At 49.3% G+C, this 279,724-nt stretch overlaps 14 protein-coding genes and 1 pseudogene across 27 annotated transcripts in view; 10 read left to right on the forward strand and 5 right to left on the reverse strand.

The window, feature by feature from the left end:
* Window positions 1-14,215, reverse strand: part of LOC311613283 (Fc receptor-like protein 1) — a 19,771-nt gene extending 5,556 nt beyond the window's left edge. For 2 of the 3 annotated variants that reach the window (XM_084866988.1, XM_084866986.1), the window contains exons 1-4: window positions 4,392-6,795; window positions 2,431-2,715; window positions 1,997-2,275; window positions 1,146-1,259 (exon numbers count right to left, since the gene is read on the reverse strand). In XM_084866988.1, coding sequence (XP_084723114.1) covers window positions 1,146-1,259; window positions 1,997-2,275; window positions 2,431-2,715; window positions 4,392-4,728 — 1,015 coding nt within the window. In that variant the 5' untranslated portion in view covers window positions 4,729-6,795. Of the gene's footprint in view, window positions 1-1,145; window positions 1,260-1,996; window positions 2,276-2,430; window positions 2,716-4,391; window positions 6,796-8,378; window positions 8,400-12,791 lie in introns of those variants that run through there. The other variant, XM_084866987.1, reaches the window with a different exon arrangement.
* Window positions 14,216-33,125: 18,910 nt separating this feature from the next.
* HJV (hemojuvelin BMP co-receptor) lies at window positions 33,126-45,107 on the forward strand. Of its 2 annotated transcripts, XM_084866990.1 has the most exons (5): window positions 33,126-33,272; window positions 33,856-34,026; window positions 34,485-34,665; window positions 35,048-35,595; window positions 39,218-45,107. In XM_084866990.1, the coding sequence occupies exons 3-5, from the start codon at window positions 34,569-34,571 to the stop codon at window positions 39,833-39,835; spliced, it is 1,263 nt and encodes a 420-aa protein (XP_084723116.1). In that variant the 5' UTR covers window positions 33,126-33,272; window positions 33,856-34,026; window positions 34,485-34,568; the 3' UTR covers window positions 39,836-45,107. The 2 variants fall into 2 exon arrangements, with proteins under 2 accessions (XP_084723116.1, XP_084723115.1); XM_084866989.1 differs by lacking the exon at window positions 33,856-34,026.
* Window positions 45,108-57,899: 12,792 nt separating this feature from the next.
* TXNIP (thioredoxin interacting protein) lies at window positions 57,900-62,162 on the forward strand. The gene is made up of 8 exons (XM_084865579.1): window positions 57,900-58,491; window positions 58,923-58,995; window positions 59,089-59,236; window positions 59,661-59,763; window positions 59,883-60,139; window positions 60,246-60,402; window positions 60,512-60,663; window positions 60,799-62,162. The coding sequence occupies exons 1-8, from the start codon at window positions 58,242-58,244 to the stop codon at window positions 60,832-60,834; spliced, it is 1,176 nt and encodes a 391-aa protein (XP_084721705.1). The 5' UTR covers window positions 57,900-58,241; the 3' UTR covers window positions 60,835-62,162.
* Window positions 62,163-84,336: 22,174 nt separating this feature from the next.
* Window positions 84,337-104,756, reverse strand: POLR3GL (RNA polymerase III subunit GL). Of its 3 annotated transcripts, XM_084866998.1 has the most exons (9): window positions 99,125-99,231; window positions 91,087-91,217; window positions 88,333-88,494; window positions 87,859-87,988; window positions 87,012-87,080; window positions 86,646-86,702; window positions 85,875-85,948; window positions 85,410-85,520; window positions 84,337-85,127 (listed from the first exon to the last, which is right to left on the reverse strand). In XM_084866998.1, exons 1-9 carry the CDS (start codon window positions 99,225-99,227, stop codon window positions 85,041-85,043), a joined length of 924 nt encoding a protein of 307 aa, XP_084723124.1. In that variant the 5' UTR covers window positions 99,228-99,231; the 3' UTR covers window positions 84,337-85,040. The 3 variants fall into 3 exon arrangements, with proteins under 3 accessions (XP_084723124.1, XP_084723125.1, XP_084723126.1); XM_084866999.1 differs by lacking the exons at window positions 91,087-91,217; window positions 99,125-99,231 and adding an exon at window positions 104,700-104,756; XM_084867000.1 differs by lacking the exon at window positions 91,087-91,217 and having other exon boundaries at window positions 84,338-85,127; window positions 99,125-99,227.
* On the forward strand, window positions 100,291-103,645 carry ANKRD34A (ankyrin repeat domain 34A). 2 transcript variants are annotated; one of them, XM_084866984.1, is made up of 3 exons: window positions 100,291-101,022; window positions 101,134-101,338; window positions 101,931-103,645. In XM_084866984.1, the coding sequence occupies exon 3, from the start codon at window positions 102,048-102,050 to the stop codon at window positions 103,518-103,520; it is 1,473 nt and encodes a 490-aa protein (XP_084723110.1). In that variant the 5' UTR covers window positions 100,291-101,022; window positions 101,134-101,338; window positions 101,931-102,047; the 3' UTR covers window positions 103,521-103,645. The 2 variants fall into 2 exon arrangements, with proteins under 2 accessions (XP_084723110.1, XP_084723111.1); XM_084866985.1 differs by having other exon boundaries at window positions 100,291-100,951.
* Window positions 104,757-105,641: 885 nt separating the features above from the next.
* On the forward strand, window positions 105,642-131,690 carry LIX1L (limb and CNS expressed 1 like). The gene is made up of 6 exons (XM_084866996.1): window positions 105,642-106,041; window positions 119,263-119,426; window positions 122,994-123,134; window positions 127,917-128,012; window positions 129,172-129,249; window positions 129,565-131,690. The coding sequence occupies exons 1-6, from the start codon at window positions 105,750-105,752 to the stop codon at window positions 129,805-129,807; spliced, it is 1,014 nt and encodes a 337-aa protein (XP_084723122.1). The 5' UTR covers window positions 105,642-105,749; the 3' UTR covers window positions 129,808-131,690.
* A 3,849-nt stretch (window positions 131,691-135,539) lies between these two features.
* Window positions 135,540-140,244, forward strand: RBM8A (RNA binding motif protein 8A). Of its 2 annotated transcripts, none has more exons than XM_084867189.1 (6): window positions 135,540-135,680; window positions 135,941-136,000; window positions 136,086-136,163; window positions 136,324-136,460; window positions 137,771-137,907; window positions 138,006-140,244. In XM_084867189.1, exons 1-6 carry the CDS (start codon window positions 135,614-135,616, stop codon window positions 138,049-138,051), a joined length of 525 nt encoding a protein of 174 aa, XP_084723315.1. In that variant the 5' UTR covers window positions 135,540-135,613; the 3' UTR covers window positions 138,052-140,244. The 2 variants fall into 2 exon arrangements, with proteins under 2 accessions (XP_084723315.1, XP_084723316.1); XM_084867190.1 differs by having other exon boundaries at window positions 136,089-136,163.
* Window positions 138,555-144,911, reverse strand: LOC311613076 (gonadotropin-releasing hormone II receptor-like; annotated as a pseudogene). Its single transcript has 5 exons — window positions 144,749-144,911; window positions 143,846-144,274; window positions 143,083-143,134; window positions 139,585-139,773; window positions 138,555-138,805 (listed from the first exon to the last, which is right to left on the reverse strand). The product of its transcript is annotated as a gonadotropin-releasing hormone II receptor-like (transcript).
* On the forward strand, window positions 144,688-152,485 carry PEX11B (peroxisomal biogenesis factor 11 beta). Of its 2 annotated transcripts, XM_084867159.1 has the most exons (5): window positions 144,688-144,965; window positions 145,684-145,799; window positions 146,201-146,402; window positions 151,084-151,524; window positions 152,110-152,485. In XM_084867159.1, exons 1-4 carry the CDS (start codon window positions 144,910-144,912, stop codon window positions 151,487-151,489), a joined length of 780 nt encoding a protein of 259 aa, XP_084723285.1. In that variant the 5' UTR covers window positions 144,688-144,909; the 3' UTR covers window positions 151,490-151,524; window positions 152,110-152,485. The 2 variants fall into 2 exon arrangements, with proteins under 2 accessions (XP_084723285.1, XP_084723286.1); XM_084867160.1 differs by having other exon boundaries at window positions 151,084-152,485.
* A 787-nt stretch (window positions 152,486-153,272) lies between these two features.
* ITGA10 (integrin subunit alpha 10) lies at window positions 153,273-173,320 on the forward strand. The gene is made up of 30 exons (XM_084865719.1): window positions 153,273-153,346; window positions 154,991-155,102; window positions 155,337-155,446; window positions 155,656-155,747; window positions 155,950-156,064; window positions 157,518-157,645; window positions 158,056-158,204; window positions 159,306-159,456; window positions 159,643-159,808; window positions 159,891-159,964; window positions 160,204-160,351; window positions 160,524-160,672; window positions 160,866-161,009; window positions 161,110-161,313; window positions 162,581-162,711; window positions 163,400-163,566; window positions 163,655-163,797; window positions 164,841-164,954; window positions 165,150-165,235; window positions 165,391-165,529; window positions 165,952-166,044; window positions 166,199-166,275; window positions 166,425-166,514; window positions 166,901-166,985; window positions 167,141-167,254; window positions 167,822-167,902; window positions 168,037-168,150; window positions 170,364-170,459; window positions 171,037-171,150; window positions 171,438-173,320. The coding sequence occupies exons 1-30, from the start codon at window positions 153,295-153,297 to the stop codon at window positions 171,501-171,503; spliced, it is 3,504 nt and encodes a 1,167-aa protein (XP_084721845.1). The 5' UTR covers window positions 153,273-153,294; the 3' UTR covers window positions 171,504-173,320.
* A 6,351-nt stretch (window positions 173,321-179,671) lies between these two features.
* ANKRD35 (ankyrin repeat domain 35) lies at window positions 179,672-198,240 on the forward strand. Its single transcript, XM_084865471.1, has 14 exons — window positions 179,672-179,938; window positions 187,410-187,540; window positions 188,233-188,321; window positions 188,662-188,726; window positions 189,522-189,579; window positions 189,756-189,826; window positions 190,131-190,237; window positions 191,096-191,277; window positions 191,818-191,855; window positions 192,017-193,966; window positions 196,245-196,334; window positions 196,551-196,616; window positions 197,165-197,265; window positions 197,771-198,240. The coding sequence occupies exons 1-14, from the start codon at window positions 179,900-179,902 to the stop codon at window positions 197,775-197,777; spliced, it is 2,994 nt and encodes a 997-aa protein (XP_084721597.1). The 5' UTR covers window positions 179,672-179,899; the 3' UTR covers window positions 197,778-198,240.
* Window positions 198,241-202,322: 4,082 nt separating this feature from the next.
* On the forward strand, window positions 202,323-211,041 carry PIAS3 (protein inhibitor of activated STAT 3). Of its 3 annotated transcripts, none has more exons than XM_084865721.1 (14): window positions 202,323-202,454; window positions 204,837-205,254; window positions 205,371-205,455; window positions 205,677-205,727; window positions 205,894-205,984; window positions 206,492-206,626; window positions 206,790-206,895; window positions 207,431-207,504; window positions 207,621-207,781; window positions 208,473-208,606; window positions 208,687-208,855; window positions 209,023-209,156; window positions 209,333-209,370; window positions 209,873-211,041. In XM_084865721.1, the coding sequence occupies exons 2-14, from the start codon at window positions 204,840-204,842 to the stop codon at window positions 210,137-210,139; spliced, it is 1,860 nt and encodes a 619-aa protein (XP_084721847.1). In that variant the 5' UTR covers window positions 202,323-202,454; window positions 204,837-204,839; the 3' UTR covers window positions 210,140-211,041. The 3 variants fall into 3 exon arrangements, with proteins under 3 accessions (XP_084721847.1, XP_084721846.1, XP_084721848.1); XM_084865720.1 differs by lacking the exon at window positions 202,323-202,454 and adding an exon at window positions 202,979-203,107; XM_084865722.1 differs by lacking the exon at window positions 202,323-202,454 and adding an exon at window positions 203,690-203,768.
* Window positions 211,042-211,056: 15 nt separating this feature from the next.
* On the reverse strand, window positions 211,057-213,548 carry NUDT17 (nudix hydrolase 17). The gene is made up of 8 exons (XM_084865723.1): window positions 213,209-213,548; window positions 212,923-213,106; window positions 212,637-212,662; window positions 212,419-212,511; window positions 212,121-212,219; window positions 211,804-211,940; window positions 211,308-211,460; window positions 211,057-211,192 (listed from the first exon to the last, which is right to left on the reverse strand). The coding sequence occupies exons 1-8, from the start codon at window positions 213,395-213,397 to the stop codon at window positions 211,078-211,080; spliced, it is 996 nt and encodes a 331-aa protein (XP_084721849.1). The 5' UTR covers window positions 213,398-213,548; the 3' UTR covers window positions 211,057-211,077.
* A 1,281-nt stretch (window positions 213,549-214,829) lies between these two features.
* Window positions 214,830-228,328, reverse strand: POLR3C (RNA polymerase III subunit C). The gene is made up of 15 exons (XM_084867078.1): window positions 228,178-228,328; window positions 226,934-227,100; window positions 225,967-226,222; window positions 225,673-225,858; window positions 223,858-223,946; window positions 221,488-221,592; window positions 221,267-221,359; window positions 219,963-220,043; window positions 219,669-219,720; window positions 218,947-219,007; window positions 218,157-218,307; window positions 217,299-217,400; window positions 217,144-217,193; window positions 216,608-216,757; window positions 214,830-215,341 (listed from the first exon to the last, which is right to left on the reverse strand). Exons 2-15 carry the CDS (start codon window positions 227,078-227,080, stop codon window positions 215,260-215,262), a joined length of 1,605 nt encoding a protein of 534 aa, XP_084723204.1. The 5' UTR covers window positions 227,081-227,100; window positions 228,178-228,328; the 3' UTR covers window positions 214,830-215,259.
* Window positions 228,329-228,473: 145 nt separating this feature from the next.
* The window catches only part of RNF115 (ring finger protein 115), a 72,064-nt gene continuing 20,813 nt past the window's right edge, over window positions 228,474-279,724 (forward strand). The window contains exons 1-4 of one of the 3 annotated variants that reach the window (XM_084867150.1): window positions 228,474-228,719; window positions 256,230-256,288; window positions 257,318-257,369; window positions 263,833-263,890. In XM_084867150.1, the coding sequence (XP_084723276.1) occupies window positions 256,279-256,288; window positions 257,318-257,369; window positions 263,833-263,890 (120 nt within the window). In that variant the 5' untranslated portion in view covers window positions 228,474-228,719; window positions 256,230-256,278. The remainder of the gene's footprint in view (window positions 228,720-256,229; window positions 256,289-257,317; window positions 257,370-263,832; window positions 263,891-279,724) is intronic. The other 2 variants (XM_084867149.1, XM_084867151.1) reach the window with 2 other exon arrangements.

A 279,724-nucleotide genomic window follows, 5' to 3' on the forward strand; every position in this document is an offset into this window, starting at 1 on the left:
GGCTCGCGAGCCACTTGCGGCTCTTTGGCCCCTTGAGTGTGGCTCTTCCACAAAATAGCAAGGCCTGGGCAAGTCTGTTTTGAAGAAGTGGCATTAGAAGAAGTTTAAGTTTAAAAAATTCGGCTCTCCAAAGAAATTTCAATCATTGTACTGTTGATAGTTGGCTCTGTTGACTCATGAGTTTGCCGACCACTGGCCCAGCCCTATCACAGATGGGGTGAGGAGCCCAAAAGTGCAAAAAAATGCTTGTAACCTAAATGAGAAGCTCCTAGTGTCTTCTCCTGCCTCGTCTCCAACTTGGTCAGTGGAGGCCAAGAAACCAAGTTAAAGGTACAAACAAATATTTAATTGCCATTGGGGATAAAGTGAAAAACTAAATAACTCGGTACTCTGCTGACGAACACTGGAAGAGAATTGTAGGCTGTGTGAAGCCTCTTGGGGGGAAATGACATGTAAGCCCAGCCAGTGTGGCTCAATGGTTGAGCGTTGACCTGTGAACTAGGAGGTCATGGTTCAATTCCCAATCAGGGCACATGCCTGGGTTGCAGACTCAATCCCCAATGTGGGGCGTGCCGGCGGCAGCCGAACAATGATTCTCTCTCATCGTTGATGTTTCAGTCTCTCTCTCCCTATCCCTTCCTCTCTGAAATCAATTTCAAAATATGTATTTTTTTTAAATGACATTTAAACTGAAAAGTGGAAGAGACCCAGCAATGGGTAGCATGTGAGGCTGTGTGGACAAGCATTGGGGGTGGGGGGAGCATGTGATTTCAGTCTAAGGTGCAAAGGAATGGATGCATTGGCTTTAGCTGGGAGACGGTCAGTATAGCTGGAACTGCTCCCTGTATTTCCAATGCAGAGGCATATTCATTATTTAAATGGTTACATTTCGTATCAAATTAAATCACAGACTCCTTAGGTATCAGCTGGATTTCAGCTGGTAATGCAAAGGGGATAGGAACTTTACTAACAACATCACACCGCTCTGCCAGGTGCCATTCCCTGCTGTGAGCTGTAAGCAGATCTGCAGGCAGGGTGACTCCCGCGGTGCGTTCATTCTTTATCGTATCCGTGTCACCAAGGCAGCCTGTTTCCGTGAAAGCCAAGGTCACTGTAACAACATACCAATCTCCACAAATACTCACCTGCTCTTCTCTTGAGCCAACAGCAAACTATCAGGGCCACAGCGGTGAGACCAAGGCTGCCGAGCAGCCCCTCAAGAATGGCTGGAGGGAGATTCTCTCCGTCCTCCGCGGGCACTGAGGAGAGAGACCTGTGGGTGAGCTGCCGAGGAGAAGGACTTCGATATGAAGAGCAGACTTCCTGAGGCCAAGGCCAGCTCTCCGCAGGGGGCGGGGGAGTGAGACTTAGTCATCTGGAGACTTGCAGCTCTTCACAATGATGGAAGAACCAGAGGGGCACTCAGGCATGAGGCCCTCCAGGCCCCCTCAGAGACATCCCCCCACTGAACAGCACCACCCACTGAACCCCATCTGGAGTAACAGCAGCAAAAATGACCCCTCTTGCTGAAACCGGTTTGGCTCAGTGAATAGACCGTCAGTCTGAGGACTGAAAGGTCCCAGGTTCGATTCCGATCTAGGGCATGTACCTTGGTTGCGGGCACATCCCCGATCGGGGGTGTGCAGGAGGCAGCTGGTCGATGTTTCTCTCTCATAGATCCCTGTCCCTTCCTCTCTGTAAAAAACCAATTATATATATATATATATATATATATATATATATATATATATATATATATATTTTATTATTTTTTTTTTAATGGCCCCTCTTAAGGCAGTGCAATGTTGTTAGTAGTGTTGTCTGTATTGTCAGTTCACAGGCCCATGAGCCCCTCCCAGGATGCTGAGAGAGAGGTGACACCCTCCCAGGACGCTGAGAGAGAGGTGACACCCTCCCAGGACGCTGAGAGAGAGGTGACACCCTCCCAGGACGCTGAGAGAGGCGCTGGCCAGGACCGCCCGGGGCTGAGCGGTACCTGTGACGCGGAGTGGCACCGCCTCGCTGCGCCGGGGCCCCCGGCCGTTGTCGGCCTCGCAGGAGTAGTTCCCGGAGTGGTCTGCGGTCAGGGAGAGGTTGAAGGATGCTCCCCCTCCGAAGGGGGCCGAGCGGCTCCCCAGGGGGACGTCCTCGTGGTAGAACAGGTACAGGATCGGGGGAGAGCCCCTCGCGGCCTCGCAGTGCAGCTCCACCGCCTCCCCCGCCGCCTTCTCGGCCCCCGGGGCCTTGACGGTGAGGACAGGCTGAGACACTGGAACTGAGGGAGACGGTGGGTGTCTAGGAGGGTGTCTGATGGGGGACAGGCTCACCATCTTCGCCCTCAGGGGCTCCGGCTTCCCCGGGACGCCCCCAGAGACCCTCGGAGCCCCCTGCGCCAGCTCCCGGCGGCTGGCGGGCAGGGAGGGCACTCACTTCCGACGGCGATGCTCACCAGCCCGCTGAGGCTGGGGCCGTGGCCGTTGTCCGCCGCGCAGTAGTAGGTCTCCTCGCCTTCTCTCACCGCGGGGACCTCAAACTCGGCGGCCAGGGCGGGCTGGGTCCGCTCTCCCAGTTTGGAGCCCAGGGCCCCTCTGTACCAGCGGAAGGTGACGTCTCCTGTGCCCCCGGCGGCCGCGCAGACCAGCACCAGCGTCTCTCCCTCCATCACACGGCCCCCCCGAGGCCGCATCTCCAGGCTCACGGTGTGGACGGGGACTCCTGCGGAGCACAGGTGACACGGGAGCGCTGAGGAGGGTCAGGGCCGGAGGGGGTGACCGTCCGGGGGGCCCTGGAGAGAGTCACCCGCTGTGCAGTCTAATTGGGGCGGGGGTGGGGTGGGGGGAGAGGCAGGGGGTTCTGCTGCTTTGAACTTGGCGTTGCTTGGGTTGAAGGCGGGAGGCTAAGAAAGGCTCCATAATGTCACCACGGAGGAGGCTGCCTCGCCTCCTCCCTCGGACATGGCCCTCCCGCCACCTGCTGCCCCGCCACCACACAGCCTCCGGCACAGAGTGCTGGGCTCGCTGCCCGCGGCAGGTCAGACCGCCTGGTTTGAGTGGTGCTCCCAGCTCTGTGCGGGGACAGGCCTGGCTCCAGGCTGGGGTGTGTCTGTGTGTGTGTTGGGGGGGGGACGGGGTGTGTGTGTGTAGGTATGTGTGTATGTGTGGTGTGGTGTGTTTGTGTGTGTGTGTGTCTGGTGTGTGTGTGGGTGAGGGGTGTGGGGTGTGGGGTGTGTATGAGTGGTGTGTATGTGTGATGTGGTGTGTGCATGGTGTGTGTGTAGGTGTGTGTGTGTATGTGTAATGTGTATTGTGTGGGGTGTGTGAGGGGATGGGAGGGGTGTGTGTATGTGTGTGTATGTGTGATGTATGTGGGGAGGGTTGGGGGTGTGTAAGTATGTGTGTATGTGTGGTGTGTATGTGTGGTGTGGTGTGGTGTGGTGTGTGTGGTGTGTGTGTGTAGGTGTGTGTGTGTGTATGTGTGATGTGTATGTGGGGGGGTGTGGGGGGATGGGAGGGTGGGATGTGTGTGTGTATGTGTGTGTGCGCTATGTGTGGAGAGGGTGGGGGTGGGGGTGTAGGTATGTGTGTATGTGTGGTGTGTATGTGTGTAGGGGGGTTTGGGGATGTGTGGGGGGATGGGAAGTGGGGTGTATGTGTGGTGTGGTGTGTTTGTGTGTGTGTGTGTGTGTGGTGTGGGGGGATGAGGGGTGTGGGGTGTGTGGTGTGTATGGGTGGTGTGTATGTGTGGTATGGTGTGTTTGTGTGTGTGTGTGGTGTGGTGTATTTATGGTGTGTGTGTGTGTGTGTGTGTGTGTGTCTCCATCACCAATGCTGGCTGTGAGCAGGTCTGGGAGGCCGGGCACCCGGAGAACACTGCTCAGGGCACAATGGGCACATGTTTGTCCGAGAAGGAGAGGGAGTCAGGAGCATCAGCCCTGACTTGCCACAACAGCTGTGATTTTGAATCAGAAAACGCCTTCTTTTCTATCCTTGAAAGCCAGGCCACACTTTCTGCCCTAAGCCCATCCGTAACAGCCTCTCCCGCCACCGCAGGCATCGTTCTCCGTGTGCTTTCATTCCCGCACTCCTGCGCCACACGCCCTGCGCGCCTCCATCGTGGTTCGGAGCGCTGACGGGGCAGCCGCTACGGTAATCAGGGACCGTGTTATGCAGATTTTCTCCACTCTCTCCCGCAGCTGGAGACGCACATAAAGTTTGTCCAAATGCTCTTCTGCTTGGAGGGATGGGAATAGCGATGGGAAGGGAGGAGCCCTGAGGACTCGGACAGAGGGCAGCCCGGGTACCGCTCCTATGTCCGCAGGAGCAGAACGAACGGACAAGCCAGCACGGCCAGCTCACGCCCCTCCGCCGCCCAGCAGGGGCCCCAGCACTCACTCCGCACATGGATCAGGACTCTCCTGCTCCGGAAGGTCTTCGGTGCTTCCGCAGTAGTCCGAGCTGCACACCAGTAGGAGCCTGAATGCGCCCTCGTCAGGGCAGGGACCCAGAGCTCCGGGGAGTCGGTCCAGCTCGGCCCCAGGACGGACACATCTTTGAAGAAGCAGAACTGGACGCCTACCTTCTGCAGAGGGAACTGGGTCCTGCAGGTCAGGGTCATTGAGTTCCCCTCTACGGGCTGAGAAGGCCTGACTGTCAAAAGCAGCTCTAGAGAGAAGGATGAAACACATATTCCAGGGCAGTGGCATTGAGAGTCACGTTGTATTCTTAGCATTTGAAACAAGACCGAGAGCCTGCCCTAGCCAGCGTGGCTCAGTGGATAGAGCGGCGGCCTGTGGACTGTAGGGTCCCAGATCTTATTCTGGTCAAGGGCACGTGCCTGGGCTGCAGGTTTGATCCCCAGTAGGGGGTGGGCAGAAGGCAGCCGATCGCTGATTCTCTCTCCTCATTGATGTTTCTATCTCTCCCTCTCCTTTCCTCTCTGACATCAATAAAAATAAGAAAAAGAGGGAGAACCAGCCAACGGGACAAACAGATCGCATCACCACCCGCAAATGGGGTCCTGGGCTTCCCTCTGCCACGTGCCCACCCCGCACACCTGCCTCGGCCTGGCATCGCCTCCGCCACAGGCAACCCTGACCTCTGACTCGGTTCTTACTCACTGAGGTGTCTCTCCGTGAACTGAGAGCACCGACACTGACAGCTGGCATTGGGGAAGACAGAGCTTGGAGCCTTTGGAAAAGTGAATACAGCTCACCCACCCTTGTCACAGGCCTCAGTGGTTATTTTCTTGTGTCTCCTTTCCCCTGGCATCTCAGACTTTCCCTTTCAAAGACAGAATGTAGAACCTGGAGGATCTGGGAAAGACTTGGGGAAACCCGATTCCTTCTTTACTGATTCTCTCCTGCCCTTTTTATTGTAAGAATTTATTATGAGAGAAGCAGGCATGTACTTGCTTAGAAATGTCCTCAGTCCACACGTCTGCACAGCCTGTGTTCTGAGACTCTTTGTTTGTTTACTTTTTTCATAGGCACCTATGTCTGTCTGTTTGTTTGTGGGTTTTTTTTTTTTTCTTTCCTTTCCTTTTCTCTTCTCTTCTTCTGAGACCCCTATATAAGCTGTGCTTACAAGGAGAAAATTAAATTCATATCTTGCGCCTCAGGGGTGTATGTTTTTGCCTTAGGAGTTTTCTCCTGGATGAATTGAGGATGGTTATATTTGTATTCTGCTTTCACCTCATCTCCTTATGGTGAGGAAAGAAAGAGGTATTTCTTAGGAAAATGCTTAAAATTTCCCAAATAGCAGCGGCTCTGGGGGTTGAATGAACAAACCCCTGAATGGCCAGTGCTCTCGGGATTCTGATGTTTCATGAGCTGCTCCCTCAGATAAAAACGTGAGGGTCCCAGGTCCCCAAGGAGGTGTTTCCGGTTTGGTATCTGTAATCTTCCCCCTGGAATGCTGTACCCTGGGGCTTGGAGAGCATCAGCCCCAGAATGTGCGACCGGAGTTGCCCCGGGCTGGGGGGCGGGATGCCCGGCACAGTGGAGTCCCTGTCTCTCCTTGGATGACTGCAGTCCCTAGAGGTGCGAGGAGCAGCACAGAAGTCGGGTCTGAGCGGAAAGGGGAAGAACGCAGGTACCTGGGCACCCGGAGGCTGCTTTTCTGAATGAGTCTGGGTTGAGGATGGAGTAGGTATCAGAAAGCACAGTTTTCAAGGGTTTGGAGCTCAATCTTACAGTGTGGGGCTTATTTCAAACTAGAGGCCCAGGGCATGAATTCTTGCACGGGTGGGGTCCCTTGGCCTGGCCCACAATCGGGGCGATCGGGGCCATCTTGCCCAGTCCCGATCAGGGCCTGTCAGGACCGGCCAGAGGGAGGGACCACAGAAGGTTGGCTGTGGGAGCCCTCTTCCACCAGGGGCAGTCCCTGTGTTGAGCATCTGCTACCTGGTGGTCAGTGTGCGTCATAGCTACTGGCCAGTCATCCAGTTGCTTGGGCTTTTATATATATATAGATAATTCTCAGGCGCAAAGGCTCATGGGAAATTCCTGGTGGCAGAAACTTTCATCACCCGGGGCGCGGCTTAGGCGAGGACCAGGCACTCGTGGGCCTTCACAGGAGTTAAAACGGGGCCAAGAAGAAGACACCGTGGCATCAACCAGGCGTGGGTTAGACTTGGACAAACACCAGCCGAGGGGCCCAGCCGGAGGAGTCGGCTCTGAGTATCTCTCCTCACAGGAACCCGAATCTGGGGTTCTCTCACTGCACGTGCAGCCTGTGTCCCTGATGGGACAGCGCAGCCTCATTTAACTTTGTGCTCAGGATTTTATATACAAAAAAAAAAAAAAAAAAAAAAAAAAAAAAATTCCGCCGAAACCGGTTTGGCTCAGTGGATAAACTCTAGGGGTGTCGAACTCAATCAGAGAAGGGGCCAAAATCTAAAATCCAGCCTAAATCTCGGGCCGAATGGTTTACTGAACAGTCATAAACTGACAATGTCATAAACTGACAGCGGAGTGCAGTGATGACAGCGCGGTGCGAGCCACATTGCAAGGCCTGGCGGGCTGGATTTGGCCCGAGGGCCTTGTGTTTGACACATGTGGATAGAGCATCGGCCTGCAGACTGAAGGGTCCCGGGTTCGATTCTGGTCAAGGGCATGTACCTTGGTTGCGGGCATATCCCCAGTAGGGAGTGTGCAAGAGGCAGCTGATCGATGACTCTCTCTCATTGATGTTTCTAACTCTCTCTCTCCCTTCCTCTCTGTAAAAAAAAAAAAAAATCAATAAAGTATATTAAAAAAAAAGTTCCGACACATGTTAGGTTTAAACACACTTCAGTGAAATACTTCTTCTGGGGGAGCTGTCCTCCTCTCTCCATCTGGTAAAGGTCAGACTTTCAGTGAGGATCAGAACAACGCACACGTTTGCAGAAATCAGAGTCTGAGAGAGGAACCACGCTGGGTGGCCGCTGAGGCAGCCTCAGAGCTAATGCTGGGAAGGAGTCGCAGTGCTGTTTTACATTGCAGGTGGCCCGGGGCGGGCTGTGAGGTGCTCTCCAGGGAATGCGACTCCTGTCCCTCCTGGTGTAACACCGGCTGAGGAGTACACTGGTGCCTCGGAGCCCCTGAGGCTGCGAGGGCAGAGATTCTTCTAAAATCAGTCTTTAGCCGAAGCCGGTTTGGCTCAGTGGATAGAGCGTGGGCCTGCGGACTGAAGGGTCCCAGGTTCGATTCCGGTCAAGGGTATGTACCTTGGTTGCGGGCACATCCTCGGTGGGAAGTTTGCAGGAGGCAGCTGGTGGATGATTCTCTCTCATTGATGTTTCTAACTCTCTATCCCTCTCCCTTCCTCTCTGTAAAAAATCAATAAAATATATATAAAATAAAATAAAATAAAATCAGTCTTTGAGGGAGGGTGGCTGGGTGGGAGGTAACCAACCAAAGACCTTCTATGCATACATGCAAAACCCATGGGCCCACACAGTGCGGTGGTGAGGGCCTAGGGTGGCGGTGGGCTGGAGGGAGTCAATGGGGGGAGAAGGAGTCATATGTGATACTTTCCACAATAAAGAATTCTGAAGACAATTGTTATAAAAATACATAAATAAAAATAAAATCAGTCTTGGGCACCCATGGCTTCTGTGTGCAAGCAGCACATCCCTCCCTAAGCTGGGACTTCCCAGGGGGAAAAAAGACTGTGGTTTTGAGGTCAGACCAACACCTGCTCCCCAAGCTGCACATGCAAATATCAGGTGTCACAGAAACAGAGGTGAGCACAGCAGCCTGGGCCCGAGGGGCCCCGGTTATTTATGCACCTCGGAGGCCATCACCAGATGTCAGACAGCCTCCCACTGGCCTCCGGGGTGGGCCCACGTGTCAAGGTGCCCACAGACCATGGAGAGGAAGAAAGGGAAGTGCAACTCACCTGCCGGTTCACAGCGCTGAGCTGGGAGGGAATTCGGCAGAGGTCAGAGGTCAGTGCAGAACACCAAATGCAAAACCAAATGCAAAACCCACGCCACGCTTAATCTCCCAAAGAGCTTCCCAACAACAGACTCTCCTCCCCCACCACCACCGCCACATCTCTCCCTGCCTCTTCCTTTACTCTTCCTCTTCCCTTTCTTCCCTCCTCCCTCCCTTCCTGCTGGTTTTTACCCTGCCTCCCTCCCTTCCTTTCTTCTTTCTCTCCACTCCTTTTCTCACATTCCACATCACCCGTAAGACACCTGCCCATTTATGATCATAAAAGCCATTTCCAAGGACTTCTCTCCCTTATGACTACAAGATGGAGCCTTTGCTTTAGAACTACTTCACAGCTCCCTTCTTCAAGCCCCCCACTTCCAGGTCCTCCTCTCAAAGGCCGGGAGGACCCAGCTCTCATGCTGCCTCGTGTAACGGTAGACAGGACAGGAGAGTGGGAGGCGCCTGCTCAGGCCCAATCATCACCGACACTGCGCCCCCGTGGGGAGCCGGGCTCTCCAGCCCGATGGCCGTCGTAAGAGGCTCTTCCTCTCACTCGCTGTGTCGCCCTGAGAAAAAGGTCCCATCTCTCTCTGCGCTCCTTTGCTGAAGAAATGGGGACAATAGCAGACTTGCCTCATAGAGTTTTGTGAGAATTAAATAAGTTGATAGCCGTAAAATGCTTAGAATGGTACCTAGAACTTGTTTAACATTCAATAAATACTATCTCATTATTATTGTCATCTATTTAAGCCCATGGGGGCTGAGATGCCTTCTTTCTTTAGGTTAAATGTTTATTATTTAAGAAATTATTTCCTTGGGTCAACATACAGGTGGTGGATAGAAGAAAAAGTTGGATAAAGGCTTACATAGAAATCACATTTTCTTTATTCAGCTATACACCAAATACTATATACGAAGCACTGCAGGTGGCACATTGTAGGAATAAAGATGAATGGTAGTCTTTGTTGTCAACATTTTACATTTCAGAGAAAGAGAGCCAATAAGGAAAATAAATCAGAGAAATAAGTTACTGATGATCTCCTGATGGTCTTGACTCTCTAGATTAGGGGTGTCGAACTCAATCAGAGAAGGGGCCAAAATCTAAAATCCAGCCTAAATCGCCGGCCAAATGGTTTACTGAACAGTCATAAACTGACAATGTCATAAACTGACAGCGGAGTGCAGTGATGACAGCGCGGTGCGGGCCACATTGCAAGGCCTGGCGGGCTGGATTTGGCCCGCGGGCCTTGTGTTTGACACATGTGCTCTAGATAGATGTCAATCGGGGAGAAACCTAAATGAAATTAGAGTGAAGGCCTACGGAGCATTTGGAAATGATCCTTTCTGGAGGAGACACAGAGCCCGGAAAGACATTAAGAAGGCATAATCTCTCCTCTCCCCCCTCACCCCCCACGGTGAGATTAGAAGGCCAGAGCATCTGGAATTGACCAGGGGGACTGACAGTGGTTGATATTGGTGTGAGAGCAGTAAGCAGGAGCCAGTCGGGGGATTTCTGGACTTGGTAATAGTTTGGGATTTTTATTTTAGACTAGAGGCTCGATGCATGAAATTCATGCAAGAGTAGGCCTCGATCCTCCAAATTAAGACAGTTCTGACTTAATTTGCATTTGTAAAATCACCCTTACATTGTGAGAAGAATAAAGTACAGACGAACAGAGGAGGCAGGGAGAATGCTAGTGGGAGTTGAATCTAAAAGAGTGGCGATAATCACGGCCCAGGTTAAGGAGTGCTGGTGCTGTGAGGTGGCCAGATTTCAGAGTACGTTTTGAAAATACAAGTGACTCGTGGATCAGATATAAAGTATAAGAGACAGAGAGGAGTTAAGTACAACTCCTAGATTCTTGGCAGTGGCGACTGGAAAAGTGGTGGGCACGTTTATGAAAACGGAGAAATCATGGGGAGAAACAGGTTATGCTTTCAGTGGTGATCACTGGAAGAGCAGAGGATCTGTTTGGATATGCTGAGTTTAAGATACCACCAGACAGCTGAGTGGACATTGTATTCATGAATATTGTTCAAAGGAAAGATCAAATTTGGAGAAATAAGGCTGATTTTAAGTATTTTAAGCTTGAAATGAGATATAAAGTGACCAAACTGTATAACTGGCAGAAGTGAGTAGGAATGGAAAAGAGAGGGGGGGAAAAAGGGTAACAGCCTTAAGAAGGTGAAACATTTTGAGATCAGTAAAGAAGCAGGTTATGAGTTAAAAGGAATGATAGAATAGAGTGTTCCAGAATATAAGCAAAAATGTATAACAAAAGACTGAGTGATCAACTATCAGATACTCCTGAGAGGGTGAATAAGATGAGAAATGCAAACTGAATCCTGAATGGGCACCCTACGGGTGGTTGATATTAGCAAGAATGATTTTAAAGGCGTGGTGGGAATTAAAGACTTTTTTAAGTGAGTTTAAGAAAGCAGAAGAAGGAATTTTAAGGAGCTGGAATAATACAGAAGTTTCCAGGAATTAGAAAGGAGGGAGTGTTTGACTATAAAGAGGGGGCTGAGGACGTTTTTGAAGTGGTGAAATTTATTGAAGTTGTAGAAATGTCCTGTACTTCGATTGTGCTGGAGGTCACATGACACTAAGTCTCTATCAAACATCATAGTGTATTGAAAAAAGTAAAGCTTACTCTAATGTAAATTTAAAATAAAGTTTTAAACCAGGATAGGATGATATGAAGTCAAGATAGCAACTTACGGAAAAATGTATCAAGGGGCCGAGGCATGGTGGAGACATTGAGAAGTCACATTTCTATTCTTTTCAGATGAGATATATGATGGGAATAACCCAGATGAAGAAACGTTTTGAGGGGATCTGGCACCCGAGGCACAAGAGGGGAGTCCTGTCTCTGATAGGATGAAGAACAATACCTTCATGACAGGGGAAGAAAAGACAGGTACGCAACTATAGAGGTGGGTGAATTGATATAGACACAGCAATACAATGAGGTCACGTTCTTCTGGTGGCTTTTATTTTCCTAACGAAGTATTAATTAAAATTATAAACTGGGACTAAGAAGGGAGAAAATTGAGAAGAAAAGAGTAGGTACCACACAGTGGTCAGCAGGAATGGAAGAGCACTGATTGGGAAGGTGCAGGGGGATTGCCTGGTGCGGCTGATCACGGGTGGCCCTGCCTCACAGGGAGGTCAGATGGCAGGATTGTGCCTTTGGCATAAAGTCACACTCAGCTGCTCGGGCACCGGTGTGAAGCGTGCAGAAAACTGTGTTAACCAGGAGACTGCTGTGGGGGAAGAGAGAGGAAGGCATATGCAAAGGAGCATTGTGATGGACTGCAGAGCCTAAGCTGACTGCTGTGAGAAGAGAGGGTGCAGAGCGCAGTGATCCACGATGGAAACGTCGTCCTGGGGAGCTGGAGACAGAGCGTGAGAGAACGTGAGCTGAGACACAGTCTATTGGTTGTGTGGGGGAGGGGGGGTTGATGCTGAAAACAACGATTTTGGAAATAGGGCGGTTGTTAGTAATGTTCTAGGGATTGATGGTAGGAATGGAAGGTCATATAAAAAGACAAAGATAAACAATGTTTATAGAAAGAAGGGCAAAGAACGGAGAGACCCATTTGTTGTACAAACTACCTTTGTGGCTATTGAAAATACCAAAGATAAAATCATCAATTAAAAGTAGAAAGAGCCGGGACCGGTTTGGCTCAATGGATAGAGCGTCGGCTTGGGGACTGAAGGGTCCCGGGTTCGATTCCAGTCAAGGGCATGTACCTTGGTTGCGGGCGCATCCCCAGTAGGGGGTGTGCAAGAGGCAGCTAATCGATGACTCTCTCTCATCGATGTTTCTAACTCTCTATCTCTCTCCCGTCCTTTCTGTATAAAATCAATAAAATATATTTAAAAAAAAAAAAAAAAAAAAAAAAAAGTAGAAAGACAGCCCGGCTGGTGTGGCTCACTGGCTGAGCATCAACCTATGAACCAGGAGGCGGCCAAGGTTTGATTCCCAGTCAGGGCACACGCCCAGGGTGTAGGCTCCGTCCCCAGTGTGGGGCATGCAAGAGGCAGCCGATGGATGACTAATGTTTCTAATTCTCTCTCTCCCTTCCTTTCTGAAATCAATAAAGAATATATAGAAATAAATAAAAGCAGAAAGACAGACAGTGAACACATCCTATGAAATAAAAGCTAAAATGATCATTTTCTTTTTAGAAATCTGGCTTTCCTGTATCTACCACTCTCTGCCCTGCTCCACCCTCCGCTGGAAGGAGAGATCTAAGCCTCCCGGAGCACGGCCAGGCAGAGCCTTATCCTGCGAGTCCCACAGCTCTTCCGAAGACAGAGCCCCCGGGCGATGGAACCCCATACTCCGATCTGCGTGGTCCTACTCACCACAGAGCAGCAGCAAGAGCGTCAGCAGCATGAGGGCGAGGTCGGGGACTGTGATTCGAGATGCTCTCTCGCCAAAAAAAGCATTTACCTCAGAGTGAAGAGGTGGGTTCCTCAGATGTTTGAGGAAGTCAGGACCGGAAATTACAAAAATAGAAGAAGAAACAAGAGTGCTCCAGTGGCCAGTTTCTATTCTCTGTCCTGTAGAGGCGGGAAGATGAGAGGTGCCCTGCCAAGCCTCAGTCAGGATGCTGAGGGCCAGCCGGGGGCAGCAGCTGATAAGGACTTGCACGCGAGAACCTCCCGGAAGGCCAGGGACCAGCACACCACGTGGCGAGATTTGGACAAAACCAGAGCAAAATCCAACAAGCTCCACAAATAACGGATTGAAAGGGTTGAAAACTAGGAATAGCAGCAGGCTCACAAATGTGTGGAGAACTCCACTCTGTTAATCTTTTCTTTATTTGTTCACTTATATTTTACTTTTTCATTTATTTTCTTTCTTTACTATTTCTGTTTTATTTATTATTTATCTCTCTCCTTTCCTTATCTATTTTTTCTCTTTCTCTTCTCTTTTTCTGTTGTTCTTTTATTTAATACTAGGGGCACAGTATTAAATAGGTGCATGAATTTGTGCACCTTGAAGGGTACCGTGGGGCCCCAAGGTTGTGGTGGGCACAGGGGTAGGTCTCGGCCCACCCTCGGTGCTTTTGCCTGGCCCCTCCCACCATGACCCCCAATCCCCTGTCTGCCGGCAGCCCCACTCCCACAGCCACCACTCCTACACATTGACAGTGCTGGCCCCGCTCGCACCCGCTGACCGCACAGAGCGATTGGGGCAATGCTGTCAGCGGGTGCGAGTGGTGGCTGCTGTCCCTATTGCCCCTCAGGAGTAGCAGGAGGTGATCAGGGCCAGCAGCTGCTACTCGTACCCACTGATGTTGCAGAGCAATCGGGAACAGTGTTGGGCACCAGCAGCGGGTTCAAGCAGTGGCTCTAGTGCTGGCAGCCGGTGTAAGGGCCAGGAGGGACCACAGTGTGTGGAAGCAAAGAATTTTCAGCAACCACCAGAGGCTTGCCCTGATGACAGCAACAGGTGCCCTACCTTGGTCTGGTGCCCTGCTCACCTGCTCCACCATCCCGCCATGGCCAACACCTGCCATGTTCCACGCAGCCCCTCGTGGTCAGCACATGTCATAGCAACTGGTTGTTCGGTTGTTCTGCCATTCTGTCTATTTTCATGTTAGCTTTTTATTTTATTCATTATTATTACTGTTTTTATAGTATTATTATTATTATCCCACTCATTACCTTTATTTTAATTTGTATTATTATTTTGTTTTCCCACTTTCTTCTTTCAAATTTTCTTTTTTCCTTTTTTCTTCTTCTTTAATTCTTTTGGCTTCTTATCTTTTAGTATCCATACTTTTTTTCTTAATCTTTTGTTGTTGTCTTTATTTCATTGTTGATGATAGTTTGGTATTTTTTGTGTGTGTGTGTGTGAGAGTTTTTTTAAACATTTTATTTTTTAATATCATTATTTCTTTTTATTGATTTTTTTTCTTTTTACAGAGAGGAAGGGAGAGGGATAGAGAGTTAGAAACATCTATAAGAGAGAAACATTGATCAGATGCCTCTTGCACACCCCCTATTGGGGATGTGCCCGCAACCAAGGTACCTTGACCAGAATCAAACCTGGGACCTTTCAGTCCGCAGACCGATGCTCTAACCACTGAGCCAAACCGGGCTGGGTTTTTTGTTGTTGTTGTTGTTGTTTTTGTTTTGTTTTGGTTTGGTGTTTTTTTTTGGGGGGGGGGTTGCTTTTGTTTTCTCTTGATTTTTTTTTTTTTTCAGTCAACGTCTGCGTAACAGTTGGCACAGGTGGTTGGGGTTGAGCCTCAGAGTCAGGCAGCACGAGGGCTACACCCACCTACTAATGGACACCAGCAATCAAGAGCCAATCACAGCAGGAGGACCCCGATAACCCATGCAAAGGACATTCCTACCACACCCAGCTCAGAAGGTCAAGGAGACTCCACCCCTGGCTCCCACAAGATAATCACTGCAGAAGGTCACCCACCAAAGCGGAGCCCAAGCAGGCCTGTCCATTACACAGAAACAAACAGACATAAACAGCAAAGAGGGGGACAAAGAAACAGACCCAAGAAGCTACAGACAAAACAGCTAAGTGAAATGGAGGCAAGCAATTTATTAGCAACAGAGTGTGAAGTAATGGCTTTAAGGATGATCAACAGCATGAAAAGGGGCATAGAAACCATGAAAAACAACCAGTCAGAAATGAAGAAGGACATATCTGAAATAAAGATACACCCGAAACAGTAATAGTGGTTTAGACAAAGCAGAGAATCAAATCAGCGAATTAGGAGACAAGAAAGAAGAAAAAAATCACTCAATCAGAGTGGCAAAAACAAAATGTAATTAAAAATCTTGAGGATGGCCCTAACTGGCTTGGCTCAGTGGATGGAGCGTCGAACTGCGGACTCAAGGGTCGGAGGCATGTGCCTTGGTGTGGGCACTTCCCCAGTAGGGAGTGTGCAAGAGGCGGCTGATCGGTGTTTCTCTCTCATTGATGTTTCTCTCTATTCCTCTCCCTTCCTCTCTGTAAAAAATCAATAAAAAGTATTTTTTAAAAACCATGAGAATAATTTAAGGGAACTTGGGGACAACATGAAACTTAACCACATCCACATCAGATGGGGAGCCCAGGGAGAAGGAAGTAAGCAAGGTAGAGAGAACCTGTTTGAAGAAATAATAACAGAAAACTTCCCTAACCTCGGGAAGGAAAAAGTCACACAAGAAAGAAGAAAGATCTCAAATTTTTTTAAAAAAAAATCTAACATTTTATCTTAATGACCTAGAAGAAAAAAAATTAAGCCCAAAGTCAGAAGAAGAAAGAACATAATAAAAATTAGAGCAAAATTAGATAAAATAGAGAACACAAAAACAATAGGAATAAATCCATTTAACGAAGACCTGGTTCTTTGAAATGATTAATAAAATTGACAAAATCTTGGCTAGACTCACTAAGGAGAGAAAACAGCCAATAAACAAAATCAGAAATTAAAGAGAAGATACAAGACCCCACAGAAATACAAAAACCATCCAAGAATATGATGAAATGCTACAGACCACCAAATTCCATGACCAGGCCAGGCAGCGTGCACACACCAGGCTCCCCGGCCCGGAGAAATGGACAAATTCTCAGACATCTCTAGCCTCCCCAGATTGATTCATAAATAATTGGAAGTCTAAACGGACCAGTAAACAGTAAAGAAACTGAAACAGTCATCCAAAACCTCCCCAAAAGTAAAAGTTCATACAAAATGAATGATGGTTTCACATTTAAAAAAAAAAAAAAAGCCAAAGTCAGTTCGGCTCACTGGATAGAGTTTCCGCCTGTGGACTCAAGGGTCCCAGGTTCGATTCCAGTCAAGGGCACATGCCTGGGTTGCAGGCACGTCCAGTCGGGGGTGTGCAAGAGGCAGCTGGTCGATGTTTCTCTCTCATCGATGTTTCTAACTTTCTATCCCTCTCCCTTCCTCTCTGTAAAAAATCAATAAAATAAATATATTTTAAAAAGAATACCCATCTTTCACAAAATCTTCCAATATAATAGAGAAAATACTTCCTGACTTAAAAGACTGTATAAGGTCAGCCTTCCCCTGCAGCGTAGCACTGCCCAGACCCAACCTGACTACAGACAATTAAAGCAGCGGACGAGCCATCCAGCTGAGCGGTGCTGAGAGGGGGCAGAAATAGCAAAGCTCAGCCTGGGAACGCAGGCGAGGGCGGCCCAACTGCAAAGCAGAGCTACCAGGGGCTATGATGCGGGCACCCAGCCAGATGCTGCTCCCACTGCGGTCCTCTCATTAGTAAGGCACACCCGGGCTGCCTGTGTGGCGTCGGGGCCATGGCGGAGCCCCCAGGAGCCTTCCTGACAGTGCTAAGGCCGGCACAGGCAGGCCTTTCTCCCGGGGAGAGAGGGGGAGCGGGCGGAGCACTGAGGTGTTAGCGCACAGAGAAACCCCACCCGGATGCAGCTCTGACACACAGCGAAGCAAAAAGGCACCCCAAGCGTGCCCCAGGGAGCCCCATCTGCATGCGGCCACCCAGCCCCATAAAGAAAGGCCAGGCAGAGTGCACACACCAGGCTCCCCCGCCCGGAACTCACCCCTCATTCCAGGTGACGTGCCAGGCACCACACAAACCTGACTTCAGCCCTGGCCGCTTTGGCTCAGTGGGTAGAGCGCCGGCCTGCAGACTGAAGTGCTCCAGGTTTGATTCTGGTCAAGGGCACATGCCCAGGTTGCAGGCTCCATCCACAGTAGGGAGCGAGCCAATCAATGATTCTCTCTCATCATTGATGTTTCTCTCTCTCTCCCTCTCCTCTCTGAAATCAATAAAAATATATTTTAAAAAAAAACAAAACACTTGACTTCAACTGGCCTCTACAGCTATTCAACACACAGTCTACTCAGAAACGATCTTTGAAGACTGGGAGAGATACACCATATAGGAACAAACACAGAAAGTAAAATGAAATTGAGAGTCAGAAGAATATATCCCAAATGAAGGAACAGGAAAAGCTTTAGAGAAGAGCCCTAATACAGTGGTCGGCAAACCGCGGCTTGCTCTGTTGACTAATGAGTTTGCCGACCCCTGCACTAGACTAAACGCTACCGTGTAGTTGGAAGCTGTGAGGATTAAACAATTGTGACGTATTGTGTGCAAAGAGGTAAAGGGTGGTATATGACAGCGGTCGGCAAACTCATTAGTCAACAGAGCCGCATGTGGCTCTCGAGCGCGGTTTGCCAACCACTGCCCTAATGTAATGAGACTAGAGGCCCGATGCATGAAATTCGTGCAAGAGGAGGCCCTGCTTTCCCCAGCTGCGGGCACCAGCTTCCCTCCGGCACCAGGACAGGGGCTTCTCCCCCAAAGGGAGGCCCTGCCCACCCACCCAGCCCATCAGTCAGGGGCCTGGGCCTCCCTCTGCAGGGCGGTCACGGGGCAACGGCCAGGCTCACAACCAAGCGCATTGCACCCGCCCGGCCTGTGCCAATGGGTGTCATAGCGTGGTCCCGGATGGTCTTCTGGATGGTCGTCGGCTGTTTGGCCCTTTGGTTGATTTGCATATTATGCTTTTATTATATAGGATAAGTAATTTACCTGATCAAGAATTCAAAGAGGAGCCCTAGCCAGTTTGGTTCAGTGGATAGAGCATTGGCCTGTGGACTGAAGGGTCCCAGGTTCAATTCTGATCAAGGGCACATGTTCAGGATGTGGGCTCAATCCCCAGTAGGGGCCATGCAGGAGGCAGCCAATCAATGATTCTCTCTCATCATTGATATTTCTATCTCTCTCCCTCTCTCCCTTCCTCTCTGAAATCAATAAAAATATATATACATATTTTTAAAAGAATTCAAAGAGCAATAATCCAACATGGATGCTCCCAACACCACACAGGATTTGTGGCCGAACTGCAGGGCAACTGCGGTGAGAAAATAGTGGAAGTGAAACTGGTGTGAGATATTGTGAACAGGAAACACAGAGAAAAGACAGAGCCACCTCTTACAGGTCCTCGGTACCCTCTCAGAGCAAAGGTCTGTGGGGGAAGGGAGAGCGGGTCAGAGCAGAAACATTCAAGGGGCAAGACCTGCGGCAGACCCAGCCTCTGAGCCTCAGAAGACCCGCCCCCGGGGCTGTCTGGGTGGCTGGAAGCCAGGCAGGGGCAGTGACTGACAGGAGTTGCACCATAGAACCTACTGGGAGCCTGTGAACGGCACACCAAGGGGCCGGCCTAGCTTCTGAGCAAAATACACTGAGTGTCGCGAATAGCAGATCCAAAGGGTGTACACAGAGGCTGGAATCCGTGGAGCCGAGCTCCATCTTTTTATTCCATTTTTATTTCTTTGTTATTATTTTGTATATAATCTTCTTGGTTTTCTTTTGTGGGTTTTTTTTTTGTTTTGTTTTTTTTTTTTTTAGATTTCACTTTGTTTCTGCTTCTCTTTTTCCTCTCATATTCCTTATTTATATTTCCTTTTCTCCATCCATTTTTCTTTCCCTATATCTTATTTTATTTTATTCTGTTTTTCTCTTGCTATTCCATATAGTTTTTACTCATTATTCCCTTTTAAAAGTATTATTATTTCACATATATATTTCTCTTCTTTCTTTCTATTCTTATTTTTCTTTCTTTCCCATGCCTTCTTTTTACATTCTCCTCTTTCATTTGCTTCTTTTTTCTTTAATTCTTTTGGCCTTTTGCATTATAATATTCCTTTTTATTTCCCTTTCTTCTCGTTTCTTATTTTTTTGTGTTGCTGGTGGGGTTGTTTTGGTTCATATTATTGGTTTGCTTGGGTTTTTTTTCTTTTTTCTTTTTTTTAACTGAGCTTACCCAACCGACCCAGACGGCCCTGGAGTGGAGGTGGTGAACAATCAGGGTCCCACCAGTCCCAGAGGAACGGAAACTCCTGGACAGCATTGCTCTTGGCTAAGCAAACGCAGGAAACGCCTTGTGTGCTGGGACCGAGTCCCCAAAGGAAGGGCAGCGCCTCCTCCCGGCCATGCCGTCCCGATCCGCAGAAAACCCAGCCGCACGCGTGGCCTCAGCACCACCCCCAGGACCTGGGCGTTAGACGTCGTGAGCGCTCACACTGGGTTTGGGGTGACGGGGTTTGGGGTGTCGGGGGAGGATGAGCCTCCCCCCTGACAGCCTGAGACCGGTGACCCACACGTGCACCCTCTAAGCCCAGACCGGAGGCAGCCTGGGTGCTGCCGGTGAGGACTCAGCGTTGCAGGGTTTGAAGGATCGGCGCCGGCCCCAGGCCGATGGGCACCGAATCCCGGTCCGGCCTGTGGTTGCCTTGCTGCTCGCCCAGGGCTTCCAGGACCGCCTTCCTGGGGCTCGGTTCCGCCTGGATGGGACCCGGACTTCTAGGCCAAGCACATCCCGGAGGAAGGGATCTTTTCAGCCCAACCCCAGAGTCCTAGCCCCGGACCCACGCCCACCCCCTGCGGAGCCCCCTCCTCAGCCCTGACACCGGGGTTGTCAGGCGGGGTGGGAGCCGCTGGGTGCGGGAGGAGCGGTGACAGGCCGGGTGGGAGCCGCTGGGTGCGGGGAGCGCAGTGTCAGGCGGGGTGGGAGCCGCTGGGTGCGGGGAGCGCAGTGTCAGGCGGGGTGGGAGCCGCTGGGTGCGGGGAGCGCGGTGTCAGGCGGGGTGGGAGCCGCTGGGTGCGGGGAGCGCAGTGTCAGGCGGGGTGGGAGCCGCCGGGTGCGGGAGGAGCGGTGTCAGGCGGGGTGGGAGCCGCTGGGTGCGGGGAGCGCAGTGTCAGGCGGGGTGGGAGCCGCCGGGTGCGGGGAGCGCGGTGTCAGGCGGGGTGGGAGCCGCCGGGTGCGGGAGGTTTGGCTGGGTTGCTGGGAGGATGCCCTCAGGCAGGGCCCCAAACTGGAGCTTTTGCCGCATCGCCTGGCGAGCCGGAGCCGGGCCACTGGGCCCCGCAGAGTTCGGGGACCTCAGACCTAAGGAGGCTGGGAAGGTGCGTTTCCCACAGGTGCCCAGGCCACCTGCTGTCTGTCCTGGCACCACCCTGAGAGTAACTGGCGGCCTCTCGATCCTCTCAGAGATGGTTAGCGGGATAAAAAAGAGATTAAAGCATACTTACAAAAACGAAAAAAAGTAGGACTAGTAAATGAGGAGTTAAAAGGAATGCAGAGGAGCCTGCGGGCCGGTGCCAAACTTGGCTTCCTTCACCAGCTTCACCTACACCGTCCACCCCACAAGAAAGAGATTTATCGGGAACAAACGCAAAGCCAACCTCAGGCTCCAGCGGAGAGCCAAGTTCTCCGGGGCATCAGTACCTCACTCCGTGCCCGTGGGCGCAGCGCCCCCCTCCGCCCCCCACCCCACCCCGCGGCCGCCGTGTCCAGCTGGTCAGGCAACCCCAGCCGCCTCCGCAAGCTTCCTCTCCCAGCCCTGGTCCTGGCTCTGCCTTCTCCTTTCTACCTCCACTTCCCCCTTTTCTTTCTTTCTTTCTTTTTTTTTTTTTTTTTTTTTTTTTTTTTTTTGTTAAATTTGGGGTGAATAGAGACAATTCAATTTTTAAAAAAAAAAAAAAATCCAACAGGGGAGAGAAAAAGGAGTGCGCCCAACGTGGGGCTCGAACCCACGACCCTGAGATTAAGAGTCTCATGCTCTACCGACTGAGCTAGCCGGGCACTTCCGAGGCTGGTTGGTAAAAGTTCAACTTAATGTCATTCCCGCCAACAAGCGTCTACATGAATGACGTAACCGCCTGAAAGCAATGTCAGGTCCTGAATTTTGTGGATCCAACAGAAACTCAGGGCCGAGGAACCCGAAGCTTCAAGAGAGCGATGGGGGGCTGCGCAGGACCAGGTGGGCTGGCCGGGGAAGGAATCCTAAATGTTTCTGCAAATGCCTCTTGGATCGAGTCCCTTTGAGAATCCGGCTTCTGGGACCGGCTTCCGAGGCTGAGAAGCGCCGACCAGCCGCAGGGGCCGGAGGGGCGCGGGGACTGGCGCTCCGGGACGTTGGGGTGCAGCCCCTGCTGCCTTCTCCCCTAATCCTGACACCCGGGAGGCCGAGTGGGGGGGGCTTCACGCATCCCTGGAACATGGGTCCAGTTCGCTCTTCATCTAGGACACGAGTTTGGCTTTAAATACTAAAATCTTCTGTGTCCTGAGTAAAAAACCACGCTCATGACGTGCACAGCTCCCCCCGAGATGGCGCGGACGGGGTTCCGGGCCTGGAGGAGGTGTCACTCCTCTCCGAACCCGGAAAGAGGATTGAGCTCCCGCTTCCCCGGCGAAGGGAGCCTCCCTCTGCGCCTGCGCCACAGCTCAGCGCGCTGCACCCCGAGGCTGCCCGCCGGGCTGGTGGGTTCCCTGGGGGGCGGAGCGGGGGGAGAAAGTGGGGAGCAGCGGAGTGAGTTGAGGGGGAGACAATCGTTCACCCCGTCGTAGGCTGCAGGTCTGCGACACCGCCTCGAGCGAATGATGAGCTTGTTTAACTTCTAAAGGGCGAAGCAAATTCAGATGCCAAAGCCAACCAGACGGCCGGCCTGACTCGGGTTCCCGCTGAGGTCCCTGCAGCCACCCTCCTCCCCCTCCGCACAAGCCTCACCGAGTACCACCCGCCCCCACCACCACCACCACCGCTACCCCCACCCCCACCACCCCCACCCCCCCCCCCCCCCCCCACCCCACCACCCCCCCCACCACCACCCCCACCACCACCCACCACCCCACACCACCACCACCACCACCACCACCCCCCACCACCCACCACCACCCCCACCACCCCACCACCACCCCCACCACCACCCCACCACCCCCCCCCCCCACCCCCCCCACCACCCCCACCACCCCACCACCCCCCCACCCACCACCCCCACCCCACCCCCACCCCCCCACCACACCCCCCACCCACCCCCACCCCCACCACCCCCACCACCACCACCCCCCCCACCACCCCACCCCACCCACCACCACCACCCCCCCCACCACCACCCCCACCACCACCAACCCCCACCACCACCCCCACCCACCCCCACCACCCCCACCCCACCACCCCCACCACCCACCACCACCACCCACCACCACCACCCCCACCACCACCCCCCACCCCCACCACCACCACCACCCCCACCCCCACCACCACCACCACCGCCACCACCACCCACCACCCACCCCCACCACCCCCACCACCACCCCACCCCCACCCCCAGCACCGCCACCACCACCCCCACCACACCCCCACCACACCCCACCACCCCCCCACCACCCCCACCACCACCCCCACCACCCCCACCACCACCCCCACCACCCCCACCCCCACCACCACCACCGCCACCACCCCCACCACACCCCCACCACCCCCCACCACCCCCACCACCACCCCCACCACCCCCACCACACCCCCACCACCCCCCACCACCCCCACCACCACCCCCACCACCCCCACCACACCCCCACCACACCCCCACCACCCCCCACCACCCCCACCACCACCCCCACCACCCCCACCACCCCCACCACCCCCACCACCACCCCCACCACCCCCACCACCACCCCCACCACCCCCACCACCCCCACCACCACCGCCACCGCCACCCCCACCACCACCGCCCCCACCCCCACCACCACCGCCACCCCCACCACCACCCCCACCACCACCACCACCCCCACCCCCACCACCCCCACCACCACCCCCACCCCCACCCCACCACCACCGCCACCCCCACCACCGCCACCGCCACCCCCACCACCCCCACCACCATCCCCCCCACCGCCACCCCCCCCACCACCACCGCCACCCCACCCACCCCACCACACCCGCCACCCCCACCACACCCACCACCCACACCCCACACCACACCCCACCACCACACCACCACCCCACCACCACCACCACACACCCCCCCACCCCCCCCCCACCCACCCCCACCACCCCCCCCCCCCACCCCCACCCCCCCCCCCCCACCACCACCCCCCACCACCCCCACCACCCCACCCCCCCCACCCCCCACCCCCCACCACCCCCCCACCACCCCACCACCACCACCCCCACCACCACCACCCCCACCCCACCCCCCCCCCCCCCCCCACCACCCACCACCACCACCCCCACCACCCCCCCACCACCACCACCACCCACCCCCACCCCCACCCCCCCACCACCGCCACCCCCACCACCACCCCCACCACCACCACCACCACCACCACCACCACCCCCACCACCACCCCACCCCACCACCCCCCCCACCACCACCCCCACCACACCCACCACCACCGCCACCACCACCACCACCACCACCCCGCCCCCACCCCCACCACCACCCCCCACCCCCACCACCGCCACCACCGCCACCCCCACCACCACCCCCCCCACCCACCACCACCGCCCCCCACCACCACCCCCACCACCACCACCACCACCACACCCACCACCCCCACCACCACCACCACCACACCCACCACCACCCCCACCACCACCACCACCACACCCACCACCACCGCCACCACCACCCCCACCACACCCCCACCCACCCCCACCCCGCCCCCACCCCCCACCACCACCACCACCACCACCACCCCCACCACCACCACACCCACCCCCACCCCCGCCCCCACCCCCCACCACCACCACCGCCACCACCACCCCCACCACCGCCACCACACCCACCACACCCCCACCACCCCCACCACCACCACACCCCCACCACCCCCACCCCCACCACCACCACCACCACCACCCCCACCACCACCACCACCCCCACCACCACCACCGCCACCACCACCACCACCCCCCCCACCACCCCCACCACCCCCACCACCCCCCACCGCCACCCCCACCACCACCCCCCCCACCACCCCCACCACCCCCACCACCCCCCACCGCCACCACCACCACCACCCCCACCGCCACCCCCAACACCACCCCCACCACCCCCACCACCGCCACCACCCCCACCACCACCACCACCACCACCCCCACCCCCACCACCACCACCACCACCACCCCCACCACCACACCCACCCCCCCACCCCGCCCCCACCCCCACCACCCCACCGCCACCACCACCCCCACCACCGCCACCACACCCACCACACCCCCACCATCACCACCACCACCACCCCCACCACCCCCACCACCACCACCACCCCCACCACCACCCCCACCACCACCCCCACCACCACCGCCACCCCACCCCCACCACCACCACCACCACCACCACCCCCACCACCACCCCCACCACCACCCCACCCCCACCACCACCCCACCACCCCCACCACCACCCCACCACCACCACCACCCCACCACCCCCACCACCACCCCCACCACCACCACCACACCCCCACCACCACCACCGCCACCACCACCCCCACCACCACCACCCCCACCCCCACCACCACCACCCCCACCCCACCCCCACCCCCCCCCCCCCCCCCGATCAGGCTGCCCCCTGCGAAGCCGCTGACGGCTTTGACATCGGAGACGACCTCTGCTGCTCGTTCCATTTGCCTCGTTCCGGCGATGCGCCTAAATCAGGACCCCAGACAAATCCTCCCACTCCGACACCTCCAAGCCGCGCACCTCCATGGGTTTTGAGCCCCCGAATCCCGCGGTGTGGGCACCAGCATCACCCCCTCTGCTGGGCGGCGCGCCCCAGTCCCGACTTGAGCTCTGAGTGGCGTTCCCAGTCGCCCCTCCTCCGGTCACTGCTCTCTTTCCTCTAAAAATAATAATAATTAATAATAATAATAATAATAATAATAAGCCATCCCACCCAAGGGTGCGAGAGCAGCCAGAAGGATTTTCCCATTTGCATCTCCAGCTTAGAAACTGGGATGGAGGGTGCTGTCCCGGGATGGGGGGGGGGGGGCCGGAGAGAAGCGAGCTGGTGACCGCGGGAGGCGGGAGGGCTGCGGACCGCTGCACGGAGCTGTGCCGGCTCCGGAGCTGACTTCCTCATTCTGACCCCTCAGTCAATCAGACTATCGCGGGGAATCAGGAAAAACAAATCTGAGCAGCCTCTATTTCAGGATTTTCCCTAACCCTGCACCACCCAGCACACCCCCTCCGCAAAAAATAAAAACAAAAAGTTGCATATGTAAGAAAAATGGAGCTTGATGCGTTGGCCGGGAATCGAACCCGGGTCAACTGCTTGGAAGGCAGCTATGCTCACCACTATACCACCAACGCAGCTTGGAGGGAGGGCGATTGTAAGTTTCCTTTCCTATGAAGATTCCCATGGTAAGATTCGGTTTCTGCAGTTTTATTGTTCTTTTGATATTTATGTTTAAGGAGAAATAGGAAGAAAAGCTCTCTAGAATTTCTCATATGACTATATTGAAAATTCTGGTCTTTTTTTATATTATTTCACATGTTTAAGGAAATAAGTTTATATTATTTCACATGTCTAGACAAGTTAAGGCGCTTTATGGGGAGTTATCTCTGTATACATATGGTTGGGCATTTGAGAGTGTTTCCTTAGGGCAAATGCATGAAGGTAAAATTGCAATTGAAAACATATGTACAAGTTAAAGTTTTGGGTACCTATTGCCAAACTGCCGGGTGGAGAGAGATCACCAATTTTCAGTATTCAGTGAATGCATCGGTCAGCTAGATGCCGTCATTCTTTCCATCTTTAGAAAGCGCAGGATAACCATATGGAGTCTCATTATAATTTGCATTTAACCTATTACTATTGAGGTTGATCATTTTTCATAAATAACAGTTCATTTTTAGACTTGCAAAGTTATATGCTTTGTTTCTTTTTTCTATTGTGTTTATATTATATATTATTTATGCCAGCTTATCATTTGTCTTCTACTTATTTATAGGACTTTTTGATGGACAGAAATATATCAGTTTTATCCTTCTTCGATTTGTCGAATTCAATATCAAGATAATTACCCACTAATATACTTTTCCTAGCTCTTAATTGTTCCAGTTCTTGCATTTAATTATCTTGCAAGGTGATACTTCTATGAATTTATCCTAAGTAAATATCTAAGTATACACACAAAGATATATTTATACAGATGTTACTTGTAATACCAAAAATAAAAAATAAAAAATGAAAGGGAGGACTAAAAGATTGACTGATGAAAACACGTGAATTGTTATTTTGTGTTTTGTTTTTTAATTATATTTACATTGTGTGTTACTGGTGAAAGCATAAATCGCAGTGTTTGAATTTATTCCACAGCCGTGCAAAACGACATGTCCAAGATTATTTATGGCAGTATTGTTTGCAGTAACAATCAAATGGGATTCCGTGCCATGGAATGAGAGGTTATTCATGTCTAACCTGAACTAGTATTTCTAAAATATATTGTTAAGTGAAAAGGAAACGTGCAGAAAGGCGTGAGTGAATAGACTGCCGTCATTTATGCAAGAAGGGGAACATATTTAAATATCTGTGTGCTCGTAAATATGCATATACTTGCATAAAATATTTACATTATAATTATGAAACTTTCAGCTGTGGGTGGATGGAAGAAATTGGAAGAAACAATGTTAATCATTGAAAGGGGCTCTATAAGAATAAAAAAAGCAAGTTCCCTGACCGGGAATCGAACCCGGGCCGCGGCGGTGAGAGCGCCGAATCCTAACCACTAGACCACCAGGGACTGTGGTGTATGATCTTAGTAAATACTATATGGTTCAAAATTGTACACATTGTCTCAACTACTACCGTAGTTAGTTTTTTTGGTTTTTTTGTGTGTGTGTGGTTTTGTTTTTTTTTTCAATATCGGCCTTTCTCTACAACAAAATTACTCATTATTATTTCTTTTTTGAAGTAGAAAACCCGTGAGATAACTGCCAGCCTGGCTCCCGGAACTGAAGGAGGCTGGTATACATGCCTTCACAGTCCTCAAGACCAGAGACAGCCCATGGACACAGACAATGGGGCGGGGAGGGTAGGAGGGGACCAATGAGGAGAAAAGAGGGACATATGTAATAAAAATTTATTAATAAAAAGTATTAATAAAAGAAAAAATTATTATCAATAAAAATATTATTAATGAAAGAAAAAGTTCAGCGAAGAGAGGCTGAGAAAGGAAGATCTCAGCTTCACACAGTTCCAGTGATTCCTGAACTGCAATCAGCAGGAAAGTAAAGGGGCTTTGCCCATTGACCAGGAACTTTTCCTTGAGGTGCAGCAAGGTCCCCGAGCAGGGGACGCGGGGAGACCCAGGTCCAGCAGCTTCTCCATCTGCTGTGAACTCAGACCTGTCCACGTAAGAAACATTCAAACCTGTAAAGAAAGTATTTGAGACAAACTGTCGACAATTGTCGGGAAGCAGAATCGCAACGGAGGTACCAGTAATGCTCCGAGAATGGCACTTGGGAACCTCATTTGATACATTACAATCAAAAGAGAAGGCGCGAGCGGGCTCCGGGAAATTCATTGGCGCCAGGTGAGGGAGGCGGAGGAAGCAGGTTGGGGAAACCTCTGGGATTGCATAAAAAGTAAAATGATAGCCATCCACACACCAAACTCTGCTGGCCAAAGCGGATATGACCTGCGAGTCACCCATCCATGGCTGCTTGAAAGTCACCAGGATTTGAGCCTAACTCGCTGGTGGGAGACTAAGAGAAGGGCGGGGCTTTGGAGCTTCACGTTTTTTAAAGAAGAATAAGGAAGAAAGGGAGTGACGAGAAAGAAAAGAAAATTGGGGTGCATGTAGGCATGTAGTCCAGGGACTGAAGGAGATTTAAAAACCAAATCCATTGCTGAAACCGATTTGGCTCAGTGGGTAGAGCGTCGGCCTCCGTACTGAAAGGTCCCAGGTTCCATTTCGGTCAAGGGCATGTGTCTTGGTTGCGGGGATGTTCTCTCTCATCGATGTTCCTAATTCTCTATTCCCTCTCTGTAAATATATATATATATATATATATATATATAATTTAAATCCATCAATGCATGCAAATTAACTTGAAAGAATTTGAAAGAGAGAGAAAAGAAAGCAAATGTGGACTGACAGGGGCCACATGCTCACCTGACTAGCTCAGGGGAGGCCTGGAGGACTCAGAGACCTAAAGGAGCCAGAGAGGATGGTCTGAAACGGCAACTTTCTGACTAAAGCGGTTTACGGCAGGTCGTCAAGTCCTAGGCTGGAATCTCCCCTGACAAAAGTCATTCTTTACCTTGTCCAGGCCTGTCTTTTGCATCTACCGTCACATTCCTGTGGCATGTCAGGGTACCTCCCTTTGCCCGGGCGGCTCAGGGCAAAGGCCATAAATCCTCTCTTTATTATTGTTATCCTGTTCACTGTTGACTATTAAACTATCCTGGGCCCACCTATGTAAAAGAAGTATATGTCATCTATTAAATGGTAGATTACTACAATTTTTATTAATACCTCCATCATTATACCAAAAAAAACTAGGCAGGAACCTATTCCTGGAGCTTTAACAGTTTTTACTGATGGGTCATCAAATGGGAAAGCTGACTATCAAACAATAAATTCAGACCGAGTCATACTCTAAGGCGATTTGCAGGAAAGGTAGAAGTTAGAATGTAAGTCAACATGCACATTTAGAATTCTAAGATAACCGCTGAAAGAGAGAAGCAGTGTATACTAAACTAAGAGGAAGACGTGGAATGAGGCGGGATGATGTCAACCTGGAAGGCAGGAGAGACAGTAAAGCCAAGAACTAAGTGAGGTGCATAGACAATATAGGGTTACGTGGTGGGATTAAACCCAGGCCTATAGGCAATCAATGAATGCAATGTGACAAAACTCAGATGGATTTTATGGTATGTGGATTATATTTCAATAAAGCTGTTAATAAAAAAAAATAAGGCTGAATTTAGCAGAGGGATAAACCTACAGTTTGAAAAACATGAGCAAACCCCAAAGAGGATAAAGGCAAACAAATTCAGGCCAAGGCGCATCATTGTCTAACTGCTAACAGCTAAAAAATCAAAGAAAAAATTATTGAAAACAGTGAAAAATGACACATATTGAATGACAGCAAATTGCTTGTTAGAAACCATGGAAACCAGAAGTGGCACAAACATTTTTTAAGTGCAGAAAGAAAAGACTGTCATTCCAGATTCCTATATCCAGTAAAAATATCCTTCGAGAGTAAAGAAAATACATTGTCTCCCTGTGCCAAGGCTATAGGTTCAATCCCGGGCCTGGTAGCCCTGGTCATGGTGCATACAAGAGACAACTAATCGATGTGTCTCTCTCACATTGGTGTTTCTCCCTTGAGAGAGAGAGAGAGAAGAGAATCAATGGAAAAAATATCCTTCGGTGAGGATTAAATAAAATACACAAAATTTCTGTTAAACATCAAAATCAAGACATTTCTCAAAATCAAACATGATTGTGATACCCAAAAAAATCAAATTAGTGAGGGGAAAATCCTAGAAAGATTTTTGTAGCTACAGACAAAATTATTCTAAAAGTTATATGGGGAGGCAAAGGAACTAGAACAGCTAAAACAAATTTTGAAGAAGAAGTGGGAGGAATCGCTTTCCCATTTTACTTAAGACTTTGCCCAAGATTTATTAAAAGGGAAAATCAATTGAATGAAGAATAGCATTTAAAAAAAATACTTATTAATTTTACAAAGAGGAAAGGAGAGGAATAAAGACTTAGAAACATCAGTGAGAAACATTGATCAGCTGCCTCCTGCATGCCCCCTACTGGGGATCAAGCCCACAACTAAGGTACAAGCCCTTGACCAAAATCAAACCTGGGACCCTTCAGTCTGCAGGCCAGCGGTCTATCCAAACCAGTTAGGGCAAGAACAATAGCTTTTTAAACATGCATTGCTGATGAAACTGTCATTCATAAGCAAACAAACAAAAAACCTTAACCTCGATCTCGGACTTGATACAAAAACCAACTCAAAGTAGATCATGAACTTAAATGTGAAGCATAAAACTTTTAGAAGGGCTAGGCAAATATTTGACACCAAAAGCATTCTCTGTAAAAGGGAAAGCTGATAAAATAAACTTCATCCAAATTAAAACACATCTGCTCTGCAGAACACCCTGTTCTGAGGATGAAAAGAAAAGCTAGGGATTGGGTGCCAACTGGATTCCCAATTAGGGCACATGCCTGCCGTGTGGGGCCCACTCCCTAGCAGGGAACATGCAGAAGACAGCTGATTGATGATTCTCTCACAAGGATGTTTTTCTCTCTCCACCCCCTCCCTCTCTCAAAAAAAAAAAAAATTAAAATAGATATCCCAAAGGTTGCATACTATAACCTGTTTATTGCTAGATGTTAAAGTGGAGATGTGGCAACATGAGGTATTCTTCTAATGGAAGAACCCTGTGGCTTGATGTAACAATGTCAATATTTTGGTTGAAATGTTGTACTATAATGTCACAACATGTCACCACTGTGAGGGTAGGGGAAGCTAAGAAAAGAACACTCAGATCTCTCTATTATTCATTACAAATGCATATAAGGCCATCATTACCCCACCTGAAACTGGTTACTTCTCCAAGGACTTCCTTCAGTGGGAAATGGCATTGGACAGCTCAGTGTGAACAACAGCATGAACATTGCTAACGGGTCTTTGTTTCCAGGCCTTTTAAAGATAAAGTTAGGAAATGGGATAAAAACACCATGAGCTCCGAATTATATTTCCAATTGAAATTCAGAATTATAACGCTTTTACTTTAACTGTATCAACTATAAATCTGTACCTCTTTGTTCTACACCAAAAATCCTGTTTCAAAAATACACTGATATTTTTATTATTTTTCATTGTTTAAAGTATTCCATATAGTAGTACATATATCTTCCCCCACCCCCATGGAGCTTCCCCCAGCCTCCACATGCCCTCATCCCCGCCTCTTGTGTCCATTGAATATACTGATACTTAACACTCATTTGTTTTACCTCACAATGCACATAGCTTCAGAACAACAATACCAACACTCCCACTACCATGGGCTGGCTTTAAAATATGTTTGCACTTCTTTTTGTCCTTAGAGTATATTCCACTTGGGACGCCACGGTCAAATTATGGTTTTAAAGTCACCTGGATAGTTTGGTTGCGGGCCTTTTACATTTTGGCAATAAAAGCCTTTACGATGTGGCCTTGTGTGGTCACGGGAAAAAGTGCATTCTTCAGAAATATCTGTATGAAGAGAAGGGTCCTTGTGGTCTCATCAATGTTTCTAGCTCTCTATCCCTCTCTGTAAAAAATCAATTATATATATATTTAAATTCTGAATTAAACGTAGAGGCAATCAATGCAATGCCTTAGTGGCCCAATGTGGAATCAGCCGTGTTAATTTCACTTGGCAAGTGCTAAGGGGTGAATGGTCCCAGAAGCCTGTGGCTGCAGAAATATGGCATGGCTAAAGTCCTGCAATATTTTATAAGGTCGCAGGATTAAGTTACTCCACAAAAGCTTTCTGAGACTCCTTTTCTCTGTTTCTCTCTCCAAGTGCCCCTCCCTTGGGAGTTAGTAATTGTCAAAAACTTCTATCCCCCCATCTTTGCCTTGGTTAGCCTCCCCACCCTCCCCCCACCTCCCCACCCCCAGCAACTCAGGAGTGTGTGTGTGAGAGAGAGAGACAGAGACAGAGAGAGAGAGAGAGAGAGAGAGAGAGAGAGAGAGAGAGAGAGAGAGAGAGAGAGGGAGAAGAGACGCTGCTGTATGAAAATGGAGGTGGTAGGGGGATAGACAGCTGCAAGGATCTGAGCTGGTGGACTGAACCCTCATCCTAAACAACTTCGAGCTCAGGTTTCTCCTCCGGACAGCTGGCTTTTCGGTCCTTCTGAAATAGTCCGCGAAGATGGGGGGGCTGTCAACTGCTTCCGCTCTGGACCTCGTTCAAAGTCAGCTCCCCCCAGCTCTGCTCTGTAGGAACAAAATGCAACATTCAATACAGCAGAGGTGAGGGTGGTGATGGGCATGGTGAACCAGAGGCACACAACTGCCCACCCTAACTTGATTTCTTTTTTACAAGTCTTTTCTTAAATATATGTTTTTAATTTTTAAAATATATTTTATTGATTTTTCACAGAGAAGATGAGAGAGGGATAGAGAGTTAGAAACATCGATGAGAGAGAAACATCCATCAGCTGCCTCCTTGCACACTCCCTACTGAGGATGTGCCCACAACCAAGGTACATGCCCTTGACTGGAATGGAACCCCGGACCTTCCAGTCCACAGACCGACGCTCTATCCACTGAGCCAAACCGGTTTCGGCGATATATTTTTTTATTGATTCCAGAGAGGAAGGGAGAGAGCTAGAGAGACAGAAACATCAATGATGAGAGAGAATCATTGATTGGCTGCCTCCTGCAAGTCCCCTACTGCTGGGGGGCGGGGGCGGGGGAGGAGATCAAGCCTGCAACCTGGGCAGGTGCCCTTGGCCAGAACTGAAGGCAGGAGAGACAATAAAACCAACAGGCTGACACTCTGTGCACTGAGCGATCCGGCTAGAGCACCACTCTAATGATAAAGGCCGGGGGCTCCTTTGTGACCCTGCTGGAAGGCTGCCTGGCGTAGGCAGTGACTGGAGTCCCAGAAGCTGGAACTGGATATTCCGAGTTGCCTGTCATCGTTCTGTCTGCCCTCCCTCCCCTACTTGGCACCCTACACCCCACATTCTTCCTAATCCTCCTACCCCTCCCAGCTCCCACACCCTACCCCCATCAAAGCTCCTGGAATTTTGGACTTAGCTATTTTTAAAACAGTCAACTCGGTAGCCACCTCCCTCCCCCCGCTCAGCTGTCCAGTGCTCCCGCCAGCCATATACTCCCCCTTCCCCCCACCCCGGCCCTTCTCTGGCTCCCTGGCCTCACTGCGGTTGCAGCAGGCCCGGGCCTGGGGGAGACATGGAGGAAGAGGCGGGGGATGCCCTGGCCGGAGCTGGCGGACAGAGTAGGCAGTCGTGGCTGGAGACCGGGATAGCAGAGTGATGTTTGATCTCTGGACACAGTAAGTCAAACGAAATTGCAATGCCTTTCATGGGCTTCTGGATTGAAGTTAGGCTTCCACAAAATGACCACAGAAACCCCTGGTCCAAAAGCTAAGACCTCTCCCCTCTCAGGGGCTCAGGTGCCCCACCTGCATTTCTCCTTCGGTCTGATTGCTCTCTGGCCTCGAGCCATTGGAGGTCTCTCGGGCTCCCCTCGGGCAGTGTAAGCTCTTTCTTCTCCGGGGTACCCCCAGGCTTCCCTCTGTAGCAGGAGTTCCCCGCGTCCCTGAGTCTGTGGTTTTCTCATCAAGGCCAAATTTAGCCTCACATGATTAGTCATGACACCCGTCCACCCTGTCCCTGCCTGGCGTGCCCTTTGCTTGGGCTTCCACGGAGGCTGGCCTGCTCATAAGTGATTTCTCCCCACGACTCTAGACCTGCCGTCCCACTCTCCCTCCTGGGATTGTGCCCCAGGCGTCCCCTTGCCCCAGGAGAGGCAGGCCCCTCCCAAGACTGAGAACTCCTGAATCTGCAGAGGGAAGGTTAACGGGAAAGGGACTCCTGGGTCGGGTTTGGAAATACTCAACGGTGGGCTCCTAACAGGTGGATGTCGCTGTGCATGCTCGGGGTGCACCCCAGGATCCGAGGAGAGAGGGGTTACCACGGCCGCTCTCTAGAACAGACGGGAAGAGATCAGTTCCCTTCTCATTTGAATATTGAGGGACGGGTGTTCTCCCGTTCCTCCTTCTTGCTGAAAATTCTGACACAAAGCGGGTAAAAGGGGAAGAATGGCCCCCGGGGGTCCCTCCTCATGGGGAGAGGCAAACCGGAGGTGTGTTCCCTAAGCACTTCCCAGCCCCTCATTCTGCCGGGGAACCTGTCATTCTGTCGGGGAACCTACTGGGATGGTTGGGTCTGCTCTGCCCCCACGACTCCTCCTCTTTGGACGCTGCTGCTGTTTCGCTCGCTCAGAATGGGGCAACACCGCGGACTCTGCCCCCCACCCCGGGCCGCTCACTGCTCCCGCCACCCACCCCCGCCCCGGGTGTTGCATAAGGGGCCTGAGTGTGGCCGCGGGGCAGGGCACAGGGGTCACAGCCACACGTACGGTGCCGGAGCCCCGTTCCCCCCACACTCCAGCCTCTCATCCTTCTCTTGACCTTCCCACACGCCCCTCACACCCTCCGGAACAGCCTTCCACTTTCCTCTCTCCCGGCGCCCCTCTCTTGCAGGACTGCCGGCCAGTCATCGTCCACTAGGTAGGACAGCCGAGGGCTGCGGAGAGCCGGAGCCTGCGGGGACCTGGCTGGATAGGTATGGGGGATCCAGGCCAGTGCCCCGGTCCCCGGTCCCCCCATGGCAGCCCCCAAACTCTAAGCACTCTCACTCTCCTGCTGCTCCTCTGTGGATATGGTAAGGAGGGGCCAGGGGAGGGTTTGGGGGGACCTAGAAGGCAGGCTGCTCTGGAGGGTGGGCGTATGAGCATGAGGGAGAGAAGAAGGGGTGCCCAGCCCCCCCCCCCACACACACACACACTCTCAGGCAGGTGCATACTGTCTCCCATCAGCTTGGGAGGAGCCCGGGAGGGACCTGGAGGGGCAGGGAAGCTGCAGCGGGCTTATCCATTCTAGCAAAACCGAGTGAGGACAGGACTAGGGGGCTGGGGCCGGGCCCTGGGAGCTTTCCGTGGTTTCAGGGAGGGCTGGCAGCCCCTGGGGAGATGTGGGGGCTGGAGGGACATCTCCGGTAGAGCGGGCTCTGGGGACCAGCTCACTCGCCCCCGCTCTGCCCCCAGCTCACTCCCAGTGCAAGATCCTCCGCTGCAACGCCGAGTACGTGTCGTCCACCCTGAGCCTCCGCGGCGGGGGCTCCCCGGGGGCGCTCCGGGGCGCGGGCGGCGGCCGGGGCGGCGGGGGCGCGGGCGGCCTGTGCCGGGCGCTGCGCTCCTACGCGCTCTGCACGCGGCGCACGGCGCGCACCTGCCGCGGGGACCTGGCCTTCCACTCGGCCGTGCACGGCATCGAGGACCTGATGATCCAGCACAACTGCTCCCGCCAGGGCCCCACGGCGCCGCCGCCCGCGCGCGGCCCGGCCCTGCCCGCCGCCGGCCCCGCCGCCCCGGACCCCTGCGACCACGCGGCGCGGTTCGCGCGGCTGCACGGCCGGCCGCCCGGCTTCCTGCACTGCGCCGCCTTCGGGGACCCGCACGTGCGCAGCTTCCAGCACCTCTTCCACACGTGCCGCGTGCGCGGCGCCTGGCCGCTGCTGGACAACGACTTCCTCTTCGTGCAGGCCACCAGCGCGCCCGTGGCGCCCGGCGCCAACGCCACGGCCACCCGCAAGGTCAGGACCGGCGCTCCCCCGCAGCCTCTGGGGGTCCCCCTACCCCCACCCCGGGCGCTGCCAGCCCAGCCCGCTGCCTCCCGGGGAGGGGGGGGCACTCCTGTGCCGTCTCCCCAACCGCCCCTCTGCCATCCCTGGTCCTGCCCCCTCTGCCAACAGCCCCTCTGCTAACCGCCCCCCTCTGCCAGCACCCGCTCCGGAACCGCCGTCCCTCGTGGGGTTCCACTCGAGCTCAGAAGCCACTGAGAACGTTGGGGAGAGGGAGCGGAGCGCCATGGGGTGCGGGGACTCTTCCTTTCCTGTGGGAGCTTCTGAGACGGAGGCCAAAAGGAGAGCGGGGACCTGAGGGAGGCCCCCCAGGCTGTTCATCAGAGCCTTGTCCCAGGCCTGGCTGGGGGAGGGGAAGGGGCAGGGGAAGGGGAGGGAGAGGGGAAGAAGGGGAAAGGGAAGAAGAAGGGGAAGAAGGGAAGGAGGGGAAGAAGGGGAAGAAGGGGAAGGAGGGGAAGAAGGGGAAGAAGAGGAAGAAGAGGAAGAAGAGGAAGGAGGGGAAGAAGGGGAAGAAGGGGAAAGGGGGAAGAAGGGGAAGAAGGGGAAGGAGGGGAAGAAGGGGAAGAATGGGAAGAAGGGGAAGGAGAGGAAGAAGGGGAAAAGGAAGAAGAAGGGGAAGAGGGGTAAGAAGGGGTAGGAGGGGAAGAAGGGGAAGAAGAGGAAGAAGGGGAAGAAGGGGAAGAAGGGGAAAGGGAAGAAGAAGGGGAAGAAGAGGAAGAAGGGGAAGAAGGGGAAAGGGAAGAAGAAGGGGAAGAAGGGGAAGGAGGGGAAGAAGGGGAAGAAGAGGAAGAAGGGAAGGAGGGGAAGAAGAGGAAGAAGAGGAAGAAGAGGAAGGAGGGGAAGAAGGGGAAGAAGGGGAAGGAGGGGAAGAAGGGGAAGAAGGGGAAGGAGGGGAAGAAGGGGAAGAATGGGAAGAAGGGGAAGGAGAGGAAGAAGGGGAAAAGGAAGAAGAAGGGGAAGAGGGGTAAGAAGGGGTAGGAGGGGAAGAAGGGGAAGAAGAGGAAGAAGGGGAAGAAGGGGAAGAAGGGGAAAGGGAAGAAGAAGGGGAAGAAGAGGAAGAAGGGGAAGAAGGGGAAAGGGAAGAAGAAGGGGAAGAAGGGGAAGGAAGGGGAAGAAGGGGAAAGGGAAGAAGAAGGGGAAGAGGGGGAAGAAGGGGTAGGAGGGGAGAAGGGGAAGAAGAGGAAGAAGGGGAAGAAGGGGAAGAAGGGGAAAAGGAAGAAGAAGGGGAAGAAGAGGAAGAAGGGGAAGAAGGGGAAAGGGAAGAAGAAGGGGAAGAAGGGGAAGGGGAAGAAGAAGGGGAAGAAGAGGAAGAAGGGGAAAGGGAAGAGAAGAAGGGGAAGAAGGGGAAGAAGAAGAGGAAGAAGGGGAAGAAGGGGAAAGGGAAGAAGAAGGGGAAGAAGGGGAAGAAGAAGGGGAAGAAGGGGAAGAAGGGGAAGAATAAGGGGAAGAAGGGGGAAAAGGGGAAAGGGAATAAGAAGGGAAGAAGGGGAAGAAGAAGGGGAAGAAGAGGAAGAAGGGAAGAAGAAGGGAGAAGAAGAGGAAAAAGGGGAAGAAGAAGGGGAAGAAGAGGAAGAAGAGGAAGAAGGGGAAGAAGGGGAAAGGGAAGAAGAAGGGGAAGAAGAGGGGGAAGAAGAGGGGGAAGAAAGGGAAGGGGAAGAAGAAGGGGAAGAAGAGGGGGAAGAAGAGGGGGAAGAAGGGGAAGGGGAAGAAGGGAAAGAATGGAAAGAAGGGGAAGAAGGGGAAGAAGGAGAAGAAGGGGGAGAAAGGGAAGAAGAGAAAGAAGGGGAAGAAGGGGAAGGGGAAGAAAAAGGGGAAGAAGGAGAAGAAAGGGAAGAAGAAAGGGAAGAAGAGGAAGAAGAAGGGGAAGAAGGGGAAGAAGGGGAAAGGGAAGAAAAAGGGGAAGAAGGGGAAGAAGAAGGGGAAGAAGGGGAAGGGGAAGAAGGGGAAGGGGAAGAAGGGGAAGAAGGGGAAGGAGAGGAAGAAGGGGAAGAGGAAGAAGGGGAGGAAGGGGAAGAAGGGGAGGAAGGGGAAGAAGGGGAAAAAGAAGGAGAAGAAGGCGAAGAAGGGGGAAAAGAAGGGGAAGAAGGGGAAGAAGAGGAAGAAGGGGAAGAAGGGGAAGAAGAAGGGGAAGAAGGGGAAGAAGGGGAAGAAGAAGGGGAGAAGGAAGAAGGGAAAGAAGAGGAAGAAGGGGAAGGGAAAGAAGGGGAAGGGAAAAGGGGGAAGAATGGGAAGAAGGGGAAGAAGAAGGGAAAGAAGGGGAAAGGCTAGAAGAAGAAGGGGAAGAAGGGAAAGAAGGGTGTGGGTCCCTTAACATGACCCGCGTGGTTCAGGGCCCACTCAGGGTCCAGTTTCTGGAGAAGGCTGCACACTAAAATGAAAAGACTGGAAAAGAGTTAATTTGGGGAAATGGGGGCCAGGTGGGAGTCCACCTTTAGGAGAGGACTACTCCATGCTCTGGCCTTTTACCATTTCTTTTATTGAGATCCTGAAACAAAGACATCTCTTAGGTGGGAAGATCCAACAACAGAAAATCAACAAGAATTTACATTTACATATGATTAACAAATTAAAGTTGTCTCAACCACCACTATCTCAACTAGATGATGAGTTAATAGCTTCGACCATTCAGAGCCATCAAGGTTGCCTAGCTCTTTCTACATTTTACTACCAGGGAACAAATGTTTGGTTTCGTTAGCCAGCTCTTTTTACATTTTACCACCAGTGACTTAACTTAGAGTCAATGAGTTAATAGCTCTGACCATTCAGAGCCATCAAGCCTGGCTAGCTCTTTTTACATTTTATTACTAGTGACAATGTTAGGTTTCGGTTCTGGCAGAAGGGGAAGAAGAAGGGGGGGGGAAGGAAAGAGTGGGAAGAAGGGGAAGGGGAAGAAGGGGAAGAAGGGAAAAGGGAAGAAGGGGGAAAAGGGAAAGAAGGGGAAGGGGAAGACAAGGAAGAAGGGGAAGGGGAAGAGGAAAGGGAAAGGGAAGAAGAGGAAGGGGAAGAAGGGGAAGAAGGGGAAGAGGAAAGGGAAAGGGAAGAAGAGGAAGGGAAAGAAGATGAAAGGGAAGGAGGGGAAGAAGGTGAAGAAAGGGAAAGAGGGGAAGAAGGTGAAGAAAGGGAAGGAGGGGAAGGGGAAGAAGAAGAGGGGAAGAAGGGAAAGAAGGGGAAGGAGGGAAAGGAGGGGAAGGGAATAAGGGGAAGGGGAAAGGGAAGAAGAGGAAAGAGAAGAAGAGAAAGGGGAAGAATGGGAAGAAGGGGAAGGGGAAGAGGAAAGGGGAAGGGAAGAAGAGGAAGGGGAAGAAGGTGAAGAAGGGGAAGGAGGGGAAGGGGAAGAAGGGGAAGGAGGGAAAAGAGGGGAAGGGGAAGAAGGGGAAGAAAGGGAAGAAGGGGAAGAAGGGAAAGGAGGGGAAGGGAATAAGGGGAAGGGGAAAGGGAAGAAGAGGAAGAAGAGGAAGGGGAAGAAGGGGAAGAGGAAAGGGGAAGGGAAGAAGAGGAAGGGGAAGAAAGGGGAGAGGAAGAAGGGAAGGGTGCCCCGCACCGGAACGAACCGCCTTCCCTCTCGCCCTGCCAGCTCACCATCATCTTTAAGAACATGCAGGAGTGCATCGACCAGAAGGTGTACCAGGCGGAGGTGGACAACCTGCCCGCCGCCTTCGAGGACGGGTCGGTCAACGGCGGGGACCGGCCGGGGGGCTCCAGCCTGTCCATCCGCTCGGCGAGCCCGGGCCGCCACGTGGAGATCCGCGCCGCCTACATCGGCACCACCGTGGTGGTGCGCCAGGCGGCCGGGCAGCTGTCCTTCGCCATCCGCGTGGCGGAGGACGTGGCGCACGCCTTCTCGGCGGAGCAGGACCTGCAGCTGTGCGTGGGCGGCTGCCCGCCGGGCCAGCGGCTCTCCCGCAGCCCCCCGGGCCCGCTGGGCGCGGCGGCGGCGCGGCGGCTGTGCAAGGAGCGGCTGCCGGTGGAGGACGCCTACTTCCACTCGTGCGTCTTCGACGTGTCCGTGTCCGGGGACCCGCGCTGGGCGGCGGCCGCGCGGGCCGCGCTGGAGGACGCGCGCGCCTTCCTGCCGGACCCGGGGCAGCTGCACCTGTTCCCCTCGGACGCCGCCGGGGCGCCCCTGTCCGCGGCCGCCCTCCCCGCCCCGCTGCTGCCCGGCCTCTGCGCCCTGTGGCTCTGCCTCCAGTAGCCAGGCCCCAGCCCTGGGCGGGGCTGGAGACGGTTTGGGGATGGAGAGGGGCAGGGGCGGCATGAAGACTCGCTGAAGGGCCCCAGCCGGCACTGGCCTGCGGACTGGAGGGTCCCGGGTTCGAGTCCGGCCAAGGGCACCTGCCCGGGTTGCAGGCTCGGTCCCCAGGAGGGGGCGTGCAGGAGGCAGCCCATGGAAGATTCTCTCTCATCATGGACGTTTCTATCTCTCCCTCCCTCTCTGAAAGAGAATCACGGCAGGAAGCAGTGGGGGCTGGGGGACACGTGAGACAATGACATTGGTCCAGAGTGAGACGAGGCTGCAGCCCAGCCGTGGAAAGGATCATAGAATAAGGGTTCTGGACCAGGTGTCTGCACTCCGGACCCCACCAGGGACTCCCTCAGCTTCCCTGGCCCCCTTTCCAGGAAGTGAACTGGCCCAGTCCATCCGGTCCTACCAGTTTAGAGGTTGGAGTGGCCCTGAGGACAGTAGAAAATGAGACTTTTAACGGGAAAGAACTGACAGGTCATTGCCCCTGAGAACACACCGGCTTCCTCTGAGGAGAGGATGGTGAGGGAAGGGGTCCATCTGGTGAACCCAGGAAGGCGATGTGCTTTGCTTTCTGGGTTCAGAAGTGAAGGTGGAGGTGGGGCAGTCTGGATCTTCGTTGAAAGGAACCTCTGCCCTTGGAGAATGGCAGGGCAGGAGAGCACCCATCACCCGCCCTGGCTGACCCGCTGTTAAAGCCGCGGGTGGCCATGGCCGCGGGGCCTGTGCGGAATGGCCTCAGGGATGCTCAGTGAGTGAGGGAAGGCGAGGTGCTCACTCCACAGAGGGCGCAGGAGCCTCAGACCCTGCTTCTGCCTCCAGTTCTCAGGCTGCGTGGGGACAGCACTGATGGGCAGGAGGGACTGAAGGTGGTGCTGTTCGCTCCATGCCACCATGCTGAGAATGCTGGTGGGGATGGGCCCGGAGAGACCCCCCCAAACAATAATGATAAGAGGGGGCAGAGGAGAGGGCATGGGAAGGGACCTTTGAAGATCCGGTGAATTGGTGAGGGCCTTCCGGGCAGTGGCAACCTGAGTTAAGCAGAGACTCACGATTCAATGAAGCCATCAGCAAAAGGCCAGTGAACTGGGCAAGACGTGAAGGCAACCAGGGCACGGAGGAAGGAGGACAGAGTGGGAAGTGCCTTGAAAGTGGAGCCAAGGAGTTAGGTTCCAATAAACTCATTACGGAGAGCTTACAGCCTGCCAGGCACTGTTCTGAATGGATGTTGCTTTGTGAATCCTCACCTGAGGAAATTTCCCCACTGCTTTTCAGAGAGTGAAAGGGAGGGAGGGAGGGAGAGAGAGAGAGAGAGAGAGAGAGAGAGAGAGAGAGAGAGAAGAAGACACATCAATTGGTCTCCTCCTGTACATACCCAACCGGGAATCGAACCCACCACCCTTCAGTGCCTGGGCTGACATGTAGCACCCGCCAGGGCTGTTCTATACACTTTTATTAGTTCATTTAATCCTCACAACTCCCTGAGGGAGGTAATATTTTCATCTCTCTTCTTACAAAAGCACCCGAGTACTGGGAGATTAGCAGGTCGCCCACAGTCATGCGGCCAGTGCATGGCAGAGCCAGACGCCGAAGCCAGGCCGTTCGGCTCTCCAGCCCTGACTGGTTAGCAACCACTACACTGTACGGGAGAGGAACCGGAGAGCCGTTTACTGTGGTCGGGGAGCCGGGCAGGAAAGGCGAGCTGTGGCGGGGCTGCCACCACAAAAGCATGGAACCCCAAAGGAGAGCGGGGTCGGGGAGCCCAAAGCGGAAGGAATCTGGTTTGTAGGAGACTGGAGAATAAAAGCTATTCCAGCTCAGTTCTCACGCTCCTCTGGACAAACTACTTAGGAGGTGGCTTCTCTTTTAGGAGGTGACTTTCATATTCAGTATGTCCCCCCTCTTCTCCTGGGCCTGTCCCTGACCTAATCAGGTGCTGACACATGTCCACCCCTCTTCTCTCAGCCTCGCCCACCTGCCTACTCTTCCCCCAGAGCACACACACACACACACACACACACTGGCTGGTGCCTGCCAGGCAGGGGCCTATCAGTCTGCCATCCACATTTCTCTGGCAATTCTCCATCCGCTATCGCCTCCTCTCCGCCTGCTCTAGGACCGCAGCCACTCGGCCAACCCATCAAAGCGCAGTCTCTCTCGTTTCTGAAATGACCTTCAGCTAATCTGAAAGCAATCTGCTCTGATGGAAGGGAATGGGAAGAAAAATATCTAGGGCTCTCCCTTCACATTCAGGGAACAGGCACTTCACTCACAACATCTTTTTAAGAAACTGCTCCTTATATTGGTTCTCTTAACTCACCAGGGTAATTTTATCCCTCAGATTTGGGAATTGCTAGTAAATTAAGAATTTTATAGCCCACTGGTGAAAGCTGGCGTTTAATGATACCTGTCAAGGAACACTGCTTCCTCGGCCCAAATTTAGGATTATCCCTGTTACCAATGCAGGACGTGAAAAGGGGTAGGTCGGCCTGCGGACTGAGAGTCCCGGGTTGGATTGTGGTCAGGAAGAGGGACCTGGGTTTCAGGCTCAATGCCCGGCCTGGCTGGTCAGCGCAGTGCAGGAGATGACCTATTGATGTGACTCCTGCACATGGAATTTTCTCTGTCTCTACCCTCCCTTCCACTCTCTCTAAAAATCAATGGAAAAAGATCCTTGGCTGGGGATTAACAACAAAAAGAGGGTGGGGGAAGGGAATCCTTCAAAAATAAACACTTGAAAAGATGCTCCACATCTTTGTCACTCGGAAATGCGAATCAAAATAAAACCACAAAGAAAAACTACTACACCCAGTTCGAAGGATTAAAATGTGAAAGACTGACCGGATCAACTGTTGGCTAGTGTGCGCTCCCAGACTCTGCGGTCGGGGAGGCAAACAGTGTCACCATTTGGCAGTTTTGTTAATAGCTAAGTGTACACCTACCATACCACTGAAGCATTCCACTCCTGAATATCGACCCAGGAGAAACGATGACGTGCTTCTGGGCAGAGCCTTGCATGGCGATGTCCACTGTGGTCTTGTTTGAAATGGCCAAGAGCGGGACACAAGCCACATGTCCCTCCGTGAGTCCATGGGGACACTGATTGTGCTAAATCCGCACAGCAGAATGCCACTGAGCAATAACATGGAATGCACTACAGATCCACGCAGCATGGCGAATTTCAAAATAATAATGCAAGCGAAAAAAGCCAACAACAACAAAAAGGAGTCCTTACATTATGCTTCCATTGACATAAAATTATAGAAAGTGCAAACTAATATATAACGACAGAACAGAGACCAATGCCTGGGGAAGGGTGGAGGGAGGGAAGGAGGGATGGCTGGTGGGAAGGAGGGATGGTTGAGCAGCAATCTATGAACCAGGAGGTCAGGGTTCAATGCCCGGTCAGGGTGCAGGCTTGATCCCCAAGGGGGGCGAGGTGTGCAACAGGCAGCCGATCAGTGATTCTCCCTCATCGTTGATGTTTCTCTCTCTTCCTCTCTCCCTCTCTCTTCCTCTCTGAAATCAATAAAAGTATTTTTTTAATGGGGTGGGGGAGAGGATGGGAGCCGGCTGGAAGAGGTTAATGCAGGGCCAAGGAGAACCTACGTAATACTTTCAACAAAGATTTTTAAAGACCAGGGTGGGGGTGGAGGTGCCAACAATAAAGACACTTTACATAAGAAAACAACAAAACGAGGGCAGGGGCATGAGGAAACATTTGGGAGTAGCATGCTTATTATCTTGAGCGTAGCAACAATTTCATATCAAAAAACATGAAATTATACACTTCCACTAGGTGTAGTTTATCATCCATCAATTATACCCAATAAAGCTGTAAGTTTTTGTTGGCAAGTGGGCAGCCCAGCTCTCCCTTTTCCTCTAGGGCAGTGTTTCCCAAACTTTTGACATATGTGTCCCCCTTCTATAATTTCCGTAACGCTGAGCACCCCTCGTACTCATGAGAACGTAGAATTAGGCACAGCTAAGCACGGTGCAGTGCATATCCCCACCAAACTCCGGTGCAACGCGGACCCCCACCAAACTCTTCCCATGCCCCTGGGGGTACGCGTACCACACTTTGGGAAACACTGCTCTGGGGGATCAGACAGAAGCTTAGGATGACCGTAGCATGGGAAGAAAGTATTATAATACAGACTAGGCTTCCCTCCTCCTGGGAAAACACAGAGAAGAAAAGGGTGATGGGGCCAGGGAAGAGAATAGCTAATCATTTTACAGTCTCTCTTCTAACTCTTGTCTCAAGGACCACATTCCTTCCTCCAGACGGTCACTCTCAGGGTCAGAGACCAGAGAAAGGACATCTATCCTGCGCCTCATAATTCTGCCTTTCCTATCTACCTACAGACAGCAGGTGGCGCTGGTGACTAAAAAGAAGTATTCGGGACGAGGAAGGTCTCCAGGAAAAAGAAAATTAAGTTCTCTGACACGTTGCCCATTTGAGAGAAAATGTTAATAATCATTTGGCAGAATTGTCATTTGAGAAATAAATTTAAGATAGGTGCATAGTACACTCGATAAGTTAAATTATTATAACTTCACAACAAACAGAGTTGTTCAAGACATAAGACAATCAAAATACACTACTTGGCTCCACATTATTTACACAGTGATGATAATGTAAACAGCCCTAGCCAGTTTTGCTCAGTGGATAGAGTGTTGGCCTGTGGACTGAAGGATCCTGGGTTCGATTCTGGTTAGGGGCATATTCCTGGGATTATAGGCTCGATCCCCAGAGGGAGGCATGCAGGAGGCAGACAATAATTCTCCCTTATCATTGATGTTTCTATCTTTCCTTCCCTCTTCCTTCCTCTCTGAAATCAATAAAAATATATAAAGATAATAATAATGTAACACTGTCTATTGATGTAGCCAAACTTGTGATATAACTCTACTGGAAGGATGAGGTACAAGAAAAGGGATGAGATGTAAAATGCTTAAAATTTCAATTACTGTAACAAAAATAGAGTAGATATGTCTAATGTTTCTAAGTTAAGAAATAAAAGAAGAAACAAATAGTTTAGAAATATAAAGTAAGTAACAGATTAAAAGCTGAAATAATTGAGATAATTCAACAGAGAGACCTGAGATGTGCTAAGTTCGGTATGTTAAATTCTATATGATTTCAACTACATTATGTTTCCTTATTTTGATTTTTCAGAGGGAGGGTATTTCCACCGTAGCCAGTCCTGAGCTTTCCCTTAACTTCTCAAACTTGTGGGCACCTCACCACTTCCCAGACCCAACCACCTCCTCCCCACCCTCCTCCTGTACTTCATGGCAAGCTCCTTCCCACGTTTTTTCTCAAGGAAAGAGAACTTCCATGCTCCAGTGAGTACAGTTCTCAAAACCAGGGCCAAGGATCTGCACCAACTAAGCTGGGAGGGAGGGGGGGAAGGACACTAGCCAATAAAAGTCCTTCCTTCATTTTCCTGCTGCTCCCAAACCAGATTATTCATCATCCTCCCAACAGTAATAGGAAGGAATAAGTTAAATATGTTTCCTGAGATAAAATGTGTGTTTGAATAGAGGGTGGGTTTTAAGAAAGAGAAAGAGAAATCAGAAAGGAAAACTAGATTCTGCCGCCCTTATGAGCTATTTTGGAATCATCCTTTGCTATTGGTTCAAAGAACAAATGATTTTAATATCAAAGGGGTTTTGTTTGTTTTCTAAATATATTTTTATTGATTTCAGAGAAAAAGAGAGAAGGAGAGGGAGACGGAGATACCATGTTTCCCCGAAAATAAGACATCCTCCGAAAATAAGACCTATTTACAGGTTTCCTTCTGAGTGAAATATAAGGCATCCCCCCAAAATAAGGCCCCCCTAGGCTAAACATGAGAGATTTGGTCCACTAATTCTGAAAGAAATGGAGTCACAAGAAATTCACCAGGAAATTCAGGAATTGGATTGTTATGATGATGTTCCAGAAGATGATGACATGATTGTCATTGAATAAATGAGTAAATTCTTGATACTGTAGGATTTACAGTTTGTCTGGTTTGTATTGACAACTACCGTACTACCGCACCGTATACAGGTAATAAATTTCCTTTATTTTCATTTAACAATAAATGTGTCCCGTATTCTTCTTCATGGAAAAATAAGACAACCCCTGAAAATAAGACCTAGCGCATCTTTGGGAGCAAAAATTAATATTAGACACTGTCTTATTTTTGGGGAAACAGGGTAGATAGATAGAATGATGCAGGCCCCCAACTGGGGATGCAGCCAACAACCAGGGCTTGTGCCCTGACCAGAATCGAACTGTGACCTCCTGGTTCATAGGTCAACACCCAATCACTGTACCATACCCAGCCTGGCTATCAAGGGTTTTGTATAGTCAGCCTTGAAACAGCCCTGTTCTTCTACTCATACCTCTAAGACACTAGTTAAATCAGATTTTTTAAAAACTAGTCAGCCTCTTCTTTTTGCCCTCCTACTCAGCCTCATCCCAGCCAAGAACTGAAAACCCGTTGCTAAAACTATAGCATCTGAAACGGAAAATGTTCTGCCGAGATTTTGTTTTCTCTTTGTGAGAAAACATCTACCACAAGCAAGCCTGCAGCCAGGGAGGAATACCATCGGCACAGTAGAAGCAACCAAAACCAGAACAATGCACTGGGCCATGCGAATAATCTGATGGGTTCCTGTTTGCCCTTCTTTAGAATCTTCGAAGCGCCTAAGCCATGCCAGGCCACAGACAATGTGGCACCTATCTTTGGGGAGCTCAGTTTAGTGGGAAGGAATAGTCAGATAAACATAATTACAATGTAAACTATCAATATGCATAACATATAGCCCTACCAGTTTGGCTCAGTGGATAGAGCATCAGCCTGCAAACTGAAGGGTCCCGGGTTCGATTCTGGTCAAGAGCAGTTACCTCAGTTGCAGGATCAATCCAGAAGGCAACCAATCGATGTTTCTCAGTCTCTCCCCAACCTTCCACTCTCTCTAAAAATCAATGGGAAAATGTCCTAAAATATTCTCAGGTGAGGATTAACTACACACACACACACACACACACACACACACACACACACATATATATATACATACATACAAAACATATAGAAGCATGTCCAACATGCTGTAGGAATACAAAGGTGACAATTGAGTCTAAACAGAGGATGACTTAAAAAATCAGAGCTGCTCTAATAGAAAAGAAAGATTTTGCTCTTAGTAGAAAGCTCTTTGAACCACAAATCAGATGAATTTTGTCCTAGTTGTGTGAACTCGGGCAAGTCATTTGAACTCTCCAAATTGCAATATACACGCTACAAAACATCTGCAGCCCTGACTGGTTTGGCTCAGTGGATAGAGCATCGGCCTGAGAACTGAAGGGTCCCAGGTTCGATTCCAGTGATTCCAGTCAAGGGTATGTACCTTGGTTTTGGGAACATCCCCAGTAGGGGGTGTGCAGGAGGCAGCTGATCCATGTTTTTCTCTCTCATCGGTGTTTCTAACTCTTTATCCCTCTCCCTTCCTCTCTGTAAAAAATCAATAAAATATATTTAAAAACACACACATCTGCGGCCTATCTAGTGAGAGCCAATTGTTTGTGCAATTCTTTTTTTTATTTTTAATTTATTTCAGAGAAGGAGGGAGTGGGGGAGAGAGAGAGAGAGAGAGAGAGAGAGAGAGACATCGATAGGTTGCCTCCTGTACGTGGGATCAAACCCATGACCTTCAGATGCAGCAGATGATGCTCCAGGCAACTGAGCCTCACTGGCCAGGGCTGGGCCGTTTCTTTACCACATACTGTCTAGCTGTCTCTGTGTTCGCTGTACATGTTATTAACAGAAAGCATTGTTAACTGTTAGTCTGAGTAAAAAAACAAAAACAAAAAACTTCTAGCATGTGGCTTCTTCTCTCCGTCATGAACACCGTATTCCTTTCTCTGCTTCTTTTTCTCACGATCAATGAATCATCTTCGCCTCTGAGGGAGCCGTTTGGGCCAAGTTTCAAGCCTCAGAAAAGCTTCTGTGTTTTTGAGACAATTCTTGGAGTAAGGATCTCCACAGTACATTCACTTACCTGCTGGGTGGCGGGGCTGAGCCCACGGGATCACTGAATTGTGTAAGAACGAAAAAATTACTCAGAAAAGGGGAAGTTGGGTTAAGCACGCTATGTCCTGTCTCCCTCGTGCTTATAAACATCAGCTCGGTCCAAGTTTCCCCGCACAGAAAAACACCCATCACCTCTCACCGCCTTGCCGGCCTCGCTCTGCTGCACACTTGGACGGGGGCCTCTGGGAGAGACCGGTTATGCATGTTACAGGATAACAGAAGGAACGGAGGCTGCGGTCTAAAACCTAACCCTGGTGAGCAACCACACCAGGCTCTGAATGAGTGGCATGCGGTGTGGGAGGCGGTTAGACAGACAGGAGCAGAGCAAGGACGACGGGCCGGGCACAGAAGGCCGCCAGGCCAGAGAACCCTGGGTGTCCGGCAAAGGACAACTGTAGGGCGGGGCCTCCCCTCCAGGGTGACCTTGTGGTTTGGACCCCCTGACCTCTCCTCCCTGGAGTAACGTTGAGGCCTCAGTTGTATTCCAGCTCCAGGCCCAGAAAAGCCACAAAACCAGAGAAGCCACCCCACGCCTGACCTCAGGACCAGCTGCATTGGATAATGATCCCGTGCCCTGGCGCTGACCAATCAAGCCCAACTCCGGAAGGACACGCCTGGGAAGACGCTGAATATTCTATAGGACCTCCCGCTGGGACCGCCCCTAAGATCTCCACCCTGAAAACCCTGAGGAGCCCAGCTGGTGCAGTGGTTGACAGGGCACATGCCCGGGTTGTGGGCTTGATCCACTGTGAGAAAGGCAGCCTTATCGATGGTTCTCTCTCATTACTGATGTTTCTATCTCTTCCTTCCTCTCTGAAATCTATAATAATGAAAGCATAATATGCAAATCAGCCGAGTGGCCGAACAGTGGAACGACTGTGTGGATGGCCACGCTGTGACACCCACAGGCCAGCGGAGGCGTGTGTGATGCGATTGATGGGGGGCCCAGCCATCACCTCATGATTGCCCCACAGAGGGACTCCGTGCAACCAGGGAACCAGGGGTGTGTGGGGGCAGACTTGGGCAGGGGGCGGGGCCGAGGGGCTGCAAGGCAGCCAGCGCCATGAGGGCCCAGTAGCTGGGGCTGTGAAGGCCTACCCTTGCACGAATTTTATGCATTGGGCCTCTAGTATAATTATATATTTAAACCCTCAGGACAGAGGATCCAGGGCACTCTTCCTCTTGGGAGCCTTCCCTTCTCCTGCACTCTCCCCTCTCCCCCGCAGATCATTACCATCAGCCATTCGCTTCCACACTCCTTTACCTCCATAACTTGTATACTCAGCCCATTTCTTCTACAAACCACTTCTCCCACCTCTGTGATTTTATAAATAAATTTTCTCTTATAGTTTGAGTCTTGGCTCTGAATTCTTTCCTAGCCAGAACCCAAGTACCAAGGTTGCTGAGCCCAGGCCCAGTCTGACCCCCCCGGGTCTAACACCAGGTGCCCTTCCTGTCACCCACAGCAGTTCCAGTCCGGAGCCACACCCCTATAGATTCAACTGATATTTAATAATAAATGCACTCTGTGAAATGCACTCTGCTAGATGCTGTGAGGAAGACAAGGATTTTTTTAAAAAGGTCACAGCTCCTTCTCTCTAGGAACTCATTATCTGAGAGAAATGAAATTTACATGGAAGTTCCATGTGAGAAATATTATAGAAACCATATGCTATGGAATCCTCAGAAGAGAATGAAATCCTGTTGGTTGCAAAGCAAAAGGTCAGGGTGTGGGGAATCGAGAAAGCTTCACAAAGGAGAAGTCCTCTGGCTGTCCCCCAACTAGCAGAGACCGGAGGAGGGTCAAGCATTCCAGGTAGAGAGGAAAGCATAAACAAAGGCGGAGAAGATTATGCTGGAGGAACAGTGAGTCCTCGGGTTTGGCTGGGATGTCGGGTACATGCGAAGGAAGTGGAGAGAAACTGGACATTTGGTTGTGGCCGATCTGTGAAGGCTTTTCGTGCCAAGTCAAAGCATCTGAAGCTGATTCAGTTAAACGATGGGTTTGGGAGCCTCACGGGAACAGACGGAAACTCAATTTTGATAGATTCAATCACTGTCTAGCGTAGATATCAGTTAAAATCTATTAAAATAACCTAGGCAAAAGTAAGAAGGACAGAAATCAGAGTGGTGGAATAAGAGATAACAGATAATTCTCAAATCACTAGAAAGGCAGCTTTCATAGAATGGGCAGTGGACTGGCTGTGGGAATGTCAGAGGGAGGAATCAGAGGCCATTCCCGGATTGTAAGCCTTGGTAACAGAGGGAATGCAGAACGGTTGCAGTAAAAGAAACCAGGGAAGCCCAGCCGGTGTGGCTCAGTGGTTGAGCAGTGACCTATGAACCAAGAGGTCACGGTTCGGTTCCTGGTCAGGGCACATGCCTGGGTTGCGGGCTCCATCCCCAGTGGGGAGTGTGCAGGAGGCAGCTGATGAATGGTTCTCTCTCATCATTGATGTCTCTATCTCTCTCTCCCTGTCCCTTCAACTCTGAAATCAATAAAAACATATTGCCCTAACCGGTTTGGCTCAGTGGATAGAGCATCAGCCTGTGGACTGAAAGGTCCCAGGTTCAATTCCGGTCAAGGGCATGTACCTTGGTTGTGGGCACATCCCCGGTAGGAGGTGTGCAGGAGGCAGCTGAATCAGTATCTCTCTCATCGATGTTTCTAACTCTCTATCCCTCTCCCTTCCTCTCTGTAAAAAAAAAAAAAAAAAAATCAATAAATTATATATTTTTTAAAAAGTTCTACAAAACCACCTTTAAAAATAAAAAAAATTTAAAATTAAAACATATTAAAAAAATAAAACAGGTAAGAACTGAATTTGAACACAGGGGCAAGATTCCATTCTGGACAAGTTAAATCTGAGATGCCAACTGGAATTCTGGAGACAGACTGAAGGGATAGTATAGATTTTTGCATGAATGATGCACAGATGGGTGAACTGAAGAACAAAGCTTAAAGGGAAAATAATGGGGGGGGGGCCTAGATGAAGGGGGAAAAGGGGCCAAAGACAAGCCCTTAGAAAGCTTCCTGGGACACAGAAGAAAGAAATTACCAGCAAGGGATAAAGCCCAAAAGCAAGAGGAATGTTGAAATTTTGAAGAGATGGCAGTTTTCAAATTACATAGGAGTCAGGGGGAATAAGGCCTAAAAAAACATCCAGTTTCCCATGAAACCTTGAAAAAAAAAAAACAAAAAAAAAAAACTGTCCCCGTGGCAGCAGAAACCACACCAAAAGGGACAAGTTCAGTCAGCAGAGAAAGTGGTGTACGTTTGATCGTCAAGAAAAGACAACAAACGGGGTGATAGCATGAGAAGGGATTACCTTTTTCATATACTAAGGCAACTTTAAGAAATATCTGAAACGAGTCAGCAATAGATCTGAACAAATTAATTCCTCTCCTCTCCCCAGCTTTCCCTAAAGTCGGGGGACTCCTGGATCTCGAATCTTTCCTCATCTTAGTAGGACAATGGATTCCCCAACAGGAAATGTAGTCTTCTGGGTGAGTTTCTGGTGTTTTGTTTTGTTTTTGTTTTTGTTTTGTGTGTGTGTGTGTGTGTGTGTGTGTGTGTGTGTATGTGTCTTTGGTTTTTAAAATATATTTTATTGATTTTTTACAGAGAGGAAGAGAGAGAGAGTTAGAAGCATCGATCAGAGAGAAACATGGACCAGCTGCCTCCTGCACACCCCCCAGTGGAGATGTGCCCGCAACCAATGTACATGCCCTTGACCAGAATCAAATCCGGGACTCTTCAGTCCGCAGACTGACGCTCTATCCACTGAGCCTAACCAGTTTCGGCGAGTTTCTGTTTTTAACTTAGGTATAGTTGACACACATCACATTAGTTTCAGATGTACAACACAATGATCCAATATTTTTGTGTGTTGTGAAATGCTCACCACAGTAAGTCTGGTTAATGCCTGTCCCACCAGACATAATTATAGCATTTTTTCTTGTGATGAGAACTTTCGGAACCCATTCTCTCAGTAACTCTCACACATGCGATACAGTACTTTTAACCACAGTCACCATGCTGACCTTACAGGCCCATGACTCGTTTTACAACTAGAAGTTTACTCCTTCTGACTTCCTTTACCTGTTTGCCCAACCTCCAACCCCCACCTCCAGCAACCACCAATCTGTTCAGATGAGGTATTTTTAATAATTAAAGCTAAACTAGGTCCTGGCCGGGTAGCTGGCTGGTTAGAGCGTTTTCCTGATACACCAAGGTTGTGGGTTTGATCCAGATCAGGGCACATGCAGGAATCAACCAATAAATGCATGAATAAGTGGAATGACATTTCTCTCTCCAATCATTCAATAAATAACAATTCTTTAAAGCTAAACTTAAATATAAAACACCTGAACAAAGCCTCCTAGAGACAACTCTAGATTAAGTATTAAAAATCCTGACTTGACCTGGCCTGTGTGGTTCAGTGGTTGAGCGAACCAGGAAGTTATGGTTCGATTCCCGGTCAGGGCACATGCCCAGGGTGCAGGCTAGATCTTATTAAAATAATGCAACTGGCTTAGAGTCCCCTTTAATTCTTAAAGTTCTAAGCCTTGTCTGAACCCTTTACAGTACACATCAAACAAGATCCTGTGTGAGAAAGCCCCGAGGCAGGCCTGCAGGTGGGAAAGAGTACATACTGTACTCTTAAGTCAGACACACCTGGATCGGGCTGCTGGCTCTAAACAAAATCTGTGACCTCGGGCAAATTACTTAACCCTTTGAGCCCGATTTAATCAACTCTGAATCAAAAGGTTTTTATAAGAATTAAATGAAATAATCTAACCTAAATCCTTTCTGGAACAAGATGACAGCTGAATTTATTGCCAATGAAAGAAACATTCAGGCCTGTGGCCAAACTGATGACAGTTGCCGAGAAGCAAAATCTCAACGGATCGAGAAAATGCTCTGGAATAGTTTGCACCTTATTTTATAAATTACAGTCAAAGAGGAGGTTTTATAAATTACAGTCAAAAGAGGAGGTTTTATAAATTACAGTCAAAAATGGATTACATGAGCCGAAACCAGTTTGGCTCAGTGGATAGAGCGTCAGCCTGCGGACTGAAGGGTCCCAGGTTCGATTCCGGTCAAGGGCATGTACCTTGGTTGTGGGCACATCCCCAGTGGGGAGTGTGCAAGAGGCAGCTGATCAATGATTCTCTCTCATCGACGTTTCTAACTCTCTATCCCTCTCTCTTCCTCTATGTAAAAAATCAATAAAATATATATTTTTTAAATGGATTACATGAAATGTATTGGTAATAGTTTAAGGAGGTGGGAGAAAGCAAATCGGCAGCGGGGGAGACCTCTGGGATTGGATAAGAAGTAAAATGGTTGACACTTCTTTTACTAGGACAGAGGTGGATAGAGGACAGTTAACAGTAACAACACGCTAACACTGACAGTGTTATAAAGGAATGTTATTGCCGATGCAAATAGACATCAGACAGGCTCGGTTAAGGAAAAGACCGTTTTGTCGGGGAAGATTCTAGCCTAGGTCAGGGCCACCTGCCATGAACGGCTTAAAGAGTATTAATGTCAGACCATCATCTTCTGCGGTGACTTCAGGTCTGGAGTGGGTAAGGCCGCCATGCAGGCCTCCCCTGGGCTTGCCAGGTGTACGTAGTAGGTGGCCCCTTTTCATCCACATTCTAAATAAAATATAATTGAAATAATTATGTAAAGTACTTGGTCCTGACAGGTGCTCAATAAATGACATTTTGAACTCAAAATACTGCACCATTATTAATGTATTCTTATTTCTCTAGAAATTGGAGGCAGTCTCAATCCCACAGTCCCTTTCAAACCGCTGGTTGCCTCTATCTACCATGACATTCCCCAGGGGAAACGGGGAAAGAGGGATGGTTAGTTATGAGTAAAAGGGCCCGGGCTGGTGTGGCTCGGTTGGTTGAGCGGTGTCCTGACCTCTGAAAGGTCACTGGCTGGATTCCTGGTCAGAGCACATACCCAGGTTGGTCCAGGGCGCAAACAGGAAGCAACTAATTGATGTTTCTCCTCACATCGATGGTTCTCTCTCCTCTCCCTTCTTCTCTCTCTAAATCCAATTAAAAAAAAGGGGGGGGGGGGTAAAAGGGAAGCTTACTCATTGTGAAGGTGACAGGAGTGATAAAAAAGACAAAGAAAGGGTTCGTTTTCCCCTAGGAGCTAGGAGTCTTTAGGGTTCTTACATGTCTGTCCGGCCAGAGGTTACAGAGAAGGGAAATGCAACCAGGCCCTCCTCTGACTGGTGCCCAGTGCTGCGGCTGCTTCTCTCCCCACTCAGCTGCCCTGTCAAGCTGACAGCCACCCTTTGTTTCCCGCTGGCTCTGGGGGAGGCGAGGGTGGGGAGGGAACAGGTGAGGACGATCTAACCTGCAGAACTGCTGGGCTCAGCCCTAACTTTGCTGTTTGTTCCTCAGGGACTTGCCCCTTTCCCCGCCTGACCCCACATGTGTTCGCACCCTGATTTCAAAACAGGCGTTCACAAGATTTTTTCTTCCTCCCCGCCAGGAACCGAGAAAGAGGAATCTGGGGGCAGATTTTTATCTGAATTCCAGGCTATTGGGTGAAAGGTCGTAAACAACTCTGCCCAGGACAGTTCCACTCCAGAACATGCCTTGGCTGCAGGCCTGGGTGGCAGCTGCTGCCAAACCGAAACAGTTTTTGGCATTTAAGGAAACCCAGGCATTACAAAGAGCAGACAAGAGGTCTGTTCTGAAAGAAAGAAGAAACTGGAGCCCAAGAGAGGAACTTTCAGCAAGAGAGAATTGTATTAATTTTTTAAAAATTAAAACAGCCGGACCGGTTTGGCTCAGTGGATAGAGCGTCGGCCTGCGGACTGAAAGGTCCCGGGTTCGATTCTGGGCAAGGACATGTGCCTTGGTTGTGGGCACATCCCCAGTAGGGGGTGTACAAGAGGCAGCTGATGGATGATTCTGCCATTGATGTTTCTAACTCTCTATCCCTCTCTCTTCATCTCTGTGAAAAATCAATAAAATATATATTTTTAAAAATTTAGAAAGTCAATACTTCATCGGTGTGAAGCATCAGCATTCCCTTTTCTAAGATGTCCCAACTCAACACCACCCTGACCTGCACAGGGGTCTTCAAACTACGGCCCGCGGGCCACATGCGGCCCGCAGAGGAGTCTGATCCTGCCCGCCAGGTTTTTTGGGCAGTGAGCGCAGCCGAGGTGTTACAGTAGGAATTAGTAGTTCATATAGTCCGGCCCTCCAGCTCTCTGAGGGACCGTGATCTGGCCCCCACTTTAAAAAGTTTGAGGACCCCTGCCTTCCATCCCTTCAATATTTACCTGGTTACATATCACACCTTGTCTCACAACACTGGCTTGTGTATTTCTTTGTAGTCATTTTGATGTTTCATTTTATGTACACTTTCAAACCCAATCACACTAAAATTTCTCCCAGAAGCCACAATTTGGAATTTTAAAAAGTTATTTTTTAGTGGAAGCCCACCTTGGCTGCTCCAGATAATTCAATGAATATTGTGACCGACCCAAAACAAGCCAGGCCGCATTGGCCAACTTTTCTGGAACAGGGTGTTGCCTCTAACTCATACACCCTAAGGATTGGCATGTTCCCTTCTTTGTTCGTGGGAATTGATGCTGTGTGTGTGTGTGTGTGTGTGCATGTGTGTGTGTTTGTGTACCCAACAGTCTTGATGCCCGATTCCTGGGCTTGCTTAATACTGAGGTTGAGGTGTAACTTGTTAGCCTTAGGATGTCAACCGAGTTGGGGGGTATGAGGAAGAAAGATTAATAGCAATGAAATGCCTTTTTTTTTTTTTTGCTGATAGGGTAGAATTTCTGTATATCTAATGCTTTTTACATCCTTCCTCATTTCAATCTTGGGGACATTATCTTCCTCTTTCCAGAATAAGAAATGTGGTAATCATCGCCTGATGCACAGGACACAGGAACTGGACCGGCTCAAGAATCCAGGAAAAGGAGAAGAATCCCAGCAACTGTGCAAATTTTCCTCAGGAGTCAGCTCCTTTGGCATTTCACTGCCAGCTAGGACAGACAGAGAAGGACACCACAGAGGGAGGAGCCAGCGTCTCCTTTGGTTTAACACCTCTGGTGACCCTTCTGTCTTCTATTTCCTTTCTCACCCACTTAAATGGGTTAGGAAAACACTTTTAAAAGGGAGAAATTCTTCAATCAAATAGGAATATAACCATCTCACCACTAATGCTTTGGTTATAAACAAGAGAACTTTCCTGTGTTTAAAAACATATATTTATTAATTAGAGAGAGGAGTTCTTGTTCCACTTATTTATGTGCTCATTGGTTAATTCCTGTGCATGCCCTGACTAGGGATCAAACCCACAACCTTGGTGTCCTGGGACATTGCCCTAACCAAGGGACATACCTGGCCAGGGCGAGAACTGAGAACTTTCCTGCTTTTAACTAACTGCAAGGCCGGCAGCGTGGAGGCTGCAGGTTTAGGAACGCGCCTCTGATGAATGATTTGAAGAGGCGATGAATACCAAGAAGTGGTGAAAGCAACTCGGGAAGAAAGGGAAAAGAGTGAAGCGTCCGCTTTTTTTTTTGCGGCTTTCCTGGAAAAGCAGCGAGGGAGATGGTCAGAGCCTCAGGGTCACCCCTCAGTGAAAAGGTCACGAGGTGGCTGGGGAAACAGACACCGTGTTCCCCAACTTTGCAGGTAGAAACTGAAGCGATGAGGGGATAAGCAACAGGATGTGAACACGCCCTCACTGTTTCCGTTCCAGAGAACAGACTGCAGGGTACAGGGGTGAGGAACTGCACAGCCCTGCAGCCCGAGCCCAGAGCCAGGAGCCCGGGGTGGGGTGGGGGGGACCAGTCCCACACACCCACTTTCCAAGGAGGACGTGAAAAGAGGTTTAAAATCAGGGACCGGTTCTCCTTGCCTTCTTTGTTTGGCTTCTTAATAAAGATGTTTCTTTGTTTTGCTTGTTAATAAGGATGACAGGTCTCCCTGACCCCGAGCAGTGACACCCACACCCGGTCCCCAGCCCCACGCTGCTGTGTCCTCACAGCTCCCCATAAGTTTCCACGCGCCCCGCAGGTGGAACCAGCGCCTCTGAGGGACCGCCCGGGCCGAGGCGAGTGAGGAATCCCCCCTGAGCGCGGTTCCTGGGCACTAGACACACTCCCACCCACATGCACCCGCCCTCCGAACCCCCTCCCCGCAACCCCCTACCCCGTCCCCTCCCCGGGGCAGCTCCCCGCACCCCCTCCCCGCTGTCCCCTCCCAGCACCCCCCTCCCCAGACAGCTCCCCGCTGTCCCCTCCTAGCACCCCCCTCCCCAGACAGCTCCCCGCACACCCCTCCCAGCACCCCCCTCTCCAGACAGCTCCCCGCACACCCCTCCCAGCACCCCCCTCTCCAGACAGCTCCCCGCTGTCCCCTCCTAGCACCCCCCTCCCCAGACAGCTCCCCGCACACCCCTCCCAGCACCCCCCTCCCCAGACAGCTCCCCGCTGTCCCCTCCCAGCACCCCCCTCCCCAGACAGCTCCCCGCTGTCCCCTCCCAGCACCCCCCTCCCCAGACAGCTCCCCACACACCCTTTCCCCATCCCCTCCCCGGGGCAGCTCCCTACACACCCCTCTCCCAGCACCCCCCTCCCCAGACGGCTCCCCGCACACCCCTCCCCACAGCCCACTCCCTGAGGCCGCCCCCCGCCCCCCTCCTCCAGGCAGCTCCCGCCCCCGCCTCCCCGCAGCCCCCGCACCCCGTTCCCGAGCGGCGCCCCGCGCCCCCTCCCCGGGCCCGCCCTCCGCCCCCCTCCCCGCGGCCGCGGAGCACAACAACCATCCTCCGGGCCAGGAGCACACGGTGTCCACGCTCCGCGGCGGCGGCGCTGATTGGCCGGGCCCCCGGTAAACAAGCGGCGGGCAGCCAATGGCAGGGCTGTGCACGCGGGCAGCACGCGCCGCGGGGCCCGGGCGGCGTGGCCCGCCGGTATAAAGCGCGGCTTCCGGGCCGGGGCGGCAGCGCCCAGGTCCCCGAGCACTGATCGCAGACCAGACGCCCGGACCCAGCGCCCCTCCAGCCGATCCCTTATTGGAATCCCTTGGCTTCGCCAGCAGCTTGCCTGGTTTTGCCGTCTTTCCCCAGAGTTGTCCAGAGTTTGAAGAGGAAAAGACTCTCCTTTTAAAGTCTCCGTTACTTGAAAGTCCTCGCTGATTTAGGGTTCCGTTACCCCCTCCACGACCCGCCCGTGAAACTCCCTAGCCCACCCGGCCTGACCATGGTGATGTTCAAGAAGATCAAGTCCTTCGAGGTGGTCTTCACCGACCCCGACAAGGTGTACTGCAGCGGCGAGAAGGTGGCCGGCCGCGTGGTGGTGGAGGTGTGCGAGGTGACGCGGGTCAGGGCCGTGCGGGTGCTGGCCTGCGGGGTGGCCAAGGTGCTGTGGATGCAGGGCTCCCAGCAGTGCAAGCAGACCCTGGACTACCTGCGCTACGAGGACACGCTGCTGCTGGAGGACCAGCCCACAGGTGAGCGCCCGGGGTGCGGAGGAGGGTTCTCGACGAACACACGGAGCTTCTAAATACTCTTAGGTTACTCGGGTTGAGCGGTTTGGGTTGTGTCCCTATATTTTAAATTTGCAAATCCTCCCCCCCCCCCCCCCGCCCCAAAAAAGGTCAGTTTGTCCTGTTTCTTACAGTGATCCTGCGGGATTTGGCCTTAGCTATTTAAAGATTTTTTTTTTTTTTGCATGCATGCATAAGTTACTCTTTGCTGTTGGAGATGATAGCAGCTTAATTTTAAACGCTGCAAGGTTTTGCCCAACAAAACGCATCAGAATGTCTCAGTTAAGAACATACGGGATGGAACTGAGGGCGCGACAATACATGGTGCACGCTGCCCAGGAATTGCATTTTAAGTGTAACCAGAAACCTAATGGCTATCGGGTTTCTCCCTGCAGGTGAGAACGAGATGGTTATCATGAGACCTGGAAACAAATACGAGTACAAGTTTGGCTTTGAGCTTCCTCAGGGGTAGGTATCCGCTAACGGCATCTCTATCTCAAAATTTTCTCCTCCGTCCGCTCTTGGAGAGCGTTTTTAAATGTTTCCTTTTTCTTGACACAGGCCTCTGGGAACATCCTTCAAAGGAAAATACGGGCGTGTGGACTACTGGGTGAAGGCTTTCCTGGACCGCCCCAGCCAGCCCACGCAAGAGACAAAGAAAAACTTTGAAGTGATGGATCTGGTGGATATCAACACCCCCGATCTGATGGTGAGGTTCATTTTAAGGTTCTCTTCTCTTGGGTCTCGGGGATGGCAGGTCACACGTCTTGGGCATTAGATGGAAATACCTTAGGGGGGGGAATCAAGTTCTAAGTCATCGAGGTGGGAGGGAAAGCTGCCTGCTCTAGGTAAGGGCTGGGAAGTAAAGAGAAGCAGAGAGCCTGGCGCAGGTGTGGTTCAGTTGTTTGGAGGGTCAGCCTGTGCACGGAAGGGTCCCCGGTTCGATTCCCAGTCAGGGCACATGTCCAGGTTGCTGGTTTGATCCCGTCAGGGAGAGTTTGGGAGGCAACCAATATAGGCTTCTCTCTCCCTTCCTCTCTTTCTAAAAACATATTCTTAAAAAAAAAAAAAAAAAAAAAAAGCTGAGAAATTATTTCCAGAAAGTCTCAAATCACCCCCTCTCTTCTCCCCAGGCGCCGGTGTCCGCCAAGAAGGAGAAGAAGGTTTCCTGCATGTTCATTCCCGATGGGCAGGTGTCCGTCTCCGCCCGGATTGACAGGAAGGGATTTTGTGAAGGTAAAAGCCTTACGTCCTGGCACAGTAGAAACTGTGGACCTGAGGGGTGAGGGCAGGGCAGGGACAGCAGAAAAGCCATCCGCTATACTTAGCATCGGCCTGCTCTTCCTTGTTGCTAGGTGACGAGATTTCCATCCACGCCGACTTTGAAAACACGTGTTCCCGCATCGTGGTTCCCAAAGCTGCCATCGTAGCCCGCCACACGTACCTGGCCAACGGCCAGACCAAGGTGCTGACACAGAAGCTGTCCTCCGTGCGGGGCAACCACATCATCTCCGGGACCTGCGCGTCCTGGCGCGGCAAGAGCCTCCGCGTGCAGAAGATCAGGCCCTCCATCCTGGGCTGCAACATCCTCCGAGTCGAATATTTCCTGCTGGTGAGTGAGGGGAACGGGCCTGGAGAGGGAGACTGTTCCTCTGCCAGCTCAGCAGCGGCCTTCTCTCCGGCCCTCCGGTCTCACAGACGCCCACCTTCCTTTTCAGATCTACGTGAGCGTGCCGGGCTCCAAGAAGGTCATCCTGGACCTGCCCCTCGTGATCGGCAGCCGGTCCGGTCTGAGCAGCCGCACGTCCAGCATGGCCAGCCGGGCCAGCTCCGAGATGAGCTGGGTGGATCTGAGCATCCCGGACACCCGAGAAGGTGAGCCAGACCCCGCGTCTTGCCCTAGGGGCCTGCTTGGGTTTGGGAAATGGGGACGGTCCCGGCATTTCTGGGCCAGGATTCTCATCCCTACCCTCTCTCCGTCCAGCTCCTCCTTGCTACATGGATATCATTCCTGAAGATCACCGGCTGGAGAGCCCCACCACTCCCCTGCTGGACGACACAGACGGCTCTCAAGACAGCCCTATCTTCATGTACGCGCCCGAGTTCAAGTTCATCCCGCCACCGACCTACACTGAGGTGAGAACTGTCATGTGACCGCTTGCGTTCGTCCCAAACCTTCCAGAGGACGTTGACTCGGAGGGGATTCCTAAAGCGGGGTTTTCTTTTCGATCTCACCCGAACTAAAATGTTTGCTTCGTTCTTTCCTCCCAGGTGGACCCCTGCATCCTCAACAACAATGTGCAGTGAGCATGCGGGGGAGAGGCAGCAGCTGCATCTACTTGTTTCTTTCCGCCTCTTCCTGGACTCTGACTTTTCCAGAGACCCAGCGGTCTCTGCAGTGAGGCTTGGTCCACCCCAGCCTCTGACTCCTCCGCGGAGGAGGTGACCAGCGGGCAGTCTCCTGGGCCTTGAGGGATGCGCGCTCGTCCTCAGCCAGCCAAGATGATGTGATACCGGGGTGTTCGCTATAGATGGGTATAAAAACCTAGGCCCATCCCATTTTCTGAGATCGCCTTGAACACGGAGGCACATTCAGACGTTTTGAATGGCCGCCTGGCATGGTCTTCCCAAGGTTTTTTTTGCGGGGGAATATATATATATATAGATGGATCGTTATAATGATACCAGATCATGAACTTCTGTACCATGTGGCGCAGAATCCATTGTAGCAAACTGGGAAAACGGAAAGGGGGAAGAAGTCCTCTTCAAAACTTGGGGAAAAGGAGGTTCTTAAAGTCATCCTTGCCCTTTGTAAATGTATAGAGAGAGAAAATGAACACGCTCCAGGGCTGACTGGGCCTGGACTTTGGAGAGCTGTGCGACCTAAGGGGAGAAGCTCTGGGGCGCCTTGGCTTAGACTGTACTGCAGCCTGGCGTTCAGCATTCATAGTCCTCTAAGCCATGTGTAGAGCCTGTTGCACTGTGTTCTGTTGCTGACGTCTTTATGTGGGAGAACGTGTTTTCCTTTTCATGCGACTCCTCGGAATTGATTCCGAGGTGATGTTTTTAGCACTTTAGTTCCTGTCATTTTATTTTATTTTTTTTCTAGCTCAAAACGTAAGCTAAAACTGGTCTATGTGTCTAGAGATAAGCACAAGGACAGATAAGTTACTGTGGAGACTTTGTCCTGGTGGACAGAGTCCTGGGATTCTGACACTCCACCTGTATGTATGGGAGGAGCTGCCGCCACCAGCCTTGCCCACGGTGGCTTCTCTGCACCGAGGAGAAGCCAGGTCAGGGTGCCAGCCCTGGTCAGAGCCGCCACACGTTGCCCTGAGAAACCAGAGGGCAGGTCTCCCCCAGGCCCTGGGCTCCCCTTGCTCCGGTGTTGGGGGGCGGGGGTGTGGACAGCCCCTCTCGCTGCAGCCTTTAGCACTTTTTCCCCCCTCCTGTGTCAGAGCACTGAGCTCCGCCCTTTTCCGAGCGAGTATGTGGACTGAAGGTGGTTTAATGTTTTTTTAATTGTGTATCTTTTGTATGATTGAAAAAACTATATTTTGTACTTAACCAGATATATTTTCACCCCCCAGTAGGGGATATTCTTTATAAAAAATAAAGTTTTTTAATGGCAGAAACTGTTTTCTTGTCTGTGAGATGGTATTGGGGAAGTTACTGGAACGTGTGCCTAGCCCTGGCCAGGCAGCTCCGTTAAGAGGGTCATCCCGATATGCCATGGTTGTGGGTTCAAACCCCCCCTTCCCTGTCAGGGCAATGGACAAGATTCAACCAATTCATAAATGAGTGGAACAACAAATCAATGTCTCCATAACAGAACACTTTTCAAAAAAGTGTGCCTAAAGGAAAGTTTCTCCTACTTCACAATTCTTTTTTTTTTTTTTATAATATATTTTATTGATTTTTCACAGAGAGGAAGGGAGAGGGATAGAAAGTCAGAAACATCGATGAGAGAAACATTGATCAGCCGCCTCTTGCACACCCCCTACCCGGGATGTGCCCGCAACCAAGGTACATGCCCTTGACTGGAATCGAACCCGGGACCCTTGAGTTCGCAGGCCAACGCTCTATCCGCTGAGCCAAACGGGTTTCGGCCACAATTCATTCTTGAAAACCCTCAGAGTATTATCTATTGACCCTAATGAATATAGAGTGGGGGTTGGAGAGCTGAAGAGGAAAGACATTAAAGCTCTATGTGGTCTTTTAACAATTCAGTGAGGAACTAGCTGGGATCTTCTGGTGATCTAAGCTTCTCTACGTTTATAGTTAATCATTATTAAATGCCTTCAATTTTGGAGTGCATGAGCTTTTTAAATTTTTTTAAATGAGCTTTTAAAAAACAAGAAAATGAGGTTTCTGAGGGGATTTGATAGAAAAGGTTGACAGTTCCAGATTTTATCATTTGGCTTCATCATGGTTTCTTCCCAGTGTAAACCTGGTGTGTGTGTGTATATATATATATATATATATATATATATATATATATATATATATATAAAATAATAATAATTATTCAGGACTTAAGGATTTAGTTATGAGTATTCTTTTTAAAATTGATTTTTAGACGAAAGGAGAGAAACATCAGTTGGTTCCATTTATGCACTCATTGGTGTGTTTTTTTTCCAACTGAATGGGGTTTTTGTTAATGTATTTTTTAAAAATATATTTTTATTGATTTCAGAGAGAGAGGGGGAGATAGTAACATCAATGATGAGAGAGAATCACTGATCGGCTGCCTCCTGCATGTGGCTTGCAACCCAGGCATGTGCCCTTCACTGGAACCAAACCCGGAACCCTGTAGTCCACAGGCCGATGCTCTATCCACTGAGCCACACCAGCTAGGGCTCTTACTGTATTTTTAAAGTTTATTTCAGAGACAGAGCAGAAGGGAGAGGGAGAGAAAAACACCAATGTGACAGTGAAGCATGCATCAGCTGCCTCCTGCTTGTCTCCTACCAGGAATCAAGCCCCCAAAACCCAGGCATGTGCCTTGACTGGAATCATTGGTGCATGCCCCACGAACCTTTGGTGCATGGGACAACACTCAACCAATGGAGCCGCACTGGCCAGGGCTCATTGGTTGATTCATATATATATATGAATTATATATATAATTAGTGATTTTTTACAGAGAGGAAGGGAGAGGGATAGAGAGCTAGAAACATCAATGAGAGAGAAACATTGATCAGCTGCCTCCTGCACACGCCCCACTGGGAATGTGCCTGCAACCTAGGTTCATGCCCTTGACCAGAATCGAACCTGGGACCCTTCAGTCCGCAGGCTGACTCTTTATCCACTGAGCCACGCCAGGCAGGGCTCATTGGTTGATTCTTGTATGTGCCCTGACTTGGGATCGAACCCCCAACCTTGGGAGAGTGCTCTCACCAACTGAGCACCCAGCCAGGGCTTAAATTCTTTGAAGGCTGCTCCGTGGTTTATCTCTGCGGTTTATAGCGCTGTACCTTTCCAAGCATATAGACTTCACAGTAAATGTTCGCTGAACACTCCCCTCCACCCTCAGCCCTCAGGAGATGTTATGCTTCAATACTTTCTATTTCTTCCTCACAGGGTAATAACTATAGATTGACACCTCGTAATTCCACCTCTAATTGAAGTGGCTTTTATTATTCCTCAAGGGGTGTCTAGGATGAGAAACCCTGACATGGCAGGCCTTCAGGTACTTCTGATTTCCGGCTCATTTAAACCTTTGTAGGCAGATCTGGTCCTGGCGGGGCTGTTATTTGGGGTTTGGCTTTTCTGCGGGCTGGCACATACTCATTCCAAACCTCGGATTCCTGGAAATGCATCAAATCACGGTGAATTGAACAGAAAGTGAAATTGAAAAGATTCCTTTCCGCCTCCGTCTTTGTTTGCTTGTGTCTGCTTTTCATTATCGGTAGCTCTCTCCCGGCTCTCTTTGTTGTACCTTACCCAGGTGTCAGAGTCTCTAGCTCTTTTTATAGCCTTTACTTTTATCCCAGGCCTCCTCCTCTTCCTCCCTAGCCAGGAATGTAATGGCTCTGCCCTTTTTCAAATCCGAGACCAGGAAACTAGGTCAAAGTTGACGGAAAAGTTTTTTCTGCAGCTGGTTTTCCAGGGACTGGAGAGGTGGCGGAGAACCAGAGCAAGCCAGAGGGCGAAGGGTGGAGAGGCCCGAGCACAGAACTCTATTGTTTGTGTACCCAACCTGGAGACCGGGTACCTGGTCTGACAAGGGGGTGCCGGGGAGAGAGAGGGTCTGCTGAGATTTGAGCCTAGAAAAGCCAGAACATACGCACCCCGTCCTGTTCCCCTCAGACCTCAAATCCAGCTCCTGCCCCATGGGACGTTCTGTGACGAGGAGGAGGTTCTATATTTGTGCTAACATGACAGCCACGTGGCTACGGAGCTCTGAGATGTGGCCGCTGAGACTGAAGAACTGAGTTTTTGTTTTTGAACTTGCTTTAAATGTACAATAACAAGCTTGTGGACCAAAAGGGGCCACGTGCTAACCTCCGGGGAGACCCCCAAGGCAGGCTTGCAACCTCAGAGACCTGAAGTAACCACAAGGGATGGTCTGAAATGAAAGCTTTTTAACTAAAAGCAGTTTGTCATGTCCTAGGCCGAGATTTTCCCTGGCATAGATAAACCTTTACCTTAACTGAGCCTGTCTGCTGTCTTTTTGCATCTATGATAACATATTGGAATGTCCAGGTCATTTTCCTTTTTCCGGACCCCTCAAAGCACAGGCCCTGCTATTCAGCGACCACAAATACCCTCGCTATTATTGAGTTCATTGTTAACTGTCTTTTACATCCTGTACCCACCTATTAAGAGATGCACAGCTCAATCCCAGATGTTTCCCCACTTTGCTTTCTCTGCCTTTCTGATCTATCACCAATGGATTTCATGTGGCCCACTTACCTCCCCTCTTTTGATTGTAATCCTATATAATAAAAGGCTAATATGCAAATTGTCCCCCTGACCGGGAGTTCGACCAGGAGTGGGGCCGGCTGGCCAACCACCCACAGCTCCTCCCCTGGCCAGGCCTCCCCCCCATTGCCACCATATACACGCCCCCGACCGGGACAGGCCTGCCAGCCAACGCCCGTGGCCCCTCCCCCCAGCCAGCCCAGCCCGATTGGCCCCTATCAGGGCAGGCCTGCTGGACCCCACCTGTGCACGAATTTGTGCACCGGGCCTCTAATGTATAAAATAAAGTACAAAACTGCCATTCTCCGGAGCATTCTCTCAATCCGTTCAGATTTTGCTTCCCAGCAATTGTCTACTGTTTTGGCTCAGATAAACCAAAATAACTCTTCACAGGTCTGAAGTTTCCTTGTGTTGACAAGCTCCATGGGCTGAGTGATTACCATACTCAACAGCAAAATCTGAGGAGGGAGCCAAGCAGATAGAGCTGTTCACCCAAAGGAAACTCACCCTCTCTGAGAGCACAAGAGGGCCCACTGCAGGGGAGCTCCACACAACTCCTGCTCCCCCAGAACATTCTGTTTGTAGGTTCATGAAAAGAGACTTCCCTAGGTACTGGCCCCGCTGTTTCTCCACTTAAGTGGGCGCTTCCTTTCCCACACTCTTCTCATTTGCCTTTTCTTTTTTAATTTTATTGATTTTAACAGAGAGGAAGGGAAAGTTAGAAACATCGATGAGAGAGAAACATCCATCAGCTGCCTCCTGCACACCCCCCACTGGGGATGTGCCTGCAGCCAAGGCACATGCCCTTGACCAGAATCGAACCTGGAACCCCTCAGTCCGCAGACCGACGCTCTATTCACCGAGCCAAACCGGCCAGGGTTCATTTGCCTTTTCATTTTTAAAGCACTGTAGCTTACCTGAGCAGCCACTACAGGAAATTCAGTCCTTAGTATCATAGATCCGTTAGGTCCAATGTGGTACAGGAAGATTTGAGCGAAGTCAGCAAAAAAAAAAACTAAAGGAAGAAAAAAGCTAAAGAAAGTGAAATGAGCCAAAAAAAAAAAAAAAGGCTGGTACTTCCCCAACAAGGGTCCCGGGCTGTCTTGACACCTTTGAACAGATGCAAAACACACGGTTGCAGTAACTTGGATTGAGGCCTTGGGAGGTGAAAGTGTGGGCGGAGGATCTGACCAAGAAGCTGGTTAGCAAAAAGCAATCACATGGTCGCTGAAGGGTGTGAAGTGGGGTGAAGGAGTGACTTTTGTCCGGTTCCTTCGACAGCATACAGACCTTGTCCCAGCGCCCTTTCCATGGGCCATCTCTAGGTGACAGAACGCATAAGGTGGAAAAGAAAAATATTTTACTGCCCCGCTGACGGCCCAGTCCCTGTCCCAATTGGGTACTCTGACTCAATTGTTCTGAAGTGGGAGAGCAGAAACTTTTGTCCCGTTCTCTGTTCTGACCCCATGTCCACCTTCACTTACTAAGCTAAAACATTCCCTCTCGGGCCCTGGACAGGTAGCTCAGTGGGTTGGAGTGTTGTTCTGCACAATAACAGGTGGTGGTTTGATTCTGGGTCAGGACACATATCTATGTTGCATGATTGATTCCTGATTAGGATGAGTATAGGAGGCAACTGATTGATATTTCTCTCTCACATCGATCTTTCTCTGATGTTTCTCTCCCCCTCCCCCACTTCCTCATAAAAACATATCCTCCACTGAGGATTTAAATAAATAAAACTCCCTCTTGCCCTAACCTGTTGGCTCAGTGGATAGAGCATCGGCCCGTGGACTGAAGGGTCCCAGGTTCGATTCCAGCCAAGGGCATATACCTTGGTTATGGGCACATCCCCAGTAGGGGGTGTGCAGGAGGCAGCTGATCTTTGTTTCTCTCTCATCAGTGTTTCTAACTCTCTATCCTTCTCCCTTTCTCTCGGTAAAAAAATCAATAAAATATATTTCAAAACAAACAAACAAAAAAAAAACACCTCCCTCTCCAAGATGGCTGCAGATCCAGGGCCTCAGGGCCTGGCCCAGTAGATAGGTCTACAGCCTAAAAAAAGTTCAAGGATCAGCCTTCCTGTGCTATTAAGGAGAAATGGTGTTACCTGACTTTAAAAAACAAAAAATTATACATATATTATTAATTTCAGAGAAGAAAGGAGAGGGACAGAGAAATAGAAACATCAATAATGAGAATCATTGATTGGCTGCCTCCTGCACACCCCCTATGGTGATAGAGCCTGCAACCCAGGCATGTGCCCTATGAATTGAACCATGACTTCCTGGTTCATAGGTTGATGCTCAATCACTGAGCCATACCGTCCAGGCATAGGACTATTTTTAGAAATGGCCCACACCCAGGGACAGGTTAGAGAATGCTCTCTATGGTTTCCAGGGGATAGGTTATGTAGGGGGGAAATCATCAATCTTGGAGGCAAAGGGAGGGTTGTGGTCAGGGTTTGGTCTCTACTAACTGGTAGGTGTTGGGTAGGGTAGTCAATCAATCACCTGGTCCAATCAGCCATGGCATCGCTTTGTCTTTTCTGGGCGTGGAACTGAAATGTAACTGAGGCCCAGATGCTATCTCTAGTTTGTCCAAAACTCTGACTCTGGGTGAATCGACCCCAGGCTTTGTTCTTAAGATTAATTGATGCTGATCAGAACCTCATTGTCTCAAGGGCTTAGTGCTTAGGGGAGTGGTCCTTCCTGCAAGGGAGTAGGAGGCTAGTGAGTCAAGGTGCTGGACGAGGCCAGTTCGAATCAAAAAGAAAGGATATAGTGTGGTAGTGAAGCCAATATACCCTGAGCCAAACTATCTAAGTTCAAATCTCACTTCCAGCACTTAACAAGCTGTGTGACTTCGGGCAACTTGTTTCACCTCTATTTGTTTACCTGTAAAATGGGAGATAGAGATTCCAGAGAAACCAAGATGGGGGCCTATGTAAGCACCTAAGTTGTCACCTCACACAACAATTTCAAAACAACTAAACGACAGAATGGACATCATCCAAAACTACAGGAAAGCTGGTGGAGTGGGAAAACCTACAACTATCATAGAAAGAAGGAGAGAGGCTCACGGAGATGTGCACTCAAAGAGGAAGGGCGGCTGAGTGCCTGGCTGGCTGGAGAGGAAAGGAAGCCCACAACTGCACTGAACTCCAATTCCAACTACACTAAACCCTAATCCCGGCCGAAGCCCTGTGGACCCAGACTCATATGGGTGGATTCTGCACTGTAGAGAAAGGCACCTGGAGACTCAGAGACTGGGAGTCTATGGGCAGCTGGGAGCCGCAGCAGGCAGGGTTTAGAGTCATGGGCGAGTGAGTGTGCGCAGAGAGGTCTGACTGCAGAGGTTGCCGCGGCCTCTCCATAGCGGAAGGAGTCGAAAGCTCCAGACTATAGAAACCCAACCCAGTTCCGGGTGAACCCCTGGGGCAACCACGCTCTTGCAGGGGAATGTGGACTGTCAGGCAGAAACTCAGGGGATCCATGGAAGGCAGAGATCTGAGCCGAGGAAGGCACAAGAGCAGGACTGACTGGAAGCCAAGACTGTCAGCTGAGCCCTGAGACCCCACCCCATCCAAGCTGAGCACAGAGGTTTTTGCAATTTTGCAAGTCTGATCCTATAAGACTGTCTCCAATACAGAAGGTATCCCAGAGTAGACACAGCTGATACTCACATCCAATTAATCTAGTGGTCAATTCCTCCCAGTGATACCAACAATAATCAAGACTTAACTACAAAAAGGCTGTACACACAGTCCACAAAGGGGAGCACCAAAAGTGTCTACCTCAGGTAACTGGGGAGGCTGACCCACGGGGCATATAGGACACCAAACACACAAAGACATTCTACCAACTCAGGGAAGCAGGGAAAATGCCAAGACAAGGAAATAGGTCTCAAACAAAAGAAATGGAGGAGAACAAAAGACTGGATATAGAGTTCAAAACCACGGTTATAAGGTTTTTCAAGAATTTCCTAGAAAAGGCCGATAAATTTAATGAGACCCTCGAGGATATGAAAAAAGATCAACTAGAAATTAAACATACACTGACTGAAATAAAAAACATTATACAGAGACCCAACAGCAGACTAGAAGAATGCAAGAATCAAGTCAAAGATTTGGAATATAAAGAGGCAAAGGACACTCCTCTGGAGAAGCAAGAAGAGAAGAGAATCCAGAAAGTTGAAGATAGTGTAAGGAGCCTCTGGGACAACTTCAAGCATACCAACATCAGAATTATGGGGGTGCCAAAAGAAGAGAGAGAGCAAGATACTGAAAACCTATTTGAAGAAATAATGTCAGAAAACTTCCCGCACCTGGTGAAAGAAATAGACTTACAGGTCCAGGAAGCGCACGGAACCCCAAACAAAAGGAATCGAAAGAGGACCACACCAAGACACATCAAATTAAAATGCCAAGGGCAAAAGACAAGGAGAGAATGTTGAAAGCAGCAAGAGAAAAACAATTAGTTACCTATAAGAGCGCACCCATACGACTATCAGCTGATTTCTCAACAGAAAGTATGTAGGCCAGAAGGGAGTGGCAAGAAATATTCAAAATGATCAACAACAAGAACCTACAACCAAGATTACTCTACCCAGCAAAGTTATCATTCAGAATTGAAGGGCAGATAAAGAGCTTCACAGATAAGAAAAAGCTAAAGGAGTTCATCATTACCAAACCAGTATTATATGAAATGCTGAAAGGTATTCTTTAAGAAGAGGAAGAAGAAAAACGTAAAAATAAAAATTATGAACAACAAATACATATCTATCAACAAGTGAACCTAAAAATCAAGTAAATTAAAAATCTGAGGAACAGAATAAACTGGTTAATATAATATAATAGAATCAGGAGCAAAGAAAGGGAGTGGATTGATAATTATAAGGAGGAAAGGGATGTGGGTGAGTGCAGGAAGAGACTGGATTAAAATCGTACATTTATGGATGAGAACAATGGGCGGGGGAGGGGGTAAGGGCAGAGGATGGTGTGGGAACCGGGTGGAAGGGAGCTATGGGGGGGGGGGGGGGGAAGGAGAAACAATTGTAAGAATCTGAGCAATAAATATTTATTAAATTTGGAAAAAAATAAAATACAGATTAATAAAATGGGAGATAACATCTCAGAAGATTATTGTGAGGATTTAAAAAAAAATACATGTGAAGTGTTAGAACAACAGCAAGTAAAGTGCTTGTTTCCTAAAATAAAAGAGGAAACACGCACTTTACCTCCACCACCAGGCCTGACCCAAAAATTGTTCTTCCTCGCTAACTGATCGGAGATAAGGCCATTCTCTTTGTTCCTCTTGATTCCCTTCCTGTGTTTGGGAACAAGACAGTCTGAGGAGAGGTCAGTGTGTAGGGGCGGATTCAGCTTGGAGTTCATGTGGTAGGGGACAGGCAGACCACCATGGGGACTCCCAACCCAGGCCAGGCCAAGCCCTCTGCGCACCTTCGGCCTCTCATGGTATGTTCTGGGAGAACAAGTGTTTTCTCTCTCATACACCCCGTGTGCTTCTCAGGCCTCTAGAACCATCTGGAAGTTAACTGAACTTCCTTAACTGTTTAGTACACAACTCCAGCCGGACGCTTCCCACCATTTGGAGAAAGGAACTGAAGAGCAGAGGGTGCTGGGTATGCAAGGTGACACTGAAACGCTGGGTCCGGGCTGCCGGTCACTACGCAAGCCAATTCAGCAGAGGCAGGGTTGAACCACATGAGTGTTTATTCCAATACTGCCGGCCACATGGGAGTGCAGCAGGTCACCCACAAACATCTGCTGCTCCCCACCAAAAGCCAGCTGCTTAGACTGGGTAGGACAAAGATTACATGGGAAATTAGGCAAAAGGAATAGGTCATTGGGGCTGGAGTGCGACTACATTGTTTGGGCAACAAGCTTGTTTTGTTTTTTTTTAATATATTTTGTTGATTTTTTACAGACAGGAATGGAGAGGACTAGAGAGCTAGAAACATCCATCAGCTGCCTCCTGCACATGCCCTACTGGGGATGTGCCCGCAACCAAGGTACATGCTCTTGACCAGAATCGAACCTGGGACCTTTCAGTCCGGAGGCTGATGCTCTATCCACTGAGCCAAACCAGTTAGGGCAGGCAACAAGGTTGTTAATCTTTCGATGAACATAGGCAGTTCTAGGATAAGAATGGACTGCATTCCAAGATTGACTCCCAGGCCCAAGGCTGACTCCCAGATCCTGGGGGCATGCAACTCCCAGCCAGGTTAGAATGAGCTTTCTTTCATCAGAATGAAACAATCATAGTTACCAGAGCATGGTTAGTATTTCTTATACTGAATAGCTAGTCCCCAGTATTCTATTTCTGCCCCTAACAAAGCTACAGAGAATCCTCAGACTCCTTATTTAAAGGTACTGCATCTCTCCGAAACCGGTTTGGCTCAGTGGTAGAGCGTCAGTCTGCGGACTGAAAGGTCCCAGATTCGATTCCGGTCAAGGGCATATACATTGGTTGCGGGCACATCCCTGGTATGGGGTGTGCAAGAGGCAGCTGGTCGATGTTTCTCTCTCATCGACGTTTCTAGCTCTCTATCCCTCTCTCCTCCTCTCTGTAAAAAATCAATAAAATATATTTTTTTAAAATAATAAATAAAGGTACTGCATCTCCTTTGATTTTCCCCTTGAGGTGGACCAGACTAGCACAAAACCCAGCTGAGGTGAGCCCATTGATGAGGCCCAATGGAGCCTACTTATATTATTCCTGTTTAGTCCTGACCTTCCACTGGGCTGACCTGCCGTACTCTCCACTGGGCTTGTTATGTAAGGAGCGGAGAATGGACAGATCCCGAGGCTGGGATTTTTCTGACTACCAAGCGATCGGCCATCTCCAGGGACAGGAGGAGAAGGAAGGACACGGGGACACACTGTGAGTCCCATGTGCTTTGAGGGCTGGGATGTCCAGCCAGGTCTACTCTCACCCCTGATTGGGTGATGGAGCTGCCAACTACTTCTCCGAGTCAATCAGATCGTAAGTAAACAGGTTCTTGGAAAAGTCTGGCTGGGTGCCCAGTGTGAATATTTTTAACCTCCTGGACAGATGGACGGAGGAAGGATTTCAACTGCTGGCAGGAAAGGTGGGGTCATGAGAACTGTGCTGCCCTTACATGGTTCCGTGGTGAGAGACCCCTCCTTCTCCGCTTCACCCAAGTCCTGACTTCCTCTGTCATCGGTCCAACACACAACGAGTCCTTTCTTTGTCTCCCCTTTCTATTCCTGGTCTTTCATGCTTGACTCACCTGCCAACTCTGAGAAATCTTTGGTTTCTGTCCCAGACCACGAGAGGTTAGCTCCATCTCAGCGTAGATCAGGGAAAAGGTGGCTGGGCAGTGACCTTTGCTTCCCGGGAGAAAGGCACAGCCTGCCAGTGGTACCCGGAGGCCTCTCTTCAGATCTGCCTCCCCACGCTGTCCTGGAGGGGCGCTCCAAACTCTCCTGCAGCCGCATGCACCCCTCTGCCCCCAACTCTTGGGAACAGAATTGGAGGACTTGGGAGCCCAGATTTGTGCCTCATATTCCTTTGGAAAGTAAAGGAAATGTAAGAAACTGGCCCGTGTGGTTCAGTTGGTTGAGCCTCAACATATGAACCAGGAGGTCACAGTTTGATTTCTGGTCAGCGCACATGCCTGGGTTGCAGGCTCAGTCCCCAGTAGGGGGCATGCAGGAGGCTGTCAATCAATGATTTCTCTTATCATTGATGTTTCTCTCTACCCCCTCTCCTTTTCTCTCTGAAATCAATAGAAACATATATATTTTTTACAAAGGGAATGTTAGAGGTCAGAAAAGCAAGCCAGGGGCCTGTAGGTGGAGACAGCTTGCAGACATTTAGAAAGCTGTACAGTTTCTTCCTAAACATTTGAATTATGCCATAGCTGGTTTGGCTCAGTGGATAGAGCATTGGCCTGCAAACTGGGGAGTCCCAGGTTTGATTCCAGCCAAGGCCATATGCCTGGGTTGGGGTTCGATCCCCAGTTGGGGGGCATGCAAAAGGCAGCCAATCAATGATTCTTTCTCATCGTTGATGTTTCAATCTCTCTCTCCCTCTCCCTTCCTTTCTCTGAAATCAATAAAAATGTATTAAAACAATTTTTGGAACTGATTATAAACATTTAAAAACCAACTTTTCGCTGAAACCGGTTTGGCTCAGTGGATAGAGCGTCGGCCTGCGGACTGAAAGGTCCCAGATTCGATTCCGACCAAGGGCATGTACCTTGGTTGCGGGCACATCCCCAGTAGTTGGTGTGCAAGAGGCAGCTGATCGATGATTCTCTCTCATCGATGTTTCTATCTCTCTCTCTTTCTCTCTGTAAAAAAAAAAAAAATCAATAACAATATTTTTAAAATAAATATACGAATTGCTTAAAAAAATAAAAACCAACTTTTCACTAAAATTGACTCCTCTGGCGTCTCTTAAAAAGCAATCACATTTGAACACACACAGTGTCATGGCGTCAGCCCGCTGGAGCTGAATGGGGCAGCCCGCTCTTCCCCGCCAGCCCTCACCATCCCCGACTGCATTAACCACCTGCTCCAACTCCGGATGCTGCCGGAAGCCCGCCCGGCGGTCCCTCTGCTCCGCGTGGGGCTCTCCGTTACTCCCTCTGAAGGACCTTCCAGATGCGGGAGAGTGAGCCATTTCCCCAGGACTTCCAGAGCAGCCCGCACGGTCTGTTACAGCCAGAAATGTCTTCGAAGTATGTGTTTTAGGTTTAAAATGTGAACATTTTTATTTATGCTATATAGTTTTATTTAGTTAGTTTTATATTGTTGAAGTCCTGGGTGTTTTTTTTTTGTTGTTGTTCTTTTTTAAAAAATATACTTTATTAATTTTTTACAGAGAGGAAGGGAGAGGGACAGAGAGTCAGAAACATCGATGGGAGAGATCAGCTGCTTCCTACACACCCCCTACTGGGGATGTGCTCGCAACCAAGGTACATACCCTTTACCGGAATCGAACCTGGGACCTTTCAGTCTGCAGGCCAACGCTCTATCCACTGAGCCAAACTGGTTAGGACTATTTCTATAGTTTTAGTATAACAATAATTTACCTCCCCACCAAATCTGAAAAGTAAAATTGGCTCTCGGGCCGAAACTGGTTTGGCTCAGTGGTAGAGCGTCGGTCTTCGGACTGAAAGGTCCCAGGTTTGATTCCGGTCAAGGGCATGTACCTTGGTTGCAAGCACATCCCCAGTAGTGGGTGTGCAAGAGGCAGCTGGTTGATGTTTCTCTCTCATCGACGTTTCTAGCTCTCTATCCCTCTCCCTTCCTCTCTGTAAAAAATCAATAAAATATATATATATATATATATATATATATATTTTTTTTTTTTAAATTGGCTCTCAGGCCGATGTGCCATGTGTATTCCGTGGCTCCAAACACGCCTCCCCATGTCACCTATGAATAGCCCAATTCAAGCAGCACAATGCTAACGACAGAGTCAAAGCGAGGAATGGAAAGAAAGACATGGAGATGGGAGAAGAGTCAAGAAGAGGAAAAGAATCTCAAAGACATCGAAACTGGTTTGGCTCAGAGGATAGAGCGTTGGTCTGCGGACTGAAGGGTCCCAGGTTTGATTCCGGTCAAGGGCATGTACATTGGTTGCGGGCACATCTCCGGTAGGGGGTGTGCAGGAGGCAGCTGGTTGATGATTCTCTCTCATTGATGTTTCTAGCTTTCTATCCCTCTCTCTTCCTCTCTATAAAAAAAATCAATAAAATATATTAAATAAATTTAAAAAAAGAATCTCAAAGACACTGAGTCTGAGAGGCAAGCTCTCTCTGACCCTAAGTCAACTCTCCTGCCCTGGTGCAGGTCAGCCCCTGAGACGTTTGTAGGCTCCCTGATGACTCTGGGCAGGTGTTAGAGTGGTGACTCAGAGTGAAAAGCAAGTATCAAAACAAGAGCCACGCCAAGTAAGGGAGAGGTGAGGAGCTGAGAGCAGCCAAGTGTGGTCAGACAGGAAGAAAGGTCGCGGGACCAGGAGAGGCACGAGGGGATGGGGAGCTGAGGGCATTCGCCCTTTCCCCTACTGTGCCCATCCTGTTTCACTTCCTCTTACCACCCCTGGCGAGAAAAATGGGTAGAGTTACTCTAATCACCTTAGATGAGAGAATTCCTTTCCCAGATTGGCTGCGTCTCTGGCCATAGCAGAGCATAGGAGGATAAGCATCAGTGTTACAGACAGAAATAGAAAATCGGGAACTAGCTATGGTTATGGGAAATATTAACCATGCTCTGTTAACTATGATCGCCTTGTTCTAGTTAAAGAAAGCACATTCCAACCTGTCTGGGAGGTGTACACCCCCGGGACCTGGGAGTCAACCTTGGAATGTGGTCCATCTCCCATCAAGAATTGCCTAATGTGCTGAAACCAGTTTGGTTCAGTGGATAGAGCGTTGGTCTGCGGACTGAAAGGTCCCAGGTTCGATTCCAGTCAGGGGCATGTACCTTGGTTGCGGGCACATCCGGTAGGGGGGGGTGTGCAGGAGGCAGCTGATCGATGTTTCTCTCTTATGGATGTTTCTAGCTCTCTGTCCCTCTCCCTTCCTCTCTGTAAAAAAATCAATAATATATATATATATATTTAAAAATTGCCTAATGTGGAAAGATGAACAACCTTGTTGCCCAAACAATGGAGTCCCGCACCAGTGCCTCCCTCCCCCCAGCCCACTCCCCCAGATTCCTGTTCCCCCATGTAATCTTTGTCCTGCCCCAATAAACAGCTGGCTTATGGTGGGAGCAGGCAGATGTTTGTGGGTGACCTGTGCTCTCTGGTACTGCCAGCAGTTTTGGAATAAAGGATCACATAGGATTCAACCCTGTCTCTGCTTAATTGGCTCATAATTGGTTCACCCCTGCCTCTGCTTAATTGGCTCAACCTGTCTCTGCTTAACAGGCAGCCCAGACCCATTGGCTGTCCAGTTACCCCAGGCTTGCCTCTATGTACAAATGGGATCTTATCTATTTTCTCCAAGATAGAATCTACCCCAGATAGTGTCCCAGGCTCAGGTGAGTTCATTCCCTCCACCCCTTCCATAAGGCAAAGACAAGCCCAATGACTCTCCCTCCTGTTCTAACTCTGTCCCTGCTACCTGCGTGTAACCAAGGGTTAGATGTCCGGCCAGCGTGGCTCAGTGGTTGAGCGTTGATCTATGAACCAGGAGGTCACGGTTTGATTCCGGGTCAGGGCACATGCCTGGGTTGTGGGCTCGATCCCCAGTGTGGGGCGTGCAGAAGGCAGCCAATCAATGATTATCTCTCATCATTGATGTTTTTATCTCTCTCTCCCTCTCCCTTCCTCTCTGAAATCAATAAGAAATATATATATATATATATATATATATATATATATATATATATATATATATACATACATACATACATACATACACACAAAGAGCATTAGAGCCTAGCCAGTTTGGCTCAGTGGATAGAGTGCCAGCCTGCAGACCAAAGGCTCCCAGGTTTAATTCTGGTCAAGGGCACAAGCCCAGGTTGCGGGTGTGCAGGAGGCAGCCAATCAATGATTCTTTCTCATCATTGATGTTTCTATCTCTCTCTTCCTCTCTGAAATCAATAATACACACACACACACACACACACACACACATATATATATACACATATATACATATATACACATACATATATATACATATACACACATACGTATATATATTTATTTATTTTTTAAGAGACAAGACTCGGTCTCTTTTCTCCCTCTGATGTACATGAAGAGAAATGGAACCACAGGACGAGGAAGATTCAGGGAGGCCAGGGCCCTGGTTTGGGGAAGTCCAGCCCGCAGCTGAGGATGCTGGGGGAGAGGAGGTGTGAGAGTGAGAACTGTCCCAGAGTCAGAGGTCATGGGGACAGCACCTCCGCATTGGTCAAGACCAGGTCTGAGAAGTCCTTGGATTCCGTCCTCCCAAGCCTTGGGTTCCCAGCTGATTGCCCTTAGCCTCTCAGTTAGGGCTGGATCCCTGTCTTCGCAATGACTCCCAGTAGGGTTGCAGGAAAAAGCTCCATCCGCTCCCAGGCACAAAATAGTAAATTAAGCTGGTGATAAGGCAAAAGCATTTCTGAGGTAATAGAGGAAGCTAGAATTTCTTATTTCCAGCTTTCTGGTCCCAAATAACCTGGCCCAGGGCAGGGGAGAAGGGGGAGGAAGGGGGATGAGCCCTGCCCTGGCCAGGTGGCTCAGTTGGTTGGAGCATCATCCCGTACACCAAAACACTGCGGGCTCAGTTTGGGTCAGGCATATACCTAGGTTGCAGGTTCGATCCCTAGTCAGGGAGGGAATGGGAGGCAACCAATCAATGTTACTCTCTCATATTTATCTCTCTCTCAAATCAATAAAAGCATAACCTCAGGTGAGGATAAAATAAAAATAAGCCCTGCCAGTGTGGCTCAGTGTTTGAGCATTAACCTATGAACCAGGAGGTCATGGTTCAATTTCCAGTCAGGGCACATGCCCGGGTTGCAGGCTTGATCTGCAGCCAATTGACGATTCTCTCTCATCATTGATGTTTCTATCTCTCTCTCTCCCTCTCCCCTCCTCTCTGAAAAAGAAAAATTACATATAGAAAAAAGTGAGCCTCACCCTGGCCAGGCAGCTCATCGCTGTCTAGTTGGTTAGACTCTAACTGTTGGAGCACCAACCCAACACACCACGGGTGCAGGCTGAAGCCCCAGTCAGGGCAGATACAAGAACCAATCAATTATATATATATATATATATATATATATATATATATATATATACACACACTAGAGGCCCGAAGCATGAAATTTGTGCAAGAGGCTCGGCCCTCGCAGCCCTGGCTTTGTCCAAAAGGTCGTCTGGAAGGGTGTCTGGAGGTCGTTTGACTGTCCAGTCTAATTAGCATATCACACTTTTATGACAGATCATCAATAAAATTATATATGTATATTTTTAAATATATTTTTATTGATTTTGCAGAGGAAGGGAGAGGGAGAGAAACATCAGTGATGAGAGTGAATCATTGATCAGCTGCCTCCTGCACACCCCCTACTGTGAACCAAGCACACAAGCTGGGCATGTGCTATGACCAGGAATCGAACTGTGACCTCCTGGCTCATAGGCCGACACTCAACCACTGAGCCATGCTGGCTGAGCAATAAAATTATACTTTAAAAAAAAAAAAAGATCCAACCAGTGAGTGCATAAATAAGCGGAACAACAAATTGATGTTTCTCTCTCTAAAAAATATATATTTAGTGGGGTTTTTGTTTGTTTTTTGTTTGTTTGTTTTTAAGTGAGCCTCATTAGGGGAAAGGTTAATGGAGAAAGGGTTACCACTGGCCTGGCCAGATTATGTAACTGAGCTACAGCGTTCCTCTCCATCTCATTTCTCTTCTCTGTCCGCTGGCCACATAGATAGGAGGGGGGTAGAGAGGACCTGCCCCACTGGCTTCTTCCTCAGTCAGAAATGTCTAGGAAACCTGCTTGATTTGAGCCTTGCTGGTGACCTTGAACTCTGCTCTAGGAGTTATCTCCTTTTTTGCTAGTTGATGGAATTGCTGATTCTCCTACTACTAAGCTGCAGCAGGTTCTTGGAAAGGACTGGCCAGGTGCCGGAGTTATCTTTAGCTCGCCCACGCCGAAAATAAGATGGGAAAATCCAGCAGATGGAAGGGGTTCAGCAAAAGCTGGCTACGTCCTGCCTGACCTCTGTTCTCAGAACCATCGGGGCTCTTGCAGGTGGAGCCACGTCAGCGTGAAGGACTCCCGCTGGGCTGGACACTCCTGGTCCAGACTCTGTTTCATTCATGAGGAATTTGAGGCTTGAGACGGGACATAACTTTCCCAAGGACACTGCTCTGTGGAGTGGTGACGCGGGGCCCCACCCCAGGGCTTCGCCCGGCTGAGATGACAGCCCTCCCCCTGGGGGTAGTGCACCCTACCTGCCTCTCAAAGCTCAAGCAACAGTAACAACGAATCCAGGAAAATAATCGTCTCTTCCTCACCAAACCAAGGGCCCTGCCCACCTGACACCTGACCCTCCAATGGCCTTTGGTCTCCACTCCCCATCTTTTCAGAGTCAGGCTGCATCCGGGCCTCCCAGGTGGCTCTTCCTTGAACCATGTGAGACCCTTGTTTCTATCTCTCTCTTCCTCTCTGAAATCAATAATATATATATATATATATATATATATATATATATATATATATATACATACACACACACACACACACATATACACACACACATATACACACATATATATACACATATATATATACACTCTTGAGAGGGCAGGGCGGGGTGAGGGGGCAGGGCGGGGCAAGAGGGCAGGCGATTCCGCTCCCTGGTAGTCTTTGGGGTTTATGACACTTGGGCATAACACTCTCACACTTCCTGCTCAGGGTGGGAGGGGACCAGGAGGCTGGTCACAGATGCCGGGAAAGGATGGGACTTTTGCCAGAAAACCTACCCTGCCCGGGGCCAGTGCGGCCCAGGCTGTGGGCCTGGGGCCAGTCCAACAGAAGCAGGCCCTAGCGGGCACACCACGCCGGGCTGAGCAAGCACCACACGGGTCCTCTCTGAATGTTTAGAAGAAGGCCTTGCTGAAACTGGTTTGGCTCAGTGGATAGAGCATCGGCCTGCAGACTGAAGGGTCCCGGGTTCGATTCCAGTCAAGGGCATGTACCTTGGTTGTGGGCACATCCCCAGTGGGGGGTGTGCAAGAGGCAGCTGATCGATGACTCTCTCTCATCGATGTTTCTAACTCTATCTTCCTCTCTGTAAAAAATCAATAAAAATATATTTTAGCCGAAACCGGTTTGGCTCAATGGTAGAGCATCGGTCTGCGGACTGAAAGGTCCCGGGTTCGATTCCGGTCAAGGGCATGTATGTTGGCTGCAGACACATCACCAGTGGGGAATGTGCAGGAGGCGGCTGGTCGATTCTCTCTCATCGACGTTTCTGGCTATCTTTCTCCCTTCCTCTCTGTAAAAAATCAATAAAATATATTTTAAATATATATATATATATATATATATATATATATATATATATATATATATATTTAAAATATATTTTAAATATATATATATTTAAATATATATATATTTAAATATATATATATATATATATTTAAAAAAAAGAAGAAGAAGAAGAAGAAGAAGAAGAAGAAGAAGAAAAAGAAGAAGAAGAAGAAGAAGAAGAAGAAGAAGAAGAAGAAAGAAGAAGAAGAAGAAGAAGAAGAAGAAGAAGAAGAAGAAGAAAGAAGAAGAAGAAGAAGAAGAAGAAGAAGAAGAAGAAGAAGAAGAAGAAGAAGAAGAAGAAGAAGAAGAAGAAGAAGAAGAAGAAGAAGGCCTCGACCTCTACCCTTCCTCTTGGTCCCCCAGAGGAACAGCAGCCCTGACTGTTTACTGTGCCTTAGCAACCCTGGCCCGCCTGACGGGCCTGTGGAAAGTGGGGGAGAGGTCAGTGGAAACAGACGAGCTCAGGCCTGGAACCGCTCCGGAATCCGGGGAAGCTGCTGAGTCTCATGCCTCTGGCTTCGCTCTGCAAGGTCACCTGCCAGCAGAGCCAGGAAGCCAGACAGGAAAGAGCTCAAGAATGGTCTGATCTCGCCCAGGCTGGTTTGGCTCAGGGGATGGAGCATCGGCCTGTGGACTGAAGGGTCCCAGGGTCGATTCCGGTCAAGGGCATGTGCCTTGGTTGTGGGCACATCCCCATTGGGGAGTGTGCGGGAGGCAGCAGATTGATGTTTCTCTCTCATCGATGTTTCATCGATGTTTCTGACTCTCTGTCCCTCTCCCCTCCTCTCTGTAAAAAAAAATCAATAAAATATATTTTTAAAAAAAGAATAGTCTGATCTTTCTGGTAGTTTGTCTTTGAGGTAAGACAACTGATCCCAAGTGGTCACTCTAACCTCTGTCCTCCTGTCTCCTGTTTCAGGAGCAGAGGATATGTGTGTGTGTGTGTGTGTGTGTGTGTGTGTGTGTGTGTGTGAGGTGTGTGTACAGGGGATGGGTGGATAGGAAGGGCTGGGATGCATTCCTCCTCTACTTGACTTGTGTCTAGAATCTTCTTTGTTCCCATTCTTTAAGTTCCCAGGCTGGCATTGGCGAGATATAGGGTATTGGCTATGACACCAACAAAAACCCAGATCTGGCTGCCTGGTTTGGGAAGGTGAGGGGGGTAGGGGGAAGGGTGCAGAGAGGGGTAGGAGAAGGGTGCAGAGGGGGGTAGGGGGAAGGGTGCAGAGGGGGGTAGGGGGAAGGGTGCAGAGGGGGATAGGGGGAAGGGTGCAGAGGGGGGTAGGGGGAAGGGTGCAGAGGGGGGTAGGGGGAAGGGTGCAGAGGGGGGTAGGGGGAAGGGTGCAGAGGGGGGTAGGGGGAAGGGTGCAGAGGGGGGTAGGGGGAAGGGTGCAGAGGGGGGTGGGGGGAAGGGTGCAGAGGGGGGTAGGGGGAAGGGTGCAGAGGGGGTAGAGGAAGGGTGCAGAGGGGGGTAGGGGGAAGGGTGCAGAGGGGGTAGAGGAAGGGTGCAGAGGGGGGTAGGGGGAAGGGTGCAGAGGGGGTAGGGGGAAGGGTGCAGAGGGGGGTAGGGGAAGGGTGCAGAGGGGGGCGGGGGGAAGGGTGCAGAGGGGGGTAGGGGAAGGGTGCAGAGGGGGGCGGGGGGAAGGGTGCAGAGGGGGGTAGGGGAAGGGTGCAGAGGGGGGCGGGGGGAAGGGTGCAGAGGGGGGTAGGGGGAAGGGTGCAGAGGGGGTAGGGGGAAGGGTGCAGAGGGGGTAGGGGGAAGGGTGCAGAGGGGGGTAGGGGGAAGGGTGCAGAGGGGGATAGGGGGAAGGGTGCAGAGGGGGGTAGGGGGAAGGGTGCAGAGGGGGTAGGGGGAAGGGTGCAGAGGGGGATAGGGGGAAGGGTGCAGAGGGGGGTAGGGGAAGGGTGCAGAGGGGGGTGGGGGGAAGGGTGCAGAGGGGGATAGGGGGAAGGGTGCAGAGGGGGGTAGGGGAAGGGTGCAGAGGGGGGTGGGGGGAAGGGTGCAGAGGGGGGTAGGGGAAGGGTGCAGAGGGGGTAGGGGGAAGGGTGCAGAGGGGGGTAGGGGGAAGGGTGCAGAGGGGGTAGGGGGAAGGGTGCAGAGGGGGTAGGGGGAAGGGTGCAGAGGGGGGTAGGGGAAGGGTGCAGAGGGGGGTAGGGGGAAGGGTGCAGAGGGGTAGGGGGAAGGGTGCAGAGGGGGGTAGGGGGAAGGGTGCAGAAGGTTTTTCAGGGCCTTGGTTCTGTTTCTTGCAGGTTTCTCCCTAGTCATCCCCCAGGCTATAGTGTGACTGGGAAACCCCAGGGCGGGACCTCTCCCTGCCCCTCTCCACTTACAACACCTCACCGAGCTAGAAAAAGAAGCACACCAGTCATCGCAGATTGCTCAATCACTGGAATGTTCTGTTTCTCTTCCAGTTTCCTTCTCTGTTCTCTTGGCTGCTTCTACCGAACACCTACTCCTGCACCCAGACCAGGCTTTAAGGGGCTTCCCTCAACGGGTCAGAAAGATCTACTGTAAGGCTGCCACTCTCTGTCACTGGAAGCTGCAGGGAATTCAGTGTGCCAGCCCGAATATGTTTGGGAATTTCTTTTTTCTTTTTTCTTTTATTTTTTGATTGATTTGAGAGAGAGAGAGAGAGAGAGAGAGAGAGAGAGAGAGAGAGAAGAGAAGAGAAGAGAAGAGAAGAGAAGAGAAGAGAAGAGAAGAGAAGAGAAGAGAAGAGAAAAGAGAAGAGAAGCGAAGCATGGATTTGTTGTTCCACTTATTTGTGCATTCTAATATGTGCCCTGACTGGGGATTGAACCCACAACCTTGGCAGAGCAGGGGGAATTTTTTTTAGCACACAGCGGATCTTACCAACTGCACTATCTGGCCAGGGCGGGGAATTTCCCGAAGGTTCTCCTATCTTTATGGCTCTCAGATGTGCAGTCAGGTTGCTCTCTGTGCTTGCCTCCTGATTCATCCCTGTTCTGCACACGCAGCTAGCGTGTGACTGCTGCATGTCAAGGTGGCTGGAGCCAATCAGCTCACGGAGGGCTTTCTCGGAGCCAATCAGAGCCGAGGGAAGTGACCTCACCCAGGGGAGAGCTGCGTGGGCGAGGAGGCACCTCTCAGAGCTGTGTGTCCCCAAGTCACTCCGCTCCGCTCCGCTCCACCCCGCCCTCCTCGGTTCCTGTAAGCAACACCGCCTACCGTTCCTCCCAAAGAAGGAAGTGAGCAGGGCTAACCATTCCTCCTGGGAAGAACAGAACAAAACAAAGCAACTGCCGCTTGGCCTCACAGTGGCTTCTAGAGGGGAGGGGAGAGCAGAATGCTCAGGGGGCTTCACCCGCACAGACAAGCCATTCCACGCCGGGCCCGGGCCTGGCAGCCGAGCGGGGGAGGGCGCTGAGGAAGTCCCAGCACCTCCCCCGCTTCCCTCCCCACACCTGGCTTTCTGGACTCTCCCCACAAAAATAGCTGCAGTCGTTTTCTGTAAACAAGGACAAGCTCAAGGCCAAGTGTGGGAAAGAGCGGCCTGCATCCTGCGGACACACGAGGACAGGGGCGGTCCTGCCCCCGGCCAGAGGCCCGGCCGTCCGCTGACCTTCGGGGCCAGCGCTGCTCTCCTCCCCGGCTCTGCACGGCCCTCGGAGGAGCTTCCTGAATGCTCCTGGCACGGCTAGACGGGGAGCACGTGTCCCCCCGTGGGGTGGGCGGGAAGGGGAAAAACCAGGAAGGCTGTAGCCCCCAGGTGTCCCCTGGGCTCGGACAGGTCCCGGGAGAATGGCTCAGCGAGACATCCCCTCCATTCCTCCACCCTCTCCCACCAGGCCTCACCCTGAACAGAAAGACAGATTTTTTAAAAAAATGTTTTTATTTAAAAATATAAGACTGGCCGTAGGCCTCCTAACTGCTCCCACCCCCAATCATCTCCACAAAGAACTACACAATGTGGGAAGGACACGTGCGCAGCCGGCTCCGTCTCACAGTCCCAGCTCTTCTCTCCCCCTCCTTCCTCCCTGTCAGACACGGAGACATCGGTCCTCTGCCCTTTCGCCAAGATCTCAGAAGTGACACCAGAGCCGAAACCGGTTTGGCTCAGTGGATAGAGCATCGGCCTGCTCACTGAAGGGTCCCAGGTTTGATTCCGGTCAAGGGCACATACCTTGGTTGCGGGCACATTCCCAGTGGGAGGTGTGCAAGAGGCAGCTGATTGATGTTTCTCTCTCATCGATGTTTCTAACTCTCTATCCCTCTCCTTCCTCTCTGTAAAAAATCAATATTAAAAAAAAAAGAGGTTATAGAAAACTCTTTAAAGAAGAAGAGGAGGAGGAGGAAGAGGAGGAAGAGGAGGAGGAGACACCAGGGTAGAGGGAGGGGAGGGGTAGAAAAGAAAGATCTGTCGCCATTCTCCATTTCCATCTCCATACACCAAACAGGTTATCTGGACACTGAGCAGAAGACTTCCTTGTCCACAAAACCACGTAACAGGGACAGTGACCCTCTGTGCCCTAAATCAGAAAGATACGAAGGTCCCGGGTGCTGTTGAGGGTCCTTATTCAGTAGATAGCCTCATCCATATTGTCATCACTGTCAACCCCAAAGTCCTCTCCGTTGTCGAAATACGACATGATGTAATCAGTTTCCTGTAACACAAAGTAAAGAAGAGTCAGGCATGCTTCTGGCGTTCTCCTTCCTCCCTGTGTACCAGGCCCTTCCCTCCTAACCACACCATCCAGGCCTGGAAACCCCGTCCAGCGGTGGCTGGCTCTGTGGACAGAGACAGCGGAGGGCACCGTCTCCTTTGGCCCTCCCGCCCTCTGAAGAGAACATTCCTGGTGAACAGAGTTGAGATCCCCAGAGCTGATGAGAGCAAGAGAACAAGAGGGCATGAGAGAGGAACTGCGGGCGGAGAGAGGTCTCCTCACCTCTTCGTGTTCTTCTTCATCGTACTCCTCCTCCTCTTCCTCTTCCTTCTCTTCCTCTTCTTTCTCCTCGTCTTCCTCTGAAGTTACTTCTTCCTCCTTCTTCTCCAGAGTCTTGTTTTGTTTTGTTTTTTAAAGATTTTGTATTGATTTTTAGAGAGAGAGTAAGGGAGAGGGAGAGGGAAACATCATTTATGAGCTGCCTCCTACATGCCCCCCACCAGGGATTGAGTCCACTACCAGGGCATGTGTTCTGACCGGGAATAGAACTAGCAACTTTTCAGTGCACAGATCAATGCCCAACCAACTGAGCCACACCGGCTAAGGCCTTCTCCAGGGTCATATGTGAAGATGAATAGGAAGACAAACTCAGACGCAGCGCACAGAAGGGAAAAGTGAGGCACACATGGCCGAAGAGGAGGGCATGGACCTGGGGCTCAGGTGGTCTCTGTGCACATTTCCTCTCACCTCTAGTTTCTGTATTGTTTCCTCTTTATCTTCTGTGGTCTTGGGGGGTCTCTTGGGAAGCAGAATGGTGGTCCCTGGTGAGAAGATAAAAAAAATTGAACCATCAGCCCTGACTGATGTGGCTCAGTGGACGGAGCATCAGCCTGTGAACTGAAGGGTCCCAGGTTCAATTCTGGTCAAGGGCCTGTACCTTGGTTGTGGGCACATCCCCAGAGGAGGGGTGTGCAGGAGGCAGCTGATCGATGTTTCTCGCTCATAGATGTTTCTGACTCTCTAGCCCTCTCCCTTCCTCTCTGAAAAAAAAAAAAAAAATCAAATATATATATATATATATATATATATATATATATATATATATATATATATATTTTTTTTAAATTGAACCATCAGCCTGGTGGATGTGGCTCAGTGGTTGAATGGCAACCTATAAACCAGGAGTCACAGTTCAATTCTTGGTCAGGGCACATGCCCGGGGTGTGGGCTCAATCCCTGGTAGGAGGCATGCAGGAGGCAGATGAGTGATGAATCTCTCTCATCATTTATGTTTCTATTGCTCTCTTCCTCTATGAAATCAATAATATATATTGATTTTTTTTTTTAAGTGAACCATCAGAGAGCAAACTTCCTACATTTCTACCACCTTCCTGCAAAGACCATGTCACTCTGCTGCCCTCATGTGGCCATCAAGGTGTCCAGCAACAACACTGGGCGCTTCGAGGAGGATGAGGAGGGCAGGAGAAAGCTCTTTTCCCTCTTTCCAGACACACTCACGCTCCTTCTGTAGCTTCCGCACTCGGATCCTCAGCTCCCGGGGTAGACGTCGCCAGTCTGGGAACAGTGGGAAGGTAAGTCAGCACGACCCTGCCTGGGGTGGAGGGGGGCTTCTCTGAATGATGACTGGCTTCAGAGATAAGGGTGGGGATGAAGGTGGGGAAGGAAGGGGTTGGGTCAAAGTTGCTTGGAACAAAACTGTGGGAGTGAGGGCTAGTCAACCTGAGAGTCTTTCCTAGTATATGTAAGGGTCCGGTTTGTGAATACTGAGTGGGTGGCGGGAGGGGGGGCGGGGGGGAGACAGAAGAGGGTGAATTGTTGAGACATTTGAAAGAAGGACAGTCAGTGAAAGGACCCACCACCTACCAGGGTTCCAGTCGATGGCACTGTCGATCGGCCCTGACATCTGATATTTGTCTGAGTAACGCTCCACATCTGAGGGGTCAGAGGCCAAGGGTCAAAGTTTTATCCTTTCTGAGGCCTAGACCAGGGCTGTTCCAGAGGGCCCAGCCCTCTCAATACTTATTGTAGGAACTGTCTGTTCCCTCAGCCCACACCCAGACCCAGGGGTCAGCTTCACGGAGGACCCTCCACCGTCTTGTAACATGGCCCTTTGCCATCTGAAATTATGATTTTTTTTTTTTTATCTCCCTCACCCCAAAGGCATGGGCCTACCGAGAGGCGGTGATGGAGTAAGAAGTACACTAGAGAGCAAGGAACCAGGTTCCCTGTTCCCTTTGCTCCTGGTTCATGGGCTAACTTCCCGCGTCTTTCCTCTCCCTGAGCTTCCACTTCTAAGGAATACTGTCCTTCCACCACAGCTCATAAACATCCACTGTCCCAGGCCTCCCACGTGTACCCCCTCCTCCAGGCCTTCTTGGTCTCCCCGACTTCTCCGCGACCCACCAACCAGAAAGGTAACCCTCTCGTTAGCGGGGTATCTCAGAGGCCTAACACCAGCCCCCCTTCTAATTGGTCGGTGCCTGTAATATCCAGATTGTTAAACATTATAAATCATCCCCCCATTTATATGTTCCAAGACTATTGCAAAACACAAAACAAATCATGGACACTGTCATGTGTTTTGAATCCAGGGGTGATTATTATGATCCCCCCATCAGACGGTGAGCGTCCTGTGCCACTCTGGCATCTCTGAACCCCAGTGGCACTGCCCCCGGGAGGCACTCAGGAGGTGACCCTAGCATCCACTGACCTCTCTTGGGGACGGCCGGCCGGATGAAGTAGGGGAGCTGCCTCATGGCCCCTCGCAGCTCCTGCTTCAGCGCCAGGACGTACTCCCCTTCCTCCCCTGAGGGCAGCGGCACCGGGCGGAACTCCAGCGGCTGGGAGACAGGGCAGGCGTCAGTCCGGGGAGAAGACAAACGGAGCACAAATGCAGGGGGGGTGTCTCCCCCTCCCCCCCAGCTCAATCCCATGCTCCTGCCGAGCGAAGGGCCAGGAGAGCAAAGGGGAGCAGCACGCCTTTTGAAAGCTGGGGAGCCAGGCCTGAGGAGTCCGGGCAGACACCTCCCTGCCTGGAGAACATCCATGTGAGCTGGGTGCACCGAGGCAGGGAGGAGCAAGAGCAGGATGGTTTCAGGACGGCCCAGGAGGCATCCAGGGCCAGGCACAGCCAGCCAGGGCACGTGGGAGGCCTAGGGACGGAGGGAGGAGGGCAGACACTCACGGGGAAGAGTGGAGAAGGCTGCAGTGTGGGTGGGGGCAGAGCATCTCCCTTCCCGATGCCCACGGCCTCCATGTTGAAGGTCAGCTGGCCGCGGCCCCGGCCCCGGCCCCGGCCCGCCATGGTGGAAGGGGCCTGGGGATTCAGAGCTCCGACGAGAAACACCTGGTGAAGATAAACACAAAGGGGAGAAGGGCAGCAGAATGGGTGGGAAGCCGGGGAGCTATAAGACACGCAATCTTTTTTCTCCTGGGACCCGAAACGCCAGTGTGAGTCACTAGGTTTTGATTGAGAAGGCACAGGCCAGGCAGAGAACTTCGGGAAATATAAACGTGGATGAGACGTGGTCTCAACAGGAAGACCACTGCAACGCGGTGTAACGGTAGCACAGAGGGGAAAGTGGTTAGATCCTCGGATAAAACGGCCCTGCATCCCTAAGATAATTTGATGTTTATCACCGCCTGTACATCTACATATGACCTTTTCATTCTCTCTCTCCCTGGCTTCCCAAACCCAGCCAAGCCCCGATTCAATCCAATTCAATGCATTTCAACAAAACGCTTAGTCAGAATGTACCACGAAGAAGCAGTATGACAGGCACTGTGGGGGCAAGGGATCACTCATCAGTCTCCGTCAGCGGCGGGCGTGTGGGAGTGGGGGAATGGGCAGAGAGGAGAACTGTTACAATCAAACTGATCCCATAAAACACCACTTGGCAGTTGTAACCGGTTTGGCTCAGTGGATAGAGCGTCAGCCTGCAGACTCAAGGGTCCCAGGTGTGATTCCGGTCAAGGGCATGTATGTACCTTAGTTGTAGGCACATCGCCAGTAGGGGGTGTGCAGGAGGCAGCTGATCAATGTTTCTCATTGATGTTTCTGTCTATCCCTCTCCCTTCCTTTCTGTAAAAAATCAACAAAATATATTAAAAACAAAAAACAAAAAAACACCACTTGGGAAGCACAGAACTTAGAATTGGAAGGACCCACAGAGTTATCTAGTCCAAACCCCTTCTGAGGGCAGTACCCTACTCGGTAAGCTGTCAGTCGTTCTGTGTCCGGGGGTGTTTTCCTAGAGAGAGGGCGTCCATTCTCCCCCATCGAGGCCCGTTCCACTGGGATTGACTCTGACGAATTGAAAACTCCTCTTGCTCCTGAGTTGAGCTCCGCCTCTTGTCATCCTCAGACTTGCGGGGCCGATCCGATGCAGCTAGCATTGGGGGTAAAATCCCCCAAAGAAAATGCAACTTGCCCGGCCCGGCGTGGTGAGTGGCTGAGCACCGACATATGCCTGGGTCCTGGGCTGCATCCCCATTGTGGGTGCGCAGGAGGCGGCCGGTGAATGATTCTCTCTCATCATGGATGTTTCTATTGGGTCGGCAGCTAAGTAATTGCGGGTTTCACACATATATGGCTTCAGTTGAATTTTTAGTTTGCAGACGTAGTACAAATGTAAAACACATTTTGTTATTTGATAGTTGGCTATTCAGCTGTTAATCAGTAAAAAAAGTTTTTTGATCTGTTTTGTAGTTTTCGTTTGGCGTTCATTGAAAAATGGAAAATCAAAAGGAACATTTTCGTCATATTTTGCTTTTTTATTTCCGCAAAGGGAAAACGCATCGCAAGCTCATAAAAAGTTATGTGCTGTTTATGGTGACGAAGCCTTAAAAGAACAGCAGTGTCAAAATTGGTTTGCCAAATTTCGTTCTGGTGATTTTTCACTCAAAGATGAAAAACGCTCTGGTCGTCCAGTTGAAGTTGATGACGCCCTAATCAAAGCAATAATCAATTCAGACTGTCACAGTACAACACGTGAGATTGCAGAGAAGCTTCATGTATCACATACATGCATTGAAAATCACTTAAAACAACTTAGCTATGTTAAAAAACTCGATACATGGGTTCCTCACGAACTGAAAGAATCACAGTTAACGCAACGCATTAGCAGCTGCAATTTGCTAAAGAAACGTAATGAAAATGATCCATTTTTAAAACGACTGATAACTGGCGATGAAAAATGGGTTGTTTACAACAATATCAAGCGGAAAAGATCGTGGAGCAGGCCAGGTGAACCAACTCAAACAACATCAAAAGCTGATATTCATCAAAAGAAGGTTTTGTTATCAGTTTGGTGGGATTACAAAGGAATTGTCTACTTTGAACTCTTACCACCCAACCGAACGATCAATTCTGATGTCTACATTGAACAACTAACGAAATTAAACAATACAGTTGAAGAAAAGCGGCCCGAATTGACAAATCGAAAAGGTGTTGTATTCCATCATGACAATGCAAGGCCACACACATCTTTGGTCACTCGGCAAAAATTAATGGAGCTTGGTTGGGATGTTTTGCCACATCCACCATATAGTCCTGACCTTGCACCATCTGATTACTTTTTGTTTCGATCTTTACAAAACTCCTTGAATGGTAAAAATTTCAATAATGATGATGATGTCAAATCGTACCTGATTCAGTTTTTTGCTAATAAAAACCAGAAGTTTTTTGAACGTGGGATTATGATGCTGCCTGAAAGATGGCAAAAGGTCATTGATCAAAATGGGCAATACATTACAGAATAAAGTTATTTAGTTCCATGAAAAAATTGTCTTTGATTTTCTTTAAAAAATCCGCAATTACTTAGTTGCCGACCCAATATCTCGCTCTCCCTCTCCCTTCCTCTCTGGAATCAATAAAAATATATTTAAAAAGAAAATAAAACTTGGGGGGGAAAAGATACCCTAGTAGCAAGGAACATACCTTAGCATCTTGGTTTCTAATACTATTTTCTAATAAAAGGGGCCACGGCTTCTTGAAGAAATGGCTAAGTCTAGGGCCGGGACAGGAAATACACATGATGAGCCTGAAGTATCTTCTGGTGCCAGTAAGTGCTAAGACAAAAAAACAACAACCACCACACATGGATGAGGCTCCGCCAAAGGAGCATAGAGTCAAGTGAATGAGCTCCCAATGGCCAAAGCTGGAGCAATTGGAACAATAACAGAGTAGTATGGGATTACTACCCAAAAGCATAAACTAAATATCCGGGAGTTCACACGAGCATAAATAAATGACTGGATAAATCAATTCATGGGGGAGAAAAAAATCTCTCATGCAGAATTCCAAACCCATTATGTAGACTGCCCTACAGACAGAGGATAGAACTCCCCTCTCCTTAAGTGTTGGCCCTATATGGGGAATTTGGTCCAAAATGTACAGTTTTTAAAAATATATATTTTATTGAGTTTTTACAGAGAGGAAGAGAGAGGGATAGAGAGTTGGAAACATCAACGAGAGAGAAACATTGATCAGCTGCCTCCTACACACCCCCTACTGGGGATGTGCCTGCAACCAAGGTACATGCCCTTGACCGGAATCAAAACTGGGACCCTTGAGTCCACAGACCGATGCTCTATCCACTGAGCCAAACCGGTTTCGGCAAAAACGTACAGTTTTTGAAAGGGTAAGGTAGTGACTTTACAATGGAGAAATTGGACGAACACTAACTACTTCAGTCAGGTGACCAAGGTCAATATCAACAATCTTAAATCACAGCATGGGTATGGACCCTTAATATTGAGGTGATGAAATATTCACTGCTTTACCTCTGTGACGCCCCCTCACCCAAATCCACAACCCCAGTCTACTCGGGAGAAAACATCGCACAGATTCCAACAGAAGAGCACCCTCTAGGCCTGACCAGTCCTCTCCAACACCTCCAGTCACCAAAGCAGGGAGGCCACCCTTCCGTTGTGAAAGGGGACAGCAGTCCTAGGGGTAGCATTCTTAAGGTAAAGAACACCATCCCTTTGTTTTCTGGTTAGAGAAGTAATATAATTTATTCTAGAACACTTGGAAACACATAAAGGAATAAAGAAAAAAATACTTATTACTGCATGATGACCACCATCTAGTAATAACGATTACTAATATTTCAACATGTATCCTTTTAATTTCATTTCCATGTGTTTGTACACACACACACACACACACACACACACACACACGGACCATGACAACTAAATGTCATGTAATGTACTGGATGAAATCCCGGAACAAAAGGAGCAGCAGGTAAAACTGAGGAAGTGTGAAACAAGTATGACTTTAAAAAATTATAATGTATCAATGTGGTTTCATAAGTGTAATTTATGTACCATACTAATAGATGATGCTAATAATATGAGAAACTGTGTCTCAGGCATAGAGAAACTTTCTGTACTATCTCTTCAGTTTTTCTGTAAATCTAAAATTGTTTCAAAAACTAAAAGCTATTTAAAAAAAAAAAAAAAAAAAAGAACCTCGAGTCACACTTTAAATCCAGTTCCTAAGACCTTCCTTGTTTTTGATGACCTTGCCCTTGAAGAGAACTGTCAGGTATATGATAGGCTGCTCCTCTGCTAGAATTTGTCTCCTGTTTTTCTTCTGATTAGGCTGGGTTTGGGGAGGAGAATCACAGAGGTAAAGTACCATTTCATCACATCATATTAAGGGTAATTGTAACTTGTTAGAGAACAATAGGAAATAATACAGTATATAATTAAGATCTCTTAAACTAGTGATTCATAATGTAACTGTTCCCACAGTCCAGAGAAGAGAGAAAACCAGGAGGTCCGGGATGGTGAGGGGAGGACTTATAAATAACGAAGTCTCAAGTTTGGAAGAGCATTCACTCGTGTAACAAATGTTTATTGAGCATCTACTACATGCCAGATATAAAGCCAGATGATGGGGATCATAGTGAATCCTCTAGATTTGCATCCTTCTTCTGATATAAACCATATTTAGTAAATTGTTATTCATCTTCTATTTAAACATCTTTAATGAGAGAATGCCCTATCTCACTCTATAAGTCCTTTCATTTTTTTGAATATTTGTTCTTCAATTAATATTCAATAAACACTCTAGACAAAAAATATATAACTAAATAAAGGGCATTTTATAAAAGGTTACTTATTAAAAATATTTTAAAATAGTTATAAAGTACTGCAATCTATGTTGCAAACATACACACACATTTATGAATAAAAATGTTCTTAAAGGATATACACCAAAAATTATGCCGAAACCGGTTTGGCTCAGCGGTAGAGCGTCGGTCTGCGGACTGAAAGGTCCCGGGTTGGATTCCGGTCAAGGGCATGTACCTTGGTTGCGGGCACATCCCCAGTAGGGGGTGTGCAAGAGGCAGCTGGTCGATGTTTCTCTCTCATCGATGTTTCTAGCTCTCTCTCTCCCTTCCTCTCTGTAAGAAAATCAATTAAAAAAAATATTTAAAAAAAAAGGATATACACCAAAAATTAACATTAATTAATTTAAGGGTTTTTTGGGGGGTCGGGGGGGTGTTACTTGTAATTTAAGGTTTTCTTCTATACTGAATAGGTACTGTTTTTGTAATGAGAAAAAAATGTTGATTTAAGTTTTAAAATATATACTAACAATAATAGATGAGACTAGTAATGTGTAACAGGAAGGAGGGGATAAAAGAATATGTGTCTGAGAAACTTGGAAAGTTTCAAGTCCAACTACCATGAAAAAGTGTGAAGGAAAAGCTGGCTGTTAGCTAACAGGTGGATTTGATCTGATTGACAGAGCACAGAGGGAAGAGAGGACACTGGGGTAAGGGCCCATCACCACGTCTTCAGGCCCCACACTCCGAGCGCTGGCTCCGGTCTCTTTTCACTTGACAGACAGTGGAGAGGGGAGCTGCTTGTTTGTTAATATATTTTTATTGACTTCAGAGAGGAAGGGAGAGGAAGAGAGAGATTGAAACATCAATGATGAGAATCATTGATCAGCTGCCTCCTGCATCTCCCCTACTGGGGATTGAGCCCACAACCTGGGCATGTGCCCTTGACGGGAATCAAACCCAGAACCATTAAGTCCAATGGCTGGCGCTCTATCCACTGAGCCAAACTGGCTAGGACTGGGGTGGCAATGAGGCAGGAGGGCTTGTTTTGACTGCAAAGCAGCCAAGAGTCAGGAAAAGGCCATGCGTTTGAGGTTAGACAAATCTAACTCAATTTCCACATATGTATCAAGTGGCTCCCAACCAAATGAGGTAAAATAAGACAAAATTTTATCTAATTCAGGCAATAAACTGAACCATCCACCTCTACCCTACTCAGCTCAGTGATTACAATGAGTTTCTTAAGGTTGTGATTGTGTCTCCATTCTTGACAATAAAGTCCTTTACAATCTGGTTCCCAACTACTCATCTTTAATATCAACTGTCCCCCGTGTTCACCCCTGTATTCTCCCTCCTATAAGACAGCAACATCTCATACACATTAAGCTCATCCCCATGATGTATAACTGTGGGTTATGGTACACGTTCTTGAGAACAGGATACCTCAAAACAGAGAGAAAAACCGTTACATGGAATTTAAGGAAGGTAGTGCATGTGGTGGTTAAGAACATGGATTTGAATCCCAGTTCTGTCATTTCTTAGCTACATAACCTTCAGCAATTTTTAAACTACCTATAAACTGTTCCTTCATCCTTAAAAGGGGAATAATAAAGACAAAATCATCTCCATTCATTTAACAAATATTTACTGAGTGCTTACTCCGTGCCAGGCACTGTTCTAAGAGACCCAGGGACTGAGGCCTAGGGCACTCTGAGTTTAGACTTTCCTGTATTTGTAGTGAAAAAATCATCCCAAAGGAATAGATGTGCAAAATACCTGAACAGACAATTGACAAAAGTTGGACCAATTAAAGACTTTTGCCTGTCAATTTTTATACTTAGAGAGAGAGGAAGGGAGAGAGAGAAAAACAAAACAAAACAAAACAAAAAACACTTATGGCCGAAACCGGTTTGGCTCAATGGATAGAGCCTCAGCCTGCGCACTGAAGGGCAGTTCGATCCCGGTCCAGGGCATGTACCTTGGTTGCAGGCACATCCCCAGTAGGGGGCGTGCAAGAGGCAGCTGATCGATGACTCTCTCATTGATGTTTCTAACTCTCCCTCTCCCTTCTTTTCTGTAAAAATCAATAAAATATATATTTTTAAAAACAAACCAAAAACAAAAACATGAATTGCTTGCCCCACCCCCAAAATTAAAAAAGAAACAAACAAAAAAAACCCACTTATGATCGGATAGAACACATGTGTCAAACAAAGGCCTACGGGCCAAATCCGGCCGGCCAGGCCTTGCAATGTGGCCCGCACCGCGCTGTCATCACTGCACTCCGCTGTCAGTTTATGACATTGTCAGTTTATGACTGTTCAGTAAACCATTCGGCCCGCGATTTAGGCTGGATTTTAGATTTTGGCCCCTTCTCTGATTGAGTTCGACACCCCTAGGATAGAACCTGGAACCTGGGCATATGCCCTGACCAGGAATTGAACCAGCCACCTCTGGTGTACACAAAGATGCTCCAACTAACTGACCCAGACAGGACAGGGTTCAACAGCCTTTTCTAAAGTTCATATCCTTAATCCACTAATCATATTAAAAATGTTATCCTACAGAAATCATCAGATATATAGTCAGAGATATAAGTTCAATGATGTTCATCAAAGAGTTACTCATAGCAGCAAAAATCCTGAAATAACTTAAATGGCCCAACAACAACAACAAAAAAGAATGATAAAAAAAAAAAAATTCAAAAGATTCATTTTAGAATTACATAACCATAAAAAATGACTTTTAAAAATATTTTTTATTGATCTCAGAGAGGAAGAAAGAGGGAGAGAGAGATAGAAACATCAATGATGAGCTGAAACAGGTTTGGCTCAGTGGTAGAGCGCCAGTCTGCGGACTGAAAGGTCCCAGGTTCGATTCTGGTCAAGGGCATGTACATTGGTTGCAGGCACATCCCCGGTACGGGGTGTGCAAGAGGCAGCTGGTTGATGTTTCTCTTTCATCGACGTTTCTAGCTCTCTATCTCTCTCCCTTCCTCTCTGTAAAAAATCAATAAAATATATTTTAAAAAAGAAACATCAATAATGAGAGAGAAGCATTGATTAGCTGCCTCCTGCATGCCCCACACTGGGGATGGAGCCCACAACCTGGACATATGCCCTGAACAGGAATAGAATCATGCCCTCCTGGTTCATAGGTCTACACTCAACCACTGCACCGGCCAGCTGAGCCATAAAAATGACTTTAAATAATATTTAAAAACAAAAAAATTCACAATATAATGTAAACTAACGGGGAACATGATAAAATTGCATTTATTGTAAGACCCTATTTATGCAATATACACAAACATATATGTATACATGCAGAAAAGAAATAGAAGGGATACATATTAAAATGGTAATAATGGTTATCACTACATCATGGTTATGAAATAACAGGTAGTTTTCTTTATACTTTTTTTTAAAATATATTTTATTGATTTTTTACAGAGAGGAAGGGAGAGAGATAGAGAGCTAGAAACATCGATGAGATAGAAACATCGACCAACTGCCTCTTGCACACACCCTACCGGGGATGTGCCTGCAACCAATGTACATGTCCTTGACCGGAATGGAACCTGGGACCTTTCAGTCCGCAGACCAACGCTCTACCACTGAGCCAAACCAGTTTCGGCAGTTTTCTTTATACTTTTATTTGTTTCCAAATTTTCTAGAATAAATGTATATTAGTTCTGCAATCAGAAAACAAAAAGGAAGGTGTTCTTTATTTTTAAGAATGCTATCACTAGAGAGATGCAAATCAAAAAAACAATGTGGTACTATCTCACACCTGTCAAAATGGCCAACATCAACAAATCAACAAACGACAAGTGTTGGCGAGGTTGCAGAGAAAAAGGAACCCTCGTGCACTGCTGGTGGGAATGTAGACTGGTGCGACCACTGTGGAGAACAGTATGGAGCTTCCTCAAAAAACTGAAAATGGAACTCCCATTTGACCCAGGAATCCCACTCCTAGGAATATATCCCAAGAAACTAGAAACACCAATCAGAAAGGATATATGCACCCCTATGTTCATAGCAGCACAATTTACAATAGCCAGAATTTGGAAACAGCCTAGGTGCCCATCAGCAGATGATTGGATCCAAAAACTATGGTACATCTACTCAATGGAATACTATGCTGCCATAAAAAAGAAGAAATTCTCATCATTTGCAGCAACCTGGATGGAATTGGAGAACATCATGCTGAGTGAAATAAGCCAGTCAATGAAAAAGAAACACCAAATGACCTCACTTATTTATGGATGATAAAGAACATTATAAACTGATGAACCAAAAGGTAGATATAGAGACAGTAAAGCAACAAGCAGACTGTCAAATTACAGCGGGGAGGTTAGGGAGTTCTGGGGGAGATAAGAGATCAACCGAAGGACTTGTATACATGCATATAAGTACAACCAATGGACACAAAACTCTGGGAGGGAGGGCTTCTATGGGAGGGGGGGGGGCAATGGTATATGTACACAGATAATAATTTAATAAAATAAAAAAAAAAAAAAAAGAATGCTATCATTAGCCGAAACCGGTTTGGCTCACTGGACAGAGCGTCTGTCTGTGGACTGAAAGGTCCCAGGTTCGATTCCGGTCAGGGTCATGTACCTTGGTTGCGGGCACATCCCCGGTAGGGGGTGTGCAAGAGGCAGTTGGTCGATGTTTCTCTCTCATCAATGTTTCTAGCTCTCTATCTCTCTCCCTTCCTCTCTGTAAAAAATCAATAAAATATATTTTTTTAAAAAGAAAAAAAGAATGCTATCACTAGGACTGCTCTCCCCTTTCACAGTGTAAGTGTGCGGTGCAGTCTGTCAAGCTATGTATTTGTTTAGAATAATTGTTGGATATCAATTGAAGAACAAATATCCAAAAATGGAATGATCCGAAAAATGAGATAGGGTCATTTTACTAAAGACGATTAACTAGAAGCTGCATAACAATTTACTAAACATGGTTTGCCTGAGGAAGGCTGCATGTCTAGAGTAGAGGATTCATTATGATTCCCCTTGTCTAGAACAGTCTGGCATATTTATTTAAGCTCAAGGAATATTTGTTGAGTGTATGAATAATATCTAAACTTTCTTCCAAACTTGAGACCTTGTGATTCATAAAGTGCCCCCCCCCCCCCCCACACACACACACACTATCCCAGTGTTCCTAGCTTTCTCCCTTCTCTGAACTGTGGGAGCAACTATAAAATGAACCACTACTTTTAAGAGGCCTTAATTATATACTTTTTGTATTGTATTGTATTTTGTCTTTTATGAATTGTTCCCTAACTACACTAGGAATTTAAATTCTGAATCCCCAATCAATTCCACTCAATCAACCTTTATTGGGCACTGTTCGTTACGTATTAGAATCTGCCCTACAAGACATTATATTCTGAGAAGACCAGAAACATTAAAGAGAGAGGGTGCACTAAGGACTCTAATAGAGGTATACATAAGATGATCATCAGACTGGGAAACAATTAATTCGGGGGAGGGAGGGATGGCGGGGAGGTGGTGCAAGAAAGCTACAGGTAGGAAATGGGTCACCTTTCACCTGAGTCTTGGCGGATAACAGGTCTGCCAGGCCCCCAGGGGAATACTGTTCATAGGTCCGAGGAGAGCTGCTGCATTTGCAGAGTCCTTGGCACGGGAGGGAGTCTTTCCCACGTTCTGCTTTAATGCCTGTCTCTGCTTTAATGTATGCGCAAAGGGGAACTACGGTGTTGATCAGTAAGCAGCGGGAAGCCAGAAGGGAAAGGGGAGGGAGGCGGAGGGGCGGGCAGCCCGCTGCCGGGAAGCTCTGTCGGTCTGTCCTGCAGCCGGCCCGGGTGCAGCCGTTCTGGACGGCGGGACGGAAGAAGGTACGCGCCTCCAGGTGGGAGCCTTACCTGCCGCCCCTCCCCCGCTCGGAGCCAAGACCAAGGCCAACCTGGGTCTGCCCGTCTTCCTCGGGCCGGCGGCGCTCTGGGCCCGCCCCCGCGAGCTCCCCATTGGCCAGTTCTCCCCGCCAATCTAGGAGGAGCCGCCGGGGGGCCCGCCCACTGGACGCCGAGGCGGCGGGGGGCGGAGTCAGCCGGAGCCCGGGCGGGAGCCGCCGGCGGAGGGACCCGGGCTGCAGGATCGGCCCGGGCTCCATGATTTCCACCTCCTCTCAGACCCGGGAGCCCGGCCAGAGGGCCCGCGGGGTTCACAGCGGGGCTGCTGCCCAGGGCTCGCCGGGCTCCGAGCGGCTCCCGCCGAGGAACGAGCCCTCGTGGGCTCAGGCTGCGCCACGGCGTGGCCTCAGCGTGACCTCTGCTCCAGGACCCCAGCCTTCCTCTACCCTGCTCCCTGGAGCACCCCAATGGATGCTCTTCTGGGGGGAAAAGTCTCTTTCTGTGGGTGGCTGCCATGTCTGGAAGAAGATGGACAGAGGTTTGGGGGCGAAAGGGTTAGGAATCAGAGAACTAGGGGTAAGGAGTAGTAGCCCAGTGTTCCCTGCATGTTCCATGGCCCTCCAGCTCCTCTTCGCCCTACGTAAAGGGGACACGGCGGGAAGAGGTGTACACACACACACACACACACATATACATGCACACACACATATATACACTCACGGCCCAGAAACAGAGAGAGTTCAGAGTGGCGGTACAACATAGGCGTCAAGAATATGCCAGGTGTCGGAGACATGGCCTGGCAGCAGAGAAGGCTGAGGGTCGAGGCCAGGGCCCAGTCTCTGGACTAAGACAGACCGGAGCTGGGAGGCTTTGGAGAACTGGCTTAATTTTCTAAGTCCCTGTTTCTTACAACGGGAAGACATTCCTTCCTTGCGGCGCTGAGTGAGGACTGGAGATATGTAGGTAAAGTGCTTGGCACATAGCTGGTGTCCAATAAATGGTAGCTGGTAAAAACGGCTGGCTTCCCTGCAGCATTTATCTCCCTCCCCCCTTATTTTTAGTGCCTTGGGCCTAAATGACTCACTCTGAATGACCTCAGGTGAGTTTTCCAAATCCTTGGGAAATCATTTTTTTCCTCCCCCCCCCCCCCCCTTCCTCTGATGCCTTCCAGCTGGACACAAACCCATTCCTAAAATATGCAGATGGAAGCTATGGTAACCATGGAGACAGGGCAGGTGGCAAGCAGAGGCAGAGGCAGCGAGAGGAACCAATTGCGACCGCAGGGGAGAGAGAGAGACGCGAGGAGCGGTCTGGACGGAGACTTCCGCGCAGGATGAGAAAATAGCCTGAGCGAGGCCGAGGGGAGAGGCGCGACGAGAGAGGATGTGTCACAAGGCTCGCGCCTGCCTCCCCGCGCCCTCGCCCCCAAGTACGTGGGGGGGGGGGGGGAGGCGTCCGGGAATGCCCCTTGCCCTTCCTAAAAATTACCCCCAGACACCCACCCCCCTCACACGTATTTAGGAGGTCTGCACAGGGAGCCGGGGTCCAAGTCTCCGCGCTGAGTGCTCCGTGCGGGGAGAGGAGGAGCGAGGATGCCCCGCGGGGTCTGGCTCGGGCTCCCCTGACATTCAAACCCGGAGCCTCTCTCCGCCCAGGATGGGCTCGGGCTGCGGGTCCCGGCGCCCTCCCTCCCCCTCCGCCCCGGGCCGCGGGCCGTAGGTAGGTCAGGTCTGGCGCAGACACACGCCGAGCGCGGAGGAGGGGGACCGGCCGGAGCTCCGGAGCGAATGTAGTTGGTCCCAGTCCGGGTGGCAGAGGAATCTTCTAAGAACCCTCTAGGTTTGTGGGGACCGGAGGGAGGTCGGCGATTGAAGCTCGGAGAATCGGGATTGGAGCTCCGGGTGTAGAGGGTTTGTGGGTGCCTGGGTGGGGGACCGGTTTGGTGCCCGACGCCCCCACCCGCCGAGACGAGGCTATAAATAGCAAAGCAGAGCTCCGCCTTTCGCACCCCCCCCCCCCAGCCTCTCTCCTCCCCAGCCGGCGCGGTGCCCGGAGCGCACCGGGAGGAGGGACCGGCATCCGATGCCCGGGCGCAGACACTGACACCCAGGGAATCCGGAGGCCCCCCCACGCCATGGGGGCCCCCGGGAAGCCGGCCCCGCCACCCCGGCCGCCCGGCGGTCCCGGCCTCCGCTCCGGCCGGGCGGAGATGCTGCAGGCGTTCAGGTATCCATCCATTGGGGCGCAAAGCCTGGGAGGGGCAGGAGCCGGGAGTGATGGGGAACCTAGCAGGGGCAAAAAAAAAAATCCGTTCTCCCCCCCCCCACCACCACCACCACCCATTTCAGGTCCCCAATGCAAGCTGCTTCCCCCGGCCCCCCCCCCCCCCAATTTATGGGGCTGTGGCAGCCTAAAAGAGGTTCGGAACGGGAATGTGTGTGTGTGTGTGTGTGAATGTATGGGTGCCTGTGCGTGGGTGGGTGGCATTCGGCAGCTGAGAAAGGGGGATTCCAAGTGCAGATAAGAAGAGGGGGGTGCTGGAAAGGTCTGCTGAGCCGGGGGTGCGGTGGGGAGGGTATCTCTGAGCGTGCACGTACCCATTTGCACGCCCGCTGGTCTTCACTGCGGTGCACCCTTCCCACCCCCTCAGGCATGCTGGGGGGGGGGGGCGGCTCCGGGCGTGAGTTAGAGGAATGAGAGGAAGGGCTGTGTGCCGGGCCCTGGAGAGCCCTCCCACCCCGCGCCCGCCGGGTCCTTCCGCCGGTGCCTCAGTTTCCCTGCCCGAACCCGTCAGTTAAGATGTCTCTCTCTCTTGCAGGGATTGGCTTCGCCGCTGAGCCCTCGGGCCTCTTCCAGCCATCCCCCTCCTCCTCCCGCAAACCCCTAGCCTTCCGGGGCAGGCCCCACGCGCGCCCCCGCCCCGGCCGCCACGGCGATGCTGCACACGGAGGGCCACGCTCTGCTGCGGGCCGTGGGGCAGGGCAAGCTGCGCCTGGCCCGCCTGCTCCTGGAGGGCGGCGCCTACGTGAACGAGGGCGACGCCCAGGGGGAGACGGCGCTGATGGCGGCCTGCCGGGCCCGCTACGACGACCCCCAGAGCAGGGCGCGCATGGTGCGCTACCTGCTGGAGCACGGCGCCGACCCCAACATCGCCGACCGCCTGGGGCGCACGGCGCTCATGCACGCCTGCGCGGGGGGCGGCGGCGCCGCGGTGGCCGCGCTGCTGCTGGCCCACGGCGCCGACCCCTCCGTCCGCGACCACGCGGGCGCCTCGGCGCTGGTGCACGCGCTGGACCGCGGCGACCGCGAGACGCTGGCCACGCTGCTGGACGCCTGCAAGGCCAAGGGCACGGAGGTCATCATCATCACCACCGACACGTCGCCCTCGGGCACCAAGAAGACCCGGCAGTATCTCAACTCGCCGCCGTCCCCGGGCGTGGAAGACCCGGCCCCCGCCGCGCCCAGCCCGGGGGCCTGCACGTCGCCGTCGGACATCCAGCTGCAGGCCGCCGGGGGGGCGCGCGGGCTGCCGTCGCCCCGCACGCAGGAGGAGGAGGAGAAGCGGGACGTGTTCGAATTCCCGCTCCCCAAGCCCCCCGAGGACCCTTCCCCGTCCGAGCCGCTGCCGAAGCCGCCCCGCCACCCGCCCAAGCCGCTCAAGAGGCTCAACTCCGAGCCCTGGGGCCTGGTGGCCCCGCAGCCGGCCCCGCCCGCCGACGGGAGGCTGGGCATGGAGCGCCTGGCCGCCGACTTCAACGGCCTGGCGCTGGGCGGCCGGCCGCGGCTCTCCCGGCGGCACAGCACCGAGGGCGCCGAGGGCCCGCCCCCGTGGGCGGAGAGAGCGGCGGGCGGCGGCGCCCTCTCGCGGCGGAACACCGCGCCCGACGCGCCGGACGCCGGCCCCCCCTCCGGGCTGCGGCACAAACTGAGCCGCATGGAGCAGCCGCTGGAGCTCGACTTCCCCGACCCGCCCGAGGCCGGCCGCCCGGCGCTGGAGCGGCGCCGCTACAGCGCGTCCCCGCTGCCGCTGCCGCCGGCCGGCTCGGCGCCGTCCCCGCGCCAGTCCCAGGAGAGCCTGCCCGGGGCCGTGTCCCCGCTGAGCGGGCGCCGGCGGAGCCCGGGGCTGCTGGAGCGCAGGGGCTCGGGCACGCTGCTCTTGGACCACATCTCGCAGACGCGGCCCGGCTTCCTGCCGCCGCTCAACGTCAACCCGCACCCGCCCATCCCCGACATCCGCCCGCAGCCCGGAGGCCGCGCGCCGTCGCTGCCCGCCCCTCCCCAGGCGGGGGCGCCGGGCTCTCCCAGGACCAAGCGCAAGCTGGTGAGGCGCCACTCCATGCAGAACGAGCAGATCCGCCTGCTCGGGGGCTTCCAGAGTCTGGGCGGGCCCGGGGAGCCGGGGCGCTGAGCGCGGGGACAGGGCGGGATCAGGACAGAGGGAGAACCAGCTCTTTCTCTCACACACACACACACACACACACACACACACCAGACAGGGGGTCTTTCGCATGTGCTCCTGGGCACGGTGCATGCATAAATGGGCAGCCGTGTCCGCAAGCACAGTGACTCTTGTTGGCAGGGAGGGTAAGTCCTCTTCGCTGGACACACAGACACACGCATCCGTGCCCTGGTTGTCACTTCCCATGCTTATGAGAAGTACCCACAAGCCAGGTGCCCAGGCCCCTTGGGCTAGGGGCCCCAGATGGGTCCCCCCGTCACTGGCATTTGTCGAGAAGCAGAAGGGAGCCCCCACTGAGAGGTAGTCTCTGGCCTCGGCCCTCCCGCAGAAGCAGCCCCCTGCTTTCCGTGTGTGCCCTGAAACACAGCCCTCTCATGACTGTGCACACTCTGCCCTCTTCGCGACTATGCCACCCCGTCCGTCCGTCCGTCCGTCCTGCAGGTCTGGCTTCTCTCCCCAGGCCTGGTCCCTGACCACACCCCGCTCCCCGTCCTGGCCATCTGTCAGGGTGTCTTCTTTGCTGGGGGGTTTCCCGCAGCAACCCCAGCCTCCGTTCTGCTGCCGCCCCTCCTGCTCTCAGCTGTACTTCTCTACTTCCTGCTTTTTATTCCCACCCGGCTCCCCCAGCCAGTGCCATACCACTCGCCGCCTCATTCCCCCAGGGCGGGCCATGGGCTCTCACTGCTCTTCTGTCTGAGCTTATGAACACTCGGCAAGTAGAAGTGGGGAGCCCCCCCAAATCACTCCTCTCACTACTCGACATATCGACATATCGAATAAATGTGTTCAGAAGTCTCTGTTTTGTCTCTTCGGCCTAGGGGTGTGAGTTAAGGGGATGAGGAATGTGGAGGGAGGGGGATGCTAAATATTCTACAATGATCTAGGATACTTAGACCTTCCTCCTAGGAGTCCAGCTGACCAGCTGTGGTCGTAGGAGGAAAGGCAAGTGCCCCGTGTCCTCCAGGGCTGAAGGCATCGGGCATGCTTCCATTTCCCCGTCTCCTCTTGGTCCATCCTCAGCGTCTTTAATGGAAGAATCCTACAGAGAGCTCCTCCCTCCACCACCAGCAGACACATCCCAGGAGATTAACTTCCCCTTTTCAAGAATCTTTGTTGTTGACCACTCACAGCTTTTCCTCTGGGGGCTAACTTTCATCTCACCAGGTGCATTTCATTCATCTCCGTTCTATTTCCCCATCCTTGATTTCAGGAAAGGGAGGGAGGGAAAGAGAGAGAGAGAATGCTCAAAAGGATCCAGACTGATTGACAAGATTCTATGAACAAGGGTATGTGTCTTAATCTGCTCTCTGGGCCTCTCAGTTTGCTAGTTTTCTGTGTTATGTTCTAACGCGCCCTCGGTCCAATAGGAGGTGAGGGAGTGGCCCATTCTTACTCCCCCAACTTAAACTATGTGAAATCAGAAAATTACCCCACCATGTGGTATAATGAAAAGGTAAAAATATTGGGAGTCAGAAGACTTATGTCTGAGCCCCCCCTCCCGCCTTGCCACGTTCTAGCTTCTTAGTTTGGGCAATTTAGTCTCGCTGAGCGTGTTTCCTTATTCATAAGACAATACAATCTAGTTAGTGATTGTGATGATCAAATAAAACAACGCACTAAGTCCACTGCGTCGTGTCTGACAGATAGTAAATACTTCCTCGTTAAAGGTCAGCATTCTCCCTTGCTTTTTTTAGCTCCTCCCTCCATTGCTTGTGATGTTGGCAAAGTCACATCAATCACTTCTCTGGGCCAGTTTCCCCATCTACATCTATAAACTAGGCCAATGGCCTCGAAGCATCCTGTCACCCGGTCCATGGTTCTTCCCGGCCTGCCCCCGCCCCCGCCCCCCAAGCCTGGCCCGGGGTCCGGGCGGCTTCTCAGTTCTCCCGCAGACGCTCCGAGCTTGGGGGCGCTCCCGTAGAGGCATCCGCCTTCTCCCTTTGCCATTGGCTGCTCGTAACCTCCACCTCCTCAGCAATGGGCCAATGGCGGGGCCGGGGCCCGCCAGCTCCCGCCCCTCGCCGGTGATTGGCATAGGGCCTGGCTGGTCCCCGCCCCCGCTTGACGGACGGCCGGGCCTGGCACCGCCCTCAGTCCCGGGCGCTCGCTGGCCGGGCTGCTGGGACCGTTAGCTCGCCAGGCTGGCAGGCTCGGGCCGCGGCTCCCGGGGCGGCGGGGATGGAGACGATGCGAGCGCAGCGTCTGCAGCCGGGAGTGGGCACCACCGGGAGGGGCACCCTGCGAGCGCTGCGCCCCGGGGTGACCGGGGCTGCGGCTGCCCCCGCCACCCCCGCAGTGGGCTCCCCGCCGGCCCCACCGCCCCCCGCACCGCCCCCGCCGCCCCTGCTCCTGTCCGGGGCCCCCGGGCTGCCACTGCCCCCCGGCGCCTCGGGCAGCCCGGCGGTGCTGCGGGAGGCAGTGGAGGCCGTGGTGAGGAGCTTTGCCAAGCACACGCAGGGCTATGGCCGAGGTGAGTCTGCGGGTCTGGCCTCCTGCGGGACACCCTCTGCACGGGAGCCTCGCTCCCACAGTCCTCTGGATCGCTTTCCTGGCGGCCAGCCTCACATGCATTTCCTTTTGGGGAGTTTCCTTCTGCGCTGCACGCTCACACACACACACACACACACACACACATACACACACACACACACAGATACACACACACACACACACACACACACACTCACGCACACCCCTCCCCTTCACTGAGTTACCACTATATTCCCTTATACAGATAAAACCCTCTTTTCTTCCCAACCTTTCCTCCTTCCCAAAGGGAATTCCTTCTGTAGCTGAATGCCTTCCCAGCGCTCTGCCTTGGAGGACCGGTCCCCATTGTGTGGGATCCCACCCTTTATCTCAGATCCAAGGGGTCTCTCAGCCACAGGCTCCCGGCCTTTCCTCTGCGACCCCAGCCATTCCTGGGCTCCCTGGGAATTGACTCCATCGCCTCGACGTCTTCATTCTCTTCCTATTGTCACTCAGACATTTCCAGTGCAACTTCGGGTTTGCTGGGAGCTCCGCGGTGCCTTCACGAGTTGCCTCCAGCCGCTGTGCTTTTAGATCTGGGGCCAGCCCCTGGAGCTCCCGCCAGCTTTCTGGGGCTCAGTACCCCGCTTCCGTGTCTTTTTTAGTACGAGGCCTCTCCACTCCGGCCTATCTGTCTGGCTCTGTTTTCCTGGCTTTTGCCCAAGAACTCAGGATGAATCCTAGGCCTTGGCTCTTTCCGTGGTAAGTTCTGTGGAAGTGAGCCAGACAGAAACCCGATTTCCATTAGAAATCTTCGTCTTAAAGATGCCTGATTTCCAGGGCTCCGAGATGGAGATGTGAAGTTTTCTTTGTGTGGTGGTTAGCCAGTGTGGAACTTCCTGAGAGCGAGCTCCAGATTGCTCATGGAGCAAGGACTGTAGAGTGAGGGTGTGGGACACAGGACTTAGGTCTGGAATCTCTGAGACATCACTTCTCGCTGTCTGGTCAGTCCTGTCAGACACGGAGTGACTAAATCTGTAACTTTCTAGTTTAATAATAACGCAGAGAGAGAGAGAGCAGGGCTTGCTCTATGGATAGGAATGAGGTTGTGTTTCTCCCTAAGATGGCGTAATGAAAAGAGCACATACATGGTGTGGAGTCAGACTAACCTGGATTAGACCCCAGATTAAATCTCTGCCACTTGCCTCTACGTCTTTGGGGAAGTGACTTCACCTCACTGAGCTCCCGCTTCCTCCAGGGCTGATTGTGTGGGTTCAATGAGAGACTGCTCCTCACACACAACGGTACTTAAAAGTGATGTGTTATCTTAAACCTTACTGGCTCCTATTTCCCTGGGAAGGACACATCTCATTCTCTCCCACTCTTAAACCCTGACCGTGCAGCCCGACCAGCAGGCAGCCCGACCAGCGTGGCTCAGTGGTTGAGCACCAAGCTGTGAACCAGGAGGTCATGGTTCACTTCCGGTCAGCACATGCGCAAGAAGTACTCTCTCTCATCCCTGATGTTTCTGTCTCTCTCCCATCCCCTTCCTCTTTGAAATCCATAGAAGAGTAGTTTTAAGAAAACGAAATCCAAGCCAAAACCGGTTTGGCTCAATGGATAGAGCGTCGGCTTGGGGACTGAAGGGTCCTGGGTTAGATTCTGTCAAGGGCATGTACCTTGGTTGTGGGCATATCCCCAGTAGGGAGTGTGCAGGAGGCAGCTGATTGATGACTCTCTCTCATCAATGTTTCTAACTCTCTATCTCTCTCCCTTCCTCTCTGTACAAAATCAATAAAATATATTTTAAAAAGAAAAAAGAAAACGAAATCCTGACAGAGTATACCTAAAGATTCCTAGGAAAACAGATTCTTTTTTTTTTTTAATATATTTTTATTGATTTTTCACAGAGAGGAAGAGAGAGGGATAGAGAGCTAGAAACGTCGATGAGAGAGAATCATCGACCAGCTGCCTCCTGCACACCCCCCACTGGGGATGTGCCCGCAACCAAGGTACATGCCCTTGACCGGAATCGAACCTGGGACCTTTCAGTCCGCAGACCGACGCTCTACCACTGAGCCAAACCGGTGCCGGCGGAAAACAGATTCTTAAATCCACTTTTTTGTGTGTGTGTGGTTTTTTTAATATATTTTATTGATTTTTTACAGAGAGGAAGAGAGAGGGATAAAGAGTTAGAAACATTGATGAGAGAGAATCATCGATCAGTTGCCTCTTGCACACACCCCCCCCCCCCCCCCCCACTGGGGATGTGCCCGCAACCAAGGTACATGCCCTTGACCAGAAACGAACCTGGGACCTTTCAGTCCACAGGCCGACGCTCTATCCACTGAGCCAAACCGGTTTTGGCAAATCCACTTTGTTATGTGTGCTTAATGTTATGTTTCCATTTGTTCTCCAACATCATCAGTGTCCACCATGGAGCAGGCACTCTGCTGGGTGCTGGGAATACAGATGCATATAGCTCTGAAACTCATCAGGAGGGCATGCAGCTGCTTTTCTAGCTTAACTCCTACGTGTAGCAGGCCTACGTGACGGGACTGCCACCAGCTCCCGTCCTGCTGCTTCCGGTCCCTGCGATGAGACCCAGGGAGGGTCTACCCCGAGCTCAGGAGCAGCCAAGCTCCTCACTCTCACTCTCAGGCGTCCTCTTGGAAACTTACAGGCGATCACTAACATGGCAGAGGCGTGCATCCTTCTTGTCTGTGCCACCTGGGAGCCTCTGGTTTGGCTATACCAGGTGTCCTGTAAAAACCTTCCCTTTCCTTAGGAAGGCTGCGGGACCGAGGGGACGGGGCTGACAAAGAGCAGTCAGGCAGGCTTCGGTCCTGCAGCAATTCTCTCCCCCAGCCGTTCTTCCTCCCACCACACTCCTCATTATTCCTGAGTTTCTCATTTCCAGTCTGGGTGTCCAGCCAGTACTTTGGGAGCTTTTGGCAGATAGTTCAGCTCCAGGCAAGCAGAATCTCAGCCGGTTTGGCTCAGAAGTCCTTCACCACATGGAATCACTTACTCTGCTTCGATTAATGGGCAAAGCTGCCCTTGGCATGCGCCCCCATACCCTTGTGACTGATGGCATGGTATGTGGGGGCTGGCTCTGTTCCCCTGAATAGAATTTATCTTGGTCTTTGCCCACACCGTTCCCCGACGGAATCATCTTCAAGTCACATCCTTCATCTTCTGGCTGCTCCCAATTCACCTTTTCCAGCCATGGTCTTCAGCTTTATCCTCACTCAGGTAGGATCTCAGCACTTACACAAGACAAACAAGCCAAACTCTTCTGTTATTTCACCTGTTTGTCTATATCCCTCTCCCCGTCAAATCCCTGCCCAAGATGCACACATAGCTCCATATGCTGTAGGATCTTTTCTTTTTTAATATATATTTTTTATTAATTTCAGAGAGGAAGGGCGAGGGAGAGAGATAGAAACATCAGTGGTGAGAGAGAATCATTGATCGGCTGCCTCCTGCACACCCCTTACTGAGGATGGAGCCCACAACCCAGTCATGTGCCCTGGAGCAGAATCGAACCCGGAACCCTCCAGTCCATAGGCCAAAGCTCTATCCACGGAGCCAAACAGGCAAGGGCTGCTGTAGGATCTTAATTTGTAGTGTGTGGAACTGAGAATCAGAGAACCTGGCCCTCTTAAATAGTGACTGTGTGATCTTGAATAAATTATTTAATATCTCTTAGGCCTCATCTGTTCCATTCATGCATATAACAAATATTTATTGATTGCTAACTAGATGCAGTGGTGAACAAGACAGATACTCAGTCCCTATCTTCACGGAACTCAAAGTCCACTTTACGGAGCATGTGTGAGGATTAACGGTGAAATAAAGCAGATAGCACAATAGAGAATTGGCTTTGGAGGCAAACAAACCTTGGTTCAAAATCCTGGTTTGGCCCCTATGGCCTGTTTTTTAGCTTGTTCACTTTTTATAAAATGAATACTACAATACCTGTCTTGATTAAATGGATAATGGCCCTGGCCGGGTAGCTCAGTAGGTTAGAGCATTGTCCTGATACGCTAAGGTTTCAAGTTTGCTTCCTGGTGAATGTAAGGTGTGAACACATAGCACTGATGGGTGATTGCTATTGTGCTGCATTTGGAAGTGCTTTAACGGTGCATATGATAGGTATGTTAGCATTACCTTTTCCCGCATGGAATACATAGAGTTTCCTTCTAATGTTGGACAGCTGGAAATCTCTAAATTGGCATGACTTCCCTTGCTAGACAACTTCTGCATTGCTCTCTTCTCACCTATTTTTAAAAAAAATTATTGTTCTCCCTTTATATCACCGTATGGTTACATGATTGAAACTCTGCCCAGCTTTCTACTAGGTTGAACAAGTGAATCTTGTGTGGTATTTTCTATTTAGTAGTTGTTTCTTTTCCTCAGAGTCCAGACAGCTTCTTAGCCTTTAAGTGACCATGGAGTTAAATTGATTGGTTGAATATTTCCAAATTTTGGAGTGTTGGATTAGACCCTCAATCAGTTTTCTGTGCTTGCTCTAATAAATTATCCCAAAATTGGTAGTTTAAAACAACAGAAATTTACTCCCTCACGCTTCTGGAGACCAGAAGTCCAAAGCCAGTACCGGTGGCCCAAATCAAGGTGTCAGCGGGTCGTGCTCCCTCTAGAGACACTCTCACGGACCATCTGCTTCTTTGTCTCTGCTAGCTGCTGGTGACTGCCAGCATTCCTTGGCTTGTGGCTGCATCACTGCCATCTCTGCCTCCATGCTCTCATGGCCTTTTCCTCTTCTGTGCTTCATCAAATATCCTTCCCTAAGGGCATTTGTTGTTGTATTTAGTGCCCACCCAGATAATCTCCCCATCTTTTTTTTTTAAATAATAAATCTTTATTGTTCAGATTATTACAGGTGATCCTCTTTCCCCCCTCTTCCCCCATAGTTCCCCTCCACCTGATTCCCAACTTCACCCCATGCTCTTACCCCTGCCCCTGTCTTCATCCATAGGAATAGGGTTTTTTTTTCCAATCTCTTCCTGCACCCCTCAGACCCCCTTCCCCCTGAGAACAGTTAGTTCAATCCCTTTCTATGTCCCTGATTCTATTATATTCACCAGTCCATTTTGTTCTTCAGATTTTTTATTCACTTGTTGGTAGGTATGTATTTGATGTCTTTTTGTTGTTCATAATTTTCACCTTTACCTTTTTCTTCTTCCTCTTCTTAAAGCATACCCTTCAGTATTTCATATAATCCTGGTTTTGTGTTGATGAACTCCTTTAGCTTTTTCTTATCTGTGAAGCTCTTTATCTGACCTTCAATTCTGAATGATAGCTTTGCTGGGTAAAGTAATCTTGGTTGTAGATTCTTGTTGTTCGTCATTTTGAATATTTCTTGCCACTCCCTTCTGGGTTGCGTAGTTTCTGTTGAGAAATCAGCTGATAGTCACATGGGTACTCCCTTGTAGGTAACTAGCTGCTTTTCTCTTGCTGCTTGTAAGATTTTCTCTTTGTCTTTTGTTCTTGGCATTTTAATTATGATGTGTCTTGGTGTGTTCCTCTTTGGGTTCCTCTTGTTTGGGGTTCTGTGCGCTTTCTGAACTTATAAGTCTATTTCTTTTACCAGGTAGGGAAAGTTTTCTGTCATTATTTCTTTCAGTAGGCCTTCAATATCCTGCTCGCTCTCTTCTGGCACCCCAAAAATCCAGATGTTGGTATGTTTTAAGTCGTCCTGGAGGCTCCTTACACTATCCTCACACTTTTGGATTCTTCTTTATTTCTGCCTCTCTGGTTGGGTGATTTTTTCTTCCTTATATTCCAGATCTTTGGTTTGATTCTTGGGGTACGTTGATCTATAGTTGAGTTTCTGTATAATCTTTATTTCAGACTGTGTATGCTTAATTTCTGACTGGTCCTTTTCCATTTTTTTTGTATTCTCATTAAGGTCCTTGAAGGTCTCACAAAGCTTCTTGGAGGTCTCATCAAGTTTCTCAAAGGTTTTTAGAAGATTCTTGAGTAACCTTATAAATGTGATTCTGAACTCGGTGTCGTCCAGTAGTTTACTTTCCTCCATCTCTCCCATTCGTGTCATGTTTCTGTGTCTCCTCATTTTGGCTGCCTCTCTGTGTTGATGGAGTGGCTTTGTATGGTAGGTGACCTCTAGGGGCCAGTAGCTCAGCTCCCCCAATCACCTGAGGTGATCGCTTTTAGTATATCCCTTTGTGGGCTGAGTGCAAAGTCTTGGTGTCATTAAGCCTTGGTTGCTATTGGTACACTGGGAGGAATTGATCTCCAGGCCAATTGTCTGTGAGGATCCACTGTGTCTATAAAGGAAGAACTGCTGCGCTGGAGACACTCTGTTTCAGTGGGGCTTTGGTGCTCATGAGTCCATCTCCCAAATATGTCACTTATGGGTGTGAGTGGTTGAAATTGACCACTAGGAACACTGGCTTCTGGATCTCCAATGGGATTCAGCTACTGTCTGAGGCCACCCTGTAGGAGCTACCACAAGAACTACAGTTTTCTCCTGTTTGCTTGGGACTTGGCGGTTTTGTTGCAGGAGCTGCAGTTTATATTGTTAGGTGAACGTGATAACCACTACACTGCAGAAACTTTGCAGTTTATATTGTTAAGCTGCCACAATACAGGCCATTTATATGCAAAAGCAGCTGTGTGGTACCTGGTGGGTCTGTAGAATGTGCGGGCAGGGCCTCAAGGTGGGGCGGGGTCTTAGGACATCACTAGGTTGGGGCGTGGCTAACAACGATGGCTGCCTCAGCCTTCCCTGCCCTTCCGTGTTTCCGAGTCCCCTTGTCCCTGCCATCCAGCGCAGTAAACAATGATTGCTGCTCGCACCTCTGCAAGAGTCACCCTCACTTTCGGACCCAATGGCCCACAGACCAGCTTCTCCCCGTAGGCGTCTGGGTCCCCCACGTGACCCCAGAAACTGGATTTCAAAGTGATAGGGAGCTTGTTTCCCTTCGGGTTGAAAAAAGCCTCCTGCCCAGTGGCCTGCCTCCAGCCCAATTCACATGCCTCCGTACCTAGGCTCCTCAGCTTTTCAGCGCTTGCATTCCTTTCTCTTTCAGCCAGCCTTCCCGTGGTTTTTGGTGATAGATGTCCTTTATATTAGTTTTAATTTTTATTTTTAAAATATATTTTATTGATTTTTTTTACAGAGAGGAAGAGAAAGGGATAGAAAGTTAGAAACATCGATGAGAGAAAAACACCGATCAGCTGCCTCTTGCACACCCCTTACTGGGGATGTGCCCGCAACCAGGGTACATGCCCTTGACCGGAATCAAACCTGGAACCTTTCAGTCAGTAGGCCGATGCTCTATCCACTAAGCCAAACCGGTTTCGGCTAGTTTTAGTTTTTAAATTGTTGTGCAAGGCGGCAGACCAGTTGTTTACCTATGCTGTCATCTTTAATCTCCCCATCTTAAGATCACCTACGAAGTCTTTGTTATATGAGGTCACCTGCACAGCTGCAAGGATTAGGACGTGGACCTCGTGGCAGGGGCATCATTCATGGTACCGCAGCACCCTCCCAAGGTCATTGTCACATTGCTGTCCCTTCCTTCCAGAGAGCCTGTGCACTGTGGCCCATTCACGGGTAACCCTACAAAGGGAAGCAGAAAATGTCAGGCAAAATACTGCTCACCAGCTTCCCTGTCTTCATAACCATGTGAGCTCAGTCAGGCCACCCTTGGTGAGGGAGAGCTTCTCACTCACCTTTCCATTTCATTATCTATTTACTCATGCTCCCACACAGAACTGTGTTTATTTTATGATATAAAATGTTTACGGCCGTTTCCTGTGCTGTTTTCATGTTTTTACTCTGGTGGATATTTTATGATATATTGTGTTGATTTTATGATTTAAAATGTTCACGGCCGTTTCCTGTGTTGTTTTCATGTTTTTACTCTGGTGGATGTGCAATCTAAACCTCTCCTTCCACTCAGACATTCACGTAATATTTTATCTCCTAAAGCAAAACCAAAATTTCTCTTTTTTGCCTGCTTGTTGCTATTTGACATCACGGAACAAGTAATTAAATATTCCTGTATCTTGGTCTTTCTCCTCCCTTCCAGCCCAGCCTCCATCAGTGGCTTCCGAAAAGCAAGTGTCGCTGTCAGCTGTGCAGGCCTCAGTCCTTGCTACCCTCCCCCACCTCACCGCTCTTTAACCATTCTTATGTAACCCATTATTTATATCCATGGTTACTCACTGGAAACCTTATAAAACTCTGAGCAGCACCCGCCAGACACACACACACACACACACATAAATACTGGTATGCATGTGCACACACAGAATTCTCCTAGAGTTTTCGGAGGATTTTGAACCCCCATAGAGCTTACCCATGGACTGGGCCTTCGCCACTGGGTTAAGATTCCCAGATTGAAAAGCAATGGCATCGGGATGTCTACGCTCACACCCCCAGCCCTGCCACAGCTGTGAGAGGCGGAGCCAGTCCTTCCCGGCCTTAGCCTGCGCTGGACTGGATCATCCCTGCAGTCCCTCTCAGCTCTAAAAATAAGCGAGTCTACGAGCATTTTCAGATGCAGATCACAGTTGATTGCTTTTTTTTTTTTTTTTTTTTTTCCTGAGCACTTGCCCAATTTCCCATTTCATATTCTCATTTCCAAAACAAGGCTCCCCGTTTCCTCTGGCTTTGAGAAATCATTAAAAAATAGTCCTGTGCTCTGTCCCAAGAGGGGCTTAACTGCATGTCACATGGCCACATGCTTTCTGACAGACCTTCCCCGTTCTGTGCTCTCTTCTCCTTCCTTTATCTCCTCACCCGCCCTGCGGTTTGCATGGAAGCAGAGCTGTCATCCAGCGCATTGTGTTAAATCGTCTCAGAGCGGGAACCGGGCCTGAAAGGATCTCAAAGGAAAGAACAAAGATGGCTGAGCTTTCTGGGCGGCAGTGACCTTTGAAGAGGCCCTGCCAAAACGGAGGGTGGGAAAGAGTTTCCTTTTCATGCCGTCTTTTCATGGAAGAGTGCGCATTCTAAAAAGTCGGGTAAATGCGGGGAACTAGAAAAGAGCTTATGTGCCTTTCGGACTCTGGCTGGTGCGTGGAGTGCAGGCTTCAGCTGTGGAGCAGGGGAGATAACAGTTGTCATTGGCCGCCAGCTTTTTAACGCCTTGCTGGCAGGGAATGTATGTTGTTTATATTTGATTCCCTAACGCCTAAAATAGAGTGATGCGCCTATCACATGCTCACAAGTTTGCTTAACGTGTGTGTGGCAGCCATGAAAATGTGCTCTTCACACCCTGCCCGGTAGCTCAGTTGGTTATAGCATCATCCTGCTACACCAAGGTTGTGAGTTCAATTCCCGGACAGGGCACATATAAGAATCAAGCAATGAATGCATGAACAAATCAATCTCTCTCTCTCTCTCTCTCTCTCTCTCTCTCTCCTTCCCTCCTTACCCCTCTCACCAATAAGAATTTTAAAAGGAAGAAAATGTGCTGTCCATGTCACCTGCTGCAGGGAGCATAATTGACTGACAGCCTTACCTTGTGTCCCCTCCAGGTCCATCACCATATTTGCACTGAGCCTACATATCTTGTAGGCGATTCCCAGCCAGGGACTGAGCAGCAGGGGTACTAACTCAGGTGGTGCCTGGTGAGACGTGGGACTCCTTTGGCAGGAAGACTTCCCACTGGCCTGGCCAAACCTTTCTGAGAACTGTGCCGCGGTCTCTCGCCTCCAAACCTCCTTCCTTCCCTTTCTCCTTCCACAGGTGTCACACCTTCAGCATAGTCTAAATGCTCTCCCTTCTCTCACTTCCTCCCCAATAAATGTCCTGCATATCTACCCATCTTGCTGTCTTCTAAAAGACAGACCTAAACTAACACAGTCCTATATAACAAAAGCCTAATATGCAAGTGTCTGACCCTTTGACCAGTTGCTAGGATGTGCATTGACCACCAGGGGGCAGACACTTCAACCAGTCAGTAGGTTAGCTTGCTCTGGGGTCCAGCCTATCGGGACTGGATGAGACAGGCTGGACATGCCCTATCTTGCACCAGTGGGGTCCCTTGGCCTGCCCTGTGCCCTCTCACAATCCAGGACCTTTTAGGGAATGTTGGAGAGACAGCTTCAGCCTGATTCTTGCAGGCCAGGCTGAGGGACCCCACTGGTGCATGAATTCATACACCAGGTCTCTAGTATAAAAGAACTAGAGGCCTGATGCACAAAAATTGTGCAAGAGTAGGCCTTCCTTCCCCCAGCTGCTGGCACCAGCTTCCCTCTGGCACCCAGGACCCAGGCTTCCCTCGCAGCTCCGGCTTCATTGGGAATGTCATCCAGGAGGATGTCCAGTCTAATTAGCATATTATGCTTTTATTTTATAGGATGAATGACAGATGATGTACCATAGAATTTTACCCCTGAAACTTATATAATTTTATTCAACAATGTTACCGCAATCAGTTCAATTTTTAAAAAGGATGAACGAGTCCTTATAACTGGGAGTAGAAAGTGGTCATGTTGCAAGATATTGGAGGATATTTATGATGGCTTATTATTATGAGGCTTTAGTTAAAGCCATTTAAAATGTTTGAACCCTAGAGTCAAAGTGATCCTTTCCAAAGGCAAACTGATCCCATCCCTCCTTCCACATAAAACCCTCCGTGGCTTCCCACTGCTCTCAGGATAGAGCCAGCACTCCGTCATGGCCTGAAGACCCAACCTGGTCTGGTCCCTGCATCCTTTTGCAACCTCATCTTGTATTCTACTTCCCCTCGCTCTCGCTCTTCTAGACACGCTAGTCCCTTTATTCACCACATTCCGGGCTGCTACAGACCCTTTTGTACATGCCATTCCTTCTGTTCAGAGCACTAGTCTCTCACCTTTTTGCCTAGTAGATTCATATGCATATGTGAGCTTAAATATCTCCTCCTCAGGGTGACTTCTTAAGTAGGTCAGATGTTGCTGTAACATTTCTCGCCATCTACCCCCTCTTTATAGCACATCTCACACTGGCTATTTTAATATCTCTCTCCATCTTTAGACTATAAGCTCCATAAGGAAAAGGAGCAGTCTATGGGTTTGCTCACTCTTATAGCCTAGCATCCAGCACAGAGTCTAGCACAGAGTAGGTACTCAATATATATTTGTGAAGTAATTGGGCCCAAGTGCTAGGGGGCTGAGGGCCACTGTTCTGGAATGCAGTGTTGGGTCTGGAGTTTGATTTTACCCTACTTATAGCTAATAGTTAGTTGGTTACTGTTTCAAAGATGCTGGTAGACGTCAAGAAATTCTGGCTCAATATTAAAAAAAAAAAAATCATTCACTATGAATAAAAGATTCAAAAAGCCAAGTAAAAAAAAAAAAAAAAAAAAAAAAAAAAGAAATTCTGGCTCAAAAACAAAGGGCTTTATTACTCCTAGCACAGCAAGTAGCGTGAGCACCATGTTTGTTTGCACCCATTCCCTTTGCCTCCCAAGTCCAAGGTTGAAGGTTTGTTCTTTGTCCCATAGAAAGGGACAAAGAACATCTGTCAAGGTTTCTTGCTGCAAATACAGCCCTGAGAAATGGCCTAAGTACAGAGCAGACACAGCCTTGAAATCTTGCCATACCCAGCAAGATTGAGAGGAGATTGCAGCAGACCTGAGGAGGAATATCTCCCAATATACAGTTTCTCCAAAAAGTATCTATGTCTAAAGAAAGCCTCAGAAGAGAAATTCATTTCTCTCTTTCTTTCTCTCTCATATATATATATATATATATATATATATATATATATATATATACACACACACACACACACACACACACACACATAGATAATATACCAGAGGCCCAGTGCACTGATTCGTGCACCAGTGGGGTCCCTCAGCCTGGCCTGCGGGGATCAGTGGACCTCCGTGCCACTGCAGCCCTGCCTTGTCCGCCAGCTCATCAGTTGGGAGCAATCAGGAAGGCAGAGGCAGTTAGGGGCAATCAGGCAGGCAGAGGCAGTTAGGGGCAATCAGGCAGGCAGAGGCAGTTAGAGGTGATCAGGCTGGCAGGGGAAAGCAATTAGGGATGAGATCAGGCCAGCAGGGGAGGGAAGTTGGGGGCAGATAAGACCAGCAGGGGAAGGCCATTGGGGGCAAGAACAGGCCAGCAGGGGATGGCTGTTGTAGGCAAGATAAGGCTGCAGGGGAGAGCAGTTAGGGGCAATCAGGCAGGCAGACAGGCAGGTGAGCGGTTAGGAGCCAGCAGTCCCAGATTGTGAGAGGGATGTCTGACTGCCAGGTTAGGCCCAATCTCACAGTCAAATATCCCCCAAAGGGCCCCCAATTGGAGAGGGTGCAGGCTGGACTGAGGGAACCCCCCCTCCATGCACAAATTTTGTGCACCGGGCCACTAGTATATAAATAATATACACATAGTATTCCAGGAGGTAAAAGAAATCTGACCATGAGTTTGCTTGCCAGAAGCATACACTTGAAAATGGCTAATATGACCATATTTCCTTGAATGGCAATATTATATAATGGTTAACAACATTGACTGCAACCAAGACTTCCTGGGTTTGAATTCTTGCTCTGCTGCTTTCTAGCTATTACATCCTTGGGCAAGTTATTTAACTTCTCTATGCCTCATTTCCCTCATCTGTGAAATCCTCCAGGTTGAGCATTAGCCTATTAACCAGAAGGTCACAGTTCAATCCCGGTCAAGGCACATGCTCAGGTTTCAGGCTTGATCTCCAGTGGGCAGTGTACAGGAAGCAACAGATCAATGATTCTCTCTCATCATTGATGTTTCTGTCTCTCCCTCCCTTCCTCTCTGTCTCAATTTTAAAAATATATGTTTTAAAGTATCTGCTTCACAAGGTGGTGAAGTGGGTGACATACAGTAAGTGTTCAGTACCTGTTAACACTTATTATCGTGATGACTATTACTGTTCTAGGGCAGCTGGCTAATTGTGGAATAATCTACTTGCACTTCATCAGGCAGCGATAATGGTCTGCTGACCTTGGAAACACCACCTTTAATGTTTAAGTTTCCTTCCTTTGAATGAATGAAAATGTACACTAGAAAGGTGGGGAGGAGGGCAGGCATGCAAATAGACTTAATCAGTCTAAATTTATTAAATTTTAAATGCTTTTAAAGAGACTTAGGAGGGTAAACTCTTTAACGTAGGCACAGGTTGCAGATCCTCTTTTCAAGCAGAGCACCCTGTGGAATTGTTCTCGTTGCTGCACTAACTACTCCTCTTTTGCAGTGAACGTGGTGGAGGCGCTTCAGGAGTTCTGGCAGATGAAGCAGTCCCGGGGGGCTGACTTGAAGAACGGGGCTCTTGTGGTTTATGAGATGGTTCCCTCCAACACCCCTCCCTATGTCTGCTACGTCACCCTGCCTGGGGGGAGTTGCTTTGGGAGTTTCCAGGTAAGAGTTGTAAAGCTGCAGTAGCAAAGGTAACTGCTTTGACTTTGGGTGGTAGGCATACAGTGAAACATACAGATCACAAGTCATGGAAATGTGCACTTGAAATCTACATGACCCTGTTTACCCTAATCAGTGTGTTAGTTTACCCTCCTTAGCTCCCTATCTATCACCATTTAAAAGCATTTAAACATTTATTAACCCTAATAAATTTAATAAAAGAAAAAAGCTTAGGTGCTAGTAATGGCTTTCTCTATTACTTTGGCCATTAAATCACTATTTGAAATCACATATTTGAAGACCTGAACCAGTTCTGGGCAAATCATTCTGGTCAGCATCTCAGGCTCATTTGACCACAAAAGAGCCTCAATCACATGCTTTTCTTTTTAGCCTGCAAAGAGGCAAACCCAGTTTGAATTTAAACAGTGATTAATAATGCCCTTATTTAGTATATCAGACTATCAGCACCAAACCCATGTTCTGATCTGGCTTTTCAACAACCTGCCATCTCTTTTTGAGAATGTAGACTAATACTCCTTGCCCCGAGTATGTTTCAATAGGCATTTACGAAGGAAAGCACTGTTTGGCTTCTCTAAGAGATCAAAAGGGAGGGACTATGAATGGTGGAAACATTACCAGCTAAGAGTGAGGAGATTCACATTCTCATTCCCTTGACTGCCAGCAGGCAAGTCAGTAACTTCTCTGGGCCTCAGTTTTTCCATCTGTCATATGAAAGAGGGAGGTTCAATGTTCTAAAGTCTTTCTGGTATTAGCATTCTACAAGTATCTGAAAGACCTGTAATATATGATGGTGAAGAGTGGTTGCTATCACAGGGTAATGAGAAATTTGAGTAGCATAAATATTATCATCAAAGATGGATTCTTTACATTACAGATAGGAAGGAAGCCCTCTGAAATGTTAACTTAGAGTCTGAATAGGAATTTGGAAAAGAGAATAGACACTTTTGTTCTGTTTTCCATATGGTTTGTGTAGCCCTTAGACAAAGTTATAAGCCCTGCTGTGTGCTTCCATACACCTTGAACTTCTCCTAACATACCGTAATTGTTTCTCTCTCCTGGGGATGGCACTCCATGGAGGCAGAGATAGCATCTGTTTTCTTCCTTGTTCGGTTTTAAAAAATTAATTTATTTATTGAATTTTATTGATTTTTTTTTTTAAGAAAGAGAGGAATGGAAAGAGGGAAGGAGAAAACGACACAAAGACAGAATATTTTTCCACTGATTTTTAGAGAGAGTGGAAGGGAGGGGGAGAGACAGAAAGAAACATGGAGGTGAGAGAGAGACATAGATTGGTTACCCTCTGCACAGGCCAGATCTAGTCTGCAACTAAGGTATGTGCTCTTGACCGGAATCAAACCCAGGACCTTCTGTCTGTGGGCTGATGTTCTATCCACTGAGCCAAACCAGCTAGGGCCAACCTGCCACCTTTTGGTGTATGGGACGGTGCTCCAACCAACTGAGCCAGGGCCCTTGATCAATTTGAATCCCTACCATGAAACTCAGCACTTAACTAGGCACTTAATAAATCTGTCACATGAATGAGTGCCATTGCAATTCAGCTCCTGCCCCAAATAGAAACGGCCCTCAGGAAGCTTCATTTAAAATCTGATAGCTACATTTCCCTTCCAGCCTCAAGCCATTTCAGAGAAATGAGTATGTGCCCAGAATGACTAATGTTTATGCTTTCTCTTCTTTCCTTTCCTTCTCCTACGTCATCATATTGCTGAATAAGGGCTTGATTATTTTATGGTGATGCCCAAAGCTGAATCATTGTAGTAATTTGATTTCTCTTATTTCCTGAAAGAGTAGGATTATCTATTGTGGCTCCTTTGGATGGTCTGTTTTATATTCACTTTGGCAGCTGAAATTTCTTCCATTGGTTTTTTTCATCGATGGCCTCTCAAAAACAGCATTAGGCAGTACAGTGGACAGCAGGCTAATAAATAGAAAAGTAGAAACAGAGAAATTGAGAAAGCAAGATTTAGAGTTAATGTAGCAAGCTCTGTATGCTGTCTCAGAGAGACCTGTCAGCTAAAGGAAATTGGGAATTATTGATAATGAAGGATGGTTAAGTAGCAAACATATCCTGGGCTACTTTTAAAAATTGTAACATCAGCCGGGACCGGTTTGGCTCAATGGATAGAGCGTCGGCTTGGAGACTGAGGGGTCCCGGGTTCGATTCCGGTCAAGGGCATGTACCTTGGTTGCTGGCATATCCCCGGTAGGGGGTGTGCAAGAGGCAGCTGATAGATGACTCTCTCTCATCGATGTTTCTGGCTCTCTATCTCTCTCCCTTCCTCTCTGTATAAAATCAATAAAATATATATTTTTTTTAAATTGTAACATCACTTACCTCCTTTTCTCTAATCCTAGTCTTAAGTGACAAAGGGGCCCAGCTGGGTGTGGCTCAGCAGTTGAGCGTCTGCTGAGCCACATGCCTGATCAATGGTTCTCTTTCATCATTGATATTTCTATCTCCCTCTCCCTTCCTCTCTCAAATCCATGAAAGTGTATATAGATTTTTAAATGATGAAGGCTACGGAGGCCTCTGAAGCAGCCAGTGAAGATGAATTATAAAGGATTACTATGGCCGAAACCGGTTTGGCTCAGTGTCAGCCTGGGGACTGAAAGGTCCCGGGTTCGATTCCGGTCAAGGGTATGTACCTTGGTTGCGGGCACATCCCCAGTAGAGGGTGTGCAAGAGGCAGCTGATCAATGATTCTCTCTCATCGATGTCTTACTCTCTATCCCTCTCTCTTCCTATCTGTAAAAAATCAATAAAATATATTTTTTTTAAAAAAGGATTACTCTGGTGCCTAGGGGACTGAGGTTAAATGATGAAATCAGACTGTCCCAGGACACCATTGTTGGATACAATGTGAAAATATGAATTTTTAATTCTTCTTGCTTTCATTAGGTCAGCCTTCCTTTCCCTAGACACCCCTCTTCTCCTGTGTCCCTGGGGGATAAAGCCTACAGATTCCTCCTTTAGCCCCTGGGCTCTGCTCAGGGATAGCTCCTGGGTTCATTACATTACTGGGAGAACTGCTCAAGCTAAAAGGGAAGGCCGAGAGTCGCGGATGAGACTAGCGTCCCCACTGCAGAAGCAGCCTAGACACAGTCTGTTCTCACCTTGGGTTATCCAGAGGGAGGAAGAGTCTTGCCTACACACAGAACAAGAGAACAAGACACAGATTTCTAACCAGCCGGCCAGACTCTGGCTTTTGAGTAATTAATTCTGTTGACAGTTTAAACAGGGCTATTTTTCTTACCCAGTGATTATATGCTGACTTCAGCAGCCTTCCTCATTCTACTTTCAATTTTGTATGAGCTGTAGCCATCTCCAGTTCTTTAATAACTTCAGGATGTCGAATCAAAATTACGTTTCCCAATGCCCCCACCATGTACAATAAGAACGTTGGAGTGCGTGTTGAACCAGTGATTTATCCAGAGTGTCCAAGTGTCTTCTATCCAAAGTGTTTCCCTCCCGTCGCGCCTTCTCTCTCTCAGACGCGCACACACACACATGCGCTTTCTCTCCCTGCCTAGTTTTGCCCCACGAAAGCGGAGGCCCGGCGGAGCGCTGCGAAGATTGCACTAATGAACTCTGTGTTTAACGAACATCCTTCCCGAAGGATCACGGATGAGTTCATTGAGAAGAGTGTCTCTGAGGCCCTGGCGTCCTTCAATGTGAGTTACTGGGAGTTGGAAGGAAGGAGGTGGGAGGTGGGAGACCTGGCGGGTTGGGAAGTCCTGCCTGTTGGAAACAGGCATGGGTTCTTGTTTTATTTCCTGTCTACATCTCTGCTCTGCTTTTTCTCCGTCACTCTTCTGTATTACATGCGCCACAGGTCTCAGTCTCTCATTCTATATGTGTGCTTATGTCTGTGTTGCTATTTCGTTTAACATTTGGTACCTAGAAACCTTTAATTCAAGATTTTTGCAATTTTAGAGATATTACGAAACAAAAGTTGAGCTAGAATTTTGTTTTTTCCAGTTTTGGTTTTAGACCTTAGCTCCTTCTTCCTTCACTGTCCTTTCTTTTTAGCTGACTGTTTTTATTGTCACGTGTCTCCTGCCTCCATTATTTTATTATATTAATAAATAACATAAAGAATACTTCATAGTACAGTGTCTTGGCTTTTATCCTTTCTAGGAATGGGAAAAATAAGTTATTTATTCTCTTTAAAAAGAACACTTGTTTGTTCTTTCAAATGATGATGATGATGATGATGATGACGACGATGACTAACCATAGCTAATCCTAATTATTTACTTTGTGCCAGGGATAGTTCTAGGGATTTATATGTATTACATCTATGTAATACATATAAATGTAATATTTATATGTATTATAGTATTAACAATAATCCTGTGATGTGTAAGTACTATTATTGCCCCTGTTTTACAGATGAAGAAAACTAAAAACACAGGAGTGAAGTTTTGCCTATAGTGATAGTGCTAGTAAGTAGTAGATCCAAGACTGGAACCCAAGCCAACTTATAGACTTTTCTAGTTTACAGTGCATCTAACACACATGTGTCAAACACAAGGCCCGCGGGCCAAATCCAGCCCGCCAGGCCTTGCAATGTGGCCCGCACCGCGCTGTCATCACTGCACTCCGCTGTCAGTTTATGACATTGTCAGTTTATGACTGTTCAGTAAACCATTCAGCCCGTGATTTAGGCTGGATTTTAGATTTTGGCCCCTTCTCTGATTGAGTTCGACACCCCTAATCTAACACTACCTTCTCCCTCCCACAAGTTCACTGACAGGCTGATAAAGTCTGATGGATTTTCTGTTTTTATCCTCTTTGCATTTAAGGTATAATTACATATACTGAACTGCTTCAGTTATCTATTTTGTGGAGTAGAGTTGAGCACTTCATTTATTAAATTTTTAAAAATATTTTTTCATTAAGTAGGGCCAGGAAGAGAGAGATAGAAACATTAATAATGAGAAGAAATCATTGATCGGCTGCCTCCTGCACACCCCCTACTGGGGATCGAGCCCACAACCCAGGCATGTGCCCTTGACCAGAATCAAACCCAGGACCCTTCAGTCCACAGGCCGATGCTCTATACACTGAGCCAAACCATCTAGGGCAGTGTTGAGCACTTTAAATGATAAGTTGGCTTCTCTTTGTTACCTAGGCTCCAGCTGTTCTTCTCCCATTACTCTTTACCCAGTAGTATCTGCAGGAAGAAATACATTTTTATATTAATCAAAGCCAATTAAAATTAAGAAAGTATATTTTTCACTCATTACCTAATAAAACAAAATGTTAATTTGGATTATAGAAAGAGGGGTTGTGACCAGAGGCTCTGATTCTTGTTTTGATATTATGATTCTACTAGCTATGTGACTTTGAGCAAATTATTTAATCTAAGTCTCGGTTTCCTCATCTGTAAAATAGGATAACAACTTGCCTATCACATGGGATAATTGGATAAAAGAGAATGTATTCAAGCACTTAGAACACGTTATCTCTTTAGATACCTTTGGATGTAAGTAATAGAAAATATCACTTCAAATTGACTTACCTAAGGAAATAAGTAACAGAAGGAAATTTATTATCTAACATGACAGACAGGAGGTTCAGAGGTAGAGAAGATTTCAGGTCTGGCTGATTTTGTGGATCAAGAATGTCATCATCTGCCCAAATCCTTTCCATCTCCACTCAGCCGTCTAGTGATTGGCTTTGTCCTTGGGCAGTCTTTCCTCAGGGTTCAAGTTGGCCACGAAATTCCAGACATTCAGACATAATTACATTCAGAGACAGAAAGAGACCTTTTCTACCCCTTACCAAGTATTCTGTGATATTTATTGAATACGTGAGGTTCATTTCTAGCCATGTGAAGTGTGTAAGTGTCATTTGAGGTAGAACTTCCCAACTGGTGTGCCATGCTGCTCTGGTGTGCTCCAGATAGGTTACAGGCGTGCCATGCTATTGATCCTCTCAGCCGGGCCTGGGACATGTGGCTTCCTCTGTCCCACAGCCTCTGCTGGCAGGCTGCTCTGCCAACAGTCTCCTCTGTATGTCCCAGCTAGCTGCACAGATATCATTCCTGTCTAGGTGCCACATCATGGAAAATGTGGGAAGTACTGAGTAACATATCATATTGAACAATTATAGGCAAAAATAACATGGTTGGTTGCTTCAGAGTCCTAAACCTGACAGTGAAGATTACCTGTTTCCTTCCTCCTTCTAGCTTTTTATTTCTAAATCCAAATGTTGTGATCTTTGCTTCACCACAAAGATTAGCTACATGTGGCACGACTGTTTCTGATGATCCACAAAACAATATGGGATGATCTTGAGTAGTTCTGACACAATTGATTCTAACACAATGAAAATAAAGAATAATAGCCGAAACCGGTTTGGCTCAGTGGTAGAGCGTCGGTCTGCGGACTGAAGGGTCCCGGGTTCGATTCCGGTCAGGGGCATGTATGTTGGCTGTGGCACATCCCCGGTGAGGGGTGTGCAGGAGGCGACTGGTCGATGTTTCTCTTTCATCGACGTTTCTAGCTCTCTATCTCTCTCCCTTCCTCTCTGTAAAAAATCAATAAAATATATTTTTTTAAAAAAATAAATAAAAAATAAAGAATAATAGTTTGCAAGCCCTTATGGTGTTCTTACTAAGTATCTGCATTATTTTAGGTGTGATATAAATACAGTAAAATCTCATAATACAGTGCCCCTCAATAAACTGAATTTGGGTATAACTTGATTGGCTCCTGACCTCTACCTGTCCCCTTCCTCAAAGAGAGCAGAATAAAGTTCTATGCTGAGAGGTGGGCTGTATGGTGTGGAACTGGCTAGAAAGAGCAAGCGACTTCTCAGGAAGCAGGAGGAGAAAGTTGGGTCCCTGTGTTCCCAGTAGTCTCCTAGCCTTTCTTTCCTCGATCAGATTGACGGAAAGATCACCAATAAACCAATACTCTTAATTAGTCACCACCAAAACCTTTATTTTGTAAATTCCAGCCAGCACTGGGACCTGAAATTATCCTCAATTATATTTTTAATTGATTTTTTTTTTTAAGAGAGAGAGAGAGAAGGAGGAGGAAAGGGGGAGGGGGGGAGGAGAAAAATCATTTACTATCCTACTTATTTATATATTCATTGGTTTATCCTTATATGTGCCCTGACTGGGTATTGAACCCACAACCTTGGCATATTGGGATGACACTCTAACCAACTGAGCTGCCTGGCCAGAGCTCACTAAATAATATTAAATTATCACCAAATTGCACCAAATTAGAGCAAATACTAGTGTGGATTTAGATTGTGTAACTGAACACCAGATCCAGTACAATTATGCACCCACGTTGTATCTGATAGGAGTTTTAAATCAGATTTATTACTTTTTAAATTGAAATGTTTTAACTTAATTAATTCTCAAAACTATCCTATAAGGTAGAGCTATGATTATTCCCATTTTACAGATGGAGAAACTGAAAAACAGGAGGTTAAATTACTTCACCAAGGTCACAAGACTATTAGGAGCTTCAGTCCATGCTCTTAACTTCTATATTGTATTTTTGGGTTTTTTTGCACACACTAGGCTTACAGGTAGGATTATGTATTTGTTATAGACCTGAAGCTTCATTCACCACATGAGGTAAATGTGGTGAATGAGAAGACACCACATGAGGTAAATGTGGTGAATGAGAAGACACATGAGGTAAATGGGGTGAATGAGAAGACACATGGTAAATGTTCAGGAGGCCAAACTGCTACCCAGAATTTGCCATGCTTATGGTTCCTACTGTCTCCCTTTAAAATGCATTTACCCAGCCTGGCCAGTGTGGCTCAGTGGTTAAGTGTTGACCTGTGAACCAGGAGGTCACAGTTCAATTCCCAGTAAGGACACATGCCCCACTTGTGGGCTCTGCCATCCATAGGGGACGTGCAGGAGGTAGCCAATAAATGATTCTCTCTCATCATTCTTCCTTCCTCTCTGAAATCAGTTTTTTAAAAGTATATTTAAAAATAAAATGCATTTGCCCAATTGCTCTCTAGTCTAGTCCAATCCCACAAGCTGAACTCACTCTGTTATTTTGGCTAAAGCAGGGCATTTCTCTGTGTCAGTGTTCTCCCTTGTAGGATGGGGATGATCAGATTGACCTGTCACCTGAGTGAGAATGTGTAACAACGTTGGAGTCCTCTAAGGTGATGACCAGTAGAATAGCCACTAGCCACACATAGTTAATCAACACTTGAAATGTGGCTCCTATGAATTGAGATGTGCTGTAAGCATGAGACACCAGATTTTGAAAACTTAACACAAGAAAAAGAAAAATATTTCATAATTTTTATACACATTACAGTTGAAATAATATTTTGCATATATTAGGCTAAATAAAATATGCTATTGAAATTGATGTACTTTATGCTAATTATGTTTCTATCAGACAGTACTGTGTGAGGGGATAATTCTAATTGAAAATCTTCATCTATTCCTGTTACAGGGCAACAGGGAGGAAGCTGACAACCCCAATACTGGGATTGGTGCCTTCCGATTCATGTTGGAATCCAACAAGGGCAAGTCAATGTTGGAATTCCAGGTACTCTTCAGCCTCCTTCCCTGGCTCTAATAGCGTGTGTGTGTGTGTGTGTGTGTGTGCCTCCTACTAATCCCTAACACATTGATATTCAACTGGAAGGAAGGGAGAGGCACGGAAACATGGAACAGAGTGACAAATCTGAAAGGGAAGAAAGGGGGTGGTGGGAAGATATTAACTAGAGAACTTATTTGCATGTGTGCGTTACCCATGGACATAGACAATAGGGTGCAGAAGGCCTGGGGCAGGGCAGGAACTGGGTGGGGGAGGGCAATGGGGGAAAATGGGGACATCTGTAATACTCAATAATAATTTAAAAAATTTTAAAGGGAACACATAGTAGATGATAAACATTTTCTTTCTTTCATGCAGTATTTTGGAAGATCCTGTCATAAATTGACAATTAAAATTAAGGTGCTTTGTTGAAGCACTCTGTATATTGTACTTTTCCTTTAATATTCAAAGCACTTTCTGATCAGAAGTCAATATATATTTAGATCATTCAAACCAACAGTTTCAATATGAGTTCTAACCTACAAATAAACGATAAAGTGCTCAAAAAATGTTTTTTGAAACACTGCTTATTTATTTATTTATTTATTTATTTATTTATTTATTTATTTTAGGGAAAGTGGAAGGGAAGGGAAGAGACAGAGAGATGTGAGAGAGGCACATTGATTGGTTGCCTCCCACACTTGACCTAACCATGACCTAGAATCAACCCGGCAACCGAGGTATGTGGCCTTGGCTGGAATCCACCCTGGGACCTTTGAGTCCACTGAGCCAAACCAGCTAGGGCTTTATTGCTCTTTAGAGAGAGAGAAAGGGAGAGGGAGAAAGAGAAAAACATCCATGTGAGAGGGAAACATTGACCGTTGCCTCTCATAGATACCCTGACCAGGGATCAAACCTGCAACTTGAGTAAAGTGTCCTGACCTGGAATTGAACCAGCAACCTTTTGATGCAGAGGACAATGCCCAACCAACTGAGCCACAGTGGCCGGGGCTAAAATGTTTTTCAGAATAGAAATACCTTCCTTCCCCTGAGGGCAGATGAGAGTTGGTGTAAGAGATGCTTCCGCAAACACGAGTTGTGAACAGTTACCTATGTAATTCTGATGCCACCTCCCAGGATTAAATCACTTCATGCTTTCTTTCCCCAGGAGCTAATGACAGTTTTTCAGCTGCTGCACTGGAATGGCAGCCTTAAGGCCATGAGGGAAAGACAGTGCTCTCGGCAGGTAAGAGATCCGATGGGGGAGGGGAGCCTGGCGGAGGGACTGTTTTGAGATGGCTGTTGTGTTAGAAATAACCAGCCTATGGACACCCCACTTACAATGCCCTCTTTGCCCCTATTATCTTCCTGTTTAAATCTCAGCCGTGATTCTTTTCCTTCCCTGGATCCCCGACAAGGACATTTCTCTTAACCATCTTCTTAGCAGGCCTAAGTGCTGACTCCACTCGGGACCCCAAGGCTGCGTCCCTAGCCCCAGGTGGTCAGTGTGGTATGAACCTCCACCTCGCCCGTGACCTTCGAATTTCCTTCCCCTCTCTAGGAAGTGTTGGCTCACTATTCACACCGGGCCCTGGACGATGACATTCGTCACCAAATGGCGCTGGACTGGGTGAGCCGGGAGCAGAGCGTGCCCGGGGCACTGTCCAGAGAGCTGGCCTCCACGGAGCGGGAGCTGGACGAGGCCCGGCTGGCAGGCAAGGAGCTGCGCTTCCACAAGGAGAAGAAGGACATCCTCATGCTGGCTGCTGGGCAGCTGGGCAACATGCACTCCTCCAACTGCTAGGCACCCAGTGCCTGCCTCTCCGGGCCTTTCCAATGTCCTTCCCAAGGTTTCATATGACTTCTGTACATACGGGCCCAATTTTATACTTTAAAAATATACATATACATATATATACACACATACGTATGTATGTATACATCCTACACCTGGACTCCTTTTTGCTAAGAGATCCTTTTCTCTAGGTTTTTTTTTTATGTACTTTAATTTGAAACATCCCCACTCCACTTTACAAAAAGAGCAGCTGCCGTTGGAGCTTTGCTGCCAGGAATTCTGTGTAGTCATTTCAGCAGCACAAGATGAGCTGTTCATGTCTCCTTTTAAAACAACAGGGAGCTTGAATAAGGACTCTGTCCCCACTCACCCCCTATTCATTCTTTCTCGTAGACTCAAACAGGTTATGAATATGAAGCCCGCAGCTTTGGTTTATCTTGAGCTGGGCCTACTCGGTACCAAGCTGTTCCTCCAGTAATGATACCCCCTAACCTACACCTCACCATGCCTCTTCACCACTACCTTCCCCGCCTCTGATTCCAATTGGTACGAGGCAGGAACTGGAGATCTGGCTTTCCACTTTAAAAGTCATTCCTGAGGAAATGCCAAGGAACGAGAGAGAAATTATAAACTCATTTCATAAGGGTTTGTCACCTACATTGCTTCTGGGCCATAGAGACCACGCCATAGTCCGGGTTTCTGGATGTAGTCTACATGACAGAAGGAATCAGGGTTGAAGTTGCTTATCTTTCAATATTCCCTTTCACTCCTGCTCCCTGGCTCCCCTAGTGTGGTTAAGCCCTGAATTTAGACCTTCCTGCCTGCAGAGATTCGTAGAAGGCAAAACATATTTCCCTCCTCACTCTCCTGCCATCATTTTGCTCTTGGGAAGGATTATCTGTCCTATTTGATGAGAGCCAAGTTCCTCTCACTGCCACCAAGTTGCTGCTGTCTGCTACCTTAGCTGTTCATGCCTTAGATTCACAGTTATTTTGTTTTCTCGCCTCTTCCTCCACATTGATTATTAGAGCATGAAATGATCAGGTAAATTAAAATTAGACGACACTTTAGCATTATGGCACTTCCTATGTGGAATGTTTCGAGACTGCAGGAAGGGAAAGAGAATCAATGATCAGCTATTTGTGTTTTTAATACTGTTCTTCTCCCCACCACTCTCCTGGGTGGAATAGGAGAGGAATGAGCTGGAGTATAGGTAAACACTCACCTCTGGGAGAATGTTTTGTAGATCTCCCTACGATATATCCCCCCCTTGTTTCTGTAGTCTCCTTAATACAATATTATAGCTCGGTGCACTTTCTAAAGTGAGCTCGGGAAGTTTAATGTTTCTACAATTTGACTTTCCATTTAATGTACTATATACACTTTGCTTTCAGAAATAGGTTAGGAAATAGGCCACAAATATTCTCTTTTGGATCAGATGGGGACAAGATGAAAGTGAGCTTTCTCTCTTTTGAAATCATTTATGGGATCAAAATCATTATCTAGCAATAAAGGCTCCAGTGCTTGACAGGGACGTCCTTGAATTCTCCAAGCCCCTTCTCTGGATTCCATGAAATACATGCAGGGTTGGCACAGATGCTCCTGCATTCAGCAACAGGTGTGTCTATTCATAATCCAGAAACCAGAAACCTTCATTTCTACCCTTTCTCTGGGAGGTGTTAAGGGTGTGAGTTGTGGGAAGAACTCTCCTTTGCACCTCCTGGATTTACTATTTTCCTCAAATACCAGCCAGTACGATCCCGAAGAACTTGAGAAAAATTGTTCCCTGATCTGTACACTTTTGGTGTTAAAGATTTTACTTATCTTTTTAGTACTTTCTATGTATTTTATATGTATAATTTTATACAATTAAAATAGTTTTTTGTCTAGTGTACCAGATTGACTCTTCAAGTCTTTTGTATTGTAGTAGTTATAAAATGACCCTTTCTGAAATGTAATTTTCGTATATATGTAAAATAAATTCGTATTTTTGGGGTGGTAGAGATAAGATTGTACTGCTGGGGAGAAGCATCCTGCCTCCCCTTCTCCAGACATTTGAGGAGCCTAGGTTTTGCTCTTAGTTCTTTCCCCTTAAGTTCTACCCAGTTCCACATGCAATCTCACCCCCTAGGGTGGTCTAAACTCTATCATACACACATTCTCTAATCTGTGTCTTCTACTGCAACCTGTTTTGAGCTCTTATATCTATATTTCCTTATGTTGGACATCACCTCCTGAATATGACACAAGTTCTTTTAACTCATATATTCAAAATAAAACCCATTTTCCATACATCTGAGGCCCCAGATCAAGACGACACTCTAACCAACATTATTATATCAATAGATGCAGAAAAGCATTTGATAAAATCCAGCACCCATTTATGATAAAAACTCTCAGCAAAGTGGGAATAGAGGGAATATACCTCAACATAATAAAGACCATATATAACAAACGAATAGCCAACATCATACTCAAGGGGCAAAAACTATAAGCATTCCTCAAGATCAGGATTAAGACAGCGATGTCTGCTTTCACTGCTCTTAATATAATACTGAAAGTCCTAGCCACAGCAATCAGACAACAAGTAGAAATAAAAGGCATCCAAATTGGAATGGAAGAAGTAAAACTGTCATTATTTGCAGATGACATGATGCTGTATAGAGAGAACCCTAAAGATTCTACCAAAAAAACTACTAGAACTGATAGATAAGTTCAGTAGTGTTATGCATAATAAATATCCAGAAATCAGTTGCATTTTATACAACAAATAGAGGCCTGGTGCACGAGATTCATGCACTGGGGTGGGGGTGAGGAGTTCTTCAGCCCAGCCTGTGCCCTCTCGCAGCCTGGGACCCCTCGAAGGATGTCCGCCTGCCAGCTTGGGTCCGCCCCCCCCCCCCCCCCCCCCGCCCCGGGATCAGGCTAAGCTGGTAGGCAGACATCCCTCTTGCAGTCCCGGACCCCTTGCTCCTTACCGCCCACCTGCAGCAGAGGCAGGAGAGGCTCCCGTCACCACCGCTGGGCTTGCCAGCTGTGAGCCTTGGCTTCATAGGGACCAGTCTTCCACTGTTCAGTCTATTGCATGTTACACTTTTATAATATAGGAAGGACTAGAAGCCTGATTCACAAAATCGAAATCTGTGCAAGAGTAGGCCTTCCGCCGAAACCATTTTGGCTCAGTGGACAGAGCGTTGGCCTGCGGACTTAGAGGTCCCAGGTTCTATTCCTCCAGTGAAGGGCACATCCCCAGTGGGGGTTGTGCAAGAGGCAGCTGGTCTATGTTTCTCTCTCATCAACGTTTCTAACTCTATCCCTCTCAATTCCTCTCTGTGTAAAATCAATAAAATATATTAAAAAAAAAAAAAAAAAAAGAAGAAAAAAAAAAGAGGAGGCCTTCCTTCTCCTGGCTGCTGACAACAGCTTCCCTCTGGCACCTGGGACCCAGGCTTCCCTCACAGCCCCAGCTTTGTTCAGAAGGTTGCCCAGTCTAATTAGCATTTTACGCTTTTATTATTATGGATAATGAACTATTAGAAAGGGAAACTAAGAAAACAATCCCATTTACAATTGCTTCAAAAAGAAAAAAGTACCTAGGAATAAATTTAACCAAGGATATAAAAGTATGTACTTGGAAAATTATACACACTGAAGAAATATTGAAGAAGATACAAATAAGTGGAAACATATAGCATGTTCATAGATAGGAAGAATTAACATTATTAAAATGTCCATATTGCCCAAAGCAATCTATAGATTCAACCCAATTCCTACCAAGATACCAATGGTACATTTTACAGAACCAGAACAAATACTCAAGAAAATTTATATGGAACTCTAAAAAACCATGAATAGCCTCAGCAATCTTGAGAAGAAAAATGTTGAAAGAATTACACTACCTGATATCAAACTATACTACAAGGCCATAGTAATCAAACAGCATGGTACAGGCATAAATACAGACATATAGATCAATAGAACAGAATAGAGTCCAGAAATAAATCCACACCTTTATAGTCAATATTTGACAAAGGAGCCAAAAACGTACAATGAGCTAAAGAGAGTCTATTCAATAAATGGTGTTGGAAAAATTGGACAGATATGTGCAAAAAAGTGAAACTACACCACATAGAAGAATAAACTCAAAATGGACTAAAGACTTAAATGTTAGACTAGAAAACATGAAAACCCTAGAAGAAAATATAGGCAGTAAAATCTCAGACAATGCCTGTAGTAATATTTTTTCTGATATAGCTCCTCAGGCAAGGGAAACAAAAGCAAAAATAAACAAATGAGACTACATCAAACTGATTTTTTCTTTAAAAGACCAAACTACCTACTGTGGAGAATGGATTAGTGTCTCCTCGTTTCAGTTAATATCGCCTGCTTTGCCTGAAAAACTACCCAGCCTTACAGGCCAAGTTCAGACAGAAGTCCTCCCTTACATGGACTCCTATTCCACTCGGTGATAGCAATTACCACTTCTATATGTAATTATAAAGTCATTGTTGATTATATAATTATTTTTCCTTGTATTGACAACATCACCTCTACTATTAGACACAGATAAACATTCAAAATTGTTTGATTAAAAATTAATAAGTGAATCTTCAGTCCACTATTGTGTAAGGCCTATATCAAGATTCTAGGATTTGGGGACAAAATAGTTTTGTCTCACCTTGGGTTTTTTTGTTGTTTGTTTGTTTGTTTTAATTAAAGGCATTTTTTAAAAGATACTGATTTGAGACTTGTTGTTCCACTTATTTTTGCATTCATTGGTTAATTCTTGTATATGCCCAGACCCAGATGAACCCAAAACTTGGCATATAGGACGCCCCTTTAATCAGTTGAGCTACCCGTCCAGAATTCAAATCCTAGCTTTTTGTTGTTTGTTGTTGTTTTTAAATTGTTTGAGAGAGGAGAGAGGGAGAGAGAGAAACATTCACGATGAGAATCATTGATTAGCTAGCTGCCTCCTGCACAATCCCTCCTGGGGATTGAGCGGCAACCTAAGCTTGTGCCCTGACCCTGGATCCAACCGTGACCTTTTGGTTCATGGATTGACACTCAACCACTGATCCATACCAGCTGGGCTCAAGGCTTAGGTTTTTAAAAGTGAAAAACCGCCACATCCTCCAAGAAGCTAAAGCCCCTATTTTGTTTAAAGCCATTATCTTTTATTAATTCCCCAGAGGTGGTGGGGAAAGTTGGGGATTAACCTTAAGAAGAAAAAAAGTTGGTATCTGTCTCACCAAAATACCTGCACAGACAACCAGGGCTGTTAGCTTCTTTAAGAGAGAAATTCCGTGCGCAGTATAAGCCAGCATCGCAGACTGAATTTTTTATTTTGATTTTTTAAAGCTCACATCACAGATCCTGCAGCTCCTCGGAACAGGAAGTTTTTAAAGAAACTTTCTTCAACTTCCATTTCCTAGTATGAGTGAGAGACAGAAGGCAGCCGTCCACTGCAGAAATCACGCTGGGCTTTCCGGCCAGCAGTTTCTCCTCGGTTGCCCAAGGTAAGAGGAAGCCATCGATTCGCTGTCGGCGCGTCCCCGCCCAGTAGCGGCTTTCAGCTCCCCGCCTGTTCCAGAGGGCTACAGCAGCACTTCCGGCTTCCGACCTGCTCAAGATGGCTGCACAGGTACTTCCGGCTCTTCCCGGCCTAGGCCCGCCTCCACGTGCGTATTTCCACCGCGTCGGGGCGGGACTTAGAGTAAGCTTCTGATTGGTCAACGGGACTGGTGACCTTTCCCCTCCGCGACCAGGCTGCTTAGATCCGGAGCGGCACCGACGCGGGTTCCAGGGAGGCAAGATGGCGGACGTGCTGGATCTTCACGAGGCGGGCGGCGAGGACTTCGCCATGGATGAGGATGGGGACGGTGAGGGCAGTGGAGGCGGCTGCGGGAAGAGGGGAAGGTGCGAGAGAAGGACGTAAATAGGGCGACGGCTCCCCTTCCCCCGGCGCGGAGGTGGGGAGCGGGGAGCGGGCTTCCGCGGCCGCGGACTCCGCCCCGGCGGCGGCGCGGGGCGGGGCTAGCGGGACTGCAGGCGGTGGGTCCGCTCCCGGAATGTCTGGGGAAAGATGCTGTGTTTCTGCACGTTACCTTCGGCCCTTATCCTTTCACTTATGGGGTTACAGAGAGCATCCACAAGCTGAAAGAGAAGGCGAAGAAGCGGAAGGGCCGCGGCTTCGGCTCCGGTGAGTGTGGGGAAAACGGGGTCCGTTCGTTTTCCTGGGGAACAGTGGGAAGGGGGCTTCCCACTGATCTCTGCGTGTTCCCTAGAAGAGGGCTCTCGGGCGCGGATGCGGGAGGATTTTGACAGCGTGGAGCAGGATGGCGACGAGCCTGGGCCACAGCGCTGTGAGTAGACGGAGCCGGGGTGTGTGTGTGTCCTGTCCGCGGAGAGTGGGGGGCAGTAAAGCAAAACCCGTAGGAAAGGGGCGCGGGGTCTGGAGTGGCTAGCTGCTGGGGTCCTCTTAAACTTTTCTCTGTGTGCTCACCCCCCTCCCTTCCCCAACAGCTGTTGAAGGCTGGATTCTCTTTGTCACTGGGGTCCATGAGGAAGCCACGGAAGAAGACATCCATGACAAATTCGCGGAGTATGGGGAAATAAAAAACATCCACCTCAACCTGGACAGGCGCACAGGATACCTGAAGGTACTGAGTTCTCCTTTTATATGTGTGTGTGTGTGTGTGTGTGTGTGTATCCTACCTAATAAAAGTAATATGCAAATAATCCATCACTTCATGCCCACCAGCCAGTCAGTGTGAGTATGCAAATTAACCCCAACTCAGATGGCTGCACCACAGACAGCAGGAGGGAGGCTTGGGTTTCCCCAGGATGAAGGAAGCCAAGCTTTCCACACACCCTGGTGGACCCAGGCCTCCACTCCAGGCTACAAAGTTTCAATTATAGAAGATACATAAAACCAAACAGAAATGGCTGCCGTAGGGGAGCCAGCAGAAGGCTTGGCTCCGCTCCAGGCTACAAAGTTTCAATTGTAGAAGATCAATATATCCCAGATACTAGGGTCTCCGCTTGGGGGTGGGGGTGGGGAGGGCATGGCCGGCCTGCAAACCACCACAGGTTCCTCGCTCAGGCTGCCCCACGCCTCAAGGGAACCCCCACCCTGATCCAGATCCAGGACACCTTTCAGGGCAAACCAGCTGGCCCCCACCCATGCACCAGACCTCTATCCTATCTAATAAAAGAGTAATATGCAGATTGACCGTCACTCCAACACAAAAGATCAGGATAGCTGTCCTCATGTGGTCAAAGATCCTGCCCCCCATATGGACACAAGATAGCCAGCAGGGGAGGGCAGTTGAGAGGGACCAGGTCTGTAAGAGAGGGCAGTTGGGGGCAATTAAGCCTGCAGGGGAGGGCAAGGTTAGCAGAGGAGGGAAGTTGGGGGGAAACAGGCTGGCAGGGGAGCAGTTAGACATCAATCAGGCTGGCAGGGCAGTGGTTAGGGGGTGATCAGGCTGGCCTGAAGAAGTGGTTAGGGACAGTCAGGAAGGCAGGCAGGGGAACAGTTGGGAGCCAGCAGTCCTGGATTGTGAGAGGGGTCCCAGATTGGAGAGGGTGCAGGCTGGGCTGAAGGACACCCCCCCCCCCCCCCCCTTACTCCCGCCATGCATGAATTTTGTGCATCAAGCCTCTGGTATGTGTGACCCTTGAGTCAGCAGACCTACACTCTATCCACTGAGCCAAACCCCTCTGGGCTGAGTTCTGCTCCTTGCCTCTCTCCCATCAGCCTTAGACAGCAGGGGCAGTCTCCCGTGGTGGCGCTGGTTGAGCAAAGTTGAAATAAAATGACACTGGAAATTGATTTTGTTACGCACAGCAGAGACGGGAACTGACAAACCTGTGTGTACAGTAGGGATATGTGATGTACATTGTTTAAAGTTACTAGAACATGGCTTGGTGGAACAGGGTTCTGATAGCTGTCTTCTGCTTGCCCTAGGGGTATACTCTAGTTGAGTATGAAACGTACAAGGAGGCCCAGGCTGCGATGGAGGGACTCAATGGCCAGGATCTGATGGGACAGCCGATCAGCGTGGACTGGTGTTTCGTTCGGGGTCCACCCAAGGGCAAGAGGAGGTGAGGTAGAGGGGGCAGACACTACCTTGGTGAAGGAATGTGAGCAAAAGAGAGAAACGTCCCTCTGATGGACACCCTGCTTCCTTTCCTTTTCCTAGAGGCGGCCGCCGGCGCAGCAGGAGTCCAGACCGGAGGCGTCGCTGACCAGTCCTCTGCTGGCCGGGTGTTCGCTCCGGAGATTCCGGCCTTGGAGAAGTAGGCCTGGGTGGAACTCGCTGTTTATATTTAATCCTTTTCCCTGTTGCTTCGTGTTTTGGAGTTTGGGGGCGGGGGGTGGGGGTGAATTATAAATAAAGGTCCCATTTTTGTTTTCTACATTGAGAATTATTTTCTTGCTCTAAAGTGCTATTTACAGTAGGTAGTGTGGGACACTAAAGGTACTTCTCCCAGTTAAATGAATTCAGTGAGTTTCTACATTAGACATAGTCTCAAGCCTCAAAGAGTCAAAGTAGAAACACTGCTTAAGGTATTTATTTTTCTTGGAAGCTAAGAGAGCAGGGGTAGAAGTGAAATGTTTTCAGGATATTGATGAATTATTATTCTGTTCCTGTATACTCTGTCCTGAGCAAATGGATGTTATAGGAATGTTTTAAGGTTTTTTTGTTCCTCCTGCCCTTACTGCCACATTTGTTTGTACCGCCAGCTATTTAAGGGCTGAATCTCCTCTGGGGCATTCTCCCGGATTCTCTTTCCCTAAAGGAGTCCATACGAAGTTCTTGGTGCCCACTCTGGCAGGAAGGGAGAAGGCCCCTTGGAGATGATCCAGAGGAGCATTGACGAGGCCAAAGAGAAGAGGAGGAGGCGGGGAGACTGGGAGGAACTCCAGTTGGCGCTGTGGGAGGGAACCAGTACAGAGACCCAGTGAGCAGTAAGGTGTCCGGCAGAGGACAGAGGTCAACTAAACAAGCAGCGTTAGCCACAGGTCCTCAGACAAACACGGGGTGGTTGTCTAAGGAGGGTTTCACTGGTAGGTTTGGGATTTAGAAAATATACTGAAATTCAGAACCATTCGGCTCCGGACCTGAGTATAGGGTGAGTTGATGGGTGGGCGGTGAGATGGAGCTCTACTCCGGCAAGGAAGAGAATGCTACACACCCTCTTCTCCTTCCAAACTTGGGACTGTGTGCTCCTTTCCCCCATGGATTATGACAGACATGCTGCAGAATTGTTTGTTTGTTTGTTTGTTTTCCTAATTTTTATTGATTTCAGAGAGAAAGGTAGTGGGAGACAGAAACATCATTGATCAGCTGCCTCCTGCACATCCCCCTTGATGGGAATTGAGCCCTCAATCCAGGCATGTGCCCTGACCGGGAATCGGACTGTGACCTGGTTCATAGGTCAACGCTTAACCACTGAGCCATCGGTGGGCAAGGTTTGCTGGAGGTGCTGTGCTGTATGAGGCTACTAAGTCTGCTTTAAGACTTCATGGTGTCCCAAGAGTAAAGGAGAATACTGGTCGTGTTTCTCCTTGATCCACCTAACTCAAGTTCAGATGATGGCTAGAGGTTGGTTAGAATTGGAGGCATTCAAGAAAATTATGTGCAGCATCAGGTACTAGAAATACAGTTAGAATCTCACTTTTGGTTTGATCAGTAGCTACCAGATAAATGAGGGCAGAGGCAATTGTTTGAGGGTATGGATGAGAGCCTGGGGTTCGAAGTCTCGGGGGAACTAGACACTGAGGACAAAGCGGCGATAGCAGATGGTCATGGCAGTCAGTGGCATAGAATGGCAGCAGAAGAAGAGGTTATGGATACTCCCTTGCCATTGAGCCTTGAAGCTGCCTTTGGTAACACACTGAGTGAAGGGGCCTGGGCTGGCTTGGCGGATGGTATGGAAGAGCAACAGCTGGGGTGGGGTTGAGGACTATTCTTACTGATCCCTTCCACCTCCCTTAACCTACCCACCATTGTCACACTTGAATCTATGCAAAACACTACTGTGTGAGTTGATGTTTCATCCTTGGTGCCAATATTTAAAAGGTTAGAAATGTATCTTGAAAATCTCCATGTCCTCTTAGGCTATGGAGCTAACCATTAAGTTTGTTAAATCCGGGGACTTAAATAATCCCGTCTTTTTTCTTTTTTTAAAATTACTATTCTAAACATTGCACTTTATAAAAGGATATCTCTACCACTTCACCAATACTTTTAGCTGAAATGATTTTCCTGATGTGTCTGATTAATTCTGTGGAGGAAAAATCTTGTATAAAATGGGTGATGCTAAAATTTCAGGCCATTTGTGCAACCACTCTGAAGTGACCTTTAGTAACAGACTTTTGTACAGTAACTATAATAGTGAAACAATGTTAAATAATAAAATTTAACATTTACCACATGCTCTTGGCCGCTCCTCCCCCTTTTTGGTAAATTGCTGAGTTTTTTGTTTGAATCAGTAAAGAGTATTTTTCCGGTTTGAGCTTCAGGTAAGTTAGTAACTTGGTTCAGGTAAGGTAGATTTGAGTCACTATTAGTTTGGTAAAAGGTGTCAGATTCCTAACTATAAGACCTTTGGAAAAGTGCTTTCGCAGGTGGAGGGGCTTTTAGGAAAGGTAGACAGTATCAGCCATAGACATACAATGGCATGAACTGCGTGGAGTTACATGGAGCTAGCTGGACATTGGTCTTTCCTCTTCCCCTATCTTGAGTCCGTACAGTTCTGGGGTTTGGAGTTTGGGGTGTTTTTCTTGGCACTAGGCCTAGAAATACTTGGCACTGTGAGAAGGGTTTGGAAAAAAGGTCAGGCTCCTGGACTTACGTTTTACCCATGGCCTTACTTCTGCCTCCTCTCCCTACTTTATATGCAGTGTACCTAAACCTTCCTTTTAACTACTGGAACTTTAGGTTACAGACTAATTTCTAACTACCCCCACACTCCATCACACTAACACCGCTTTTTTTTTTTTTTTTTTTTTTTTCCCCCCCGGGCTGGGTATCTCAGTTGGTTAGAGTGTCATCCCAATATACGCATACACACACGCTCACACACACACACACACAACACACACTGAGAGGGCCAGATTATTACGCATTCAGAGATCACAATAGTCTGGCCACTCAGTGTATAGTCAGACTAACTTTTGATTATAATTTTTTTTTCTTTTTTGGTATATATATATATATATATATATATTTTTTTTTTTTAAATATATTTTACTGATTTTTTACAGAGAGGAAGGGAGGAGAGGGATAGAGAGCTAGAAACATTGACCAGCTGCCTCCTGCACACCCCCTACCAGGGATGTGCCCGCAACCAATATACATGCCCTTGACCGGAATCGAACCTGGGACCCCTCCATCCACAGACCGACGCTCTATCCACTGTGCCAAACAGGTTTCGGCTGGCAGTTATATATATATATATATATATATATAAAATCAATCTTTATTGTTCATATTATTACAAAGTTTCCTCATTTCTTCCCCCCTCCACCAGGTTCCCACCCCACCCTCCGCCCCCTTCCTCTCCCCCATTGTCCTCATCCATAGGTGCACAGTTTTTGTTCAGTTTCTTCCTCCCTCCCTTTCCCTGATAGTAAATCCCTTTTCAGATAGTAAATCAGTTACTTAGCATTTTCTCATATCAATAATAACTCCACATGCCCAAAGATACACTTCACACAAAAGACATTTCCAAATAGATAACCAACCTCATCCAGGCCCCACACCAGACACTCACAGATCAACACCCCAGCACTATACTAACTCAACATCCAGATCTAAGCCTTCATCACTTGATTCAGCAGACCCTCAAGTTCCTGCAAAAGTTTCCAGCCATGTCTGAGAGGCAGCCTTGGGGTGAGGGTAGGCGAGGAGCGAGGTGTTCCAGGCCTGGCTGCTCCGGGCCTGGCCTCTGTTGCTCTGGTCCGTTCCACAACCAGCTGCTCCGGGTCTGGCCACTGCCGCTCCCGACCTGGCTGCTCCGGGCTTGGCTGCTGCTGCTCCGGGCCTGGCCACACCCAACCCGGCTGCTCTGGGCCCGGCTGCTCCGGACCCAGCCACTCCCAGCCTGGCAGCCGCTGCTCCGGGCCTGGCCACACCCGACCTGGCCTCTCTGGGCCTGGCTGCTCCCAGCCTGGCAGCCGCTGCTCCGGGCCTGGCTGCTCCAAGCCTGGCAGCTGCTGCTCCGGGCCTGGCCACACCTGACCAGGCTGCTCTGGGCCCGGCCGCTCCGGGCCTGGCCGCTCCCAGCCTGGCAGCTGCTGCTCAGGGCCTAGCCGCACCCGACCTGGCTGCTCTGGGCCCAGCTGCTCTGGGCCCGGCCGCTCCGGGTCTGGCCGCTCCGAGCCTGGCTGCTCCTGGCCTGGATGCTCCGGGCTTGGCTACTGCTGTTCTGGGCCTGGCTGCTCCCGACCCAGCTGCTCTGGGCCCGGCTTCTCCGGGCCCGGCCATTCCGCATCTGGGTGTTCCTGGACTGGCCACCCTGGGCTTGGCTGCCTCCGCCTCAAACCTGGCTGCCACTGGCAGTTATATTTTTAATATTTGAGGCTTTAAGGATGAAATCTTTGATTCTAATGCATTGTCATCTAAGAGATTAAAATGTTAGCCCCCTTCTGGATGTAATCCTAATCCTAGTTTCAGAGATGCTCTACCTGTCTTCCCTCCATCCCCTGCGGTAGTGGGGGGCTTTGTTTTTGTTTTGAATGAAATTGCTTCATGTTTAACTTACCCCCCTAGATTGTAGTTCATTTTCCTATTGAGATTAGATTACCTGGTACTCAAGTTCAGATGCGCTCTTTTCCAGTTCCTTTTTTTTCCCTCAAGGCCACCAAAAATTTTGGTTGCTTCCTCCCCAAAAAAATGGGAAGAGAGAGAGATCTTTCCAGTTTTTTTTTGTGTTTAAACTATACTTTTATTGATTTCAGAGGAAAAAGAGGGAGAGATAGATATAGAAACATCAGTGATGAGAGAGAATCCTTGATGGGCTGCCTTCAGTCCTTGGGGGTGGAGCCCACAAACCCAGGCATGTGCCCTGGATGGGAATTGAATTTGGAACCCTTCAGTCTGCAGCCTTATGCTCTATCCACTGAGCAAACCAGCTAGGGCTTTATGCTTATCTTTAGCATAACATTTGACTGTACTATATTGTACTAATTTGACTCCTGCGCTAGCTAGTCTATAAATTTCTTAGTCAGGACTTCATTGCTCTATCCTTGCTAGAGCAGCGGTCGCCAACCTTTCGGACCTCGTGGACCACCAGCGGTCCTCGGACCTCCAGTTGGGGACGGCTGCTCCAAAGGTTTCCTTAATCCAGCAGTTACCAACCTTTCAGACCTCACGGAGCACCGGTTGGTGACCGCTGTGCTAGAGCGGTGTATCTGAAGGTGATGCACATTATATTTTTTTTAGTTGATGAGTGTACCACAAAGTGGTTTTAAAAAAAATCTTTATTGTTGAAAGTATTACATATGCCCCCCCCCCTTCACCCTTGCCCCAGGCCCTCACCCCACACACACTGTGTGTGTCCAGGGGTTGTGCATATTTGCATACAAGGTCTTTGGTTGATTACCTCCCACCCTCCCCTGCCTTCCCTCTGAGATTCTGTACTCTGGTCCATGCTTCCATGTCTCTGGATCCACTTCAACCATCAGTTTATTTTGTTGATTAGATTCCACATATGAGAAAACATGGTACCACAAAGGTTTAGCCAAAACCCCTGGCTTCTCTCTTAATAGAACCTCCCATATATGTGTCCTCCCTGCCCTAGAGTTGCTGCAGCCATCTCCAGAAGCAAGGGGGGACTGGGAGGATACAAATGGGGAACTCGGTAGTAAAACAGCTGAAGGAAGAGGCACAGATAAAAGGGGACAGCTTTTAAGAACAGAGATACCAATTAGCATGCATTGATCTTAACATGGGAAAGACTATCAGACCTGCCCCTGAGGATTGATGGCTGACCAGCATCAACCACATGACATGACGCTGAAGGTTCATGTTACATTCCTAAGCTCTTGTCCAGTCTGGCCCTGAGCCCAGACAAATGAGTCACCTGGATCAAGGCAAGCAGAAGACAAATCCCTAGGATGCCCCAGAAGCTGAGGGGGTGGCAGTGGAACCCAATGACCACAGGCAAGAAAGCTGTAGCCTACGTGGCCATTAGTTTCGGGAATGAGTGTCCGATAGGCGATGTCCCTGGCCAGAATTTGAGCAGTGATAGTCCAGGTGGCATCTAGAGACATAACCACAATAGCGGCCGGTAAATCTAGAGCTGCCAAGTGGGCAAACAGGCGCCGTACCTGACGGGCGGGCGGAGCTGACTGGGTGGCGGCTGTGTCACCGCAGCACCGCCAGGTTCCCTCCAGCGGAAGAAACAAAGGACACAGTGGTCACTCCCACTCGGACCTTGGCTGCCGCGGAGTTGGGCAGCTCTGTGCCTTTGTCTCACTCCTAATCCGGCCCAGGTCTCCCCTCCGCCGACCCCCAAGGGGTGCCTTGCCTGCAGACGTGACTGGGAAGGGAAAGGAGTGGGGCAGTGTGGGGTTGGAGGGGTTAACTTCGGCTACTGCTGAGCTCTGGAGGCACCTGTCCGGGTCCTGTAGGGCGCTGGGATCTGGCGCTGGTTCTGCTTCTGTGGACTTAGTCTCCGGAGCCCTGGATCGGTAGAGTGTGTGTGCCAGTCGGGGTGTTCAAGCCCGGTTCCAAGGCCACAGCGGGACCGCCGCCGCCTCTCGCCCCGCCCTCCGCAGGCCCCGCCCCCTCTGGCCCCGCCCAGATCATTAAAGCGGAATGTGCGCCTCTCGCCCCGCCCCCGCAGGCCCCGCCCTCCGCGGGCCCCGCCCCGCCCGGATCCTTAAAGCGGAAAGTGCGAGCGGGGACACCGACCCTCGGAAGTGGCGGCTCGCGAGTCGAGTCGCACTCGGAGACCGGAGGCGAGCACTTCTGGAAAGGCCGCCTCCCGGCCGGGCTCCGCCGCTTTCTTTCCTGGCGACGTTTGTCCCTCGCGAGGCCCCGTTGCGCGGCCGGGAGGCGGGGCGGGCAGCGCGGGCCCGGGAGCGGCGCCGCCATGGACGCCTGGGTCCGCTTCAGCGCCCAGAGCCAGGCCCGGGACCGGCTGTGCAGGTGCGGGCGGGGGCGGGGGCGGGGCGGGACCCCAGACCCTCGTGCGGCCAAGTCAGTTCCGCTACGGGGGTCAGGAAGGGTCAGCTCAGGCTCCGGGGGCCGCGCGGCGCTGCGGGGCCGGCCGTGCGCGATCCGTTTCTGCCCCGGGAAGATGGTGAAACTGAGGCACGAGAGGGCCCGCGGGGGACGCTCCGGGCCGCCGCGTCCGCGGGGACCCGCAGGCCCTCGCCGGGCGGCGGTGCACCGGGAGCGCTGGCCCCGCAGAGGGTGGCGAGCGGCCGGACTCTGCCCCGAGCGCGGACCGGTTCCAAGTCTCCCTGTCCCTTCCCCGCTGTCAGCGGGCGCTCCGCCCCGCCCCGCCCCGCCTTCCGGTCCTGGTTCACCTCCATGAGGAATAGTGTGCCCTCCGGGGTCCCCCAGCCCACCCGTCACGGACTGCCCTGGTGCTGGCCGGGGGTGTCCCCCCGCATCTGTCTCCCAGCGCTCAGCCCCGTCCAGACTCCAATGTCTCCGCTCCAAGCAGTGCTCCCACCCCGTCTGGGCTCCCCTGACCCCTGTGCTCTCCCCGCTGGCCCGGGGGAGAAGCAGTGAGTTATGGACGAGAGGAGCACGAAGGGGAGTGGCCGCACCGGGGAAAGGGGAGCCCTCCTCGCCTTCAGGAGCACACCTTTGCGGGGAGGTGAGGGAGGTCCCGCCTTTGCCTGCCTGTCTCCCCCAGGGCCGCCCAGTACGCCTGCTCCCTGCTGGGCCACGCGCTGCAGAAACGGGGGGCCAGTCCTGAGCTCCAGAAACAGATTCGACAGCTGGAGGGTCACCTGAGCCTAGGGAGAAAGCGTGAGTAACTTCAGGCTTTATTACCCCAGCACCCCGCCAGCCCCAGCCGTCCTCTCTCAGCCCCGGCTCCCTGCTTTTTACCTTCTCTGCCGGTTCTTCTCCCTCATTTGGCTTTGCATTCACCCCCTACCCGCCTCCCCATTGAGGTAAGACAACAGGAGCGTAAGTGTAAAGAAGGACTGGAGAAACGCGCAAGTTCGAGAACACCAAACCGCGACACAAATTAATTAAAAATTTAAGTGAAAAAGAACGAACTGTTTCTGCTCTTTAAAAAAAAAATTATTTGTTTTTGTTTCTATCACTTGCTGAACTTTCACCCTTTTGCTTTTTCTCTTTCTCTGCGTTCTGCTCTCCGCCTCTCTCCTTCCAAATCTCTGCTTTTTCCTGCGGATCCCCACAAGTCCTCCGCCTGGGCAACTCAGCAGATGCCCTCGAGTCAGCCAAACGCGCTGTGCACCTGTCAGATGTTGTCCTGAGGTTCTGCATCACTGTTAGTCACCTCAACCGAGCCTTGTACTTCGCCTGTGACAATGTCCTGTGGGCTGGGAAGTCCGGACTAGCCCCCCGTGTGGATCAGGAGAAGTGGGCCCAGCGTTCGTTCAGGTTTGACAGCCTCTTATTCTACAAGACCCTTTGTATTCGTCATTTCGCACAGCCTGCCTTTCGTGAGAGAAAGACCTCTCAGGTCTTCCCAGGCTGTACACATCTTCTAACCTTCACTTACATCTCAGTCTGTCAGAGGACAGGGAATGGAGGGGGTGGAAGACAAATGCTCTTCCATAATGAACGACTAAGATTGGGCAAGATGTTATTTTAATTCTGCTTCTATCTATACCATAGGTCAGCGATTTTCAACCTTGTTCATCTCATGGCAGACATAAACTAATTACTAAAATTCTACAGCACACCCAAAATACATTTTTTGCCAACCTGAAAAAAAAGTAGGTTTAATTTTGATTCATTCACACCAGATTGCTGTTGTGTTGGCCTGTTGTCATTTTTTTTTTTTTTTTTAACTTGACAAACTATGGGAAAAGAGGTTAGTGCCCTTGGCTAAATAGTCAGGTATTGCATGTTTTAAAAATTCTTGTGGCACACCAGTTGAAAATTGCTGCCAGCTGAAACCGGTTTGGCTCAGTGGACTGAAAGTTCCCAGGTTTGATTCTGGTCAAGAGCATGTACATTAGTTGCAGGCACATCCCTAGTAAGGGTTGTGCAGGAAGCAGCTGGTCGATGTTTCTCTCTCATCGACGTTTCTAGCTCTCTATCCCTCTGCCTTCCTCTCTGTAAAAAATCAATAAAATATATTAAAAAAAAAAAAAAAAAGAGCCGAGATCGGTTTGGCTCAGTGGATAGAGTGTCGGCCTGCGGACTGAAAGGTCCCGGGTTCGATTCCGGTCGGAGGCATGTGCCTTGGTTGCAGGCACATCCCCAGTTTGGGGGTGTGCAAGAGGCAGCTGGTCGATGTTTCTCTCTCATCGACGTTTCAAACTCTCTGTCCCTCTCAATTCCTCTCTGTGTAAAATCAATAAAATATATATTAAAAAAATGAAAACTTCCAAATATCTTCTATTAAAAAAAAAATGATGACATGATTGTCATTGAATAAATGAGTAAATTCTTATAAAAAAAAAAAAGAAAAAGAAAGAAAATCGCTGCCATAGGTTACTCTCCTCACTACCTGCTCATGCAGTCATTCTATTGTATAAATATTTAGTAAGTGCTTACTATGGTCCAGGCAATAAAGCAGAGAGCCAAACAGATATGATGATGTGATTCCTGTTCTCATGAAGCTTCTGGTCTAGAGGGATAATCATATGTTAAAACTAGAGGCCCGGTGCACAAATTCATGCACAGGTGGGGTCCGGAGGCCTGGGCCAGCTGAGGGGAGGGGCCAGGGGTGGTTGGCAGACTAGCCCCGCCCCCTGGTCTAATGCCAGTGGAACTCCTGGTCAAAGGGACAATTTTCATATTACCCTTGTATTATGTAGGATAAGTAAATACCAAATCAGGTATATGAGGAACAGTACAGAATATTGTGAAATAAATAACACTAAGATTGAAAGATTAGGAGCCCTAATTGGTTTGACTCAGGGAATAGAGCATCAGCCTAAGGACTGAAGGGTCCTGGGTTTGATTCTGGTCGAGGGCACATTGCCAGGGTTGTGGGCTTGATCCCCAGTGGGGTGTGCAGGAGGCAGCCAATCAATGATTCTTTCTCATCATTGCTGTTTCTCTCTCTCCCTCGTCCTCTGTCTCTGAAATAAAATAAATAAATAAACAAATAAGATCAGGAAAGAACTCTTTGAGAAAAATAATATTTTAGGTAAAACCTGAAGTTTGAGTAGAAGTTAGACAAAGCAAACAGTAGCAGAGAACACCTTTTCAAACAGAAAATAGCATTTTCTAAGGCGTTGAACCAAGAAAGACTTTGGGGAATTAAAAAAATAGAAAGAAAGCCAGGGGAATGCATAGCATTGAGTAAAAGGCATACTTTCAAACTGGAGGGGTAGATGGGTCAGATCACTCATGAAAGACAATGATGAGATTTTTTGTTTAGTTTTTAGAAAATTTTTATCCTAGCCCTGGCTGGTGTGGCACTGTTGGTTGAAGTGTACACCAGAAGATGGCGTGTTCGATTCCTGGTCAGGGCACATACCCAGGTTGTGTGTTTGATCCCTAGTCAGGGTGCATGGCAGAGTCAAATGATCAATGTCTCTGTCTCTCTTTCTCTGCCCTCCCTTCCTCTCTCTAAAATCAATTTTTAAAAGTTAAAAACTAAAAATCCTGAGTACAATAGGTTCTAACTAGGGATATGACATGATTTAAATTGTGTTTAAAGAAGATTTCTCTTGCTGCAGTGTGGAGAATGGATTGCAGTAGGGCGAAAGAGGAAGAGAGGCCATATTATGGCTAAGAGATATGGCTTGAATTGACAAGTAAAGAACACACAGAGAAATATGATTTGAGAATAAAATTATTTGTATACATATCTGTACTTGTTTCTTGTTATGCTATGATACTGTTCTTTTAGATTACATTCAGAAGCATCTTTCTATCTCCATTTCTGTGTTGTTTTTCTACATGGCATGAGATGTAAGAGGGCTGTGGACAGAGGCATGATTGAAGTATGGAAAAGCACCTATCTAGAAGAGCTTATATGCCATGTTTATTCATTTCATTCAACAAATATTTATCAAGCCCTTACTATAAGCAGGCACTGGTCTAGGTATAGGGACCCAGTGGTAAAGACAAACAAGGCCCCTGCTCCTATGGCGCTCACGTTGTAATGGGAGGAGACACACAAAGAATAAATGAAGCCCTAACCAGTTTGGCTCAGTGGATAGGGCGTCAGCCTGCAGACTGAAGGGTCCCAGGTTCGATTCTGGTCAAGAGCATGTACCTTGGTTGTGGGCATATTCCCAGTGTTTCTCTCTCATCGATGTTTCTAACTCTCTATCCCTCTCCCTTCCTCTCTGTAAAAAATCAATAAAATATATATATTTTTTAAAAGATAAATGAAAATACTGATAGAAAGTAAATGGCTTGCTACTTTATTTAGCAGAGGAGGTCGGGGCAGGCCTCTCTGGAAAGGTGACATTTAAGCTCATACCAAAGAGCCAGCCTGTGAAGATTTTGGAGGCAGGATATTTCAGGTAGAAGTACCCCGTCCTGTAAAGGTCCCAAAGCAGGAACAAGCGTGATGGGATCAAAAGAAACAAATGTGGTTGGAGCTCTGATTGACAGAAAGAGTGGTGTAATGTGGAGTTAGAGAGGCAGGGCCCATGTCTGTAAGGCGTCTAAGTTATCTAGATTTTATTCTAAATGTGACAGGAAGGAAACCATGGCGAGTGTTAAGGAGAGGAGTTGATGCTGGGGGTGAGGGGAAGGGTGACCAGGGAGAGACAGGTTAGAGACTAAAGTAGGAGTGCAAGCAAGAGATGAGGTGGCTTAGACTGGGGAGATGGAGTGTGATCGAGGTGCTTACATTCAGGTGTGTTCTGGAGACAGGATAGTCGTACTGAGTACAGACCACTGTTGTGAGAATGGATTCAAAATAAAAAATAGCCGAAACCGGTTTGGCTCAGTGGATAGAGCGTCAGCCTGCGGACTGAAGGGTCCCAGGTTTGATTCTGGTCAAGGGCATGTACCTTGGTTCTGGGCACGTCCCCAGCAGGGGGCGTGCAAGCTGATCGATTACTCTCTCATCAATGTTTCTAACTATCTCCCTTCCTCTCTGTAAAAAAAAATCAATAAAATGTATTTTTAAAAAATATATTGTTCTTAAGGAATTTATAATGTAACACATTTGGCAAGCTGGGTCTCTTTTTAATTTTGTTAAACTTCACTGAAATATATTTTTTCCTTTTATTTTAGAGGGCGTGGAAAGGAGGGGAGATGGGTAGAAAGGACAGAGAGAAACATCAATGTGAGAGAGCCACGTCAATTGGTTGCCTCCCACACACACCACAACTGGGACAGGGAACCTGCAAACCAGGTTTGTGCCCTTGACCAGAATCGAACCTGAGACCCTTCAGTTCACAGGCTGATGCTTTAACCACACTGGCCAGCACACTTCTTTTTTTTGTTTTGTTTTGTTAAATAAAAAGATTGGATTTAAATTATTTATAATTTAACTCTGAAACAACTGAAGCTTATTCTTTTAAAACAAATTTGAGCCCGGCCGGTGTGGCTCAGTGGTTGACCATTGATCTATGAACCAGGAGGTCACAGTTTGATTCCTAGTCAGGGCACATGACCGGGTTGTGGGCTTGATCCCCAGTAGGGGACATGCAGGAGGCAGCCAATCAGTGATTCTCATCATTGATGTTTCTATTCTTCTCTCCCTCTCCCTTCCTCTCTATGAAATAAAAAACATATTTATAAAATAAAAACAAAAAATTTGTATTACTGTAGTTCAAGTTGAATCTGTGTTAATGTGTTGCCAAGTGGAAAAGTGAAATTTGAGGTTGATCTTGGAAGATTTGATGATGCTCATGAACATTAACCCAGGATCTTTTTTTTTTATTATTAAATTATTATCTGTGTACATATACCATTGCCCCCACCCCCCACCCCCCTAGCCCAGGATCTTAAAGGAATTGTAAATATATCAGTTACAGGAAGGTGGGAGGACATTTCTCATAGTGGGCACTAGTACACATCCACTTCTGGGTTCTAATGTGTGATCCTTTGCATTTTGGCGGGAAAATGTTTGAGTGATCTGTGGGATATGCTAAGTGGGTACACGTGCCCTTCCTGACCCTTCCGTCCTGTGTCTCAGGTACTATCTGTTTTCTCTCATCATGAATTTGAGTCGTGATGCTTATGAGATTCGCCTACTGATGGAACAAGAGTCTTCAGTTTACAGCCGGCGACAGAAGGGCTCTGGAGGAGGAGCCCCAGAAGGAAGTGAAACGGGGGGACCTGGCGATCCAGGGCCTCCGGGAGGAGGCCTCCCCCAAATAGCTCTGAAGCTTCAGCTCCGAGTCCTGCTCCTGGCTCGGGTCCTTCGGGGCAATCCCCCGCTCCTGCTGGATGTAGTCAGGAACGCCTGTGACCTCTTCATTCCACTGGACAAGCTAGGCCTCTGGCGCTGTGGGCCCGGCATCGTGGGGCTCTGTGGCCTTGTGTCCTCCATCCTGTCTATCCTCACCCTCATCTGCCCCTGGCTACGGCTCAAGCCCTGACACACTGGCACAGGATGCGGAGGGGACCTGAATGGGTAAGAAGGAATCTTAGATTGTCCCCAGTGTCCCAGCCGCATCCTAATTCCACTCCTTGGTTAGAGTTAAAACCCAGAGATGTTGGGGTAAACCAGGGGTGGGGAATGTCCGGCCCACGGGCCGTAGAAGGCCCGCAAAACCATTCGGCCTGCCCTGCCAAGGCCTTAGGGCTGAGTTAATGAAGTGTTTGACCAAATCTATCAGGCTAACGTTTAAGTTGATAATTTTGTATGGCCCGTGAAAGATGTTATAAATGGCCAAATGGCCCTTGGCAGAAAAATGGTTCCCCATGCCCGGGGCAGAGGGGGAAGCTGGGGGAAATGAGAGGAAAGGTGACTTGTGTAGTCATTAGAATGATCCTAATGTTGGATCTGCTGAAGCTTTTGTTCTTTCCTCCTTCACTGCATTGTCTGTGTCTCTCTTGACTCTTTTGATTTTTGTCTCTTAAGTCTTAGATTCTGTCTCTCTTTTTTTTTTTCTCTTCTCAGTCCCCTGTCCTAGGAATTTAATCAGCAGCAAAATGCCTTTTTGGTAGGGGAGACGTGTGTTCTGTAAGATTCTAACTGCCTTCTTTTCCCTCACAGAGGTGGCTTGTGGCAGACTTTACCCCCTTCAGCCTCCAGACTATAATTTTAAAGACTTATGTCCCAGGGGACTCTTCCCTCATGCCCCGAAGTGGTTCGCTGCTTCCTCTTCCTCCCTCCTGGATACCTCACCAGCCTCGCTCATGACTCGGCCCTCACCCTTCCCTCTATTCACATCTGCAGATTCCGGCTCACACTTCGACTTCAGGGCTTCATCTGCAGCCCGTTCTTACCCCTCTGTGCCTGCCCAGAATGACGCCGTGTCTAACATCTTGCTGTAAATATTGTACAGTGATTCTGTGTAAATAGAGAGGCCCCTGCTCACAGCGGAGAGCAAGCCTCTAGGCCACCAATTAAAGATCAATTTGCTCATCGATGTTTGGTCTGGTCCTGTGTGTTCTTGTCATGTGAAGCCCCTGTTTCTGTCCCTGTGGTTCGGACTTTTCATGGCATCAGCACCCACAGACTTTTATTGACACCTAAACTCCACAGGGGCTCATGCTAGGAGGTAGAGATACAAAAAGCTTACCTCCTCGGTCCCGGCGTCAGATGTTTGTAGCCTGCGTGGGAAGATGGGAATCTAATGTTAAAGTAATTATACAAGTTCCACAAAGCACACGCCCTCCCAGTTCGGTGTAGAGTCCCTCCAAAAACTATAGTGCCACAGGCAGCAGAGGCTGCGTCCAAACAAAACCGAGTGGATTGGCTTGGTCTGTGGGCTTGTACCTTCACATAGTGGGACTCCCCTGGGTGGCTAGGTAAATAAAACCACTGTTATCGGCTCTTTATTGTTTAGATCTCAGGCTGAGATGAATACAGTTAGGAAGTAAAAAGTGTCTATCTCCCACTCTTTTTATTCCAAATCCAAAGAAAGCATTATTGTCTGGAAACAACAAAGGACAGGAAAGGGGAGAAGCAAACAGCAAGTCCAGAGCTGTGTGCCCTGTGGATTTTGAGATGACGCCTCCAGGGGGCAGCACCAAGGCAGAGAACTAGACTATGATCACTCAGTCCTGTCCTCTGTCTGGGGCTCCCCACAGGTCCCCACCATCACTCCTCCCATTCCTTCCAACTTTATTTTTAGCTGGCAGTGGGAGGGGGCAGGATGGGAGGGAAACTAACGAAAACAGAAAGGGAGAGGGACAGAGGCACAGAGGACTTCTCACGCGGCCAGAACAGCCGGGCATGGAGCTGCCGCCCATCCCTCACCTGTTCTTGTCCCTGACGGTCCTGACAGGTGAGGGAGGTCCACCTCTTGGTTTCTGATGGGGAATGAGGACAGTGGAGTGTTTGGCTGGGACTCCAGGGTTAAAATTATTTGGGAGTTAGGGTGAAAGGTTAACGCTGAGTCTCCATTGCTAGTGTGTCTGTATGTCTGTGTGTGTGTGCGCGCGTGTGCGTGTGTGTGTGTGTGTGTGTGTGTGTTTGCACGTTTGCATTCTTATGCCCACAGCATATGACCGCTTAAGTATTGAGGTTGTCAGAGCCTGTGTAAGATTTGTGATCCAGTTATCTAAAACCTGGGTCCTAAGCTCTGGAGAAGTTAGGGGACCACAAAGAAACAGGATGTGACCTTCTACGTGGCCACTCTCATTCCTATTCCCCCCTCCCTTCCCCTCCAGCCCCTTGGTGGTCTCTGGAGCCTGAGGCGTAGCTGACTAACCCTGTGATCAGAAGCCTGGGTTGATCGAACCAATGAGCTACAGTTCCTAGTCATACAGCCCCAGCATTTTCTGGGTGCAAAAAGGTTCACATACAAAACACCTTATTGAAAACGAGCATGGTTTGAGGCAGAGCTATCGCCATTGGCGGGAGTGGGGTACTCTGAGAGGGGGTGGCTTGAAAGGAAGGAGTGAGACACCGGGAAAGAACCATGGGAGAGACCAGAAGCTGGAACTTTTCCTCACCAGAGCCCTGTAATCTTCGTTTCCTAAAATACCAGCTCTGATTTTAAAGGGACGGGAGGGAAGAATCAGCCAGAACCTGATGGGGGTGGCGGGGGGTGGCATCTTAGGGGGGTCGACAGCTAAGGAAGAAATTCGGAGGGCAGTGAGGAGGGTGGGTACGTTTAGAAAGGAAGCTGGTGGTTTTGGGAAACTTTATGGCGAAGGGACCCTCGCTAGGATGAATGGCAAACCATGTGTGTGGGCAGGCGACGGGCCCCACCCAGTTAATTGCCACTGAGGTTTTCAGGGCTGGGATCACCCGGAGACCTACACGTTGGAGAGAGAGAGTGAGTCAAGAGGGAGAGAGGAGAGACCCGGACATTCGGTGTTCCTTCGTCTCCTGTTCCCCCCACGGCCCTGGTTTCGGGGAGAATTTGAAAGGCACGGTTGTTCTGGGGCTGCAGACCGTCTCTCCCCTCTTTTAACCCTCAGCGTGCGGAGGAGGATGTGTAGGAGGAATGATGCGGAAAAGAGGAGCCTGACCCAGGCTGGTCTGTGAATTAGATTTCAGGGGTTGGGTGGAAATACAGCTGTGCATGGCAGAGGGCCACAGGGGAGGCAGCTGGACACAGATACAGGAAGGAGACCATCCTTGCCTGGCGCTCTGAGTCCATGACATTGACAGAGCCCAGGCAGCTTATGAGTAACTAGAGGCCCGATGCATGAAATTTGTGCAACAGTAGGCATTCCTCCACCACCACCCCACCCTCACACACACACACACACACACACACACCGCCGGCAGGCACCGGCTTTCCTCACAGCCCCAGCTTCATCCTGAAGGTCCTCCTGTCTAATTAGCACATTACGATTTTCTAATTATAGAAAAGCAGAGAAATAGACGGATAGCAAAACATGCCCTTCACAGCCTCTGTCTGGGCATTCCCTAGCCTCTCTGCCTGTGGCCAGCTAACCTTCTGACCCCGGCCCCCCAGGTCTCTGCTCCCCCTTCAACCTGGATGTGCGTCACCCACGTCTGTTCCCAGGGCCACCCGAGGCGGAATTTGGATACAGTGTCCTACAACATGTTGGGGGCGGACAGCGATGGTGAGGAGGAAGCCGGTGGGCCATGAGGTGGGGGCTGTGATGGAGCTATAAAGGGGGGAGGCAGAGGGGAATCTAAGGGAATCAGGTCCGTGGAAGTGGCTGGCTCCAGATTTGCCAACCCATGCACTTACCCTCTGGACTATCTCCCCCTCTTTTTTTTTTTTTTTTTTTTTTTTGTATGGCTTGTCTCAGAGGTCATGGTCACACTGTGCTTATGTCCATGCCCTCCCCCAGGATGCTGGTGGGTGCCCCCTGGGATGGGCCTTCGGGGGACCGACGGGGAGACATTTACCGCTGCCCCGTAGGGAGCTCCCACAATGCCTCATGCGCCAAGAGCCACTTGGGTAAGATGCCTCGCTCTTCTACTCCTAACCCCCAACCTTCAGACGCTAGTCACTTTGACCCCTTATATCTCACCTTCACCCCCATATCCCACATACTCCCTGTTCCAAACTTGACCCTGATCTCTCCTCAAACTCTTCCAAAACCACCCTGAATTCAAGCGCCCATCTGTGACCCCACGATCTCATTCTCTTCCACCCGCTCCCACCAGGTGACTACCCACTGGGAAATTCCTCTCGTCCTGCTGTGAACATGCACTTGGGGATGTCTCTGCTGCAGACGGATGGCGATGGGGGGTTCATGGTGAGCGAAGGAGAGGGCGTGGCTGGGTCTCTGAAGGTTGGTGGCGGGGAGAGAGAGCAGTATGGTGAGGAAGCTGGTCTATGCAGAGGGTCAAGGAGTTAAAAACCCTAGAAAGTAAGGGGGGCGGTCTCAGTGCCTCCTCCCAGGCGCATGTTCTGAGGGTGCCCCCAACCTGGGAGTGACTGTCTCCCGCCCCCCCCAGGCCTGTGCCCCTCTCTGGTCTCGTGCTTGCGGCTCCTCGGTCTTCAGTTCTGGAATATGTGCCCAGGTAGATGCTTCATTCCGGCCCCGGGGGAGCCTGGCGCCCACTGCACAGCGTAAGCCAGAGGGAGGGCGGCGGTTCAGTCCTCAGCACGGGGCGCGGGCTGGGGAAAGGGTGGGCGTCAGGGTCTGATGGGCCTGCATGGCTGTCCTCACGGCCACCTAACGTGTCTGCACAAGCGCCATGCTTCCTGACAGGTTAGAATTCAGACGCAACCAGAGCACTAAGACTCCACGAACTGATCAAAACAACTTCAAAACCTCAACTCTCACTGTGTCCCTCCACACCCTTGGCGACAGCGTTTGCCTCACCGTTCTCCAACGTGTCGTCTGTTTTTATACCCCCATCTCCCTTCGTTTAAAAAGTTCTCCGCCCAAATGCCTCAAACATCTCCAGTCTTCAGTATCCGCTCAGCGGCTGCCTCCTTTGATTCCCCACCATCAGAGCTATGTTTCTACCTGGCGTTCAGTTATTTTTTTGGTAATATGTGTATACTAGGGGCACAGTGCATGAATTTGTGCACCTTGAAAGGACCCGTGGGCCCTGAGACCGTGGTGGGCTGAGGGGCGGGTCTCGGCCCATTCTCCATGCACCCACCTGGCCCCTCCCACTGCAGCCCAGCCCCTTGTCTGCCAGCAGCCTTGCTCCCGCTGCGGCTCTCCCACCCACTGACAGCACTGGCCCGGCTCCCACCTGCTGACAGCGTGGAGTGATTGAGACCTGCAGCGGATGCGAGTGGGGCCGGTGCCATCAGTGGGTGTGTGCGGCAGCTGCTGCCCTGATCACCCCTCAGGAGCAGGGGGAGGTGGAGAAGCCCTCAGGGGAGGTCAGGCTGGCGCCAGGCACCAGCAGCAGGTGCAAGCAGTGGGTGAGACCATGGTGTGGGGGAGCAAAGAATTTTCAGTAACCACCAGAGGCTTGCCCCAATGACAACTACCAGCACCCCACCTTGGTCTGGTGCCCTGCTATACCTGCTCCACCATCCTGCCACGGCCAACACCCACCATGTCCTGCACACGCCCCCTGGTGGTCAGCTCATGCCATAGCAACTGGTTTGTGTTGTTTTTTTCAATTTAGTTGTTTCACTGTTTAATCTATTTGCATATTAAGGTTTTATAGAGAGATATAGAAATATCAACGATGAGAGGAAATCATCATGGCCACCTCCTGCATGTATGTGGGGATTGAGCCCACAACCGGGGCATGTGCCCTGACTGGGAACCAAACTGAACCATGACCTCTTGGTTCATGGGTCAATGCCCAACCACTGAGCCACACTGACCAGGCTTTTTTTTTTTTTTTTTTTTTTGTATACTGCATGTATGCCCATCTCTCCTTTTATTCATTTCTACATTTACCCAGGGCCCAGCATACTATCTTCCTTGCATGACAGAAGAGCCTAATACATGTTTAAATTGAATGTGCCCTCCTATGACCTCTTCCCTCATCGCCCTCATGCCCAATATCCTGTATCCCTCTGTTCTCTGTCACCACACCCCTCTTCCTAGGCTGCCCCACATACATGGATGTTGTCATCGTCTTGGATGGCTCCAACAGCATCTACCCCTGGTCTGAAGTGCAGACCTTCCTACGCAGACTGGTGGGAAGACTGTTCATCGACCCAGAGCAGATACAGGTGAGAGAGGTCGATAGGGTGGGCTTGGAGGGGAGAGGCAGGGAGAGGAGATAAATGTAGGTAGTGTCTTCAGGCGCTCACCTTCCCTCCCTTACACACTTCCTTCTCCCTCCCCCCTTTCATACACACATTTCAAATAAAAAATATATTTTATTTATTTTAGAAAGGAAGGGAGAGGAAAGGAGAGATAGAAACATCAGTGATGAAAGAGAATGGTTCATCGATTGTCTCCTGCACAGATATTTGTCACGGATGGATGGAGCTCTCCCACTGGGGATGGAGCCCACAAGCAGGGCAAGAGCCCTGACCAGGAGTCAAACCATGGCCTCCTGATTCATAGGTGGACACTCAGCCCCTGAGCCGCACCAGTCAGGCTCACACACTCACTCGACTGTGCGCTTCGTTCTCAGGTGGGGCTGGTGCAGTACGGCGAGAGCCCCGTCCACGAGTGGTCCCTGGGAGACTTCCGAACCAAGGAGGAGGTGGTGAGAGCAGCGAGGAATCTGAGTCGGCGGGAGGGGCGAGAAACAAAGACGGCCCAGGCCATAATGGTGGCCTGGTGAGCGCTGGGCAGGGGATGTGGGAGCAGCGGGAGGAGGGCCTGGACGGGTGAGGGGAGTTTTGGAGGGCGGTGTGCACATCCCAGGATGCCCTGCATGCTTATCTTCATGTGAACGCTAATGGTGGGTGGGGGAAAGCGAAGTTGACTGTCGGCGCACTCCCTCTTGTCACATTTCTACAAAGTATCTGTCTGTATCGCATCCTGCTTCTGCTTTGCTGATCTCTGCACACAGCTTCTCTCTCCAGCCTGTCACTCCCACTTTGACCTTGACCCTCAGGTTCTATCACTCATACCCCCGCTCACTTTCCAAACACAATCCTTCTGGGAAGACTAGCCTGACCCAACCATTCTTCTTTAGTCCACATTCCCTTAATCCGTGTCCTCCCAAATGAACTCTTGGCCAAATTAACGTAGGAATGAATGAATTCCATACTTACTGCTCTGGCTGGGTAGCTCATTTGGTTAGAGCATCAACCAAGGTTGTGGGTTTGACCTCCACTCAGGGCTCATACAACAATCAATCAATATATGCAGAAATACATAGAACAGCAAAAATCTTTCTCTCTTCCCCCCACCTCAAATCCATTTACAAATAAATAAAGGAATTTTATATTGATGTGCATTGATGATATGCTAATCTATATGTTCTATGATATTCAAGCATTTGAGCTTTTTTTTTTTGTTTTAACAAGGATTGATTTTATTATTTTTAAAGTATATTTTATTGATTTTTTACAGAGAGGAAGGAAGAGGGATAGAGAGCTAGAAACATCGATGAGAGAGAAACATCGATCAGCTGCCTCCTGCACACCCCTCACTGGGGATGTGCCCGCAACCAAGGTACATGCCCTTGACCGGAATCGAACCTGGGACCCTTCAGTCCGCAGACAGACACTCTATTCACTGAGCCAAACCAGTTTCAGTAGCATTTGAGCTCTTACTGTGTGTCCGTCTGCATGCTAGACACGGGGGGATGGACTAAAAGGCAAGATGAACTGGTGGCGTTGTTGTGTGTGTGTGTGTGTGTGTGTGTGTGTGTGTGTGTGTGTGTGCGCGCGCACATGCACGTCTGATCACACCTCCTTCCTCTCTTCTCAGCACAGAAGGATTCAGCCAGTCCCGCGGGGGCCGCCCAGAGGCTGCCAGGCTGCTGGTGGTGGTCACTGATGGGGAGTCACACGACGGAGAGGAGCTTCCCGCGGCCCTGAAGGCCTGTGAGGCCGGGCGAGTGACCCGCTTCGGCATCGCCGTGAGACTCTGCTCTGGGCCCGAGGCTGGGGTGGGCTGGGATGGTGACCTCTGGACTGAGAACTTGAGAAAAATCACTTCCCAGGCCCCGGCCAGCTTCCCCGCCCTCCACTTTGGCCGGCTGTGCCCTGTCCCGGCTCTGCTATCCCACTCCGCACGGCCCGCAGACCCCCTGCTCTGACCCCAGGTCCTCGGCCACTACCTCCGGCGGCAGCGAGACCCCAGCTCCTTCGTGCGGGAAATCAGGGCCATCGCCAGCGACCCGGACGAGAGGTTCTTCTTCAACGTCACCGACGAAGCCGCGCTGACCGACATCGTGGACGCGCTGGGAGACCGGATTTTTGGCCTTGAGGGTAAGGATCCCCTTGAGGAAATGGAGGGGGTGGGGGAAGGGGCTCTGGAGTGCAGGGGCCTCAACGTTGTCTCCTGCCCAAGGGTCCCATGGAGAAAACGAAAGCTCCTTCGGTCTGGAAATGTCTCAGATCGGTCTCTCTGCTCATCGGCTCAAGGTGGGGCAGCCCGACCCCTCCACGCATGACCCCTCTCGACCTCTGACTCCTTCCAGCCTCTGGCCCCGGCCCTTCAGCCCCAGGGTCCTTCTCTGTTCCCCCTCTCACCAGGGCCCATGCTGACGGCTCCCTGCTTTCACCCTGCCCCTGGCCTGTGCTCGGGCCCCCTGCCCCCGGAGAGCTTTGCTCTGACACCCCGCTGCCGGCCTTCGCCGTGACCCTGTCTCTCCCGCCCACAGGACGGGATTCTCTTCGGGATGGTGGGGGCCTATGACTGGGGGGGCTCCGTGCTGTTATGGCTTAAAGGAGGCCACCACCTCTCCCCGCCACGGACGGCCCTGGAGGATGAGTTCCCCCCTGCACTGCAGAACCATGCGGCCTACCTGGGTGAGCGGCAGGGGGTGGCAGAGCCTGGAGATGGGGGCCTCTCCCCAGGGTGGGGAGGAGGCGCTGCCTCTGCACTTAGGCAGCTGGCACTGCCCTCTGCCGCTGTCCCTGGGACCCTCCCAGGCCTGGAGGGATCCGCCATCCTGACCCCATCTTCTCCTTCCACTTCCAGGTTACTCTGTCTCCTCCATGCTTTTGCGGGGTGGACAGCGCCTCTTTCTCTCGGGGGCTCCCCGGTTTAGACATCGAGGAAAGGTCATCGCCTTCCAGCTGAAGAAAGACGGGGCGGTGAGGGTCGCCCAGAGCCTCCAGGGGGAGCAGGTAGGGCCTCCGAGGGGAACAGCCCGTAGGGAGAGGGGCCTGGGAGGTCTGTGCGAATTCTGCGTGGCAGAGTCTGCCGGGGCGTGAGGACCGGAGGGGGGGGGGGGGTTCCCACTTGTTCACAATCACCTTCCTTTTTCTCTGGGCTCATCACTCCCCTCACTCACCGCCCCCCCCCCCCCCCACTCCCCAGATTGGCTCCTACTTTGGCAGCGAGCTCTGCCCAGTGGATACAGATGGCGATGGCACAACGGATGTCTTACTGGTGGCCGCCCCCATGTTTCTGGGGCCGCAGAACAAGGAGACGGGACGCGTGTATGTGTACCTGGTGGGCCAGGTGCGGCGCGCTTGCCGGGGAAGGAGGAGGGAGGAGGGAGGCACGTGGATGAGCGGCTGGGACAGTCAGACCAACACCTCTCTTCTCCTGCCTCCGCCAGCAGTCCCTGCTCACGCTCCAGGGAACACTGGGTCCGGACCCTCCCCAGGATGCCCGGCTGGGGTTTGCCATGGCCGCCCTCCCTGACCTGAACCATGACGGCTTTGCCGACGTGGCGGTGGGGGCACCGTTGGAGGACGGGCACCGCGGAGCGCTGTACCTCCACCACGGGACGCGGAGTGGAGTCAGGCCCCGCCCCGCCCAGGTCAGGGAGCCAAGTGAAGCAGGGGCATCGGGGAGCACGGGAAGGGGGACGTGGTCTCTGCTTATCAGTGCTCCCCTGGACGTGGGACCCAAACTGAACAAATGCTTTTTTATTAGCACAGCGGCCCCCCCACCCCACGGGGATGTGCTCCATGACCTCCAGAGGATGCCCGAAACGGCAGATAGTACCAGACTTTACATATACTGTGTCATAGGCCTGTTCCTATACATACATACCTATGATAACATGTAACTTGTAAATTACACACAGTAAGAGATTAACAATAATGAAACAGAACAATTACAACAATCCTATATAATAGAGATGTAATATGCAAATTGACTGTCACGTCCTCACAAGATGGCTGTCTACAACCAGGCCAGCAGGGGGGTTAGTGAGGGACGACCAAATGACTGAACAGCAGGCTGCATGAGGCGACCAGGCCAGCAGGAGGGGCAGTAAGGGATGACCAGGCTGGTGGGGGGGGGCAGTTAGGAATGACCAGGCCAGCAAGGGGGGCAGTAAGGGATGACTAGGCTGGCAGGGGGAGGGGCAGATAGGAGTGACCACGCCAGTAGGGAGGGGGTAGTTGGGGGCGACCTGGCCAGCAGAGGGGGCAGTTAGGGGCGATCAGGCAGGCAGGCAGGTGAGTGATTAGGAACCAACAGTCCAGAATTGTGAGAGGGATGTCTGACTGCCGGTTTAGGCCTGATTCCTGGGATCCCCCAAGGGGGTCCCAGATTGGAGAAGGTGCAGCCTGGGCTGAGGGGACCCCCCCGCCCCCATGCATGAATTTCATGCACCAGGCCTCTAGTATGCTATAATAAAACTCATATGAATGTGGCATTATTAGATAAAATAAGGGTTACTTGAACAAAGCTGCGTGATTCCTTCAAGTTGAGCTGATAGCTAAGACGGCTACTAAGTGACTCACAGTGGGCAGCTTAGTCAGCGTGGCTGCATTGGACAAAGGGATGACTCACACCCCAGGCAGGACAGAGTGGGGCGGCTGAAGAGTCTGTCCCATTGCTCAGAATGGCACACATTTAAAACTTGGGAATCGTTCGTTTCTGGGATGTTTTATTAAATATTAACAGCAGAGGGTGAAACCGTGGGTAAGGGGAGACTACTGTGGTAAGAGGTGAGGTGGAGGGGAAACCCTGAACACAGGCAGGTTCCTCTTGTTCTGGTGAGAGAATCGGGAGCCAGGCGGGAGGCCTGGAAAGCAGGGTGGGAGTCCCTGCTCAGACACCCCTCTCCTCCTCAGCGGATCGCTGCCGTCTCCATGCCCCGGGCTCTCAGCTACTTTGGCCGAAGTGTCGATGGCCGGTTCGATCTGGATGGGGATGACCTGGTGGATGTGGCTGTGGGTGCCCATGGGGCGGCCGTCCTGCTCAGGTGAGTGTCCCGTTCCAGGCACAGAGGACAGCTCAGCGTGGCTGCTCAGAGCAGGGATTTGGAGACACAGGCTCAGATTTGGATTTCTCAGTCAACTAACTCTGGGCCTCCACTTCCTGGTTTTTAAAATGGGAACAGTCCTACCTAATAGGCTTATTGTGAGGATTAAATGAGGTAATCCATGTAAAGATCTAACCCAGTGCCTTGCACATAGCAAGTACTTCTTAAATGTTAGCTGTTACCACCTGGCCACATGGCTCAGTGGTTGAATGCGACCTATGAACCAGGAGGGCACAATTCGATTCCTGATCAGGGCACATGCCTGAGTTGTGGGCTTGATCCCCAGTGGGGGGCATGCAGGAGGCAGCCAGTCAGTGATTCTCTCTCATCATTGATGTTTCTCTCTCTCTCTCCCTTCCTCTCTGAAATCAATAAAAAGATATATGCTTTAATATATAGAAATATATATATATATATATATATATATATATATATATATATATATATATATATATATATATATATTTCAATGTTAGCTATTATCTGACTTCTGTCGGAAGGATCAGGGGAGGGTGACCTGTACACCTAGCCCCTCGTTCTCTCCTTAGACCTCAGGAGGCAAACGCTGGGAGTGGATTTTCTCAAGGTCTCTCCTCCGACTAGAATTTCTCTCCCACCCTGTGCCCAGCTCCCGGCCCATCGTCCGCCTGGCCCCGTCCCTGGCTGTGAGCCCGCCGGCCGTCAGCGTGGTCCAGAGAGACTGCGTGCGGCGAGGCCAGGAGGCGGCCTGCCTCTCCGCGGCGCTGTGCTTCCGAGCGACCTCCCGCACGCCGGGCCGCTGGGACCGCCGGCTCTGTGAGTGACCGGGCGCCTCCCGCCCCGCCCGCCCCGTGCCGGCCTCGCCCCGGGCCCTCTGACCCTCACTCTGGCCTGCCCCACGCAGACCTGCAGTTCGCAGCATCGCTGGACGAGTGGACGGCGGGGGCGCGGGCAGCCTTTGACGGCGCCGGCCAGAGGCTGGCCCCGCGGCGGCTGCGGCTCACGGTGGGGAACGTCTCCTGCGAGCAGCTGCGCTTCCACGTGCTGGTGAGGGGGTGCGGGGGGGGGGGTGCGGGGGGGGGGGGTCGGGGAGCTGCTGTGCCTCGGGGCCTGGGAGGGAGCGGGGTGGCTGGGTCAGAGGAGGAAGCTCAGCAATTCAGACTTTGGAGTTGGGCTGGTCTGGGTTTGAATTCTAACTGCCGTTTACCACCTGTGCGATCTGGAAAGCGGGGTTCCTTGCCTGCAAAGCCGAGGGGTGGGGGGTTGGAGAAGATGATAATAACTGCATCCATCACAGGAGTTGTATTAGAAGCAAATGTGGCCGAAACAGGTGTGGCTCAGTGGATAGAGCGTCAGTCTGCAGACTGAAAGGTCCCAGGTCCGATTCCGGTCAAGGGCATGTCCCTTGGTTGCGGGCACATCCCCAGAGGGGGGTGTGCAGGAGGCAGCTGATGGATGTTTCTCTCTCATCGATGTTTCTAACTCTCTATCTAACCCTTCATCTCTGTAAAAAATCAATAAAATATATTAAAAACAAAAAAAAACAACAAAAAACAAATGTGGCCCTGGCCTGGCAGATCAGTTGGTTAGAGCTGTGGTCGGCAAACTGGTTCGCTCTTTGGTCCCTTGAGTGTGGCTCTTCCACAAAATGCCACGTGTGGGCGAGCACGTACGGTGCGATTGGAACTTTGTGGCCCATGCACAGAAGTCGGTTTTCGGCCTGGGCGAGTCTATTTTTGAAGAAGTGGCGTTAGGACACTCAAGGGGCCAAGGAGCAGCATGTGGCTCGCGAGCCGAGGTTTGCCGACCACTGGGTTAGAGCACCGTCCCATGTGCCAAGGTTGCGGGTTTGTTCCCTGGTCAGGGCACAAACAGGAACCAACCAATGAATGCATGACTGAGTGGAACAACAAATTGATGTTTTTCCTCTCTCTCCCTTCTTCTATCTCTCAAGTCAATCAGGAAATAATTTTTTTAAGAAAGAAGTAAATTGCTAAAACCTTCGGACAGTGCTCAGCAAACGGTCACTGGGATGACTACATTCTGCAGGGCCTGGGTTGCCCCCTGACCTTGCCTCCGGTTTCCCTCAGGATACATCAGACTACCTCCGGCCGGTGGCCTTGACCGTGACCTTTGCTTTGGACAACACCACAAAGCCAGGCCCTGTGCTGGAGGAGGGCTCACCCACCTCTATACGGAAGCTGGTCAGCAGTGCCACGCCCTGCCCGGTCCTGGGCCCCAACTCTGCCCTGCCCTGCTCAAGAGAAAGAGAGGGGAGGGAGGGGATGAGGTCACAGGGGATCTGAGCCGGGCACCCCCTCTTCTCTCCTGGCCTTCCTCCCCATGCCAGTCCTGTCTCCTCACCTTCTCCTCAGCCAGGACCCTCCTCTCTCCTCCAGGTGCCCTTCTCCAAGGACTGTGGCCCGGACAATGAGTGTGTCACAGACCTGGTGCTCCGAGCGACGATGGACATCAGAGGCTCCAGGTGGGGTGGACGGGATGTGGCCGCACCAGGGTGACCGGAGCCAGGCTGGAAGGGCCTGGAAGGGAACTGGACGGTGGCTCTTTGCCCAGAAAAACAGAAGTGAGGCTTCTGGCGTTCCTTCAGCTCCTGCGTTCTCCCTTCTGCACCTCTGCTAGGAAGGACCCGTTCGTGGTTCAAGGTCGGCGGAAGGTGCTGGTGACGGCCACCCTGGAGAACAGGAAGGAGAATGCCTACAACACCAGCCTGAGCCTCAGCTTCTCCAGAAACCTCCACCTGGCCAGCTTCACTCCTCAGGTGTCAGAGGTGGGAGATGTGGGGTGTGGGAGGGAGGGGTTTGGGGAGGAGGCTGGGAAGAAGGAGGGAGAAGAGAGGGTATTGTCCTCAGCTGCTGGGACTCTAGAGCACATGTGTCAAACACAAGGCCTGCGGGCCAAATCCAGCCCGCCAGGCCTTGCAATGTGGCCCGCACCGCGCTGTCATCACTGCACTCGCTGTCAGTTTATGGCATTGTCAGTTTATGACTGTTCAGTAAACCATTCGGCCCGCAATTTAGGCTGGATTTTAGATTTTGGCCCCTTCTCTGATTGAGTTCGACACCCCTACTCTAGAGAAAGGCTCAGTGTTTAGGGGCTGCGGGCAGGAGAGCGGTCGCAGCCCCAGCTCCGCTCCACCCCCTCCCACCCACCACCCACCCCACCCAGTGTCTCTGCTCTCAGAGGGACCGGTCGGTGAAGGTGGAGTGTGCCGCGCCGTCCCCGCACGCCCGGCTCTGCAGTGTGGGACACCCCGTCTTTCAGACTGGAGCCAAGGTAAGTGGGGCCCTGGAGGAGAAAGGGGCTCTGGGAGAGCAGGGGCGGGACAGGGTGGGGTGCTGGGGGCTGGAGAAGGAGGCACAGGGCTCCTGCTCCTCTGTAGTTGCCCCGTGACTAGGACCGTACCATGACCCGTGTCTCCTGCCTCCAGGTGACCTTTCTGCTGGAGTTTGAGTTTAGCTGCTCCTCCCTGCTGAGCCAGGTCCTTGTGAGGCTGACTGCCACCAGGTGAGGCACAGGGACCCTCCTCCGCCCTCTCCTGGTGGCCTCGGTGGTTGGGTGGGATGTGTGTTGGGGGAGGGGGATACACACCTTGACCCCTCTCCTCCTGAGCGGGCGTCTGAGCCGGGATGTCAGCCTCTTGCCTTGCCCTCCAGCAACAGCCTGGAGAGAAATGAGACCCTTCATGATAACACAGCCCAGACCTCAGCCTACGTCCAGTACGAACCCCACCTTCTCTTCTCCAGGTACGGCGTGGTCCCCTCTGGGACCCCCGACCCCGTTCTGACTTCAGACTCATCGTCTGCGTTTCCACCTCTCCCTTCAAACCCTGGGGGCTGCTCCATCGTTTGGCCCCCGATCCCACGCATGCCAAACCTTCTCTTTTAAGCATCTTACTTTCTCCCTAGGGATGGGGCTTTGCTGGGCTTGGGGGTTGGAGCGAGGGTGGGGGATATGGGATGTGGCCATAGACGTTGTTCGTCTGCCGTGTCTCATGTCTCTCTTCTCTATGTACCCACCTCTTTGTTCATGTGCTGGCTCGGCCTTTCCGGACTCCATTTATGCATTGGCCATGTGCCTGTGTCTGTGTCATGGCTACGGCCACGTCCTTCCTGACCCGGTGTCCACGCAGTGAGTCCACTATGCACCGCTATGAGGTTCATCCGTACGGGACCCTCCCAGTGGGCCCGGGCCCTGAATTTAAGACCACTCTGAGGGTGAGAAGCTGGAGGGCCTTGGGATGGGCAGGGGGAGGGGGAGGCGCCCGGGGGGAAAGCCTCTCTTAGATGGCAGTGGGACCTAGGCTACAGAGGAGTAGATGACGAAGGATCTTCTGTCTCCTGCCTCTTCCCGTGTTCAATCCTCCTCTCAGGTCCAGAACCTTGGCTGCTATGTGGTCAGTGGCCTCGTCATCTCCGCTCTCCTTCCCGCCGTGGCCCATGGGGGCAGTTACTTCCTGTCACTGTCTCAGGTCATCACTCACAATGTGAGTCTGGGCTCGGGGGATGTGGAGCCCTCCACCTCGGTCTGGTGGACTCACCAGCCCCTTCTCTGCGGGGTCCTCAGGGCTCCTACCCCCGGGGGGACCTTTCCTTTGGGGGTGTGGCTTCTTTGAGAAGAAAGGAAGGGATTCCCCCGCTATAAGAGTGGGCAGTTGCCGCTTAACATGAAGTGGCTGGCCTCTCACAGTCAAGAGAGATGGCCTCTCACAATCAAGAGCATCTATTTGTTGTTTCACTTATTTATGCATTCATGGGTTGATTCTTGTGTGTGCCCTGACTGGGAATTCAACCTACAACCTTGGCAGAGCGGAATGACACTCTAACCTAGGGGTGTCGAACTCAATCAGAGAAGGGGCCAAAATCTAAAATCCAGCCTAAATCGCGGGCCGAATGGTTTACTGAACAGTCATAAACTGACAATGTCATAAACTGACAGCGGAGTGCAGTGATGACAGCGCGGTGCGGGCCACATTGCAAGGCCTGGCGGGCTGGATTTGGCCCGCGGGCCTTGTGTTTGACACATGTGCTCTAACCAGTCCCATCTCTCCCAGGCGAGCTGCGCCGTGCAGAATCTGACTGAGCCCCCGGGGCCCCACGCACACCCAGAGGAGCTCCAGCACGCAGGCAGGCTGGTATGCGTCACAGGACGGAGCCATGTGTCCGGGGAGGGAACGGTGGCGTTTGAAGCCCTCGGGCTGGGCAGAGCCTGGAGCGGGGAGTGGGAGGTCTGTCCTCCCGGCCCTGACCTGTCTCTCTCCCGTGACAGAACGGGAGCAACACTGGGTGCCAGGTGGTGCGGTGCCACCTCGGGCGGCTGGCGAAGGGGACCGAGGCCTCTGTCGGACTGCTGAGGCTGGTGCACAATGAGTTCTTCCGGAGGGTAAGCCTTCATTTCCCACTGCTCTTCCCTTCCGTTCCCATCTGGAACCTGAGCACAGGCTTTGCAAGTAAACAGGCCCGTGTTCATATCCCACTTTGCCTCTTACTAGCTGCTGGATGTTGAGCAAGTTATTTCATCTCTAAGCCTCTTCCTCCTCATCTCTAACGTGGGGGTGATAACACCTACTTTCAAGGGTTGTTGTAAAGAATAATTGAATAATGAGATGGGCTCATTAAAACCTAGTTATTATCCTCCACTTATCATCCCTTAGTACTATACTGATCATCAATCAACACTGATAGGATACCTAAAATCCAATCAATTAATAATCCATCAAAAAAAATAATCCATCAAGTGCCTACTATATAAAAGGTTCTGTACTAGGAGACTCTGAGGAGACTATCCCCAATGGTTAGCACCATGTTTAAATCATTGTAGTGACCTAACACATTTCTGTTAAATAAATGAACAAATAGTAGACTTACATGCAGGATATGTATTATAAGGTAGTCAGAAGTAAGATTATATAGTTGAGAGAAATCTAAATTATAAAAGATCTCTAACGCTAGGGAGATAAAATGGAACGTAATATGATTGGCAGGAGTCAGTGTGAATTCCTGAGCGGAGAAATGACATCTTCATTGTGACAGCTGCTCAGTGCTGGGTTAATTACTGTGCATCCTCATATACCATCTGCTTTGAATAACACAGCATCCCGGGATGTAGGCTTATGTTTTAAGGGAAGTTAACTCTGACAGACCATTCCTCTCTAAGTCTGGTTCTCTCTTCATCTCTCTTTGGCATCCTCTATTTTAAAAATAACATTTTATTGATTTTAGAGAAAGAAAAAGGGAGAGGGAGAGAGAGAGAGAAACATCCGTGAGAAACATCAACATTGATCAGCTGTCTTCTGCACGCCCCCTACTGGGTCTGGAGCCCACAACTGGGTCATGTGCCCTGACTGGGAACAATCGGTGACCTCTTGGTACATGGGTCAATGCTCAACTACTGAGCCACACCATCTGGGCTTTGGTATCCTCTTTTTAATTTATTATTTTTTTAAAATATATTTTATTGATTTTTTTTTTTTTACAGAGAGGAAGGGAGAGGGATAGAGAACTAGAAACGTCGATGAGAGAGAAACATGGACCAGCTGCCTCTTGCACACCCCCTACTGGGGATGTGCCCGCAACCAATGTACATGCCCTTGACCGGAATCGAACCCTGGACCTTTCAGTCTGCAGACCCACGCTCTACCACTGAGCCAAACCAGCTTCGGCTCTTTTTAAATGTTTTAATTGATTTTAGAGAGAGATAAAGGGAGGGACAGAGAGAAGCATCTATTTGTTGTTTCACTTATTTATGCATTCATTGGTTGATTCTTGTGTGTGCCCTGACTGGGGATTAAACCTACAACCTTGGCAGAGCGGAATGACACTCTAACCAACGAAGCTGCCTGGCCAGGGCACTCAGCCATTCTTTTAACAAAGATTTATTATGAAACCACTAGGTATTTGGCACTGTGCTAGGTACTAGACACTAGGAACACATAATTAAAGATTTTTTAAAAATATGTTTTTATTGATTTTAGAAAGAGAAGAAGGGAGAGGGAGAGGAAGCGTGAGAGAGAGAGAAAAAAAACATTGACCGGAAGCCTCCCATACGCACCCCAACTGAGTATTGAACCCACAACAACCTGGGCATGTGCCCTGACCAGGAATGGAACCAGCAACCTGTCAGTGCACAGGACAACGCTCAACCAACTTAGCCACACTGGCAGGGCTAGGGACACTAAATTAATAAGACACAGCCCTTATTAATTAAAGACAGAAAAGGAAACAGAATATTATAGCCGTATCAGGGGTGGTGGGGTTCAGAAGGAAATACTTTCTGAAATCCCAGAGGAGGTGATGTCTAAACCTCAGCCTAAAAGAGGGGTACCCCTTAGCCAAAGAAAGGGAAGTCGAATGCGCTTCAGGTAGAGCAGACAGCATAGCGAAGGACCCTAGCTTGAGAGAACTTCCATAATTTAGATTCCTCTCATTTCTCCGTCTATGACCCCTTTTCTCTTTCCCCGTTGGTCTCCAACCTTTGCTTCTGGTCTTCAGAGTCCTGAGAGCTGTGTCTCTCAGCCTCGTCTTTGTTACTGGGCTCCAATTGCCTCCCTCCCTGAGAATGGCTCACCGAACGTCTCCCCGCCCCTCGTTCCGCAGGCCAAATTCAAGTCCCTGACGGTGGTCAGCACCTTCGAGCTGGGAGCTGAGGAGGGCAGTGTGCTGCGGCTGACCGACGCTTCCCGCTGGAGTGAGGTGGGCTGGGGGCCGAGAGTGAGCTGTGGACACATCGATGGGATGCCTCCCGGGTGGGGGTGGGGGTGGGGAAAGGACACGTGTGGGCTGTTTTCAGAAGTGTCTTCACCTGGCAGCAATGGAGGAGTCAGCAGTGACAAGTCAGGATGCTGGGGTCCCACTGCCCCCTCTCCTGCCTCCGTTCCATTCCTTCTAGTCTTCTATTTGGGGGCTGGCTTTGCTTGAATGTGGGGCGGCTAGCTGGATGAGAAGGTGCGGGTCAAAGACCATCTCCCTCATCCAGGGGAAATGGTGAACAACATAGACTAATGAACAAGAACAGACCCAGAGATAAGGAGCCATGGGTCAGACTGTTGGACCTCAGAGGGAGGGTGGGGATGAAAGGGAGAGATCAACCAAAGGACTTATGTGCACACCTATGAGCCTAACCAGTGGTCGAGGACATTGTTACGCCCTGCCCTCTCAGACATGAGTGGGGAGGGGTGGGGGATTGGAATGGGGGGTTGAGGACAAATATGTGATACCTTACTCAATAAAGAAATAAAACCAAAAAAAAGACCACTCTCCCCCCACACAGAGCCTCCTGGAGGTGATCCAGACTCGCCCTGTGCTCATCTCCCTGTGGGTCCTCATTGGCAGCGTCCTGGGCGGGCTGCTGCTGCTGGCTCTCCTTGTCTTCTGCCTTTGGAAGGTAAGCAGGGCTGTGGTGGGAAGGACGGGCCTGGTGCCCGCGCATGGAGGGCTCCTTGATCGTCGCAGGGAAGACTGAGTTTGTGCGGGGCAGGCGGTGGGTGTCGTGCCCACCCTCCTCCCCTGAGCTCCACAAACAGCGGTTGACTTAAACTACGCCAAATAAAATAAACGGGAGCCTCATGTTTGGAAGCAGAACCAAAGTGAAAACTTCAGATACGTCTGAGGGCTGCTGGCAAGGCCCCCGGGCAGGCCATTTGACAATAACGCTTATCTCTTCCTGTACAGCTTGGCTTCTTTGCCCGTAAGAAGATCCCGGAGGAAGAAAAAAGAGAAGAGAAACCGGAGCAATGAATGTAGAATAGAGGGTCCTGGCAAGTCCTCCCTGGGAGCTTCTCCAAAAGACAGTGCAACAGAACGGAGGCCGGGGGCTCCAAGGGGACAAGAACACGGCCCCGGATGGCCTCCCCTCCCCTGAACCCTGACCTGGCTTTGGAGTCATGAGGAAGCTGCTGGCCAGAGATGAGGTCTTACCTCAGACAAGAAGGGCTGGCACCCAGGCTGGGAGCACTCCCCTGCCTGCTCTCCTGCTCATGCTCATGGTTCCGCGGCCAGCATGGCAGCCTTTTCCTCTGGCCCCGGGAACCGGGGATGTTCTGCCTAGGCCCCTGCCTCCTCTCAGAGTCCCTCTCCGGCCTCCCGCACCATTTGGGAAGGGTGAGGCTGTCTCCCTCTGTCCCCTGCCTCTCATCTTCCTGCTGGCTCCCCGCTCCGCAGGAGGGAGCTGACGTTGGCTTGAAAGAAGTAAAGTCAACATCTGCTGCTTTCCTCTGGAGCCTGGTGATTCAGAAAGCCAACTGGGGAGAGTCAACAGGAAAAAAGAGGGAGGAGGAAAAGCCACAAGAGACATTTTGTACAATTCCAAGGAACAGAGGAGCCTTTAGACAGGCAACTGCCATCCCCCTGAAACCCGAGACGTGGCGGTGCGCTGGCCCGCCCTCAGGTGCTGGGGAAGCAGAGCTGGTCCAGGCCCGCTGGGTCTGGGTTTCCCAGCTCCCACCATGCCCTGGGAGCGAAGCCAGATCCCCGAATCACTGGAGCCAGACGCCCCCAGGTGGCTGGAGGTGGAATAGCAGAGCAGCCTGGATAACCCAGGCAGCCTTTTCTCCTCCCTCAAGCCTCACAAATTTTTTATTGAGCCCTCTGTAAACTGCAGAGAAGGGAAAGGGACCCTCCCACATCACCAGCTCCGGGAAGCAGCAGCCCAGGGAGTCTGAATGAGTGGGGTATCCATGCATTGAGGAGGAAGCCAAAGTGAGTGGCGGGAGGTCTCTGAGGAGCCAGCCCTCCCTTTCTCAGCACTGACTGTTTAGCACAAACAGCTCCCCGGAACATGTTTCTGGGGCAGCTCCTCCTTTGCAGGGCTTCTCTGGTGGCAGCACGTTGCCAGCCCCTGCCTGATGTTCACTAGACATTCTCAAGTTCATTTCCATCTCTGGACCACCCCCACCCCATCCCCTTTTTTGGTCCTGGCCGGTTAAGAGAAACTGATTCTCATTAACAACTGGGTAACTTCTACTTCTTTGTCATCAAGACTGTGGATGCCAAAGTCAGTTGTTGGTCTCCAGGGCGCAGCACCCAGAACCTGTCCTTCAGGGCTGTCCTTGAGGCCCACAGTATTGACTTTGGCATGTGTAGAGCTGTTTGCAGAGGGCATTGTCTCTGTTGTCCAGCATGGTGGACAGTGTATCAGATGGCCAGAGCAAATAAAGTTCCGTGTCAAGTGACTTCCGTTCTTTTTGAGTCCCCTAGGATAGAGAGGTTTTCTTGGTTCCCCTGAGGTGAGACCTTAAACGACTGAGTCCCTCCAAGGCAAAGTTATGAAGCGCTTGAAATGTTTTCTGTGCCTCCCCCCCTGCAATGAGCTCTAACCTCCTGTGTAAAATGTGGGGTTTGGGACGCACATAGGCCTAGATTGAAGCCCCAGGTCTGCCATTTCTTAGCTAGTGGCCTTGGGCAAGTCATAACCAGCCCACAGCTCAGATAACAAAAGGCTGTGAGAGGTTAAGAATGAAAACAGACTGGGGTTTAAATCTAAATTCTACGGCTTAAAACTTGTTTGACCTTGAACATATTTGACTTCTCTAAGTCTTGGCTTTCTTATCTTTAAACTTACTAGGGTTGTGAGGCCTCAGTGAGATAATTTAAGTGAGCATATGCTAAGTCTTCATAAATGGTCACTATTGTTTTGTTTTGTTTTTAAATATATTTTATTGATTTTGTACAGAGAGGAAGGGAGAGAGATAGAAAGCCAGAACATCGATGAGAGAGAGTCATCAGTCAGCTGCCTCTTGCACACCCCCTACTGGGGATATGCTCGCAACCAAGGTACATGCCCTTGACCGGAATCGAACCCGGGTCCCTTCAGTCCCCAAGCCGACGCTCTATCCATTGAGCCAAACCGGTCTCGGCCATAAATGGTCACTATTGTTATAAATATATTTTGTCATTAAATAACCTACCTGCTGTGTGTTGTGAAGATAGAACGAGGGGTATAGTAAGGCACCAGGCCATGTTCCTGACTCCCCTTCCTTCACAGACGCTGAAGATCTGTCTCTTCTGTACGCTATTGTCTCCTCCCACCAACTCTTACCCTGCGCCTCATCCCCTGTGAAATAAGCCCTCATGCCCACCGAGGTGATAAGTAGCTAATGAACTTAGGTTGTAATGGTAGAAATCAAATCTATTGTGTTTCTTTAGGCACCCAGAGTTCTTGTCTTACCCTCAAGGGACATTTACACCTCAGCAATGGCCTAGAGACTGTCCCTGCCTCTGTCACCTGACCTGAGAATGGTGGCATCTGGCCTACTAGGCAGGGACAACTATTCTGTGGCAAGCTGCTGAGTTACTTTGTGGCATTAGCAGTCCATGGTGGCCATCAGTGTACTTCATATAGGCAAAAGCTTAATCCGCCTGTATGGAACATCCTGTTTATAGAGCTGGGATGGAGGCCATGGTTATGACAGATTCCCCCTTTTTATCCACGCCAGAGGGAGATGGATTTCCTTGAGGACTGGTTCATCTACTTTTTTTAAAAAAAGATATGTTTTTATTGATTTCTTAGAGAGAGGGGAAGGAAGAGGAATAGAAAGATAGAATCATCCGTGAAAGTGAAGAAAACATTATCTCTTGGCTACCTCCTGCACAACCCCTACTGGGGATCAGGAATGTGCCCTGATGGGAAATTAAACCGTTGACCTCTTGGTACATGGGTTGGTGCTCAACCACAGAATCATATAGGCCGAGCTCATCTGATTCTTTTTCCATAAGATTAAAAGAGCACTTTTGGTATTTTTATTCAACTAGAGATCCCTCTCTATCTCTCCGTTCCAGAATGGGACTTACTTTTTTTTTTCCCCCTCAGAATGGAACTTTCTAACTCTAACCTATCTTCTATATATATATAAAAGCCTAACATGCAAAGTGTCCCCTCAGGAGTTCGACCAACTGGGAGTTTTAGATTACTTGCTATGATGTGCACTGACCACCAGGGGGTGGCAGGAAATAAAGGAAGGCCCTGGCAGCAGCCTGTAGCCAGGGAAGGGAGGCTACCGGACCCCACCTCTGCCCAACTTGGTGTACCGGGCCTCTAGTTCTTCAGTAAGCCTGTGACCTCTTTCTTTGGAGCAGAGCAAGTTGGAGAAACAACTGTAGAAACAACAGGCTCTCTTCAGACATGCGTGTTCCTTCTTTTCTCATTATTGTGCCTTTATTTCTTCATTCTTTCATTCTCTCATCAGACATGAAGCACCTAATGTGCACCAGGCAATGAGAATAATAGAAAATACAGCTGCTACCATCAAAGAGCCCAGTCTAATAGGGAAAACAGACATGTAAACAAATACAAATACTGAGAGGTGGTTGCTACATGACGTAGCAGAATTAGAATTGCATCGCACAGTTTGGCACCGTGTGTGTGTTTAGGGGGTGGTGGTGGCAGGGTTAAAAGGGAAAACTTTACAGGAAAAAGATTAGCTTGAGGGACCACCAAGTGTGAGAGGAGGCATCCAGGGAGGAGGAGTCACCAGCCGGGAGGGAAACTGCAGTGACTAGAACGCCCTGCGCACTGCTGTGCAAGCAGTGGGAGATGAGGCTGGAGAAGGCAGGGTCAGCTCCTAGGAGCCTTCTAAGCCACGTGAAGATGTCCCGCTGTGACCTTTAGGTTCTGTTAGGGGTTGGGGCGGGGGGGGGGGGCGCGCGGGCTAGCTCAGGCCGCAGGGTACACCAGTTGGCTGGGACTGATTGTTCGAGTCAGAATTGCTGAGTTTGAATTTAAAAAGCACATTTTCCCCCTTAAAGAATGCAAAGGAGGATGGCCTGTGCTTAAAACAAAAATTCTCTTCTTCCTCTGCCCTTTTCTAACTTACAGGTGCTTTTTTAGGAGGTTAAACCCAACCCCCTTTTCCTCAAGTTTTGTTCCCCATGTTTCGCCGAGTCACATGCACCATCCACACTACAGTCTCCCCCATTTCCAAACTGTTCCTTCGGGTCCTCCTCGCGCCTGGTTTTGGCGGGGGGGTGGGGAGGAGGCAGAGGTAGCTCGTTGGCCAAAGGTTTCTGGATGGAACGAAAGCGTCCATAGAGTAAGGTGACCAGACGTCCCGCTTTTTTTTTTTTTTTTTAAATCACATTCAGCTACTTTTTAATTTTTTTTTTACTTTTTAATTTTTTAAAATATTTTTTTATTGATTTTTCACAGAGGGATAGAGAGTTAGAAACATTGATGAGAATCTCCCGGGAGGATCCAAGATGGCTGCTCGGGTATACACCTAGCCGCAGCAGCTCACAACAATTTCAAGGGAATACAACTAAAATGTAGAGTGGACATTGCCCAGAGCTACAGGCAGTCGACTGACTGAAAACTCTACAATAGGAAGGAGGGAGAAAACCAGAAGGAAAATCAGAGGAGCTGAAAAAAAGCCTAAGGTACGGAGACATGCTGCCCGCTCGCACGCACACGCGCGTGGAGAGGTCGCAGCCGGAGAGGAGGAGAGGGCTGGGTGCTGCCCGGCGTTCCCTAGCAGGAAGGAAATAGAACCCCCAGCCTGGGCTGAACCCCCGAACCGGCAGCGCTGAGCCCCAAGTTATGTGCCAGACCCTGGGGACCCAGGCTCCGGCAGGGGGAGACAATCCCGGGGGACGGCGAAATGCAGGGCCCCCGGAGTCGCGCGCACATGGCTCGCAGAGGACTGAATGTTGACTCTGATGCTGGATTACCCTAGCCGGAAGAAACAAAGCCTCCGGCGGCAGCTCTGAGCCTCAGTCCAGACCGCCCCGAACTCCAGGTCTGGGCCAGTCCCTGGGGACCCAGGCTCGGGCAGGGGGAGACGGAGCTGTGAGGTGGAGTCCTGGGAGCGCGGCGAAAGGCCGAGCCCCCGGAGTCGCGCACACTGTGCGCAGAGGACAGTCTGTTGACTCTGATCCTGGACTCCCCTAGTGGGAGGGAGAAATAAAGCTCCAGACTGGAGGAACGCCACGAGGAGCAGGAGCCCCTGCCGGACACCGGCCAGCCGGACACCGGCCAGCCGGGCGCCAGCAAGGAGCCGGGCGACGGGGCCCCCAGTGGGGGGGGTGCCCCTGAGCCTTCGACTGCTGAGCGCTGGCAACGGAGTCAAGGACGGGGGCTGCTTCCTGGGCGGCGCCGACCCCGGCAACAGGCTGGAGCAGCGCGGGAGCCCGCGGAGAACAAAGGGGTGCCACAGGCCAACCTGCTGAGCTCCCAGGACAAGGAGGAAGAAACCAAAGAAGTTCTCAATGTGAAGAAATCAAGTGAGAGCAAATGATAGTAAAATTACTTAAGAAAGAATACAAAGAAGATCTTGAAAAATCAAAGACTAAGTCAGAACTCAACGCACCAGCCAACATTGCAACATAAATGCGTTTTGTTTTTTTTTTAAAAAAAAGAAAAAAAAAAGAGAAAAAAGGGACAGAATGTTGGAACAGCGGCGACCAGGCCTAGAGTGGCCAGGCACAAGGCAGTGGCAGCTGGGCCCGGAGCAGCAGTGGCCAGGCCCCAGAGCAGCAGCAGCCAGAACAAGAGCATCAACGGCCAGCACTGGAGCAGCCAGACCTGGGGCAGTGGCAGCCAGGCCTGAGGCAGAGGCGGCCAAGCCCAGGGTGGCCAGTCCAGGAACACCCAGACACGGAGTGGCTGGGCCCGGAGAAGCCCGGCCCAGAGCAGCCGGGTTGGGAGCAGCCAGGCCCAGAACAGCAGTAGCCAAGCACGGAGCATCCAGGCTGGGAGCGGCCAGGCCTGGAGTAGCTGGGTCTGGTGTGGCCAGGCCTGGAGCAGCGGCTGCCAGGCTAGGAGCGGCCAGGCCCGGAGCAGCAGCTGCCAGGCTGGGAGCAGCCAGGTCCGGAGCAGCCGGGTCTGGTGTGGCCAGGCCCGGAGAAGCGGCTGCCAGGCTGGGAGCGGCCAGGCCCAGAGCAACAGCTGCCAGGCTGGGAGCGGCCAGGCCCGGAGCAGCGACTGCCAGGCTGGGAGCGGCCAGGCCCGGAGCAGCCGGGTCTGGTGCGGCCAGGCCCGGAGCAGCAGCTGCCAGGCTGGGAGCGGCCAGGCCCGGAGCAGCCGGGTCTGGTGCGGCCAGGCCAGGAGCAGCGGCTGCCAGGCTGGGAGCGGCCAGGCCCGGAGCAGCAGCTGCCAGGCTGGGAGCGGCCAGGCCCAGAGCAACAGCTGCCAGGCTGGGAGCGGCCAGGCCCGGAGCAGCCGGGTCTGGTGCGGCCAGGCCCGGAGCAGCGACTGCCAGGCTGGGAGCGGCCAGGACGGAGCAGCCGGGTCTTGTGCGGCCAGGCCCGGAGCAGCAGCGGCCAGGCTGGGAGCGGCCAGGCCCGGAGCAGCCGGGTCTGGTGCGGCCAGGCCAGGAGCAGCGGCTGCCAGGCTGGGAGCGGCCAGGCCCGGAGCAGCCGGGTCTGGTGCGGCCAGGCCCGGAGCAGCGGCTGCCAGGCTGGGAGCGGCCAGGCCCGGAGCAGCCGGGTCTGGTGCGGCCAGGCCCGGAGCAGCGGCTGCCAGGCTGGGAGCGGCCAGGCCCGGAGCAGCGGGGTCTGGTGCGGCCAGGCCAGGAGCAATGGCTGCCAGGCTGGGAGCAGCCAGGCCCGGAGCAGCGGCTGTCAGGCCTGGAGCGGCCAGGCCCGGAGCGGCCGGGACCGGAGCAACCGGTCCCAGAGCAGCCGGGTCGGGTGCGGCCAGGCCTGTAGCAGCAACAGCCAAGTCCAGAGAAACTAGGTCGGGAGCGGCAGTGACCAGACCCGGAGCAGCTGGTTGTGGAACGAACCAGAGCAACAGAGGCCAGGCCCGGAGCAGCCAGGCCCGAAACAGCTCGCTCCTCGCCTGTACCTGCCCAAGGCTGCCTCTCAGACATGGCTGGAAACTTTTGCGGGAACTTGAGGGTCTGCTGAATCAAGTGATGAAGGCTTAGATCTGGATGTGTTGAGTTAGTATAGTGCTGGGGTGTTGATCTGTGAGTGCCTTGGGTGGGGCCTGGATGAGGCTGGTTGACCTATTTGGAAATGTCTTTTGTGTGAAGTGTATCATTGGGCATGTGGAGGTATTATTGTTATGAGAAAATGCTAAGTAACAGATTTACTATCTGAAAAGGGATTTACTATCGGGGAAAGGGAGGGAGGAAGAGACTGAACATAAACTGTGCACCTATGGATGAGGACAATGGGGGATGGGGAGGGGGCAGAGGTTGGGGTGGGAACCTGGTGGAGGGGGGAAGAAATGAGGAACCTTTGTAATAATATGAACAATAAAGATTGATTTAAAAAAAAAAAAAAAAAACATTGATGAGAGAGAATCATTGACCAGCTGCCTCTTGCACACCCCCTACTAGGGATGTGCCCACAACCAAGGTACATGCCCTTGACTGGAATCGAACCTGGGACCTTTCAGTCCACAGACCGACGCTCTGTCCACTGAGCCAAACCTGTTTAGGCCATCCCGCTTTTTAACAATTTGTCCCGCGTCCCTCGGACTTTTTCAAAACGACGCAGGACGCGGGACAAATTGTTAGAAATCGGGACGTCTGGTCACCTTAGAATAGAGGTTAATGCGACAATGGTACCAGCAGAGCGCAGGAGGGAAGCCGGGATGCCCGCCCCGTGCGGCGCTCGGGGACCCAGGCGGGCCTGGGGGCGGGGCTAGAGCGGGGCGGCTGCGGAGTGGGCAGGGCTTCGAGTAGCGCTGGGGCTGGCGGTTGGTGGCGGGGCGGGGGCGGGGCTATTGGCGGGGCGGGGCTGCGTCGGGGGCGTGGCTTCGGGCTGCGCTGGGGCTGGCGGTTGGTGGAGGGGGCGGGGCTGGGGCGGGGCCTGGGAGGGTTTTAGCGCCGCCCACGCGGCAGTTCTGTCTACGGTTAAGCGGTCGGAGCGGGGCGGGTTCGGTTTGGAGGGCGGGTTCGGTTCGGTTCGGTTTGGAGGGCGGGGGTTGAGACCCAACCCAGGTCGCCGCCCTAGACTGCAGGCTTTTCGCCTCCGCCGCGGCGGAGGGGCAGGGCCGGGGCGGAGCTGTGAGCGCAGCCCGCGGGGCTGGTGTCTGATTGAGCGAGCCGGCGGCCCGGGGGCGGGGCGGCCCTGCTTTTGACAGCTTGCCCTGGCACAGCCGCGACCGAGTTCGGTGGGTTCGGGATCCTGTGGCCCCTTCCTCCGCGCGTCCCCGTCCCCCCGTGGCCCTGGCCCTGGCCCTGTCACTGGCCATGAAGCGCTTCTTCTCCTGCTCCAGCTCAAAGGTGGCGGTAGGTGCCAAAACGTCTGGGAGTATGGGGACGGGGCTAGGGTCTGAGCCCTGTGGTGACCCTGTGTCCCACCCTGGGGCACCATTTGCCTTTTCCCTCTATCGGTCTTTCCAGGTCTTCCTTCCCCAAATGCAGAATGTAGCCAGCCCGCCGTTCCTGCCTCCCTCAAGACCCTGTCCCCCAGCCTCTGCTAACCTCTGACCTCCCCAAGGTTCTTTGCCTTGGCCCTTTCTTGTCCTGCTGTCACCTACAATCCCAGCTTCTAGTATGTTCCCTGCAGCCCTTGTCCCCTTCGGAAGGCCTGTCCTCTACTTTTGCTCAGTCTCTCTGTTCTGAACCATCTTCTGTCCTGTCCACAGCCCAGCTCAGCCTAAGTTCCACTCTGTCCCCCAAGCCCAGTCCTGTGCTGTCCTCACAGCCCTCCCCTCCCCTCTGGTCCTATTCTTGCTGTTTTCTCCCAGCCCCGTGCCTTCCCTAGCTCTTCTCCATCCTTGCACCCATGCCTCTCCCCCTCTCATCCCCTCTCCATTCCCGCAGGCTCTCAGACACTCCTCCACACCTCTTTCTAATGGGCGCTCCCCACCAGCTGCCTTCTCCTGCTCTCCCCTGCAGCTTCTGCCCCTCTCTGCCCATGGTTGTTCAGCCCCACTGTGCCCCCCTTTGCCTGGCCCGCCTGCTCTCTGCGGGTTAATCTTACAGTCTGGCCGGCCTGGCAGGCTCTGCCGGAGGAGGCACGGTGCCTGGCTTCTGCACACAGATCCGGGGAAGCTGCCTGCAGAATTCGCCCTCACCGGGTCACTGCAGTGTTTGGTCATCAGACTGGTTCTTGGGCCAGCCAGGGCCTCCCGCCTGCTTCTCCCCAGAATCTTCCTTCCCTCTACACCGTCGCCCAGTAGTTTGGGGCTTATGCTGCTTCCTTGGACTGAGGTGGGGAAAGGTGGCGGTGAGAAGAGAGTGGATTCACTCAGGGTTCCCAGCAGAAGTCGCTCCACTCCCTCTTCTCCCAGAACAAAGCACAGGAAGAAGATTGCAGAAGGCGGTGGCTTGGGAAGCGTGTCCTCTTCTCTGAGGATCTCTCACAGAGACCCCCCGCCAGGGGACCACGTTCTCTGTGGAGACGGGAATTGTGCATTGAGGGTGCCAAGTGCCTGTAGTGATACTGCGTAGCCCAGCCTGACCGAATGAGTGATGTCACTCGTGAGCAAACGTGAGAAATGTTGAGTGCACTCCGCACGGGCAGGCCCCAGGAGCTGGAAGCGAGCTCTGAGGCAATAGGGGAGCTCTGTTGAGGCCTGTCCTTGTCCCACTTACATGCTTCTCCGCTTTGTTTCTCTCACGGGCCAGCCAATCACAGGCACTCCCTGAGTGACATGGGCACCGGAAACAGAGGCAGCCCAGACCCTGTGCTCCCTAATGGTTTTCTTAGGCACAAGGGCTCTTCCCTGGCAGGCCGCCACGGCCCTCCCTGTCAGGTCTGTGGAGTCCGCCTGTGCCTTAGGAACGGGGTCACTGTTTCATCCCGCCTGATTTCCCAATCCTTTCAGTGCCTCCTGTCCAAGATGCTGGGGGAGCAACCTTAGGGTTAGGGTTAGTGTTAGGGTTATGGTTAGGGTTAGTTTGGAATTTGGAAGTATTCCTCTGTCCTTCATTCAGCTCTACAAAGTTGAGGCCATGAAGGGTTTCTACCCATTCTAAACTCTTCTTAGTGAACAAGGTTACAGGAAGTCAGTTGGGTGGATTGAGAACTGTCTGACTGGGAGGACACTTTCCTCAGGCGGGATGGGATCCCAGAAAGCTCCCTCATAGGCCATTGTTTCCACATAAAACTTCCTCATACCTCCTAAGAGAAATTCCTCCACTCCCCGAGTCGCTAACCACTCTGGACCTGCCTGTCAGAGAAATAAAATAGTGTGATTGCCTTCCTGGCCACTCCTGAAGCCCGGCTTCCCAGTCACACCGGCCTAGCCCTGCCCATCGCACCCGCCTCTGGGTCCAGGGCCAGAGCCCTTCAACTCTCAGAGTAAGGACTGAAAAATCACTGGTCATCTTCTTTTTCTTCTTTAAGATATTTTTATTGATTTTAAAAAAAAATTTTTTTATTGATTTCAGAGAGGAAGGGAGAAGGGAGAGAAAAACATTAATGATGAGACAGAATCACTGATCGGCTGCCTCCTGCACGCCCCCTACTAGGGATTGAACCTGCAACTCAAGTATCCTTGACCGGAATTGAACCCGGGACCCTTCAGTCTGCAGGCTGACACTCTGTCCACTGAGCCAAAACAGCTAGGTCTATTGATTTTTTTTAAAGAGGGAGAGAAGATGGGAGGGCAGGGGAAAGAGAAACATTGATGTGAGAGCATCATCAGCTGCCTTTCTGCACGCCCCCTATTGGGAATGGAGCCCCAAACCAGGAATAGAACTCCCAACATCCTCTGGGCGCATGGGATGACGCTCAAGCAACTGAGCCACACTGGCTGGGGCCTGATCACTTTAAAACTAAGTTGTCCTGATCAGTTTGACTCAGTGGATAGAGTGTTGGCCTGTGGACTAAAGAGACCCAGGTCAATGGCACCAATGTACTTTGGTAGTAGGCACATCCCCAATAGGGGGTGTGCAGGAGGCAGTTGATCCGATGTTTCTCTCTCATCGATGTTTCTAACTCTCTCCCTTTCTCTCTGTAAAAAATCAATAAAATACATTTTGGGGGGGGGGGGAACTAATCTAAGTTATCCAGAATATAGGAAATTCAGCAAACAGATAAAAATCAGCTTTATAATCTTATTTTAGACAAGTAGAGGAAGGCTTTAAGAGAGTGTCTTACACATTAGCTTTTTCTGCCTTTGCAGGAAGTAGGCCAGAAAATAGCTTTATTTTTTATTTTTTTATTTTATTTTTTAAAAATATATTGATTTTTCAGAGAGGAATGGAGAGAGATACAGAGTTAGAAACGTTGATGAGAAAGAGTCATCGATCAGTTGCCTCTTGCACACCCCCTACCGGGGATGTGCCCGCAACCCAGGTACATGCCCTTGACCAGAATCGAACCTGGGACCTTTCAGTCCGCAGACCGACGCTCTATCCACAGAGCCAAACCGGTTTCGGCCAGAAAATAGCTTTAAACAGTTGGGACTGAATCAGTTCAGAGAAATGTCAGTTGCATTTTAAAAATTGAGAGTCAGTTCCTGGTTCCTTCCAGACAACCTTTCCGTTTCCATTCACCTGCCCACCCTCTGCTGCCGGTGTGCGGTCGTGGCGGGAGGCTCACAGGCACGCAGCCAGAGATAAGGAGTTGCAATTACTTTTACAAAGGCCCCTAACCTTAACTACAGAAACACAGCGCTATGCCTGTATTTGAACCTGCTGATTAATTTGGTAATTGCTCCCTTGAGGCTGTGATGGTAATCCACGGCCTCTTTTCCAAGGTGCTGGCTGAGCGATGGACTAGATCTTGGAATTTAGAAGCATATCTCTGTCTTCCTCCACCCTAGCTCTGCAGAGGTTTGATCATGACGAATTTCCACCTATTCTAAATTCTTTTTAATGAAACAAGATTATACTAAGTAAATCCAGTAGAATTAGAACTGTCTAGCTGAAAAGAAGATGTCTACTTTGCTAGGAAACACTGTACCACCCATACAGCTTAGCTGTTAAGATCTCTTCCTTCCACTCCCCTGTACAGAGGTTTCTGAGCCCAGGAACATCCAAAATGTGCCTGTTAATGTAAAAAAACATGGAAACCTGCAAAGAATTTTTGTGAGTTTATTTGAGCCAAACTGTCAATATATGGCGGCTAGCAGAACCTCAATGAATTGAGATAATGGAGAATTGAGGTAACGGAGAATGGCAGGTTACATCTGTATTTATACATTGCAATCAAAGGAAAGGGACGTAGGTGGGTCACATGAAATCCATTGGTGACAGACTAGAGAGGCGGGAGAAAGCATGGGGGGGGGGGGGAGGCACGTCTGGGATTGGATAAAAAGTAAAATGATAGGCACATACTTAGGTGGGTGCAGGAACAATTAACATGGTGACAATGAAGGAATTTGTGGTCTCTGTCCTGGAGCCCAGGCACAATAGGTTGTGCCCCAGGGGCTCCAGAAAAAGGGAAGTTACAAGTGACCCAGACATTTCAAGGGTATGTTATTATAGATGCAAAAAGAAAGATAGGCTCAGTTACTAGTAAGGTAGAGGTTGACCTTGTCAGGGAAGATGCTGGCCTAGGATGTAACTGCCCACCATCACTGCTTTAGTTAAAGTTTAATTTCAGACCATCCTCTGTGGTGGCTTTAGGTCTGAGTTTGCAAGACGGCCACGCCGGCCTTCCCTGAGCTGTCAGGTCAGCATGTGACCCCTTTTGTTCACAGTCCCCCAAAGGCTAGAAAGAACGGGGCTTCAACTAACATTTATTGTGCACCTACTGTGTGCCAGACAGCGCTAGGGGCTTTATGTAATTTAGAACCTGATGTTCAGGAAGCTTTCACATGCCTAAATTCACAAGGATGGGAAGTGCTAGAATCAGGATTTTAAACGGAGGACTTCCCACTGAGGTCAGCTGGTAGTGTTGTAGTGTACCGCCATCTTACAAAGACGCTTCAAAAAGTCGAATTATGGAGTCATTTATTAAAATGACCTCAAAAGCGCTCCAGACCTCACAGCCCCGGACAGCTTGCCACCTCTGGCTTATATTGGCAAAGGTACCGATTACACCTTTGGGTCTGGAATGAGGAACCTGTTTCGTGAGCAGGTTATCTAAAGTATTTATGAACCACTGAATCAACAGAAACACATTATCTGGGACCACAGGGGCCATTTAGAACAATTGTGCTGTCCAGATTCCGGGACCACTGAGTCGATAAACTCAGTATTCTGTAGCTACTGAGTCAATTTAGGATAATCTGTCCTGGGTCCCAGAAGAATGTGCTTCGATGACCAGTGAGATCACATGCAATGGGACATTCAAACCATCATCCATGGAGTATCGGGATAGCATACATAAGTTCAGAAAATCAAAATAACTTTCTATTGTTTTATCAAACATAAGTACAGAACCCAAACAGCAGTTTCTACGGTAAAGTACTACCGTACCACACTTCAGCAGCAGTGACTCTGGAGGCGGTGCTGGCTGTTTTCTGAGGGGGACCCAGCCCCAAGAGACACTGGAGAAGGCGTTCTTCCCTCTCAGTCTGCTGGCATGTGGAGCAGTCCCTTTGCTTATTTTGTGCTTTGAGAATTAACCTGCTTGGAGACTCTGTGTGGAAAGGTAGCGTCTGAGAGTGGGCGGCTCTGCTCCGAGGCAGCCTTAGGCTGTTTGTTTGGAAATAAGTAAAATGTCTCCGTCACTGGGGGGTAGTGTGGCCTGGTGGTGAGAACTGGGGTTGGACAGCAGAGGCCTCGGCTCTAATCTCAACGTTCCTGCCATTTTGTGGTGTCTGCACAGTTATTGGACCTCAGAGGGCTTTGGTTACGTCTTGTGTCAGATAGATAAAATAATACCAGCCCAAACCACTTCCTGGGGATGTCGAGTGGCTGGTTGAAAATAGCACTTGAAAGGCCTATGAGGATTTACAAGCGTGTACTGGCGTCTTACCCCCGAATCCCTCTCCCCTGGGCCATTTCATGGTTGGGTCATTCAAAATCTTCCCTGTTTGTGATGGATAATTTGCCCTAACTATGTAAACAGTATTTGGAAATGAGTTATTTGGCTTCCATTAGCCCTATGTTTTTCCACCTCCTCCCATAGCCTCTTCCTTGTTGAGATTATACCTCATAAAATGCAATGTGCCGCCACCAAACCCCAGTGCTTCCTGCTTTGTTAGAAGGATGCCATACACTTGTGTAGCTCTTCACAGTTTACAGAGAGATTTTATGCACATTAGTTCATTTAATACAACATGATGAGGCAGCTATTATTTCCCACATGTGATAGATGAGGGAACAGGTTAGAGGTGTGAAATGGCTTACTCCGGGTCACATAGCTGAGAAAGTAGCTGAACCAGACCCCAAACTTGGGCCTGCTGACAGGTCCCTGCGGCCCTTCTCTGGGTCAGACCAGGCTGTTCTGTGCTTTTACTGCGGGTCTCTGCATCCTTTCTTCCTTTCCTTCCCCTTCTCTGGCTTAGATCAGGCTTTTCTGTGCGTTTTGCCCTGGATGGTTTTACCCAGCTCTCTCTCTCACACCCCGTGATACTTCAATTATTGTAATTGCCCCATCTCCGGGAGAAAGTCAGGCTGGAATAATAGAACAATGCACGCCCAGGTGTGGCCTTATCTGGGACAGCTGCTCCCTGCCCGGAATGGGGGAAGGAGGGAGGGAGGAGATGGGGAGAGGCCTCGCTGCCTCTGAACCCAGCGAGAGGCCTATATTTGCCTCGCGGCTGCCTTTGCCCTGAAAGGGAAGAGCCACTGGGTAATGGGCAAAACGTGAGACGGGAAAACCGAAACTCTGCGCTTCTCCTCCCAGTTTGGAGCCCAAAGCCGATGGGTAGATAACTGGCCTCGTGGCTGTGACCTGACATTAGGTGCCTTGATTTCCCAAACATCTGCAGACACAAAGCAGAGCAGCTTGGGAAGCTGAGAGGCATGTGAGCCCAACCAGGAGTGGTCCGTTTGGGTCAGTTTGAGAGCAAAAGGGAAGGGCGTCAAGGCTAGGACTGCTCTGAGGCTGTGCACCCACAATGATAATCACAGAGAGGGTTAAAAAGGCATTTGAGCTGAAACCGGTTTGGCTCAGTGGATAGAGCATCGGCCTGCGGACTGAAAGGTCCCAGGTTCGATTCCGGTCAAGGACATGTACGTTGGTTATGGGCAGTGGGGGTGTGCAGTGGGGGTGTGCAGGAGGCAGCTGATCGATGTTTCTCTCTCATCGATGTTTTTAACTATCCCTCTCCCTTCCTCTCTGTAAAAAATCAATAAAATATATTTTTAAAAATCCATTTGAAATATTCCGCATCCAGCACTCAAAAATGGTTTTTAATCCAGTAGTCCAAGCCCCTTTGGGTCCAGGACTGGCAGTAACCAGAAGCCGTGCTGGGTGGCATATGAACTGGTGACATTTAACTGCTCACCAGCAGGGACGGTGTGACCTGGGCTGAGTGGAACACTGCAAGGCCCGCAGGGATGTTCCTTTCCCCTGGATTGGCATCTTCCTAACCGTCTCCTTCCTTTCTGTTCATCCTCACCCGAGGATATTTTCCCATTGGTTTTTAGGGAGAGTGGAAGAGAGAGGAAAAGACAGAGAAACATCCATGTGAGAGAAACACATCGATTGGTTGCCTCCTGCATGAGCCCCAACTAGGGCCTGATCTGGGAAAGAACCTGCAACCAAAGTATGTGCCTTTGACCAGAATCGAACCCGGGATCTTTTGGTCTACAGGCCGACGCTCTAACCACTGAGCGAACTGGCCAGGGCTGTCTCCTTCCTTTCTACACCCCACCCTCCCCTAAACCTCCATCTGCGGCTCTGCCCCAGGTGGAGCGATGGAACCGCCGTGATCAGAAGCTGCTGGAGGCCGTGCAGCGGGGGGACGTGGGGCGCGTGGCCGCCCTGGCCTCCAGGAAGTCTTCCCGACCTACCAAGCTGAACTCCAACGGCCAGTCCCCGTAAGTGAGTCCCCTGGACCCGCCTCTGGTACTGACTCCCTTCGAAAACTCCAACCCCAATGTCACAGGACAGGGAATGCCCACAGCTCCGGGCCCTTTGGTCCTGCTAAGTCTTTGCTGGGGACCAAGTGCTGCGCAAAGTGAGCTCCGCCCACCTCACAGCCCAGCTTGACAAAATGACCAAGAAGACCATAAAGCCCATGAACCAAATGGAACACGGATCCAGACAGCACACAGAGCATTTCTGCATTGCACAGAGAGGCGGGGGTGGGATGCGGAGGTGTGCTTGGAAAGTTCAGAATGAAGTGGCAGCTACGAGAGTCACACGGCCAAGCGGAGTGAGTGGGACAAGAGGGATATTGCTCTTGTCTCTGCCAAGTCAGCTTCGCCTGGCCAGCCCTCTGCTCGGGTCTGGCCGGCTCTCCCTGTGACACGGCCAGTCTGGGAAGGGTCCTGGACGCCCCGCCATAGTCTGAGGCTGCTTGGACCTGTAGCTCTAATTTCTGTATTTGCTTCCAGCTTTCTCTCACTGACAGTGGGCCATCTAGCCGCCTCAGTACGTCGGGCCAGGGTTTCCCTATCTGCTCTGGGCTGGGCTCTGGGGTTAGAGAGTGTGGGTGTGCAGGCAGTGATTATTGAGATTATGAGGCTTCTCCCATTCCTCATACCCTGGTCCCTTCGTTCTCCTGCAGGTTTCACCTGGCAGCCTCCAAGGGCCTGACGGAATGTCTGACCGTCCTGCTGGCAAACGGGGCCGAAATCAACAGCCCGAACGAGGACGGTGAGTCAGCCTGCGCCGTGCCGCTTGCTTTCCCCTCACGGCAGGCAGCATGGGGGCCCGCGCGGCCCGCCCGCCGGAGGGTCCCACCACAGCCTCCTCTTCCTCCCTCATAAAGCCTGGCCAGCACCCTCCCGCAGTCCCCTCCCTGCAGGCTGGGTACGTACCACCCCTCCCACCTCCACCGCACCAGGCACCCGGGGAACAGGAATTTCCGGCCCCAGGAGGCTGAGAGCTTCTCTCCCTAATCTCCCTCTGATTATCTGTGCGTCTCTCCTTCCCTCCCAGTGAGTCACTGGCCTGCACAGGGCCACCCACCTGCCTCTTCCTCTCCTCCTTCCAGGAAGCACCGCCCTGCACTTGGCCACCATCTCCTGCCAGCCGCAGTGTGTCAAGGTCCTGCTCCAGGTAGAGCCACCCCTCCGTACTCCTCCTGAGAAGGGAGAAGCGGACCAGAGTTCCCAAACTTTGTCTTGAAGTCACAGCAACATTTAATCAAATATACTCCCTCCTCCCCAATAAGAAAGCTGGCGGTTATTTATTCTTTAATTCACAAACAGTTATTTAACGCCTGCTATGTGCAGGCCGGCACTTAATGCTGCCCTTGAGGGCAGGTCAGAGTTGGCAGGGGCTGACTGCCCCCCCCAGTCAATATGCATATTTTGAGCTCTGCCATTGGCTGAGCCACTTCAGAGACTGACTGCAGTGGTGATGATGGGCCGGCAGAAGGAGGGCAGAGAGTTTCAAATTAAACCAAAATCCCACTGTCTACCTTTGAGCCGTTCGTAGTCTAGAGTACAAAGGGAACTACACATGTGAAATGACATATGGACAATTAATACATAAGTTTTCAACAATATGAAGGCCAACAGGCCATTGGGCTCCTGCCTTCTGCTTTTGTTTTTCCCAGGCTTTGCAAGAGCCCCAATCACCATCCCAAAGTCCCGGCCCGGGACCCAGGCCTTACTGTCCTAGCATCTTATTTACCCGTAACCTGAGTTTTCCCAGGCCCTAGGCTTAGGCACCAGGCCTGAAATTCAAGGCTGCCTGCCACCTGTAAGGCCTGGATTGGGCCTGCGGAGCCATGGGCCCCCTCCCCCCCCCCCCCTGTCCCCGTGGTCATTGAGGAGCCGGGGACCCCCAGTGGCATGGGATGGGAGCATTACCACTCTGCTCCATGACGCTTCCTGTGGCTCTTCCCAGCACGGGGCCAATGAGGATGCCGTGGACGCAGAAAACCGGAGTCCTCTGCACTGGGCAGGTGTGTGCCGGGACACTGGGGCACAGGGCAGCAGGGAGGAAGGGGCGGGAGACGGGAGGATTACATTTGGTGGAGAGGGCAGGGCTGTTTACTAAGATAGTTGGAGGGGCTGTTGGGTCACGATCTGACTAGGCACCCTTCCTGCTCCCCTTCACCCAATCACCCCCCTCCCCCAGCTTCCTCGGGCTGTGCCTCGAGTGTGCTGCTGCTGTGTGACCACGAAGCCTTCCTGGACGTGCTGGATAACGTGAGTGTCCGCGGGGCCCTGCAGGGCCCTGCAGGCTGCCGCTCTCTGAGCTGGACTGGCTCACTTCTGTGAGCAGGGGTTTCACAGCTCCACCTTTTCTTCCTCCTCCTCCTCCTCCTCCTACCCCTTCCCCTCCTCCTCCTCCTCCTCCTCTTCCTCACAGAGAGGTTAAGCCCTATCTTCTGGAGAGCTTTTAACCCTGTGAAAGGATATTCAGCCCTCAGACTGGGCTTTTCCTGGAAAGGTGTGGGGAGAGGGAGCTGGTGGGGTTGTCTCACGAACTCCCTCTCCACAATCCACGCAGGACGGACGCACACCCCTGATGATCGCCTCGCTGGGCGGGCACGCAGCTATCTGCTCACAGCTGCTGCAGAGGGGCGCCCGGGTCAACGTCACGGACAAAGATGACAAGTGAGCCCTCCCCGTCTTCCCTCCCCATCCAGGCCCTGGCCGCTCTAGGAAGGAGCCACTGGGCAAAGAGGGTGTGCGTGCGTGTGTGCGTGTGTGTGTGTGTGTGTGTGTGTGTGTGTGGTCATGCATGTATATGTGGGGGGGGCAGGTTGGCCTCTGTGTTCTTGGTCTCCTTTTCTGAGCGGTGGCTTAGAAGAGATCGCCTGCTGCTTCACTGCTTTCCTAGAGACGGGAAGCATGTTTTACTCCCTGCTCTCATTCAGCTGCTCCCCCACCATCTTCCTAATGTAGATAACTTGGGAAGTAGAATCAATACCTCTGGACTCATTAGTTTAATTGACTGGTTTTCAAACTATCTTCCGAGCAATGGAATCCTTCTCTCTAATAAAGAATTTATGCAGAATCTTAATATGCAAAGCAGAGAAAAATGAAGCCATCAGCCCCTGCTTTCTGATGCTGCAGGTCCAGGAATGGCGTGTGAAAAGTTCTGGTTTTGCCCGCTGGCATAGCTCAGTGGTTGAGTGTTGACCTATGAATCAAGAGGTTGTGGGCTCAGTCCCCAGTGTGGGGTGTGCGGGAGGCAGCCTATTGATGAATCTGATCATTGACGTTTCTATCTCTCCCTCTCTCTTCCTCTCGGAAAAAAAAAGTATGTATATGTATGTGTGTGTGTGTATATGTGTGTGCACGTATGTATGTGTATATGTACGCGTATGTGTGTATATGTGTGCATGCATATGTACATATGTATATATGTGTATATATGTGTGTATGTGTATATATGTATGTGTATGGGTTGTGTATATGTATATGTGTGTATGTGTGTGTGTATATGTATATATCTGTCCTAACCCACAGGTCGGCTCTGATCATGGCCTGTGAGAAAGGCAGCGCCGAGGTGGCGGAGCTGCTCCTGAGCCACGGGGCGGACGTGGGGACGGTGGACTGCGCGGGCCACGACGCCATGTACTACTGCCTGCGCTCACAGGACAAGGCGCTGCGCAAGCTGGTGCAGAAGGCCCTGAGCTGGCGGCGGGGAGGTGAGCCAGGTCCCTGTGCGACTACAAGATCCTCCCCAAGAGCTCAGAGAAGCTTCAGAGAATCCATTGTCCCCGTGGAAACAACCCACCTGACCGATAATTGCCACCGTAGTCCAGGATTTGCTTATTTCTTGCTGCTGCTATGAGATGACCCCGAGTTCCCAAAAGCAGGGCCGCCGAGGTCCTTAATGAAGCCCCGTCTTACTCAAGGCAGCGGGGGCTGGCGCTCAGTAGGACTTCTGAGCTGTGATTGAGCATCTCTGTGTGGGTTCCCAGCCAACCTCCCCCTGCTGGACTCTGAACCCCGCAGATGACAGGCCATGTCTGTTTTGTCACTAGCGATGTCCGGTGCCTGTAGCAGCGCCGGGTAGAGTGTCCGATAAAGCGAGAGAGCAGGATGAGTGAGCTGGGGTAGGGAGCCAAGGCTGCTGGGCTGAACAGGAGTGGCTCCCCACTGCAGGAAGACTGGTGATGAGGGTTATGACCCAAAGGGCCATCCTCTCAGGGAGGGTCACATTCTCCTCGTGTCTTTTCATCTAGGTCAGGGGCTGGTTCCACACTCAGATGCTGTGTCTAAGGTAAGACCCTAAGCGCCTCCCCTTCCACCCACCCAGGCCATCCCACCGGGACACCTCCCAGGCGGTGCCCATGGGGGCGGCAAGATGGTCCAAGCGCGGGAAGCCCTCCGGGGCTGGGATAGCTGCCCTGGCTTCCCGTCACTCCTCTGTTTGCTTCACAGGCCTCTCCGTCGCCCGCAGCGGAGCAGGAAGGGGAGCGTGAGGATGCGTGCCCGGAGGAGTGGAGGCGGAAGTATGAAGAGGAGCAGAAGAAAGTGTCTCAGTTGGAGCAGGAGCTGGTGCGAAAGACAGAAGCGTGCGAGGATCAAGCCGCAGCCTACCTGGGCCTGGCGAACCAGATCCGAGAGCAGGTGCAGGAGCTGGGGCTGCTGCTCTTCCAGGAGCCCAGAGCTCCCGACGGGCCGAGTCCCAGTGTCCGTCCTGGAGGGGATGGCATGGAGCAGGCCTCCCCGCTGGACCTGCTGGCTGAGGGCGTCCGAGAGCTAAAGAAGCAGCAGCGGGCAGTGGCCGAAGCCGCAGCCACAGCCGCAGCCGCAGCCAGCCCAGGATCAGCTCCCAAGAAGCCTGAGGATTCATCCCCCCGGGAGACATACTATGAAGCCCATGGCAGGTCCCAACCACAACAGGGGCCACCCCAGGGCCCAACGTCTGAGGTCCCGGGGGAAGCCACAGGACAGCACCCGACGCCTGGCAGTGGGCAGGCCTTCGGCCCAGAGCATGCAGACCAGCGGGAGGCCGGCCAGAAGGAGCGGCCGAAGGCCCCGGGGGCGGAGAGAGCAGACACAGGGGCTGAAGCAGTGGGCACAGCAGCCATGAACCAACTGCTGCTCCAGCTGAGGGAGGAGCTGGCTGCTGTTTGGCGAGAAAAGGATGCTGCCCTGGGGGCTTTGTCAAGGCCCGTCCTGGAGCGAGTTCTGGGGGCGTCCCGGGCTGAGGCCACGGCGGCTGCCTGGGAGAAGATGGAGGCCAGGCTGGAGCAGGTGCTGCTGAAGCTGGATCGGGCCAAGGTGGGGCTGCAGGCGACACCGGGGACCCCCGCCCAGGAGTCCAGAGCCGGAGCCCCAAAGGCGGGCTCAGAAGCCGTCACGGAAGAGTGTGGAGAGGAGACGGGGGCTCCTGGGACCCAGCCGGAGTCTCCAGGGGCCCCTGGCAGGCTGCAGCCGCCCGGGGCAGGGCTGGCCAAGGGCACGCTGGAGAAGGAGGTGTCGGCCCTGAGACTGAACAACAGTAGCTTGCTGGAGGAGCTGGGGGAGCTGGGCCGGGAGCGGCAGCGGCTGCAAGGGGAGCTGCAGTGCCTGAGCCAGCGGCTGCAGCGGGAGTTCGTGCCCCGGCCCGTGGCGCAGGTCCAGCTGCAGCAGCTGCGGAAGAGCGTGGGGCTGCTGACGGATGAGCTGGCCCTGGAGAAGGAGGCCACCGAGAAGCTGCGCAGGCACCTGGCGTCGCAGAGCAGCGGCCTCCGCGGCCTGTGGGACTGCCTGCCCCCAGACCTGGTAAGCAAGGCCAGTGCCCGCGGCGCCGGCCCCGAGCCCCTGCAGGAGCTGCAGGCCTGCATCAGCGCCCTGGTGGCCCGGCACCGCGAGGCCCAGCAGGTGCTGGCGCGGCTGGAGGAGGACAACCAGCGGCTGCGGGGAGCCCCCGCCTCGCACCCAGAGCCCGGCACCTCCGCCAAGGGGCCGGCTGCCCCCGAAGTGGCGGCGCTGGAGCAGGACCTGGGGCAGCTGGAGGCAGAGCTGCGCGCCGTGCAGGCCTCGATGCGCGGGAAGAGCCAGGAGATCGGGAAGCTGAAGCAGCTGCTGTACCAGGCCACGGAGGAGGTGGCCGAGCTGCGCGCGCGGGAGGCGGCCAGCCTGCGGCAGCAGGAGCGGGCGCGCAGCTCGCAGGCGGCCCAGGCGCAGGCGTGCGGCCAGGAGCTGCGGGCGCTGCTGGACCAGTGCAGCGCCGCCTGCCGCCAGGCGGGCTGCCGCGGCGGGGACCCGGCGGCCCGGACCCCGGAGCCGGAGCGCCAGGCCGGCGAGGCGCGCGGGTGCCCGGAGCAGTTCGAGCAGACGGTGGGGCTGCTGAGAGAGAAGATGGAGCACCTCCTCGGGGCGTGCCAGGACAAGGAGGCCAAGGTGATGAGATGCGGCGGCGGGGAAGGCTTGCTAGCTGCATCTGCCTTTGGTTAGCCAGAGGAGTCCCTCCCCAACAGAACGCCAACCGTTTGCAAGGGTCACGCTGAGTTCTCTGGGTCTAAGGTGGTTTGGGGTTGAGATGGGAGGAGAGGGTTGGCAGTGTGGCTCAGTGGGTTGGGCATCTACCTATGGACCAGGAGGTCAGGTTCAATTGCCAGTCAGGCCATGTGCCGGGGTTGTGGGCTGGATCCCCAGTGTGGAGCGTGCAGGAGGCAGCCGGTCAATGATTCTCTCTCATCATTGATGTTTCTCTCTCTCTCTCTCCCTTCCTCTCTAAGATCAAATATATAAATAGGAGAGAGAAAGGGGCTTAGGTGTTAAAATCTGGACTCTGGTTTAGAAGCAACGTGGCGGGCTCCCACCTGTGGAGCAGTGTGGCTTATTAGCATTTTGACTTCAATCATATCTTAGCCTGAGAGCGGTCTGATGCTATGGTGGGTTGCTGTGGCTTTGCTAGGTTCTGAGAAGCCAAGTCCAGGCTGATTAAGAGAAGCAGACTAGGCTACAGGTCCGCTGCACCCCTTCCCGTCCATCCGAGCAGGTTCTGCGAAGGATTTCCATGGCCCAAGAGCGCCAATGCAGAGTAAAACGTTTGAAAACCGCCGTGTTTGACACCTGAGTTTCCTAATGATTGCTCTAAGTCTACATGTGTCTAGGGGCATGTTTTATGAATTCTAATTTTTTAAAATTAACTTATAAATGAAGTATTAATTCTAGAACTTTATCTGTGAAATGAATTCAGACTACTTATTCAAATTTATGTACATGATCAAATTTATAAGGATTCAAAAATATAGGGAGCATACGTCTTATATAATACACAGTGCATAAAAATAGAAGAAAGGTTATTCAGAAGAGGAATCAGTGTGGGATGGGGCCAATTAAAGAAAGGACAGGTTTCTGTCGGTGTGGAAGGAGAAGAGGAAAGAGAGCAACTGGGTAAAAGAAAATAGTGTAGTGGATGTTGGACTGATATTGTCTGGATTTCTATCCCCACCAGGCACTGCCCTACACTAAGCACTTCATATACATTACTAGAGGCCCATTGCACGATATTTGAAGAATAGGCTTCATTCCCAGCTGCCCAGAAGCCAGCACATCTCCGCTCCCAGGCAGCCTGGAGCTGGCACATCCTCGCTTCTGTCTGGAGCACCATTCCAGTAGCTCCCTCCGCTGCCCCCCTTCCCCTCATAGCAGACTTCACTCTGCTCTGTGCCTGCATATGTAGGTTCATTGCATAGCCACTTTGTTAGGTTCATTTGCATAGCCACTCTGATTGGCTGTGGGCATAGTGGGGTGATGGTTAATTTGCATGTTTTGCTTTTATTCGGTAAGGTTAGGTAAGATGGATTTCTTTTCTTTTTTTTTAATATATATATATTTTTTTATTGATTTTAAACAGAGAGAAATTGAGAGGGATAGAGAGTTAGAAATGTCGACGAGAGAGAAACATCGACCAGCTGCCTCTTGCACACCCCCCACCGGGGACATGACCGCAACCAAGGTACATGCCCTTGACTGGAATCGAACCCGGGACCTTTCAGTCCGCAGTCCGATGCTCTATCCACTGAGCCAAACCGGTTTCGGCTGGATTTCTATTTCAGTCTCAAAACTTACTGATTGAACTTGAGTGAGTTATCTAAGCCTTGGAATCTCCAAGTCTCAGTTTTTTTCATGAATAAGATGAGGCGAATAAGAGGGTTGTTGTGAGGGTCACATTAAATGAGATATTGTATTTAAAATACTCGGAATGATTTTTTGAAAATAATAAGTGCCCGATCAGTTATTTTCATTATTCTCACTCCCACCATTCCTGGTACTGCTGGTCATCCTTAACCACATTTGTGCTGTAGCCTCGCAACCACAAACACTCATCTCCATTTCGCTCAGCGGTCAGCAGCCAGGAGTGGTTCAGGACCCAGTACAGACTTAAGAGCACGGACCATTCATTCAAAAAGGTCTTGGTTCAAGTCATATGTCATCACTTGTTAGCTGTATGATTTTGACAAGTTATTTAAGAACATGTCAGTAATAATACTCCCTTCAGAGAAGTGTTCCTCCCAGAACAGAAGTAGAGCTGTTTGGAGTATGGCATGAGACAGGTGTGTAAAAGCATCTGGCACATAGCACAGACTCAGCAAAGGGAAGCTGACCTTGACCGTGGGACGGGGGTGGGGGGGGGCATGACTTGGGCCTCACTGGCTCCCTTTGGCCTCAGGTCAAGGAGTTGTTGAAGAAGGTGGAGCAGCTCTCTGAGGAAGTCCTAGCTGTTCGAGGAGAAAATGCGCGCCTGGCCTCGCAGCTGCGGGTACGTTTGGTCCCGGACTGAAAGGTCACGGGAGGGGATGTGGGAGGATTCTGGGAATCGCAGAGACCTGTTCAAAAGTGGTCCAGGCTGGGCTAGTGATGGGTCCAGGGAGACTCTCTGGCCCAGCTGACCACTTAGTTTCATTGTTCCTCCTGCTTGGGGGTCGGGGTGAGTAGGGAGGGTGGGCACACAACCCCCATTGATGCTCACCCCCAGGATTCTCAGAAGAACCACGAAGAGATCATCACTACCTATAGAAACCATCTGCTGAGTGCTGCTCAGGTGAGCACGGGGGAGGGAGGGACAGGGTGGGGGAGGGAGTATGGGATTTGGATCCCTTTTCTTACCCACACATATTTGTCATTTCCGGGAAGGCTAGCCGTTAGATGTTCTAGTGCCAGGCCTCTGGATGTCCTGAGGTATGGGAATGTGAGGGGAGAGGGGTGTTTGTCCCCCCTTTTCAATTCCTGCCCCACTGTAAAGCCTTTATGCCCTGTCCCTTATGCCCTTCCTCAATTCCCTCCTCCCTCACCAAGGAAGAGGCGGCGGGGGTGGGCTTGCTCCTCTAATAGGAATAATAGCTACAAAGGATGGAACACTTATTGTATACGGCAGCTTTGCGTCAGAATCAGGGTCGGAACCCTCACAGCAGTCCTGAAAAGTAAACATCGTTGCTTTCCTTGAAAAGGTTAGGAAACATCCCCAAAGTCAAATGCTGTTTAAGTGAGGGCTCATCGTCCGCAAACCGCATTCCACCACATCTCAGGGCCTCTCCCTCTTCTGTCTCCCATTTCCTGTTCTTCTCCCTCTTTCTTTCCCGTCACGCCCAGGGCTACATGGAACAAGACGTGTACAACATCCTGCTGCGGATCCTCAGCCGGCAGGAGAAGAGGGGCGGCGCGGGCCCGGAGGGGGCCGGGCTTCCTCTCCGGTGAGCTGTGGCGGAGGCTGCTGGGGCAGGGGCTGGGAGAGAGGGCTTGGGAAGAGGCTTCGGATGGGAACTGGAGTCCCTTTTGCTCCAAGTGGCGGCTGACACTGGGGAGTCTGTGCCACAGGGCATTGCATGAGGTTCGCCGAGAGGTCACAGCGGTGGGCACCACTGGGTGGAGTCAGTGCCTGAAGGGGCTGACCTGGGATGGAGGCCGAGAAGGGGAGTGGACCTTTTCCGGTCTGGGATAGAGAGAATCAGTAAAGGATGAGTGATGGGGGAGAGTGGTACCAAGTTGCTTCCTAGGGTAGGGCTCTACAGAAGGCAGAATCTCTCCTTCACCCCCACCCCGTGCATCCAAAGAACAGTCTTCTCTCATATGTCTCCCCGCCTATGCCGGCGGCATCTTCCCCAGCCAGGGCGATGAGGACCCCCTTAGCATCGGGGCACGGGCGGGCGGAGACAGGCTGCAGAAGGGCGTGCATTCACCTTGGCCTTCTTCTTGCAGGGAATAAGAGCTCCACTGGCTGCCGCAGGCTCCATCGGGCTGCAGTGGGTGGGAGGTTGGCCATTAGGGGAGAGTATGGGTGAGCTTCGCCTGACATTAGGGAGCCCAGACCTGAGAATTGGAACCGTGGAATCAGCATGGATGAGACCAGAGGAGATATGGATCGAAGCCAGCTCTGTAAAAATAAAGCAGGGCAGTATGGTACCGGCTGTCATTGTTTTTCTGTTTAAGGTGGGGGCAGGAATCTTTTTCATCACAAGTGGCTCCATAAGCCAGCAGCTTTTAAACTTTGTGGTCCATAGTTAGAAATACATGTTACATCCTGTGTGGACATACCTGAAATAGTATGTCTCCTTACTATTTCTATTCTAGCCTATTCTCTGCTATTATACTCCACTGAAAAAATACTGGTTAAAAGACATTCACTAGCCGAAACTGGTTTGGCTCAGTTGGTAAATCGTCGATCTGCAGACTGAAGGGTCCCGGGTTCAATTCCGGTCAAGGGCATGTACATTGGCTGCGGGCACATCCCCGGTGGGGGGTGTGCAGGAGGCAGCTGGTCGATGTTTCTCTCTCATCGATGTTTCTGGCTCTCCATCCTTCTCTCCCTCTCTGTAAAAAATCAATAAAATATATATTCTTTAAAAAAATATATCCACTAATGGGCCAAGACTCAGTGTGAAAGCCAGCCCTCTGTGAAAGTGGGGATCGACTCTCTTGCTTTGTCTTTCCCAAATCCGTCTCTGACTGACCAACGCAGCTCTCATGTTCTGCCTCGGGACTCCGAGTCGGCTGTTTGAGAGGCATGGCTTTTCTCTGAGAGGAATAATCTAACACATTCCATCACGTGTTACACTGTGGGTTAGGCGGAAGCACATGGTCTCATGTGGTCAGTGTGCTTTGCCCCCGGAGCAAAGCGGGGTGAAAAGTCTGAGTCCAGGGAGAGGGATGAAGGGACACGCAGAGTTGGCTTCTTCCCTGTCGTTCTGTTCTCAGACTGAGAAAAAATGCCCCTCTCTCGGCCACTTCCATGGTCTCCTCTCCTTCCTGTTTGTCCAGTAGCCAAATCGCTAGGTGAGAATGAGGCAGTGAAGCCCTCCAAAATCTGGAAGGTTGGCTTGGTGCCCCCACAAGGACCCCTCCCCATTCCTTCTCTCAGCCCCTGCTGGAACATGCAGGGGGGGTGGGGAGAGGGGGGTCAGCCTTCAGTGGTTTGGCAGCAGAGACTGCCTGGGCTGAGAGAAGAGTGGGGAGGGGCCGCCTTGGAAGACGGGGCCCACACAGGGGCTGCAGTCTGGCTGCGGGGCTTGGCCAGGAAAAGAACAGAGGAGATGAGGCCCGGGAGAAGGTGGGGGTCAGCTTTGGGGCGTGTGTGGATGGGCTCAGACTGCTTTACGGCTGGGAGAATGGACACAGGACTGATGTATTGTAGAAAGGGAAAAGGCGGTGCAGCTGCCAAGAGGAGGAGCATCCAAAAGGTCCAAATCGTTCCTATTAAGGGGAACCTCTTCTTCCTGCTCTCAGAGGACAGAAAAGAACTATGGCCTGTCTTATTACATACGGGGTGTGGGTGGGGAAAATGAAACTGCAGAGAGAGGGTCCAGAGAGGGGGAAATCCTTTGACCAAGTTCAAGGATGAGCCAGGAAACAGCTTTGGGAATGGCAGCCAGGCCTCTGGTTCCCTCTGGGCTCCTAGAAGCTTATCCCAGGATGGCTGAGTTATAGGAGTGGTCATAATGTGCGTGTGGGTTTTTTAAATATATTTTTTGATTTTTTGCAGAGAGGAAGAGAGTTGGATAGAGAGAAACATCGGGGAGTTAATGGGGGAATAAGGGCACATATGTAATACCTTAATCAATAAATAATAAAAAAAAAAACATTGATGAGAAACATTGATCAGCTGCCTCCTGCACACCACCTACTGGGGATGTGCCCGCAACCAATGTACATGCCCTTGACCGGAATCGAACCTGGGACCTTTCAGTCTGCAGGCTGATGCTCTACCACTGAGCCAAACCAGCTTCGGCCCAGATGTCTTTGAATACCCTCAATATGGAACTTGGTCCTGATTTGCAGTTTCCTCCTTTGTCTGGTAACATTTATTATACTGATATTTACAGAGTCTTCTACATACCAGGCACCGAGATAGCGAAAGCACCAAACAGGTTCCTGTACCCATGGAGCTCGCTGCAGGATCAGATTGAGGTGCCCTGGCTCCTAGTTTCCTAGTGTCCTAAATGGAAGATGAGACAGAAGGCGGAAAACCAGGACTACAGGCTTCATTAGAGAAGGACCCTGCCCCACAGGGGGAGTGGCAACACGTGCAGAGGGGAACAGCCTTCTGAGGGGAGGGGTGGGAGGAATGGGGCTTAGGGTACTTGGACGCGCTGATTGGTGGCTTCATATGAGGCACATGATTAGGTATTTAGGAATCGGGGGCTTAGGGTATTTGGCAGGTGCTGATTGGTGGTTCAATGTGCAGTCCATACAAGGTGCCTGGTTAGGTGCTCAGGCATGTCCAGGTCGCAGGTGCAGTTTACGTCATACTCTGTCCATCAGTTGGGAGAAGGGAGGATCTGTCACTGTAAGGATGCTAGGATTTATAAGCTCAAATAAACTATTAAAGGAGACCCCTCCTTTATGAAATCACTAGGAATGAAGGTGAGGTTAACTTTTTTCTTTTCTATTTTTACAGCTTTAACGAGGAATAATTGACACACAATAACAGCTTGTACTTACAGTGTACAATGTGATAAGTTTTGACATATGTATATACCCATGAAATCATCACACAATCAAGGTAATGAACATATCCATCACTCCCAAAGTTTCCCAGTCTCTTCTTTAAAATCCTCACCCGAGGATGCTTTCCATTGATTTTAGAGAGAGGAAGGGAGGGAGAAACAATGTGAGACCATGGACTGCCTCTAGACCTGTCTTTTATTTTTTTAATCCCTAGCTGCCTCCTTTTGAGATCAGTGAAAATTCTAGAAGATATAAATTAGTCCATAGTAATTTTTGATCTCTAGAGGCATGAACAAGAAATGAGCTTATGGCCTGATGAAGACTCAAGTGTTGGCGTGAGTAGTTGGAATTAGGAACCAAATACTTGGAACTTGAGTTTAGCTTGAAGTCCCACCATTCCTGGCAGCAAAGAAGCAAGGATGCCTGGCTGGTGTGGCTCAGTGGTTGAGCATCAGCTTATGATCCAGGAGGTCACGGTTCGATCCCCAGTCAGGGCATGTACCTGGGTTGTGGGCTTGATCCCCAGTGTGGGGCATGCAGGAGGCAGCTGGTAAATGATTCTCATCATTGATGTTTCTCTCTCTCTCTCTCCCTTTCTCTCTGAATCAATAAAAATATATTAAAAAAAAAAAAAAAAAAAGCAAGGAAAGAACTTAAGCTCAGATGAAAGTGGACATCTTCCCCAGGGACAAAATCCACGGAGCAGCTGGGCCTGGTCCAGTCCAACAGGAGGAACCTGGGACATCGGTAGGCTGGCATCCGCAGGCCCACGCTGGGGTGGGGTCTCAGGGGAGGAGTACACTGAGGCTTAAGCTAGATGAATCATTCATATTCATTAAAGCACGTTTTGTATGCTGATTATAGCATATCACTCACTTATCACTCACTGCTGCTACACTGCCAGGCTTTCAAGTCTCAGCAACTCACAGTCTCTGAACAGCACTCAAATATTTGTCGACCAAATACATTATCATTCAGATCCCAGCCGACTAACTATAAAGTGCCGTGTTTGCTGCCAGCACCTCGTTTGGGTAAACTGCCCTCCAGTTGGTGCTTTCCTGAGACCTGCATGTGAGTGGTTAGCTCGGTGGAGAATGGGGGGGTCTGCCAAGTTCAAGGCTTTGGAAGAAGGAAAGTAAGCAGTTCCGAGAGAGACAGGAAGAAGTCTTTCCTGGGAGGCCACAAAACTTCCTCTGCCCTGGCTGGTTTGGCTCAGTGGATAGAGCGTTGGCCTGCGGACTGAAGGGTCCCGGGTTCGATTCTGGTCAAGGCCACATGCTCAGGTTGTGGGCTCAATCCCCAGTGGGGGCATGCAGGAGGCAGCCGATCAACGATTCTTATCTCTTCCTCTTCTTTCCTCTCTGAAATCAATATATATATATATATGAAAACCTCCCCTGTTCACCTTCAGCAATCTCAAAGGTGTGGGGTCTGTGGGGTGCAGCAGGGTAGGAGAGCATAGGTAGAGTGAGGCCTTAGGTACGCTTTGGATTCCAGCAGCGCAGGCTTTTCCTCCAGGGAGAGTCTCATTGCAAGTTGGAAGCTCCTATGCAGCCAGATCCCTGGTCCACGGTCTCGGTCCCCGCCTGCCCCCACCCAGCCTGCCCCCACCCAGCGCCAGGGCCGGAGCAGAAACCAGAAGGCCGGGATCCGGGCAGGCGGCTCTGCAGACCCGCTCCCCGGAGGAGTTAACGTCTCCGGCTCCGGGTCCCTCCCCCGCGCCCCAGACCCGCCCCCTCCCCTCCTCGCCGCCGCGCGGGCCCGGGGAGGGCGGCCCCAGGCCGGGCGCCGGCCGGGCGGAGCTCCCGCGGGCGGAGCCGCGGCCGCAGAGTCCGGCGGCGGGACTGACCTCTGGCTGTGCAGCCGGGAGGCGCCGCGCGCCCCCTCCCCGCCGGCAGCCCCCCTCGGCGCGCCCTCCCCGCTCCCCGAAACCGGCCCGGTAAGTCGCGCTCGGCACCGAACTTTGCCGCCGCCGAGTGGGAGTCCTGCGGCCAGACCCGGGCTGCGCGGCAGTTGGCGGGGTTCGGGGCGGGGTGGGGGATGGGGGATGGGGCTTGAGGACGGCCGTCCGGGACCGACCCAGCCGCGGCCCCGGAGCTCCCCGCCGCGGCCGATGGCACCCGCCCCGGGACGCCGCGCTGGATTCCGCCGGTTAAACTTGCGGGAACTTCGCTCTCCCCTCCCCCCTCCGAGGCCCGGCAGCTCCCGATCCTTCCCGGACCGCGAGCGCATCCCTCCCGGCCCGGCGCCCGCCCCCTCCCTCCCGGGCCCCTTGCCCCGCCCCCGAGCCGCTGGGGACCCCGCGACCTCGGGCCGTGCGCCCCCCGCGCCCCCCGGCGCGCCTCCGGGTCCTGGCGTGCGGGCCGCGTCCCCGGTGGGAGGGGCTGCAGCCGGGCCCTCCTGCGCGGCGGGCGGGGCGGGGTCAGGAGTGGGCGGGGCGGGGCCTGGCGTGGGTGGGGCGGGGCCTGGCGGGGCGGAGCAGCCGCGGTCGGCGGCCGGCGCGGGGCGGGGAGTCGCGCGCCGGTGCCTGGGCCTGGCCGGCCCCGCTCGCGCCCGCGATGCCTCAAGATGGCGGAGCTGGGCGAGCTGAAGGTGCCGGGCTGCCCGCCTGCCCGGGGCCGGGGTCGGGGCGGCGGCGGGGAAGGGCGCTGCGGGCCGGCGGGCGGGCGCGCGCCGGGGGCCGGTGCCGGGGCGCTGGGAGCCGGCTGTGGGCGCGGAGGCTGCGGCGTGGCTCGGGGGCGGGGTCGCGGGCAGAGGCAGGGGTGTGGCCGCGGGGGGCCGCGGGGGGGCGGGGAGCAGAGGGGCGGGGCGCGGGGCAGTGCAGCGGGGCGCTGAGGGGGTGCATCTGGGAAGCCGAGGTGCAGGGGGCGGGGCGCGGGGCCGCTGCTCGGAGGGGGGGGGTCTCCGGCGAGGGGTGCGGGACTGGGGAGTGCAGATGGGGGGGCCGCGGCGCAGGGGGCGGGACTGGGGGGGGTGCAGCTGGGGGCCCCGGCGCAGGGGGCGGGACTGAGGGGCCGCAGCTGGGGGGCCCCGGCGCAGGGGGCGGGACTGAGAGGGGTCCATGGGGGGGCGGGCCGCGGCGCAGGGGGCGGGGCCGCGGGGCAGATGTAGGGGTGCATCTGGGGCCCCCCCTCCGTCGCAGGGGCGGGGCCGGGGCAGATGCAGGGGTGGGGCCGCCAGGGTGCCGCTGGGATGGCCGGGGCGCCGGGGGCGGGGACGCGAATGGAAGTAGGATTTGGCGGTGGAGGCGGAGGTAGGGGGATGGCCAGAGGAAGAAGCTGTCGGGGAGGCTGAGGGCGCGTCGATCGCAGCCCAGCGACGTGTCGTGGGGGCAGCTGTGGGGCCGGGGCTGGGGCCGCAGACTCCTTGGGGCGAGGGGGGAGCTCTGGCCCGGGAAGGGACCTTGGGACGGCCCTCGGCGGCCCTGACCCGGGGGCGGGGTTGAGGCTTCCGGTGCCCGAGAGGCAGGTCCGGCTCCTGTGCGTGGCCTTCGGGCCGAGGCGGAGGAGGGACACTCCGGGATAGAAAGGCGGGTTCGTGCTGGGGCCCGTGGGGAACACAGGCCGAGGAGACGAGGATGGCCGAGCGGTGGCCCTCGAAAGGGCCAGAGCCAGAGGCCTCCTGTAGGGGAGGAATGTGGAGGGCCAGCTAGCTAGGCCTGCCCACGGCAGGGTCTCCTCCTAGACATTCACACCCAGCCGCCTCGCCCCCAGTTTTGGTCTTGTTTTCCTCCGAAAGGGAGGCGGTTATGTAAATGGCACTGAGGAAGGGTTTGGGGGAGTTGTGAGCACTGAACCTGACCTGAAAACCCTGGCTTGGGGAAAACAGCTGAGGGGGATCGAAGTGTGGGCCCCGGGCCCAAGCCTCCAGCTGCCTGGCCCTTCTCCCCTGTGGGCTGTCTGCCATGGGAAACCCCTCTTCCCTGTCCCCTGTCCTCTTCCCGGAGGCTGGGCTGGGTGTGAGGGTCTGAGAAAGAGCAGGAGGGGAAGGAAGCAGCTTGAAGGAGAGCCCAGGCTGCAGGCAGGATGGAGGCAGGAGGCGGCAGTGGGCTCAGAGGTGTGCCAGCGGCTGGCTTGCTGTCCGCACTCTGCCCCCACCTGGTCAGCTCGCGGGCGTGGGCAGATAGGGTTGCTCAAGCTCTGGGGATCCTGGGTAGGTTGACGGGAGAGGGTGGGACTAAAGTGTCCCTTTGGCCAGGCTGGCAGTCTGGCAGAGAACCACAGGCTGAAAGCTCCTTTCCATCAGTGCTGGGAAGAGGCCCTGCCCGCTGGTGGCTCAGCCCCTGCCAGGCAGCATTCTCAGGCTCCTCTGTTGTCCACAGCACATGGTGATGAGTTTCCGGGTGTCTGAGCTCCAGGTGCTCCTTGGCTTCGCTGGCCGGAACAAAAGTGGACGGAAGCACGAGCTGCTGGCCAAGGCCCTGCACCTGCTCAAGTCCAGCTGTGCCCCCAGCATCCAGATGAAGATCAAAGAGCTTTACCGCCGGCGCTTCCCCCGCAAGACACTGGCGCCCTCCGATCTCTCCCTGCTCTCTCTGCCCCCCGGCACCCCTCCCGTGGGCTCCTCCGGCCCGCTGGCCCCCATCCCCCCGGCCCTCTTGGCCCCTGGCACCTTGCTGGGCCCCAAGCGGGAAGTGGACATGCACCCCCCGCTGCCCCAGCCCGTGCACCCCGACGTCACCATGAAGCCCCTGCCCTTCTACGAAGTCCACGGGGAGCTCATCCGGCCCACCACCCTCGGTACGGCTCTCGGTGGCCCTCCGATCTCCCTGGCCTCCTGCTCCTCCCAGGCCTCTCCTAAGCTTCAGTCCTGTGGGGTCACCGGCCTGGGAATAACTGCCCCCTCTTGTCCTCAGCGTCCACCTCCAGCCAGCGGTTTGAGGAAGCGCACTTTACCTTTGCGCTCACACCCCAGCAGGTGCAGCAGATCCTCACGTCCAGGTACAGCTCTCCAGGGCTCTCACCCCACCCCGGCGTTACCCCTGGCCTCTGTCTTCCTTCTTGGCCCCGCTCTCCCTATCCATCCCCTTGAGCCTGCCTTGGCTCTCCTTCTCTTGTATGTCTCTTTGCTATCCCCTCGTCCTGATTTTTTGTGTCTGTCCCTTCACCCCTGCCCTCTGGGGCCGCATACTGACACCTGTCCCTCTCCCTCCCTGTGACAGAGAGGTCCTGCCGGGAGCCAAGTGCGATTATACCATCCAGGTGCAGCTCAGGTGAGCGGATCCCCCTGTCTCCCCACCCCCACCGGGGCTGCCTTTGGGGCGGGGAGGAAGGAATGGCAGATACTCCGCCCGCCAGCCCTGGGACTCTCGTTTATGCTGGGGATTCAGCTCAAGAAACGGAACCCCATTCTTTTTCTCTTCTCTCACCTCGTCCTAGGTTCTGTCTCTGTGAGACCAGCTGCCCCCAGGAGGATTATTTCCCCCCCAACCTCTTTGTCAAGGTCAATGGGAAACTGTGCCCCCTGCCGGTAAATGCTCTTCCTTCTGGCAGTAACCCCTTTTGTTCCAGTTCCTAAATGTTCACTACAAACCTGTTATGAAAAAGACATGTGTAGCACAGAGCCTGGCACACAGTAGGCACTCAGTGAAGCCACACAGTAGGCACTCAGTTAACTGGTTGAATCAATATAATACAGAGAATACTAAGATAGGGCTGAACAAGGGTTCTCTCAGAATCCAGATGTTAGTTCAACCCAAATGTTCAGGGAAGGCTTCTCAGAGGTGATGACTCTAGAGCTGAGAGTTGGACCAAATGGGGCATCCCTCTATGCTTCCTCCCCTGGACCTCCGTGAGCGGGTTCCTGTTTTGTTGGCCCATGAATAAGCTCTCCCCTGCACCTAGGAATGAACTCCAGACACAATGCCAGTGCTCCCGTCACTGAGTGGCCCCGTCTCCTTGGCCAATGAGCTGGCCTTCCCTCCAGGGAGTGAGTAACCCGAGACCAGATGTCGTGACCAGTCTGTCCCTTCCCCAGGGCTACCTTCCTCCTACCAAGAATGGGGCTGAGCCCAAGAGGCCCAGCCGCCCCATCAACATCACACCGCTGGCTCGACTCTCGGCCACTGTTCCCAACACCATCGTGGTCAACTGGTCATCCGAGTTTGGACGGGTGAGCACGGCTGAGCTGGAGGACGGAGAAGCCAGGGAGGGGGAGGGAGGTTTGGGCAGCCTTCATCCTCCTCTCTGGGGGTCTCTCTGCTGCCTGGCCCTCCCGGGACAGAGGGGAGAGGGTGGTGTCAGGGCAGAGGCTAACTGTCTCCCCCTCCGAGTAGAATTACTCCTTGTCCGTGTACCTGGTGAGGCAGCTGACGGCAGGGACCCTCCTCCAAAAGCTCAGAGCAAAGGGCATCCGGAACCCGGACCACTCCCGGGCCCTGAGTGAGTAGCATCCTGCACCTCTTCCCTCTCCCATCCGACCCACGTCTTCCTGGCCCTCCAGCCTTTGGAATCAAACTCAGACTCCATGACAATTTTCCTCACCTCTCACGTTAACCTCAGCCCTCCCCCACCCCTTACCGATTGTATTGGTGGATTAGTCGGACCATTTCCAGGCACCGAGTGACACCCTTGCGTTCCCTAACTCTGCTCCACCGGAAATGGGTTCTCCCACCTGGACAGGGTCTTAAGGATCATCTGCTCTCACCCTCTCTGATGCTGCAGTTCCCTCTAGGTCATCTCTGCCAGAGTGTCACAGCTGTATTTAAGCATCTTCAGAGATCGGGGAATCTCCCCATCCACACACTCCCCCACAGCCTTCCTAATCCAGATCCCAGACCCCCAGGTGACAGCCCGCTGGCCCCCCAAGGCTCGCTTCCCAGCTGCCTCTCGGCCAGCGCCATCTGCTCCGGCCTCACCCCTGCCAGCTTCCTCTCCGGCCTGCTGGCCCATGGCTCTGGCTTCGCTCTTGTTTCAGTTAAGGAGAAGCTGACCGCTGACCCGGACAGTGAGGTGGCCACTACGAGTCTCCGGGTGTCACTCATGTGCCCGGTGGGTATGAGGGAGAAGAGGGGGCGGGGGCGGGGTTAACCTCTGCACAGAGGGGCTGCCGGGCCACGGGAGCGAGGCTGCTGGGCGGGGCTCTGACCAGAGAACCCTTCCCGCAGCTCGGGAAGATGCGCCTGACCGTGCCTTGTCGCGCCCTCACCTGCGCCCACCTGCAGAGCTTCGATGCCGCTCTGTACCTGCAGATGAACGAGAAGAAGCCGACGTGGACGTGTCCTGTGTGCGACAAAAAGGCTCCCTATGAGTCTCTCATCATTGACGGGTAGGCCCCTCTGCTGTCTGCTTTGTCCTCTCCTAGGTCAGCCACTAGGACGCTCTCACTCTCACATATAGGCACGTGTGTATACATGCGCATACATATATGTACTCTATCCCCTTTTATACTATCTACTTACATATTCCCAACATTGAGGACTTATACATGCTAGGCATGGCGCTGAGAGTCTGCACACCGTGTTTCCTCCTAGTACTGCGACAGAGGTGCCGTCCCGTCCGTACAGGAGAGGAACCGGGGCCTGGAGAGGGAGTGTTTTGCCCAAAGTCACATTGTTAGTGAGTGGCAGAGCCCCCGTAGTGAACTAGTATAGCACTTACACCTGGCCTCTCAGGAGCCAGCAGTGAAGTTCTGAGCCTGGAAATGCTGATCCGCTGTTCTCTGGCCCCTTCCAGACTGACGTCATGGTTGCTCCCTTTTCGAGGTGGTGTGGGAGTTCTCCGCTCCTCGTTCTGTCCCTGGCACTGCATGTGATAGGTGCTTGGAAGACACTTATTTTGAAACTGTTTGCAGAGCTTGTTTCCATACACACTGGTTCTAACAACTCAGTTCAGTGGGGTGGATGATGTCCCTATTTACAGATGCGGAAACTGAGGTTCAGGCGCTGAGTAGCAGAATTTCCTGGCTACTGCCCCTGCCATCTCCCAGTCCCATGAATCCCCTTCTCTCCCTCCCCCAGTTTATTCATGGAGATTCTTAATTCCTGTTCGGATTGTGATGAGATCCAGTTCATGGAAGATGGATCCTGGTGCCCATTGAAACCCAAGAAGGAGGCGTCTGAGGTTTGCCCCCCGCCAGGGTATGGGCTGGATGGTGAGTGACCCCCCGTCCCCCAGCTGAGCTTCGTCTTGAGTGGCCTCTTCTCTGAGACACAGCCTCCTTCTCACCCGCAGGCCCCCCGTACAGCCCGGTCCCAGAGGGCACTCCGTCAGAGAGTAAGAAGAAGGTCGAGGTCATTGACCTGACGATAGAAAGCTCGTCGGACGAGGAGGACCTGCCGCCCACCAAGAAGCACTGTCCTGTCACCTCCGCCGCCATCCCGGCTCTCCCCGGAAGCAAAGGGTATGAGGAAATGGTCTGAATCTCCTGCAGAAGGACCAGGGGAAAGCCAGGAGAGCTTTCTGGTCACTGGGCAAAGCCTGGTGCAGAGGGGGCTCCGGGGCCGAGCCGGGCGAGGGCAGCTGTGGTCCGTGGCCCGCCGGCTGCCCCAGCTCCTTGTCTCCTCACAGGGTGCTGGCATCCGGCCACCAGCCGCCGTCCGTGCTGCGGAGCCCTGCGCTGGGCGCGCTGGGCAGCGAGTTCCTGTCCGGCCTCCCGCTGCACGAGTACCAGCCTGCCTTCCCCCTGGGGGCGGACATCCAAGGTGGGATGCCCCCCGAGTGGGCCTTCCCTGTCCCATCCGCCCGGAACCAGTCCGAGCCCTGCTCCTTGTCGGAGCTCCCTGGTCTCTGCAAAGGCCAGATCCAGGGGACTCCTCGTCGTTGTTGTTTGCGGTGAAGGGGTCAGACAGAAAGCTGATTTTAATTCTTTCCTTTCCAGGTTTAGATATATTTTCTTTCCTTCAGACTGAGAGTCAGGTGAGTGACCCCTTCTCCAATGCAGGTCTCAGGTCCCTGAGCTTCCTTGCTGGGCACCAGTGGGTGCCCCGCTCTCTCACTGTCCCCTGGACCCACACCGGCTTCTCTGAGAGCCAAGAGGGGGTGGAGCAGGTGGTTTATTTCCCTCCGAGGCCGCCCTAGCACTTCCCCATATTCTCACTACGTCTTCCTTGGCCCCATTGCTGTCCTGATCCGGAGATTTCAGTGTAGCCCGCCCCTGGCCTGCTCACCCTCTGCCCATGTGCACCGAGCACCATGCCTGCCTCCTCCCCACATCCCACACTTCAGACACCCACAGGGCCACGGAAATCGCCACCCGGAGGGGCTGTGTAGGGCAGGGAGTCGGGTGGGTGTGGGAAAGCAGGGAAAGCATCCGAGAATCGGGGCCCAGAGGGCTGCTTTAGCCCAGGATGTTTCCGAGGTGAGCCAGGGGGGCGGGTGAAGAACGGGGAAACCTCACCCTGTGCCCTTGACTCCCCAGCACTACGGCCCCTCCGTCATCACCTCGCTAGACGAGCAGGACGCCCTGGGCCACTTCTTCCAGTACCGGGGGACCCCGCCCCACTTCCTGGGCCCCCTGGCCCCCGCGCTGGGGAGCGCGCACCGCAGCACCACGCCAGCACCCCCTCCTGGCCGCGTCAGCAGCATTGTGGCTCCTGGGGGCGCCTTGAGGGAGGGGCACGGCGGACCCCTGCCCCCAGGCCCCTCTCTGACTGGCTGCAGGTCAGACATCATTTCCCTGGACTGACTGCCCTGGATTATGGAACCTTCACTGTCTCCCAACATGAGCGAGGATGCTGTGGAGTCCAGAGCCCTGGCCACGCCGCCCCCGGGGGGTTTGGCCACAGGCAAGAAGGACCTTCACAGACACTCGTTTTGGCCTCATTTCTCTCCGACAAGGCCAGCGTCCAAAGGGTTAATATTTAACCTCTTTTAAAGGACTTTTGGGTCCTGCTTTTTGAAGTGTTCTTGAGAAGGCTGGCATATTCCTTTGGGTATGGCAGCTTAGGCAGCGGGAGGCAAATGGGATGGATGGGAGTTGCAGGAAGAGCTGAACTCTCAGCCTTAACTATCTCCGCTCCTGGGGAAGGGTCCTCTGCTGCCCCCGACGCCCTCTCTTCCCAGTCCCCAAACCACGGCTCAGTGCCGTCCCCGGAGCCACTGTCTCTCCATGTCCCCCCGTTCTCTTTGGCCAAACGGACAGGCGGAGAAACTCGGACAGACAGACACATGGACAGAGAACTCTATTTTGGGTTGTAGATTTTTTGTACATAAACAAGGAAAACCAAAATACATCCAAAGATGACTTCCCTCCTCCTCCTTCCCAGTCCTTCCCAGTCCATCTCCCGGAGGAGAGGGCCTCGGCCCTGGCGCCCAGGAGAGCGGGAGCGGGAGCAGGCCCGGCCCGTGCCTGGGGCTCGCTCTCTATTTATGTATTTAAGTTCACAGTGTTCCTTACCGACCAGCCCGGGGCCGAGCGCCAGAGCCCGCACCCCGTGGTCAGGCCGGCTGACTGCTCCTTCCTGGGGGGAGGACCCGCGTGCTGTCCGGCCCCTCTGCCACCTCCTCCGGGGCCTCGGCCTCCGTTGTAATTTTACTTCGTAGTCCCAAAGTTGTAGCAAAGTTCTTACCCATAGTAAAGATAAAACTGAATCTTCTGTGTCGTAGAGGTGGGCTGGGAGGGGATTATGCACTTGGCTTTCCAGACGCCTGGCCTGGGGGAAGGGGGTCCAGGTGCCGATCTTCCTTTGCAGGCCCGGGGTCCACAGGAGCTCCCGTGCCCCATGGCAGGGGCGTCACTCTGCGGATTCCCAAGAGCAGTTGTTCTTCCTTTATCTATTCCCCTGTCTCTCCTCCCGCCCCCCCACCCCAGTGCCCCCCGTACCCTCAGCCCAGTACCGGGGACGCGCTCTCACCTGCCCAGGTGCTGCAGCCAGAGCCTGAGGGCGAACTTGGTCCCAGTGCTGACCCTCTCTGTGCTGTCCGCGGCGGCCGGGGTGGCCTGCAGCAGCGTGGACATGGGCAGGGACAGAGGCCGGGCTTCTCCGCCCTCGTCCAGTTCCAGGGCACTGCACAACAACGGCTCGTGTGTGACTCTGGCTTAGCCACGCCATAGCCACACCCTCCCGACCACGCTGCAGAGGGGTGGGGTGTTTACCTCATTCTACAGGGAGGGTTAGAGGGCGCCCCAGTGGAGAGCAGGGCACACACCCGGGTGTCAGGGCTAGCCAGTCAGCAGGAACCCTTGGCGTTGGAAGGACGGTGTCTGATCTCTGTTCTCTTCGTTGTTAGCTGACCAGCTCACCCCCAAGTCTCTCCGTCACCCAAGTTCCCCTCACCCCCAGGAAACAGGCTGTTTTCCAGTGTGGACATGTTGGTGTGCCGGAGGGCCAGGGAGCGGCCCTTACTCACAGGACGGAGGGTGGCAGGTCCTGGGAGAGCTGTCTGGGCGCCTCTGTCCCGTCCTCTGAGACGGCCACCGCCGCGGCTGCGTCCGGGCCCAGCCACAGGACGGCGCTCACCTCGCTGGGGTTCGGCTGGATCCGGGCCTGGGCCAGACATGTGATCCCTTCACCCTGGCCTCTGTCAGGAGCCTGCTCTGCTCACAACCTACCCACTGCTGGATGGAGAGGAGCCTGGGGGCTGGAGGACGGCCCCCCGCCCCTCCTAGTCACAGTGAGGCCAGCCTGCCAGGCCTGAGCTCGTCCCTTCCTCCCCGCCAGCCCTACCTGCAGCTGCTGCCGTGTCTCCCGGGAGACCACCAGGAGATAGAGGACGATGTGGTGGTATCTGGGGGGACCCCAGCTCAGCCTAGGAGGGTAGGCGGACTGGGAAGAAAATGGCAAAAATGAGCACTTCCTGTCTCTTGAGACTTGGGGAGTACAGCTGAGGGAGTGGCGGGAAAAGATGGCGCAGGCAGGACACGGGTGAGGCCACCCCCTCTCCGAAGGCAGGCAAGGCTGTTCCCGGGTTCCGGTGGGGGGAAGGGGTTGGGGTTCTAGGTTACACCGAGAGGTCCCATCTCACCTCCCATAAGCCCAGGGGGACCCATGAGAACTGGTCCCGGGGCAGCTGCAGGCCACTCTCTTCCCAAAGCTCACGGAGGCCTGCGTCCAGCAGCTGCAGAGAGAGGCCCGGTCAGACGCCATGCCTGACCCCTGGGCCCTGGCCCCTCCCCCAGCCACACCCAAGCTGGTCCCAGATAGGCTCAGGGCGGGGTGCAGGGCGGGTCGTCCAATGGTTACCGCTTCACCGGGTTCCACGTGGCCACCTGCAACAACAGAGGCCGTAGGTGAGTGCGTGTCCCTGGCCAGGCCCCATCACTGTCCACGCTGCCCTCCGGGGGGCATGGGGGCAGGGGGCACAGGGGCAGGGGGCGCGGGTGCAGGGGGCGCGGGTGCAGGGGGCACGGGGGCAGAGGGCGAGGGAGCAAGGGAGCCCCTGAGGATGGGCCAGGCCCCTTCCCTGCCTTCCGGCTCCCAGGAACAGCATGCTGGATGGAGCACGTTTGTTTTGGGGACTGGCGCTCACCTGGGGGCACCCAGAGGTTGGGGGAGACTCGGAGGGTGCGTGTCCTTCGTGTCAACAAGACGGCCTGGTCGCTGGACTGCAGGACGACGGCCACGGCCAGGTCCACGCCCCGGTCCACGGGCAGCGCGGCTCCCGGCGGCGCGGGCTGCCGGGCCAGGGCCGCGAAGGGGCAGAAGGCGGGGCGCTGCGGAGGGAGCCAGTGGGTCCGGGCTCACAGCGGGGCGCCCGCCGGCCGGCCCCCCTGCACCCGCGCCCCCGCCCCCCTTCCCGGCCCGGGAGCCCCCACCTGGAGCGGGAGCCTGGCCGTGGCGCCGGGGAAGGGCTCGGCCGAGAGCAGCAGCTGCCCGCGCCGCAGGCCGCAGTGCGTGGGCCACGGCCCGCCCGCGCCGCCGCCCAGGAGGCCGCACACGCTCTGCGCGAAGCCCGCCGGCCGCGGGCGCCCCGACAGCCGCAGCAGCACGCGCGTCTCCGCCATCGCGGCCGGTCACCGCCGCCGGCGCCCCCTGCTGGCCGAGCGGCGCCGCCGGCCCGCGTGGTCGGAAGCCAGAACGCTCCCGGGAAATGTTAGGCAACACATTTGGGGAAGATCCATGGGTGGAGCGTTAATAGATAACGAAGGAGATCACCTCCAGATCTTCAGCTCTTCTCCTCAGCTCTGTTTAGGACAGTGACCCCGCCCCTACCCTCCACCTCCCCCGCAATGATTTCAACGTCCCCTCCCAACCAGCCACAAGCCCCCTCCCCACCTGCATTTCCTCATTCACTAGGTGTCTCCTAACCACATACCGATCCCCACCCCCTTCCTTCTGCCTCAGTTCTGGCAGCACTCCTAATCCTTTCTGGTCATATCCTGTTTGCAGTTCCCCCAGAATCAGGCTCTGCTTCCCTCTGGGGTTCTTCCCCTTCCATCTGGCAAATCCTCCTCCAGATCAAGACTCAGGCCCTATGTATGGCCCTTCCCCCATGGCTTCTCTGTGCACGAAACCTCCCATTATAGCCGCCCCCCTCCCCTACTTCTTTGCTTCCTTCCACTAGGCGTGGGCTAAGGCATAAGGCATAGTTGTCCTTGTACCCCAAGGTCTGGCCTAGTACGGGTATATAATAGGTGCTCAGTGAACAGCCTGAAGCGGAGATGGTATCTTGTTTATCTTTGTAGATTATATCCAGTATAATGGCTAGCAATTAATTGGCACTTAAATGCTTAATGAATGGTAAGAGGAAACTGGAGATTATAAAACAAAACCTGACTGCTTTAAATGACGGAAGCTGCTCTGACAAACTACATCAACCATGTTAATCACGGTGCCAGGACAGCAGGCTTGCTTTTAAGGAGCCATGAGGAGGAAGGCAATGACTTACTGAGTACTGACTACATGCGGGTACTGTGCTGTATTTTACATGCGTAATTTCACATGTGCTAGAAGCCTGGAGCTGGCAGATGTGGTTTCTGTCCCCAGATAATAGAGTGATTGCTTGGGCCAATCCACCTGCTAGCCCTGAAAATACTTTCTCCCTACTTGGTGGCAGTCTTTCATATCATACTCCCTACATTGTGTGTATGTGTGTGTGTAAGATTACAGTGTAACAAAGAACAGGCATAGCTTTTTTCTTCTTTCCTTTTGATTTCCGAGAGGAAAGGAGAGGAGAGGGGAAACATCAATGATTTGAATCATCGATGGGCTGCCTCCTGCACGCCCCCTACCGGGGACTGAGCCCGCAGCCCGGGCGTGTGCCCTGACTGGGAATCGAACCATGACCTCCTGGTTCATGGGTGGAGATTCAACTACTGAGCGCACACCAGCCAGGTAACAGGTATAGCTTTTTGAAAATGTAATGAACTGCTTAGGAAGAAGTTTCTTCATTGCCAGGAAGGTTCAGATCAGACGGGGCTGACTCTGGGTGAGATCTAAGTTTTTTAAAAAAATATATATTTTAATGATTTTTTTTACAGAGAGGAAGAGAGAGGGATAGAGAGCTAGAAACATCAATGAGAGAGAAACATCCATCAGCTGCCTCCTGTACACCACCTACCGGGGATGTGCCCGCAATCAAGGAACATGACCTTGACCGGAATCGAACCTGGGACCTTTCAGTCCGCAGGTCAACGCTCTATCCACTGAGCCAAACCGGTTTCGGCTCTAAGTTTCTTTTTCCTGCCAAGGAGAGAATGCAGGGATGGTTCGAAGACAGGATCAGCAAGCTGGTGTATTCTGGGAGGCAGGATGAAGGGTTTCAGTACAAGAATCCCTAGTTTATCCCACTATAAAGAGTGCATCCGGGCACCTCCTGTACTTCTCCTTCCCATCCCTCAGGTCTCTGGGGGAGACTTCTTCAGGGTCACTGCCTCTTCATGTTGCTCTCTATGTACGACTCCAGCAAGAAGATAGTTTCATCCACCTGGATCTCGCTGGCGTCCAACCTGAGAAAGGGACAGCGTTTGCCGACTGAACACTTACCAGCAGATTTACGGTGAGAGGCTGGGCGGGGTGTGCCATGCAGAATTGCTTGGTTACCCTGGAGATTAATGGGTAGAAAGCAGGAGCACCAATAGATCCTTCTCCCATTTACTGAGCATCTCTTAAATGCCAGGCACGTGGAAACTGCTGAGGATTCAAAAGATACAGCATCTGTCCTGGGAGAAGTTAAAGTCTAACTTGCAATCAGGAGAAAGAATAGCACATGTCAAGGCATAGAAGGTTCCAGTGTGTTTTAAAATATTATAGAAGCTGAAAGTGGCTGAGGCTAGACTGAGTAGTGATTAGGAATGGAAGGGAACTTAGACATGATTGAAGCAATCTAAGAAAACCCCACAGCTAACATCATACTCAATGGTGCAAGACTGAAAGCTTTCTCCTTAAGATCAGGAACAAGATAAGGATGTCTGCTTTTCACTTCCATCCAACCTTTATAAAAAAATATATATTTTATTGATTTTTTACAGAGAGGAAGGGAAAGGGACAGAGAGCTAGAAACATTGACGAGAGAGAAACATTGATCAGCTGCCTCCTGCACCCCCCACATTGGAGATGTGCCCGCAACTTAGGTACAAGCCCTTGAGCGGAATCAAACCTGGGACCCTTTAGTCTGCAGGCTGACGCTCTATCCACTGAGCCAAACCGGTTTTGGCATCCATCCAACAACCTTTTACTGCAGGTTCTAGCCAGGCAATTAGGTAAGATAAAGAAATAAAAGGCATTCAGATTGGCATGATCCTATACATAGAAAAATCTCAAAGGATCTGCAAAAAAAAAAACTAAGAGTCAACAAACAACATTTTTAAGAAGTTGCAGGATATAAAATCAAAACACAAAAGTTAGTTTTAGCACTGGCTGTGTAGCTCGGTTGGTTGGAGCATCATCTCACATACCAGAAGGTGGCAGGTTTGAGTCCTGGTCAGGGTGCGTGTGGGAGGCAACCAGTCCATGTCTCTCTCTCATCTTGGGGACCAAGATGGAAGGCCAGATTTGAGGCACATTAACTGAAGTAAAATCAACAACCATGGTGAACAAGAGTGTGTGGTGAGGGAGGAGAACTGAGGATGTCTTCAGAGTGCAGTTCGGGGAAATAGGTTAAATTCTGTTAACTGGGCTGGAAAAGATAGAGTTCAGGTTTGTCTGTGTCAACTTGGGAGGTGGATTAGCCTGGAAGGTATGTGCAACGTAGGCTTGAAGTGCAGGATGCTTACTTGTTGACGTTACGCTTTAGAGTCTCTATCTGCTGGCGCTCGGGGGCCGTGATCATCTCCTCTATCTCCTGCAGCTGTGCCTCCTCCGCGCCCGTGGCCTGCATGGATGCGATGATGGCTTCCACCCTCTGAGACTTTTCTAGGAGCCGCCTGTCAGACACACAGCTCTGAGGCTGGTCCCCTGGCGGTGGAGACTCTTACCCATCAGCCCCGGGGCAAGACACACCCTCCCCCACGTTCCTGGTCAAAGTGGATAATGCCACCTGTTTTCTACAAACTCAGAAATGTGACTTCACTCCCGAAACTCTTATTGCCTCTCGTCTGCACTTTATATTTGGTGCCAGTTTGTACATTTCTCATGAATATAATTTACAAAATTATTTCACTGGGAGTATATTATATTGGAAGAGGGTAGGCTAACAATTCAATGCGACTAGACTGGTTACTGTCTCTATTAGTTTCCATTTCTATAGGAAATTTCCCCTCAAGCCTTTGACCTTGAAAAAATGTAACTACTAAACTAAATTGCTACTCACTTGTTCTCCTTGGTTTCAAACTGCCTCCTTTCTATCAGGTTGGCTATGCTCTGAGGAGAGAGAAGATCTATTTCAGTAGCTCAGGTAAAAAGGCTAACGGGGGTGTGAGGGTGGGACTGGTCTCTGGGGGGGAACGGAAGGAGGTCCGGGATTACCTTGTAGCACCGGTGCAGCAGCATGCGGGCAGCCGACAGGATGTTCACAGTGTACAGATAGAAGGTCCTGGAAGGGGCGTGGTCTGGCGTTTTGGGAATTTCCTACTTGTCCACAGACAGAAAGAGGAGAGCAATTATACTGTTCAGAACTGCCAAGTAAGCATGTGTCCCCTCTGCAGCTACCATGCCTCCTCTCCTTCACTTACACTTCCCTCCTCCCAGTCATCCCCACCTGTGTTGCAGCATGCTCAGCCTCAATAAGGACTGAGCTGCCCCGTTTTTTCCATCTGCACATCCTGAGTGGAGGGGAGAATGAACTAACCCTTACTGAGCACCTCTTGTGGGCCAGGTGGACCGTATGTAATCTTTACCGCAAACCACCTTATTTCCTGACCATCCGTCACCATTTTATGGACGGGAAAAGTTACGGTGGGTAATTTGCTCAACGTAACTAGGTAAAAGGAAAAAATCTGAAGGATTTTCAGATTCCAAAAGCCATTCTATTGCCTTACCAAGTCTACCACATGGCTCTGCACAGAGTGGAGCTCAGTAGATGTTGATGAATGTGTTCTATAATAAACTTAAGTTCAAGGAAAGGACAAATCACAGGGACCAGGAACTAGGAGAAAGGGTGGACTGATTTCTTGGCTGTGCCTTTTTTTTTTTTTTTTTTTTTTACTAGGTCAGTTCAAGCTCCACAAATATCTGTCAAATGCTTGCTATGTCTTCATTAACCTTTTCTTTTTTCCTGTCTCAGAGCGGGAGACAGAGTTTGCGTGGGGTTCAGGATGCATGCCTCAGGAGTTTCTTTCACCCTCGTCCAGCTCTGTTGGTTGATGGCTACTACCCATTGGTTACCTGGAGCAATATGAAATTTTCTGAGAGCATCTTATAAAGCATATCCTTCGCCTCCTTTGCTGGGATCATTGCAAAGTCTTCTACCTGCTTCTGCTCCAGGTGTTTCTTTTGCAAAACTAGACGAAATATTCTGGCGCAGCGAGACCCAAACCTGGAAAGGAATGAAGAAAGTAAACAGGATGCTTTAGCTCCCAGTCGCACACGGTGGTGGCTCTGTTCCCATGTGTGGAGCCAGGACCCGAGAGGGACAGCAATCAGAGGACTCTTTCTCAACGCCACTGCCGGGCTGACGGTGGTGCTGCTAGCCACAGGCGGTCACCGACTGCTGACACCCCGGAGGGCCTCACGTCCTGCCCAGGTAAGTAAAGCTTTAGGGAGGCTGGCCAAAGGGCACTGGGAATAAAGCAGGAGGATATTTAGGGTGCAGACCAGTAGTAGATGGGATCCATAGCAGTTCAGTGAAAAATGGGGCAGGTGGCCCTAGCCAGTGTGGCTCAGTAGAGAGCGCGTTGGCCTGCCGGCTGAAGGGTATCAGGTTCGATTCTGACCAAGGGCTTGCAGGCTCAATTTCCAGTGGAGGGCGTGCGGGAGGCCTCCGATTGGTAATTCTCTCTCACCATTAATCTCTCATCATTATCTCCATCCCTCTCCCTCCCTCTCTGAAATCAATTAAAAAAAAATGGGGCAGGTATGCCTAGTTGGTTGCTTACATGATGATCAAATTACTTGTTCAAAGAGGCATGGAAAAGGAGCGTCTGAGCCCCCATCCCAGTCATAGTGACCCCCTTACCTTTCCTGTACAACCGACTCCAGAGTGGCTGTGGCTAGGGAGCCGAGAACCTTATGCAGGTCTTTATGCAGAGGATTAAGGTCACTCAATCATGTTTTGGCTTGGTCATTGTGATATTAGTTTAATTCCTGAGTCTCTAATTTAAAGTTTAAATGTTATTTGTTTTTTACATTGATCACATTTATGATAAATAAGTATTTCAAAACTTTAAGTATGGTGTTTAAGTCAGGATTTAGCTTAACTAAAATTTGGTTAATTACAAGTCCTTTCTGCCCTGGATAGTGTTGCTCAGTGGTTAGAGGGTCAGCCTACTCATCAAAGGGTGGAAGATTCAATTCCGACAAGGGCATGTACCTGGGTTTCAGGTTTATCCCTGGCCCCAGTTGGGGTGCTTGTGGGAGGCAACCAATCAATGTGTCTTTCTAACATCAATGTGTATCTCTCTCCCTCTTTCCCTCTCCCTCTCCCTCTCCCTCTCCCCCCCCCCCCCCCTTCTCTTTCTCCCTTCTACCCTCTCTAAAAAGAAAAATAATCAATGGGGAAAATATCCTGGGGTGAGGATTAACAAAAACAAACAAAAAGTCCTTTTTACTTCTTTATCATCAATGTAATAAATTTTCTAACTTATTTAGCATACCAACTATTCTCACATCCTTTCTGTCATAAGTCGCCACTCTCATAGTCCCGCTGCCAGACTGTACAGAAATAACTGGTAAGGATACTGATGACATACGTTCCTCCACCACTGTCGCCAGACTTGCCAACAAACTGTAGCTGTTAAAAAAAAAGAGGGACTGTGTGAACTGACTGGACAATCCAGTGATTCTGTTTCCAAAGGAGCAAATCTAGCCCAGAGTCTGTAGGAGGAAGCCTCCTGTTAGGTGATGGCAGGGAAGCTGTCCGAGTCGGTTACTAGAGGATGAGGCTGTAGGAGAATGAGACCAGGGATCTCTGGCAGAAACCAATCCTAAACATAGGAGAAAAAAGAAACATTAAAAAAGCAAAAACAGACTTACTGGATCATCTGCCAGCAGCGTGAGATACTGATCAAGAACTTGCTTAGAGATGTTGTAGCCGGTAGGTAGGGATCTGAAGATCTATGGTGCGAAAAGAGACTGAAAATGGGCTTGGGAACTTAGAATTGCTGACATTACTAAAATAAATATGTTTTAATTTTAGATATCACAGAATAAAAATGTCCGCAAAATACAGCAACCATGTTTGTATAAGAGTAAAAATCTAGAAATAATCCAAATGTCCAAAAATTAGGGATTGATTAAAATACAGTATAGCATAGTCATTAAGTGAAATATGACATAGCCATTATAAAAAAATAAGACAGATCTATAACTGACATGAAAAGAAGGTTTATATTATATTGGCACAGGAAAAATACAAGTTTATAACATGTACACATATCTATATATATGTGGAATGATACATAAAAATAGTCTGAATAAAGATACATACCAAACTATTAACAAGGATGCCTGGGATTGGAATTATGCAAGACTATAATAGTTTGGGGAACTACAACTTTTTACCAATTATACATTTCTATTCTGTTTGAATATAGGTCATGTAATTACTTTGTCATTAGAAAAAAAAAAAAATTTAATTTTTTAAAAGAATATTTTTATTGATTTCAGATAGGAAGGGAGAGGATAGAAACATCAACAATGAGAGAGAATCATCCATCAGCTGCCTCCTGCACAACACCTACTAGGGATCGAGCCCAAAACCTGGGAATGTGCACTGACTGGGAATCAAACCGTGACCTCCTGGTTAACGGGTTGATGCTCAACCACTGAGCCACAATAGTTGGGCATGCATTTAATTTTTTGCTAAATAACTTAAGAATTTAAATATAAATAAAAGTTTAGCAAGTATTTTTTGTATTAATAAATATATTAGGAAAGTAATAGAATATAAATAAACAGATTGGATATGTTAAATATTAATATTTTAAGAACAATATAGTTAAACAAGTTTAAAATATACAAAATATATTGGGGGGGAAAAACAATTAAGGGGCCATATAATGTCCTGAGCACTAAGGCTCTCAGATTCCAGTGGTGCATTCTTAGAATAGGAATAGTTTGTACTTTGACCAAGAGAATGGCTTAGATTTTTTAAGGCTGGATCCAAAGAGACCAAATATTTCAGTACCTACCACCTGAAGATAATCTCTGTCCCACCTCAAATAACAAAGGCTCTTTCGAGGCTCAAACCTCATCAACCTAATTCCAGGCTGTACGTATAATAATTATGTTATTCTAGCCAAGAGCCTGTCAGAACAGGAGTACAACAGGAGACTCACCTCATTGGAAGACAGAGGCTGGGTAAAGGGGGCACTGGAGGGAGTGGTGATCTCACTCATCCGCAGCATGGTCCTTACGATCTCGCTGCTGGTCTGGATTTGAAAAGGGAACTGGAATTCAGAATTCATTCTGCTGTGCTGGCTCTGGCTAAGGGCCGATGGCCACATCTGGCAAATAAGATCGTCCCTGATGGCCACTGTCCCACCCCCTCAGACATCACCTGGTCCATCCTGTTGGCCACTGCGCTGACAATGGCTTGGTCTCGGAAGTGCTGGTGGAACCTGTCAAGGTTGGCTTGCCAGTAAATTCCATCATCTGGAATGGGCTGAGGAGGAGAAAAAGATCAGCAAGAAGCATCTGCGTGCACTGGAGAGTTTTCTGGTGAGGAGCTTAAAGGGAACTGGCCACCAATTGTTTGCCAAAAATCATCTGGCCACATGGTCCAGTGCCTTCATAAATTCAGTCTCACTTCAAACAGATTCTCAACCAACTTCCAATTTTTTCTCTTTTACATTTTAACTCTTCTCCAGTATCCCCAAATCTCACTTACCCCACCCTTATCATTCTCAGCAGAGGACTTTGCATCTTATTTTGAGAGAAAACAGAAGCCATTAGGCCAGAACTCATCCAAGTTTGTGCATACCCCCCACGTTTATTTTTTTAAAAGTCCACTTATAACACAGTGGAAAACAGGTGCTTCCTTTTACCTAAGCTTAGTGCCCACACTGAAATGGGAGACCTTACCCTCCCTGCATTCTCAGGGACCAGCTCAGTTTTCCCTCCTCTCTAAATCCTCAGCCTCTCTTTACTGTCTTCCCCCACCAACCTTTACCTTGTCCAAATGTCTTCTACTTTAAAATAATTCTTCAACACTATGAGTTTTCTCCTTTTCATTTTTGTTACAGTCAAGGTTGTCAAAGAGTTGCCCATCCATTTGTATCTCTGTCCACAGAGGTACTCAGCCCATCCCCACCACTGCACTGAATGTCAAGGTCCCCGAGGACCTCCTGGCTGCTAAATCCAAAGAAGACTTTCCAATTCTGATCTTCTTTGATCTTTCTGAAGCATATGACAAGGTGGGACATTTTTTCCTTCTTTTTAAAAATATATTTTATTGATTTTTCACCGAGAGGAAGAAAAAGGGAGTTAGAAACGATGAGAGAGAATAATCGATCAGCTGCCTCCTGCACACCCCCTACTGGGGATGTGCCTGCAACCAAGGTACATGCCCTTGACCGGAATCGAACCCCGGACCTTCCAGTCCACAGGCCGATGCTCTATCCACTGAGCCAAACCAGTTTCGGCCATTTTTTCCTTCTTAATTTTACGTGACCCCCCCTTGGATTTTATAACACTATCCTTTTTACCAAGTAATGTTTATTGATTTCAGAGAGAAAGGGAGAGGAAGAGAGAGAGACAGAAACATCAATGATATGAGAGAATCATCGATCGGCTGCCTCTTCCATGTCCCACCCTGGGGATCAAGCCCACTACCTGGGCATGTGAAGATCTGTGGGAAAAAACATTTGAAGCAGAAGGAATACTAAAGGTAAAAGAGTTTGACATTTTGAGGTATGGAAAGAGAAGCTGGAACGTAGTGAACATGAGGAAGAATGGGAAGAGCTGAGGGTGGAGTGCCTGGTCTCTAGCAGGTCTCATATAAGGCTCAATAATCCATAGTCAAGACTTGGATTTCTTCTAAGAGTAATGGGAAGCTACTAAAGGAGTCTATTATAAATCAGTGTTATGTTGGGATTAAAAAAAAATTAAGAAAGTTAAATAGGTAAGAATGCAGGTAGAGTAACCATTAGGAGAATGCTGGCAAAGAGCTGACTCGAAGTTTGATGGTTTGGACTAAGATGATAGCAGTGGAAATGGTGAGAAACAGCTGGAGTTTAGGTAACTTTGGAAATGGGGCTGACATGTTTTACTGGGAGATCAGATGGTTTCTAGGATTTTAGCCTAAGCAAGTGGTGGTGAGTTAGAGGTGACTGGCCTAGGTCCTTTCCTAAGATGAGGAAAACTGAGAGAACAGATATCTGGGTGGGAGAAAACAATTATTCTGTTTTAGCCATACTAAATCTGAGATGCTCATTAGACATCTTTGTAGAGATGCTGACAAGGCATCTATAATAATAAAATCATAATATGCTAATTAGACCAGACAGCCGAACGACCTTCTGGACAAAGCCAGGGCAAATGTGGCTTCGAGGGCCAAGCCCCTTGCACGAATTTCGTGCACAGGGCCTCTAGTTTGAAGATTAAAGCTCAGGCTTACAGATGTCTTTCCGACTCATTTCTCACCACAGGTTCCCATGGGCCGACATGTTCCAGCTATACCGAATAACCACCCTTTTCTAGGTCCTTTTTTTGCATAAGCTGCTACCTCTGTCCAACAATTGAAGTACGTTAAAGCCTCAGAAGGAAGTTCACTCTTTGTTACTCTGTTGCTAACCAAAGTTTAATCAAGTCCTAATTCTACCAACTCCACCCAGGAACCTTTAGGGCTTATCTCAGTGCTCCTCTGACCTGCCTCGGGGGCGGGGGGGGGGGGGGGGGGGGAGGAATCCTAATCAGAAAGCCCCGTTACCTCTTTATTATCTGCGCTGTGTTTGAGTCTCTTGGCCTTGGGCTCCCCAGGAGCACCCTCCTCAGACGGTCTCCTCCTTTTACCTTTCCCTGCCAAATGGAAGAGGTGGAACTATTAGGCCACACCTCATGATGACAGGTCAGGACCAAACCTGAGAGCAGTGTCTATCTCAGGGACGTCTGTAGCTGCCGCTAGTGTAGAGCTGCTCAGAAGATGGAGCAGCGACAAGAGACTCAGGTAAATGATGAAGCTATCGGAAATTCACCGGTAAAACAGAAATTCGTAATCTTAATCCCTCAAACTGCTCCTGCTCTAATGTTTCCTTTCACAGTGAGCGGCACCATCCTCCTCCCACACAAGCACATCAGACACACAGACGTCTTTCCTTCCTTCCTTCCTAATTTCTTTACTGATTAAGGAATTACATATGTGTCCTTATCCATCCATTAACTTCTGATGCCCTCACCCCCCTGGTGTTTGTGTCCATTGGTTATGCTTATATTAATGCATACAAGTCCTTTGGTTGATCTCTCCTCCTTTCCCCCACCCTCCCCTATCTTCCCTCTGAGATTTGGCAATCTGATCGCTGCTTCTTTGTCTCTGGATCTGTCTCTGTTCATCAGTTTAAGACATCATTCTTGATACTTGTCCACATCACCATTTCTATATATTTTTCACTAATTTGTCTACATTTATTTATTTATTTCTAATGTAATTATTATTATTATTTTTTATTGATTTCAGAGAGCAAGAGAGAGGGAGAGAGATAGAAACATCAATGATGAGAGAGAATTATTGATGGGCTGCCTCCTGGGAGCTCCACAATGGGGATCGAGCCTGGAACCCAGGCACATATGCCGACTGGGAATTGAACTGTGACCTCCTGAGCTACCTACATTTACTTTTGCCCCATCCTTTCTGTGCACAGAAAAATCTTTTAAAATGCAAATTAGATGATGTCACTTTGCTGTTTAAGAGTCTCATGCTCTACCGACTGAGCTAGCCGGGCGAGACTCACTTTGCTGTTTAAAACTCGTTAGTGGTTTTCCTTTGCTCTTAGGATAAAGAACAGATATTCTGGGAGGTCTTGCATGATCTAGCCCAGGGGTCTTCAAACTATGGCCGAGGAGTCTGATCCGGCCCGCCAGGTTTTTTGGGCAGTGAGTGCAGCCGAGGTGTTACAGTAGGAATTAGTAGTACATATAGTCCGGCCCTCCAGCTCTCTGAGGGACCGTGATCTGGCCCCCACTTTAAAAAGTTTGAGGACCCCTGATCTAACCCTTGCCTATCTCCCTATCCTTATCCTCATGGCTCTCTTTCCTTTGCACACCGTGCTTTAACTAACTGACCTTCGTTCACTTTCCCAAATACCCTATTTTTTTCTCTGTCACTACATTCCTTTGCCAAAAATGCTTATCCTCTGTCCCCCTCATACCTTACCTCACCGGTTGGCAACTACTACTGCTCCAAATCTTGGCTCAAAAGCCACTTTCTCAAAGAAGCGGGGCCCCAAACTCCCAGGTAACTCCAGTCTCATTATACATTTAAAAAATACCTTACATTTTTTCCCTTCACAGTACTTACCACAGTTTGTTAATGTAAGTCTCCTGTACTAGCCTTAAGCCCCCCCAAAAGGCAGAGACCATGTGTTTTTTTATATTTTATGCCACAGTATCTGACACAGGATAAACACTTGCTAACTGCTCAATTCATTCATTCACTCGTTCATTCATTCATTCATTCACTCACTTAACAATCACGGAGGAAGAGTCCACAGTTAGGGCAAATCACAGTTCAGTGGTCAAAATCCCTCACCGATCAAACTCAGCTTAGGAACCAGGTACATGTCCTTTTCACTGATGACAAGAGTGGGGGCAGGCTGCGGGGGCCCGGGCTCTGCGTTCTCAGCGGGAGACACCAGCGGGCAACGCTGCACAAAGTGCGTGTCCGCTAGCCGCACAAACGTGCTCGAGACCTCCGCGTAGTCCATGGTCTTGCCGTCTGTGGGACAGGAGAGAAGAGGCAGGTGAGGCTCCCGAGACAGCCAAGGGCCCCTCCTGCGGGCAGCCAATCTGTGCGTTTGCCAGCAGCTGTGGCCACCGTACTGACCTTCCATGGTTTCCGTTAGGCGGTCGGCCACTCTCTTCACGAGCGCGGACATCGTCATCTTGCCGTTCAGCAGCAGCTCCTCCACGATCAGCTCGCCGGTGTCGCTGTACAGGGTTTTGGCGGTGTAGATGTACCGGGGGTACCTGAGCATCCGCAGCACCCGGCTGCACTGGGCCTCGTACTCCACCGTGCCACGCCTGTGCACTTGGTACGTCACCAGGTTATGCTGGATGAGGACGCACAGGGCCTTCTTCACCTGGACACGACCCAGGGGAAGAGGAAAGATCTGAAGACACAGCTCTTTATTGCTCACAATTAAAAAATATATATTTTATTGATTTTTTTTACAGAGAGGAAGGGAGAGGGATAGAGAGTTAGAAACATCGACAAAAGAGAAACATCCATCAGCTGCCTCCTGCACACCCCCTACTGGGGATGTGCCTGCAACCAAGGTACATGCCCTTGACTGGAATTGAACCTGGGACCTTTCAGTCCACAGGCCAACGCTCTATTGCTCATGATTTCTGCCCAACAGTTTCCTAAGCATCAGGAGATGGCTGGGTAAGAATCTCTGTGCTGCCTTCCTCCTCCCATTGGAACAGCTGGTAAGAGTCACACATAAATAGAAGAAATCAGGAAGATTCCTTGCTAGGATGCTCATATTTCCTCTGATCTTTATTTCTCAAAATACAATTTACTTCCCTTCTGTTATTCTCATTCCTTAAGGGCGGTACTGAGATTCACAGACTCGTTGTGAATAAAGGAAGAGCAAAGATGTGCCTACGAAGCAACAAGGAGCCAGGAACACTTTGAGAAGCAGACCGTGGGCCTCTCTCTCATCCTCTTTCCCCAGAGCGGGCTCTCTCCCTTCCCATTTTTTTTTTTTTGGGGGGGGGAGTAACAATATTCAAAGGTAAGTAAAAGACATTAATGAAAATAAAAGCAAATTAGTATCCTCCAAACATACCTGATCCAGTGATGTCTTTGTGTCATGGACAATCACTCTTAGAGGCTGGCTGCCAGTTCTGATTAGGTGGACTCCAATTTTTTCCACAATCTCTCCAAAATGCTCTTGCAGCAACAAAGAACACAGTTTAATTTCTGCTTGAGTCATTGTACTAAGGAGTTTCAGAGCTAGAATAAAAAATAAAAACACATTTTTATGCTGAAGAGGTTTATGATGTTGCATGGAGAGCTGCTGAGTATAAATTCAAGTATTTTGTGGAGGGTGATTTGATATATAGCAAAAGCCTTAAAATCTTGCCTATCTTCAACCTACTAATTTCGTTTTGGATACTCTCCTCTAAGGAAATAATAAAAAGATGCTACTATAATTCTCTTTAGAATACGAACATACTGGAAACAGCGTAATGTCTAACCACGAGGAATTACTTCAATAAATTATGGTGAACCCATACAATGGAATGTTACTGCAGCACTTTTGTTTATGTATTACCATAGAAAATTGTTCACTAAGTAAAAGAAGCAAGCTACAAAGCAAAATGTGGAGTGATATTTAATCAAGAAAGAAATGTATGAATAGAAAGAAAGAACTGGACTATATACATCACATTGATCTTCTAAAAATATTTAAATTTTTTAAATTGATTTCAGAGAGGAAGGAAGAGAGAAACATCTTTGAGATTGTGTGTGATCCTAATTTTCTTTAAAGATTGCGTGTAGATGGTTTTACAATGTCACAGGCCTTCGCCCCTACACTTCACTGTTTGGAAGAATTAAGGCCACTTCACAGCCTATTGGGTGTGAACAGGCAGTATCATTCCCAGTTCATAAAGGAAATGACAATTAAGGAAAAGAAATTACGAGGTAAAGGAAAGCTTTGCAACAGTGTGATTTCAATAGGAGATGAAGTACGTTGCTTGCAGGACAGTATTTAATTCGGAAATTTCTACTTCTTGACAAAGTAGGCACAATATATATAATTGAGTATAAAATTGCTTCCTTTTAGGGAAAATCACAAGTGCTACCAAACATTGCTTTATTCCTCAGAAGCCAAGACTTTGCCTCTCAGCTGCAGTATCTCCGTCCACACGTCTTTAGGGAAACATCCCAGACCCTCTGCCATCCCCGGAAACGACTTTAAGGGGCTTGGTCCTGGCTCTTTACTCCCTGCACGTAGAGTCCCAGTTCGGGGCTGGGTTCCTTGGTCCAGAGACAGGGCCGTCCGGTTGGGACAGCGTTTTCACTAACCTCTGGGTCACCGCAATCTAACGCCAAGTTCTCCTCGGCTGCGTGCAGCTCCCGCTGCCGCCCGGGCAGAGGGACAGCCCTCCGCCTTTCCTCGCAAAACGCACCACCTGGACGACCCGGAAATGGAGGAAGCGTTGGCCACTCTACCTCAGCGTCTCGGTGGTTCCCCGGGGACGCTCTTTCTCTCATCTCGTTGGGAGTTTGGAGGACCGGCGAGGCGACGCGGGGGAGGTGCGGGCTGACTTCCCTTCCGGCGCCTGTGACGCTGGGGGCGGGGCCTGGGTCCACGCCGCCTCCGTGGGCCGGGCGCTCACGTGACTGACGCGGGCCCGGAGCGGCGGCCGCATTGAGGAAGCGCGGGCCGGGCGGCGACTGCAGCCGGCGGCGAGCGAGCGGCAGGCGAGGGAGGCGGCATCCCTCTCGGACCCGCCGGGCGGAAGAGGAAGATGGCGGAGGCCTCGGCGGCCGGGACCGGCGCCGCCGTCGCCGCGCACCGGTTTTTCTGCCACTTTTGCAAGGGCGAGGTCAACCCCAAACTACCGGTGAGAGCCCCGCGTCCCTGCCCACGCCCCGAAGTCCCGGAAGGGGTTGGAAGCGCCCCCCCCCAACCCCCTGAAATCGGCCTCCTGAATCCTGCTGCCCACTGTTCTCTGGCCGCGGCCCCTCGCTCCCTCTCCGCCCTCCCCCTCGCCCCCGGACGCGCCACCTGCCCCGTTACCCCCGCTCTTTACCTGCCCCTCCCCCATCTCATTTCTTAGCAGGTTCTCCTCTGACCACTCTCCCCTCAGTTTCCTCCTTAAACATTTTTATTTATGGATTGATTCCTTAGAGAGGGGGAAACATCGATTTGTCGTCCCACTTATGTGTGCATTCATTGGTTGCTTCCCGGATGTGCTCCGGCCGGGGATGGCATCGGCAGCCTTGGCTGCGGGCAGGATGCTCTCACCAGCCGAGCCGCCGGCCAGGGCTGCCCCGGCTTTCTTTCTTTCTTCTTCACCTTGGCTCCTTCTCACGATGACCGGGGCGGCCCCCCCCCCCCCCTGCTGTTCTCACCTTCCTCTATTTCCTTTTCCACTTTTCACACCCCCCGCCCCATCTTCTGTGAATCAAAACCGCGGATTGATAAGGACAGCAGCGCCTTTCCCGCTGTCCCCGGGGGAGAGCGGGCTGGAAGGTAACTGGGGCAGCGAGGGATTCTGTTACCGGCGGCCCGCAGGGCTCCGGTGAAAGGGAAAGCAGCCGTGGACTCATGACCCGCCCGCAGGCTGCCCGCCTCCCCGCCGCTGGGGAAGGAAATGGCTTTAGGAAGGAGGCAGGACACATTGTTTCAACTTGGCTATCTTGGTTGTCCTGCTGCCAGGGTCTGGAGCACCGTCTCCGACCGGCCCCCTCCCCCAGTGCGCCTCTCACGACCAGATCCAGGGCAGAATGCTGAGGACCGCATCCGCTGACACACATCGCTTCGCTCCGGTTTGTGCCAGGCTGGCTGTGGGCCCCTGGAGAGGGAGAGAACCCGCCTCTGCCGCAGGCCAGCAAACCCGGGCAGTGCCGGGCCCGGGCTGCTGCAGGGAGACCCACCCTGGAGAATGCTCGTCCTTCAGAAGGAGTTAGGATAGTTCTAGTTTTTTTTTTCTCCCCCCCCCCCCCACTCTTAAAAGATAATGCTTTTTAATATTTCAAATAGTTTTATAAATCTCATGAAAAATGGTTCACCTTAACAGTACTTTGCACATGTGGAATTTCATACCTAAATTTGGTGATACTATTTTGGTTCATTTATGGCTACTTACAAGAAGACTCAGTAGTAATGTCCATTCACTAGAGTCCTTTTTTTTTTTTTTTTTTTTTTTGGTTGAGCCTACTCGGACCAGGCTGATGAGACGAGACGGCTAAAGAAAATTCATGGTAATATGAATTCTGTGAATTTTCACCGAAAGGAATTGAAACTAAAAGGATTTCCATATTTATCCCCATCGTGGTTTTGGAAGCTAATGTCCCGTTCAGAAGTTAAAGAGCTTGAACAGCTCACACAATCCTGTAAAAATTACAACTGGCTGCCCTTTAATAAATAAAGAGGAGAGTTCTGCTTAGAAGTGTAAAGGTTCAGTCTTACGAAAGGGCGGCTGCCAAACCACTTAACTGTCAGGTTCAGTCCATGGGCACGTCTAGGGAGGTGTGCAGGCCGAATGCCTTATTTCTTAGACACCCAAATGGAATCCCGTGAAATAGCGCCCAAGGGCGCTTTAGCCTTCTCACCTAAAGTGGTGCTTTTTCAGGCTTTCGTGGCATTTTCTTTCTTTTCCATTTGCCCCAACAGTTTCATTTTAGGAAACAAACAAACAAAAATGTTCATAGATGGCTGGAGATGTTTTTAAAAGAGAGGGCTCATTAGGCCATTGCGGGCCAAAACGCAGGCCAGCCTTGGGGCATGGAGTCTATACATCACCAGCTCGGTAGGAACGGTAACGTGTCCATCATCTGGGAGTTTGCAGGCATTTTCATACGTCAGGGAAGATGTAAACTGGGTGAAAGAGTTTTCATGAGCTCCAGGCAGGAAGGCGGGAGCCGGGGAAGGGGGCCAGGTCTGGGCTGGGCACAGAGTCCACAGGGAGAATGTCCCCTCCTGTGGATGGGCGGCGGGCAGCATTTGGGAAGGCCCACGTGTGAAGGAGCTGAGGCTCGTGGCTGCTGGTGCCTGGCCAGGGTAACCTGCGGAAAGGGCCACCTGGAAATCAATCTGGAGGGCCAGCAGGGGATGGGAGGAATGTGAGCAGTCTTTTGTCAGCTGGTTCACAGCTATTAAGAAGCGAATTGTTCTGTCTCTCTCTCTCACTCTCTGTCCTCTGTAATTTTAATGGAGAGCATCTCAGAATTTCCTTGCTATTGTGTGTTACTTGGTTGTGATTGCCTGTCTGTGCCCGTGTGTGCTTTATGCCCTATTTCGGTACTGAGAAGAGCAGGCCCTTGAGTTTTTCCAGGGGACATCAGTGCCCCCAGTCCCCTCACCACAGACATGGCGTCTGGATTTTGTCCGCCCTGTGCGACCAGTGACATGTGGTGCCTTGTTGAACATTGCGGCCTTGGTTCTTTTGGAGCCGTGTCTCCCTCGCCCTTCCCCCCCTCCCCCATGTAAAGCTGTTTTTAAACTACGTTGACATACAATGTTACATTAGATTCGGGTGTATAGCATAGTGCTTTGATGTTTCTATACCTTACAAAGTGATCACAAACAGTCCAGTACCCATCTGTCACCATACTTAGCTCTTAACGTCTTTTAAGCCGTTGGGTTATTGACCTTTAAGGGTGAGAAAACAGTCTAACTTTCCACAACTTACATCTTCTCTTTTTACCACCTGAAGTCCTCGTTGTGAAGTGCTCTTGAAAAGGGATACTTTGAAAGACTTCAGGTATTTTTCTAAGCCTCACCTTGATGGCCCAGAGGCACCACATTATTTGTGGTGCCTGACTTGTCAATTAAGGTCTAGTGCAATTAAATATGACAGAATACTTATCCGTACATAAAGGTTCTCTGCTGGCTGTCCATAAGGCATACCTGGGAATATGGTACCTGCCCTGAAGAACCTTATAGTTTTTTAGAAAAGATGTGACAAACATGGAAAAAATATAAGGTGAATGAAGATGGATATATGTGCTTTAGAATTCAGAGGAAGGGAGGATGGGTGAGGTCAGGGAAAGAGTGAGAGGTGGATTTTAAATTGAGTTCCACAGGATAGACAAAATTCAAATTAAGAATTTGTAGCATATACTGAGTATGAAAGAGGGAGACATTTAGTAGATAGTTACACATTTTTAGGAAAAGGTGCCGTGAAGTTTGGGGTATAGTTTTTATTCATAGATAAGCCAGTGAGTTTTATGGCCATTTCTATATCCTTAATCCAGACTGTTATCAATATCTTGAAAATGTTGGTTATAAGAATGATCAGGTCAAGCCCTAGCTGCTTTGGTTCAGCGGATAGAGCATCAGCCTACAGATGAAAGATCCTAGGTTCGATTCCGGTCAAGGGCGTATGCCTGGGTTGGAGGACTCAGTCCCCAGTAGGGGATATGCAGGAGGCAGCTGATCAATGATTCTCTCTCATCATTGCTGTTTCTATCTCTCTCTCCCTCTTTGAAACCAATCTATACTAATAATAGAGGAATATGCAAATTGTCCGGGAATCGTCACAGTAACAGTAACGATTGTTACTGTATGTTACTAGGCTGCTTGGGGTGACAAGGTTGGCAGAGGGGTTAGTGAGGGGGGTTTAGTGAGGGATGACCAAACGACTGAACAGGCTGCATGGGGCGACCAGGTTGGGGGGGGGGTAGTTGGGGGTGACCAGCCTGGTGTTGGGGGGAGTTGAGGGCGACCAGGCTGGCAGGGCAGGGGGGGACAGTTGGGGGCAAACAGGCCAGCAGGGGAGGGCAGTTGGGGGCAACCAGGCTGGCAGGGGCAGTCCCAGATTGTGAGAGGGATCCCAGATTGGAGAGGGTGCAGGCTGGGCTGAGGGACACCCGCGCCCCCCCCCCCCCCCCCCCATGAATTTTGTGCACCGGGTCTCTAGGTTTGATTCTGGCCAAGGGCATGTACCTTTGTTGTGGGCACATACCTAGTGGGAAGTGTGCAGGAGGCAGCTGATCAATGTTTCTATCTCATCGATGTTTCTAACTCTGTATTCCTCTCCCTTCCTCTCTGTAAAAAGAATCAATAAAATATATTTTTACAAACAAACAAAACAAAAAACACAAACACAAATACTTCCAGAAAAAAAACACACAGATCAGTAAGTGGGTAGCTCTGCTACTGAAAAACCAACCCAAGCACTGGTAAGTCAGTAAATACGATTTTTGTTTGTATAGGAAACATTGAAAAGTTTTTAAAAATAAAATTTTATATAAATTTGAAAAACTTACTTGCAGGTACTCATCATACATTAAGCATGTGATGTTTCTTCTGCTGGACACATGTGAGAAATCTGGATGTTTTGAGGATAGCAGACCCAACTTATCAGGAATGAAGTTTTTCTTTGTCTTGACTTATTTTGCTTCTGAAGAAGGTACTTTACTTTTGAGCAAGTTGGATCACAGGACTCATCACCATGAGTAATCATCCTCTGAACACCTGAGGATGAGTATTGAGCTTTACATAAGCTTTCAGTGAGCTATTGCTGGGAGATATGTCCTCTCTGAACACCTAAGACTGAGTATTGAGTTTACATCAGCCTTTAACGAGCTATTGCTGGGTAGTTTTCTTCAGCTGATCAGTGGGAAGGCTGCTTTACAGGTACCTAATCTCTTGCCAACTTATTCACCACATAGCAGAACCATAATTGTGTTTAGTGGGATTGGGTTGCAAAATTTATTTTAAAACTCTTGATTCTCCCTTACCCTGTCCCTAGGATATAGCACTTCTTGATACATTTGGAAGTATATGTGACTATAGCAATAGCTTACTCTACTTTTGCCTTGAAAGTATCCTTCGGTTTTTATCATTTTTCTGTCAGTCCTACAATGAAAGATTAGCAGGCCCAGCTTTATTTATTTATTTGGTTCTTTTGGAGCCCCCTCCTTCACCTTCCCCATTGACCTCTAGCCCGCCCCCGCCTTCACCGTACTATCGTCTGGGTTCTTGGGTTAGGCATTATGTATAATAGTTCTTTGGTTGATCTCTTCCCACCCAACCACCCTCCCCTGCCTTCACTCTGAGATTCCCCAGTCTGTTCTATGCTTTTGTTTGTTTGTTTGTTTTTGTTTTTCTATACTTCTGTCTCTGGATCTTTTTTTTTTAATTAAAAAAAAAATATATATATTTTATTGATTTTTTACAGAGAGGAAGGGAGAGAGAGAGAGCTAGAAACGTCGATGAGAGAGAAACATTGACCAGCTGCCTCTTGCACACCCCCAACCAGGGATGTGCCCGCAACCAACGTACATGCCCCTGACCGGAATCGAACCTGGGACCTTTCAGTCTGCAGACTGATGCTCTACCACTGAGCCAAACCGGTTTTGGCTTTTTTTTTTTTTTAAATAAATTTTTATTGTTCCTATTATTACAAATGTTCCTCCCCCGCGCCCCCCCTCCCCCCATTGCTCTCCTCCAACAGGTTCCCACCCCACCCTCTGCCCTTTCCCCACTCCCCATTGTCCTCATCCATAGGTGCACAGTTTATGTTCAGTCTCTTCCCACATCCCCCTCTCCCCTTTTCCCTAAGAATCGTCAGTTCACTCCCCTTCCATACCTCTGATTCTATTATATTCAACAGTTATTGTAGTATTGTTCATCAGATTTTTTTTTTAATTTTCTTGGTTTTTAGATTCACTTGTTGATAGTTACGTATTTGTTGTTCATAATTTTTACCTTTATTTACTTTCTCTTCTGAAAGAACCCCTTCAGCAATTCATATAATTCTGATTTGGTGGTGATGAACTCCTTTAGCTTTTTTTTATTAGTGAAGCTCTTTATCTGACCTTCGATTCTGAGTGATAGCTTTGCTGGATAGATTATCTTTGGCTGTAGGTTCTTACTATTCATCACCTTGAATATTTCTTGCCATTCCTGTCTGGCCTGCATGGTTTCTGTTGAGAAATCAGCTGACAATCATATAGGTGCTCCTTTATAGGTAACTACCTGCTTTTCTCTTGCTGCTTTTAATATTCTGTCTTTGTCTTTTGCTCTTGGAATTTTAATTATGATTTGTCTTGGTGTGGTCCTCTTTGGATGCCTTTTGTTTGGAGTTCTCTGCGCTTCCTGGACTTATAAGTCTAATTCTTTCACTGTGGGGGAAGTTTTCTGTCACTATTTCTTTCAGTATGTTTTCGATATCTTGCTTTCTCTCTTCTTCTGGGATCCCCATAATTCTGATGTTGGTTCGCTTGAAGTTGTCCCAGAGGTTTCTTACATTATCTTCAATTTTCTGGATTCTCTTGCCTTCTAGCTTCTGCGGAGGAGTGTCTTCTGGCTCTTTATGTTCCAAATCTTTGACTTGATTCTTGCAATCTTCCATTCTGTTTTTAGGACTCTATATAATATTTTTTATTTCAGACAATGTATTCTTTATTTCTTGTTGATCCCTTATCATTTCTTGTTGATTCCTTATTAATTCTAGTTGATCCCTTTACATATCCTCATAGGTCTTATCGATCTTTTCTAGGAAATTCTTGAAAAACCTTATAAGCGTAGATTTGAACTCTATATCCAGTCGCTTTTTGTCCTCCATTTCTTTTGTTTGTGATCTATTTCGTCTCGGCATTTTCGCAGCTTCCCAGATTGGGCGGGGTTTCAGGGTGGAGCCTACAGCTTTGGCTTCCGACAGCCCTGCCCTATGTGGCTCCTGAGTCTCGGGGTCCTTCAGTATTCGTTGCAAGCTCCTCTGAGAGAAAGGTGCCCTTGATTTTCGCCTGCTGCCAAACAGTCTATGCTCTCCCACAATGAGCCCGGTATTGGGGTTCAGTTCAGTTGGAAGTGGAGTTCAGAGCAGTCTGGCGCTTTTGTCTCCTTCCCGCCAGGGCAATCCCGCGGCTCAGCCAACCGTCCCTTCTCTGCGCGCAATGTGCGCTCTGCCGGGACCTCCTTTCGCCGCTCCCCCGGAGTCCCACCTTACAGCCCAGCTCCCTCTGTTTGAGCCTGGGCCCCCAGGGTCTGGCCTAGAACTGGGGTTCAGAGCAGTCGGAACTGGGGTTCTACAGTCGGAGCTTTTGTCTCCTTCCCACTAGGGGACGCCAGCCAGGCACTCAGCCTCCCTCCTCTCCGGCTCCGTCCTCCGCGCACGCCGCGTGTCTCCGTACCTTAGGCTTTTACAGCTCCTCCGCTCTTCCTTCTGGTTTTCTCCTTGCTTCTCGTTGTATTTCCAGTGAGTTGACTTTCCTGTAGTTCTGGGTAATGTCCATTTTATATTTTAGTTGTATTTTATTGAAATTGTTGTGTGCGGCTGCGGCTAGGTGTTTGCCTGTGCAGCCATCTTGGATTCTCAGATTACTCTCTGGATCTATTTTGTTCTTTAGATTCCACATGAGTGAGATCCTGTGATACTTACCTTTCTCTGATTGGCTTATTTTGTTTAGCATAACACTCTCCAGGCCCCTCGATGCTGTCTCAAAGGGAAAGGGATCCTTCTTTTTTAGTGTTGCACAGTATTCCATGGTAGAAATGTACCACAGCTGTTTTATCCACTTATTAACTGATGGGCACTTGAGGCCCAAACAACTTTAGTGTCTGTATTAGAAGAAATAGTTTTGGCTATAATTTCTGAGAGAGGTTGAAATATGTGTAAAGCTATATAGGATAGGTTAAGCCACATTTGATTGAGTTAATTTGGTGAATTAACATTCCTTACTTCTAATCCTGACGATTCATTTTAGCTATATGTGTCTTTGATTTGGATCTTCTCAGATAAAAATTTTCATTTAGAAAGAAGATATAAAATATGGGGAAACCATGAAGGGAATTTTAAAGTGAAAATGACATTCAATGGTACTGTTATCTCAGATTTCAAAAAAGTCCCCATTCTACAAGTGAGTATTGGTTTAGAAATTTCTTCCTCTATTTAAAAATGTTTTCTTATTTATAGTGAAAATAATTTTAGTAAAATTTAGTGAGTACTAAATCTGTATTTTGAAATAAGAGGTTTTGATTATATGGTCTGACACCCCAGGGCTTATTTTATATATGATTGAGTAAATGTATATTTTTGGGTCATCAGGTGATAAAATAAATTAAGTAATTTAAAATTATTTTCAAAACACCAGAAGCTTCTACCTCATCTGATTATCCTTACGTCAAAACGGAAGGAATTACCATGCTACGTTGAGGGCTGACTGGGTAGTGCCGCAGAGGGCTTTGTCACAGAATGTAGAGGCGTCATTCCACCCATCTCTGTTCTCCCTTTCTCCCCTCTAAAACAGGGCCGGGAAATATTGCTTTGTGAGACTGAATCTGGTGGTCATCATTGAACAGATGAGATGAATCACATGCAGAGTCAGCTACTTTTGGTGTATATGAAGGTGCTTCTTACATGTTTTATGGAGATCAGAGTATTCAGATTCAGGTAAGGGACCAGTCTAGTTAACAACTGCCAATGGCTCTTGAAGGTTTGGCTCAGTGCATAGAGCGTTGGCTTGTGGACTGAAGGGTCCCTGGTTCGATTCCTGTCAAGGGCACAAGCCCAGGTTGCGGGCTCGACCCTCAGTAAGGGGTATGCAGGAGGCAGCCAACCAATCCATTCTCTCTCATCATTGATGTTTTTTATTTCTTTCTCCCTCTCCCTTCTTCTCTGAAATCAATAAAATAGTAATTTAAAAAAAGAAATAACTGCCAGTGTATTGCTCACCTCTGAGGCTCTGTTATATCACCTTCTTTGATCTAATAAAATGTCAACCTTATCAATAAGTAATGTTTTCTAGTTTGGCTTTTTATCAGATGTTCCACAAGTCATTATCATTGTGCTATAGTTGTCATGGCTCTAATACAGGAAAACTTTTCTAACTTATAGTGAGTAGTTTAAAAGTAGATTTATTAAAGACTTTGTGACTCTTAAAATTCTAAGCCCGCTGATCTTGCTCTTTAAGATTCATGATTCTTAGGAAGATCCCAGAGCTGTGTCTAGGTCAAGTTAGTATGTTGTTGAACTAGGGGAAGCAACTTAGTAATTTGAGCTGTGTTTGATAGGTTTTAATTATTAGATTATCTTAAAGTGTGCTATTAAGCTGAAAAGTCTACTTGGTTATCTATCATCAATCTGGTTCTATGTAGCAGTTGCTTATTAAATACTAGTGGCCCGGTGCACGGATTCGTGCACATTGAAAGGAATTAATTAGAATTCTTGGGCGGCGCAGTGACTTGAAGGGCGTGAGGAGCGGGCGGTGGGGGGGTGGGGGAGGGGGAAGAAAGAAAACTCACACTGGTGTCTTCCAGCTCCTGGCCCTGGCTCCCGTGTGGGGACGAATGCAGGTGGTCCCGGGTGGTGGCCGGGGAACAGGACTGGGTGAGGTGACCGGACATGCTATGGAGCCAACCTCCTGTGGTCCCTCCCTGGCCAGCCAGCTCACCTGGGTGCTGTGGCTCGAAGGGCGTCTTTGGAGCGAGCAGGGTCCATCTGCCTGGGGAGATGGGGCTGAAACCGGCTCTCTGACATCCCCCGGGGGTCCTGGAGTGGGAGAGCACTCTGCAAAGTTGCTGTCCTACAGGGTGTGGAATGCAAATGCAAGTGTGCAGTAAACCAGATTCGGGATCGGCAGCGTCCCAGGAACAAAGTAACACGCTGCCGAAGGTGGCCCTACGAGGAATCGGGCTCCCTCCCCTCTGGTTCTGGGGTGTGTCACCTGAAAACCTCCACTGCCAACTCACTGCAGTTCGGCAGCTCCTGCATTGAGCATCTGCCCCCTGGTGGTCAGTGCACGTCATACCTACTGGTTGGTTGGACGGTCAGATGATCACTTAGTCTTTTATATATAAAGATAGGTTTTTTTTTTTGTAGTGGCATTAGTGTTGTGAGTTCTAAAAGACTTCAGTGGTACAAAATGTATGTATTGCCACAGGAAATTTGAACATACAGCATCAGTAAATATATTCCCTCCACCCCCTAAGGATCTAGAAATAAGATATATGCATTCTTATGGGTAGAAGGCTAGTTCTAGTCTTAATTCTATTGATAGAGATATAAATACAGACAGTCCTCGGGTTACATCGGACTCGATGTATGTCCACGTCGTTTTGTGGTTACGTCGCCATCTCTCATTTATTTATTAAAAAAAGTCCCGTCATTTTGACATTTGTACATATGTGCTTTATGTTTTTTTAAAAAAATATATATATTTTATTGATTTTTTACAGAGAGGACGGGAGAGGGATAGAGAATTAGAAACATCGATGGGAGAGAAACATCCATTAGTTGCCTCCTGCACACCCTCTACTGGGGATGTGCCCGCAACCAAGGTATATGCCCTTGACCGGAATTGAACATCAGGTCGATGCTGTATCCACTGAGCCTAATTGGTTTCGGCTGCTTTATGTTTTTATTCTTTATTTACCACAAGTAAAGGTCAGGAATTATCTTCATCTAAATTTTTTTTTTACTGTTTCACTTCATTATGGCTGTGTCTGTGCTCCATGTGAGTGACGGAGGTGCTTATGTAGGTGGGTTCTGACTTACGGCGAAAATTGTGTTATGTGGCGCCATAGGAACGGATCTCCCACGTACCCCGAGGACCTACTGTAATGGGAAAATCTGTGGGATTTTCCCAGTATGGGGAAGAATAAAATCTTAAACTCACTGCAGATGAAATTTCTTATATTTAGGGGGGATGTACTGACAGCTAACACTTTCTTTATGTTTAGTTCATGGAGGGATTGTGGCCGCTATTCCATTTACAGCAGTAACTGTTGGGGGTCACTTTATCTTCTTCTGGTTACTGAGACTAGAGGATTTGGATCACTCCTTTCAACTTACACATTGTAGGGTAACTTCTCAAAGAAAAGTTCCCAACTTTTTGTTATTTGGGAATTAACTGAGGTGGTAACGTAAATGTACTAGTAACTTATTAAGGCAGCTGGACATTCTAGTTTGAAAATAAAGCAAAAAGGAGAAACAAGCCTAACTTTTAGTTTTTTTATAGCTCATTTTAGCATTTTTCAAGTTTTACTTTCTCTGTTTCTCTTATACCTCTTAGATGTTTCATGAGCCAGGAGATTTTGTGGTTAAACTTTTAGTTTCTTTGAACTATTGGTAGAGAGGGTGAAGTTATTAATTTTCTAATACTAACTCTTCATGTGACTGGTGCCGAGTCATGTGACTCAGTTTATCCTGGTATATCCTACTGTAAAATGATACTGAGGTGACCTTTTTGGAAGCTTGAATGGAGAGCATTAAGAGAAATGGGCTTATGTCATTTTTGATTGAAAGGTAATGTAGGAATGAGTAATCCTTAATTGTACAGAAATAGGGCCTTTACCATAGTAGAAACAGTTGAGGTAGTTCTTACAGTTTCACATACAGAATTGTAGGTTAGATTCTGAAAGATTTAAAAAAATCTTTTAAAATTCAGTTCACAGTTCCTTAGATGTATCTAGAGGAATGTTGTCAAATACCCTGTTTTCCCGAAAATAAGACAGTGTCTTATATTAATTTTTGCTCCCAAAGATGCGCTAGGTCTTATTTTCAGGGGATGTCTTATTTTTCCACGAAGAAGAATACGGTACACATTTATTGTTAAATGAAAATAAAGGAAATTTATTACTTGTATATGGTACGGTAGTATGGTAGTTGTCAACACAAACCAGACAAACTGTGAATCCTACAGTATCAAGAATTTACTCATTTATTCAATGACAATCATGTCATCATCTTCTGGAACATCAGCATAACAATCCAATTCCTGAATTTCCTGGTGAATTTCTTGTGACTCCATTTCTTTCAGAATCAGTGGACCAAATCTCTCATGTTTAGCCTAGGGGGGGCCTTATTTTCAGGGGGTTGCCTTATATTTCACTCAGAAGGAAACCTTTAAGTAGGTCTTATTTTCGGAGGATGTCTTATTTTCGGGGAAACACGGTAGTAGTTAGTTGGCTCTGGTGATTTTTAAACTAGGCACATTTGTTTTAATGTTAGATTGTCCAGCCCCATTTCCCAAAATAGGCAGGCAGTTTTGTTTTTCTTGCAAATTTGTCAACATAGGTAATCTCTCTCCTTGATAATTTCAACAAGTGTCCCAGGGAAGTTCTTTACCTCCTGTTGCTCTCTGATGTGCAGATTTGAATAGATATTAAACCCAGAGAACCATATTCCAGTAATACTTTCCCCCATGCTTAGATTTTACTTTCTCAAAAGAAAGAAAAATAATCCCATAGTTACGTTCCCTTTTCTGCTTTTTTCTGGGTTAACTGAGACCTGCAGGTATCCTACAGTGATGTTGTTCTTCTAGCCTGGTGGTTCTCAAACCTGTCAGATCCAGTGCCCTCTTTTTATAATAAGTATTTTGAAATAATCCCTTTAATGAAAGGAAATTCATTTATCTTAATATATAAAATATAAATATAATATATAAAATATATAAATATACCTATATGCAAAAGCTGGGCTGGGGTTGTAAATTTGGTGGGGCAGAGTCTCATGGAATCAACAGGGTGGAGCAAGCAGTAATGGCTGACCTTCAACCCTGCCCTAAGAGGCCTCCCGGTGGCAGTGTCCTGCGGTAATCGCTGTAACTTCTGAGAAAAGTCACCCTCGTGTTCTGGCCCGATGCCAGGCAGTCCAGTTTCCCCCTGTATGAGTCTGGGTTCCCAGAGTCTCACCTGGAGCTGGAGTTCGGAGCAGTCGGGAGCTGTGTCTCCCTCCTGATGGAGAAAGACTCCTGCGCCCTCTCGGTGCGTGCCTCCATGCCTCCGCACTTCACTTCCGCACCTCCTCTGAGTGTCAGCGTGCTTTTCTTTTCCCTTCTAGTCGTAGAATTTCCACTCAGCCTTCCTGTGATTCTGCATGATGTTCATTTTGTCTTTTAGTTGTAGTTTTGAAGTGGTTGTGCAAGGCAGCAAGTTCAGGTGTTTATGTCGCCATCTTGGTTTCTCCCCTAGAGACATTTCTTTGTGCTGGAATTTTTTATGCTTTCTTGCCTTTGCACATTAAATGCAATAAAGCATTTCTTTATAGCTATGACTACCAAAACAATTCAATAGATGTTCAAAATGTCCTCGAGATAATTGTATTGTCTTCATTGACAATGCCTTCTAGTCTTCTCAGAAAACATTTTCTATTAGTTGCTCTTCTTCTCTCTTATTATTTAGTAGTTTAGCATAGTACTTTTCACATACTGCAAGATTCAGTCTTTTTCCTTTAAACTTGGTTTACTTTTCCTATAGACATTTTTTTCTATATGCATTTAAATTTCTCACTTCCTCACTGCCCTTACTGCTACTTTGTTTTCCATGAGTGTTTTAGAACAGTACCTGATACATAATATTCATTCAATAAGTACTTGTTGAATGTAGAAATTATACTTGTAGGCTTTTTCTTCTTGCCTCTTTCTGCTTTTGTAAATGTTGAAAATCATGGGGATAATAATGTTCATAAAACAAAAAATAAAGGGTTGGCTCATAGCAATGGACTGCAGCGTTGGAGCTTCTTGGTTTTTTTTTTTTTTAATTCTTAACCGAGGATATTTTTTCCATAGATTTTTAAAGAGAATGGAAGCCAGGGAGGGACGCAGGAAGTGGGACAGGGAGAGATAGAGGAGGGAGGGAGGGAAGGAGGGAGGAAAGAAGGAAAGGGGAGAGATAAACACATTGATGTGAGAGACATACTTGATTGGTTGCTTCTGGCACCTGCACTGATGGGCACAGGAGTGAACCTGCAACCCAGGCTCGTGTCCTTGATCGGGAATTGAACCACGACCTTTCAGTGCTTGGCCCTGACACTCTTTCCTGGGCCACACCCGTCAGGGCTGAATCTTCTGTAATTTAAGGGATAGTCTGAAGTACTTTTATCCTCAGACACATTTATAAAGCTGTTGGTTCCCTGATTGTAATTTATACTTCCAGTTATTAGGTTCTGATCTTATCATATATTCACTGTTGAATGTTTAGAGGAATTAATGTTTTTCAGTTAAAGACAAGTTAGATTGAGGAATGGAAATTTTATACCTTGAACTTGTTGGTTTGGAAAAAATATACTTTGATTGCCTGTGTAGTATGAAACTATAATCCTATATTTACTTTTGGCTAATAATATGTAAAAGGAAAATTCAGCAAGTTAGCTTTCATTGCTTGTTCTTTTTCTTTTTAAAAAAATATATTTTATTGATTTTTTACAGAGAGGAAGGGAGAGAGATAGAGAGCTAGAAACGTCGATCAGAGAGAAACATTGACCAGCTGCCTCCTGCACACCCCCTACTGGGGATGCGCCCGCAACCAATGTATATGCCCTTGACCGGAATCGAACCTGGGACCTTTCACTGCGCAGACCGACGCTCTACCATTGAGCCAAACCGGTTTCAGCTCATTGCTTGTTCTTAAAAAAAAAAAAAATAATAAAAAATAAAAAAATTCTTTTTTTAAAAATTAATTTCAGAGAAGAAGGGAGAAAGGGAGAGAGACAGAAACATCAGTGAGGAGAGAACCATCAATGGGCTGCCTCCTGCATGCCCTCTCCACTGGGGATCGAGCTTGCAACTGACCAGAATCGAACCATGACCTCCCGGTTCATAGGTAGACCTCCACCACTGAGTCAAACTGGCTGGGCCAATACTAGTCTTAATTTGCATTTTTTAGATTACTTAACTCTGTTAAGTAATATTTAATTGAAAGTAATATTAATAAGTGAGAATTATGACAGTGTTTAATTCCTTAAATTTTTCAGTGTGGTTTTATTCATCACTAGAATTATTGGTTTATTATTCTGTGCCAAGTATATGTGCTGATTCAGTGAGGGAGACTTGTTTTAATATCACAGTAGCATCCTGTTGTGACATATAATACTAGATGAGCAGATTCAGAGTTCCCAAGGTTTTAAATTAGGTTTGCAGTGTAACATAGGTCTGTTCCATCCTACAGAGGATCCAGAGGTAGGTCTGTTTTCATTCCTGAGTGTAATTGAGTCTGGACGTTTTCTTTGGGCGCACACACAAACACTCTGTTTAGAAGTATAGCACTTTGAAATCTCTACATTTGATAATAACCTTTTAGTAATAGGCACTAGATCATGCAATAATATCAGTAATCTCTGCATTCTTCAATAACTATTGGTACCTATATATTTCAAGAGCTGTGCTAGTACTTGTTTTGTGTTCAGGAGGAAGTAATGAGATTCATAAAATGTTGGGGAAAATGAGTAGTGGAATTAGTATTTAAGTATTTTCTGTTCCTTTTGACTTTGTGTTTAAACATTAAAATAATATAGCTATCTCAAGATTAGAGCAAATGCCTTTTTGCCCATTTTAGGTTTGAGCTATGTTTAAAATGCTAGGAAAGGGCTTTCAGAATAAACAGTCTGGCTGCCAGCTGTGGAACTAATCGTGAGCCCTTATTTTGCAACTGTTACCAGCCCTTTCTTTCTATAAGTGCTTTTATTGGTTTTATTAGTTATATATAAATATTATAGCACTGTAGGGGGAAAAGTTTTAATCTTTAAACCAATTATTGAATCTTACAAGGGCCTTAGTTTTCCTTTTCTGTAAAATTAGACAGTTATATTTATTATATCTGTGGTTTAGTGACTTGAGCTTTCGGATATTTTTGGATTTTGTGTAAGGAAATTTTGTTCTGTAGTTCACTGAACCACACCTGTGCCAGGAACTTAAATTTTATTTCTGAAATGAACCTCCTTTATGAGTTACAACCTATATTTTCTTTTTTTTACTATAATGAACAATCTTAAGATTATTACAATTGAGGACATCATAATGCAAAGCCATACATTTTTTTAAAATATATTTTTATTGATTTCAGAGAGGAAGAAAGAGGGGGGGGTGGAGAGAGAAATATCAATGATGAGAGAGAATCATTGATCGGTTGCTTCCTGCACACCCCCAATTGGGGATCGAGCCTGCATATGCCCTTGACCAGAATCGAACCTGGGACCCTTCAGTCCCCAGGCCAATGCTCTATCCACTGAGCCAAACCTGGTAGGGCATGCATTCTTAATGCTGGTACTGCTGATAAAATTAAAAGGTCATTTTTTAAGAAGACTTGGGATTCAGTAACAGGTAAATTTGGCCTGGGACAATTTCCTTTTTAGGACTATTTTATAAATATCTCTCTTTGTTTCTTTTATTCTTTTAAAAAAATATATTTTATTGATTTTTTACAGAGAGGAAGGGAGAGAGGGAGAAAGAGTTAGAAATATCAGATGAGAGAGAAACATCAATCAGCTGCCTCCTGCACACCCTGTACTGGGCATGTGCCTGCAACCAAGGTACATATCCTTGACCAGAATAAAACCTGGGACCCTTGAGTCTGCAGGCTGTCGCTCTATCCACTGAGCCACACCGGTTAGGGCTGTTTCTTTTATTCTTAAAGCTCTATTCAGTTAATTCACTATATTCTTACTGGGTAATGGTCAATGGCTACTTTCATCAGTCTAGTTTGTATGTGATCTTCCTGACCTAAATGTCCCTGAAGTGAATTAGATCAGACTTTTAAAATTCCTCTCATTGACAGAAGGTTTACACTAGAATTCCAAGTATTATATGAGTGCATCAGAAGTTCTGGGATTGCTCCATGGGCACATGGTAGAAAGGAGAGCATTGAATTATTTAGAAGAGAAGTCCGTTATTTAATCTAATTGACAGGCCTGTTCTTTTTTAAAAAATATAGTTTTTATTGACTTTTAGAAAGAGAGGAAGGGAGAGGGTGAGAAAGAGAAACATCGATGTGAGAGCAGAACATCACTGGCTGCCTCCGGCAGGGCCCCTCCTGGGGGTCGAGCCTGTAACCTGGGCGTGTGCCCTGACTGGGAATTGGACCAGCAACCTTTTGGCACACAAGAGGACACCAACCAACTGAGCCACATTGGCCTGGACAAAAGGCCTGTTCTTTATTCCTTTTTTATTTTAAATACTTTTAAATACTTTTGCATGGAATGATGCTGATAGGTTGTGATTTTAAAAAGTATTTTTACTTGGCAAAATACATTTTACAATTTTATGAGGGTTCCTAATTTTTTAATTTTAAAATTGAACTGCTTTGTGGAATATAAAAGTCTGGTTAGCAAAAGTTTCCTACTATGACACAGAACAGCAAATTAATGGTTCTAAAAAAGTCATTCAGTAAAGCAAAATGCTTAATAATATTATTATTTTTAATTACTTTATTGATTAAGGTATCACATAGTTGTCCTCATTGCCCCATTCCCATCCCAAACCCCTCCCCACGAATATTATTTAATCCAGCCTTTTCCAGATTTATTTATTTATTTATTTATTTATTTATTTATTTATTTTCTGAACAGACCTCTGACAATAAAAATTTTGTGAAATGTGGCTTGATAAATGCTCCACATTAAAATTGCTTAGAGGAGTTTATTAGAATCTTTAATTTGTTAGAAACTTAAATTTTTTAATGTCCCAGGCACTATTTCATGGATGAAGTGACCTGCCCAACATTACATAGCTGGTTTGTTACTCTGTGTTTCCAGTCCAGTTTTGTTTAATTTTAGATTTATTTCTTTTAACCACTTAGGATGTTCTGAAATGTTGCTCAGTCGTTATTTAGAGGCTAAGTATTTAAGATTAGGATATTCAGAGAAGTTTGTTTTATATGCATTTACTTCCCTAAGTGTGATTATATCAAAATAGGCACTTTGCGTGTGATTTAATTGACTCTTAATTCCAGGATATTTCCCCTTCCCCGCCCCCTCCCCACTCACCAGCACAGTGCTCAGAATGTAGCTGTTCTAGGGCGCTTTTTTTTTTTTTTTTTTTTTTTTTTTTTTTATGTCTTTGCTCCTCTGGAACTTGCTTCAAGCCACTGGGCTTCTGCTTCACTAAAAACCTATCCAGTGATGTTGGTTTTTGCCTGCAATTTAAGACTTGTCTGAAGTGAAACACTGCACTGTCACAGGTTGCTACTTATTTGTCAGGTTGATATTTCTCAGTAAACTTCGCAGAAATGTTTCCCCATTTCCCAAGCATTTCCTTGATTAGTGAAGTAGAAAGAGCCTTCCTTCCCTCCCCCTCCTCTGATGAGGACTCCTCAGCTGCCGTCTGTTGCTGTTTCCGCCGAAGGCCTTGGAGTTCCTCTGTGGTCAGCTCAGTGCTGGGGTCCTCCACCAACTCCACATCATCACCAGCGTGGACTTGCTCAGAGACACAGTCTCCTCTACCGCCCTCCAGTCCTGCAGTGAGAGACTTAGCCACAGTGTCTTCCAGGCTGAGTGCCTGGTCCTGAAAGACACTTCCCCTTAGGCTTTGTCGGTGAGTCTCAAGCAAGTGAGGATATTAAAATGTTCCTCGCTTGGGTTAAATCTGATTCAGAGGTCACCTCAAAACACCTCTTAAACAGTTCCTTTATGTAGAGTTTCTTTTTTATTTTATTTTTAAATTTAATAGATCTTTATTGTTCAGATTATTACAATTGTTTCTCCTTTCCCCCCCCATAGCTCCCCTCCACCTGGTTCTCACCACATCCTCTGCCCTTACCTCCCCTCACTGTCCTCATCCAGTCTCTTCCTGCACCCCCTAAATCCCTTTCCCCCTGAGAATTATCAGTCCACTCCCTTTCTATACCCCTGATTCTATTATATTCACCTGTTTACTCTGTTCCTCAGATTTTTAATTCACTTGATTTTTAGTTTCACTTGTTGATAGATATATATTTGTTGTTCATAATTTTATCTTTACTTTTTTCTTCTTCCTCTTCTTAAAGAATACCTTTCAGCATTTCATATAATACTGGTCTGGTGGTGATGAACTCCTTTAGCTTTTCTTAACTGTGAAGCTCTTTATCTGACCTTCCATTCTGAATGATAGCTTTGCTGGGTAGAGTAATCTTGCTTATAGGTTCTTGCTATTCATCACTTTGAATATTTCTTGCCACTCCCTTCTGGCCTGCATAGTTTCCGTTGAGAAATCAGCTGACATTTGAACACCAAAGAGTATGGGTGTTCCCTTGTAGGTAACTAACTGCTTTTCTCTTGCTGCTTTTAATATTCTCTCTTTGTCTTTTGCTCTTAGCATTTTAATTATAATATGTCTTGGTGTGGTCCTCTTTGGGTTCCTTTTATTCAGTGCAGTCGGGGGCTTCCTTCCAAGGGACCAAGGGCAGGACCCTTCAGTCCATAGGCCGACGCTCTATCCACTGAGCCAAACTGGTTAGGGCCATCACAGTTGAACTCTTTCTTGTTGGGGAATAGATCCCTCAGTCTCTACGTGTTCTTGAAGTTCTGTCACAAAATTATTAACAGCTACTTTGTTAGAATTGGCACCTTCCTCATGCCTCATACACTACAAATGCCACTTCTTTTTTTAAATTTACGGAACCATGCACTACTAGCCTTAACCTAATCACTTCAGCGCTCATTCCCGGGGTGTCTTTCAGGAGGTCAGACGCAACATCTTCTCTTTTCTATATTAGCATTGCTTCCATAATGTAATCTCTGGCTAACTGCTTTTTCATTGATCCAAATCAACAATGTTCTATCTCTTTAATTCTTATGATCATTGTTTCATGAGCACTTTCACATCCTTAGCAACATCAGCACTCTGGATGTTGCTAATCATGGATTTTTCCATGCCATTCTTGGTGGCCAGATTATACACATGAACAACTACATATTATACTTCACAATTATTTCTTTTCTAAGCTCTATCATTGTTCTCCCAACTTTCATTTCATTTTGTTGCTATTTAATAAGTAGGAACAAAAGCAAAAAAACACACAAAAATATTCACAGCACAATTTACTGAGGTTTAGCAGTAAGCTGACTCATACTTGCACATTCTCTCTTTTGTTTGTCGCCTGAAAAACTTGTGACTGACTGGTGATACAGGTATGAACGGGTTGTCGAGCCGAAACCGGTTTGGCTCAGTGGTAGAGCGTCGGCCTGGGGACTGCAAGGTCCCAGGTTCCATTCCGGTCAAGGGCATGTACATTGGTTGCGGGCACATCCCCGGTAGGGGGTGTGCGGGAGGCAGCTGGTCGATGTTTCTCATCGATGTTTCTAGCTCTCTATCCCTCTCTCCTCCTCCCTGTAAAAAATCAATAAAATATATTAAAAAAAGAAGAAAAAAAAAGAAAGGGTGTTGAGTGAGAACCAAAGTTTTGTTCGACAACCGAGACATTTTTTTTCTGTGAACAACTTGGTCAAGAACCAAATTATTTGAGATGGTAGATGTTCAAAAGATGGAGGTTTGATTGTATTTGCTGAATGAATGAGTGTTGTCAGTGTATGTAAGAAGGTTCTATCAGCCTAAGCTGAAGGTAAAAAGATGAATTTCAAAGTGTTAAAAAACTTTCACAGATGAAAGTTTTTCTTGAAGATTTTATTAAGCCAAAATGCTAGCCAAAAGAGAATACCGGCCTGGGGTCCAAAGTCTAAACCACCAGCACAGGGTAGGTAGAAAGCACTACCATGTCTGCCACAGAAATAAGAAGCAGAGGCCCTGGGGTTGTGTGGTGCCTACCTATTCTCTCTTGGACCATCTCAGAAATAGCCCCCGAAGTTAATAGGGAGTTCCAACAGGTGTGAACAGTTTTTTGTTACCTGCTTATTGGCCATTAACTGGAGGATGACTGTTCTGTTCCTCTCACTGTCCAGCTGCTTTAATTTAATTTAGAACATTTCAGAATTTTTGTCAAGAGCTAAAGGCAAACATTTTTTGGATTATTTACTACTTTACATCTGTGCCTCTGGATTGTTCCCCTTGCTGTCTTTACTGTGAGCAAACAGAACACTGACTTGATCTTTTCTGGCTGAATTGTGTTGTATGAGATTAACTTTTTCTCTGATAATTCTTGTAGTTTAGTCCTTTTTTTTCCTTCTTAGAAAATTTGGCTTCTTGTCCATCTGATCAAGCTTATATCAAGTAACTCTTTGTCCCATGACCTCATTTTCTGCCTTGCTACACAATGAGCTAAAGAAGGTTGGTTGATTATATACACCCCTATTTAGAGTCCCAGATAATGTCAATGTTCAGCCATGGCTTGGAATGAAGGAGCGAAAGGATGAAGGTTGTGAATGTTACTATTCTTAGGGAGTGAGACCATAAATACCAAAGCAGTTATGGCCTGGAAATGAATCATAGCTCTTCAAAGCCTATTTAAATTGTATAGGTGTCTTTGAATATTAAAACGGTGGCCTTAGGTTTTATTTATTTGTAAACTGGTTTTCTCCCTGATTAATAGCCTGGAGGGACAATTGCTCAAGACTTTTTGAGTTTAGATAACTAATTTCAAAATGCTTAAATAGGAAACTTACTTTTATTTTATTTTTAAATATATTTTTTATTGATTTCAGAGAGGAAGGGGGAGAGAGAGAGAGAGAGAGGGAGAGGGAGAGGGAGAGGGAGGGAGAGAAACATCAATGATCAGAAAGAATCATTGGTCATCTGCCTCGAGCCCACAACCTGGGCATGTGCCCAGACTGGGAATTGAACTATGATCTCCTGGTTCATAGGTCTATACTCAACTACTGAACTGCTGGTTGGGCTGTCCTTTTATTTTCTTCTTCTATTAAAAAAATGTTTTTTATTTATTTCAGAGAGAAAAAGAGAGGGAGAAATAGAGAAACATCAATGATGAGAGAGAATCATTGATCTGCTGCCTCTTGCACACCCCTTTCTGGGGATTAAGCCCACAACCCAGGCATGTGCCCTGATCAGGAATCAAATCGTTACCTCTTGGTTCAGAGGTTGCCGCTCAACCATGGAGCTACACAGGCTGGGTGCTTTTTATTCTTTATTACCTTCTAAATTTTGATTTCCAGTTTTACCTTTGGATTAATGCATATATATTTTATTCCCATCTTTTACCCCTTCCCTTTGGTAACATCAACTTGTTTTGTACATGAGGTCTGTCCTGTTTATTCGTTTGTTTTGGTATGTTTTTAGTGAGATCTTATGATATTTGTCTTTGTCTGACTTACTTCACTTAGCACAATACCCTTTAGGTTCACCCATGTTATTTTGAATGGCAAGATTTCATTTTCAATTGCTGAATAAAATTCCAGCGGGGAGAGAGAGTATTGTGGGGGCTAAAAAATACATCATCATTATTATTATTATTATTATTATTATTATTATTTTGCCTCCACCTCCTAAGTTCTTCTAGTCTGGGCTAATAATCAAATTCATACAGATTAACAGGAGACAATCAAGTTTTAATACATATGCATGGGGAATTCACGCAGGCATGAAACTTCGAAAGACTAGAGAGGCAACATTGGCTTTATAAGACATTTTGGACAAAGGAGGAAAGGGCAGTGGTCTTATATTTCAGAAGCGAGAGTGGACCATTTATAGGTAGTTGAGGAAGAATGAAACATACATGTCAAAAAAATTCTTGGTAGGCAACTCAAACACTGGGACACAGGGTGTCTAGCCTGTCTGAATCCTTCTAATTACCATACTTAATTCAAATTAGTCCAAGGTGATATCCTAGTATTTCCTTCCTGAAGCAAGTCTCTATCTCCGAATCTTTGGGTAGAGGGTCAAAGGTTCTTTTTGAGTCTTATTTCCTTTTTTTTTTTTTTTTTTTTTTTTTTTAAATATATTTTATTGATTTTCTACAGAGAGGTAGGGAGAGAGAGATAGAGAGCTAGAAACATCGATGAGAGAGAAACATCGACCAGCTGCCTCCTGCACACCCCCTACTGGGGATGTGTCCGCAACCAATGTACATGCCCTGGACCGGAATCGAACCTGGGACCTTTCAGTCCGCAGGCTGACGCTCTACCACTGAGCCAAACCAGCTTCGGCTTGTTTCTTTTTTTTATTTTATATTTAAAAAAATATATTTTATTGATTTTTCACAGAGAGGAAGAGAAAGGGATAGAAAGTTAGAAACATTGATGAGAGAGAATCATCGATCAGCTGCCTTCTGCACACCCCCACTGGGGATGTGCCCACAATAAAGGTACATGCCCTTGACTGGAATCGAACCCGGAACCTTCCAGTCCGCAGCCGACGCTCCATCCACTGAGCTAAACCGGAGTCTTGTTTCTTAGTAAATACCTTAAATATCCTAAAAAGCAGCTTTAGAGTGGCAAAACTTTGGTTCCCCCCCACATACACCCCTCTCTTTATCCATTCATCTATTGATGTTTTACAGGCAACTCACAGACATCAAGAAAGGTGTTATGGACAACCCTTGAATCAGGGCTGTCTCCTCCTTGGTTTGTAAGGAATGAATTCAAATGAGTAACATCATTGTTCTAATAAAGCTAATTTATTAAAGAAGCAAGGCAAGCAAATTACCAACATATATTTGGCCTATATAGTGTGGACGGGCTCTCAGTTAACCTGAGGAACAAGTCTGGTGGGGGTTCAGGTGTTACCACCCTTCTGTCTATAGGTTTTACATTGCTCTGCCCAGCCTAGCAGGTGTGGCTGAGTGGTTGAGCATTGACCCAGAAACCAAGAGGTCACCGGCTTGATTCCTGGTCAGAGCACATGCCCTTGTTTCGAGCTCCATCCCCAGTAGGGGGCCTGTAGAGGCAGCCGATCCCCGAAGTTTCTCATCAATGTTTCTAATCACTCTCCTTTTCTCCCTCTAAAATATCAATTAAAAAAAACAAAACATAAAAAAATTCCTCTGCTGAATATCTTGGTACAGATGAACTCTTAAAGTTTCTCTTTTTACTTTGTTATGACTTTCTGAGAATTTCTGAGATGTACTTGGCAATTTTATCTTGACAAGCCCTGAGACTGCTGACTTCTCTGTCAATGAGACAAAAACTCCCTTTTCTCTCCTCCCTCCCCAAGATGGCTGACTTCTCTGTTAGTGGGACTGGTTCTCCCTTCTTTCCTTCTCCCTCCCCCGTCCTGCCTTAGCAGTTCCCGGTGATTTACGCTGTGTGTACTGTGGTTGGGGAGAAGAGGCATTAAGACGCCCCTTCCCTCCCCCTTCACTTTTCCCACCTTCCCTGCATTCTTTGGTTAGCAAAGAGAGCAATTTGTTCTCCAGATAAAGTTTTGCAGCAAGAGCTGGCTGCATGTTTAATTTTTTTTATCTTAGATTCCTTATTTCTCCTGCCCTGGAATTTTCCTAGCGTCTCACTCTCCTGTAAGAAATGGACACCTAGGTTGCTTCTATATCTTGGCTATTACTAGTGATGGTACAGTGAACACAGGGGTGCATTTTTCTTTTCAAATTAGTGTTTTTGTTTTTTCAATTACCCAGAGATGGAATTGCTGGATCATATAGCAGCTCTTTATTTTTAAAAAAATATATTTTATTGATTTTTCACAGAGAGGAAGAGAGAGGGATAGAGAGCTAGAAACGTCGATGAGAGAGAAACATTGTCTAGCTGCCTCTTGCACAACCGCTACCGGGGATGTGCCCACAACCAAGGTACATGCCCTTGACCGGAATCGAACCTGGGACCTTTCAGTCCACAGGCTGACGCTCAAACCACTGAGCCAAACTGGTTTCGGCTAGCAGCTCAATATTTAAGTGTTTAACTTGGTTGCACTAATTTGCAATTGCATTGACAGTGTAGGCCAAGCATGTTAAACTCAAAGGCTAACACTGGCCAAATAAACAAGGTTTAAGTTTATGTGAGCTTCAAAAAAACAAAATCTTCAATTTTCATAGAAATATAGGTTTATTTCGATAGACATGCTGAATACAAAGGGCTGCAATAAATGAGTTATCGTTAACATAAAATAATAGAACATTTTAATAAAAATTAACATTTTTTCCCTTAAAACATTAACTTACCAGACACTGAATAACTGCACAAAATAAGCGTTAATGCACATAAACCTATTTTTCTTGTTTCCCGAAAGCAAAATATTTCCTGTTGTGCACACCAAACAAGTCAGTCCAAGACTAATGACGTGGCAATCGGCTGCTAAAATATTTGCTGCTAGTATTAGTGGAGAGAAATGGTGCACCTGTGTGTGAGGCGTGTAAGGGAAATGAATGCAACATGATTATTGTAATCAGTCATTAGCAAATGTTGTAGTTTGTTATTAATAACTGGAGGCCTGGTGCACAACATCTGTGCACAGGAGATGGGGGCCTGCACCCCACAGAGGATGTCTGCCTGCCAGCTTAGGCCCCTTCTCTACTTGCCAGTGTGAGCCTGGCTTCTGGCTGAGCAGCACTCTCCCTGTGGGAGCACACTGTATTGAGCAGCTGCTCCCTGGTGGTCAGTGCACATCATAGCAACTGGTCGTTTCACCATTTGGTCAATTTGCATATCAGGGTTTTATTATGTAGGATTATGTATAATAGGACATTATAAAAATTAAGTTAGAAAATTTTTATTAAAATGTTTCTTACATACCATTATATTGGCTGGGCTGCAAAAATATTCATTGTGGGCTGCAAGTTTGACATGCTTGGTATAAGCAGTGTATAAGGGTTCCCCTTTCTTTACAACCTTGCCAGTATTTGTTATTTGTTGATTTATTTATTTATTTATTTTTTATTTATTTATTTATTTTAAATGTATTTTATTGATTTTGTACAGAGAGGAAGGGAGAGAGATAGAGAATCAGAAATGTCGATGAGAGAGATTCATCGATCGGCCGCCTCCTGCACACCCCCTACTGGGGATATGCGGCAACCAAGGTACATGCCCTTGACCGGAATCGAACCCGGGACCCTTCAGTCCCCAAGCCGACGCTCTATCCACTGAGCCAAACCGGTTTCGGCTTATTTGTTGATTTATTGATGATAGCCATTCTGACAGGTGTGAGGTGATACCTCATTGTGGTTTTGATCTGCGTTTTCCTAATGATTGGCAGTGATGTTGAGCATCTTCTCATGTCTGTCGGCCATCTGTATGTCCTCTTGGGGGAAATGTCTGGTCATGTCTTCTGCCAATGTTTAAATTGAATTGTTTTTTTAAGTGTTTATTTGTAGATATTTATATAGCTTAGATATTAACCCCTTATTGGATGTATCAATTGCGAATTTTCTCCCATTCCATTCAATAGGTTGTCTTTTCCTTTTGTACATGTCCTTCACTGTGCAAAGTTTTTAGTGTGAGGTAGTTTTATTTATTTATTTATTTATTTATTTATTTATTTAATTTTCCTTGTTCAAGGATGTATATCTAAAGAGATAATGCTAAAAGCAGTGTCAGAGAGTTCACTTGCCTATGTTTTCTTCTAGAAGTTTTATAATTTTAGGTCTAACTTAAAACTACTTTTTGAAATTGATTTTTTTTAGAGAGGAAGGGACAAAGAGAGAAACATCAATGTGAGAGCAAAACATGAATCGGTTGCCTCCTGGTCACCCCGCACTGGTGATCAAGCCAAAACCTGGGCATGTGCCCTCACTGGGACTCCAGCTGGCAACCTTTTGGTGCATGGGATGACACCCAACCAACTGAGCCTCAGTGACTAGGGCTCAGGTCTAACATTTAAGTCTGTAATAAATTTTGAGTTTACTTTTGTATATTATGTAAGAAAGTGATCCAGTTTTGTTTGCTTGTATCTGTCCAATTTCTCAACACCATTTATTAGAGTGCCTGTCTTTACCCCATTATATATCCTGTCTCCTTTGTTGTGGGTTAATTGACCATATAAGTGAGGCGTTGTTTCTGGGCTCTTTATTCTGTTCGTCTATATCTCTGTTTTTGTGGCAGTACTATATTATTTTGATTATTGTAGTATAGTTAATACCTCCTACTTTGTTCTTTCTCAAGATATTTGGCTAATTGGGATCTGAGTATTAAGTTTTATTTGGAATCATTGTTATAAAAATAGGTTAGAAATATTGCAAAACTTAATTGTAAATTTCTAGTTTACAAATTGATTTATGCTGTGATTCAGTTTGTGTTTTCTGTATGTACATAGTAAAAAATAGCAATTTCTGTATCCACCAAGATTACAATCTTTTATTGCTCTGCTATCGCTAATGGAGCTTTTTCATTAGACTTGAAGAGAAAATTAGATAATGAATTCATTCCAGTTAAAAAAAACTAACCCAGCCGAGACCGGTTTAGCTCAATGGATAGAGCGTCGGCTTGGGGACTGAAGGGACTCGGGTTCGATTCTGGTCAAGGGCATGTACCTTGGTTGCGGGCATATCCCCAGTAGGGGGTGTGCAAGAGGCAACTGATCGATGATTCTCTCTCATCGATGTTTCTAACTCTCTATCTCTCTCCCTTCCTCTCTGTACAAAATCAATAAAATATATTTAAAAAAAAAAACAAAACAAAAAAAACTAACCCAGATTAAGAAAAAGAAATAAGTTTTGACATCCTCCTTTCAGCTGTCCTTGATAACCACTTTGAGGCAATTCTGCAAACTTTTTATGGATTTGTCATTTGCCAGTGTTTAATAGAAAAAAACTAACCTGGGAATGAGCAAGCACATACAACATTTCAAACAGATCAGCTTGTGTACTGCATGTTATACTTAGCTTTTCATTAAACTATTTTTATTTTATTTTATAGGAATATATTTGTCCCAGATGTGAATCAGGCTTTATTGAAGAAGTGACAGATGATTCCAGGTATTGTACAAGCTCATGAATAAATCAGGCATTCTGTTATCAAAATTACTTTCTCTCAGCATTGTCTGACTGAATAGAAAGAAATTTGTTTTGTAACTTACACTGTCTGCTGAGAGGAAGGTGGGTGGATTTGGAGGGGGAGGAAAGTGACAGAGGGAAAGGGGAAAAGAAATGGGAAGATTTGGAAACTGATGTGATTGTGAGTGTGATGAAACGTTTTCTTTCTGATTGTGTGTGACTTGCCTTGGAAACCTATCACCAGAACAGTAAATCTGGTAAATTTTCATTTATTTTCCGAGACTTTAGAGTTCTCTTAGGTTATTGATTACTTTTTAGTGACCCTGTCGTTTGAAGGTGAGCTGCTGTTACCTCCTCGGCGGGCTTGGGAGTAACACCTGGCAGATATAAAATAAATCGGCTGTTTTCTAGCAAGGACGCTGAGCTGTTACTCTGCCTTGAGGAAGCCTTGGGTCCTTATTCTTACTGGAATTATTGCCACCAACTGTATGCCATCTTCCTGCTGTAACATTAATAGTTTGTAATGCTTGAAAGTTTTAAAACATATTTTTTTATTTCAGAGAGGAAGGGAGAGGGAGAGAAACATTAATGATTGAGTGAGAATCATTGATTGGCTGCCTCCTGCACGCCCCCAACTGGGGATCAAGCCTGCAAACCCGGCCTGTGCCCTTGACTAGAATCAAATCCGGGACCCTTCAGTCCACAGGCCGACACTCCGTCCACTGAGTCAAACCAGCTGGGGCTTGAAATATTTTTGAAAGTGACTGTATTATAGTAGTGTGTTACTTCTTGGTTAGTATGAATAAAACTATAAAAAGTTAATGAGAAATTGAATAGCATTGATATGATGGCCTTTTTGGCTAAACATAGTGGCACATTTTTTTTTAATGACTGTGTAGTTAAGTTAGACAGTGGAAATACTGACGATAAAAATCTATAATCTGAAGCTTTTAATCTTGATTTGGGGATTTTAATGGCAGTAAATAATTTCTTTACTGTTGCTCTTGGCAGAATCTAAGCTTGAAGGTCTCTTCCACAACCAGGAAAGCCTACATATTTTACAGTATGTACTACTAGTTTAACTTCATCAGTGAGTGGTGATTTTATATGAGTGAGTTGGAGCTTCTGGGGCAGTCAATGGCATGGGATCTAGTTTGTTATTAGCACTTAAATGCTAATCTAATAATCTTGGTTTTAAATAACACAATACCAATTTTAACAGCATAAAACTAGCATGATAGCAAAATTAGCAAGTATGTGTGGATGGCATGCTAATTTGGGTAGTTTTATTTGTGCTATTATAATTGCATCCAATACTTATTTCCAGGATTTAGGTTCTGCATGTGTTAAATAAAGAGCATATTTGCTTTTGGTTGGCAATTATGGGTTTACCTTTTTAAGTTTTTAAATAGTAACCTTTTTTCCCCCAACGTAAGGAATATTCAAACCTGTAGAGAATTGTTTGTGAGTTTATTTGAGCCACTGTCAACAATTGCCAGGAAGCAAAATCTCAAGGATGGAGAAAATGCTCCAGAGAATGACAGTTTTTCATCTTATTTTATTTACAATCAACAGAGAAGGTATAAGTAGGCTACATGAAATCCATTGGTGATAGATTAGGGAGGCGGGAGAAAGCAAAATGGGAAAACTCTGGAATTAGATAAAAAGCAAAATGACAGACATGCACATCTTTTATACATGGGTGGTTACAGGAGGGTTAACAGTCAACAATTAACACAATAAAAATAACAATGAGAATTTGTGGTCACTGGTTGTGCCCCAAGGGTATGAAGAAAGGGAAATTATCCTGCCTGACCAAAGGATGCAAAAAGACTATAGACAGGCTTAATAAATAACAACTGACTTTCAACTGGGAAGGTTCTAGCCTAGGACTTGACTACCTGCCATAAACTGCTTTTAGTTAGAAAGTTTTAATTTCAGACCATCTTACGTGGTTTTTGGTCTCTGTGTTTGTAGGGCTGCCACACAGGCCTCCCCGGAGCTTGTCAGGTTTAGTGTGAGGCCCCTTTTCTCCACCGTCTGCAGGGCACCTTGTACACTTTCTTAAGCTTTATAAAATTTGTCGGAACAGTGCTGTTGTTTTTATTAACCCTTCTCCATGACTAGCCCTATAATCTTAAATACTAAGTAAGGAAAAGGGGATGCTGAGGGACTTTAAGGGGGAGTTGAACCCCAAAAGATCATTGACGGCTTTAACTACCAAGGATATTGGAATCCCTGGAGCCATGCAGTGTGGTAAAGGCAGGAAACAGCCTTGGGATCCTGTCTAGGCCTGAGCAATAAAGTGGATGCACAGCCACTCGACTTTTCTTTAAAGTATGTGGCAGTGCGTTTACTTATTTGGCATAGATTGTAGGGTACTCTTGGGCCTGTTTTACATCATTTTTTTATAAAAGCCTTTTAAACTTCTGAACCAATACCGGTGTTAACTGGTTTCTGATGAGAAAGGTAGAAGGTCTGGGAATGATTACATGGACCTTGGTATTTGCTTTGCTTTTTCACTTTTGGTTTCTGACGAATCAAGATGTGTTTCCTCGATACGCTCAGCACAATTCCCGGACTGGTGGTGTAATTCTGAAAATGAAAGCCATTTATTGTAGTTCGTGGACTTGATATCATCGGGGTGCGGCTGGGCCACTTAACGTGTGTCTCTCGAAGTAAAACTTGTCTCCATGGTACTTTGGTTCTTTTTCCACAGCCCTTCCCCAAAGGTCAGCCATTTTTCTCTCTGTAAATTTCATGAGGACGTTATTTCTCCCTGTCTTTGGGAATAGGCCGTTATTTTATTGTTTACACATGTGATCCTAATTTAACAACTCTTATTTTCAAGTTTCCAATATAGAATATGGCATTGAAGTGTTTTCAAAAGTGGTGAATGCTCTGTATAATGTCTGACACATAAACAAACACTCTATATACTTGTATGAATAAAATCCAATCTTTTTTTCCCTGGGGGGCGGGGGAGAGGAGATGTGGAATATTTACACCAAGGAAATTGATAAAACTACAAATCAGGGCCTCCTTCCCCTCTCCTTCCTCCAAACAGCCAATTTTTAAGCATTTACTCGCATACCATAATAGACATTTTTCAAGTATTTTTTTCTCTCTTTATATAAAGAAAACAGACTGTTGAAAACTTTTTCAAGTCTGTTATGTACATTTGGGTTCTGGCTAGAAAAGAATTCAGAGCCAAGACCAAACTTTAAGAGAACAGTTACTTGTTAAACCACAGAGGCCGAAGTAATTCCTAGAAGCAGTGGGCTTAGGAAACACGTTATGGAGGTAAAGGAAGGGGGTGGAGTTTGGGGGTGAGGAAGCTAAAGGGTGGGGGTCGGAAAAGGGAAGGAGAAAGGGAAGGAGAAGGCATATGGAGGCACAGGCTTGCTCTCAGGAGGAGAGCCCTCTGGGTCCTCCAGTTGAAGGTTTTAAGGGTGGAGATTTTCGGGGAGGTCCCAGGGGAAGATCTTACTGGCTATTCAGTAGCTTTGCAGGTGTGTTCCTCCTGGGGGATCATTATCCAGTGCGGCTGGTCCTGAGGCTAGCGTGGCATTAGTTCTCCGGTTTTGCTGATTTTGGGGCCTGGAGGTGAAATACAACTGAGGCCTAAATGTTGCCTCTAAGGAGGAAAGGTCGGGGTCCACACTGCTTGACCAGCAGTGTGCTAGGGGAGGAAAGGTCACCCTCAATGGTCCCTTGCTAAGCTCCTGGGTTTCCCCCTGGCGACCTTATTCTGGACTTGGCCCGTTGTCCTGCTCTGCCCTTGCCTGTCTGCCTACCACACTGTTATTCAAATAACCTGCTCCTTGTTAATCTAGCCTTCTATTTTTTTTTAAACCTCACCCAAGGATATTTTTCCTTTGCTTTTACAATAGATAGATTCGAAGGGAGGTGTGTGTGTGTATGTGGGGGGGGGGGGGTGGTGGTGGGGGACAGAAACATTGTTGTGAGAAATACTCGTGGATGGGTTGCTTCCCACAGGTGCCCCTACGAGGGCTGGGATGGAGCCTGCAACCGAGGGGTGTGTTCTTAATCGGAATCCAACCCACAACCTTTTGGTGCATGGGCTGCTGCTCTAACCACTGAGCAACCAGCCAGGGCTTAGCCTTCTATTTTAACTAAATCCCAGTTCCTTTTAACTTTCCTCTTTAAGTTTAACTGCCTCTCCTCCTCAATTCCCCCCATACCTTTCACGCCTTCTGAAAGAGAGAACCATCATTTTTAATGGTAAAGGGTGAGCTTTTTCAAAGGTAACTTGGTAGGCAATCAAACAAGAACGGCCGGGTTTGCTTTGCCTGGTAAGCACGAGATCCTGTTAGCTGCTACTTCAACACTCCTAGGCTTTTGAGTGTCAGAGGGATAGCAGTACACTAAGTCCCTTTTGTTTACACACGGAAGGTTAAGTTTCCTTAAATTCCAAAGGAAGTTCGGGAGATTAACTTTCAGATGGGAAACTTCCTATGCTGAGCAGGCTGAGAAAAAGAAAAAGAAAAAATCATGTTACCCCGAAGCATTTCCCTCAAGGGATGAAATTTTAAATCATGCCTCACACCCATTCTTCATTCAAAATAAAGCACTTGAATGGAATGCAAGCCAATTTTTATTTTAAAAATGTTGCCCTAAGGTTGTTGTCTTGAACTTCAAACTATACTTTGTAATTACCTATCAAAAGAAATACATTTCACCCCAGTCTTCTTCTAAAAAGCTTGTGTTACCACTTTAAAAAATATATATCTTTATTGATGTCAGAGAGGAAGAGAGAGGGAAAGAGATAGAAACATCAGTGATTGGCTGCCTCCTGCACGTCCCCTTCTGGGGATCAAATTCACAACCTCCGCATGTGCCCTTGACCAGAATCAAATCTGGGACCTTTCAGTCCTCAGGCTGACGCTCTATCCACTGAGTCAAACCAGCTAGTGCTTGTGTTATCACTTTTAACTGTTAGTAAACCACATTAATTTTAAACTGATTATTCTATTTGGACCCTCTACACTGAATTAAATAGAAATGAATTTATGTACAAGCTGAAGTTAAGTGGGTCATTTTCTTTATCCTTCATTGATTGTATTTTTTGTAATTTCTGTCATTTTGGAGACACAGCAGCTCAGGTCCCTCATTTCTTAAAAGAATAGTGTTTTGGCAATGAAAGGATAAAAACAAGTCGGGGATTTTATCAGGGCGTGTGCCCAGCAATGATATCATTTGATTGTGGGTTGTGAGCTTGACTGCAACTTGTTTTGTTTATTTTAAGGAAAGTAAAGGACTAAAATATTATTTGCCTAACTCAGGCCACACTGTTAACCAATGTAATGAATTCAGTGTTGTTTAAATTCTTCATTTTCTTAACAAGTTTTTCATAAACTGGAATTAACTAGCTAAGTGCTTCTTGTTATCACCCCCCTGCCACTTTCGGCACTGCTCATGTCTATTTGAGAAAAGCATTTGTTTACAAACCATAGTTTTCTCTCATGAATACAAACAAAATGTTCTACACATGGAAACATGCCATGTTTGTTTCTATTTTGACTCGAAGCTCATATTTCAGGAGAGAGGAGCAGTTCCTGTCTTGCTAAAAAGTTCTCAGAACAGCCTTCTTTCCGCCTAAACTGTCCCCACAGTGCTGAACCTCCCATGTAGAGGGACCCCCTTCCTCTGCCAAGCAAGACCCGTGCTGCAGCACCCTCCCAGCTTCCTGGATGTAACTGACATGTCTTCTTCTTGCTCCACCCAGGAACCCCTACCCCCATCACCAGCCTCATTCTCTGTCAAGGACTTTCTGTGGTGCCAAACACTGTTCCACATGTTCCACGTGTGCTAAGTAATCTTCACCAACTGTCCTGTTATAAGTGCCATTATTTGATACACAAGGACACTGAGGCACTGAGAGGTTGGTGCTTGGAGTCGCTCAGCTGGTAGACGACAGAGCAGGACCCCTCCAGGGACTGTGCCCTTAAGTGCCTGCCATCCTCCTGCTTCATTGAGCTAGTTAGCTACATAGTTGTTGCTCCGATGTTGACACAGGTGATACTAATTTAATGCCTTTTAGTTTCAAGTTATCAATATGGAATATGGCATTGCAGGGTTTTCCAAAAGTGATGAGTGCTCTGTAAAATGTCTGACACACAATAAACATACTACACACAATTGTATTCATAAAATACAGTCTTTGCCCTCTGAATTTATATTTATGAAAGGAGGGACGGGTAGAAATGGATGAGACAAATTCTAGTTACTTACAATACAAAGTAGAATTTGAATCAGAGTCAGCGTAGAGGAGTGTGGGGGAATCTCATTTGGTTGGTGAGTTCAGAAGAGACTTAATGGAGGAGATTGCATTTGAGATGGGCCCGGAAGGATGGATAGGATAATCAAAGAATAGGATAATATTATCAGGAGAAAAAAAAATTTATTGAGCCCTTTTATAATGTGCTAAATTTTCGTAACAGATTTCTTACAGTACTACATCTTAAAAATATATGTTTTTATTGATTTCAGAGAGGAAGAGAGAGAAACATCAGTGATGAGAGAGAATCATTGATTGGCTGCCTCCTGCAAGCCCCCTCTAGGGATCGAACCTGCAACTCTGGCATATGCCCTTGACCGGAATTAAACCTGGGACCTTTCAGTCCACAGGCTGATGCTCTATTCATTGAGCCAAACCAGCTAGGGCCTTATATTATTACATTTAATCATTGCCAAGAAATATTAACTATTGTCTCAAACTTTTTTATTTGGTGGTTGAATGGCTTTTTAATGAAATACTATTATGAGAATCTTGTCTTCTTGCCTTCTTTGAGGATAAATGTTTGTTTTTTTTCTTTTGCTAAGTCAAATTTCAGTTGCCTTGTTGGCTCTCTGTAGGTCCTTTTCTGTGGTGGCCCTTGATTTTGTTGTTATAATTTAAATTATTGATTGATTGATTTTAGAGAGAGAGATGGGGAAGGTTGGGAGGGAGGGAGAGAGGGAGAAAGGAGAGACCCATATGCTGCTCCACCACTCATTGGTTGATTCTTGTATATGCCCTGACCAGGGATCTAACCCACAACCATGGCCCATTGGAACGACACTTTAACCAGCTGAGCTACCTGGCCAGGGCTGTAGTTATAGTTTGTTTTTTAAATGTATTTTTATTGATTTCAGAGGAAGGGAGCAGGATAGAGATAGAAACATCAATGATGAAAAAAAATCATTGATTATCTGCCTCCTGAATACCCCACACCGAGTTTTGAGCCCACAACCCAGGCATGTGCCCTGACTGGAAATCGAACCCATGGCCTCCTGGTTCACAGTTCAATGCTCAACCACTGAGCCATGCCAGCTGGGCTGCAGTTACAGTTTTTTGTAGATGAATCCACATGCCGGTTGGTCATAGTTTCTTTGTAGGTGTCAGGTTGAGATGAGCTATTTTTCCTTATTGGGCTGTGTTGTCATTGCACCATTCTCGGTTAGGCTTCCGAGAGGGAAGCTTGTTTCTGGGAATTGAGTCACTCACTCCCTTTTCTCTCTAGTTTTTTAGGTGGTGGCGGCAACCGGATGGACAGTAGCACATCAACACATTTCACAGAGGTGAGTTTTCCTTTGGGTGGAGGGCTGCTTCAGGGAGTGGGTGGACGTTAAAATCATTATGTACTTTTTACCTTTCTGAGCAGGAAAACATCAGAACGGATAGGGAAAATGTGGACGAGGTTAGCTTTTAGAGTAGTTGTGTTTTTAGCAGCTGGGGCTTTGGCATATCTCTTTCGGTAAAGCTTTGATTAGAGTAATAGCCTCTGTTTTAAACCTGACAGCATTATGAAGTCTGTTTTGTTGTGTGCAATGGTGTGAAAATAAAAAGCTTGTGCTTTTGAAATAACAGTGTTGCAGATTCTGCTTTAGTGGCATGGTGGCCAGGTAAAGAGCAGGCCGGAGTGAATTGTGCATAGAAGTCATACTAAGGCACAGTCTTCAACTCTACACAGGGAACTGATTTCTAGAAATTACCTCTAATGAACATGGCAGTTTGACAAAACTGGACTTAGGGGGCCAGATTAAGGGTAAGAAATCTACTTGTTTTCCAGATCTCCGGATGGGACCTATAACTAATTTCCAGTTCTTTATATAATGCAGCATCCATATTTTGAGGGGTGGGCAGGAAATCTTAGCTGTCACTTGAAAATAAGAAATTACTATGCATCCTTGTATATATTTTATAATAAATTTAGAGTAATTTTCTTTTTCAAACTTTATGGAATTAAAATCTCATTAAGTTTCTTTTTGACCATTTTAACCATTTTTTATTTTATTTTTGTCATTAATATTTTGATCCTCACCTGAGGGAGGATATGTTTATTGATTTTAGAGAGAGAGGAAGGTAGGGGGAGAGAAAGATTGGTTGTCTCCTTATAAGTGCCTTGACTGGGAATCGAATCCAACCAACTGAAGCACACTGGCCAGGGCTTACCCATTTTTAGTGTGCAGTTCAGTGGCATTACACACTCTGTTTTAAACTGTCGGAGTCTGTAGCCCACCAGCTCAGCCTGCAGAAAACACTGGTTTGCTTTGGCTCCTGTTGCCAGAGTACTTGATTCTAGAAAACTAACAGATGCTAAAAAATAACAAAGTTAAACCTCATAATTAGAATTTCTTTGTGTTTCAGGATTACATTAGCCTTTTCCAGAGATAGCTCAAGTACCTTGTCTAGCAAATTTTTTAGTATTTATATGTGTGTACTTCTTGGTACAAGATGTCTTTGAACTCACATTTTAATTTTTTCACTTTGATGGATTGAAAAACATTGTTTAAAATGTATTCTGTTTGCCAGGCCTGGAAGTTTTTTCTGATTTTAGCATTTTCCTTCTGTGTGTGCTATTTCCTTGATACACAGGTTGTCGCTTATTGATTATACATATGCAGAAAAAGCTTCATCTGATTTTTTTTAAGTGTTAGTTCTCTTTTAAGAAATGGAAATACATTGGTTTGTCAGTTTTTAGATCTGACTCACTAGGAAGAGATGTATTAAGACGAAAAATAAATAAATGTAGTCAGTTTCCTAACTTTAGTAATGCTAAATCTGACAGTGATGGCATGAGCTGTTCTTAGGTGTGGAAATAATTTTGCTGAGTCATAGCTTGTTCTTTAGAGTTTGTAGCAATGCCTAGTTTTCTCTCTGTAGAATTTCCTTCTCATCATGCGTGGATATTTTAGTTTTCTTCTTAAATGGTATTTTACATTTAAAAAAATCTGTCTGTATAATATTATAGAAGTTACTAGGGTGTTTTTTTGTTTTGTGTGTGTGTGTGTGTGTGTGTGTGTGTGTATTAACCCTAACCTGAGGATATTTTTCCCCCATTGATTTAAAAAAAAAAAAAAATATATATATATATATATATATATATATATATATATATATATATATATATATATATATAATTTTACTGATTTCAGAGAGAGAGAGAGAGAGAGAGAGAGAGAGAGAGCGAGAGAGAGAGAGAGAAACATCAATGATGAGAGAGAATGGTTGATTGGCTGCCTCTTGTATGCTCCCTACCAGGTGAGTGCACTGACTGGGAATCAAACTATGATCTCCTGGTTCATAGGTCAACGCTCAACCACTGAGCCAAACCGGTAGAGGCCCCCATTGATTTTTAGAGAGTGGAATGGTGTGAGGGAGAGAGAGAGGGAGGGAGAGAGAGGAAGAGAGAAAAACATTGACGTGAAAGAGACACATCTACTGATATAAGTCCTGTATAAGTCCTGACCAGGGCTGGGGTTCCAACCTTCGGTGCTCAGGCTGAGCTAGGTTGGCCAGCACATTGTCAAGGGTTTTAAAAAATCAGCTAAGTAGTCTATATTGAGTGCTTTAACAGCACTCTGCTAAAAGTAGGGACAAGAAGGAGAAAAAAAAAATGCCTTGCCTACAAGGAATTTGTAATTTTGTTGGAGACGAGCAACACGTATGAAACAAATAAGTAAACAAGAGTTTATTAAAATTATTGTGGTGGCTGGCCAGGTTACTCAGTTGTTTAGAACATTGTTCCAATGTGCCAAGGTTGCAGGTTTGATCCGTGGGCAGAGCACATACAAAAATCAACCAGTGAATCCATAAGTGAGTCTCTCTCTCGCTCTCTTTCTCATTCTCTCTCTCTCTCTCTCAAATGAAAATGAAAATTACTGTGGGGTCTATGTGACACACACAGTAGGGAGAGATTATATTAGGTGAGCTGCAGTCTTTGTAAAGTCTTCAGGAGGAGAGGTCAAATGACCTAGTGATACGCTTGGAATCAAATTGCCTGAGTTCAGATCTTGGGCCTACCACGTATTTACTGGATGTGTGACCTGGACAAAATTGCTTCACATCTCTGTACATGTTTTTTTATCACCTACAAATTGGGGAAAATAATACCTCATGGGATTGTTGTGAGGTTAAGTAAGTTAATACATGTCAGGTGTGTAGGCCAATGTGCCTGCCACATAGAGAGTACTTTATAAATTTTTGTCATTGTTAAGAGTTCATGCAGAAGGTAAAACAAGGAATTTAGATAAGCAAAGAGATGAGAAAAAGATAATATTTATAGCTGTAAGGTTTTATACTCATGTCCCTGAAGAAAAAAAATTAGAAAGTTATATATAGAAACCAAAGTTATTCTTTTCCATATTTTAGTTGGTAATTTCAGCAGAGACTTGGGTTCATTTTTGCTTTTTTCTTCAGCCAAAGCTGCTTGTGCAATGAAAAGGCTGTTTTTTATAATTAGTATTTACTAATATCTGAATTATTAAAATATTAGATATATTAGAAAAGGCTTAGTCTAAGCAAAATTTCAAAAGAATCAGCATTTAAAAAAAAATTAATCTGAGGGGGGAGAAGGAGAGAGTGGGTAAGCATGGAGTGAAGGTGGGGGGAGGCTGGTTGCCAGTTAATCTGTGAAAGTTAGTGGAGAGTGAATTATAAAAATGTTGCTGCCGAAATCGGTTTGGTCTGCGGACTGAAGGGTCTCGGGTTCGATTCCAGTCAAGGGCATGTACCTTGGTTGCAGGCACATTCCCAGTGGGGGGTGTGCAGGAGGCGGCTGATTAATGATTCTCTCTCATCGATATGTTTCTAACTCTCTATCCCTATCTCTTTCTCTCTGTAAAAAATCAATAAAATATATTTTAAAAATGTTGCCAGCAGTTTGTAGAGAGATGACATTGCTCTACTGAGGTCTCTGATAACCTGGGAGTTGAGCCCATGGCTACCTAAGGGTTTCATTGATTATTTGAAAGCTTTTGACCATGACCTGGTGCCAGTGAGACATCTGATCTGAGAGTCTCAGCTTACCAGAATGGATCACTTCCTTGCAGGATGGCTGTGGCTGCTGTTTCAGATTCGCAGAATATAAGATAGATAGATGGCTTCCTAGGAAACGAACACCCAGTTTGCACAAAAGGAAAGGGAGTGCTTAGCAGTCTGGCTTATATTTACTTAAATAAAATTTGTTTTACATATGTAGCAGTATAATGGTAATTCTAAAAAGCATTAAACAATATCTGGCCCTAGCTGGTTTCGCTCAGTGGATAGAGTGTTGGACTGCGGACTGAAGGGTCCCAGGTTCGATTCCAGTCAAGGGCACATGCCTGAGTTGCAGGTTCGATCCCTCAGTGAGGGGTGTTCAGGAGCAGCCAATCAATGATTCTCTCTCATCATTGATGTTTCTCTCTTTTTCTTCCTCTCCCTGTCTGAAATCAGTATAAATATATATTTTTAAAAAAAATCTGGAGCTCCCTTTCTTCATACATTTTCTTCAGGTTTTGTCCTGAGGCATAGATACTGAAAGATGTTACAACAACATTAAGGAGATTTTTTAAAATGAAAAATCTCCCATATTCTCATTACCTCATTTTAGTTTTATGGTTTTCATATAATACTTTTGATTTCTCATGTGCATTCTTCCTGTTTTCAGATGCAGGAATAGGAGTATACCATGTTGCATTTCTGCTTTAAAAATTTTACTTAGGATTATATCAGATCTTTTTTCTTATCTCCCCATAGTTTACAAGAATTATATTTCATATTCTTTTATGTTTGTACTATATTTGCTAAACTGTTATCCTGTGTTAAACATGTCTAATTATAAGTAATGGCTGATACTTCATCATTCCACCTCTGAGTCTAGAACATATTGAAAAATAAAACATAGAAGTTAGACAGAAGGCAATACAAATTTAGTTTTTATTCTACCTAATTGAAGAACACGTTGGTTTGTGGCCAAATAGACATTCTAAGTCTATACAGGATGACCCACCTGAGAATTAGAGGCTGCAGAGCCAGCACACAGACTTACACCCGCTTTTGCCTCTGTGCAGCTTCCTAGCGCATGAACTCTCTCCATTGGAGAGATGGGAATTAGCAGAGATGAGGCTCTTGCCACTCACCGGCCAGAAGCATCACTGCTTTGGTAGGGAGAAATAATGAGGTCAGAGGTGGAAATGAGAGATCTTCACTTTTGGGTATTGCAATTTAAGCCTATAGTTAGCAGAGGTGTGGGAGTGGTGTCTGTGGCAGCGGTGTCTGTGGCAGTGGTGTGTGTGGCAGTGGTGTCTGTGGCAGCGGTGTCTGTGGCAGCGGTGTCTGTGGCAGCGGTGTCTGTGGCAGCGGTGTCTGTGGCAGCGGTGTCTGTGGCAGTGGTGTCTGTGGCAGTGGTGTGTGTGGCAGTGGTGTCTGTGGCAGCGGTGTGTGTGGCAGTGGTGTGTGTGGCAGTGGTGTGTGTGGCAGTAGTGTCTGTGGCAGTAGGGGTGGAGGTGAGCCAGGCATCTGGGAGGGCAGTTTTAGTTCTGCCCTCTCCTGTACCAGCTCATGCTCTTGTATGTGTGCTCCTGGGGCCTGTGGAGAAGGTTCTCATAATCAAGAAAAATATTAAGTTAAATTAAATAGAATTCTACCAATTTTGACTGACAGAAGTGACAATTTTAAATGATTAAATATTTAATAAAAAGTTCAGGATTTTAAATTATCCTTTCTGTTTGCTGTTCTTATTCTCCGACAAAAGGAGCACTCATTGGAAAGAAAGAACCAAAACTGTCACTTCACAGTTAACATGATCTTTTATGTTGAAAACTTGATGGATTCCATTAAAAAGCTGTTAGAAATAGTAAGTGTAAGCAAGGTTGTAGAATATCAGAAACATATAGAAAATCAGTTGTATTTTTACATATTAGCAGCAATTAGAAATTAAAAAAATTAAAAATACCATTTACAATAGCATAAAAATATGAAATACTTTTGCTTTCAGAAAAAATGTATAAGACCTGAGCATGGAGAACTATAAAATATTACTTAAAGAAATTAAAGGTCACCTAGATAAAAGGAGAAATACATCCTGCTTGTGGAACAGAAGACAATATTGTTAGGATGTCATTTGTGAGTTCAGTATAATTCCAGTCAAGATTCCAGTCAGTGTTTTGGTAAAAATTGAAAATTAGATTTATAAAATTCATATGGAAATGCAAAGTATATAGAATATTTAACACACCTTTGATAAAGAAGAAAACATTAAAGGACTAATACTATCTGATTTCAAGGTTTATTATGAAGTTACTTAGGGGCTCAGTGCACAAATTCATGCACTGAATTCATCCTTGAAAGGAACTGTGGGCCATAAGGCTGCAGTGGGCTAAGGGACGGGTCTCGGCCCATCCTCCATGCCCCTGCCCAGTCCCTCCCACTGCAGCCCCCCAACTCCCTGTCTGCCAGCAGTCCCTGCTGCTGCTGCTGCTCCCACATGCTAATGGCGCCTGCCCCGCTTGCTTGCACCCACTGATGGAGCTAGCTCCCAATCCAAGACTGCCTACTCCCAACTACTTGCCTGCCTGCCAGCCTGATCACTCCCAATCACTTCCCTGCCGGCCCAATTGCCCCCAACTGTCCACCCATGCAGGCCTGGTTCCTCTCAACTGCCTTCCCCTGCCGGCCTGGTCGCCCTCAACTGCCCTCCCCTGTTGGCCCGATTGCTCACAAATACCCTCCCCGGCCAGTCATCTTGGACCACATGTGGGCGGCCATCTTGTGCAAGGGCATGAGAGTTAATTTACATATTACCTCTTTATTATATAGGCTAATAACCAAGACGATGATACGGCCATCAAGATAGATAGATCCGACCAGAATAGCCTGCCTAGTGGCTCAGTTGGTTAAGCATAGGTCCATACACCAAAAAGGTTGTGGGTTTGATCCCCTTTCAGGAGGGTGTGAGAGGCAGCTGATTGATGTTTTTCTCCCCTCCCCTCCAACTCCCTTCCCTCCCCCCATCAAAGTCAATTAAAAAGAAAATCCTCAGGTGAGGATTTAAAAAGAAACAGAATAGAGTCCAGGAATAGACTCACACACACTCGGGACAAAGGCGGTTCAGGAGAAAAAAGCATATTCTTTTAAACACTTGCTGAAATAGTGAATATCTACAGTACAGAAATATGAGCTTTGAAATACACACTTTAAACTATATACAGGAATTAACTCAAAGTGAATAATAGTCTAAAACTTTATATAAAATTTGAAGAAAACATTTCTTAGATATGACACCAAAGCCATGATCCATAAAAGAAAATAATTGATAAATTGGACTTCAATAAATAACCTGGCAGAAACCGATTTGGCTCAGTGGATAGAGCATCGGCCTGCAGACTGAAGGGTCCCAGGTTCGATTCTGGTAAAGGGCATGTACCTTGGTTGCGGGCACATCCCCAGTGGGGGGTGTGCAAGAGGCAGCTGATCGATGATTCTCATCGATGTTTCTAACTCTCTATCTCTCTCTCTTCCTCTCTGTAAAAAATCAATAAAATATATTAAAAAAGTAATAATAAAATAAAATAAATAACCTGTGTTCTTCGTAAGAATGCAGAAACAAGCCACAGATGATAAAATAACTTTCAAATCATCTGTGACGGCCTGTGTATCTAGACTCTATAAAGAAACAAAAACGGAGTAAGAAAACAACCCATTTTTAGAAATTGGGAAAATATTCTAATAATGTCCTTCACCAAAGAAGATATACAGATGGAAAATGCCAATAAAAATCTCAATGCAATACTACTGCACAGCTATTAGAATGGCTAAAATGTAAGACTGACCATACTAACTCTTGGTGAGTGTGGAGCAACTGAAATTGAGTGGAAAAATGATGCAACAAATTTAGACAATCTACCTGTTTTTTAAAAAAAGTAAAAATACATCTACCATGTGATCCAGCCATTCCACTTTTCTAAATATTTGTCTAAGAGAAAAGAAAGCATATATCTGCACATATACATATATATTCAAATATTCTTAACAACCTGATTAAAAATAGAAACAACCCAAATGTCTATCAGCAGGTAGATGGATAAACAAATTGTGATACATTCCCACTATGGAATACTAACCAATATAAGGTATATGGAATACTACTCAGCAAAGACTATTTTTTTTTTTAAATCAATCTTTATTGTTCATATTGTTACAAAGGTTCCTCATTTCTTTCCCCCTCCACCAGGTTCCCACCCCACCCTCCGCCCCCTCCTCATCCCCCATTGTCCTCATCCATAGGTGCAGTTTATGTTCAGTCTCTTACTCCCTCCCTTTCCCTGATAGTAAATCCCTTTTCAGATAGTAAATCAGTTACTTAGCATTTTCTCATATCAATAATACCACCACATGCCCAATGATACACTTCACACAAAAGACATTTCCAAATAGGTCAACCAGCCTTATCCAGGCCCCACCCAAGGCACTCACAGATCAACACCCCAGCGCTATACTAACTCAACACATCCAGATCTAAGCCTTCATCACTTGATTCAGCAGACCCTCAAGTTCCCACAAGTTTCCAGCCATGTCTGAGAGGCAGCCTTGGGGCAGGGGCAGGCGAGGAGCGAGCTGTTCCGGGCCTGGCTGCTCCGGGTCTGGCCTCTGTTGCTCTTGTTCGTTTCACAACCAGCTGCTCCGGGTCTAGTCACCGCCGCTCCCGACCTAGTTGCTCTGGACCTGGCTGCTGCTGCTCCGGGTCCGGCCGCTCCGGGCCTGGCCGCTCCCAGCCTGGCAGCTGCTGCTCCTGGCCTGGCCGCACAAGACCCGGCTGCTCTGGGCCTGGACGCTCCCAGCCTGGCAGCCGCTGCTCCGGGCCTGGCCGCACCCGACCCGGCTGCTCCGGGCCTGGCCACACCCGACCCGGCTGCTCTGGGCCTGGCCGCTCCCAGCCTGGCAGCTGCTGCTCCGGGCCTGGCCGCTCCCAGCCTGGCAGCTGCTGCTCCGGTCCTGGCCGCACCAGACCCGGCTGCTCCGGGTCTGGCCGCTCCCAGCCTGGCAACCGCTGCTTCGGGCCTGGCCGCACCAGACCCGGCTGCTCCGGGCCTGGCCGCTCCCAGCCTTGAAGCAGCTGCTGCTCCGGGCCTGGCCGCACCAGACCCGGCTGCTCCGGGCCTGGCCGCTCCCAGCCTGGCAGCTGCTGCTCCGGGCCTGGCCGCACCAGACCCGGCTGCTCTGGGCCCGGCTGCCCCGGGCCCGGCCGCTCCGAGTCTGGCCGCTCCCAGCCTGGATGTTCCGGGCTTGGCTACTGCTGTTCTGGGCCTGGCTGCTCCCAACCCGGCTGCTCTGGGCCCGGCTTCTCCGGGCCCGGCCACTCCGGGTCTGGGTGTTTCTGGACTGGCCACCCTGGGCTTGGCTGCCTCTGCCTCAGGTCTGGCTGCTCCAGTGCTGGCTGTTGTTGCTCTGGTTCTGGCTGCTGCTGCTCTGGGGCCTGGCCGTTGCTGCTCCAGGCCCGGTTGCCACTGCTTTGTGCCTGGGCACTCTAGGCCTGGCCGCCGCTGTTCCAACATTCTGTCCTTTTTTTAAAAAAAACAAAACAAAACGCATTTATGTTGCAATGTTGGCTGGTGAGTTGAGTTCTGACTTAGTCTTTGATTTTTCAAGATCTTCTTTGTATTCTTTCTCAAGTAATTCCACTATCTTTTGCTCTCACTTGATTTCTTCACATTGAGAACTTTGGTTTCTTCCTCCTTGTCCTGGGAGCTCAGCAGGTTGGCCTGTGGCACCCCTTTGTTCTCCACGGGCTCCCGCGCTGCTCCAGTCTGTTGCCGGGTCGGCGCCGCCCAGGAAGCAGCCCCCGGCCTTGGCTCCGTTGCCCACGCTCAGAGGTCGAAGGCTCAGGGGCACACACCCCTCCCCCCCCTGGGGGCCCCGTCGCCTGGCTCCCCGCCGGGCCCGGCTGGCTGGTGTCCAGCAGCGGCTCCTGCTCCCTGTCGCATTCCTCCAGTCTGGAGCTTTTGTTTTCTCCTTCCCGCTAGGGGAGTCTAGGATCAGAATCAACAGACTATCCTCTGCGCACAGTGCGTGCGACTCTGGGGGGGATCTGCTTTTCGCCATTACCCTGGGATTCCGCCTCACAGCCCCGTCTCCCCCTGCCCGAGCCTGGGTCCCCAGGGTCTGGTCCAGGACTGGGGTTCAGAGCAGTCCGGACTGAGCCGGAGGCTTTGTTTCTTCCCGCTAGGGTAATCCAGCATCAGAGTCAACATTCAGTCCTCTGTGCACAATGTGCGCTCGACTCTGGGGGCCCTTCTTTTCGCTGCTCGCTTGGGATTCCGCCTCACAGCCCCGTCTCCCCCGTCGGAGCCTGGGTCCCCAGGGTCTGGCTCATAACGGGCTCAGCGCTGCCGGTTCGGGGGTTCAACCCAGGCTGGGGGTTCCATTTCCTTCCTGCTAGGGAACGCCAGGCAGCACCCAGCCCTCTCCTCCTCTCCGGCTGCGACCTCTCCGCATGCACGCGCGTGCGTGCGTGCAAGCCCACAGCATGTCTCCGTACCTTAGGCTTTTTTTCAGCTCCTCTGATTTTCCTTCTGGTTTTCTCTTTCCTTCTTGTTGTAGAATTTTCAGTCAGTCGACTACCTGTAGCTCTGGGCGATGTCCACTCTACATTTTAGTTGTATTCCATTGAAATTGTTGTGTGCTGCTGTGGTTAGGTGTCTACCCTAGCAGCCATCTTGGATCCTCGACTATTGATATCTGTAAAAATGAATCTCAAAAATAATTAAGCTGAGTAAAAGAAGGCACATCAAGAGCATCCTATGTAATAGAAGGCTAATATGCAAATTGTCCCCTCGACTGGGAGTTCGGAAGTTCGACCAAGGGGCAGAGCCAGTTTGCCAACCGCCCGCAGCTCCTCCACCTGGCTGGCTGGACCCCACCCATGCACGAATTTGTGCACCAGGCCTCTAGTATACACTATGATTCCTTTGACATGAAATATCAATTTCTTAAAAAATGCAAACCACAGCAAGAACATCCATTGCTTGGGTACAGGAGGGGCAGGAAGGAGGGATCTCAATGTTTTCTAGGGCACTGGAAAACATTTGAAGGTTATGATCTTGATGTTTTCATGAAGCTTTTCAGTCTCAGTTGACTCATCTTTGTTGACCATAATGTTTTTTGAGATATGATTCACGTATCATGTAATTTACCCTTTAAAGTGTACAATTCAGTGGGTTTGCTAACTTTGTACAGTTGTACAACCATCACCACTGTTTAATCTAGCAATTTATCATCACCCTAAAAAGAAACCCTGTGCCAATTACTCTTTCCTGTTTTTCTCTCCAGTTCCCCAGCCTTAGGTAACGGCCAATTTATTTTCTGTTTTGTGATTTTGCTTATTTAGGACATTTGATATAAATGGAATCATACAATATGTGACCTCTGTGAGTGACTTCTTTTGCTTACCCAGAATGTTTTAAAGGTTCATCCATGTTGTAGCATGTGTCAGTACGTCATTCTTTTTTATGGCTCCACAATATTCCATTGTAGGAGTATATACTATATTTTGTTTACCCACTCATCAGTTGGTGGACATTTGAGTTTTTTATCCTTTTTCACTGTTATGAAGAATACTAGTTTGAATATTTGTACACATTTTTGTGGGTTCAGTGTTTTAATTCTCTTAAGCTATAAAAATGAAATTTCAGGGTCAGATGGTAACTTTGAGGAACAGACCATAATATTTTAAAAAGTGCTGATATGGTCATGGTTAGCTTATAGCAAATTCTGCTCAATGGAGGATACTGTCAATCCTGTTTTTCATATGGAAGTACGTAAATATTTCAGCTCACATATTTTCAGAGGGTTGTCTTATTCTGTCTCTTAGAGTAACATTTGAGATTTTCAAGACAAAACTTGAAAATAAAGTGTCTCTGTGATTCTTTTGAATGTTTCACTGAGACATAATAGTGCTCTCTATTTGTTTTACTTATATAACTCATGCCCTGAATACCCAGTTTTGTTGTATGAGCTATTTTTTTCTCCTGTGCCTGTCTGAGTCTGCTCAGAGGCAAATGACCTCAAGCTATTTTTAACCTCATGTTGATTTGGTATAAATTTGTGGGGGGTGTGTGTGTGTGTGTGTGTGGTGTTTTATAATTCTGTGTTTTATGGTCAGTGTGCATTGTCATTTTAAAACAAATACATTGACTTAATATTTATTTGCACTCCTTTGCATTTTATAAACAAAATGCCTCATGCTGATGTTGAAACTACTTCTCAGCTTCCATTCCTTCAGGTTCTTATATATATTAAATATCATAACAATTATAATTATTAATGCAGACTGTTGGTAGTATGAGCTTAGTGATTGATTTTTCTTCTAGTTAAAATTTTTAAATATTTAATTTTTACAAATTAATTATAGTGAACATAAAGATCGCTTTGAGAATCCGTTCTGCGTGCAAATGTTGTGGAACTTTTATCTAGTAAGGGAATAATAGTGTTCTTCCTATCTATAATAAAAAAAAGTGTAATATGCTAATTAGACCAGACAGCCGTAATACCTTTCAGATGAAGCTGTGGCAGCGGGGGCCGAGGCAGAGATGGTTAGGGGCAATCAGGCAGGCAGGCAGAGTGGTTAAGAGCGATCAGGCAGGCAGGTGAGTGGTTAGGGGTGATTAGGCAGGCAGGTGAGTGGTTAGGGGTGATCAGGCAGGCAGGTGAGTGGTTAGGGGTGATCAGGCAGGCAGGTGAGCGGTTAGGAGCCAGTGGTCCTGGATTGTGAGAGGGTGCAGGCAGGGCGGAGGGACACCTCTCCTCCCCTGCATGAATTTCGTGCAGTAGGTCTCTAATAGTTTACATAAATGACTAGATGGGGCTGCTTATACTTTCTCACTTAAACTACATTGTAGACCACTTTTCAGACTAGAAGCCAGTGATATCTAACTGATGGAAACTGTTACTAGAAAATAAAGGAAAATAAGTGTGATATGGTAACAAGTACAAATGGTAGTTAAATGAAAAGGTGCATTTTTTCACTGGTGTATTGAGAACTCTTTTTTTTTTTTTTTAAATATATTTTATTGATTTTACACAGAGAGGAATTGAGAGGAACAGAGAGTTAGAAACGTCGATGAGAGAGAAACATCGACCAGCCGCCTCTTGCACACCCCTCACTGGGGATGTGCCCGCAGCCAAGGTACATGCCCTTGACCGGAATCGAACCCGGGACCTTTCAGTCCGCAGGCCGACGCTCTATCCACTGAGCCAAACCGGTCCCGGCTGTATTGAGAACTCTTATTGCTTTTAGTGTGAATGTCATTTTTGTTTCAGATTGGATGTTAGAATTCATAAAAAAAAATTAACAATGTTGTCAAGAATATGGGAGACTGTAAGCTCTTGCAGTGCTAGGAGTATAAGTTGGGATAGCTCTTTGGAGAGGATAGTTTGTCTAGTGAAATTTAAAATGAAGAAAATAAACTGATGGACACAATAGGTTCAGAGATATATGGAAGCATGGAACAGATTGACAAATCTCTGAGGGAAAGTAGGGATAGATGCCTGGGTTGGAAGAGTTTACATAAAAAAAAACTGCATAAACCATGGACACAGACAGTAATGTGAAGGCCTGGAGTATGGTCCGGTCGGGAGTGGAGGAGCTCTCTGGGGAAAGAAAGGGGCATCTGTAGTACTTTCAACAGTAAAGATAAGTAAAAAAATAAAGTCTGCATTGTTTCGTATAAGTATTGCTACCCCAACCTTTAATTTTTTGATACAATTTTCATGAATATCTTTTCCATCCCTTTTAGTTTGTGTGTGTGTCTTACTTTCTGGAGTGAGTCTCTTGTAGACAGGACTTGTAAGGATCTTGTTTTGTTACGTATTCAACCACCATGTGTCTTTTTAAAAAAAATAAATCTTTAATGTTCAGATTATTACAGTTGTTTCTCTTTTTGCCCTCTATAGTTCCCCTCCACAGGATTCCCACCCCCCCCCTCTGCCCTTACCCTCATTAAGATTATTTTACCCAGCAAAGCTATCATTTAGAATTGAAGGTCAGATAAAGAGCTTCACAGATTAAAAAAAAAAAAAAAAAAAAGCTCAGAGTTCACCGCCAAACCAATATTATATGAAATGCTAAAGGGTATTCTTTAAGAAGAGGAAGAAGAAAAGTTAAAGATAAAAATTATGAACAATAAAATGACAACAAATACATATCTATCAACAAGTGAATTTAAAAATCAAGTGAGTAAAAAGTCTGATGAACAGAATGAACTGGTGAATATAATAGAATCAGGGGCATAGAAAGGGAGTGGACTGACAATTCTCGGCGGGGGGGGGGGCGGGAGGGGGGAAGGTTGGGGGTGCAGGAAGAGATTGGACAAAAATCGTACACCTATGGATGAGGACAGTGGCTGGTGGGTGTCACAAAAGGTACGGTCAGTTAGCATGTTACTCTTTTATTAGGTAGATATTTTATCTTCTTTCTTCAAGAGCCTTTAACATTTCTTGTAGTACTGGATTGGTGGTGATGAACTTCTTTAGTTTTATCTTGTTCAGGAAGAAGCTCTTTGTCCTTTGATTCTAACGATAGTTTTACTGAGTAGTAAAGCTACAACCTTGGTTGTAGGTTCTTGCTTTCCATCACTTTGATTTGTGTTGCTTGATATGTTCCTCGGGGTTCATCTTTTTTGTGATTTTCTGCACTTCCTGGACTTGTTTCTTTCACCAGGTTAGGGAAGGTTCCTGTCATTGTTTTTTCATGTAAGTTTTCAATTCCTTGCTCCCTCTCATCTCCTTCCGGCATCCCCATGACACAAATGTTAGTATGCCTGAAGTTGTCCCAGAGGCTCCTTAAACTGTCCATTGGTTGCTAGGTCTGACCGAGACCACAGTGGAAGATCTGCTGTCAGAGGTCAATCCCATGGAACAGAGCTCACATCATTGGGACCCAGGAGCCTGCCAAGTTCATCCTTAAGTGTGTTGCTCATGAGGTGTTTGGGTGGTGCTTCGACATGATGTGAAGCTGGAAGCACTAGCTCTGGGGCTTCTCTGGAGGAGTAGGCCAAATCATCCACTACCAGTGCCCTGTCTGGGCCACCAGGCATGAGCAACAAAGCCATTTCCAGATGGCTGCTAACTTGCTGGCCTTGAAGGTGTCCAGAGAACTAAGCTGCAAGCAAACTAAAGCCAGTTGCCACTAATGCTGTGCCAGGGACCACTTAGCAAGAGGCAGGGGCCACGCTGAAGCCAGATGCTCCTTGAGTTTTGTGAACCTTGCATAGATTTTTGGAAAGTTCCAAGTATGAGCCAAGATAGGCCATTTATATGGCTGGGATGGGCCTGCATGTGGGTGTGGCGCAGTTTCAGAGAATTGTCAGCACTAGGAACACTGCTAACCTAGTTGATGAGGACTCAGATATAATGACCGTCTGACGGCTTCATTGGGGAGGATTTAGCAAAGAAACAATATTCTCTGCCTGTACTTCTGCCTTGGAGAAAGCCGCCTCTCCAACCCTTGCTGGACAATTCAGTTCCTCACCATAAGTCACTGGCATCTTTCGAGCTGCTGCCCCAGCTGGGAGCTCAGTGAGTGAGTCCAAGTAAGTTCATGAGGACCCTTTAAGAGGAACACCTGGGACTCTAGCAGCCCTACATCTCTCTCAGCCACAATCTCTGCTGGTTTATTTTTATTTTTATGTCATGCTTTATGCAGACCCCGAGCTTGGTGTTCTAAGAAATAACTTTCGGAAACAAAATAAGTTCATTAATTGGCAATTTTGAATTGTGACTTTTGTGTAATGCTTGCTGGGTTAGGTTTGAATGTTAAATTATTCAAAATCATGTTTGCTGGATTTTTACATTTGGATATCTGCTGGTAGTTCTTTATAATCTGCTGAGTTTTTTACTGTCGGAAGTTACCGGAACTTATCTTCCTGGCACTGAAACCCTGGCCGGGGAGCAGAGTGTGGAGCCTGGGTTCTTGCTCCTCAGGCAGTTTCTCCACAGACAGATTTCCTTGCTGGCTTTTAACCACCGCCATGGTTGTGGCACCAGCTCATTCTGTGTCTGTGCCCCTCCTACCCGTCTTAATATGGCTTCTTTGCATCCTGCGTTGTAGAACTTTTGTTCAGCTAGATTTTAGGCAGTTCTGAGCAATGGTTGTT

The sequence above is a fragment of the Pipistrellus hanaki genome, assembly GCF_964339955.1.
Source record: "Pipistrellus hanaki genome assembly, chromosome: 18".
NCBI classification, from domain to species: Eukaryota; Metazoa; Chordata; class Mammalia; order Chiroptera; family Vespertilionidae; genus Pipistrellus; species Pipistrellus hanaki.

Coding starts and splice junctions, on each gene's coding strand:
- POLR3GL (XM_084866998.1), bottom strand. CDS start 99,227: ATGGGGAGCTCGCGGGGGCGGGCCCAGAGCGCCGCCGGCCCGAGGAAG. Junction 88,495..91,086: donor TTAGAAACCAAGATGCTAAG/GTATGTTCCTTG, acceptor TATCTTCACCAG/GTGTTTCTCGTCGGAGCTCT. Junction 85,949..86,645: donor GCGGAAGCTACAGAAGGAGC/GTGAGTGTGTCT, acceptor TCTTCTCACCAG/GGACCACCATTCTGCTTCCC.
- POLR3C (XM_084867078.1), bottom strand. CDS start 227,080: ATGACTCAAGCAGAAATTAAACTGTGTTCTTTGTTGCTGCAAGAGCAT. Junction 219,008..219,668: donor TGGAGGAACGTATGTCATCA/GTATCCTTACCA, acceptor CTCTGCATAAAG/ACCTGCATAAGGTTCTCGGC. Junction 217,194..217,298: donor TGCTGCACCGGTGCTACAAG/GTAATCCCGGAC, acceptor CTCTCTCCTCAG/AGCATAGCCAACCTGATAGA.
- LIX1L (XM_084866996.1), top strand. CDS start 105,750: ATGGAGACGATGCGAGCGCAGCGTCTGCAGCCGGGAGTGGGCACCACC. Junction 106,042..119,262: donor CACGCAGGGCTATGGCCGAG/GTGAGTCTGCGG, acceptor CCTCTTTTGCAG/TGAACGTGGTGGAGGCGCTT. Junction 123,135..127,916: donor AGGCCCTGGCGTCCTTCAAT/GTGAGTTACTGG, acceptor TTCCTGTTACAG/GGCAACAGGGAGGAAGCTGA.
- PEX11B (XM_084867160.1), top strand. CDS start 144,910: ATGGACGCCTGGGTCCGCTTCAGCGCCCAGAGCCAGGCCCGGGACCGG. Junction 144,966..145,683: donor GCCCGGGACCGGCTGTGCAG/GTGCGGGCGGGG, acceptor TGTCTCCCCCAG/GGCCGCCCAGTACGCCTGCT. Junction 145,800..146,200: donor CCTGAGCCTAGGGAGAAAGC/GTGAGTAACTTC, acceptor GATCCCCACAAG/TCCTCCGCCTGGGCAACTCA.
- ANKRD34A (XM_084866984.1), top strand. CDS start 102,048: ATGCTGCACACGGAGGGCCACGCTCTGCTGCGGGCCGTGGGGCAGGGC.
- RBM8A (XM_084867189.1), top strand. CDS start 135,614: ATGGCGGACGTGCTGGATCTTCACGAGGCGGGCGGCGAGGACTTCGCC. Junction 135,681..135,940: donor CATGGATGAGGATGGGGACG/GTGAGGGCAGTG, acceptor ATGGGGTTACAG/AGAGCATCCACAAGCTGAAA. Junction 137,908..138,005: donor CCACCCAAGGGCAAGAGGAG/GTGAGGTAGAGG, acceptor TCCTTTTCCTAG/AGGCGGCCGCCGGCGCAGCA.
- ITGA10 (XM_084865719.1), top strand. CDS start 153,295: ATGGAGCTGCCGCCCATCCCTCACCTGTTCTTGTCCCTGACGGTCCTG. Junction 159,457..159,642: donor TGACCCGCTTCGGCATCGCC/GTGAGACTCTGC, acceptor CTCTGACCCCAG/GTCCTCGGCCACTACCTCCG. Junction 160,352..160,523: donor GAACCATGCGGCCTACCTGG/GTGAGCGGCAGG, acceptor TTCCACTTCCAG/GTTACTCTGTCTCCTCCATG.
- PIAS3 (XM_084865720.1), top strand. CDS start 203,084: ATGGCGGAGCTGGGCGAGCTGAAG. Junction 206,896..207,430: donor GGACCACTCCCGGGCCCTGA/GTGAGTAGCATC, acceptor CTCTTGTTTCAG/TTAAGGAGAAGCTGACCGCT. Junction 209,157..209,332: donor CCTGGGGGCGGACATCCAAG/GTGGGATGCCCC, acceptor TTTCCTTTCCAG/GTTTAGATATATTTTCTTTC.
- TXNIP (XM_084865579.1), top strand. CDS start 58,242: ATGGTGATGTTCAAGAAGATCAAGTCCTTCGAGGTGGTCTTCACCGAC. Junction 58,996..59,088: donor GGCTTTGAGCTTCCTCAGGG/GTAGGTATCCGC, acceptor TTCTTGACACAG/GCCTCTGGGAACATCCTTCA. Junction 59,764..59,882: donor CAGGAAGGGATTTTGTGAAG/GTAAAAGCCTTA, acceptor CCTTGTTGCTAG/GTGACGAGATTTCCATCCAC.
- ANKRD35 (XM_084865471.1), top strand. CDS start 179,900: ATGAAGCGCTTCTTCTCCTGCTCCAGCTCAAAGGTGGCG. Junction 179,939..187,409: donor GCTCCAGCTCAAAGGTGGCG/GTAGGTGCCAAA, acceptor GCTCTGCCCCAG/GTGGAGCGATGGAACCGCCG. Junction 189,827..190,130: donor TCCTGGACGTGCTGGATAAC/GTGAGTGTCCGC, acceptor CAATCCACGCAG/GACGGACGCACACCCCTGAT.
- NUDT17 (XM_084865723.1), bottom strand. CDS start 213,397: ATGGCGGAGACGCGCGTGCTGCTGCGGCTGTCGGGGCGCCCGCGGCCG. Junction 213,107..213,208: donor CGGCCAGGCTCCCGCTCCAG/GTGGGGGCTCCC, acceptor CTCCCTCCGCAG/CGCCCCGCCTTCTGCCCCTT. Junction 212,663..212,922: donor CAACCTCTGGGTGCCCCCAG/GTGAGCGCCAGT, acceptor CTGTTGTTGCAG/GTGGCCACGTGGAACCCGGT.
- HJV (XM_084866990.1), top strand. CDS start 34,569: ATGGGGGATCCAGGCCAGTGCCCCGGTCCCCGGTCCCCCCATGGCAGC. Junction 34,666..35,047: donor GCTGCTCCTCTGTGGATATG/GTAAGGAGGGGC, acceptor CTCTGCCCCCAG/CTCACTCCCAGTGCAAGATC. Junction 35,596..39,217: donor ACGCCACGGCCACCCGCAAG/GTCAGGACCGGC, acceptor TCGCCCTGCCAG/CTCACCATCATCTTTAAGAA.